This window comes from Salmo salar, chromosome ssa27 (genome assembly GCF_905237065.1).
Source record: "Salmo salar chromosome ssa27, Ssal_v3.1, whole genome shotgun sequence".
Classification (NCBI taxonomy): Eukaryota; Metazoa; Chordata; class Actinopteri; order Salmoniformes; family Salmonidae; genus Salmo; species Salmo salar.
In genome coordinates this window covers 518,433-737,491 of record NC_059468.1, presented here as the reverse complement: position 1 = coordinate 737,491, position 219,059 = coordinate 518,433, and the positions used below count along the sequence as shown (strand labels likewise).

Genomic DNA, 219,059 nt, shown 5'->3' with positions numbered 1-219,059 from the left:
TGGGTTGATAAATTGGATTTCCATTGATTATTTTTGTGTGATTTTGTTGTCAGCACATTCAACTATGTCAAGAAAAAAGTATTTAATAAGATTATTTCATTCATTCAGATCTAGGATGTGTTATTTTGGTGTTCCCTTTATTTTTTTGAGCAGTATATATATATATATATATATATATATATATATATATATATATATATATATATATATATATATATATATATATAGCCAGCTCCTAGCGTTGATACTGATATCTGTTGGTTCGTTGTGATTTGATGCCTGACATACACTAGATAAAACCGATGGTAACAAAGCACTCTGGTTACAGTGACAGTCCCAGTTCCATCATTACTTTATTGCTTGAGGCATAACCGCATTTGAGACTGTTTTATGTGTGCGTTATTGTCTCTCAACTTTTCCCAAGCGGTATCTAGAATTGGGAATTTGGGCAATATATGGTCTGACTTCATATAAGAAGGAGTGAGCTCATTTTCAAGTTGGTGCTCAATTGACGTCTTTTAAAATAGTTGATGGGTGTGTTTTCTAGTTAACCCTAGGGAGAGACAATCAAGACAGAGCAGTTACTCACACACTGGGGGAGTTTTCAGCACCCAGTTCTGTAGCCTATTTAACCAGGATACCTCCACTTCAGGGTCCATAGGTCACATTCCTGTGTTTGCAGTGCACCTTACACACAGGCATGCAGTTGCTTGATAACAATAAGATGTCTCTGATTTCATCTACTTGTTTTTGTCTGAAATTAGATGGAGGTTGGGCCTTGGTGGTATGTTTTTTTTCTTCCCAATTTTGTGATATCCAATTGATAGTTACAGTCTTGTCCCATCGCTGCAACTCCCGTACGGACTCGGGAGAGGCGAAGATCGAGAGACATGCGTCCTCCAAAACACGGCCCTGCCAAGCCGCTCTGCTTCTTGACCCACTGCTTGCTTAACCTGTGAGCCAGCCGCACCAATGTGTCGGAGGAAACACCGTACAACTTGCGACCGAAGTCAGCTTGCATGCGCCCGGTCGCTAGAGCACAATGGGACAAGGCCATCCCGGCTGGCCAAACCCTCCCCTAACCCGGACGACGCTGGGCCGATTGTACGCCGCCTCATGGGTCTCCCGGTCGTGGCTGGCTGCGACACAGCCTGGGATTGAACCCGGGTCTGTAGTGACGCCTCTAGCACTGAATGCAGTGCCTTAGACCGCTGCGTCACTCGGTAGGCCCCCATTGATGGTATAATTTCAAAGGAGGTAGTTTAACGCACTATCATTACACCCTGCATGCATATGACTTCTGATGATTATAGTGTGTCCCCCAAATGGCACCCTATTCCCCCTTTTGGACCCTGGTCAAAAGTAGTGAACTACATAGGGATTATGGTTCCATTTGCGACGTAACCAATGTGTGGTATTTTCCTATACCGTTAGTACCGATTTTGCTGTCTAGTTTAAGAGCTCTTGTTTTGTGAAACAAAATATATTTTTCTGTTACAGTTATGGGCCTTCTTACAAACCAAGCATATTTAATGTGAAAACCGTCCCTCTGTCTATTGTAGATATAAGTTGTCTAGTAGCTTTGTGCATGTAGTCTTTGTACTTTTATCTTTCTTTGTTTGTCAAAATAAAGCTTATTTAAAGTAGTTGAAAAAAAGTTGTTCCCTCCTTTTTCTGTCCCACGTTAGATATCTGAAGAGAAATCAAAAAAAGCATTATTGTAATAAACACTTTATTATGGAGGGCGATAAGTGCCAATTCAAAATTGCAATGCTTAGATTCTCAATTGAAATGCGTTTATTTTCATATCAGTGTTCATGATTCTTGCCACAATGAAATTTCAATGTTAAAGTAAAATGAAAATAGCTGCTTGAAAATTGGAAACGGTAAACAGAAAATGATTAAGGGAAAATTGAAAGTGCAAAGTGAAATGGAAAGTAGCTGTTTTCATTTTCCAACTGCCCAATTTAGCATTTTCGCTTTTTATTTTCAAAGTGCATGCAAATTCCTTCCTGGAGGTGTGAACCAGGAGAGCAACAAGACATCCTAGCCATGTGACACACTCTGTGCATTGACTTTAGACTAGCGTAACTGACAGGGTTCGAACCTGGTGTCCTGTACACCAGAAGAACATCATAGGCTGCTAAGCCAAAGCCTTAGAAATGTAGCTTGGGGAGCCAATGCAATTTTTCTGGTCTCAGGCAAAGTTACTTTTCACATGTGCGAGGTCATTTTGTCATGGCTAATGCTGTTCTTTTCACTAAAACATAAAATCAATACTGCCAAATTAATTGTTTTTAGGAATTTTAAATTCTCCTTGACTGTCTAGCTTTTATTTTGGTGATTGTTAGTTCTCAAAGATTATATTATCACACCTATAATATACACAGTTCCGGCCAATTATGAGCGCACCCTTGCACTTCTCAAATAATCAAACACCTTGGTAGTAGATTTTCAACATTGCAGAACCCATTTTATTTTTTTCAACTTAAGTTTAAAAAAATTTTATAAAGACAAATGACATGGACAAAATTATATGTACCCTGGAGCTAGTACAGCACAGCCTTCGGCCAAGAACACTCCAAACAATAGCTTCTTGTAGGCATCAATGAGCTTGCTGCACCTTTAAATGGCAATTTGGCCCAATCTTCAGCAGCAAACTGTTCTAATTCTTCAATGTTTGAGGCGTGCTGTCCACTATACGGCTATTTGGTCATTGGTAAACATAGGAAGACACCACTGCTGAAGGAGACTAGAAAACCTGAATGAACTTGTCAAAAACCCACCCAAACAACCCTAAATCCCAGGGGAAATGTTGTGGACCAATGTTTGAGCTATTTGGCAGTATAGATCAGCGCTGTGTTTACCGACAACCAAACAAAGCATTCAAGGAAAAGAACACCATCCTAACAATCAAAAATCGGGGAGGTTTAAAAATTCTGTGTGGTTACTTTACTGCCTCTGGTACTGGGGGCCTTGAACGTCTTCAAGGCATCATGAAATCAGCAGATTATCAGGTGTTTGAGTCCAATGTTCAACCCTGGTTCCAAAGAAATGGGTGTCCGTTGAAGGCTATAGGTCTTCCAGCAGTACAACGACCCCAAACACACATCAAAAAGCACCTTGGGATGGTTCAAGAAGAAACACTGGACTGTTCTGGAGTGGCCAGCAAAGAGTCCAGATCTGAATCACATCCATAACCTATGGCGAGAGATGAAGAGCAATTGGTGGAGGGCACCCCTCAAACAATGAGGAAGAGGTCAAAGGATGGTGAATTGTAACTCAGGTGGTTTAGTTACCAGGCATGATGAGTAGGCCTAACCTTGCCTGAGATCTGAAGAGTTGCATTGGCTCCCTGAATCAGTGCCTAGGCTTCAGCTTAGCAGGCCTATGCTTTTCTGGTGCGCAGGAGACCTGGGTTCTCACCCTGTGTGTTGGTTAATCTAGTTTAAAATCAATGTACAGAGAGCCCACATGGGGGTGTGGTGTTGCTCTCCTGGTTCACACCTCCAAGAAGCACTTTGAAAATGAAAATTGAAAAAGAGAAAATTATTAATTGGGTAGTTGTAAAATGAAAACAGACACTTTCAATTTGCCTTTGTTTACCATTTGGCTTTTTCTATTTAGAATTTGTTTACCATTTTCACTTTAGAATTGAGGCATGAATCATATACATTTTATTTTCATATCAGAGTATCTATTTTAACATTTAAGCTCTGCAGTTTCTAACTGGCAATGATCATCCTTTATACTGATCACCATCCATACCTTGTAAGTACTGTTCCTTGAATAAATGCAGTGGACCAAGTTGCTCCCCAACTTGCTAATGGCATCTAGTGGAAAAATCAACACACTGACGGAGAGTTTAATTTGGCTCCATTCCATGTTTTAATCTCAACACACGATCACATAACTACACAGTTCAGATTCTACACGGAGGAAAAATAAAAATAAAAAAAATAAAAAAGCTGTTGAAATGCATATAAATATATTTTCTTCATCTATACAAACAATCAACACATACATGTGAAGTTTACAATTCAAGTGTAGGGGAAATTAACAGTTGTAATGCATAACTGTTGTACAATGGTCTTTGTCCTTAGTGTACGTGTCAGCACCAATACATTGAAGTACCATAGACTCATAGTAGATTCCTGGGATAAAGACCCTGATATGACGATAAGGACTCTATTAAAATGCTTTGTATTATGGGACAATTTCTCCTTATGGCCAATGGAAATAAAAACGTACATGCAATGCGATCTTCTGCAAGCTTTAGTATATACACTACATGCTTGATCTGTTACTATGTTTTTGGTAGTCCATAGCAAAGCTGGGGTCAATTCCATCACAATTCCAATTATTGCTATTGAATAAAATTCCTATGGATTCAACAAGCAGGAATTGCAATCGGACTGACCCAACAGTCACCTCTCACAGGGTGCTCTCCAGTGTGTTGTAGTTGTCCTTGAAGCTCTTGAGCTCCAGGAAGTGCTTTGGCCTCTTGCTGCGCTGGCTGGTGGAGGGCAGGTAGGTAACTTGGATGGTGGAGGGGGTGCTGCGGGCTGGGGAGCCTGTCAGGTCCTTGGCTGCAGACTGGTGATACTGGTCCAGACTGGTGGTGCTGGAGTAGGCTTTCACACTGAGGGGAGAAGAGAGAGGGTAGTGTCAAACTCAAATTAAATGGCATGATAACATGACAGTGAAAATTTCTGTGACATGAGGAGTTGAGGACCAAAGACATCTCTTCCTACTGATATTTATTTGTTGAGCAAACATTACTTTTTGTAATAATACTTACACATCAGCCAGTTCATTCAGAGCATCCTGGTATTTCATATATTCCGCTTCCCCAAATACCTAAAACACAGAAAGTTACTTCCACTGACGAACACTGTCAACACGAAAACAGTCAATTCACAAATCACACACACAAACACTTACCCCTGTGCCATGGCGTGCACTGTCATATCCCTCCAACAGGTTGTCAATGAGGGTGCTACGGCTGCTCTTGATCAGAGAGTGGGAGTTACGCAGATCCAGCAGCCAGTTGCGGAAACGGCGTCCTGTGATGGCGTTCGGATTGCGGCCCATCTCCTGCAGCGGGATCCCTGGGGTTGGAGAGAGGACAGATAATTATAAGAAAGAGGAGAACGTATGCCAATTGGAATGTACAGCCATGCTTTAAACCATTGATTTTAAGATACCTCTACTATCGGCTCTTACCCGAGTCCCGAATGGCATCTAGAGCCTTCATCCTGTACAGGTAGTTATAGCAACCTGAGAATATCATGGAGGTCATTAATGATACTATTACAGTACTATAAAAACACAACATCTTGTCCACTATAGAGAACAAATTTGTTGCATGTATACATTTGAATGGTGACTTACTGAACTGTGTCCCGTGCTTCAGCCTATCATCCTCCTCAGAGAGCAGACGCGGCTCGAAGCGGATTTCCTGAACCTTGGACAGGCGCGCTTCAATCTCTTCCCGCAAACCCTGAGGAAACACCAACTATCAACATACAAAGATAACAAATACTATGGTATTAATCTATTTGATTGATTGCAGCATAGAGTAGGATAATAGTAAATGAGAGAGATGACCGAGAGGCTTGTCTCTATTGACAGCTGAGGGTCTTGCCTTGGGTGCGTTGTGTCCAATAGGGGCATGGGGTCCTCTGCGGGACCTCATAGCGAAACGCATGATCTGCCTCTTGACGAAGATAAATAGCAATACAAACACCTGTGCAAAGAAACTATCCAAGTCAGAATGTAAAGAATATAAGCAATATTAGTATAGGTTACTTTTAAAAGGCACAATCCATACCAGTTTGTGCTAATTATAAGTCATTTTAAGTAGTGAAATATACCTCGATTGTCTAAGGCAGTGCTCTCCAACCTTGTTCCTTGAGAGCTACGTCCTGAAGGTAGCTCTCCATGAACAGGATTGGAGACCCCTGGTCTAAGGCATGTGACATGCAACAATTTATCACAAAGAAGCTGTAACATTAACGTTAGATAGCTAACTGTTGTTAGCCTATTCATCAGGGGCTATTTGTATACATAGCTTAGCTGGCTGGCTAGCGGTACATCTCTCACGGATTGCACCCAATGATGTGTATACATAGCTAAGTCATTAATTGCGCCTAGTAATGCATTTAAAATATCACTTACCAGGCTGCCATATGCCATAACTAGCACTACATTCACACCGGACAAAGGTGACTCGGCCATTCTGAAATGTCCTTCTTCACAGGTTTCTTGGGTTTGCTACATTACCCAGATATACTTTTGAGGAGATGGAAAACTCAAAATAAATCGTGTTAACGCCCAGGCGTCGTCAATGGGCCGCGCAGTACATTCCGGGCGATTCTGGGACAAGGAGAGCTCTCTTGCAAGGCGTGAATGGGAGCGCTAGCTACAACAATTTCGTGAACAAGAAGTACAACTTTACAAATATTTTCAGAAATGTGAGATAATTAACGTTCTCTGTAATATCTTATAGTTTGGAATCATGCCATTACGTACTTTCGAGGAAAATAGCAGGCTTATCGACTCATACCCTGACTTTGAGAAGGGATTGAGCGACGCAGCATGACAACGTGAACACGATTGGTCGACAGTCTGCTGGGTGGGGCGTTATACGTAGGTCCATTTATTGCTGATGGGATTCCTATCTCCTCCTTTATCTAATATTTCTGCGTTAGATACTAGATCTAAAGGTTGGCTGGGTAGATCCCAGGAGATAGTGAATCAAACATTGAGCCAATGTGTGAGTGATATTCCAACGAAACAGTGTATTGATTTTGAGTCAAGCTAGTTACACATTCAATCAAATAACAAATGTGAAGAAGACACATAGCTAGCTAGCATTGTGTACAAATAGATGTTCTTCTTCAATGCGGTTGAAAAAAAAATAGGTTTTAAAATTAACCTTTATTTTAACTAGGCAAGTCAGTTAAGAGCAAATTCTTATTTACAATGACGGCCTACCCCGGCCAAAGTCGGACGACGCTGGGCCAATTGTGCGCCGCCATAATGGACTCCCAATCACAGCCGGATGTGATACGCCTGGATTCAAACCAGGGACTGTAGTGACGCCTCTTGCCTTAGACCACTCCGCCACATGGGAGCCCACTCGGGTTTAATGGCGGTTGGCATCCAATAAATGTTGCATTACCACCACCAACTAGACTGGAGTATAACACCCTTATACTTTGCATGAAAATAATAATCAAAAAATATTTTTTACCAATCATCTAACCCTACACTCATTAAAAACCCACCACCCTGGGCCTCCCAAGAGGCGCAGCGCTCTTAGGCACTGCATTGCAGTGCTTGCGGCGTCACTACAAACCCGGGCTCGATCCCGGGCTGTGACACAGCCGGCTGTGTCAGGTGACCCATGAAGCGCTGCACAATTGGCCAAGTGTCGTCTGTGTTAGGGGAGGTTTTGACACCCAGGATTTCCTTGTCCCATCGCGCTCCAGTGACATCTGTGGCGTGCCGGGTGCCTGCACACTGACTTCGGTCACCAGTTGTACAGTATTTCATCTGACACATTGGTGCGGCTGGCTTCCGGGATAAGCGTGCAGTGTGGCTTGGCAGGGTTGTGTTTCGAAGGACGCATGGCTCTCGACCTTGTTTGGTAAAAGTACCAAACAACAAAACAAAAAAAGCACCACCCTACTCCACTAAATCTATCTAATCGTACCTCAGGCCAACAGCCTGAAAGGACAGGACACTACCACTTAATACACCCTGTAACTCCTCTGACGTCAAATCTCGTACATCCTAATAGTTCTCTGCAGCTGCTACCGCAACCTCAATTTTCTGCGACTAACGTCCCATCCCTGTAGTATAGTTTATAATCATTGCTATAAACTCAAAAGATCCAATCTTACTGAAGCATACAGTATATCACTTGTTGGCCTATCCCTCTGTACTGGTACAGATCTACTATTTACACTACTCCTAACTGATATATCCTAACATCACTTTGTCGGGCAAAGACTCAACATCAAAACTCAAAAGAACAGACAACGACTTCTGTTTCTCCACTCACGCCACCCTGTCTGTTGCACCAAACGATGAGCATCACGAACACTAGGAATCTTCCCCTTCAGTTGGTCCTCTTTCATATTTACCGCTACCCCAGTAATCAGTCCTTTCAATGGCACCCTTTTCTTGAGCACAAAACAATTCACATCTCTTGTCCCCAGTCGTTTGATACGGAGCACCTGCTCCCTCTGACCAACAGAAACACAAACAATTATCACAAGGCCACTTCGGGTCATAGTAATAGGGAAGTAGTTTGGGGGTGAGGTGCTACGTGGGGAGTTTTTGCCTGCGCTGCATTCGGCTATATAGGTCTGCTAATACAGGACTATTGGGGGGCGGCAGGTAGCCTTGTGGGTAGGAGCGTTGGGCCAGTAATCGAAAGGTTGCTGGATTGAATCCCCGAGCTGACAAGGTAAAAATCTGTCGTTCTGCCACTGAGCAAGGCAGTTAACCCACTGTTCCCCGGGCGCCGTGGATGTCGATTAAGGCAGCCCTCCGTACCTCTCTAATTCAGAGGGGTTGGGATAAATGTGGAAGACACATTTCAGTTGAATTTCAGTTTTCACAAGTCCTGACATTTAATCCTAGTAAAAATTCCCTGTCTTAGGTCAGTTAGGATCATCACTTTATTTTAAGAATGCAAAATGTCAGAATAATAGTAGAGAGAATGATTTATTTCAGCTTTTATTTCTTTCATCACATTCCCAGTGGGTCAGAAGTTTGCATACACTCAATTAGTATTTGGTAGCATTGCCTTTAAATTGTTTAACTTGGGTCCCGCTCAGCCCAGTCAAAACTGTTCGCTGCTCTGGCACCCCAATGGTGGAACAAGCTCCCTCACGACGCCAGGACAGCGGAGTCAATCACCACCTTCCGGAGACACCTGAAACCCCACCTCTTTAAGGAATACCTGGGATAGGATAAAGTAATCCTTCTAACCCCCCCTTAAAAGATTTAGATGCACTATTGTAAAGTGGTTGTTCCACTGGATATTATAAGGTGAATGCACCAATTTGTAAGTCGCTCTGGATAAGAGCGTCTGCTAAATGTCTTAAATGGGTCAAACGTTTCAGGTAGCCTTTCCACAAGCTTCCCACAATAAGTCGGGTGAATTTTGGCCCATTCCTCCTGACAGAGCTGGTGTAACTGAGTCAGGTTTGTAGCCCTTCTTGCTCGCACACGCTTTTTCAGTTCTGTACACACATTTTTCAAAAGGATTGAGGTCAGATTGAGGTCAGGGCTTTGTGATGGCCACTCCAATACCTTGACTTTGTTGTCCTTAAGTCTTTTTGCCACAACTTTGGAAGTATGCTTGGGGTCATTGTCCATTTGGAATACCCATTTGTGACCAAGCTTTAACTTCCTGACTGATGTCTTGAGATGTTGCTTCAATATATCCACATAATTTTCCTCCCTCATGATGCCATCTTTTTTGTCAAGTGCACCAGTCCCTCCTGCAGCAAACCACCCCCACAACATGATGCTGCCACCCCCGTGCTTCACGGTTGGGATGGTGTTCTTCGGCTTGCAAGCCTCCCCCTTTTTCCTCCAAACATGACGATGATCATTATGGCCAAACAGTTCCATTTTTGTTTCATCAGACCAGAGGACATTTCTCCAAAAAGTACAATCTTTGTCCCCATGTGCAGTTGCAAACCATAGTCTGGCTTTTTTATGGTGGTTTTGGAGCAGTGGCTTCTTCCTTGCTGAGCGGCCTTTCAGGTTATGTCGATATAGGACTCTTTTTACTGTGGATACAGATACTTTTGTATCTGTTTCCTCCAGCATCTTCACCAGGTCCTTTGCTGTTGTTCTGGGATTGATTTGCACTTTTCGCACCAAAGTACGTTCATCTCTAGGAGACAGAACGCGTCTCCTTTTTCTGAGGTCTTGGCTGATTACTTTTGATTTTCCCAAGATGTCAAGCAAAGAGGCACTGAGTTTGAAGGTAGGCCTTGAAATACATCCACAGGTACACCTCCAATTGACTCAAATGATGTCAATTAGCCAATCAGAAGCTTCTAAAGCCATGACATAATTTTCTGGAATTTTCCAAGCTGTTTAAAAGCGCAGTCAACTTCGTGTATGTAAACTTCTGACCCACTGGAATTGTGATACAGTGAATTTATAAGTGAAATAATCTGTCTGTAAACAATTTTTGGAAAAATGACTTGTGTCATGTAGAACGTAGATATCCTAACCGACTTGCCAAAACTATAGTTTGTTAAGAAGAAATGTGTGGAGTGGTTGAAAAACGAGTTTTAATGACTCCAACCTAAGTGTATGAAAACTTCTGACTTCAACTGTACATATTTTTATTTTTTTCAGATTTACCAGGGGGTGCGGCAGCATCCTCAGCACCCCTACTTTCCACGGCTATGCTTTGGGTTACCTTCACCGATTCCACAGCACTTAACTACGTTTTCACCCACCCTGAAACCAGAAATGAATCAGCCAAAAGGCAAGGGTTTTAGAGGTGGGGTGTCCTCCCCCAGAATTTGTTTGGGTGTCTAAAGCTAATTTTCAGAAATTTTACTGATTCCAATATGGCATCTCTATTTAGAACAAAAAGTAAGCAAAAATGTCCACAGTCATCAAGCTAGGTAAAATATCATTATTAAATATGTTTAAGTGATTCATCAGACTGAACTAGATCAAAGGTAATTCAATAATAAATATTATGTTGCACCTTTATAGAGTAGCCTAACAAATGAACAACTCTTGAAAAAATACAAAGACTTTTGATTGTCTTTTCCAAAACATCCTCTATATCAAATTTCAGCCAGACCGACTAGCCAGCCCGAGCCGCCTGCACGCCCGACCCCACCAGTCTAGTCAATAATTCAACTCTCTCCAAACACAATTTCTTTCCCAGTTCACACCTTAAATGTGTTTCATTCCCAAGGGAAAGATTTTGAAAAAAAACAACAAAAAACTCTACACCTAGAAACAACAAATCCTCCATATAATTAATCTCATAGGACTAATAGTACTGTAGAGCTCTTTTTACTTGTACACAATATAGCTGGGTAGCCCCGTCCTGACCCTAGGGGTCCACCACCCTGCAGTGCTCCAACCCAACACGCCCCACTCAGCTTTAGGATCTTAGTGAAACATTAATTATTGGTTTTGGGTGTGTTAGGCTGTTAAATGCTTGGTTACACAGTTTCTTCAAATAACAGTCTCCAGTATCAACATTTCAAAGCAAACGTTAGCCTTGTGAAGTCTCTCCCACTCTGTCTGCTGGGATTTCCTGTTTGGTCGTCTGCTTGTTGCAGGAGGAGAGTGGACAGAGCTTGGAGGATCGTCAGCTGATGTGGCGCACCTGGGCAGGTTTGGCTTGCAGGCTATAAAGGGTGGCCACATCAGCCAACACTCTCTCTCTTCCCTGACTGGCAGGCTTGCTCCCATCTCTTTTAGTTTTTTTTTGGTCCGTTTCCACCATACAACACCCACACACTGCATACCCTACTGATCATATAGACATCCACAGCTTATGTTACATTTTTGTATTTATTATTTAGTTTAATAAATGCATTCATTTTTACATTGAAGTCGTGTGGTCTCCCTTTGTGAGCCAGGTTGTTGTGAGCCAGGTCGTAACACTGTGGGGGCCAGTCCAATTGGCGACTTTGGTTATATGGTAGGTTGTTACTTGTAAATTTGGCTAATTTAATTGGGTTGGCATTTGGTTTGGACCCTGTTTTGTGTAGGGGTAGTAAATGGGGCCAAATTGGGTTCAGCTGTGTTACTGCAGTTTTTAGAATGCAATGTGGTACTATTTGTTTGGCAGTCTGTTAAACGAAGTTTGGGCGTGTCACTGATTTGTCAGGATTTTTCCTTAATTGTGTAAACTTTAGGGGTTTTGGTGGATGCTGGAAGGGAAGCAGCTCTTATCCCCAGTGTTTGTCTACAAAGCCATTTGTTTTTCTATTTCCATTGGGGTTTTAGGTGCTGGTACATGTGTTACATTGCTTTGGTAAGGATGTCCACTTCAGTTGGTAGGAACCACATATCCCCTTGTAGGTTTCAGGAACTGATCTCCTTTTAAGATCAAGTCATTTTGAAAGACATTATGAAGGCCAGTCTAAAAGTCAATAATTTAGTACCAGTGTGATGCAACTTTTATATTAGTGAGCAAAAGGTGAACTCCTAGTGTGGCTGCAGTTCTCAGATGAGTGTCTTGATCTGTAAAAGCTTTTTTTTATGGATCCTGGTAGTCATACTGAAATTGCTCGTAAAGAGTACGTCTCCCCTCGCCCAAAGTTTAAGGCTGAGAGCAGATCAATGTTCTAACGTTGATTGTGCCGTACGAGAGGGAAATTATCTGTACAGAGTTTAACTACTGTCAAGGTAAGGGACATTAGAAAAAATAAATATCCTGTCCTCAAAGCAAAACATTCTGGTGGCAATGCAAAAGTACAGTTTTCTGGCCTAACTATGTCACTTTATCCAAGTACTATATTTGAGCTTGAGAAGCATGCAGAACCTTCTGGAAAAGCCAGTGCTTCTGACTATGCTGCATACATTTCTGAGGATTCCATCTCCCTGGTAGAATGTGATGAGAAACTGCCTGTCAAAATCTTGAGACGCATGCTCTGAGGAATGATTTGTTTGTGAATCTGTATTGCCGTTCTCTTGAGTCAGATGCAGGTGATTCTATACTAATTCCTGGGATGGGGTTTGTTTTTCCTGTTCCTGTGCATACATTGCAACTTGACTCAGATCCTGTGAAAGGAAAGGTTGGTGTCCCCTCATCTACCAGTTGAGGGTATTGATCTTAGTCTAGGTAACCAGCTAGTTGGTGTACAGGTCTGGGCTGGGGTGCCGCCAGCTTGGGTGGTTATACAGCAAACTCCTGTTATCCCTGCTCCTGAGTTAGAGAACTCTCCAAACAGTCCAGTTATCTATCCAGCTTGTGAGGTGTCAGTAACTGAACAAAATTCTGTCTGTTATAGATCCACTTGACTCGCCTTTGCCTCAGCTTCTCGTGGTGATTTGAAGCAACATCAGGATGACCCCTCTTTGAAGGAGCTATTTAAGTGTTCCCAGCTGATGGGATGGAAAGCTCTGCACAGGGTTATTCGCTTCAGAACAGTATGCTAGCTAGAAGGTGGGTGCTTCATGGGGAAAACTTTGTAGGTGATCCCACCATGCAGTGCCCTCTAAGTTTTGCCAGACAATGCTTCAAATCTCCCATGCTAATGTTGCTGGACATCTGGGATTTAGGAAAATAACTGTATTTTGCGTTACTTTTTCTGTCCAAGGTTTAAATATGACATCTCTGCTTACGTTAAAACATGTCACACATGCGAGTTGACTGGTAAGCCAAATTAGTCAATTAAACCTGCTACTCTGTATCCTATTCCTGCCGTTGGTCAGCCTTTTGAACATTTGGTCATTAACTGTTGGTCCTTTGCCCTGCTCTGTCTGGCAGTAGCTATTTGCTTAGTGATGTGCCTTGCAACCAGGTACCCTGCTGCTTATCTGCTACGCACTTACTACCAAGTCTGTTGTGAAGGTTTTATCTCAGTTCATCTGTATTTGGTATTCATTCAGAGTGACAAAGGCTCTAATTTTACCTCTCACATGTTTGCACAAGTGCTACAGCAGCTTTGTGTCAAGCGTAACAGTTCTCTGCCTATCATGCACAGTCTCAGGGTGCATTAGGTTTTCATCAAACCCTGAAGTCTCTCCTGTGCATACCATACAGAGCTATATTGTGATTGGGAAGGTTTGCCATGGTTACTGTTGGCAGCTAGAGAAGTTGTCCAGGAGAGTATAAGATTTAGTCTGACTGATCTGGTTTTTGGAAATTCAGTGTGTGACCCTCTGGCTGTGTTGCAGGACAGGTGGGGAACAGAGCCACCACTAAATGTACTCTTATGTCAGTGGTTTAGACTGGTAATAGACTGTTCTCTGCTGGTGAAATGGCAAAAGAGAAACTAAAGTGCACAAGTAAAGATGAAGCATATTTGACTGTTGGTCTGAACGTAGACAATTTAGCCCTGGTTTCCAGGTTTTAGCTGTTACCTATTGTAGATTATCCTTTTCAGGTGACGTTTACTGGTCCTTCCATGGTGGTGCGCAAAGTGTCTGAACAGAACTGATTGCAGCTCCTGATGCTGTTTTGCAAGGCTGTTTGAGACATTCAGGTTGGGGAATTTGCATGCTCTGCGGCATTTGGATGATGGTAAACGTGCTGAGTTGGTTGAACTCATTGAAAGTTATTCTGTGCCGTTTTCTGATATGCCCTCTCGTACTCATCTCATTGACCATGATGTTGGAGATGCTCAACCAATAAGGCATCGCTTCTACCATGTTTCTCCTGACAAGCACAAGTACTTGACTTCTGTGTTTAAGTGCATGTTGGGTAACAATATTACTGAACATTCTTCTTGTTCCAGTTGGGCTTCACCTTGTCTGTTAGTCAAGAAGCCTGCATCTTTTAGGCCATGCACAGACTATTGTAAAGTTAACATTCCGAAGCCTGATTCCTTTCCTCTTCCTCGTATTGAGGATTGTGTTGATCAAGTGGGTTCTGCACAATTTGTGAGCAAGTTCGATCTTCTAAAAGGGTACTGGCAGGTCCCCTAGTTTCCGAGAGCAAGCAAGATGTATGCTTTCATCACAACAATCTGTGAAAATATAACCCTAAAATGTTTCAACCAGTCAAATCATGTTTGTATTTATTCCTCAGAGGTCCTAGAATGTAACCAGACTTCACTATATCATTAGGAGTGTAGTATATCCTATAGGACACCAAATTTGGTCAGAGAGGGACGCCTTCATGGCACGCCGATGACGCGGGCGGTCTAAACTTGACTAACTTTGTCAAATAAGCACCAATCGGGGTCAAACAAAGCTAGCTAGATAGCCAATGAGATGGGCTTTACGGGAGTAAAGGAAACCCTGTATCTGTCGCAAAATGTTGCTGCTAACCTTGTGCGACAGCAAGCCTTTTCCTTTTGAACAAAAATGATAAGAATATGGATAGTTATGAAAACTGGGTGTTTTGCAAATGTTGAATTTATAATATGGCTACTAATACTGGAAAAGCTAAATCAAAGTCTAAGTATACAGATTTGACGATATTCTTGCAGAAAAATGTAATGTGAACGTTAATGTCTCTTTCACGATTTGCCTAAATGTACCTGGGTGACGTCACACTAAATGTCATGCAGTTTGCTCATCTTTCAAGTTATCAGCCTGAAACATTGCACATGCACTGATGCCATCTTGTGGACACCATCAGAATTACAACCAGAGTGATGGCTAGATTTGGGACCTTACTATTGCATTTCAAAGATGGTAGAAAAAGAACTTATTTTCTTTCTACCAGATCTATTGTGATATATTCTCCTACATTCAATTTACATTTCCACAAACTTCAATGTCTCCTTTCAAATGGTACCAAGAATATGCATATCATTGCTTCAGGGCCTGAGCTACAGGCAGTTCATTTGGGTATGTCATTTTAGGCAAAAATTTGAAAAAAAGGGGACTATCCCTATTAAGGCTTAGGTGCAGTATATTTGATTGGACAGATGTCAAGTTGCATTCGAGAATGTGAAGACACTTGTGTTCTGCCCCAGTGCTTGTTGCCACTCGTTTGAATGATCCGTTCATACTCTATGTACAGTACAAGTCAAAAGTTTGGACACCTACTCATTCAAGGGTTTTTATTTTTACTATTTTCAACATTGTAGAATTATAGTAAAGACCAGCTATGAAATAACACATATGGAATCATGTAGTAAACAAAAAAGTGTTAAATAAATCAGGTTTGCGCACACTTGCAAAGTGTGCAAAGCTGTCAAGGCAAAGGGTGGCTACTTTGAAGAATGTAAAATATATTTTGCTTTAACACTTTTGGTTACCACATGGTTCCATATCTGTTATTTCATGGTTTTGATGTCTCTGCTGTTATACAATGTAGAAAATAGTAAAAATAAAGAAACCCTTGAATGAGTAGGTGTCAACTCTTTACTGGTACTGTATATTCTTAGCCTTATAGTGATCCTGCTAAACACCCAATCAATAAGACAAATCGGACAATCTAGGATAGGAAATCACTATAAATATTTTAGTTTATCTATTTTATTGCAGTTCTTAGAGGTGGATGACCACGTGTCGAATGTCTAGCTTCCTTGAAGCGCCCAGTCAACCACATGACGGAGCTAAATGTAGCGTCAGAGTGGAAAAGAAACAGGTACATTCCAAGTCCCTCGCTTATTGTCTGCGCGAGTCGGTTCGGCATAATTCCTCACATAGCTACGTGTATTATTGTAGGGGGTTTATATAGTCGAATTCCGACTAGGAGGTCGACAGAGACCGCTTGGTCGGTTGTTGCAGAATATCAGACTTCAACAGGGTTTCTGGTCAGTATATCGTTCAATTTCATTATTTTGGGCCTACCTAGAGCCTCGGTGTCGTGTGTATACAAGACCACATCGGTAGCGTTTCCAAAGGGGTGCCTTGGTTCTGCATAGTGCAATTTGTGCGTTAATTATGACGTTAATGTGCGGCCTATGCGTCTGTGGGCTCAATAGCATGCGGTACGAATGAACATGTTGATAAGTTAGGCTAACGGTGATGATTTGAGTGGTTGAGAACAACAATGTAGTTAGCTGGCTGCAATGCTGACTGTTAGTAAGTCTTATCTTCGCCATCGTCGAGGTTGAGAAGAACGGAATCTCATCGACAACTTCGATAAAGCTAACGTTAGTTGGATGTCCCCTAGAAAATGACATAGCATCTTAGCTAGCTAAATGTTAGGCAATGTTTTCGAAACAATTATATTTTTGAAATACCTGATGTTGACTAGCTAACTAATGGTTTTAGTTAAATAATATTCATGGAGTTTATGTAACGTTAGCTAGCCTAGTTAAGCCAAAGACACTAATAGCGAGTTAGCACGCTGACGTCAGCTAAATAAAAACATGTTGAGAATATCAAATCCATAGTGATGTTGCATCGTTCGCTAGTAGACACCATTAAAATATGCTAAGTTAACTAGCAAACTACCTAGTAGTAATATTTTTTGTTGACGTTAGCAAGCTAACTTCCCAGCAACTGTGGGACAAACGTAATTTGCCTGGTCTCAATTAGTTAACGAACTCCCATTTCATCGGATGGTGTTTGCATATACTAAAGCGAGTTATTATCTAACGTTAGCTAGCTAGGTAGATGCAGTTAATTGTCCAATTAGCTAACTAAGTTACAACCAAATTGTTTAAAATTAGTTAACGTTAGCTAGTTAACCATCTCTTTGGATGGGTCGTTACCACAACCACAAAGTCATAAACCCTGTCTATTTCCACATTTTCACTAATGAAAATTAGGGCTGGGAATTACCAGGGATCTCATGATAGATATCAGATTCTTAAGTGCTACTACGATTTTTAATTTAACCTTTTATTTAACTAGGCAGGTCAGTTAAGAAAACATTCTTATTTACAATGATGGCTTACCAAAAGGCCTCATCCTAGGATGGGGGCTAGGATTAAAAATAAAATAGAAATATAGAACAAAACACACATCACGAGACAATACATAAAGCGAGACCTAAGTCAATAACATAGCAAGGCAGCAACACATGACAACACAGTATGGTAGCAGCACAAAACATGGTACTAACATTATTGGGCACAGACAACAGCACAAAGGGCAAGAAGGTAGAGACAATACATCACGCAAAGCAGCCACGAAACTGTCCAGTAAGTGTCGATGATTGAGTCTTTGAATTAAGAGATTGAGGTAAAACTGTCCAGTTTGAGTGTTTGTTGCAGCTTGTTCTAGTCACTAGCTGCAGCAAACTGAAAAGAGGAGCGACCCAGGGATGTGTGCTTTGGGGACCTTTTAACAGAATGTGACTGGCAGAACGGGTGTTGTATGTAGAGGATGAGGGCTGCAGTAGATATCTCAGATAGGGGTGAGTGAGGCCTAAGAGGGTTTTAGAAATAAGCATCAACCAGTGTGTCTGTCTTGGGATAGGTATACAGAGATGACCAGCTTCCAGAGGAGTATAGAGTGCAGTGATGTGTCCTATAAGGAGCATTGGTGGCAAATCTGATGGCCGAATGGTAAAGAACATCTGTCCGCTCGAGAGCACCCTTACCTGTCGATCTATAAATTGTCTCTGTAATCTAGCATGGGTAGGATGGTCATTTGAATCAGGGTTAGTTTGGCAGCTGGGGTGAAAGAGGCGCAATTATGATAGAGGAAACCAAGTCTAGATTTAACTTTAGCCTGCAGCTTTGATATGTGCTGAGAGAAGGACAGTGTACCATCTAGCCATACTCCCAAGTACTTGTAGGAGGTGACTACCTCAAGCGCTAAACCCTCAGGTGTGAAACCCTCAGGTAGTAATCACACCTGTGGGGAGGGGCATTCTTTATGCCAAACCATATGACCTTTGTTTTGGAGGTGTTCAGAACAAGGTTAAGGGTAGAGAGAGCTTGTTAGACACTAAGAAAGCTTTGTTGTAGAGCATTTAACACAAAATCCGGGGATGGGCCTGCTGAGTATGACTATCATTTGCATATAAATGGATGAGCAAGCCAGGCCAAAGACCCCTCCGAGGCACCAATACTCCTTTGCTGGCCCACAAGAATGGAATGGTCTACCGTATCAAAAGCTTTGGCCAAGTCAATAAAAATATCAGCACATTGCTTAGAATCAAGGGCAATGGTGACATCATTCAGGACCTTTACGGTTGCAGTGACACATCATAACCTGAGCGGAAACCAGATTGCGTACCAGAGAGAATACTATAGACATCAAGATAGCCAGTCAGTTGATTGACAAGTTTTTGCAACACTTAATAAACAGAGCAAAATAGTAATAGGCCTATAACTGTTAGGATCCGCTTGATCTCCCCTTTAAATCAAGGACGAATCGTGCTTTCCAAGCAATGGGAACCTCCCCAGAAAGGCGAGACAGGCTTGGCGACGATAGGGGCAGCAACATTAAAGAAGAAGAGGGTCTAAACCATCTGATCCAGATGTTTTTTGGGGGTCAAGTTTCAGGAGCTCCTTGAGCACCTCGGACTCAGTGACTGCCTGCAGGAAGAAACTTTGTAGGGGGGCAGGGGAAAAAAGAGGGAGCAGCATCGGGGAAAGTCACATTAGAAGGCGTGGAGGATAGCCTTCCCTGTAGCTCAGTTGGTAGAGCATGGTGTTTGCAACGCATGGTGTTCGCAATGCCAGGGTTGTGGGTTCGATTCCCACGGGGGGCCAGCACAGAAAAAATGAAATGTATGCATTCACTACTGTAAGTCGCTCTGGATAAGAGCGTCTGCTAAATGACTTAAATGTAAATGTAAATGTATAAGGAAATGTTGGACGGGGTTGAGGAAATGTTGGATGGGCAAGGAGGCATGGTGGAGTCAAATAGGAATCCTGACTTAATGAAGTGGTGATTAAAGCTCAGCCTTGTGCTTCTTGTCAGTAACAACTAGAGGTCGACCGATTATGATTTTTCAATGCCGATACCGATTATTTGAGGGCCAAAAAAAAGTCGATACCGATTAATCGGCCGACAATAATTTTATTGTATTTCTAATAATGACAATTACAACAATACTGAGTGAACACTTATTTTAACTTAATATAATACATCAATAAAATCAATTTGGCCTCAAATAAATAATGAAACATTGAATTTGGTTTAAATAATGCAAAAACAAAGTGTTGAAGAAAGTAAAAGTGCAATATGTGCCATGTAAAAAAAAAAAGCTAACATTTAAGTTCCTTGCTCAGAACATGAGAACATATGAAAGCTGGTGGTTCCTTTGAACATGAGTCTTCAATATTCCCAGGTAAGAAGTTTTAGGTTGTAGTTATTATAGGACTATTTCTCTCTATATGATTTGTATTTCATATACCTTTGACTATTGGATGTTCTTATAGGCGCTTTAGTATTGCCAGTGTAACAGTATAGCTTCCGTCCCTCTCCTCGCTCCTACCTGGGCTCGAACGAGGAACACATCGACAACAGCCACCCTCGAAGCAGTGTTACCCATGCAGAGCAAGGGGAACAACTACTCCAAGTCTTAGAGCGAGTGACTTTTGAAACGCTATTAGCGCGCACCCCGCTAACTAGCTAGCCATTTCACATCGGTTACACCAGCCTAATCTGGCGGAGTTGATGGGCTTGAAGTCATAAACAGCACAATGCTTGAAGCATTGCGAAGAGCTGCTGACAAACGCACGAAAGTGCTGTTTGAATGAATGCTTACGAGCCTGCTGGTGCCTACCATCGTTCAGACTGCTCTATCAAATCATAGACTTAATTATAACATAACACACAGAAATACGAGCCTTTGGTCATTAAAATGGTCGAATCCGGAAACTATCATTTCGAAAACAAAATGTTTATTCTTTCAGTGAAATACGGAACCGTTCCATATTTTATCTAACGGATGGCATCCCTAAGTCTAAATATTGATGTTACATTGTACAACCTTCAATGTTATGTCATCATTAAGTACGGCCTTTGTTAGGAATAAATGGACTTCACACATGTTGCAATGAGCCAGGCGGCCCAAACGGCTGCATATACCCTGACTGCTTGCACGGAACGCAAGAGAAGTGACACAATTTCCCTAGTTATAAGAAATTCATGTTAGCCGGCAATATTAACTAAATATGCAGGTTTAAAAAATATATACTTGTGTATTGATTTTAAAGAAAGGCATTGATATTTATGGTTAGGTACATTGGTGCAACGACAGTGCTTTTTTCGCAAATGCGCTTGTTAAATCATCACCCGTTTGTCGAAGTAGGCTGTGATTCAATGACAAATTAACAGGCACCGCATCGATTATATGCAACGCAGGACACGCTAGATAAACTAGTTATATCAACCATGTGTACTTCACTAGTGATTATGTTAAGATTGATAGTTTTTTATAAGACAAGTTTAATGGTAGCTAGCAACTTACCTTGGCTTCTTGCTGCCCTCGTGTAACAGGTAGGCAGCCTGCCACGCAAGCTCCTCGTGGAGTGCAATGTAAGGCAGGTGGTTAGAGCATTGGACTAGTAACCAGAAGGTTGCTAAAACGAATCCCCGAGCTGACATGGTAAAACTCTGTCGTTCTGCCCCTGAACAAGGCAGTTAACTCACCGACCCTAGGCCGTCATTGAAAATAATGTGTTCTTAACTGACTTGCCTAATTAAATAAAAGTGTATATTAAAAAAATAATGCAAATCGGTGTCCAAAAATACCGATTGTTATGAAAACTTGAAATCGGCCCTAATTAATTAGCCATTCCGATTAATCGGTCGACCTCTAATAACAACCACATCAACATTAAAGGACATGGACAGCTGTGAGGAGCAGGGTTTATTCTCCATGTCTTTAACCATTTTTCAGAACTTCTTGGTGTTAGACCCACAGAGAGAGAACTGCTCCTTAAAGTAACTAACTTTGGCCTTCCGGATAGGCTGAGTGCGCTTTTTTCCCCCCCTCATTTGCCTGAATGAAATGTATTGCTCTTCTCGCGATTCTATACTGAACAGAAATATAAACGTAAGACTCAACAAGTTCAAAGATTTTACTGAGTTACAGTTCATAGAAGGAAATCAGTCAATTAAATTCATTAGGTTCTAATTTATGGATTTCACATGAATGGGCAGGGGCGCAGCCATGGTGACTTGGGAATGCATAGGCCCACCCACTGGGGAGCTCAGCCCAGCCAATCAGAATGAGTTTTTCCCCAAAAAAGGACTTTATACAGACATAAATACTCCTCAGCACCTCATTCCGACTGTCCCGCAGGTGAAGAAGCCAGATGTGGAGGTCCTGGGTTGGTGTGGTTACATGTGGTAGTGGTTGTGTGTCTGGTTGGACGTGCTGCTAAAGTCTCTAAAATAATATTGAAGGTGGCTTATGGTAGAGAAATTAACATTCAATTCTCTGGCAACAGCTCTGTTGGACATTCCTGCAGTCTCTGCATTCCAATTGCACACCACCTCAACTTAAGACATCTGTGCATTGTATTGTGACAACTGCACATTTTAGTGGCCTTTTATTGTCCCCAGCACAAGGTGCACCTGTGCCATGATCATGCTGTTTAATCAGATTTTTGATATGCCTCACCTGTCAGGTGGATGGATTATTTTGGCAAAGAAGAAATGCTCACTAAAAGGGGTGTAAACAAATTTGTGCACAACATTTGAGAGAAATACACTTGTGCGTAGGAAACATTTCTGGGATATTTTATTTCAGCTCATGAAACATTGTACCAACACTTTACATGTTGCATTTTCATATTTTTGAACAGTATATTTATGGCTATTTGATGTTCCAAACAGATTGCTTACCATATGCAGCAGAGGGTAAAGAGAGCCCTGAGAATGAGTTTTGAACTGTCATGAAAACAAATTGGCTTCCTATTTAAAAGGATGGTGGACAAGCTATGAAGGAAAAATTTAGGTTTTTGGTACAGGAAACTTGTGCAATAAAAAAAAAATGGTGGTATTACAAAAATGATACGATATATCGTCAAATAGTATCCCGATATGTAACTATCAATTTCTCTCCCCATTACTACTTAAAATGTGATTTTAAACCATAATTTAACCCACACTGCTAACCTTAAGCTGAACTGTAAAAAAAACCAAAAAAAACATCACTGCAGACCCGGGTTCGATCCCAGGGTGTATCATAACCGACCGTAAGTCCCATAGGGCAGAGCACAATTGCCCAGCGTCGTCCGGGTTAGGGGAGGGTTTGGCTGGGGGTGATTTTACTTGGTGCATCGTGCTCGAGTGACTCCGACACATAGGGGGCAGTATTTTCACGGCCGGATAAAAAACGTACCCGATTTAAAGCGTGGTTTGGAGGGTCATGTTTCGGACGACGCATGACTTGTCCTTCGCCTTTCCCAAGCCCGTTGGGGAGTTGCAGCGTTGAGACAAGATCGCAATTGGATATCACAAAATTTGGGAGAAAAAGGGGCTTACATTTTTTTTAAAATAAATATATATATATATAGTACCAGTCAAAAGTTTGGACACATCTTCACATTTCTAAATTGTAGAATAATAGAAAAGACATCAAAACTATGAAGTAACACATGGAATCATGTAACCAAAAAAGTGTTAAACAAATCAAAATATATTTTACATTTTAGATTATTCAAAGTTGCCACCTTTGCCTTGATGACAGCTTTGCACACTCTTGGCATTCTCTCATCCAGCTTCAGTCTTGAAGGAGTTCCCACAACAGGTGCTGAGCACTTGTTGGCTGCTTTTCCTTCACTCTGCGGTCCGACTCATCCCAAACCATCTCAATTGGGTTGAGGTCGGGTGATTGTGGTGGCCAGGTCATCTAAAGCAGCACTCCATCACTCTCCTTGGTCAAATAGCCCTTACACAGCCTGAAGGTGTGTTTTGGGTCATTGTCCTGTTGAAAAACAAATGATAGTCCCACTAAGCGCAAATCAAATGGATGGTGTATCGCTGCAGAATGTTGTTAGCCATGCTGGTTAAGTTTGCCTTGAATTCTAAATAAATCAGTGTCACCAGCAAAGCACCTTCACCCCATCTCCTCCGTGCTTTACGGTGGGAACCACACATGTGGAGATCATCCGTTCACCTACTCTGCGCCTCAAAGACATGGCGGTTGGAACCAAAAATCAAATTTGGACTCATCAGACCAAAGGACAGATTTTTACACCGGTCTAATGTCCGTTGCTTGTGTTTCTTTGCCCAAGGAAGTCTCTTATTGGTGTCATTTTCTGTGGTTTTGCAACAATTTGACCATGAAGGCCTGATTCATGCAGTCTCCTCTGAACAGTTGATGTTGAGATGTCTTGTTACTTGAACTCTGTGAAGGATTTATTTGGGCTGCAATCTGAGGTGCAGTTAACTCTAATGAACTTATCCTCTGCACCAGAGGTAACTGGATCTTCCTTTCCGGTGGCAGTCCTCATAAGAGCCAGTTTCATCATAGCATTTGATGGTTTTTGGGACAAAATTCTTGGCACTGCGCCAAAGCAAAATCATTGCTGCCACGCCCAAAAAATATTTTGGTCAAAGCGTACTGAAGATGCTAGAACTGTCCACATTTACATTTTCTCAACAAACAAAAGTTAAGAATAGAAAAATCAGTCAACCCCATAGTATATTGGTTCATCTATTTATCTAATTGGCTTGTGTTCTATGCGAGATAAATATTCCTCTCGAGGGGCATATGAGTGCCAAAGGGAGGGAAACCTGCATTCTGACAAGCAGTCAGTGCACAACAATTCTTGTAATCGTGAGGGAAAACTGCAGTTTTAATGGCCTTTGTTAAAAAGAGGGCGATCCTAGGTTTATTTTCCTACTTCATTTCTCAACTCCTAAAATATACGTAAACTGCACAATTTTAAAACCGGAGTGTTGAGCACCTTACCACTCTGCAAGTAGCTGTGAGTGCATCGGGGAGAGTGGGGCTAAATGCAACACAGGTCAATTGTAGGGTAACTTGGGGTTGACTGATTTCCTACCTCAAGTGACTTAAATTGAGTGGGGATTAGAGATGAAACGGGATAAATTTCATATCACGATTATAGTGACCAAAATGAATACGGTTATCAGTATTATCGCGGTATTGTTAAAATGTGCTGGAAATGTTCAGAAAGTAGTCACACACACACTGAAATCATTTCACCAAGTTTTATATTGAAAACCAACAAATACAATTAGCAGCACTATGCACCTTTTGTGTGCAAACTACATTTAAAATAATTACATTAAAGAAGGCGCCATGAGGTAAAAGTTTCTCTAGTGCAGGTTTAAATGAACACAACCTTTTAAGTAAGCAAATCAAATAAATAAGCAGCACTCACTTTGTAGTGAGGCACGGCAGCCTTCATCAGACTCAAAGCCAGATCTCTCAACAATTTGAAATGGCATCATGTTCTTTGTAATGTGTAATATGAAAGGGCTACTGTGAGGTCTTGAGCAGTTTTTGTGTGGGTGCATAAGGAGCCTGCCTTTTAGATGCTTGCTCGAGTGTCTGTGTCACAGCTGTAGATGAGGGACCAGTAGCATCAATGGGTTTGCCTGCTGCACGCCCTAAGGGAATAGCAAATGTATTATTATTGGTGTTATATTATAATTATTATTCACAGTCTATCTTATGTGTTGCATTTGAGTATATGCAATGACCCCATGCACAATTTACATAAATACAAATGAGTCTTAAGAAGACAGTGATAATAATTGCAATGAGCTCAACAATTTACATAAATACACAAGTCTTGTATAGGAGTCTAGAGTGTTTCTCCTGTTGGAACACTTTTACAACCAAGTCGACGTTTGCCGGATTTTAAATCAACAAAATATGTTGGTTGGGTGATTTAAACTACATAACGTGTTATCGTGTGCTATGGACGAATAGTCTGCAGACACACAACGCATACAACAGCAGCACAACGTGTTGTGTTTTTACAAGAATAGGTCAAACTGAAAGCTTCAGTTTACTTTATTGACAAGCTATTAGCAAGTTAGACAGACCATGACATTTACCCCCATTCCCAAGTCCCCACATGCATTGAGGTAAAAAGTTAACTTACTTTGCATTTGCTATAAAGTAGTGACTCACGAAGATGACTCGAGATTTGAAGTGTTGCCTCCTTTCGCAGTGATTATTATTACATTTATTTGCATGTTCTGTGGAGAAGGTGACCATCTTCGATAAGTCACCCATCAGCTCTCTTGTAAAACCCAAAATACGACCACACTTCAGATTTGGTACTCTTAAAAGGCTGAAAAATCTCCCGAGCGCTGTCACTGCCTTCTGCCATGTTTTCACACAAAACAAACCCCACGTTGCATGCTGCGCCTGCTTCAGACTGTTTCTAACTTAAGTTGATGCTGGGCACTATTTACCGTGAGTTATTCAAACCGTGTGGGATGGGTTTGTGACATGAAGTTGTTTCTGTGATAAGTACAGGCAGGGTGCGCGTTACCCTGTGGCTGATTACCCCAAATTACCTGAGAGTTAGGCCTACATTATATTCCTGTGTTTATGCAAGTTTTTTTGGGACATAAAATTAATCAATAGGATGCTGATTAGTTAAAATATTTACTTTTGGGATCTAGCTAATGATTAGCCCAATAGGGTAAATGCAACCCCATGCTTCAGCCTATTTATTTATAGCCACTATGCTGCATCATTTGGACTACATGTGATAATGTTTATTGCTAATAGCATACCTGATAATATAAGCTATATGCATGATCCTGTATATTAAGAATTTTATTGTAGAAATCATGTTTCATTCATTTAGGTGTGGAATGTCCTTTTTAAAGTCACCAGAACTGAGCTTCTTAGTTTGGGAGGACCCTGGACCCCTTCTATTTGCCACAGAACCTCACTCTCCCACTTTTCTTTCGCAGGTGTTATTCCTTTGTAAATACTGTTATTTGTATATACTGTAAATTATGACATCAGTGGGTGGAAACCGAGCCCGCGGCAGCTGGGAGCAGCAGACGCAGACAGGCCAGACGCAGACAGGCCAGACGCAGACAGGCCAGACACAGAGCCAGACACAGCACAAGCAGAGGCCTCAGGTTGGTACCCGGCCCTCGATCCTGCTGCCCACACAGGATGTCATGCACTTAGTCACCTCACACACTGACCCAACAGCTGATGCATTAGTTTTCATGGTGAAACACATTGGAAGTGGTTCTGGACTATTTTGCATTGGGGTGTGTCCCACATGGCACCCTATTTCCTAAAGTGCACTACTTTTGACCAGAGCCCTATGGTCAAAAGTAGAGCCAAGACAAAACTAGTATCGCGATACGCATTAGTATCATGTCAAGGAAACACAACACAAAGCAGATTGAACTTCCTAAGGAAAACAGTCCTAAAGTTTGAAGCAAACATGTTGTCATCCAAACTATAGCACACAATATTTTACATACAGCAGGTTTTTAAGACCGAAGAGACTGGTCTGCTTTGTGTGTTCATTTTTGCCATGCAAAAACATTGCAATACAGCCCTAGTCAAAATTAGTGCACCATTCTAAGGAATAGGGTGCCATTTCGGGGAGCACGCACTGACCCAACAGCAGATGCTTTAGTTTTCATGGTGCAATGCCTTAGTTGGAAGTAGTTCTCAGTGTTTTCCACAGGTATCTGGAGTAGCCAGCCAAATAGAAAAAGTACCCAGCCAGGCCTCACCTGAGCAAAAACATATTTTGCAGCCCGACCTATATTTTGGTGGCCTCTGGTACATTCTAATGCCTTGGTTCCATCTGAAATACACAGCAAAATGATTGAGTACTTTATCAAATTTACCTCCCAGATTAAGAAATGTGTAGTGATGTTTTATTTAACTAGGCAAGTCAGTTAAGAACAAATTCTTATTTACAATGACGGCCTACCAAAAGGCCTCCTGCGGGGACGGGGGCTGGGAATAAAAATAAATAAATATAGGACTAAACGCACATCACGACAAGGGAGACAAAACACACTACATAAAGAGAGACCTACGACAACATGGTAAGGCAGCAACACGACAACACAGCATGGTAGCAACACAACATGGTGGTAGCAGCACAAAACATGGTACAAACATTATTGGGCTCAGACAACATGCCAAAGAGCAAGAAGGTAGAGACAATACATTACGCAAAGCAGCCACACCTGTCGGTAAGAGTGTCCATGATTGAGTCTTTGAATGAAGAGATTGAGCACTGTCCAGTTTGAGTGTTTGTTGCAGCTTGTTCCAGGCGCTAGCTGCAGTGAACTGAAAAGACGAGCGACCCAGGGATGTGTGCTTTGGGGACCTTTAACAGAATGTGACTGGCAGAACGGGTGAAGGATAAGGGCTGCAGTAGATATCTCAGATGGGGTGAGTGAGGCCTAAGGGTTTTAGAAATTACCATCAACCAGTGGGTCTTGCGACGGGTATATAGAGATGATCAGTTTCCAGAGGAGTGTGGCGTGATGTGGCAAATCTGATGGCCGAATGGTAAAGAACATCTGTCCGCTCGAGAGCACCCTTACCTGTCGATTTATAAATTGTCTCCATAATCTAGCATGGGTAGGATGGTCATTTGAATCAGGGTTAGTTTGGCAGCTGGGGTGAAAGAGGAGCAATTACGATAGAGGAAAGCAAGTCTAGATTTAACTTTAGCCTGCAGCTTTGATATGTACTGAGAGAAGGACAGTGTACCATCTCCATACTCACATACTCCCAAGTACTTGTATGAGGTGACCACCTCAAGCTCTAAACCCTCAGAGGATTTAATCACACCTGTGTGGAGAGGGGCATTCTTCTTACCAAACCACATTGCCTTTTGTAGAAGGACATGACTTTACCATTTTTTTATTACTGAAAGTGTATGAATTCAGTCTTGTTAAGTAGTTTTGGATATCGCCTAGACCTATATGATCAGGACTATTTTATAAGTATACTGAACAAATATAAAAACGGAACATGTAAAGTGTTGTTCCCATGTTTCATGAGCTGAAATAAAAGATCACCGAAATGTTCCATACTCACAAAAGCTTATTTCTCTCATTTGTTTACAGACCTGTTACTGAGTATTTCTCCTTTGCCAAAATAATCCATCTATAAAGAAGCTGATTAAACAGCATGATCATTACATGGGTGCTGGGGACAGTAAAAGCCCAATCAAATGTGCAGTTTTGTCATTCTGGAGAATTTAGTTAATTCTATGTGTGTGTATATGTATGTGTGTATATATATGTATGTGTATGTATATATGTATATATGTATGTATGTATGTGTATATATATGTATGTATATATGTGTGTGTGTGTATGTATGTGTATACACAATATATATATATATATATATGTATATGTATATGTATATGTATATGTGTGTGTGTGCCAGGGCCCTCAACTCCTCCCTGTAGGCTGTCTTGTCATTGTTGGTAAACATTATTAAACTGACCAGTGTTCCATGTATATGTACATAGTGCAGCAGCCTCTATGGTTTAGGAATGAGTAACTGGGTAATAGCCAGCTGGTCACTGACTAAGTTCAGGGCCGGGTACTGGGTGGAGGCCGGCTAGTGATGGATATTTAACAGTCTGATGGCCTTGAGATAAAAGTATTTTATTTAATTTTTTTTTATTTTTTTTGGCTTTGTCCCAGCTTTGATGCACCTGTACTGACCTCGCCTTCTGGATGATAGCGTGGTGAACAGGTCGAGGCTAGGATGGTTGATGTCCTTGATGATCTTTTTGGCCTTCCTGTGATATCGGGTGCTGTAGGTGTCATGGACGGCAGGCAGTGTGCCCTGGTGATGTGTTGGGCGACCGCACCACCCTCTGGAGAGCCCTGTGGTTGTGGGCGGTGCAGTTGCCATACCAGGCAGTGATACAGCCCAACAGGATGCTCTAATTGGTGCATCTCTTAAAGTTTGAGTGTCTTAGTGGCCAAGCCAATTTTCTTCAGCCTCCTGAGGTTGAAGAGGAGCTGTTGCACCTTCTTCGCCACACTGTCTTTGTGGGTGGACCATTTCAGATTCTCAGTGATGTGTACGCTGAGGAACTTGAAGCTTTTCATCTTCTCTAGTGTGGTCCCATCGATGTGGATGGGGGCGTGCTCCCTCTGCTGTCTCCTGATGTCCACAATCAGCTCCTTCGTTTTGTTTAGGAGAGGTTTTCCTGGCACCACTCCGCCAGGGCCCTCACCACCTCCCTGTAGGCTGTCTCGTCATTGTTGGTAGTCAGGCCTACGACTGTTTTCTGAAAACTTGATGATTGAGTTGGTGGCGTGCATGTTCACACAGTCATAGGTTAACCTCTTGGGGCTAGGTGGGACGCTAGCGTGCCACCCGTGGTGCACTCCATCAACAGCAGGTGCATTTCAAGAGCGGCAAATTTGAATCCAAATAAATGTCAAAATTCAAATTTTTCAAAAATACAACTATGTTACACCATTTGAAAGATAAACATCTCCTTAATCTAACCACGTTTTACGATTTCAAAAAGGTTTTACGGCGAAAGCATAAATTTAGAGTATGTTAGGACAGTACATTTACAAGAGTTGTGTGTAATGTTTTGTCAAGTCAAAGACAGGGTCACCAAAACCATAAAACCAGCTAAAATGATGCACTAACCTTTTACAATCTCCATCAGATGACACTCCTAGGACATTATGTTAGACAATGCATGCATTTTTAGTTCTATCAAGTTCATATTTATATACAAAAACAGCGTTTTACTATGGCATTGATGTTGAGGAAATCGTTTCCCTCCAATAACCGGCAGTCAAGTCAGCGTCAGAAATTAAATAATTAAAATTAGAAAACATTGGTAAAATATTATATTGTCATTTAAAGAATTATAGATTTACATCTCTTGAACGCAATCAACTTGCCAGATTTAAAAATAACCTTACTGGGAAATCACACTTTGCAATAATCTGAGCACTGCGCCCAGAAAAATACGCGTTGCGATACAGACTAGACGTCATGTTGGGGAGATCTAAAATCGAAAATACTATGTAAATAATCCATTACCTTTGATTCTCTTCATCAGATGTCACTTCCAGGTATCACAGGTCCATAACGAATGTAGTTTTGTTCAAAAAAGCTCATCATTTATGTCCAAAAATCTCCGTCTCGTTAGCACATGATGTAAGCCAGCCGGACTTCTCGTCATGAACGAGGGGAAAAAATATATTTCCGTTCGTTCAAACATGTCAAACGTTGTATAGCATAAATCATTAGGGCCTTTTTTAACCAGAACATGAATAATATTCAAGGTGGACGAATGCATACTCTTTTATAACGTATTGGAACGAGGGTACCCAACATGAACTAGCGCGCCAGGTGTCTAATGGGACATCACCGTTCCATGGCTCTTGTTCGGTCAGATCTCCCTCCAGAAGACTCAAAACACTTTGTAAAGGCTGGTGACATCTAGTGGAAGCAATAGGAAGTGCCAAAATATTCCTAAACCCCTGTGTTTTTCAATGGGATAGGTTTAAAGTCAATACAACACATCAGGTATCCACTTCCTGTCAGAAAATGTCTCAGGGTTTTGCCTGCCAAATGAGTTCTGTTATACTCACAGACACCATTCAAACAGTTTTGGAAACTTTAGAGTGTTTTCTATCCATATATAATAAGTATATGCATATTCTAGTTACTGGGTAGGATTAGTAACCAGATTAAATCGGGTACATTTTTTTTATCCAGACGTGCAAATGCTGCCCCCTAGACCCAACAGGTTAACAGGGAGTACAGGAGGGGGCTGAGCATGCACCCTTGTGGGGCCCCTGTGTTGAGGATCAGTGTAGTGGTGGTGTTTCCTACCTTCACCACCTGAGGGCGGCCCATCAGGAAGTCCAGGACTCAGTTGCACAGGGCGGGGTTCAGACCCAGGGCCCCGAGCTTAACCTGTTAGGGCTAGGGGGCAGTATTGACACGGCTGGATAAAAAACTTACCCGATTTAATCTGGTTACTACTCCTGCCCAGTAACTAGAATATGCATATAATTATTGGCTTTGGATAGAAAACACCCTAAAGTTTCTAAAACGGTTTGAATGGTGTCTGTGAGTATAACAGAACTCAAATGGCAGGTCAAAACCTGAGAAGATTCTGTACAGGAAGTACCCTGTCTGACCATTTCTTGAACCTCTCTAGGGTCGGCGGGACGAAATCGTCCCACCTACGTAACAGCCAGTGGAATCCTGTGGCGCGTTATTCAAATACCTTAGAAATGCTATTACTTCAATTTCTCAAACATATGACTATTTTACACCATTTTAAAGACAAGACTCTCGTTAGTCTAACCACACTGTCCGATTTCAAAAAGGCTTTACAACGAAAGCAAAACATTAGATTATGTCAGAGTACCCAGCCAGAAATAATCAGACACCCATTTTTCAAGCTAGCATATAATGTCACAAAAACCAGAAGACAGCTAAATGCAGCACTAACCTTTGATCTTCATCAGATGACACACCTAGGACATTATGTTATACAATACATGCATGTTTTGTTCAATCAAGTTCATATTTATATCAAAAACCAGCTTTTTACATTAGCATGTGACGTTCAGAACTAGCATACCCCCCGCAAACTTCCGGTGAATTTACTAAATTACTCACGATAAACGTTCACAAAAAGCATAACAATTATTTTAAGAATTATAGATACAGAACTCCTCTATGCACTCGATATGTCCGATTTTAAAATAGCTTTTCGGTGAAAGCACATTTAGCAATATTCTCAGTAGATAGCCCGGCATCACAGGGCTAGCTATTTAGACACCCAGCAAGTTTAGCACTCACCAAAGTCAGATTTACTATAAGAAAAATGTTATTACCTTTGGTGTTCTTCGTCAGAATGCACTCCCAGGACTTCTACTTCAATAACAAATGTTGGTTTGGTCCCAAATAATCCATTGTTATATCCAAATTGCAACGTTTTGTTCGTGCGTTCAAGACACTATCCGAATGGTAAAGAAGGGTGACGAGCACGGCGCATTTCGTGACAAAAAATTTCTAAATATTCCATTACCGTACTTCGAAGCATGTCAACCGCTGTTTAAAATCAATTTTTATGCCATTTTTCTCGTAAAAAAGCGATAATATTCCGACCGGGAATCTGCATTTAGGTAAAAAGACGAAAGAAAATAAAGCACGGGGTCGACTCGTGCACGCGCCTAAGCCCATTGTCCTCTGATCGGCCACTTGCCAAACGCGCAAATGTGTTTCAGCCTGGGGCTGCCTCGATATCATTCAGCTTTTTCCCGGGCTCTGAGAGCCTATGGGAGCCGTAGGAAGTGTCACGTTACAGCAAAGATCCTCAGTCTTCAATAAACAGAGACAAGAAGAACAAGATCTTGTCAGAGAGGGCACTTCCTGTAAGGAATCTTCTCAGGTTTTTGCCTGCCATATGAGTTCTGTTATACTCACAGACACCATTCAAACAGTTTTAGAAACTTTAGGGTGTTTTCTATCCAAAGCCAATAATTATATGCATATTCTAGTTACTGGGCAGGAGTAGTAACCAGATTAAATCGGGTACGTTTTTTTATCCGGCCGTGTCAATACTGCCCCCTACCCCCAACAGGTTAACACTCCAGCGAGCTGGTCTGCGCATGCTCTGACACGGAACCCAAACTGGCTGCGCTCGTGCGCCATTGTGCAGAAATGTGTTTTGTCCCCCCACACCAAACGCGATCACGACACACCGGTTAAAATATCAAAACAAACTCTGAATCAATTATATTAATTTGGGGACAGGTCGAAAAGCATTAAACATTTATGCCAATTTAGCTAGCTAGCTTGCACTTGCTAGCTAATTTGTCCTATTTAGCTAGCATGCTGTTGCTAGCTAATTTGGCCAGGGATATAAACATTGAGTTGTTATTTTACCAGAAATGCACAAGGTCCTCTACTCCACCAATTAATCCACACATAAAATGGTCAACCGAGTCGTCTCTAGTCATCTCTCATCTTTCCAGGCGTTTTCTTCTCTTGACTTTATATTGCGTTTGGAAACTTTCATAAATTAGGTGCATTACCGCCACTGACCTCGTTCGTCTTCAGTCACCCACGTGGGTATAACCAATGAGGAGATGGCGCGTGTGTACCTGCTTCTATAAACCAACGAGGAGATGGGAGAGGCAGGACTTGCAGCGCGATTTGCGTCAGAAATAGAACTGATTTCTATTTTAGCCCTAGGCAACGCAGATGCTCGTTGGCGCGCACGAGCAGTGTGGCTGCAATATTTGAATAATATAGATTTCTAAATTTATTTTGCAACGCGAAGCGAGCGGTGTGGTCAGCCTGTGAGGACGCGGCTAGGGATACCGTCTGGGCTTGTAGCCTCGCGAGGGTTAACACGCGTAAATATCTTACTCACGTCGGCCACTGAAAACAAGAACCCAAGGTCCTTGGGAGTGGGCTGCGCCGGTGGGACTGTTATCCTCAAAGCTGGCGAAGGTGTTTAGCTTGTCCGGGAGTAAGATGTCCGTGACGTGGCTGGTTTTCCCTTTGTAGACCTTGCCACATGTGTCTCGCGTCTAAGCCGTTGAATTGCGGCTCCACTTTGTCTCTATTGACTTTTTGCCTGTTTGATTGCCTTACGGAGGGAACTATAACTATACTGTTCGTATTGGACCATATTCCCAGTCACCTTGCCATGGTTAAATGTGGTAGATCGCGCTTTCCCAGCATCGTCCTGGTTTGGCCGGGGTAGGCCGTCATTGTAAATAAGAATTTGTTTTTAACTGACTTGCCTAGTTAAGTAAAGGTTACACACACACTACACTGACCCAAAAGTTATTTTGTTGGCATTTACGAATGTCCTCATTACCAGTAAAACATAATCAAAACCTATTTCTTTCACTTACTTGCTGTGCTGTTGTTCAGTCGTTTCATTCTCAACCAGGATTTCTATGGAAGGCTGTTTGGCTCTTTGCGTGTCAAAAAATGTACTATTTAACACTATTTGACGTGTCAAATAAGCTTGTTGACCAATCAGGACCTGAATATGATTGCTCGTCACAATAATTTAACGCGTTCATAAATATTTTACGTAGTTATTACACATTGATTACACTATCACTCGTATTTCAGATGTCATAACGATTCATCGATACGTATGCCATGATGCTGGTAAAGTTGTCTCGCGCACCTAAAGTGCTGGTCATAAAAAAAAGCTAGCTAGCTCATGGATGCAAGCAATGTTCTTCCCCAAAATCATAGCAAAATGACGTCTGTTTCAGTTGCTATAGTTAGCTAGCTAACTATATAGCTAGGTGTCATCTAAAATAACCCTAATTTACAAGACAGTTCTTATTTGATTAATGGTGGTCGGACCTATTTATGTGAAGCTAGCCACAATAAGGATTAGCCACAATGGTGGACTTTGAGGTTAGCCTTCAAAATAAAAGTATGGCATAATTCTCCTATTTGTATTAATTTGCATCACTGTCAATTACATACTTTTAAGTAGCTGACTAGCTATTTATTTTCATGAACTGAAGTTAAATTTCAATAGGTGAACAACAAGTGGCAACCTAGCTAATACTTACAAGGATTCCTAAATCATTGCTAAGCATAATGAAAATGACTGCAGTTTTTACTGTTCACTGTTTTCATGCTGGTTATATTGGTGGTAGCTAGGTACCAAGCTAAAGCTAGCTACCCCAGAAGTTGCGGTCGAACAAATGATGCTGTATTACCAACGCGGTTACTAACGTGGTGTTATCCGGTGCTTGACCAGTCGGCGAAAGCCAACATCACCCACGACAGAGATCGGTTGAATGTCAAGGGCAATGAATTCCATTATCTTGGCTTTAATGGATTTCGCCTTAGAGTTTTCTCGCTGAAATTTTGTTACTCTTTCAAATGACTCCTTGACTTGTTGACTGCTTAATCCACACAGCACACATTGTGGGCTAGTTTAGGAATGCTGTGTTGCACGAATAGCGCAACATTTTATGTGGCGTCATTACGTCATGTACCTTCGTTATATAGGTATGTACGTCAGCTTTGACAACGGGCGTTAAACTAGACATCGGCCGATACCGATGTTGGCATTTTTAGCTAATATCGTCCGATTCCGATAAGTTCACCGATATATTGTGCATCCCTACTTAGCACGGGTACTTTGTGTTTCTGTCTATAGAAAGGGAGGAGCAGAATGGAGTTGTGATCTGATTTGCGTAAGGGAAGATGGGGGAGGGCCTTGTAGCCATGCCAGGAGGGAGAGTAACAATGGTTGAGAGTTTTTGAAGCGTGAGTACTACAGGCAATGTGTTGACAGAACTTAGGTAGAGTTTTACTCAGATTTGATTTGTTAAAGTCCTCAGCTAGGATAAATGCGGCCTCAAGATATGTGGTTTCCAGTTTGCACAAAGTCCAGTGTAGTTCCTTGAGGGCCGTCGTGGTATTGGCTTGAGGGGGAATATACACGGCTGTGACTAACCAAAGATAATTCTCTTGGGAGGTAATACAGTCAGGCATTTGATTGCGAGGTATTCTAAGTCGGGTGAACAAAAGGACTTGATTTTCTGTATGTTATCACATCATGAGTAGTTAATCATGAAACATACTCCTCTGCCTTTCTTCTTCCTGGAGAGTTGTTTATTCCTGTCTGTTCGGTGTACTGAGAACCCAGCTGGCCTTATGGACGGGGACAGTTCATCCGGAGAGAGCCATGATTTTGTGAAACAGTATGTTACAGTCCCTGATGTCTTCCTGGAAGGAGACCCGGGCCCTGAGCGCATCTACTTTATTGACCAGGGGCTGAACATTAGCGAGTAATATACTCGGAATCGGTGGATGGTGTGCACACCTCCTGGATTCGGACTAGAAGTCCACTCCTTAAACCTTTTCTCCACAGGTGGCGTCTTGGAGCAGCCTCTGGGATAAGTTCAATTTCCTTGAGGGGTACGAACAAAGGATCCAATTCATAAAAGTCATGTTTCTGGTCGGAATACTGGTGTGTTAACGCCCCTCTGATATCCAGTAGCTCTTTCAGGCTGTGTGTAATGACACAAATGTTAGTATAAGAAATAACACACCAAAAAAATCAGTTCGCACACATATTAAGGCATATACAGTGCATTCGGAAAGCTTTCAGACCCCTTTAATTTGTCCACATTTTGTTAAGTTACAACCTTATTTTAAAATGGATTAAAAAAAAATATATATATATATTATTAAAAAAAATCTAACACAATATCCCATTATGACAAAAACAGAAATTTTTGCTAATGTATTAGAAATAAAAAACTTAAATCACATTTACATACAGTTGAAGTCAGAAGTTTACATACACCTTAGCCAAATACATTTAAACTCTGTTTTTCACAATTCCTGACATTTAGTCCTAGTATTAATTCCCTGTTTTAGGTCAGTTAGGATCACCGCTTTATTTTAAGAATGTGAAATGTCAGAATAATAGTAGAGAATGATTTTTCAGCATTTATTTCTTTCATCACATTTCCAGTGGGTCAGAAGTTTACATACACTCAATTAGTATTTGGTAGCATTGCCTTTGAAATTGTTTAACTTGGGTCAAATGTTTCATGTAGCCTTTCCACAAACTTCCCACAAGAAGTTGGGTGATTTTTGGCCCATTCCTGACAGAGCTGGTGTAACTGAATCAGGTTTGTAGGCCTCCTTGCTCGCACACGCTTTTTCAGTTCTGCCCACAAATTTTCTATAGGATTGAGGCCAGGGCTTTGTGATGGCCACTCCAATACCTTGACTTTGTTGTCCTTAAGCCATTTTGCCACAACTTTGGAAGTATGCTTGGGGTCATTGTCCATTTGGAAGACCCATTTGCGACCAAGCTTTAACTTCCTGACTCGTGTCTTGAGATGTTGCTTCAATATATCCACATAATTTTCCTGCCTCATGATGCCATCTATTTTGTGAAGTGCACCAGTGAAGTCCCTCCTGCAGCAAAGCACCCCCACAACATGATGCTGCCACCCCCGTGCTTCACGGTTGGGATGGTGTTCTTTGGCTTGCCAGCCTCCCCCCCCCCCCCCCCCACCCTTTCCTCCAAACATAACGATAGTCATTATGGCCAAACAGTTCAATTTTTGTTTCATCAGACCAGAGGACATTTCTCCAAAAAGTACGATCTTTGTCCCCATGTGCAGTTGCAAACCGTAGTCTGGCTTTTTTATGTTTGGTTTTGGAGCAGTGGCTTCTTCCTTGCTGAGCGGCCTTTCAGGTTATGTCGATATAGTATAGTTTTACTGTGGATACAGATTATTTTGTACCTGTTTCCTCCAGCATCTTCACAAGATCCTTTGCTGTTGTTCTGGGATTGATTTCCACTTTTTGCATCAAAGTACGTTCATCTCTAGGAGACAGAACGCGTCTCCTTCCTGAGCGTTATGACGGCTACGTGGTCCAATGGTGTTTATACTTGCGTACTATTGTTTGTACAGATGAACGTGGTACCTTCAGGCATGTGGAACTTGCTCCCAAGGATGAACCAGACTTGTGGAGGTCTAAAAACTTTTTCTTCTGAGGTCTTGGCTGATTTCTTTTGATTTTATTGGACACATACACATGGTTAGCAGATGTTAATGTGAGTGTAGCGAAATGCTTGTGCTTCTAGTTTGACCATGCAGTAATATCTAACAAGTAATGTAACAATTCCACAACTACCTTTTACACACAAGTGTAAAGGAATGAATAAGAATATGTACATATAAATATATGGATAAGCGATGGCCGAACGGCATAGGCAAGATGCAGTAGATGGTATAAAGTACAGTATATACATATGAGATGAGTAATGTAGAGTATGTAAACAATATATAAAGTGGCATTGTTTAAAGTGACTAGTGATACATTTATTACATCCAATTTTTGGGGCGGTAAGCAAATTGGAGTGGGTCTAGGGTGTCAGGTACGGTGAAGATGATATGATCCTTGACTAATCTCTCAAAGCACTTCATGGTGACAGAAGTTTCCCATGATGTCAAGCACAGAGGCACTGAGTTTGAAGGTAGGCTTTGAAATACATCCACAGGTACACCTCCAATTGACTCAAATGATGTCAATGAGCCAGCCTATCAGAAGCTTCTAAAGCCATTACATTTTCTGGAATTGTCCAAGCTTTTTAAAGGCACAGTCAACTTAGTGTATGTAAACTTCTGACCCGCTGGAATTGTGATACAATGAATTATAAGTGAAATAATCTGTCTGTATACAAAATGATTTGTGTCATGCACCAAGTAGATGTCCTAACCAACTTGCCAAAACTATAGTTTGTTAACAAGAAATTTGGGGAGTGGTTGAAAATGTGAGTTTTAATGACTCCAACCTAAATGTATGTAAACTTCTGACTTCAACTGTAAGTATTCAGACCCTTTACTCAGTACTTTGTTGAAGCACCTTTTGCAGCGATTACATTCTCGATTCTTCTTGTGTATGATGCTACAGGAGTGAGTCCTTTTAGGTTCCTTTTGGCATACTCCAAGGGCTATCCTGTGCCTTTTACTGAGTAGTGGCTTCCGTTTGGCCACTCTACCACGAAGGCTTGATTTTGGTGGAGTTCTGCAGAGATGGTTGTACTCCTATATCCACAGAGGAGCTCTAGAGCTCTGTCAGAGTGACCATCGGGATCTTGGTCACCTCCCTGACCTTATATCGACAGGTGTGTGCCTTTCCAAATTATGTCCAGTCAATTGAATTTACCAGAGTTGGACATCAATCAAGTTGTGGAAACATCCCAAGGATGATCAATGGAAACACGATGCACCTGTGCTCAATTTCAAGTCTCATAGCAAAGGGTCTGAGTACTTATGTAAAGATTTTTCTGTTTTTTATTTTGAATAAATTTGCAAAAAGAATTAACCTGTTTTTGCTTTGGCATTAAGGGGGAATTGTGTGTCGATTGAGAAAATATATTTATTTAGAATAAGACTGTTACGTAAGGAAGTGTGTAAAGTCAAGGGGTCTGAATACTTTGCGAATGCACTGTATGTGAGTAAAATGGTAGCACAAAAGAACCCTGAAATTCTCTCACGAACGATGAAGAATTTTGCTCTCACTCCGTGTAATGAAATTGGACTACAACCAACCCAGTGCACAAATAACACTGCCCACAGGTACCATGAGGCGGGGCAGATTGTCAAACCAGCAGTGTTTTCCTGTCATCACTCGCTTGGTGACTGACAGGACGACATCTGTCCTATCAATAGATAGCTAGTAGATGCATATCGTTCCTTCTAGTGGAGAGGGCTTGGACAACTTTTTTTCTGACTAGCGAATTGAAAAATGACCTATACTAATTTAAGTGGAAAACACTGAGTTCTGGATGATTTTATGTTGTCGGGATCACCCACCTGTGCATTTTTTTTTTACTTGGGGCTCTATCCAATCTGTATCACTGAAGCGTTAGATTGCGCAATAGAAATGTAAAGGTAATTTCCGATTGAGCAGTCATGCAGCATTTGCCGGATTGAATAGAACCATTAATTGTTTGATAGTGATGGAAAAGCTACACGTAGTACCGAACCAATTCTTAATGGGTGGATAAATTGTCATTGAGATTACATAAGAGACTCTTTTAAACAACTTTGTGGTGATTTAGAAGTTCATGTTCCACCCTTTCTCCACACAGGCCACTGCTGAGCAGATCCGACTCGCGCAGATGATTTCGGACCACAATGATGCTGACTTTGAAGAGAAAGTCAAGCAGGTGAGAATTTAGCTCACCCTTCATCACATGTAGCATCCCACTGCACTTTTAGACCCTTTTTGCTGGCTGAAGGGAGCTCCGTTACATTGGTGTACATTCAAAGAGATCAAATATTGTTCCAGGGTTTCCCTTTAGGAAAATGTGGTGCCAGCCAACGTGTCCAGGAACATTTTAATTTACTAACCATTTGAGAAATTTACCCCTTCATTACTCATCTCTAATGTATATACTGTATTCTATACCATCTACTGCATCTTGCCTATGCTGCACGGCCATCGCTCATCCATGTATTTATATGTGCATATTCTTATTCATCCCTTTACATTTGTGTGTGTGTATAAGGTAGTCGTGAATTTGTTAGATTACGTGTTAGATATTACTGCACTGTCGGAACTAGAGACACAAGCATTTCTCTACACTCGCATTAACATATGCTAACCATGTGTATGTTACCAATAAGATTTGATTTGGTGCATAACCCATTAATGAGTCCGCCCACTGTGCTTAGAATGACAGAAATCACATTTAGATTATGGTAATGCATCTTAACAGAACATGCAACTCATGTATTGAAGCAGCCAATGAAACGTCACTTTCAAACATTTGCCAAATTCCAATTTGCGGGGGAGAACAGCGCACCTGGGAAAACACCATTCAAAACAGCGCATCTGATAGCGTTCCATATGTGACCGATGAGAATCGCTGTTAGAAACCTAGATAGAGCGGGAATCTAAAGATGCAACAACTAGGATGGGTTGCCAATACGACTAGGCTTGTGTCTTTGGCTTCTAGACAATGAAAAAAAGTTGATAAGAACCAATAGAACAGGAGAGAGTCCAATAGGGAAGTAAATGGAGATACATTTGCCAAAATTATGTAATAACTCCGGTCTATACAGAAATAATCATTAAAAATACTTCACCAGAAAGCATGTCTTAGCCACAGAGGAATTGAGGATCATTAGCTTCTTTTAAAAAAAATAGCTGTGGATTGTTTAAAATCACAAGCGTGTCGGCCTATGCCTGTTTGGCAAGCCCACACTTTAGGCAGCGCACGTGGCAATAGGCCTGGCTGATTGAGTTGCGACTGTCAGTGTACAGTGTCTAAAATATGTGTGAAGGTAATGTCTTGAGTATCATTTAAAATGTTAAGACAAGAAGGGGAGTGGTGTGGCAGAATGGCTCTTCTCCTGCCGATTGGTGCGTTTCATTTTTTATTACATTTTTTATTTAAGCTATATTTAACTAGGAAAGTCATGAACAAGTTCTTATTTACAATGACGGCCTAACCCGGATGACACTGGGCCAATTGTGCGCCACCCTATGGGACTCCCAATCACGGCCAGTTGTGATACAGCCTGGAATTGTTTCATTGTGTGAATTGTTAGCCCTTTGTTTTGTTTTTGTCAATTCTCCATTTACGTATTTCACCAGTAGTAAATATGCCGTTAATCCCCATCGTTTGGTTACATAACATTTGTGTAATGCATGTTAATTAGCCAATTACAGTTATCATTCTGAGTGGAAATGTTGTTTGCAGAGTTCACAACCTGCTGCACTTGTGATGAACCAGTTTTGGTTTATTTCATAACCATAATCTACGAGATTTGTCAATTATTTCATTATTTTGTTTTGAGTGTGCCATGTGAGCGATGTGCAAGTGTCTGTTTTTTCTCTGTCCTGATAATGTTGAGAGAGTGCCTGAACACCTGAACACGCATAGAAGTACCTGGCCTGCTGAGCGGGAATGTGGGAAGGTGTTTTTTTCATCCATTGCGAATGATATATTAAAACTATAGTTCCTCACAGTAAGTTTTTAGAAAAATCTTTACAACAATCTCCCCCTCGATAATCACCAATCCTCGGTGTGAAAGGGCAATGGAAGTTGTAGTCCTATTGCTGCGTTGCCATTCAGTCTTATCTTTAGCCGCCAATGGATCACAATGTGTCTGCAGAGGCTGTTGATCTCGCATTAGTTGACTTTTAGATTTTTATCATTTTGATTCAGATTTTTATGATTAACCACGTGGCAATGATTTTGAGAAAATAAAACATTATTATTGAAATGAAACTGTTCCATGAAAATGCGCATATGAAAATCATAACTGGCACACTGAACTGTAGAAATGGTAGGAAACTCACGCGCACCTATGAAGTCTTTTATAAAAGAATTGCCTCCACATTTCCATGGTTGGATTTTGCCTATTGGCTACTTTGATGCCAGGTAAGACATGCCTCATAATATGAAATAAAAATTCAGATTTCAAACAATTAAGTATGTCTCCAGCTCACATTGTAAAGTGGTGGGTGATGTGCTGATAGCCTGTTGCTTGCACTTGAATTGTGAATGGGAGGCGCTCTTCAATTACCAGTTGAGAAATAAAACTAGTAACGCTTTAATCATGCACAAACTGTTTTTAACACGCAATTGTATTTAGAATTGTTGCGCAATGAATGGGCTTATAAAAGCACACGTTTTACTCTAGCAGCAACCAGCTGAAGAGCTGCAAAAGAAATCCTTCTCAAAATAGGCTCTGTATGCTTTTCGCGTGTGATAGTTGTTGAATAAATAAGATGCTTGATGACTAACGAAAATACACAGGACAATTTTGAATTCCACAAAATTATGCAAATTAGCCTATAGACCTATAAGCATGATGGTCAAATGTATTTCCTTCAACTGGTATTTCTATCAATGAAAAAAGCATTGGGATTTTTTTTCTCGCGGCCAAGCAACTGTTTTATTTATTGACTTTGCATTTATTTTATTGGCCAAAAGCCGCCAATTGCCAACTAACGGAAACTGTAGTGTCCTCACTTGCAGCATCAAACCACCTTTAGCATCTTTTGCTCTGGTCTGCTAACTAGAGCTTAGCTTTACTTCTTGAAGTAAATTAATCAAAGAGGTGTTTCTTAACAGTTGGGGTAATTGGCCTATGTGGATAGGGCTATATTGAAATCTTTCTTACAGAATAAATATGAAAGGCATAAGCATGGTAGCAATTGAAAGGGAACAGTTCTGAGATTATGGGACAATTTATTAGACAAGTTGAGTACACAACAGGTTCACCTACCACAAGACTGAATCCAAACATTATACTGTTTTATGTGGATTTTACATTTACTGTACTTTTTGCTGCATTTGTTGATTACGAAATCTGAAAATACTCCATTTATTCAGTAACATAACAATATTCCTGGAAAATATGGGGTAGGTGTAACATAAGACCAAAAAATGACAAGGGTTTGACAGAGGACTAACTGGTGTCTCCCAAGTGGCAACACACCTCTCCAAAGTGTGCACAGTTCCTAAGTAATTTCAATGTACTTTTATGACTCAAAGAAGAGTGTTCAACTATAAGGTGCTTTTTTTGAGCTGACCTAACTGTGGTTTAGGAACTAGAGCAGGCACACTTGTAGTTTTGTTTGGAATACAACCCTACATCCCCGCCATCACACCTATTACTTTTTACGCAATCCAAAAACGGACCATTTTAAATCACAAACAGGGTCAGGTGGGCGTCATTTCAAAGCTTGTTCTATTGCCAACATGACTAGCTAAGTTATAAAATACAATCTTAGTGTTAGGCTTTCACAAAGCAATTCAGAGATACTTATTTGTAATTTTGGTGTGCATAGGAGTCATGAGTGCATTTCTGTTCAGATCAACCCAGGGTCTGATGCCATGTCATCTTCTAACTACATCAGACATAGTAATGATAAATGTTGACACTGTATATGACATGAGTTTAATGATATGGAAATGTGAAGTGCACATTTGGAAGGGTGTTTGGCTTGTTTGTATGACATCAAAGCGGTATTTGTTAAAATAGTCTCATCTTTCAAAATACACCGAGTCCTCTTAATTTACAGCATTTCCCTCATTCGGACAATTTTTTTTGTTGTTGCAAAAGTTGCCCAATTAGGAGGAGGGATGTGGGCAACTTCTTGTCACGTGTGGTGTTCAAGTTCAGAATGGCTGTCAATCAAAACCCATATAGCACTGTGAAGCACAGAGCCTGAGCTCTGACGTCATTTATAGCATGTTACTGTACAGTCGCTGCGTTCCAATTTTAGGTGCTAATCAGTGCCCAAATATGCCATTTTCAACCCATATATCGGTACGAGTGTATAGGGCTACATGGCAATATACTCACTGAAGATTCTCATCCGTTTCCCCCGTCCAGCTGATTGACATCACAGGCAAGGACCAGGATGAGTCCATGATCGCTCTGCACGACTGCAACGGAGATGTCAACAGAGCCATCAATGTGTTGCTGGAGGGTAGCCCAGATACTGTGAGTTTGGTCTTTGTCAGGGCTTAATAGTTGGACAGAAGGGAGGGAGTTATTCTAGCTCACTACAGGGCGAATCCTTACTTCCACTTAAGTACATTTTCATTTAGTCTTGCATTCATGTCAGTGGGAGACTAAATTTTTTTTACTTATGTCAAAGTTAGGTTTTGCCTAACATAATCAAACTGAACCCTGTCGGTCACCTCACCTGTCTCCTCAGGACTCTTGGGAGATGGTGGGGAAGAAGAAAGGAGTGTCTGGTCAGAAGGAGCCTGGCCACGCCGAGACCGGAGAGGAAGGAAAGGATAACAGGGAGAGGGGAGCAGAGAGGGACGTGGCACGTCGTAGAGGTGGGGCCCCGCGCAGGGGCCGAGGGGCCAGCAGGGGACGAGAGTGTGAGTAGAGATCACATACCTTTGCATTGTCATGGGAAGTGACACTGGCACCCCAGTGTAGACCCTTTGTAGCTCCTGCTGTTGTCATGGAGGGGCAGTGTGTGCCACAAACATTCTCACCTTAGATTTCTAAAGAAGAAAAAATCCCGCATTGTAGCGACTTAACAGACATTCTAACTTTAAACGCATCTGTTTTCCCTCACTACCTCATGCGTGTTCCCTCTCCTCTCAGTCCGTGGGCAGGAGAATGGTCTGGATGGAGGAAAGGCTGCTGGGATAGCAGGCAGGGGCACAGAGCGAGGCCATAGGGGGAGAGGCAGAGGAAGAGGTAAGTTTCTCCACTACATAGTGCATTCGGAAGGTATTCAGACCCCTTGACTTTTTCCACATTTTGTTATGTTACAGCCTTATTCTAAAATTGATTATCGTAATTTCCGGACTATAAGCCGCAACTTTTTTCCCACGCTTTGATCCTCGCGGCTTAAGCAATGACGCGGCTAATATATGGATTTTCCCCTCTTTCAATTCTTTTTTTCCAAAAAAACACATTCTGTGACGTGCTCAGTTTTTTGGCGACATGAAGCTTTCATTAGACTAGGGGTCACCAACCTTTTTGAAACTGAGAGCTACTTCATGGGTACTGAGTCATACGAAGGGCTACCAGTTTGATACGCTCTTCTGAAATAACAAATTTGCTCAGTTTGCCTTTAGTTATACGTTATTAATAATGATTAATGATACTCATCTATGTGAAGAAACTGATCACTTTAATAATTTCTCACAATAATTATCAACAATGACAATAAGGTGGGAAACATATCAATATTCAGCACTCTAATCTCAGTAATTGTTACATTTTCAGATGATCACTTATATCACTACATTTCATAGGAAAAATGTCCCATTTTCACTAGCCACTGACAAACCCTTTTAACAAATCATGAACTATGTTGCACTGTTTCAAAAAGTTATCAATTATGTAATGTTAAGTAGATTTTTCTATTTTTAAATAAATCTTGTCACATTTTGAACTAATGACCAAATCTGCTGCATTTTTTAACACACTTTTAAATTGAACACAATTCTTCAATATTTTAATTCAACTTCGCCATGGCACTGCCATGTTGCCACTGACAACATCTGGTATCTGTTGCTTTGTTAGTGGGAAGACTGGCATTGCATGCTGTTCACCAGTGTATTGTAATCTGGTGTGTAAATTGACACTGCAATTGTGAGTGAGTCTTTCAGATGTGCATCAGTGAGGCGTGTTCTGTGTTTGTTCTTGATGAAGTTCATGTCAGAAAACGCTGATTCACAGAGATAGGTTGAACCAAACAGGCTAGCAACCTTCATAGCTGCTGTGCATACTCCACTGTACTTCTGTGTCAACAAGGCACCAAAAGTTTGGTGCAGCCTGGTAGGCTTTGAGGTGGAGGTCATTTTGCAATGTTATGATTTCAATTTCCACCTGTCCAGCATCCAAGTTGAACGTTGTACTTAGTTGCTCAGCAAAGAATGTTGTGTCCACATTCATGAAAGGATTGGAAACGAACGACACACATGGCTCAAGCTGATGAAGGTCACAAAACCTATTCTCAAACTCTTGCCCAAGTCTGTTTATGACTTCACAGTACTTTTCTGCAACTTTGTCAAATGTCTCAGACGCAGAAGCATTGTCTTTCAGCACCGACAGCACAGAGGGAAAGTGCAGCACCTTTATTTTTCTGTAAATCCACAGAGAACATATTCATCTTGGCTTTAAATGCATCAGATCAGTGTCCACTCTGTGTCCTCTAGCAGTGAGACGTCTTCGCCTTTGGACTGCTTGAACTCTTTGATTTCACCCAAAAGTGACAAAAAACGAAGTAAAACTCGTCCTCTGCTGAGCTATCGGATTTCTGTGTGTAGCAGCAGGTCACCATATTCAGCTGACATCTCCTCCAATAGCACCTTGAAAATCATGTGCTGTTTTGCTTTGGAGCGGATGTTGTTTATGATTTTTACAACGGGAGTCATCACGTGCTCAAAGCCGATCACTTTTGCACATAACGCCTGCTGGTGAATGATGCAGAATTTGGGGACGTCTGGGTCACTTTTACAGTGAGCGATGAAACAGTCGTAAAAAATTATTCCTCCTCCCAATCGTTGTGAAAGTGATACGTTTTCTTCCTTTTTTCTGCCATGTTTTTGGGGCAAGAAACTGATTTCAGCTACCATCTTCGCTGCGCCCGCTAGCTTACTCTCCACGAGCACAGTTTTTTTTCACGCGCACAATACTGACCTTTGAACTAGAGTAGGTCAGAGTTCACCTAAACTTATCTAAACTCATGTATAATGAAATATTTTAAGATATTGTCATTTTTAAATATACACTGCTCCAAAAAATAAAGGGAACACTTAAACAACACAATGTAACTCCAAGTCAATCACACTTCTGTGAAATCAAACTGTCCACTTAGGAAGCAACACTGATTGACAATAAATTTCACACACATGTTGTTGTGCAAATGGAATAGACAACAGGTGGAAATTATAGGCAATTAGCAAGACACCCCCAATAAAGGAGTGGTTCTGCAGGTGGGGACCACAGACCACTTCTCAGTTCCTATGCTTCCTGGCTGATGTTTTGGTCACTTTTGAATGCTGGCGGTGCTTTCACTCTAGTGGTAGCATGAGACGGAGTCTACAACCCACACAAATGGCTCAGATAGTGCAGCTCATCCAGGATGGCACATCAATACGAGCTGTTGCAAAAAGGTTTGCTGTGTCTGTCAGCGTAGTGTCCAGAGCATGGAGGCGCTACCAGGAGACAGGCCAGTACATCAGGAGACGTGGAGGAGGCCGTAGGAGGGCAACAACCCAGCAGCAGGACCGCTACCTCTGCCTTTGTGCAAGGAGGAGCAGAAGAAGCACTGCCAGAGCCCTGCAAAATGACCTCCAGCAGGCCACAAATGTGCATGTGTCTGCTCAAACGGTCAGAAACAAACTCCATGAGGGTGGTATGAGGGCCCGACGTCCACAGGTGGGGGTTGTGCTTACAGCCCAACACCGTGCAGGACGTTTGGCATTTGCCAGAGAACACCAAGATTGGGAAATTCGCCACTGGCGCCCTGTGCTCTTCACAGATGAAAGCAGGTTCACACTGAGCACATAACAGACGTGACAGAGTCTGGAGACGCCGTGGAGAACGTTCTGCTGCCTGCAACATCCTCCAGCATGACCGGTTTGGCAGTGGGTCAGTCATGGTGTGGGGTGGCATTTCTTTGGGGGGCAGCACAGCCCTCCATGTGCTCGCCAGAGGTAGCCTGACTGCCATTAGGTACCGAGATGAGATCCTCAGACCCCTTGTGAGACCATATGCTGGTGCGGTTGGCCCTGGGTTCCTCCTAATGCAAGACAATGCTAGACCTCATGTGGCTGGAGTGTGTCAGCAGTTCCTGCAAGAGGAAGGCATTGATGCTATGGACTGGCCCGCCCATTCCCCAGACCTGAATCCAATTGAGCACATCTGGGACATCATGTCTCGCTCCATCCACCAATGCTACGTTGCACCACAGACTGTCCAGGAGTTGGCGGATGCTTTAGTCCAGGTCTGGGAGGAGATCCCTCAGGAGACCATCCGCCACCTCATCAGGAGCATGCCCAGGCATTGTAGGGAGGTCATACAGGCACGTGGAGGCCACACACACTACTGAGCCTCATTTTGACTTGTTTTAAGGACATTACATCAATGTTGATCAGCCTGTAGTGTGGTTTTCCACTTTAATTTTGAGTGTGACTCCAAATCCAGACCTCCATGGGTTGATAAATTGGATTTCCATTGATTATTTTTGTGTGATTTTGTTGTCAGCACATTCAACTATGTAAAGAAAAAAGTATTTAATAAGATTATTTCTTTCATTCAGATCTAGGATGTTTTGTTTAAGTGTTCCCTTTATTTTTTTGAGCAGTATATATAAATGCAAATGTGATTAAAAAGAATAGCAACAGAATACAATTCAATTTCAGACGCAGCTCACTAGTGAGTTGTGCTTTTTTTAGACCAGGCCTGCTAGTGAGTTGTGCTATTTTTAGACCAGGCCTGCGGGCGACTCACGTGGTCCCTGGGGGCGACCTGGTGCCCGCGGGCACCTGTTGGTGACCCCTGCATTAGACCAATGAAATTGTCGAACGGGTTAAGGTCAAACAACTTTTTTGTTTACTGTTTAGATTAAATCGAGCGCTCTCAAACTTCCCATCATTCTGATTACGGTAGTCATTTTGTCACCCTCATCATGGCACAGACACGGAGAAATGCATATAATGCTGCTTTCAAGTTGAAGGCGATTGATCTGGCTGTTGGAAAAGGAAATAGAGCTGCTGCACGGGAGCTTGGTTTTAATGAGTCGATGATAAGACGTTGGAAACAGCAGCGTGAGGAATTGACTCAGTGCAAAAAGACAACTAAAGCTTACTGCAAATTTTTTGTTACAAGCCGTGTTTCGTTAAAGCCTGTGTAAAGTTAATTTGTTTCAATGTACCGGTAGGCACATGCGGCTTATAGACATGTGCGGCTTATTTATGTTCAAAAAAAAAAAATGTAAAATTCAGTGGGTACGGCTTATATTCAGGTGCGCTCAATAGTCCGGAAATTACGGTAAATTGTTTTTTTCCCTAATCAATCTACACACACTATCCCATAATGACAAAGCAAAAACAGGTTTTTAGAAATGTTTGCAAATAAATGAAATATTACATTTACATAAGTATTCGAACCCTTTACTCAGTACTTTGTTGAAGCACCTTTGTTAGCGATTACAGACTTGAGTATCTCTGCAGATCCTCTCAAGCTCTGTCAGGTTGGCTCGTCTCTGTCCCTGTTGCTGGAAAAACATCCCCACAGCATGATGCTGCCACCACCATGCTTCACCGTAGGGATGGTGACAGGTTTCCTCCAGACGTGACGCTTGGCATTCAGGCCAAAGAGTTTGACCTTGGTTTCATCAGACCAGAGAATCTTGTTTCTCATGGTCTGAGAGTCCTTTAGGTGCCTTTTGGCAAACTCCACGTGGGCTGTTGTGTGCCTTTTACTGTCAAGAGGTTTCCGTCTGGCCACTCTACCATAAAGGCCTGATTGGTGGAATGCTGCAGAGATGATTGTCCTTCTTGAGGGTTCTGGCTCTCCCGTCTCCACAGAAGATCTCTGGAGCTTTGTCAGAGTGACCATTGGGTTCTTGGTCACCTACTTGACCAAGGCCCTTCTCCCCAGATAGCTCAGTTTGGCCAAGCGGCCAGCTCTAGGGAGAGTCTTGGTGGTTTCAAACTTCTTCCATTTAAGAATGATGGAGGCCAATGTGTTCTTGGGGACCTTCAATGCTGCAGACATGTTTTGGTACCCTTCCCCAGATCTGTGCCTCGACACAATCCTGTCTCGGAGCTCTACTGGCAATTGCTTCAACCTCATGGCTTGGTTTTTGCTCTGACATGCACTGTCAACTGTGGGACCTTATATAGACAGGTGTGTGCCTTTGCAAATCATGTCCAATCAATTGAATTAGCCACAGGTGGACTCCAATCAAGTTGTAGAAACATCTCAAGGATGATCAATGGAAACAGGATGTACCTGAGCTCAATTTCGAGTCTCATAGCAAAGGCTCTGAATACTTATGTAAATAAGGTATTTCAGTCTTATTTCTAATACATTTGCAAACATTTGTTAACCTGTTTTTGCTTTGTCATTATGGGATATTGTGTGTAGGTTGCTGAGGATTTTTTAAAATTTTAATCCATTTTAGAATAAGGCTGTAACAAAATGTGAAAAAGGGGAATGGGTCTGAATACTTTCCGAATGCACCATAATATGGCCCATGGGTTTCGGTGTGAAGAGCTTGTTGGTTGGACTCCTGAAACATGAGCTGTGTTCAAATACTCACACTAACTATACTATTTGACTTAAATTGAGTATATAGTATGCTTATTGGCCATAGTATGGATATAGTTAGTATGCCAAAAGTTCTCGGATGTCGTACTAAATTCGCCAAAATAGTGTCCACTGCGTGTATACTTCATATTTCCGTGTTTTTTGGGACCCATAATGTAATTCTTCAGAAAATGGGCATTGCTTCACAACGTTTTCAGATTTGAAGAAATTGTCGGAAAATATACAGCCGACGAGAGCGGATACAAATTCGTTGCTTTAACTAATTATGACAAATGTTAAGAAAATGTTGAGCAATGTAATAAAGTAATGTCTTTTCAAATAAGTTACGTTACGCGTTATGTTGGTTGACAATTTGTTAGCTACGCTATCCTTACGAACCGCACAGCATATCATTACAACAGTATGTACCAGGTATGTTAGTTACCTACTGTAACGTTAGTAGGCTGCTAGTACAACAAACTTGCCAGTATATTTACTTTATGCTATCTAACTAACTACCCAATGTTTATTTACTTGATTATTCACATCATTCATAGCTTAGCTAAGTGCTATAGTCGTACAGGTCAATTCGTAAATTCGCTCTGGCTATCTACCCAGATTTCAGAGCACTCTTGTCTGACTACCAGAGGCAGAGTGCAGAATAACTGATGAATTTACACGCTCAACACCTGTTGAATGTTGCTGGTGTCATTAAACATCGACAAAGAAAACATAATTCAATTGTTGCCAGTAGCACAGTTAGTCACCTACGCTCTGGATAACATGAAAACAGGCTAACCAGCCCTGCTAGGGCGAGTAAAATGGTCAGCTTGAGGTGTTCTCTCATTTGTGTCTGGAAGTAGCTAACAAGTTAGCCAGTTAGCTTGGGTGATTGATTGCCGTTGTGAGTTCAGAACGCTCAGATCAACCCTATTCCACGGCCAGAGTGTCAAGTGTGTGCTCTGAATTTAAGAACGGACAATCTGACAACGCACTGAATTTATGAATGCTCAGAGCGCACTCTGGCATTCCAGATTTGAATTTACGAACACACCCGAAGTCTAGCTAGTAATTTGTTATGCTAACAAGCTAGCAAGAGGTTGCATAGCAACAGCATCAACTTCCGATAGACAGGCAAAGCGCTAGTACTCTCAACTGAAAGGATACCGTTTGTTTAAGGTATACTAAAATGAACTAATAGTATGTAGTGTATACCGTAATTTCCGGACTATAAGCCGCAACTTTTTTCCCAGGCTTTGAACGTCGCGGCTTAAACAATGACGCGGCTAATATATGGATTTTTCCCGCTTTCACATTTTTCAAAAAAAAAACACATTCTGTGACGTGCTCAGTTTTTTGGCGGCATGAAGCTTTCATTAGACCAATGAAATTGACGAACGGGTTAAGGTCAAACAACTATTTTTGTTTACTGTTTCGATTAAATCGAGTGCTCTCAAACTTCCCATCATTCTGATAAAGGTAGTCATTTTGTCACCCTGATTCTTGGGGGTACAACAAAGTATTTGCAGCCACTCGACATCAGTGTAAATCGTGCATTTAAGGTGGCGCTCCGTGTTCAGCGGGAGGCTTGGATGACAAGTGGGGAGAAATCCTTCACTAAAACAGGGCGCATGCGAAGAGCAACTTATGGTCAAGTCTGCCAGTGGGTCCAGACAGCGTGGAGCATTGTCAAAAAATCCACTATCATCAACGGGTTTCGAAAGGCTGGACTGCTGCGTGTTGAAGAGGGCTCAGCGGGGGATTTGCCTCCGGATGAAAGTGACGAGAGTGACAATGAAAACGATCTAATATCGGATGAAGCAATTCTGAGGCTATTCAACTCCGACACCGAAGGAGATGGTTTCAGTGCACAGGAGAAGGAAGATGGTGACCAATGACTTTCTTGGTAGGCTACTGTTTACTGCTAATTTTGTATTTTTTGTTACAAGCCGTGTTTCGTTAAAGCCTGTGTAAAGTTCATTTGTTTCAATGTACCGGTAGGCACCTGCGGCTTATTTATGTTCAAAATAATACTTTTTTTAAAATTCAGTGGGTGCGGCTTATATTCAGGTGCGCTTAATAGTCCGGAAATTACGGTACTCATTATGTTAATATGTATTCGAACACAGCTAAGGTCTCAACATAAACTAAGGTTAATGCCCCCTCTAGAGTGTCAAAACAAAGATATCATAGCATTCCAGGGCTCCAAACTAACCTTTTATCCTGGTGGCACTGGTGCCACTAACTTTTTCATTTGGTGGCACCAGCCCATGATTTTGTAGCACCAAACATTTTTCGTGTTGTCACGCAATATAAATAATTGGTTACTATCTCATAAAGTCTCTCCCAGATCTTTATTATGTGTAAATAGACTACTGAGATGGTATTCAAGAAGTACGTGGTTTTTTTTTCTAACATGTCCAAGCAGGAACGCATGAGTCAAGATATTTTTATCTTCACCAGATTGTCATTACATTTTGGGTTGACAATTAGGTTCTTACATTTTAATGTCAAAATAGGGCTCCAAAATGTTCATTAAAAAAATTAAATATATATATATATATATTCATTAGCATGCATCTTTATGTGCACTAATATGACAGGCTAATTCATTTGGGGCTAATTCACCACCTGAGAAAGTAAACTCAAAACACATTAGCTAGATTGCAAACTCTAAATATAATACCTACTGCTAGTAGCCATGTATTAATCTAACAGTAAATTTGAGGCCTGTTATATTTAGGCAATGAGGCTTATATGCACTCGGGATAGCCTGTGCGCATTTTGCATGCTCCGTAGCTCAATGCCATATCTGATATCTCGATTGTAAAACCGTGTGCTATTAGCTCAATATTGACGAATGACAATAATGCACTTTACTGTTTCACCAAATCATGGTTTTAGCCGCCCAAAAAACAAGACTTTGGAATGCGGTGACTAGGTAGAATGTGCAGCTTGCACCGATTCCACCAAATATAATTTTTTTGTCTTACAGCCAAGTCAAAGGGTCACAAAATGCGACTAAATTGTTGCAGAATGCAGGGCTCCAGACTATCTGTTGTAGGGCGCGCAATAACATTTGAATGTGCATTCAAGCAGGCAAATGTTCCACAAGGGACAATGCATTGTATTTTCTGTAGTGTTATGTTTTTTTCAATAGTGTAACTTGACTGTCCCTCTCTCTAGGGGAAGAGCGTGAGCGAGGCAGGCGAGGGGGCAGGTTTTCAGCACAGGGCATGGGGTAAGTGAACACCTGTGCTTCTCACAGAGAGGGATTTATGTTCCCGCTTACCTGTTGCCATGGTCACCAGAGAGCAGGACCTCAGCCTGTTGTTAAGGCTTAATACATCAGCCAAATCAAGTTGAAATGCTGCTCTTTTGTCTCTGAATAACGGATTTGCATTAAAGTCAAATATAGACCCACACCATATCTGTAACTCAATGGGTGGGCATTGAGATTGTTGCACATAGGGTTCTGCTCTGTGTCTGTGGCATATGGTGTGTTCTAGTTCCTTGTCCTTCCCTTTGGGTTAAATGGGGCACAGGTTTGTATGCGTGAGTTGTGTGTTTTGTCTGTCAGTATGCATCGTCTCACCCAACCCTGGTCATTGAGTGCCCTAGATGTCATCACATAGGAAGTGGTTAGGCCTATATACTTTCAATTGCTTTGAAGATGATCACAGTGATGAGATTTTAAACCAGCTTTGATAATGAGTAGTATTAAATTCACTCAACATAAGACATACAAGATACACTAATATGTCACTTTGTATTGAATTATAATTAACACTTAGTTGGCTATATAATTCGTCCTAGGTGTTAGGACTAGCATTAAGCCCCAGTGAGATGACTGTCTACTATTTCTAGGGTTGTCAAAGACCAGGCTTTGTGGGGTTTAGATGGCTTTGTGGGGTTTAGATGGCTTTGTGGGGTTTAGATGAGTGGGCTCTTTCCCAGGGGGTGCAGCAGGTTTAAACGCTTCCTCAAAGTAGGGCTGGGCGATATGGCCTAAAAATCATATCTACATTTTTTCAAACTTATGGGCGATTTTGTGTGTGTGTGTGTATAGATAGAGTATAGTGTGTGTGTGTGGACACCCCTTCAAATTAGAGGATTCGACCACTTCAGCAACACCTGTTGCTGACAGGTGTGTAAAATCAATCACACAGCCATGCAATCTCCATAGACACACTTTGGCAGTAGAATGGCCTTACTGAAGAGCTCAGGGATTTTTGACGTGGCACCGTCATAGGATGCCACATTTAGAACAGGTCACTTTGCCAAATTTCTGCCCTGCTAGAGCTGCCCCGGTCAACTAAGTGATGTTATTGTGAAGTGGAAACATTAAGGAGCAACAACGGCTCAGCCGCAAAGTGGTAGCTCACGGAACGGGACAACTGAGTGCTGAGTAAAGTTCCAACATCTGGTGGACAGCCTTCCCAGAAGAGTGGAGGCTGTTTATAGGAGCAAAGGGGAGGACCAACTCCTAGACAGCTAGCACATAAGTCTATGGCTAAAATGCTGCTAGCGTACATGGTATTGCAATGCCGCGCTTGACAAACTGAGCATACATTTCATGTTCATTGTTACTCCCATCTAAGTACGGCCTGCTATGTTCTAAAATGTGGGAGTTGAGACCTAAAAAGTGTATTGTTACAAAGGTCAAAGGTCCTCTATTACAGTAAAATGTCTCAATGGGTTTCGGTTTCCATATGACCGATTTTGTTGGACTGAACCTCAAATGCAAATAGCGAGTTGAAACCGCTTGTCAGAGAGGAAGAAGTGATCTTTAGTTTCTTTGTTGTTGTGGGTGGCAGGGGGAGGGACTTGGAGTCTGTGTGCAAGTGAGAAGGTGCACAGTGCACACCGCACAGAAGGAGTGAAGAAGATGAGACCAAAAAGACACGCTCATAAAAACTGTTCGTTTTTTTTTACCTTGATTCTTGCGATACAGGCATTTGAAACATTGCGCTGAAACATGCATTCAAATGAATTATTTATATATATATATATATCGCCCAGCCCTACCTCAGACAAACCTGCATGTCAATTTCATCCCTTTGAAATAATTAACACTGATTTATTTCTGAGGCACCTGGTTTGTGGGACATGAAAGAAAAATTTGCTGATCATTAAATACAAAAAAAAGAATAATTATTTGCTTCAGCTGCGTCAGTCCTTAACTTGTTTCAACGTAAAATAAATGTCTTAATGTTCTACGGTTTAATAGGGAGACGTTAGCGGAGAGGGGGCAATGCCTTTGCTGTGGCAGAACGGCTCCAGTCAGCTGGCTTGTGTATGTGTGCGCAAGTTTGGCTTGGTCCGGATAGCAACTAACCTGGCGCCTGAGTGAGCCAGCGCCATAGGCTTGCATAGATGGAAAGCCAGGCAGTTTGTTGCGTTGTCCCCAACATGTCTCTCTCTCATAGGGTGTGTCGCTTCCGCAGCTGCTCTTGTGTGGCCTTTGGGAGCCTGTGTTTGCAGTTTGCATGAGTGTGTTCTGATGGTTCTAACTGCTTCCTATCCTGATCATAATGCAATTATTGTTACTTATGGAACACAGTTTTCAGTTTGAGTGTTTGTTTGGCAGCCATGTTTCCCCTTTTTTAGTCTACCAGCTACACCTATAGAAAGTGATACTGCCCCAACAATGCAGTGCTCACAGATGATGTGTGTTGCAGAAGTGTGAGTGTAGTGACTTATCCATGCATGTGATTTCCTTACATTCCTCTGTAAAATAATGAATACTCTAAAACCACACACTGCATCCCCCACTGTCCCCGTTGTGCTGCTTGTAATCGTTGCTGTTGTTTTTCCTCTAAAGCCAGATTGATAAGGGGCCCAGATATGATTTTTCAGGAGAAGAGAGGTGAGTGCACCGCCACTGGTGTGTCAATCTTGCTATCTGTTGGGGGGGAACATTCTGCCAAATGCCACGAGAGAGAAGGATGGAGACAGACACACAGGAAACAGGGTATCAGGGCAGACTAAACCAAAATGACATGCACCCTGGTAACACGATATGGAATTAAATGACAGCTGTCTTTTGAACATCGAGGGTAAACCTGTTCACACAAGCCCCATAAGAAATCTAAGTATATTGGTTGTGTACACAGTTTATTAGGTGTTATAGCGCTGTAGTGAAATGCTTATGTTACTAGCTCCTAACAATGCAGTCGAATGTCAAAGAACTAAAATGTAAGGATGTTAAATAAAAAGCAAGAAATGAAGAATGGCAAGACGAATCCAATTAACCCAAATAGCACTGTAGCAGTATCAAAATGCAATCTATACATAAGCACACCGGGGGGACTTTACACAGGCTGAACTAAGAATATGTACAGCAGTAGATGTACTAGTGAGCTTTGTCAAGAATCCAGTATATACAGTGCATTCGTGTATACAGTGCATTCCAGAATTGCAATATAATTGACTTTTTCCACATTTTGTTACATTACAGCATTATTCTAAAATGGATTAAATACATTGTTTTCCTCAATCTACACACAACACCCCATAATGACAGTGAAAACAGGTTTTTAGAAATGTTTGCAAATGTATTAAAAATAAAAACAGATACCTTATTTACTTAAGAATTCAGACCCTTTGCTATGAGACTCGAAATTGAGTTCCGGTTTATCCTGTTTCCATTGATAATCCTTGATGTTTCTACAACTTCATTGGAGTCCACCTGTGGTAAATTCAATTGATTGGACATGATTTGGAAAGGCACACACAGAACAAAAACCAGGCCATGATGTCGAAGGAATTGTCCGTAGATCTCAGAGACACGATTGTGTCGAGGCACAGATCTGGGGAAGGGTACCAAAAAAATGGCTGCAGCATTGAAGGTCCCCAAGAACAGTGGCCTCCATTCCTAAATGGAAGCAGTGTGGAACCATCGACTCTTCCTAGAGCTGGCCGCCCGGCCAAACTGAGCAATCGGGGGAGAAGGGCCTTGGTCAGGGAGGTGACCAAGAACGCGATGGTCACTCTGACAGAGCTCCATAGTTCCTCTGTGGAGACGGGAGAGCCTTCCAGAAGGACAACCATCTCTGCAGCACTCCACCAATCAGGCCTTTATGGTAGAGTGGCCATGACAGCCCGCTTGGAGTTTGCCAAAAGGCACCTAAAGGCTCTGACCATGAGAAACAAAATTCTCTGGTCTGATGAAATCAAGATTGAACCCTTTGGCCTGAATGCCAAGCGTCACATCTGGAGGAAACCTGGCACCATCCCTACGGTGAAGCATGGTGGTGGCAGCATCACGCTATGGGGATGTCTTTCAGCGGCAGGGACTGGGAGACTAGTCAGGATCGAGGGAACGAACCGAGTAAAGTACAGCGAGATTGCTTAATGAAAACTTACTTCAGAGCACACAGGACCTCAGACTGGGGCAAAGCTTCACTTTCCAACAGGACAACGACCCTAAGCACACAGCCAAGATAACACAGGAGTGGCTTCGGGAAAAGTCTCTGAATATCCTTGAGTGGCCCGGACTTGAACCCGATCGAAGATCTCTGGAGAGACCTGACAGTAGCTGTGCAGCGGCGCTCCCCATCCCACCTGACAGAGCTTGTGAGGATCTGCAGAGAAAAATAATTGGAGAAACTCCCCAAATGCAGATGTACCAAGCTTTTAGCGTCATACCCAAGAAGACTCGAGGCTGAAAAGTTCCAACAAAGTACTGAGTAAAGGATCTTTTTTTGCTTTTTCATTATGGGATATTGTGTGTAGATTGAGGGGGGGGAAAAACTATTTCATCCATTTTAGAATAAGGCTGTAATGTAAAAACAAATGTGGAAAAAGTCAAGAGGTCTGAATACTTTCCTATGCGCCGTAAATAAATATGCAGTGTATAAACAGTGTAACTAAAATGCAATGTACAGTAGTGCAAATATTAGAATAAGCCATGTTGGGGATACTGTATTTAAATACACTGTGTGGAACTGGAGTGACCAGTGGTTCACTCAACAGTCCCTCCGTGCCAATATACAGCACCCCTGTTATTGTTCGTTCTCATCGGGAGCTTGTCAAGCATGAGTAGTCTGCATTCCAGTCAGATCCTGGAAAGTTCTGAAGTCGGTCTACTAATTTGCGCTAGGATGTAGTGCACTGTACAACTTGTGGCGCCGTACCATCTGTACCTGAGCCTGAAAGAAGCAAGAGAACAAAGTTAAGGATATGCTTTTTCTTTTGCTCTATAATTGTCTCTGAAGCCATAACGTGATATGATGCGTCGAAAGACTTGTGGAAGATGTTATGTTTTTTTGCCACCGCACACAGTGCCAGAGAAAGAGTTGAGGAAAAACGAAGCACTGACTGGATTATTCTCCTATTCCTTGGTTGTCCTCCAGTCTTTGAATCTGTTCGCCTGACATTTCTCAGATGAACGTATTCTAACTGCGACACATCAGATCTCCTCAAAGACTTCCTCTCCTATCGCGCTGCTTGCTTACTTCCTCCTTTAAAGTATATCTCCCCACAGTCAAATGTTCCTATTGGTAGACCCATAGGAAGTGGTTGTGCTCAAAACCACGGCTTCTTCTCTCTTGCAGAACGTTCAACCCGGCAGACTACGCTGAGCCGACCCAGACAGAGGAGAGCTACGGCAGGGGAATTACCTGGAACAACACGGGCAACCTGGAGCCAGAGGAAGGAGCCAGTAAGAAACCCAGCTCAGCTCCAGTCCAAAACCACCCCAACCTAGGCCTAGACACTTACTGTAGATCTACCAGATGGTGTTTTAGCAAGAGAGTGTTAGCAAAATGGTGGAAAGTCCATCTAGCTTATCTAGAGTCAGAGGAAGGAGCCATTTAAGAAACCAAGCTACTGCTTGATCAAAAACACTCAATAGACACTTCCTGGGGTCTGATGGAGCTTAATCTGCTCGTCTTGGGAATGATCTGAAGTGTACTATGATGCATGCAAGATCTATTCAGTTTTTTCTAAAGCTAGACAGCGTCAGTTAGCTTCACATTCCAGCTCAGGCTTCATCCGTACTACAAAGGTGGATATTGCTTGTCCGCCTGCTTCTAACTCTAGCAGACTTGTAACCCCGTGTGCGTGTTGCACGTGGCTAGTTGAACGCCAAACTCTTCATTGAGTTTGAAACATCAATCCATGGGCGACTCAATGCCACATTTTAATGTGTGCCAAAATCAAAATGAAATAAAAGCTATCTTGCAAATTCATCAAGCTATGGTGTGAAATAAGCTTTTAGAAGTGCCGTCTTTATTGTATTACTTATTGCTTATTAATGCACAAGCACCTTTTTCAGCTACTATCGATTTTAAAGTAATTTCATTAAGTCATAGAAAAGTTTTACTGTGTGCGAAGTTTCAAATGTGTTTTTTCATTACTAAATGTGTAATGTGACAGGTATTTTAATAGGGGTGTAGCGGTTCGGTATGTTTTGGGGTCACGTTTCGATACAGCGGGAGAAGTAAATGCCATTCACAATGTTCCTTGCATTGTCTGTTGTGACTGGATTATTATGTTGGGCTTCAAGTTTCCACTCTGATGCTGCATGTGTAACCATGTGGGAGTAAATTCCAGTTGGATGCATTCATGTGATTTGAACTCGTTGAGAAACCATATGGTGTCAACCATAAACTAAAAGTACAGCAGGGCCTAACATACGTTTTATATATCAACCACTCAGATTTTTACCAGCCAGTTGAAGCAGCAGACTAAAACTAATGTTGAAAACAACTGAGTTTATGAACAAAACAATGTAAATGGCGAAGAAAAACGAGGACAGTCTCACTTTGTAGACTTGAGTAAATTAGACCAACTTGTATACCTGTGCGCAGCTCCCCCAAAAATGTATTAGCACTTCACTCATTGCACACAGCTCTCCTGCCAGGCAGCGTTTCTGCGCGAGGGGCGATATAGGATTCATATTTCTTTGCGCAATTAGCAGCTATGAAACAAAAGCAGAAATACTTCTGCAGCATTTTTCCAGCTTGCGTATATGCTTATACTTGACTTTGGACTTTTTCGCTAATAATTGCTCTCACTGTAGAGCCCTGCAAGTTGACCACCTGCCAACGTGGCTGGTGAAATATGCAGTACATTCTTACCTGCCAATACCTAAATAATTTTGTTCATTTTATGTCCTGCTTGTAAACAAATTCAAAGTTCAAATACCACATTAATAGATTGCTTTTTATAAATGTTTTGTTGCATTTAACTGACAAATGCTGTTATAGAGACCGTTTCCTTAGTAGGTGACGTCAGAGGTCACCATGTGGGAGAAGTGGGTGCTCAGAATGATAGTTTCCCACTAGTAATTAGCAGTTTTAGGGCTGTAAAATGTGTATTTTTCACAGCCAAATGAGGTAAATTCCCAGTTGGTTACGAATGCATCATGACACTGCCTCCTTCAGTGCCAGATGCGCACTTGTGACTCTCATGAAGGGTGTTTGTCTGGAGCACTGTATATCTCCCTCTAATGTGATGGGCTGTCAATGTTAAGTAAGCGCAAAAAGCGCAACACCGGGTGCATTGGCCATTTCATTGAAAGCTTTGGTTTGCTTATATAGCGTGGGTACTACCTGCTTTGCTGAATTGGGTGTAAGAGTGAGGTTCGTAACGTGGCTCGAGCACTTTCACGAGGCAATGAAACCCCTTATTCTCAGTCACCGAGAATGGGCGCATATCTGCGGCTATAAAGAAAATATATATCAAATCAAATTGATTTAAATATCCCTTCTTACATCAGCTGATATGTCAAAGTGCTGTACAGAAACCCAGCCTAAAACCCCAAACAGCAAGCAATGCAGGTGTAGAAGCACGGTGGCTAGGAAAAACTCCCTAGAAAGGCCAAAACCTAGGAAGAAACCTAGAGAGGAACCAGGCTGAGGGGTGGGCCAGTCCTCTTCTGGCTGTGCCGGGTGGAGATTATAACAGCACATGGCCTAGATGTTCAAATGTTCATAAATGACCAGCATTGTCAAATAATAATAATCATAGTAGTTGTCGAGAGTGCAACAAGTCAACAACACAAGAGTAAGTGTCAGTTGGCTTTTTCATAGCATATATATATATATATATATATATATATATATATATATATATATATATATATTAACATGATCTACCTATCGCTATTGTATTTCTTTGGCACGGTCAGAATTGGCTGCTTGAATGCAGAGTGGAGACAATTTTGTGTTTGTCATGCACTGGTATACAGGGGTAACATTGGTGTAAATGTGTCAACATAATTGAGGTTCTGGCAGCAGCATTGGCCATTCTCATTGAGCGTGGCGACATACTGTTAACGTTTTAGCTACAACTTTCTGTCCGTTGCCGTTGTAGTCTACTGGAAAGACAAAATGTTCCCAAACTGGAGATTTAAATGATGATGGAGGATCCTCCAATTCTGTTTTATCAACCCCACCATTCGCCATTGTACAGAACTAAACTCAGCAAGAAAAAGAAACGTCCTCTCACTGTCAACTGTGTTTATTTAAAGCAAACTTAACATGTGTAAATATTTGTATGAACATAACAAGATTCAACAACTGAGACATGAACTGAACAAGTTCCACAGACATGTGACTAACAGAAATGGAATAATGTGTCCCTGAACAAAGGGGGGGGGGGGGGTCAAAATCAAAACAAACAGTCAGTATCTGGTGTGGCCACCAGCTGCATTAAGTACTGCAGTGCATCTCTTCCTCATGGACTGCACCAGATTTGCCAGTTCTTGCTGTGAGATGTTACCCCACTCTTCCACCAAGGCACCTGCAAGTTCCCGGACATTTCTGGGGGGGAATGGCCCTAGCCCTCACCCTCCGATCCAACAGGTCCCAGACGTGCTCAATGGGATTGAGATCCGGGCTCTTTGCTGGCCATGGCAGAACACTGACATTCCAGTCTTGCAGGAAATCACGCACAGAACGAGCAGTATGGCTGGTGGCATTGTCATGCTGGAGGGTCATGTCAGGATGAGCCTGCAGGAAGGGTACCACATGAAGGAGGATGTCTTCCCTGTAACGCACAGCGTTGATTGCCTACAATGACAACAAGCTCAGTCTGATGATGCTGTGACACACCGCCCAAGACCATGACGGACCCTCCACCTCCAAATCCCGCTTGTTGCAATCCTGTACCTGTCCTGCAGGTGTGATGTTCGGATGTACCGATCCTGTGCAGGTGTTGTTACACGTGGTCTGCCACTGCTAGGACGGTCAGCTGTCCGTCCTGTCTCCCTGTAGTGCTGTCTTAGGCGTCTCACAGTACGGACATTGCAATTTATTTCCCTGGCCACATCTGCAGTCCTCATGCCTCCTTGCAGCATGCCTAAGGCACGTTCACGCAGATGAGCAGGGACCCTGGGCATCTTTCCTTTGGTGTTTTTTAGAGTCAGTAGAAAGGCCTCTTTAGTGTCCTAAGTTTTCATAACTCTGACCTTAATTGTCTACCGTCTGTAAGCTGTTAGTGTCTTTACGACCGTTCCACTGGTGCATGTTCATTAATTGTTTATGGTTTATTGAACAAGCATGGAAAACCCTTTACAATGAAGATCTGTGAAGTTATTTGAATTTTTACGAATTATCTTTGAAAGACAGGGTCCTGAAAAAGGGCCATTTCTTTTTTTGCTGAGTTTAGTTCCCTGTTGCTCCTAACTAAAGGACTGTTTGAAATGCACCAATTAAGATTAGAATTTTGATGAAAATGTTTGCATAGGCTCTAGTTTTAACGGAATAGCCTGACATGTTATTTTCAGCTCAGATTTACTCAAGAGGCATAGGCCTACAACGCAGCGTAGGCATAGCCTATAGGTCTAGTGTTTTTATTTAGTAAAAACATTTTTATGTATTAATTTGGGTTCAGTGCGACCCGAGGTCTCAGTTCAACTGGACCAACTGGTATGAACGTGTACAGTTATACCTTTATTTTTTAATTACACAATCAGTCGTTTTCCTCAAATGAAGGGCATGATGAGGCAGTCTTTGCAAGAGGGAGGGAATCTGATTTCATTGCTCCTCAACTCACGGCTCAGACACGTCATTCAGGATAAATGGAGTTAGCCCGGAGTTAGCCTGGTTAGTTCTGAAGGATTTTTTGCTATAGAAATTAAAGGTGAGCTACTTTCGTGTTACCGGTTATCCCTAGTTGAACTGAGAGATGACCAAAGTTCTCGCTAACTCCTCAAACACGGTACGTAGTATACCCCTCTGCAATCTTGCCACAGGTCTCACCTCTCGCTTCTCCTTTCTTGTAGGGATTGAGTACACAGCGGGAGCAGAGGGAACAAATTACCAACCCAAATTTGACTCTGTCCCTAGTAAGATTGAACCACCATCTTCTGAGGCCCTAAACATCGCATCTCCTTTTCTGTTTGATGCCTGGTTGGTTTGAAACCTAATACTCAGTACAGTTTGTTTATTTCTTTACGTTCCTATAGGTGCCTGGAGGAACGCAACAGAAGAGTGGGGTACTGAGGACTGGAATGAGGACGTAAGTACCTTTTTTACTATTTCCTATTCATTGATTTGGTGGTATGCGTATTAGTTGTATGCCTTGATGTACTGTCCATATTTTGGCAGATCCTCTTTTGACCAGTTTTTTTCATATATGACACCAAAATCACATTTTATGGACATTCTGCATATTTACCCAGATGTTCAAATAAGCCTGAACACTGAACTTGGCGTTGCTTATGCCCAAATAGCTACAGATCTAACAGAGGATATCTGGTGTTACATAGGGAACACTCCTATTGAAATACTCCAGCCATCTGCTTTATTCTTCTGTTTGTAGTTTTAGGTTAATGCATTTAGTTATGGCTTGATCCCTTTAATGCTGATACACTCTGTCATTTCTCATTTTAATCATTTCTGTCTTTCTCTCTAGCTGTCAGAGACCAAGATCTTCACAGCCTCCAGTGTAGCCTCCAGTGTGGCCTCCATGCCACTCCCCCGGGAGAATGTCACCATCACTGCAGGACAGCGGTGGGCAGGCCTGATGCGGCATGCAGACACACTAACAGCCAGTCACGCTATCACACATATACAGTTGAAGTCGGAAGTTTACATACATACACTTATGTTGGGGTCATTAAGACTCGTTTTTCAACTACCCCACAAATTTCTTGTTAACAAACTATAGTTTTGGCAAGTCTGTTAAGACATCTACTTTGTGCATGACAAGTCATTTTTCCAACAATTGTTTACAGACAGATTATTTTTCTTATAATTCACTGTATCACAATTCCAGTGGGTCAAAAGTTTACATACACTAAGTTGACTGTGCCTTTAAACAGCTTGGAAAATTCCAGAAAATGATGTCATGGCTTTAGAAGCTTCTGATAGGCTATTTGAGTCAATTGGAGGTGTACCTGTGGATGTATTTCAAAGCCTACCTTCAAACTCAGTGCCTCTTTGCTTGACATCATGGGAAAATCAAAAGAAATCAGCCAAGACCTCAGAATTTTTTTTTTTAGACCTCCACAAGTCTGGTTCATCCTTGGGAGCAATTTCCCAAACGTGTGATGGTACCACGTTCATCTGTACAAACAATAGTTCGCAAGTATAAACAGTATGGGACCACGCAGCCATCATACCGCTCAGTATGGAGACGCGTTCTGTCTCCTAGAGATGGATGTACTTTGGTGCGAAAAGTGCAAATCAATCCCAGAACAACAGCAAAGGACCTTGTGAAGATGCTGGAGGAAACGGGTACAAAGGTGTCTATATCCACAGTAAAACGAGTCCTATATCGACATAAACTGAAAGACCGCTGAGCAAGGAAGAAGCCACTGCTCCAAAACCGCCATAAAAAAGCCAGACTACGGTTTGCAACTGCACATGGGGACAAAGAAAGAGAAATGGAGAAATGTCCTCTGGTCTGATGAAACAAAAATAGAACTGTTTGGCCATAATGACCATCGTTATATTTGGAGGAAAAAGGGGGAGACTTGCAAGCCGAAGAACACCATCCCAACCGTGAAGCACGGGGGTGGCAGCATCATGTTGTGGGGGTGCTTTGCTGCAGGAGGGACTGGTGCACTTCACAAAATAGATGGCATCATGAGGGAGGAAAATTCTGTGGATATATTGAAGTAACATCTCAAGACATCAGTCAGGAAGTTAAAGCCTGGTCGCAAATGGGTCTTCCAAATGGACAATGACCCCAAACATACTTCCAAAGTTGTGGCAAAATGGCTTAAGGACAACAAAGTCAAGGTATTGGAGTGGCCATCACAAAGCCCTGACCTCAATCCTACAGAACATTTGTTGGCAGAACTGAAAAGCGTGTGTGAGCAAGGAGCCTACAAACCTGACTCAGTTACACCAGCTCTGTCAGGAGGAATGGGCCAAAATTCACCCAACTTATTGTGGGAAGCTTGTGGAAGTCTACTTGAAATGTTTGATCCAAGTTAAACAATTTAAAGGCAATGCTACCAAATACTAATTGAGTGTATGTAAACTTCTGACCCACTGGGAATGTGATGAAAGAAATAAAAACTGAAATTATTCTCTACTATTATTCTGATGTTTCACATTCTTAAAATAAAGAGGTGACCCTAACTGACCTGAGACAGAGAATTTTTACTAGGATTAAATGTCAGGAATTGTGAAAAACTGAGTTTAAATGTATTTTGCTAAACTCCTCACCCACTCACTGAAAGCCATGCATTTTTTTATAAGGGTGTGTATCTTGACTCATGTCCATTTAAACCATTCGTTTTCAACACCACCAAACTGCAGTCTAGTCATATGGCCAAAGTTACTGAAAAATTCCAATTTTGTAATTCGTGCACTTCTTGTGTTATGGCTATGATTTTCAGCTCTGTATCAGGTTTCATCAACCCCAAAACGTACTATCATACATACAATTGGTTAGCTAACATGAATCAGAACATCTTTTGTGCAGACCCTGTAATAGGTTAGCATTCTGTCCAGGGGGTGTACTTGTACATCAAGCTGACTCACGCTACAGAAGCAAGAGATGAGCAACTGCCCTATGGGCCGTTCTGGCTTGGACAAGGCTAATTACTTACGATCTCTGACCTCTGTCCCCTGCAGGATTGACCTGGCTGTGCTGCTGGGGAAGACTCCCCCATCTTCCTCAGAGGCAGAGGCCCTGGGCCCCATGAAGGCCAGCCAGCCCCCCTCTCTCCCCCAGTCACTTGTCTTCAGCAACTCCAAGCAGGGTGTGCCGCTGTCACAACCCCCCTCCAGCAGCACCCCTTACAACCAGCACAGCGTGGTGAGATGGACACACACAACTGCTTCCGCTCAATTCTACAGTTTTACTGACTGTACTTAAAGTGGAACTGACCGCGTTTTAACTACTTTGCCCAAAAATATCAAATTCACAGTTTATTCTACAAAACCAAATTGAGGTTTTAAAAATAGGTTCTATTTGACTCAACATTCCACGATGTACAGTAAGGCATTGTTGGCAGAATAGATGGCTGCAGTTCAGTGCATGATTAATATCATTCACCAATACATTTCTTTGTAGTGCAGAGAATATTGCTATCTGGTTTTAAATCACAGCTGGCCTGGTACATTGTTTGCTGCCTACATTCAGGATGCACTGTTTGTTTCAATGACTCAATATTCTGGCCAAAAACCGAGGAATGTAACTAATCCTGGGAATGTCAATTAGGGCTGGGAGGTATACCGTATTGATGCACAAACTAGTTTGTTTACCTTCTGTAATGGTATTTGAATGTTTGGTTTGCTAAATGTGATACGCTGTGTGTGATGTCTATGTTTATAGTTTACTCCACTACTTGAGTCCTCTCTCTTTCTTCATGCCGCTTTCCACAAAGACCTAGCCCCTCACCCTGTCATTCAAGGAGCGCATTTGTTGTTCCACGACCACGAGACACTTGCGTTCAGTGGTCAATGCAGCACATGCAACAATGATGACAACGATGCTGTTTTCACTTTGCTTGTTAATATAAATCCACAAGCGTTCTATAATTACACTATTAGTTTGTGTTTCTTACATCTGCAAATGGCTAGTTTGTCTTAGCAAGATGGGCCTAAATCGTGTTAGCTGCTAATCGCTAGCTAATACATTTAAGTCATTTAGCAGACGCTCTTATCCAGAGCGACTTACAAATTGGTGCATTCACCTTATGATATCCAGTGGAACAACCACTTTACAATAGTGCATCTAAATCTTTTAAGGGGGGGGGTTAGAAGGATTACTTTATCCTATCCTAGGTATTCCTTAAAGAGGTGGGGTTTCAGGTGTCTCCGGAAGGTGGTGATTGACTCCGCTGTCCTGGCGTCGTGAGGGAGCTTGTTCCACCATTGGGGTGCCAAAGCAGCGAACAGTTTTGACTGGGCTGAGCGGGAACTGTGCTTCCTCAGAGGTAGGGGGGCCAGCAGGCCAGAGGTGGATGAACGCAGTGCCCTTGTTTGGGTGTAGGGCCTGATCAGAGCCTGAAGGTATGGAGGTGCCGTTCCCTTCACAGCTCCGTAGGCAATCACCATGGTCTTGTAGCGGATGCGAGCTTCAACTGGAAGCCAGTGGAGAGAGCGGAGGAGCGGGGTGACGTGAGAGAACTTGGGAAGGTTGAACACCAGACGGGCTGCGGCGTTCTGGATGAGTTGTAGGGGTTTAATGGCACAGGCAGGGAGCCCAGCCAACAGCGAGTTGCAGTAATCCAGACGGGAGATGACAAGTGCCTGGATTAGGACCTGCGCCGCTTCCTGTGTGAGGCAGGGTCGTACTCTGCGAATGTTGTAGAGCATGAACCTACAGGATCGGGTCACCGCCTTGATGTTAGTGGAGAACGACAGGGTGTTGTCCAGGATCACGCCAAGGTTCTTAGCACTCTGGGAGGAGGACACAAGGGAGTTGTCAACCGTGATGGCGAGATCATGGAACTATAATATAGTACTATATAATAAATGTAGTACTGAGTCAGAGCAAATGTAGCTAGCTAATACAGTCTGATAATACCAGTGATGGTGTAGACCTAAATCACCATGTTTGTGCAACAATATCTTCTAAATCAAAGAGGAATATGCATTGCATGAATGTTAGCTACATGAATAGCTAAGAGAGAACATTCAATGTAGCCAAATATTACAGGGTCTCCTAGGAAACACTTGTCAACAGTTTGGTTGCTACCCTGTCACAATAACTATACACTGGCATTTTCATTCGTTGTCATGTCAGACTGTATTCAAAGTTCCCACTTTTAAATTCTAACTATAGATTTAGAGTAATTCCATTTCCATGATTTCTACAGTTCACCCAAGTGTTTTGCTCAAATCGCAATTGCAACATTTGGTTAAAAATAAGACCGAGATGTTTGCCCATATCGTGCAGCCCTACGTGACAGTGTGAAAATGATCTCAAATGAGTCCAGGAAATGCAGAGATTGATAATGCTGAAGATAATTGTTGGTTGAATTTAACTGTATAAAACAATCGGAATAGAGAAAGACCCATTGAAATGACTTAATATTAATAAAACATAATATTGTATTTTATTTTTTATACCTGACATGATATTTTGGCCATATCGCCCAGCCTTAATGTCAATACAATCAAACTAGCAAGGGCAATGATCACAAGTCAGTCATAATGTGGCTAATAGGCTAGCGTATCTATTTATGGAGCAAGCTAAAAACACAAAGCCTAACGACAGCTAGCTTCTAGGAGGATGTCATTGGAGCAGTTGGTGAGTGACTGACTGACTTTCTCCCCTCTCAACATTTTTCGCTGGCTACACAGCTAGAGATGCAGGTGTCATTTGGTTAGCTAGGTTAGCTAGCCAGAAATGTGAATCACTATGCTGAACCTGAACGACTGTTATCCAGTTAGCCAGAGTCAATTTGTGAATGTAAGATATGCTATCAACTCCGATTTCAGAGCACTCTCATTTGTGTGCCAGAGTGCAGAATAACTGATGAATTTACGAACGTGCAACACCTGCAGAATATGACTGGTGTCAGTAAACAGGCAAAATAGAAAAGTTATGGTTTGTCACGAACGCTCCAGATAACAACATGTAAACAGCCTAACCAGCTCTGCTATGGGAAGTAAAATGGTCAGAGTGAGGTGTTCTCTCATTTGTGTCTGGAAGTAACAAGCTAGCCAACTTTAGCCAGTTAGCTTGGGTGCTTGGTTGGGATAAGAATGCATTAGCAGGCAAGCTGCAGAAGGAAGAGCAGGCTACTTACTATTTATTCCCCATTGTTTATTAGTGCAGTTGTGACGGCCCACTAGCAGAAAAAGTTTGATGGTTTATCTAATGTTCCTTCGTTAGATTTTAGCTCATCTTCCTCTGGCTAGCATTAGTTGTTGATCTTGTTGGCCTGCCTTTTTATGGCTGTTTGATCAATAGGACTTGTAAAGTTCCCAAATGTAAGAGGACTCCCGTGCTATTTACATACAGTACCAGTCAAATGTTTGGACAACTATTCATTCAAGGGTTTTTCTTTATATTGATTATAGACATCAAATCTATGAATTAACACATATGGAATCACGTAGTAACCAAAAAAGTGTTAAACAAATCCAAATATTTTATATTTTTGACTCTTTGACTTTGCACACTCTTGGCATTCTCTAAACCAGCTTCACCTGGAATGCTTTTCCAACAGTCTTGAAGGAGTTCCCACATATGCAAAGCACTTGTTTGGCTACTTTTCTTTCACTCTGCGGTCCGACTCATCCCAATCATCTCAATTGGGTTGAGGTCGGGTGATTGTGGAGGCCAGGTCATCTGAAGCAGCACTCCTTCTTGGTCAAATTGGCCTTACACAGTCCGGAGGTGTGTTGAGTCATTGTCCTGTTGAAAACTAATTATATTCCCACTAAGCGCAAACCAGATGGGATGGCGTATCGCTGTAGAATGCTGTGTTAGCCATGCTGGTTAAGTGTGCCTTGAATTCTAAATAAATCACTGACAGTGTCACCAGTAAAGCGCCATCACACCTCCTCCATGCTTCACGATGGGAACCACACATGCAGAGATCATCCGTTCACCTACTCTGCGTCTCATAAAGAAACGGCGGTTGGAACCAAAAATCTCAAATTTGGGCTCAGCAGACCAAAGGACAGATTTACACCGGTCTAATGTCCATTGCTCGTGTTTCTTGGCCCAAGCAAGTCACTTCTTATTTGTGTCCTTTAGTGGTTTCTTTGCAGCAAATGCCTGATTCATGCAGTCTCCTCTGAACAGTTGATGTTGCGATGTCTGTTACTTGAATTCTGTGAAGCATTTATTTGGGCTGATTTCTGAGGCTGGTATCTCTAATGAACTTATCCTCTGCAGCAAAGGTAATTCTGGATCTTCCTTTCCTGTGGTGGTCCTCGTGAGAGCCAGTTTCATCATAGCGCTTGATGGTTTTTGCAACTGCACTTGAAGAACGTTCAAAGTTCTTGAAATTTAACTGACCATGTCTTAAAGTAATGATGGAATGTCGTTTCTCTTTGCTTATTTGAGCTGTTCTTGCCATAATATGGACTTGGTCTTTTACCAAATAGGGCTATCTTCTGTATACCACCCGTACCTTGTCACAACACAACTGATTGGCTCAAACGCTTTAAGGATAGAAATTCCACAAATAAAATTAACAAATTCCACCTGTTAATTGAAATGCATTCCAGGTGACTACCTCATGAAGCTGGTTGAGAGAATCCAAGTGTGTGCAAAGCTGTTATCAAGGCAATGGGTGGCTACTTTGAAGAATCTCAAATATTAAATGGATTTTGATTTGTTTAACACTTTTTTATTTACTATATGATTACATATGTGTTATAGTTTCATAGTTTTGATGTCTTCTATAATGAAGAAAATAGTGAAAATAAAGAAAAACCCTTGAATGAATATGTGTCAACTTTTGACTGGTACTATATTTGCAGAAATCCGTTAAGGTGTATTTGGTGGCTTTTGCCGAATGCGTTCTAATCTAAAGTTGTGCTGTTGCAACTGCCTGTAAAGACACAGTCCCGTTCAAAGTGAATGATGGCAGGCCCGTGTGGCAAATGGCGTGTTTTATAAAGGCCTACTGTAGCTCTGATTTGGCTTTGGTGCACCGGTCTGCATAGACTTCGGTCATGGACGAGACAAATGTTTTTATTAGGTTTTATTTACTGCAGTGTCTATTAATTGTCCAATCGCATGGCCGCTTTCCCATTCTATATTAATGTTCACAAATGCCTTACGATATGTAATTCCCAAACATTCTAAGAATTTTTGAAAATGTGAAAATGACCAAGTGCTCGCTTGTCAGAAAATGTAAAACAAAATGTAATTCTTCCTGGGAGTATATACAGTGCATTCGGAAAGTATTCAGACCCCTTTACTGTCCACATTTTGTTATGTTACAGCCTTATTTTAAACTGGATTAAATAAAACATGTTCGTCATCAATCTACACACAATACCCCAAAATGACAAAGCGAAAACAGTTTTTTTATGTTTGCAAATTCATTCCAAATAAAAAAACATACCTTATTTACATAAGTATTCAGACCCTTTGCCATGAGACTCGAAATTGAGGACAGGGGCATCCTGTTTTCATTGATCATCCTTGATGTTTCTACTTGATTGGAGTGCATGTCAGAGAAAACACCAAGCCATGAGGTCGAAGGAGATGTCCGTAGAGATTCGAGACAGAATATGCGTCAAGGCACAGATCTGGGGAAGGGTACCAAAACTGCAGCATTGAAGGTCCCCAATAACACAGTGGCCTCCATTCTTAAATGGAAGAAGTATGGAACCACCAAGACTCTTCCTAGAGCTGGCTGCATGGCCAAACTGAGCATTTGTGGGTGAAGGGCCTTGGTCACGGAGGTGACCGAGAAAGATGATGGGAGTAAAGTACAGAGAGATCCTTAATAAAAACCTGCTTCAGAGCGCTCAGGTAAACATACTGGGGTGAAGCTTCACTTTTCAACAGGACAACAACACTAAGCACACAGCCAAGTCAATGCAGGAGTCTCTGAATGCCGTTGAGTGGCCCAGCCAGAGCCTGGACTTAGCTGTGCAGCGACGCTCCCCATCCAGCCTGACAGAGCTTGAGCGGATCTGCAGAGAAGAATGGGAGAAACTTCACAAATATAGTGTGCAAAGCTTGTAGTGTCCTACCCAAGAAGACTCGAGGCTGTAATCGCTGCTAAAGGTGCTGCAACAATATACTGAGTAAAGGGTCTGAATAATTTAAATGTACTATTTCTGTAGATTGTACATTTGCTATAATTTCTAAACTTTTTTTCTTTGTCATGGGGTATTGTGTGTAGATTGAGGGGGAAAAAACAATTTAAGTGGAAAAAGTCAAGGTGTCTGACTACTTTCCGAATGCACTGTATGAACAGATTTGAATAAGACTTAAAGTTGCTAAAATCCAGTCAGTTCCACTTTAAGTGTTCTAGCAATATACCAGCACAGCTGTTCTATTATGTTTCACACTCATTCCTAAAACTTGCAGAATGTCAGTTCCTCCTCTTTTGTTCCCATTGCAGGTGAGCATGCTAAGCAAGGGCTTCGGTGAAGTAGGGGACCCTAAAGGAGGCAGCACAGGGACGACCAGCGGCTCCCAGTTCTTGGAGCAGTTTAAGACTGCCCAGGCCTTGGCTCAGCTGGCTGCCCAGCACTCCCAAACAGGACAGCCTGCCCCCTCCTCCTGGGACACCAGCCCTGCAGCGCTGGGCCAGTATGGTAAGAGGACACTCAGGGAGATACCGGGACAATAGAGGCAGTTTGGATGGTTGTCAAGTAAAGTAGGGGGTGTACATAGAGGCTAGACTGACTTGGGTTTGCAGAGAGTTAGAAATGCCTACATGACTGGTATTTCTGTTTATGAAGAGGACACATCTTAATTGCCCTATGCAAGGTTCAGAATCAGATATTTGTTTTAAGCTTATAGCTATCAGGTGTATCCCCTACCTTCCTTTCTCTGATCACCCCCCAGACATGAACGCCCAGCCGGAGCCTGCGGCCCATAGCCCCTTCACAAAGCGCCAGCCCTACCAATCCACCTCCGTGTTGGATGCCTTCCTCCCCCCTTCCGTCTCCTCCTCCCTGCCCCCACAGAGCACCCCCTCGTCCCTCATGGCGCCCCCCGTGTCCTCCCTCCCCAAAATGGCAGTGCCCCCCCTTGGGCAGCAGGTGTCCCCTAGCTCGCCGGACGCCCAGGGCTCCAGCCCCCTGCCATTGCAGCAGCACAAGCTCAAGCAGCAGAAGAAGAGGACCTCCATCACCACCAAGGTAACAGCTCAACACTGATACAAAGACATACAAGGACGATGTAAAGAGAGTGAATGGCCGGTCATGCTGCGCCCAGCTTCTAATTATTTTCCTCAGGTAACACTAGCTCACTCGCAGCAAACAGTGAGCACAAATTCACTTTACTTTCAGCACTCTTTGCCTAACCCCTATGTATCCCTACCTCTCCCTACTTTTTCATAACTTAATTTCCTTGCTTTCCCTGACATCAACCATATATGTTTATTATATTTTATTCCAGATCCCAGCGACGCCGGTGGAGATGCCTGGCTCGGCAGACATCTCTGGGCTCAACCTGCAGTTTGGAGCGCTGCAGTTTGGCTCTGAACCCGTGCTCCAGGAGTACGACATCATCCCCGCCACCACCTCACCAGGCTGCCAGGTTCAGAACTGCCTCTACACAAGCCCCAGCAGGTGAGCACTCATCTCAGTCATACCAGACACAGCACAATTTGTGTAAGATGGGGTCTTGTACAACTATAACACCACAAACAGACCCATGTGAAGCATCTCTTATCACTTGGCTCCACTTGTGCTTTGAGACTGGACTCCTTCTCCTTTCTCAAAGTAGCCTTTGGCTTTATATAATCTCCTTGCTTTTCCTCCAGTGAGGCAACTCCCTCCCTGTCCAACCCCAGTCAGATGGACATGTATGACCAGAGGGCTCCTCAGGCCCGGCGCTACCCCACCGTCTCGTCCCCGCAGAAAGACATTGAGGTGAGCCTCCATTCATTGCGCCGTTCATATCGCTATGCCTCCTTGAGATTCATTCCTCCATTCATATTGCATTTATTCCTAGATAAATTCAAAATAAATTGCTCTGTTCACTTTTCTTTGAACAGCTCCCTCTGTTACTGAATGGACTGTTGCTATGGAAATGTCTCCCCTATGTTACTGTACCCTAACAAGCCCACTTGAACTTGTTTTTTCAGAATGGATTCAGTTCAGTACATACGCAATCTGTAGAAGGTGAGTCATTTTGGTAGTTGTGTGGGTTTGCAGTGAAGGAAGTCTGAATATATGGTTATTATGGCCGTCCTGGCAACTGTGTGAAGTGGTACTCCGCTACCATGCATTTCCTGGATGTAGGTTAAGTACTCTGGAACCATGGCCCGTTATTTTGTGGTCCTCTGTTAGTATTTTATGGCTATTCATTCAAAGTAACCCTTAAAGAGGAAACAGCTTGGACTGGCAATCTATGGACAATCTCCCCAATCAGACAGTCTGTGTATTGTAGAGCTGTCGTCCATCTGGGTTGGCACTAATTCCAGAATCCATCTCTCCCTCCATCTTGTCTCTGTTCAGTCTGCCCAGCTACAGCAGGATCTGCAGTGTCTGTGAAGTCAGCCTCTGATTCGGCCGCACCCGCGTCAGTCTCCATGGTTACACTGACGGACAGTGGCTCAGGGCCTGCCTCCTTGTTGACCACATCAAAGCAGTCGTCGCTCAGTGCTCTGGGGCACAATGAAGACCTGCCCCCGAATACCATGCCTCAGCACAGCAAGTAAGAGGGTACCCTGGATGGTTTGAATGAAGGGCTTGAGTGTCATTTTTATATAAATATATACTCCCGTTTTTTCAGCTTTCATATTTCAGAAATATTTCATGGCTTACAATATCAGAACTTCATACAGTCATATCTTTAGATGGGTCATGTACATTTATATATTTTTAGAAGGAAGTGCTTGGTCCCAGGGACCCAAAAGGGTGCACCACCCTCATACACCCAACCCCAATGAGAGATTTGATGAGTCCCGAGGGCCAGCACCAGCTGAGGTATACGGACAGATATGGTAGCAGATTCTCAGCTCTACCAAGCCATCCACACAATGAGTGCAAATGACAACAAAAGCAACGTCAGTCAGTCAATCAATTTACAAGTCGAAAGGAGGGCCTGGCATTTGTAGGTCTATGAAGGACCCCCCAGGTGGAATGAAATACATCATTTCCTTAATATATTATATATTTTTTCTAGTTTTAAAAAGTGAATTAAATGCTGCATGTTTTTCCACTCAAGAATTTGTCTCTTGGCAAGGATAGTAGAGAAAGCAATTGCAGCTTGCACTGGCCTGGACAGCATTAAACCAGTAGGTGGTAGACCCAAAAGGTACCACCAAATCAAATTTTATTTGTCACATGTGCCGAGTACATTTGTAGACCTTACCGTGAAATGCTTACTTACTAGTCCTTAACCAACAATGTGGTTTTAAGAAAATTATTTACTAAATAAACTGAAGTAAAAAAATTCAAGAGCAACAATAAAATAACAACGTGGCTATTAACAGGGGGTACCGGTACCGCGTCAATGTGCAGGAGTACAGGTTTGTCAAGGTAATTGAGGTAATATGTACATGTAGGTGGGGGTAAAGTGACTATGCATAGATAATAAACAGCGGACCTAGACTTGGCGCTCCAGTGCCACTTGCGCCAAGTCTGGTATAGAGGTCCTGGATGGCAGGAAGCTTGGCCCCAGTGATGTATTGGGCCGTATGCACTACCCTCTGTAGCGCCTTGGGGTCGGAGGCCGAGCAGTTGCCATTCCAGGCGGTGATGCAACCAGTCAGGATGCTCTTGACGGTAAAGCTGTAGAACTTTTTGAGGATCTGAGGACCCATGCCAAATCTTTTCAGTCTCCTGAGGGGGAATGGGCGTTGTCGTGCCCTCTTCACGACTGTCTTGGGGTGTTTGGACCATGATAGTTTGTTGGTGATGTGGACACCAAGGAACTTGAAGCTTTCAACCAGCTCTACTACAGCCCTGTCGATGGGAATGGGGGCGTGCTTGGCCCTCCTTAACCTGTAGTCCACAATCTTCTCCTTTGTCTTGATCACGTTGAGGGAGAGGTTGATGTCTTGGCACCAGGTCTCTGACCAGGTCTCTTTAAACCTCCCTATAGGCTGTCTCATCGTTGTCGGTGATCAGGCCTACCACTGTTGTGTTGTCGGCAAATGATGGTGTTGGAGTCGTGCTTGGCCACGCAGCCATGGGTGAACAGGGAGTACAGAAGGGGACTGAGCACGCACCCCTGAGTGTTCCCCATGTTGAGGATCAGCATGGCAGATGTGTTGTTGTCTACTCTTACCACCTGTGGTAGCCCGTCAGGAAATCCATGATCCAGTTGCAGAGGGAGATGTTTAATCCCAGGTTCCTTAGTTTAGTGATGAGCTTTGAGGGCACTATGATGTTGAATGCTGAGCTGTAGCCAATGAACAGCATTCTCACAAGTATTACTTTTTTCCAGGTGGGAAAGGGCAGTGCAATAGAGTGCGTCATCTGTGGATCTTTTGGGGTGGTATGCAAATTGGAGTGGGTCTAGGGATTCTGGGATGATGATGTTGATGTGAGCCATGACCACCCTTTCAAAGCATTTCATGGAAATAAACGTGAGTGCTACGGGTCAGTAGTCATTTAGGCAGGTTACCTTGGTGTTCTTGGGCACAGGGACTATGGTGGTCTGCTTGAAACGTAGGTATTACAGACTCAGTCAGGGACAGGTTGAAAATTAGAGGTCGACCGATTAATCGGGGCCGATTTCAAGTTTTCATAACAATCGGTATTTTTCGCCACCGATTTGCCAAATTATTTATTTATTTATTATTATTATTGTTATTATTCTTTTTTAAACCTTTATTTAACTAGGCAAGTCAGTTAAAGAACACATTCTTATTTTCAATGATGGCCTAGGAACGGTGGGTTAACTGCCTTGTTCAGTGAATGCAACACTCTCCACACCTTAGCACACATCGTTAGACCGCTGTGCCACTTGGAAAGTCAATTAGGCTATTCTAAGAATTGGAAGCAGAGAACAATTGAAAGCGGCAGCTCTAGCCGTTTTATTTTACTACACTTCCATTTTTATAATGTTATTTGAGGATTTATTTTAAAGCTGGCTTTAGGCCTAAAAACAAACTGCTAACTGCTAGCCTCCGGGCCCAAAACCACCTGTCTCTCATGGCTTCGCTCACCCCTGGATGTACCACCTGCCAGTATCTGAGCCAGAGAGTCGCTGAGCTGGAGGGGAGAGTATCTGTCTTGCGCCAGATCAAGGAGGACGAAGAACTCCTGGACTCCATGGTTGCACAAACCACCTCCAAAATCGACGACGACACCTGCCCCTGGCTCGGCACATCAACTTTTGGGGAGCCTGTAAAGGAGAAACTCCATTCGGTTCCCTTAAACGAGCCATGGCCCAGGCTAGGAGCTAAACCGAAGGGCCTGGTCTGTTCCACCCCTTCTGCTCCGCCCCAGGATGCCTGGATTGCTGTCCGGGGAGTAAAGCACTCCAGGAAACGGAATCCATCAAATGTTTCGGAGATGCTACAATTGGGGAGAAGATTCGAGGTCCTGGAAGACCTGGAAGTGCATTCCAATCATACTGTACAGGGTCCCTCCGCTACATCTCTACTGCTGCCGTCTCACTCTCAGGTGGAAGTGCCCAAGCATACTCATCTGCGCTCCTTGCCCGCCGCTAGGTCGTCAGACTCAGCTGCTAGCCCCCCTCAACCTGCTAGGAGGCAGATCACCCGGGAGAGGCCCTGTCATTTACCCAGTAACCCCATCTGTAGTCCTTCCGTTCTCGTGGTGGGTTCATCCATGGTCCGAAACGTTTCCATCCGGAAAGCTGAGACCTTCTGCTACCCTGGCGCTAGGATCCCTGACCTAAATTCCATGCTCCCGCTACTTATTAGCAAGCACTCCGCCGCTTCAACTGTCATTGTCCATGTTGGGTCTAATGACATTAAACTCCAGCAGTCAGAGAAATTGAGAGACGATTTTAAAACATTGATAAATACGCTGCTGGAATCTGGGAAGCAGTGCGTTGTTTCCGGTCCATTTCCATCCCCACGCTACACGGATATGGTTTTTAGTCGTATACGCCAATTACACACCTGGCTTAAGGGATACTGCTGCACGATGGGAATTCCATTTGTGGATAACTTTGCAGCTTTTACAGACCGACCAGGTCTATTTCTTCGGGACAATTTACATCTTAACAGGTATGGCTCCAGCATCCTCTCCACCAACATGTCTCTTACTCTTGCCTCATGTAGAGCCTCTGATACCTGACGTTGTGTATTTTCGGGGGTTGACTTTTGGGATTGTACGCTCCCCTATCAGACTACGTTCAATGCTCCTCTCCCAGTTTCATTAATTAGTCCCTCAATTGCAAATATGGAACAAACTACAGTTAACAACCTTTCTGCAATTCCTAGATTATTGTCCAATCACTGTATTGCGAATACTACTCACATGCAGAGAGGTATTGTTAGTAGTAATCTTGTCCCCATAAAATTGAGCTCTGTCAATAGCTCGAAAATGGTTTATTGCTCATCCAGTGCAGCTTCAGGTGCTACCTTGGATACTCCATCTGATATGAATTCCTGTATCAATGGCATTGGAATAATTCATTTGAATGCTAGAAGCCTGATACAAAAGTTGGACTTTATTGAAATTTTGGTGTCTCAATCAAATGTTTACGTATTGGTTGTATCTGAATCGTGGCTGTGTGATTCTGTGCCTGATTCAGATGTTCAGTTGATTGGGTACAATATTTATAGAGCTGATAGAGTTGATAGAGGTGGTGGTATCACGATTTATGTAAAATGCTGCTTAAATGTTTCTGTGTCCATATCAACCTCTGTCCCAAAGCAATATGAATGTCTAGTTTTAAATTTGGTACTTGGTAATAGTGCTCGTTTAACTCTAGGAGGGGTATATCGCCCCCCCTCAGCTCCTCCTTGTACTCTATGCAAATTATCTGATATACTGTCTAATTATGCAAACTCTGAATTACTGATTTTGGGAGATTTTAACCTGGATTGGCTTTCACCAGTATCCGATAAATTAAAAGACATTTGTACTGAGCTAAATCTAACTCAGCTGATAACTAAACCAACCCGTCCCAACTTTAAGAACCCAGTCAAATCTACTCTACTAGACATTATTCTAACAAACACCCCCCCATAAATACACAGCCAGTGGGGTTTTTGCAAATTATATCAGTGACCACTGCCCTATTGCTTGTATTAGAGATACCAGGCTGAAACACTCTGATCCCTGTATAATCTCTAAGAGAAATTATAAACATTTCTCACAGCAAGCTTTTACCCTTGACTTATATCACTCTGAGTTTTTATCCACTTGCTGCTTTCTGGACCCGGTTTTAGCCCTTGCTTTTTTCTCTTCTATTGTTACCTCTATGTCTGATAAACATGCCCCGCTTAAGAATCACAGAGTAAGAAACCGAACCAGTTCTTGGTTCTCTCCTGAATTGTCAGGTCTTTTCCTGCAAAAGAATCGGGCCTGGCCCTTGGCGAGGAAAACAGGTACTCCAGCTGATTGGCTGTTTTTTAGGCAATTGAGAAATAAATGTACTGCAGCTGTCAAAAAGGCAAAATCAAATTACTTCCTTAATGATATGACAGATTCTGCAGGAGATCCTGCAAAATTCTGGAAAACCGTTAATTCACTGAAACGGGGGAATTCTGCTGTTTCTCTTCCTAAGCAAATTACCTCAGATTCCTGTATCCTAAGTGAAAAAAAAAGATATTTGTGATGCTTTTAATAAGCATTTCATCTCTGCTGGTTTTTTATTTGAAAGGAAAAGTGGCCATTGTGGCACTGGCCAGTTAGTTGATTTTTCGTCTTGCTTTTCAACCGTTACTCTGAAAAATGGTAACCCTGTTTTTAGTTTCCAGAAAATAACCGAAGCAGAGGTTCTAGCTGCCCTGTGTGCCACTGATACTAAGAAATCCTTAGGCGCTGACCTATCATTGCTGGTTCAGTGACACACATTTTTAATCTAACATTAAGCACAGGAATTATCCCTAAGGTGTGGAAAGCAGCTTTTGTTCTGCCATTACATAAGGGAGGTGACGGTAGTGATTTGGATAACTATCGACCCATCTCTAGGCTCCCTTGTCTGGCAAAGATCCTAGAATCTATAGTCAACAAACAGTTAGTCTTTTCTTTCTGCTAACAGTATTCTTAGCACCAATCAATCTGGTTTTAGATCTAAACACAGTACCACATCGGCCACTATGCTTGTTGTAAATGATATTGCAAATGCCTTAGATGATAGAAAGCACTGTGCTGCGTTGTTTGTAGATTTGTCAAAAGCTTTTGACACTGTAGACCATGCTATCCTTTTGAGTAAGCTGTCATCTATAGGAGAGGGCACTGATGCCTGCCGATGGTTTTATGACTATCTTAAAGATAGAACTCAGGCCGTCATGGTCGACGGGGTCAAGTCTGACTCCTTACAGTTACTTAAAGGGGTGCCTCAGGGTTCAATAATTGGCCCACTATTGTTCTCACTTTATATAAACAACATTGGTGATGATGTCAAATATTGTAAATTCCATTTATATGCAGATGACACAGTGATGTACTCTATTGCTCCAACAGCGGACCAAGCTTTAATGCAGTTGGAGTCTGATTTTAGGATACTACAGGGGTCTCTTTTACAGCTTAAACTTGTTTTAAACGCTAAGAAAACAAATGTAATGTTTTTTTCTAGGTCTAAACTCTCGGTTAGAAACACTTTTGTAATCACTAGCTTGGATGGTACTCAAATCAAACAGGTCTCTGCATATAAATATTTAGGGGTATGGTTAGATGATAAGCTTTCTTTTAAAAAACATGTTACTGAATTGGGAAAAAAGCTCAAATTCAAGATAGGGTTCCTTTACAGAAACAGGGCTTGTCTGTCCTTTGTAAATAGAAAACAAATTGTGCAGGCTACTTTTATGTCCGTTTTAGATTATGGTGATATTATCTATATGCATGCATCGGCAAACACATTAAAACCACTGGATGCTATTTACCATTGTGCACTCAGGTTTATCACGGGTGATAGTTACAAAACTCATCACTGTATCCTATATCAACATGTGGGTTGGGCCTCTCTATCTGTGAGGCGAGAGCAACATGCTCTCTTGTTTATTTATAAAGCGCTTCTTTTAAAACTACCTCCATATATATCATCATTAATTTCCACTAGATATACACATTTTAAAACCAGATCACAGATGTGGATTACATTAGAGACTCCTGCGGTCTCCACAGAGTTGGGTAGGACTGCCTTTAGTTCCTTTGCGCCTTAATTATGGAACATACTGCAGATCCAACTTAAGTTAGACACTCTGGTGTCCCTTGCCCATTTAAAAAATGTTATGGAGGATCAATATGATGTTGTCTGTGATTGTTTCTGTTGAAGTGTGTCTTTGTTTTGTATGTTTGAAATGTTCTTGTCTGTATGCCTAAAACTGTACATGTCAACATGTTTACACAGGGCACAGCCGTAAAAGAGATCCAGGTCTCAGTCTGTTTTCCCTGTTAAAATAAAGATTAATAAAAAAAAAGAAAAAAAGAAAAGGGGGCAGAACGACAGATTTTTACCTTGTCAGCTTGGGGATGCAACCGTACGTTAACTAGCCCAACGCTCTAACCACCTGCTAGCTAGCATTAAACTTATCTTATAAAAAAACAATCAATCATTAACACTAGTTAACTACACATGGTTGATGATATTAGTAGTTTATCTAGCCTGTCCTGCTTTGCATATAATCGATGTGGTGCGCATTCGCGAAAAAGGACTGTCTTTGCTCCGATGTGTACCTAACCATAAACATCGATGTGTTTCTTAAAATCAATACACAAGTATATATTTTTAAACCTGCATATTTAGTTAATATTGCCTGCTAACATGAATTTCTTTTAACTAGGGAAAATGTGTCACTTCTCTTGCAAACAGAGTCAGGGTATATGCAGCAGTTTGGGCCGCCTGGCTTGTTGCGAACTGTGAAGACTATTTCTTCCTAACAAAGACAGCAGACTTCGCCAAACGGGGGATGATTTTACAAAAGCGCATTTGCGAAAAAAAGCACAATCGTTGCACGACTGTACCTAACCATAAACATCAATGCCTTTCTTAAAATCAATACACAGAAGTATATATTTTTAAACCTGCATATTTAGCTAAAATAAATCCAGGTTAGCAGGCAATATTAACCAGGTGAAATTGTGTCAGTTCTCTTGCGTTCGTTGCACGCAGAATCAGGGTATACAGAATCTGTCTCGTTGCGAACTAATTTGCCAGAATTTTACGGAACTATGAAATAACATTGTAGGTTGTGCGATGTAACAGGAATATTTAGATTTATGGATGCCACCCGTCAGATAAAATACGGAACGGTTCCGTATGTCACTGAAAGAATAATGTTTTCGAGATGATAGTTTCCGGATTTGACCATATTAATGACCTAAGGTTTATTATATTATACACTGCTCAAAAAAATAAAGGGAACACTTAAACAACACAATGTAACTCCAAGTCAATCACACTTCTGTGAAATCAAACTGTCCACTTAGGAAGCAACACTGATTGACAATACATTTCACATGCTGTTGTGCAAATGGAATAGACAACAGGTGGAAATTTTAGGCAATTAGCAAGACACCCCCAATAAAGGAGTGGTTCTGCAGGTGGGGACCACAGACCACTTCTCAGTTCCTATGCTTCCTGGCTGATGTTTTGGTCACTTTTGAATGCTGGCGGTGCTTTCACTCTAGTGGTAGCATGAGACAGAGTCTACAACCCACACAAGTGGCTCAGGTAGTGCAGATCATCCAGGATGGCACATCAATGCGAGCTGTGGTAAGAAGGTTTGCTGTGTCTGTCAGCGTAGTGTCCAGAGCATGGCGGCGCTACCAGGAGACAGGCCAGTACATCAGGAGACGTGGAGGAGGCCGTAGGAGGGCAACAACCCAGCAGCAGGACCGCTACCTCCGCCTTTGTACAAGGAGGAGCAGGAGGAGCACTGCCAAAGCCCTGCAAAATGACCTCCAGCAGGCCACAAATGTGCATGTGTCTGCTCAAACGGTCAGAAACAGACTCCATGAGGGTGGTATGAGGGCCCGACGTCCACAGGTGGGGGTTGTGCTTACAGCCCAACACCGTGCAGGACGTTTGGCATTTGCCAGAGAACACCAAGATTGGAAAATTCGCCACTGCCGCCCTGTGCTCTTCACAGATGAAAGCAGGTTCACACTGAGCACATGTGACAGACGTGACAGAGTCTGGAGACGCCGTGGAGAACGTTCTGCTGCCTGCAACATCCACCAGCATGACCGGTTTGGCGGTGGGTCAGTCATGGTGTGGGGTGGCATTTCTATGGGGAGCCGCACAGCCCCTCCATGTGCTCGCCAGAGGTAGCCTGACTGCCATTAGGTACCGAGATGAGATCCTCAGACCCCTTGTGAGACCATAGGCTGGTGCGGTTGGCCCTGGGTTCCTCCTAATGCAAGAGAATGCTAGACCTCATGTGGCTGGAGTGTGTCAGCAGTTCCTGCAAGAGGAAGGCATTGATGTTATGGACTGGCCCGCCCGTTCCCCAGACCTGAATCCAATTGAGCACATCTGGGACATCATGTCTCGCTCCATCCACCAACGCCACGTTGCACCACAGACTGTCCAGGAGTTGGCGGATGCTTTAGTCCAGGTCTGGGAGGAGCTCCCTCAGGAGACCATCCGCCACCTCATCAGGAGCATGCCCAGGCATTGTAGGGAGGTCATACAGGCACGTGGAGGCCACACACACTACCGAGCCTCATTTTGACTTGTTTTAAGGACATTACATCAAAGTTGGATCAGCCTGTAGTGTGGTTTTCCACTTTAATTTTGAGTGTGACTCCAAATCCAGACCTCCATGGGTTGATAAATTGGATTTCCATTGATTATTTTTGTGTGATTTTGTTGTCAGCACATTCAACTATGTAAAGAAAAAAGTATTTAATAAGATTATTTATTTCATTCAGATCTAGGATGTGGTGTTTAAGTGTTCCCTTTATTTTTTGGAGCAGTACAGTTAAGTCTATGATTTGATAGAGCAGTCTGACTGAGCGGTGGTAGGCAGCAGCAGGCTCGTAATAGTCAAAGGTATATGGTTTAGAGAGAAATAGTCGACGCGTCATAATTCCTGTAATAACTTGCGGCTGATCTTGAAAGGGGTTCCTTCGTTATTTTACCGTTCATGTCTTCCATAGAGAATGTCTTGATGTACTTCAAATAAGGTCTGTGTTTTGTGCTTAAACCGCCTCGGCGTTTTGATACCCGTGTAAATCTCACTAGGTAACGTTTGTCAACATATTTTCATAAATCCACTCTCCAAAAAAATGTATCTTCGCTTATATTGATCAGAATTATATCCTATGGATATCTACACAGTTATAAAATGGCAAGGTGGTGTAAGCTTAAACCAAACACAGACCTTATTTTAAGTTAATCTAAAAATATCCTATGGAATAAATGAAGGAACTGCTTTTCAGATTTTGCTAGAAGGTGTCATGGGAATTATGACTCGCACTTTGGTAGTCAATTCTTACCATGCCCATTATTAAAATAGGATTTCCTGCATATAGAAATTAGTTTTTGTTTTCAGCATTCATCACAGGTAACTTAAACTCTATTTTTATTATTCAAACAGTTGAGAGTATTTGTCTCCTAAGCAGACTCTTCAGTATCGTTGTCACTTCAGAGCTAAGTGTGTGTGTATGTATGTATGTATGTGTGTGTTTTCTTATAAGCGTCCAGGTTAGAGTCCAACTCCTTGAAAGCGGCAGCTCTATCTCTGTGTGTGGAGTAAAGGTGGTCTCAAGTTTTTTTTTTTTTTTTTATATATATAAATTTTCTCCCTCTCTGGTTGCACATGTGACATGCTGGTAGAAATGAGGTAAAACAGATTTAAGTTTGCCTGCGTTAAAGTCCCCGACTACTGGGGGGAGCGCCGCCTCTGGATGAGTATTTTCTTGTTTGCTTATGGCTTTATACAGCTTGTTGAGTGCTGTTTTAGTGCCAGCATAAATAGGCAGCTACAAAAAATATAGATAAACTCTCTTGGTAAATAGTGTGTTTTCCGGCTTATCATGAGGTACTCTACCTCAGGCGAGCAAAACCTAGAGACTTCCTTAATATTATTTGATTTCGTGCACCAGCTGTTATTGACATACAGACCACCACCCGTTGTCTTACCGGAGGCAGCTGTTCTGCCTTGCCGATGCAAGAAAAATCTGCCTACTGTATATTACCTGTGTCGTCATTCAGCCACGACTCAGTGAAATGTAAGATATTAGTTTTTAATGTCCCGTTGGTAGGATAGTCTTGAACGGAGCTCATCCACTTTATTCTCTAAGGATTGCACGTTGGCCAATAGGCTGGTTACCCACTCGCCGACAAATTCTCACAAGGCACCCGGACCTACGTCCTGTATCGGCGTCATCTCTTCATGCGAATGATGGCGATTTGGGCCTGGTCGGGTATCTGGTGTAAATCCTTTGCGTCCGACTCGTTAAGTAAAAAATCTTTGACCAGTTTGAGGTGAGTAATCGCTCTTCTAAAATCCAGAAGCTCTTTTCGGTCATAAGAGACGGTGGCAGAAACATTATGTACAAAATAAATGACAAACAACGCGAAAGAAAACACAAAATAGCACAATTGGTTAGAAGCCCGTAAAATGGCAGCCATCTTCTCCGGCGCCATTCTTTCAGTACCAGAGGGCACAATTCTGCATTGACTCCAAAGATTAGACGTTGTTGCTAAAACACTTGACCAGAACATAATGATCTTGGGACAGGACCAAAACACTTAAGATCTGCTGGGGCCTCTCACATCGGTCACATGGGTTTGGATACATTTTACTTGGCCTGGACTTAGTCCAATAGATTCGGTGTAGCAGCTTGATACAAGATGGCGCCGATAGACATGGCAGCTCTGTTTCTTACTCCTGAACGACTTTGCAGTATATTTTTTTTGTGTGTCATTTCTTGCATTATTAGCCCAGAACGTTTTTTGTATTATTACATACAGCCGGAAATAACTTTTAGATATCAGCGCGGCGGTAACTCCCCAGCATTCTGATCAGAAATGCGACTTTCCCGAATTGGATCCTTTGTTTGTACCCCCCTCCCGGGGCAGTTGAACTTATCCCAGAGGTGGAGGGTCCGTCATGGTCTGGTGTGGTGTGCCACAGCATCATCGGACTGAGCTTGTTGTCATTGCAGGCAATCTCAACGCTGTGCGTTACAGGGAAGACATCTTCCTCCCTCATGTGGTACCCTTCCTGCATGCTCATCCTGAGATGACCCTCCAGCATGACAATGCCACCATGCACAAATCGAGCAGTATGGCTGATTTCCTGCAAGACAGAAATGTCAGTGTTCTGCCATGGCCAGCGAAAAGCCCGGATCTCAATCCCATTGAGCACGTCTGGGACCTGTTGGATCGGAGGATGAGGGCCAATCCCCCCCCAACAATGTCCGGGAACTTGCAGGTGCTTTGGTGGAAGAGTGAGGTAACATCTCACAGCAAGACCTGGCAAATCTGGTGCAGTCCATGAGGAGATACACTGCAGTTCTTAATGCAGCTGGTGGCCACACCAGATACTGACTGTTACTTTTGATTTTGACCACCCCTTTGTTCAGGGACACATTAATCAATTTCTGTTAGTCACATGTCTGTGGAGCTGTTAAGTTTGCTGAAAATAAACGCAGTTGACAGTGAGAGGACGTTTCTTTTTTTTTGCTGAGTTTATATACACATAAGCAAATCAAAATATATTTCATATTTGAGATTCTTCCAAGTAGCCACCCTTTGCCTTGATGACAGATTTTCACACTCTTGGTATTCTCTCAAACAGCTTCACCTGGAATGCTTTTCCAACAGTCTTGAAGGAGTTCCCATATATGCTGAGCACTTGTTGGCTGCTTTTCCTCCACTCTGCGGTCCGACTCATCCCAAACCATCTCAACTGGTTTGAGGTCGGGTGATTGTGGAGGCCAGGTCATCTGATGCAGCACTCCATCACTCTCCTTCTTGGTCAGATAGCCCTTACACAGCCTGGAGGTGTCGTTGTCCTGTTGAAAAACGAATGATAGTCCCACTAAGCGCAAACCAAATGGGATGGCATATCGCTGCAGAATGCTGTGGTAGCCATGCTGGTTAAGTGTGGTGTGAATTCAAAATAAATCACAGACATTGTCACCAGCAAAGCACCCCCACACCATCACCTCTTTCTCCATGCTTCATGGTGGGAACCACACATGAGATCATCCGTTCACCTACTCTGCATCTCACAAAGACATGGCGGTTGGAACCAGACATTTAGACTCATCAGACAAAAGGACAGATTTCCACCGGTCTAATGTCCATTGCTCGTGTTTCTTGGCCCAAGCAAGTCACTTCTTATTATTGGTGTCCTCTAGTAGTGGTTTCTATGCAGCAATTCGACCATGAATGCCTGATTCATGCAGTCTCCTCTGAACAGTTGATGTGTCTTTTACTTAAACTCTGAAGGATTTATTTGGGCTGCAATCTGAGGTGCAGTTAAATCTAATGAACTTATCCTCTGCAGCAGAGGTAACTCTGGGTCTTCCTTTCCTGTGGCGGTCCTCATGAGAGACAGTTTCATCATAGCGCTTGATGGTTTTTGCGACTGCACTTGAAGAAACTTTCAAAATGCTTGAAATTTTCCGCATTGACTGTCTTAAAGTAATGATGGAATGTCGTTTCTCTTTGCTTATTTGAGCTTTTCTTGCCATAATATAGATTGGTCTTTTACCAAATAGGGCTATCTTCTTTATACCACCCCTACCTTGTCACAACACAACTGATTGGCTCAAACGCATTAAGAAATTACACAAATTAACTTTTAACAAGGCACACTTGTTAATTGAAATTAATTCCAGGTGTGTGTGTGTGTGCGCATACATTGAACCAGTCAAAAGTTTGGACACATCTACTCAAGGGCATTTCTTTATTTTTACTATTTTCTACATTGCAGAATAATAGTGAAGACATCAAAACTATGAAATAACACATGGAATCATGTAGTATCCAAAAAAGTGTTAAGCAAATTAAAATCTATTTGAGATTCTTCAACGTAGCCACCCTTTGCCTTGATGACAGCTTTGGAAGATAATGTACATCTCAGGCCCAGAGCCAATGAGGTGTCCAGGGTGGGCCCTGATCTTATGGTGGGTTTGGGGGGGGGCCGGGGGGGGCGCACACACACCTGTCTATATGAGGTCAAAAGAATTGAGAGCTGAATAATTAAGATATTATGTACTTAAAAACGCCTTCATAATACAATGAAAATAGGTACGTTTTGTGATTCGATCATCGTTTCAATAAATAGGGCATGGCCCGGTAGTATTACCTTGGCCTGGTGTCTTTTCTGGTAAGGTTATTCTCTCCTAGGAAGGCAGCGGCTTCAGCCTTGGAATGCAAAGGACAAGCAGTTCTTTATGCCCATGAAGGCGCTTCTCTTCTGAATCTCCACCGAGTATTCGGATCTGTGCATTTTCAATGCTCCGATGGCCCTTCCCTCGAGTACTATGTGTAATTTGTCTTGGAATCGCAGAAATCTTACGTAGCCATTGCACGGTGGTTGACCTGTGCACAATTTGTAGGTCAATTTGCACGAGGACACTGGAGCTGAACAGGTTGAAGAATGTTTCAAAGAATGCCGTAGGATCATGATTTTGAGTGACATTTGAAGAGTTTGGATTTTATTAGTGCAAGTGGTTAATGGTTATTTATTCAACATAATTGATGGATGATTGTTTGTTCTCTCTCAGTTCCCTTTCTACACAACAGAACAGTCTTGCTCTATCACAAGTCTGCATATCCAACGCCAGTCTAATGGTGAGTGTGTGAGCGAGAAGAGAGAATTTCCTGTGATAGATTAAGTAGTAATTGATGCATCCTTTAACCTAGTGGGGATTTAATCCTGTTTATCATAATAATCTCCTCTTCTCTCCATCTATCCCCACTTCATCCATCCTTACAGCTCCAGAGCGTAGACAACTCCAGCTTGCACTCCTCCTCCTTCCCCTCTGTCTCGGCGGGGTCCTCTTCCTCGGTCCCCTCTTCCTTGTCGGTGACTGCAGCAGCTCAGCAGGTCTCCATGGGGACCCCTCAGCCCTCTTCAGTGAACACAGTTTCTCAGTCGGTCCCCTCGGGCCTGGGCCCTGTCAGCAGCCTAGTAGCTATGGGCCTCCACACAGCAGCCTCCATGGGACCTCCAGCCATAGCCTCTGCAGCCATGTCCACAGCAGCCCAAGCCCAGGCTATCGCTTCCTCCGCCTCCTCACGCAGCTCTGCAGTCTCCTCAGGTTAGACATGGGTTGTTGGTTAAGGGGGTGCGTTCCAAATGGCACCCTATTCCCTATATATATATAGTGCACTACTTTTGACCAGAGCCTAAAGAAAGTATTTACACCCCTTGACTTATTCCTGATTTTGTTGTTACAGCCCAAATTCAAATTGGGTTTAAAAAATAATAATCTCACCCATCAATACACAATACACCATAATGACAGTGAAAACAATACACCATAATGACAGTTTTTAGACATTTTTGCAAGTGTATTGAAAATGAAATACAGGTCACAGCCCTGAGTGAATACTTTGTTGAAAAACCTTTGGCAGTGATTACAGCTGTGAGTCTTTCTGGGTAAGCTTTCCACACATGGATTGTGCAACATTTGGCCATTTATTCTTCTCAAAATTCTTCAAGCTCTGTCAAATTGGTTGTTGATCATTGCTAGACAACCATGTTCAGGTCTTGCCATAGATTTTAGTCTAAACTGTAACTAGGCAACTCAGGAACATTCACTGAGTTCTTGGTAAGCAACTCGTGTAGATTTGGCATTGTGTTTTAGGTCATTGTCCTGCTGAAAGGCGAATTCAGTGGTTGGTGGGAAACAGACTGAACCAGGTTTTCCTCTAGGATTTTGCCTGTGGTTAGGTCCATACCATGTATTTTTTTTAAAAGAAAAACTCACCAGTCCTTAAGATTACAAGCGTACCCATAACATGATGCAGCCACCACCATACTTGGAAATATGGATGGTGGTACTCAGTAATGTGTTGTATTGGATTTGACCCAAACATATCACTTGTATTCAGGACAAAAAGTGAATTGCTTTGCCACATTATTTTGAGTATCACTTTAGTGCATTGTTGCAGACAGGATGCACGTTTTGGAATATTTTTTCATTTTGTACAGGCTTCTGTTTCACTCTGTCAATTAGGTTAGTATTGTGATGTAACTACAGTGTTGGATCAGTTTCTCAGTTTCTGTCACAGCCATTAAAGTCACTATTGGCCTCATGCTGAAGTCCCTGAGCGGTTTAGTTCCTCTCCGGCAACTGAGTTAGGAAGTACGCATGTATCTTTGTAGTGACTGGGTGTATTGATACACCATCCAAAGTGTAATTAATAACTTCACCATGCTCAAAGGGATATTCAATGTCAAATTCCATTCTTTTACTTTTAGATTTGTGTATTGTGATTTTTTTTTAAATACTACTACAATGTCAGTGGCATTGACTAAAATACAGTAGAGTAGAATACAGTATATTTACTCAGCGAGGAAAAAAGAAAGTCCTCTCACTGTCAACTGTGTTTATTTTCAGGAAACTTAACATGTGTAAATATTTGTATGAACATAACACTCAACTGAGACATAAATTTAACAAGTTCCACAGACATGTGACTAACAGAAATGGAATGTGTCCCTGAACAAAGGGAGGGTCAAAATCAACAGTCAGTGTCTGGTGTGGCCACCAGCTGCATTAAGTACTGCAGTGCATCTCCTCCTCATGGACTGCACCAGATTTGCCAGGTCTTGGTGTGAGATGTTACTTCACTATTCCACCAAGGCACCTGTAAGTTCCCGGACATTTCTGGGGGGGAATGGCCCTAGCCCTCACCCTCCGATCCAACAGGTCCCAGACGTGCTCAATGGGATTGAGATCCGGGCTCTTCGCTGGCCATGGCAGAACACTGACATTCCTGTCTTGCAGGAAATCACGCATAGAATGAGCAGTATGGCTGGTGGCATTGTCATGCTGGAGGGTCATCTCAGGATGAGCCTGCAGAAAGGGTACCACGTGAGGAAGGAGGATGTCTTTCCTGTAACGCACAGCGTTGAGATTGCCTGCAATGACAACAAGCTCAGTCCGATGATGCTGTGACACACCGCCACAGACAATGACGGACCCTCCACCTCCAAAATGACCTCGCTCCAGAGTACAGGCCTCGGTGTAACGCTCATTCCTTTGACGATAAACGTGAATCTGACCAACCGCGAATCGTCAGTGAAGAGTCCTTTTTTCAAGTCCTGTCTGGTCCAGCGACGGTGGGTTTGTGCCCATAGGCGACGTTGTTGCCGGTGATGACCTGCCTTACAACAGGCCTACAAGCCCTCAGTCCAGCCTCTCTCAGCCTATTGCGGACAGTTTGAGCACTGATGGAAGGATTGTGCGTTCCTGGTGTTGTTGCAATCCTGTACCTGTCCTGCAGGTGTTGTTACACGTGGTCTGCCACTGCGAGGACGATCAGCTGTCCTTCTTGTCTTAGGCGTCTCACAGTACGGACATTGCAATTTATTACCCTGGCCACATCTGCAGTCCTCATGCCTCCTTGCAGCATGCCTAAGGCACGTTCACGCAGATGAGCAGGGACCCTGGCAGTGATACAGCCCAACAGGATGCTCTCAATTGTGCATCTGTAAAAGTTTGTGAGGGTCTTAAGGCCCAAGCCCTAGGTGCTGTTGCGCCTTCTTCACCACACTGACTGTGTGGCTGGACCATTTCAGATTGTCATGGTGATGTGTATGCCGCGAAACTTGAAGCTTTCCACCTCTTCTACTGCGAGCGTGGCCACACAGTCATGGGTGAACAGGGAGTACAGCAGTGGGCTGAGCATGTGGAGCCACTGTGTTGAGGATCAGTGAAGTGGAGGTGTTGTTTCTGACCTTCACCACCTGGGGGGCTGCCTGTCAGAAAGTCCAGGACCCAGTTGCACAGGGTGGGGTTCTTACCCAGGGCCCTGAGCTTATTGATGAGCTTGTAGGGTACGATGGTGTTGAAAGCTGAGCTATAAGTCAATGAACAGCATTCTTACGTAGATATTCCTCTTGTCCAGATGGGATAGGGCAGTCTGCAGAACACTATTACACACATTAAGTCCATGGAACTTATGTGACTTGTTAGGCACATCTTTACTCCTGAACTTATTTATGCTTGCCAAAACAAAGGGGTTTAATGCTTATTGACTGAAGGCATTTCATTTTTTTGTTTTAAAACATATTGGTATTATGTGTAGGCAAGTGACGACAAATCTCAATTTAATCAATTTTGAATACAGGCTGTAACTCAACAAATTGTGGAAAAAGTCGAGGGGTGTGGGTACTTTCTGAAGGCACTGTAAGGAATAGGATGCCATTTGGGACGTAGACAGGGGTCTCAGGTTTAGATGTGGGATGTAAGCGTGTTGTAAATTTGAAGTGTGTTTTATATGTTTTTCTAATACTATTATTTCATATGTTTTGTCTTTTGTTTCTGTTGGTCTCTTTACAGGGAAAGCACCTCCTAACCTTCCGCCTGGAGTGCCGCCTCTGCTGCCCAACCCATACATCATGGCCCCCGGGCTACTCCATGCTTACCCTGTAAGTAGGTCTTTCTATAAATAATGGGGCCAATGTATAACATTGGGATCAACATAAAAAAAATAAAAGTGTACTAATAGGAACATATTCAAATTGGCCCATAACTCCACCTACGTAGGCCAAGGACTGTACATATTTTAAGCAGAGTACGCAAAGACATTGGCAAGTCAAATTCAAAGACTTTCAGGGACTATTTCAAGCACTTAATTGTAATTTTAAAGAACATCATTGTAATACAATGGTATAATGTGAGTGGCGCAGCGGTTTAAGGCACTGCATCTCAGTGCAAGAGGCGTCACTGCAGTCCCTGGTTCGAATCTAGGCTGCATCACATCCGGCTGTGATTGGGAGTCCCATAGTGCGGCGCACAATTGGCCCAGCGTCGTCTGGGTTAGGCCGTCACTGTAAATAAGAATTTAGTCTTAACTTCTTACGGATACGTGTGACGGTAGCGTTCCACCTGGCCAACATCCGGTGAAATTGCAGAGTGCAAAATACAAAAATACTAAATTCAAATATTTAACATTCTTGAAAATATGTGTTATACATCAAAATAAAGCTTAACTTCTTTGGGCTAGGGGGCAGTATTTTGACATCCGGATGAAAAACGTGCCCAAAGTAAACTGCCTGCTACTCAGGCCCAGAGGCTAGGATATGCATATAATTGGTAGATTTAGATAGTAAACACTCTAAAGTTTCTAAAACTGTTAAAATTATGTCTGTGAGTATAACAGAACTTATTTGGCAGGCGAAACCCCGAGGACAAACCATCCAGGATTTTTTTTTGTTGAGGTGACAGTGATTTCAATGGGTTATCTAGATTTATAAGGCACTTGCAGTTCCTATCGCTTCCACTGGATGTCAACAGTCTGTAGAAATTGGTTGATGTTTTTCTTCAGAGAAATTAAGAAGTACGGCCCAGCCTAGTGCACTCTAATGTTTTGATGTACGCTCCAGGTCACGCGCTTCACGTTGTTTTTATCCGGTATTGAACACCGTTTATCCCGTCTTAAATTTGATCGATTATTTACATAAAAAAATACCTAAAGTTGTATTAAGAAAGTTGTTTGGACAGCGTTTACAGGTAACGTATTTTGTAGTCATGTTGGGCGAGTTGTAACCGGTGTTTTTCTGAATCAAACGCGCCAAATAAATGGACATTTGAGATATAACGACGGAATTAATTGAACTAAAGGACCATTTGTGATGTTTATGGGACATATTGGAGTGCCAACAGAAGAAGTTCTTCAAAGGTAAGGCATGAATTAAATCGTTATTTCTGACTTCTGTGTTACGCCTGGCGGGTTGAAATCTGATTTTCATGTGTTGGTATGCTGGGCGCTGTCCTAAGATAATCGCATGGTTTGCTTTCGCCGTAAAGCCTTTCTGAAATCTGACACAAAAAAAACATGCAAGAAGTGTCAAAAGAATAATGAATTGTAGGCATTGCCAATGATTTCATATTCAAATTATCACATTCTAAAATGTGGGAATAATATGCACTTGCCTAAATTAATTGGATGCATTCATGGTGATTTCTGTAGCCTATGTGGCCGAGGCAGGCACACATAATAAAGTCATGAATAGCTGTTACATTAATCTCACTTTTAATGTCACCATCGCTGTTTTTATGAGAAAGCGACCAATGTGTAATGGAAGGATTTGTATTGAAAACCGCACATGGTTTTACCGCAACAGAGTAAAACACCCTTCAATTGAAGCTGCGGGAAACAAGCAAAAGTGGCCACAACTCTCTCACGGATAATTATGTAGGAGAACTTATAAATTGTCTATAATAATTATAGTTGAATTCAGAAGTTTACATACACCTTAGCCAAATACATTTAAACTAGGTTTTTCACAATTCCTGACATTTAATCCTAGTAAAAATTCCCTGTCTTAGTTCAGTTAGGATCACCACTTTTATTTAAAAAATGTGAAATGTCAGAGTAATAGTAGAGAGAATGATTTATTTCTTTCATCACATTCCCAGTGGGTCAGAAGTTTACATACACTCAATTAGTATTTGGTAGCATTGCCTTTAAATTGTTTAACTTGGGTCAAACGTTTCGGGTAGCCTTTCCACAAGCTTCCCACAATAAGTTGGGTGAATTCTGGCCCATTCCTCCTAACAGAGCTGGTGTAACTGAGTCAGGTTTGTAGGCCTCCTAGCTCGCACATGCTTTTTCAGTTCTGCCCACATATTGTCTATAGAATTGAGGTCAGGGCTTTGTGATGGCCACTCCAATACCTTCACTTTGTTGTCCTTAAGCCTTTTTGCCACAACTTTGGAAGTATGCTTGGGGTCATTGTCCCATTGGAAGACCCATTTGCGACCAAGCTTTAACTTCCTGACTGATGTCTTGAGATGTTGCTTCAATATATCCACATCATTTTCCTGCCTCATGATGCCATCTATTTTGTGAAGTGAACCAGTCCCTCCTGCAGCAAAGCACCCCCACAACATGATGCTGCCACCCCCGTGCTTCACGGTTGGGATGGTGTTCTTCGGCTTGCAAGCATCCCCCTTTTTCCTCCAAACATAACAATGGTCATTATGGCCAAACATTTCTATTTTTGTTTTATCAGACCAGAGGACACTTCTCCAAAAAGTACGATCTTTGTCCCCATGTGCAGTTGCAAACCGTAGTCTGGCTTTTTTATGGCGGTTTTGGAGCAATGGCTTCTTCCTTGCTGAGCGGCCTTTCAGGTTATGTCGATATAGGACTCGTTTTACTGTGGATATAGATACTTTTGTACCTGTTCCCTCCAGCATCTTCACAAGGTCCTTTGCTGTTGTTCTGGGATTGAGTTGCACTTTTCATCTCTAAGAGACGGAACGTGTCTCCTTCCTGAGCGGTATGACGGCTGCGTGGTCCCATGGTGTTTATACTTGCGTACTATTGTTTGTACAGATGAATGTGTTACCTCCAGGCATTTGGAAATTGCTCCCAAGGATGAACCAGACTTGGAGGTCTACAATTTTTTTTCTGAGGTCTTGACTGATTTATTTTGATTTTCCCATGATGTCAAGCAAAGAAGCACTGAGTTTGAAGGTAGGCCTTGAAATACATCCACAGGTACACTTCCAATTGACTCAAATGATGTCAATTAGCCTATCAGAAGCTTCTAAAGCCATGACATAATTTTCTGGAATTTTCCAAGCTGAAAATCGTCTTGTCATGCACCAAGTAGATGTCCTAACCGACTTGCCAAAACTATAGTTTGTTAACAGTGGTTGAAAAACGAGTTTTAATGACTCCAACCTAAGTGTATGTAAACTTCCGACTTCAATTGTACAAGAACTTTTCAAGCACCAAATTGAGGAAATGTCTGCCTATTCTAGTACTTCTGAGCTCCAAATTCAAATATGTGTCTTCGAGCCCTTTGTATTGTTTACAATTGCAGGTGTAACATGGAAAGAAATGAATGTCATGTTATTTTATTACCAGATTATATTGTGAAGAAGCCCACTAGGCTATGTAATTTGTCATTATATCCAGATTAATTCATAAGAATAGCGTCGGGTGTTGCGCAATAGTCTATCCTATACAATTGCTCACAGTAGACTGTGTCCAATCCGAGATACAGAAACAACATGAACTCATTACATTGATGCTTTCTTTCTTTGTTAAATTTCACGAGACCCTGCTGTAAACCAAGCAGACAACAGATGATCAGCATCAATTCGCTAGGGATATTAGATCCAACGTGGATCCAGGCACAACTGTCTTCACCGGTGTAACGAATGAGATTCCAATATTCTGGACATTCCTCACGAACACCTTTTTTTCCAGCACTTGGCACATGCAATGCAACAGCCCATCACAACAGCTGTTCGTCACTTGACTGTCATTAATCTGGTCCAGGAAGACATTTTCTTATGTTTGAAAATTTCACAGCGTAATTAAACAGCTCAACCCCAAATTCGCATCCAACAAGTATTATGCAATATTTTTGAAGAACCACGTTAAGGACAGTATTGATTTAGGTTTTAAGTACCGAGGTTAAATCTATAGAAAAAACTGTCCAACGGCTAGATCCAGGATTCAAGTTCAATGTTTAATTTAACTGATTAATGCTTGTCCAGCATAGGAAATCCTCACTGGAACCCTACTTTATAGGAAAGACATAAGTACTCCTACTGTCCCTGTCAACTAAACCTGCCTTTAAGTCATGGAAATCATGAAGTCTATATAATGTGACTGACTGCCTATATCTGGGCAAATCGTTCAATATTCCGATTTTTACAGTTTATAAAAGTTGCGATTTAGAGCTTCATAATTGTATAGTGGCAAGAAAAAGTATGTGAACCCTTTGGAATTACCTGGATTTCTGCATACATTGGTCATCAAATTTGATCTGATCTTCATCAAGTCACAACAATCGACAGTGTGCTTAAACTAATAACACACAAATTATTATATTTTTCTTGTCTATATTGAATACACCATTTAAACATTCACAGTGTAGATTGGAAACCGTATGTGAACCCCTAGGCTAATGACTTCTCCAAAAGATAATTGGAGTCAGGAGTCAGCTATCCTGGGGTCTGATCAATGAGACGAGATTGGAGATGTTGGTTAGAGCTGCCTTGCCCTATTAAAAAAAAACGCACAAAATTTGAGTTTGCTATTCACAAGAAGCATTGCCTGACGTGAATCATGCCTCGAACAAAAGAGATCTCAGACCACCCAAGATTAATAATTGTTGACTTGCATAAAGCTGGAAAGGGTTACAAAAGTATCTCTAAAAGCCTTGAACAGGTAAGACAAATTGTCTATAAATTGAGAAAGTTCAGCACTGTTGCTACTCTCCCTAGGAGTAGCCAGGATGCTCAATGAGGTTAAGAAGAATCCTAGAGTGTCAGCTAAAGACTTACAGAAATCTCTGGAACATGCTAATATTTCTGTTGACACGTAAAACACTAAAGAATGGTGTTCATGGGAGGACAACTCGAAAGAAGCCACTGCTGTCCAAAAAAAAGTCTGAAGTTTGCAAAAGTGCACCTGGATGTTCCACAGCGCTACTGGCAAAATATTCTGTGGACAGATGAAACTACAGTTGAGTTGTTTGGAAGGAACACATAGCACTATGTGTGGAGAAAAATAGGCACAGCACACCAGCAGCAAAACCTCATCCCAACTATAAATTGTGGTGGAGGGAGCATCATGGTTTGGGGCTGCCTCAGGGCCTGGACAGCTTGCTATCATCGTCGAAAAAATGAATTCCCTAGTCTATCAAAACATTTTGCAGGAGAATGTTAGGCTATCTGTCCGCCAATGGAAGCTCAACAGAAGTCAGGTGATGCAACAGGACAACGACCCAAAACACAGAAGTAAACCAACAACAGAATGGCTTCAACAGAAGAAAATACGCCTTCTGGAGTGGCCCAGTAAGAGTCCTGACCTCAACCCGATTGAGATGCTGTGGCATGACCACAAGAGAGCAGTTCACACCAGACATCCCAAGAATACTGCTGAACTGAAAAGAGGAATGGTCCCAAATTCCTCCTGACGGTTATGCAGGTCTGATCCACAACTACAGAAAACGTTTGGTTGAGGTTATTGCTGCCAAAGGAGGGTCAACCAGTTATTAAATCCAAGGGTTCACATACTTTTCCACCATGCACTGTTAATGTTTACACAGTGTGTTCAATAAAGACATGAAAATGTATAATTGTTTGTGTTATTAGTTTAAGCAGACTGTTTGTCTATTGTTGTGACCTAGATGAAGATACAGATCAAATTCTATGACCAATTTATGCAGAAATCCAGGTATTGCCAAAGGGTTCACACATTTTTTCTTGCCACTGTATATTGCAATTGGAGAAGAATTGCAAACATTTTTTTCCTTCTATTGTCTTGTCTCACCACCTTTTGCCTCTCAGCCTCAGGTGTATGGCTATGATGACCTACAGATGCTCCAGACAAGAATACCACTGGTGAGTCTAAGTTATCTGGATCTAACCCATCCATTTAGTGGGTTGGCCAAATATGACTTCTGGCATTTACTAGTAACTCTAACAACAGCTGCAAACTGATTTTTAAAGAAGGGAAGAACTGGCTGTCTTGCCAAACTGTTCTTGGAACTCATTTCATTCCAGGAACTGGTGCTATGTTGCGAGTTAATGAAATGGGATATAGTCTGATAGTCGTACTAGTAAAAACTGAGCCTCTTCTGTCTTCTCAGGATTACTACAGCATCCCGTTTGCCACCCCCAACACAGCACTGACTGGCAGAGATGGCAGCTTGAGCAACAACCCATACTCTAGTAAGCACCATTCTAACTAACTCTACTTTCCTATTTTATGGACTGTGTACTGAATGCTAACTCAGTGAAGGGAGGGGTTTGGTGTTAGGAATGAACACATCTGTTGATCCTGTCCTGCGTCGCCATGGCAAAACTGGACAGTAAGTAGTGTGCTAGAACAATGTGCAGCCGTCACCAGATAGTCAGACCTTCATCGCCGTGACTGACTGGAACTGATACGCTGCTTCAACGTTACTGTCCATTGTTCTGGTGTAGTAACTGATTTCTGAGAATCACCCGCCTGTTGCTTGAACAAATTATTGTTATTCTGTCACTTTTTCGCTCATCTCTCTCCCACTCATCACCCTTTCACACACTTTTTTCACACTTTCCCTTTTTTTTTGCCTTTAATCTCTCCCCCGTTCCCCTCCGGCAGGTGACTTATCAAAGTTTGGTCGAGGTGACGTGTCTTCCCCGGCTCCGGCCACCACGTTGGCTCAGCAGACGCAGCAGAACCAGAGTCAGACGCACCACGCCACGCAGCAGCCCTTTCTCAACCCCGCACTGCCTCCCGGCTACAGCTACACCAGCCTGCCCTACTACACCGGCGTGCCGGGCCTGCCCAACACCTTCCAGTACGGCCCCGCCATGTTCCCGGTGAGGTTTCTCATGATTTGTCTGGGTATTGTCGTTTTGGATGTTTTTTAAATTATATGAAGTTTTGTGAAGTTAACAAGGGTGTATGTTCTCGTGATGCATGTACACATGCATTTTGCAGTCCCTCGAGGGTTTAGATTTTTTTGTTGTCTATCTATTTTTTTGTTGCAATTTCTGCGGCCAAAAATGCTTGATTTTGCGGCAGCTTTTCTGAAATTCTGATACATTTTGTGATGTTTTTCTTTTCACGTTAATTTCATATAAAGCATTAAAAAGTCATGTGCTCAGATTTTAGGTCGATTTAATCAGAATACATAATACAAAAACAATTAGAAACATCTAAGGTGCTCAATTTTGTTTATTTTCCTGAACACTCACACACACCTCTCCATCAGGCTTGGGGCTTGCTATCAACACAAGATGCACCTCCCATTCCTACTCGCTCTCTCACTCTCAAAAAAAAAAAAATAGATTCAAAGCTGATCAATCACTTTCAATTTGAGGATCGATTTCTTTCTAATAAATTGTCTTCAATTCTTGAGATTGATTTTTTTTTTTCTCCCCTGAAAGGGCCGTAAGTGAGATAAAGAACAGAACGTAAAAATATAGAGTTGTGGTTGAAATGTACTATTCCATTTTTAAAAAATCCAGAAAGATTGTGCTTTCGTGATCCCTATTATGTTTTACATCGTTTAAAGCGGCAAAGCTGACAAATTGCACACAGTGCTTTGAGCAGTGCTCTCCATAGACAGACTGGGGAGAGCAGTGTGCTGACCACCCTACTAAAGCCAAGGTTATCTGAGTAACATTTTGAGTAAAACGCCACTCACCTTGATTCTTTCAGCGCTTGCCACAGTCTTCCTTGCTACCACTTCAGTCATGGTGATCTGCCGCTGCTGTGGGAACTGTTCTGACATTCTCATATGCTTTGCTGATTCGAAGTGACTGTTGATTGTCGGCTTTCTCTAGTTTCCAAAAACATTTGGAAATTGTTTTGCACAGTCGTTAGCTGTTATTTTTGTTTGCAAATGAGATTGATTTCGGTTCATTGTTGATGGCTGACCGGCGTACAATCACCCATCTTCGTTCGTGAATACGCTGACAGGCCGGGGGAATGAACGTTGTTGACGTGTGGTTGGATTGTGCCATTTTCCACGGTAACAGTGCAGTAATTGGTCAAAATTATGAGCTCTCGCATAATATGCGCTGATTGGTTGATTTTGCATTGAATTATGCGATCACGGAATCCTGGAGGGTCTGATTTTGTAGTATGACATGCAAACTGTCCTCATTTATAATTGGGGGACACAAATATATTACGAACTGTTTTTTGGCAAAATGTCCTCTAATGCAGCTTCAATGGAGAGAATCCAGTATGCTGTAAAAGGAATTGAAATTGCATGTGTTAGCAGCTGATATTTTATATACTTTAGACAACTAAGTATATTAGTTTCATCTCTAACCTGTCTGTGTTTCCAGGTTGCTCCTACCTCGTCAAAGCAGCACGGTGTGAACGTTGGAGTCAACGCCTCGGCAACAGCCTTCCAGCAGGCCAGCGGCTACGGTTCCCATGGTTACAACACTGGTAAGACTAAACACACCCTGTGGAACAGCATCTGTTCAGGGGTCATTCAGTTCAACTCTGTACATACTGATAGAATGGCTATCAACAACACTGCATGCAACTGAAAGTCAGTTTAGTCGACACTGCCTGCATTCACTTTTATATTTAATAGGCCTCTCACATTCAAAGGTTTTTTTGGGTTTGAATGCAACTAATTTCAGTTACACCAAGTTGGAGACATTAACATTTGCCTGTGCCTAAGCCTGCTAAGGCTGACATTGCCCACATTACCGGTCTACATCAACTGCTCTTTAACATGGTTAGTAGATGAAATGGCCCTAACTCCAACTTTTCTAATCAGGCATGCGTAGCCACAGCCACTGATGTTGTTGACCAGCTGTTATGGAGCGGTTTCTGTTGCTTGGAGACAAACTGCCTGCTGCCGTTGTTACCAACAAACTATTCTAACCAACCAACCCTGTGCACTGTCTGATATGGGCCAGCTATTCATGGGTTGCATCTCCGTCACTCGGTCGCGTTGTTGGCATTGTTATCAACGTTCTACAGATGCTGCAGCCATATTGATGCTCAAAAGTAGAACTGGGACTAATGACTTGGAACCGGGTCTAATGACTGTCATCTACACTATAGGAGCTTGGGAATACGATGACATTGCTAAAGTAGGCACATATTTAGTAGGAAACAACTTTGCCAGCAATGTTTTCGGTAGCAAAGTTTGTCAGAAATTGCTAGCAATGCTAATGTTAGCTAGCTACAATCTGGAGGTCTCCCCTCAATCTTACATAGCTAGCTAATGTTCTACTGCATCTGGCAACTTAAATGATGACAAGGTTTTTGCACTAATTATTTGCCTTTAGAAATGTCATCGTGTTTTCAAGCCACAGTAATGCACTTTAGACAATCTTCATCAGCGCCCAATGAGGATGCATTGAGTAGAATGCTCAGTGGGGCATCAGTCTTAAAACTTACGTTTAAAACAATATTCTGGCACAATGCGCAATCCATGAATACAGTGATCTGGGCCCAATATAGATTATTAGTTTTGAGGCTCATGATTTTACTTTCTTTTATAAAAATGTTTACAGGGTTTGCGTTTATGTGAAGACTTGTCTAAAATGGGAGTGGAAATTGTAGTTTTATTATTCTGCAACTCTCATTCTTTTGAATGGGGAAGGAGATCTAGTTTACCCTTTATCTTTTTATTAGTACAGTAATTTGTTCTATTTTAGTAGTTTTGGACTGGAAAAGTGGACTGTATCGATATTTCCTTTGCCCTCCTACATGTATTACGGGGCAGTAAGGTGGTGGGTGTTCTGTTGCTATTGCCTATCATTGCTTGCTTCTGCTCATTCAATAAGTGGAGTTGGGTTTCCGGCTACACCCTCCACCCCATCCCATGAGGTCATCTTAAAACCTGTTTCTCTCTCTCCATCTGTCCACCTCTATCCTTTAGTCTTCCTCTATTTCTCTCTCCCTCTATCCACCTGGTCACACAGCATCTATTATCCACACAACCTACTGCTTCCTGCCTCCACCGCCCACCCCTCCCTCCCCCTGCCTGACACTCCAACACCCACATCCTACCCTGCTTGGTGTGTCTAACGCTGTGGGCTGCGGCTATGTGTCTGACTGTTGCAGGCTATGAGGATATGGGCCAGGCTTCGGGGAGTGGGGATTTCTGTAAGGGTGGATATGGCACTGCCGTGGCTGCCGCCGCTTCTGCTCAAAACAAGCAAGCCAGCTCTGTCAGCGGGCCTGGAGTCGGTGAGTGCCGCCACACACCAACCCTCCCTTCCTCGCTCCGTCATCACCTCCATCCTCTCCCTCATTGCTGCTTACCGTCCACACCACAGAGAAGACTCTGACACCTGTTGCAGTCAACCGTCACCCTCTGTCTGCCTCCATTCTTCTGTTACTCTTCTGTTCTGTCCCCCAGGACTACTCATCATTAGGCACCAAGGTGCTGTAGAAAGGGTCAAATGTCCTCAGAATTAACACTGTCAATCGTATACCTTAGCCATAGGACAGCATTGCCCAAAAACTGTCCTGGGGACTCCAAGGGGTGCACGTTTTGGTTTTTGCTCTAGCATTTCAGATTAAAATATTCAAAGCTTGATGATGAGTTGACTATTTCAATCCGCTGTGTAATTCTAGGGCAAAAAACTAAATGTGCTCCTCTTTGGGTCTCCAGGACCAAGTTTGGGAAACGCTACCATAGAGGCTAGCTAATTGTTTATGTTCAATTCTTACATTTCTAAAGCGGTGAGGGGAAGCTAAAGGAGGGCTAACTAGGTAGCTGCTAACCATGTAACAGTTGATGAGTAGCCCTGGTCCATGCTCCCCTCACAAACTGTGCTGCTAGCTTTCCACCCATGGTGTGCTTGCTTAAGTGTGCGCCAGAAGTACCTTGCTGCCCGCTGGCCTGTGCGGTTGACACAGGATGTACACACACCCCAAGGGTGGGGAAGGAGTGACAAAATGGAGGTCGTGCCTGTTGAACTGCCATGCTCTGAAATGGGGATACTAAGACTATGGGGTGTGAAGGTAGCATGTTTCCAAAGTGATACGCTCCCTCAAACTCAATGTATTCTCTCAACTACAGAAGATAAAAAGGAATGGATTTTTGTAGATGAACAGTGAATTTCCTGAGTGCGGTTGACAGGGTTCGTACAAAGTGCTTAAGGTACTTTAATTTGGCACTCTAAAATTCAAGTACTGGAATGCCTTAAATCACATTTTCTGAAGTTGGTACTTGTAAAGTACTTAAATTAAAATGAGAGGAGAACAGAAAATGATCAAATACGTTGATTTGAAAACTATTAGAACAATGTATTGACCTTGGAAATTAATTTCCAGGCAGACTACAGAATTTTACAGCTTGCGCATTCCACCAACACTGCCACTCAGCCAGGCAGGTATAGAACTGACTGCTTAGGCGCCGCCAAACATCACATCGATAGCTAAAATGCCGGGCAAATGTAGATTAAATCCTGCCTGGCAGGATATTGTTTATGAATGGGTTTTGCCAGACCCAACCAGGGATTTAGTGGAGAGTAAACACTGTTTATGCACCTTTTTTGTTTGTGAAAGTGTTTACTCACCTTTTTTTTTGGTTAATTATTGTTTACCCACTTATTATTGCTTTCCCAGCGTTAATCAACGCACAGAAGGCTTCTTGATTGGAGTTCTAATCGTGCCTACCTCTGCGAACGAGTGGAAACATTGAATGAGTCATGCATGTTCGTTATGTTCACCTGCTCCCCCGGATTTGCCTGTTTCCACGACATAGGATGAGAGGTGAAACAAACTACCTTAGCCCAGACCTACAGTGGCAAGTAGCATAGACAGTGCTGGCAGTGGGATTTTTTTTTACATCCCTAGACTACTGCCGTGTCAACAGACATGTCCCAAACAAAGTGAAACTGTCTCTCAGAATGAGTGTTCAACTGGTAAATAGTCGCAGATATTTCAGTCAGATGTCTCGGTAGCTCAAGGGCTCTGGCTATTAGCCAAGTAGCTATCTATAACTAGCTGGCTAGAAAGATGAAGTCAGCTTCTAACGTTGAACGGAGCCTGACCTCAGCAGGAGCATTTGACTGAAATTAGGCTAGCTATAATCAAAAGATGGACTACTATAAGTTGTCATAACAAAATACCTTTTCTTTATAGAGAGTAGTGAGTCAGGCTGCAAAGGAGATACAGAGAGAGGAATCATTGAAGCAAGCAGGGAGAGATGTTAGTAGTACAGTGGTTCCCAAACTTGGGGTCTGGGATCATGTGGTGTTAAATAGGGTCCCCTGAGAGAATCTTTAATCTTATTATGACGATACAGGGGGACTAACCTAATAAAATATCACCTTACTGCACAAAGGGAACTGTGAAGAGACACAGCCATTTTATATATCTTGTATTGTAATTTGCACTGTACTATGTATTAGACCAAGATATTGTGTGTATGTACTGCTATATAGGCTGTGTGACGTTTAAAATGTATTTCATTCCTTGACTAATAATGTTCTGTACTATGTATCTTTTCATGTGGATCCCAGGAAGAGTAGCTGATGCTTTTGCAGTGGCTAATAGGGATCCTAATAAATACCAAACGTAGCAGGCATAAAGGAAATGCCTGAGCAGGGTCGAAAGAAAAATGTAAAGCTTCCGGTTTTCAGACTTTGCCTCCTCTCTCTTTTTCTCCTGAACGAGATGCTTCCGGTTCCTACTGACCCGCTGAGGGTGCACGGGGACAGTCGTGTGCGAGAACAATACGTAGCCGCCACCAGATGCAGTCAGACCTTCTTTGCCGTGGCTGACTGGAACTGATTTATTTTTTATCATTTTTGTTTTTCTCTACCCCATCTCATTTAAAAAAAATTTTTTACATCTTTATTTTAACAGGGAAAACAGACTGAGACCTGGATCTCTTTTACGGCTGTGCCCTGTGTAAACATGTTGACATGTACAGTTTTAGGCATACAGACAAGAACATTTCAAACATACAAAACAAAGACACAATTCAACAGAAACAATCACAGACAACATCATATTGATCCTCCTTAAGTTGGATCTGCAGTTTGTTCCATAAATAAGGTACGAAGGAACTAAAGGCAGTCCTACCCAACTCTGTGGAGACCGCAGGAGTCTCTAATGTAATCCACATCTGTGATCTGGTTTTAAAATTAGTATATCTAGTGGAAATTAATGATGATATATATGGAGGTAGTTTTAAAAGAAGTGCTTTATAAATAAGAGAGCATGTTGCTCTCGCCTCACAGATAGAGGCCCAACCCACCTGTTGATATGGGATACAGTGATGAGTTAAGTAACTATCACCCGTGATAAAGTCTGCTAGCAAAACAGTCCTGTAGCGTAGTATCCGCATCATCTGACCACTTCCGAATTGATTGAGTCACTGGTGCTTCCTGCTTTAGTTTTTGCTTGTAAGCAGGAATCAGGAGGATAGAACTATGGTCAGATTTGCCAAATGGAGGGCGAAGGAGAGCTTTGTATGCGTCTGTGTGTGGAGTAAAGGTGGTCTAGAGGTTTTTTTCCTCTGGTTGCACATTGACATGACATTTGCCTGCATTAAAGTCCCCGGCCACTAGCAGCACCGCTTCTGGATGAGCATTTTCTTGTTTGCTTATGGCCTTACACAGCTCGTTGAGTGCGGTCTTAGTGCCAGCATAGGTTTGTGGTGGTAAATAGACTGCTATGAATAATATAGATGAAAACTAGTCATTACAATGTGATGTACATTTGACTGCATTACTTTACATCTGGAAACTGCTGCCTTACTCTCAGACCGTTCTGTGGATCTGACTCCCAGGGGTTTCCTTACCTCTCCTGCAGGGGTTGAGACCTGTAGACATGGTGAAGTAAATATGTCCGAACCCCTTTGTTTCCTCTGCAGGGGTCTCGGTCACGTCAAGCAACACAGGGGTCCCAGACATTTCAGGGTCTGTTTACACAAAGACACAGCAGGTGAGAATGATGCTACAGTGGTACAAACACTGGAATAAATGTATCTGTTCTGAGACATACGGAAAGTTTATGACAACCAGTGTCTGTATAAAAGGTTGTATGTATGCAAACAAATGTAAAAACCGCACACTAGTAAGGACAGGGCGACCAACGTTGTTGTGTTTATCCCTCCAGCAGCAGTCTTTTGAGAAGCAGCAGGGTTTCCATGCAACCACACCGGCAACTTCCTTCAGCCTGCCCTCGGCCCTGGGCAGTGGTGGTCCCATCAACCCCCCAGCCGCGGCTGGTTACGCTCCGGCCCCCTTCATGCACATCCTGGCACCGCACCAGCAGCCCCACTCTCAGATCCTGCACCACCATCTGCAGCAGGACGGACAGGTACGGTGTGTGTGTCACGGTGCATGTATCACACTGTATCTTGGAGAGAATTAGCTAGCACTGGATACCTTGCCTATGATATTTTCCTATTTTCTCTCCTAACAGAGTGGCACTGGACAGCGCAGCCAGAATGCTTCACTTCAACAGAAAACCCAGATCAACAAGTCTGCATACAACAGCTACAACTGGGGGGCCAACTAACACCTGGCCCCATGTGCCCAAAGTCTTGACAGAAAGGGGGGTATCCTTCCCCACAAACGGTCTCCATGTAACCCCCGCTCTCTTAGAGATTCCCTCCCCACTCTTTCTGTTCAGCACACCGGCAGTACTCACCCCTGTCATGGGTGTCGCTGAGCTGAGAGGCAGTCTTGTAAGAGGGGGATGGAGTTAAATGGTTATAGTAACAGACCATTAAGAGCAGAGTATTGAGTGTCTGGAATTTGTATCATGTCCAACCCCCCTCCCTTTCGCTCTGTTGTATGTAACATAGAGCTGTTTTCTAATATAAATGTTTTTTTTTGTGTTTTTTTACTTATGGGAGGAACAAAGAAAATGTTGAAGGCGGGAGACAGGCTGGTTTTCTATTCTCACCCTCTCCCCCTTATACTTGGGTGAAATGTAACCTTCCCACCATAAACCCAAACAGATTAACTTTTTCCTTTGTTTCCCATTGAGTTTGTACAACATTTTAGTTTTAAGAATGGATTTTCTAAATTACCATTATGTATATGTGTGTATGCACATGTGCGGAGTGTTTTTGTGTGTACACTGGTGGGCCTTGGGTGTGTACCGGTCTTCTTGTTACTCCCAAACGCAGTGAGTTACACACTTATACCATGTAAAATGATTTCCCAAGTTTCCTATGTTGTAAAATAGCTTTACCTCTGATTAAAAATAACATTTGTAGATTGTTGCTTTTTCTGCAAGACATCTGGAGTACAAAATGACGTCGTACTAGAGGCCAGGGCAGTACTAGAGGCCCTTACCTACCTATGTGTTGAAGTTCAGTTCAGTTTCTAATCCCCCCCCCAATATATTAGGAAAGCTGCAGCAATGATTACTGATGGGCAAAATTGTACTATGGTTTTGTCAGATTTTCTTTTTGTACTGTGCGTTAAAAAAAAAAATATTTAAATGGCTTAACTTGTACATATATATAAAAAAAAACAAGTACTGTAGTCCTTGTTTGTTCAATGGCTTCCTTTCTCAGATCCTCACTTGTTAGCTTTTTTGTTTCATGTTTTTTTTTTTTTGTAAAGAATATATAAATATAACAGGAAAAATACATTTTCATCATTTGGATGTGAATGTCTTAAGAAACTTTATTTTTCTATCATGTGGCTTGTAAATACAGAAGTCTTCCTCTTCTTCAATTTAGTCAGCTAAACACAGTGGTGCCCAGTCTTGGTTGGGGCAGTCATTCTGCAAGTTTCCCTATCTCATTTCTATATAAAACAATATTGATATAATTCAAAAGACCTGGATTGAAGGGAACCCTCAAGGACAGTCTTATGTTAACAGGATTGGACATCAGTGCTCTGTAGTCATCCAAGGAAGTTTGGGTGGGCAGGGCTGTGTTCTTACACAGTTGGTTTGGAGGACTAGCAGTATCAAATAAAATTCAACTCAGTGATTGTTTCTCTGTAGAACTCTGCATGGTGCATCCTTGTCTTTTTATTTATTTTTTTTAGAAAAAATAGCATTTTGGTGAGCTAGAAGGTAACATTTCAGGTAATTTCATTGAGTCATTTGTGTATCGATATTTCCTTCACAGACTAGCCTGTTACACTTAAAATTCAAAGCGCATCTAATTTGTTAAATAAATCCATTGTATTGACCTGAAAGAAATTAACTTGCTACACAATTACTTTGAGGGGACTAATAATCACTCACACCAGTGCTGCCGCTGGGCCTCTTGAAGTGGAGATCTAGGTACAACGAAAGATATGCGCTGCATGTCAATGCAGAGCTCGCCAGATTGTAGTCCTAAAACCAGTTATCTTTGGTTCGTTCAGCATCCCTAGGCGAAAAAAATGATGAATGGGGAAAGAATATGGTTTTGGAATAAACGCCGAAAATAAGGTTTGAGATCATGGAAGTCGGTTAACATGACCATTATGATGCCTTTGTGTTTTATTTATTGCATAGCTAAGTGACGTTTGCTAATGGAGATTATCGCAGAACAAAACGTATAAAAAAATCCTAAAGCGAACCATGGCGGAGTTAGTGCCTACAAAAATACGCCATTACTATTGCCCTACGGTCGGTGTGTTCCAAAACCGTCGGTTGCGTCATTCTTCAGGGAAGTCTATGGCTTTACGGCAGTGTTGACATCGTCCTTCGACTGTCGTTAAGCATGAAGTAGCTACGTTTACATCAAACGTTTGATTCAAATGAGCTTATTTGATCTATTTCGTGGATTTTTTTGGGTACCTGGAGGAGGCCATGATCGTGGTGAGGGCCGAAGGTGAGATACCTATAGACAGCTAGCTTCAGGCTAGTTTACTAGCTAACGTTAGCCACTTGACTAGCTAACTAGATAGCATAAATGGCGTTGCATAACCTGCTAAATAATTAGTGTCTTGAAGGTAATTAAACCACCGCTGTAACTAGTATAGCTGACAAGCTATATGTTTGGCTATTGTAAGGTATAATTATCTTTTTACATCAGCATATGTATCAATATGTTTTGTTAAGCTACATGCTTGTGTGATTATTATGTCCTAAGAGACCGTGTATGTGACTAACTGTAGCATATTGCTGGGTAGTAGGGGTGTAGGCTGAGTAGACCCATGACACACACACACAGCCTGGTTGTGGAACCACTCAAGGACATGTGTACGTGAGGGACTGGTAGAATGGAAGATAGCTGTAACACAAAAGCAGAAACTGTCCTAACTGTAGTATAAAAACAGACACTGTCCTTGGGTGTCTGACTCGGATACACACACGAAGATAAACTGGAAGACAACTACGTTTGGCAACAATGATGCGTCTAGAGGCTGGGACCAGCCTGCACGCCAACGATAGGATGAGTAAGTTTAAACCACACTCATCCTCCCTCTGACAGGCCAGCAGTGAGCGGGAACTATCTCTGTCAGAGTATTTAATGAAAAGCAAAGGATGTGTCACTCAGTTCTCTGTCTGCCCTGCGAGGTGTTACAGTGAGCTCGTATATACGAACATTGCATTTATCACTATTTACTTAGCTTAATAAACAGCTGTGAAACAGTACTAGCGACCAGAGTTTCCCTTTGTTCTGACACCAGATTCGAATTGAAGCAACCCGACAATAGGTATTTAGTGTTACGTATTGTATTTGCTTGTCTTCTACCACGAAATAAGTATTGGATTTGACATAACTTGAAACGTGTCATTTGCTCCAGAGACCAGGAGGTGGGGCTAAAGTGTAGGTTAAATGGTACTTTCTTGTACAAGCACTGCTGCTTAGATGCACAGTGACATGTCTTTAAAGTTTGTCTTGGCTCACTTTTCCTAATCTTGCTCAGGGACCCCTTCTTCGATGGCATGACCCATGATGATGATGATGATGATGAAGAGGAGGATGGAATCTACTTTGGTTCCCAGGGTGGTGGTGGCCAGCAGGACCTGTTTGATAATCAGTGGAGGTTTGGGTTCAGCATGGGCCCAAACGGAGTGAGGATCCAGGAGCCTGAGATGTTTGGCCAGTTCTTCAGAGAGATGGAGATCTTCTCACAGCTAGGGCGATACGATGGTTAGTTTGGAATAGGACTGTTTGGTAGGAGCAGTCAGTCATCCTTGGCCTGGTCTCAATATTTTTTTTGTCATGACAAGGAGTTGGTATGACACAAAACCAGGACAACCCTCAGACATACCTCTACCAAGTTGATATTTACAGGGGAATGCTGATTCTGTGTAGTGTGAATGAAATTCCCTGGTTAAAAAATATATGGTTATAGATGAGCCATGTCATTACTACTGGTTTAGTTATTTAACTAAGAAATATGTGTTCACTAATGTTTTCCAGTTGCCATAACCAACTGGGCATCATCTCGTTAATAGACTGGTCTAATAACACTATTACTCTAATTACTGTTTAATATTCTAAACACTATCAATCTCTGTGACCTCTCCCTCATTCCAGGTGTTCCCAGTGTTGAGGTGCCCCTTTCCCAGGACAGGTCAGAGAAAGGTGGGGGAGGATCCAGTGGAAACTCCTTGAGGGACTTCATGTTGAAAGGCCCCAATGACTGCCCATGCGGGCCAACTGGGCTACCCTCAGGACCATCAGGAGGCCCCAGGGTCGATAAGAACCCTCCATCTGGTGACCCATGTTTCCCGAACACACCCTTTGATCGCTGGACCCCCTTTTCTAAGGTATAGGAGAGATCTATCCCAGTCATCATTCTCAAATTACATTATAGTACATTCTGAAGAATCATTTTATGAGCTACACATCCTATGGGTGGTTACTTTTTGTGTACAGTTTATTCTCTTCATTAATCATGTCCTTTGATTATCTTTTATTTTCTCCAGTTCAATGATATTTGGAGAGGAAGGCTACAAAGGGGTCAAAAGCAGGAGCCGAAAGCAGACAGAGGTATGGGTATGTTATTGTCAAACGGCCAAGTTATTTGGATTTAGACGCAAGGTCCTGTAAAATCAAATTTTATTTGTCACGTGCGGCGAATTCCTTCAGGTTGACCTTACCGTGAAATGCTTACTTACAAGCCCTTAACCAACAATGCAGTTTTACGAAAATAGAGTTAAGAAAATAAATAAATAAACTAAAGTAAAAAAAAGATACAAATAAAAGTAACACAGTAAAATAACAATAATGAGTCTATATACAGGGGGTACCGATACCGAGTCAATGTGCGAGGCTAATTTGTACATGTAGGTAGGGGTAAAGTGACTATGCATAGATGATGAACTGCGAGGAGCAGCACTGTAAAAACAAAAGGTGTGGGTGTCAATGCAAATAGTCCGGGTGTCCATTTGATTAATTGTTCAGCAGTCTTACGGCTTGAGGGTAGAAGCTGTTAAGGAGCCTTTTGGACCTAGACTTGGCGCTCTGGTACCGCTTGCTGTGCGGTAGCAGAGAGAACAGTCTATGACTTAGGTGACTGGAGTCTTTGACAATTTTTTGGACCTTCCTCTGACACCACCTAGTATATACATTTGAAGTCAGAAGTTTACATAAACTTAGGTTGGCGTCATTAAAACTCATTTTTCAACCACTCCACAAATTTCTTGTTAACAAACTATAGTTTTGGCAAGTCGGTTAGGACATCTACTTTGTGCATGACACAAGTTATTTTTCCAACAATTGTTGACAGACAGATTATTTCACTTATTCACTGTATCACAATTCCAGTGGGTCAGAAGTTTACATACACTAAGTTGACTGTGCCTTTAAACAGCTTGGAAAATTCCAGAAAATTATGTCATGCTTTAGAAGCTTCTGATAGGCTAATTGACATCATTTGAGTCAATTGGAGGTGTACCTGTGGATGTATTTCAAGGCCTACCTTCAAACTCAGTGCCTGTTTTCTTGACATCATGGGGAAAAAAAATAAAAAATCAGCCAAGACCTAAAAAAAAAATGTAGACCTCCACAAGTCTGTTTCATCCTTGGGAGCAATTTCCAAACGTCTGAAGGTACCACGTTCATCTGTACAAACAATAGTACACAAGTATAAACACCATGGGACCACGCAGCCGTCATACCGCTCAGGAAGGAGACACGTTCTGTCTCATAGAGATGAACATACTTTTGTGCGAAAAGTGCGAATCAATCCCAGAACAACAGCAAAGGACCTTGTGAAGATGCTGGAGGAAACGGGTACAAAAGTATCTATATCCACAGTAAAACGAATCCTATAACGACATAACCTGAAAGGCCGCTCAGCAAGGAAGAAGCCACTGCTCCAAAACCGCCATAAAAAAGCCAGACTACGGTTTGCAACTGCACATGGGGACAAAGATCGTACTTTTTGGAGAAGTGTCCTCTGGTCTGATAAAACAAAAATAGAACTGTTTGGCCATAATGACCATCGTTATGTTTGGAGGAAAAAGGGGGAGGCTGGCAAGCCAAAGAACACCATCCCAACTGTGAAGCACGGGGGTGGCAGCATCATGTTGTGGGGGTGCTTTGCTGCAGGAGGGACTGGTGCACTTCACAAAATAGGTGGCATCATGAGGAGGGAAAATGATGTGGATATATTGAAGCAACATCTCAAGACATCAGTCAGGAGTTAAAGCTTGGTCGCAAATGGACAATGACCCCAAGCATACTTCCAAAGTTGTGGCAAAATGGCCTAAGGACAACAAATTGAATGTATTTGAGATGGCAATTACAAAGCCCTTACCTCAATCCCATAGAAAATTTGTGGGCAGAACTGAAAAAGCGTGTGCGGGCAAGGAGGCCTACATTCTGACTCGGTTACACCAGCTCTGTCGGGTGAATTTTGGCCTATTCCTCCTAACTTATTGTGGGAAGTTTGTGGAAAGGCTACCGGAAACGTTTGACCCAAGTTAAACAATTTAAAGGCAATGCTACCAAATACTAATTGCATGTATGTCATTTTCTGACCCACTGGGAATGTGATGAAAGAAATAAAAGCTGAAATAAATCATTCTCTCTATTATTCTAACATTTCACATTCTTAAAATAAAGTGGTGATCCTAACTGACCTAAGACAGGGAATTTTTACTAGGATTAAATGTCAGGAATTGTGAAAAACTGAGTTTAAATGTACTTGGCCAAGGTGTATGTAAACTTCCGACTTCAACTGTAGGTCCTGGATAGCAGGAAGCTTGACCCCAGTGATGTTACATTTACATTACATTTCAGTCATTTAGCAGACGCTCTTATCCAGAGCGACTTACAGTAGTGAATGCATACATTTCAATTCATACATATTTTTTTTTTTTTCCTGTACTGGCCCCCCGTGGGAATCGAACCCACAACCCTGGCGTTGCAAACACCATTACCAACTGAGCCACAGGGAGGCCTGGGCCGTATGCACTACCCTCTATAGAGCCTTACGGTCGGATGCCGAGCAGTTGCCATACCAGGCGGTGATGCAACCGGTCAGGATGCTCTCGATGGTGCAGCTGTAGAACTTTTTGAGGATCTGAGGACCCATGCCAAATCTTTTCAGTCTCCTGAGGGGGAAAAGGCATTGTCGTGCCCTCTTCACGACTTTCTTGGTTAGTTTGGACCATGATAGTTCGTTGGTGATGTGGACACCACGGAACTTGAAACTCTCGACCCGCTCCACTACAGCCCCATCGATGTGAATGGGGGCGTGCTCAGCCCTCCTTTTCCTGTAGTCCATGATCATCTCCTTTGTCTTGCTCACGTTGAGGGAGAGGTAGTTGCCACCACATTGCCAGGTCTCTGACCTCCTCCCTAAAGGCTGTCTCATTGTTGTCGGTGATCGGGCCTTAACACCGTTGTCGTCAGCAAACTTAATGATGGTGTTGGAGTCATGCTTGATCACGCATACGTTGGTGAACAGGGAGTACAGGAGGGGACTAAGCACGCACCCCTGAGGGGCCCCCATGTTGAGGATCAGCATGGCAGATGTGTTGTTGCCTATCCTTACCACCTGGATGGCGGCCTGTCGAAGTCCAGGATCCAGTTGCAGAGGGAGGTGTTTAGTCCCAGGGTCCTTAGCTAAGTGATGGGCTTTGTGGGCACTATGGTGTTGGAACACTGAGCTGTATTCAATGAACAGCATTCTCACATAGATGTTCCTTTTGTCCAGGTGGGAAAAGGGCAGTGTGGAGTGGGATTGAGATTGCGTCATCTCCGGATCAGCTGGTGCTCTCATGCATGCTTCAGTGTTGCTTTCATCGAAGCGAGCATAAAAGGCGTTTAGCCTGTCTGGTAGGCTCGCGTCACTGGGAAGCTCGCGGCTGGGTTTACCTTTGTAGCCCGTAATAGTTTGCAAGCCCTGCCACATCCGACCAGTGTCAGAGCCTGGTGTGGTGGGATTCAATCTTAGTTCTGTATTGACGCTTTGCCTGTATGATGGTTCGTCTGAGGGCATAGCGGGATTTCTTATAAGCGTCCGGATTAGTGTCCTGCTCCTTGAAAGTGCTTTAGGGTTGGGTTCTGGTATAATACTCATCATATTAGCAAATGGCAAACTTTTTAATACTGTAGTTTGATAAAGACGCTGTAACAAAGGTAGATGATGAAAATATCTGACTTCTGCAGCCTTCTCCACAGTTACCTGTCTTGTTTTTTTTGTTGGATTTCCATAATTTCAATTTCCCAAACACCATCTCCTCAGATCTGGACTCCCAAGTCTCCTTTGGAGGGCTTGATCAGATTCTAGCGCCACCTGCTTGGTCTTCCACTCAGCCAAAGATGCGCTCTTACTTCCAGTCGGTCACTGTCACCAAAGTGGTGAAGCCTGATGGGGTAAGAGATACAGTTCACCTTGCAATGGTAGACAATAGAAATATGCATACTTATTTTTGAATCTTGGTCTACAGTAAAGTGCTCCCTGTTTTTTCTAAGATGGTCAACATGGAGGCACTCCATTTCTGCATCCCTATAGGCCCTGGTCAAAAGTAATGCACTACATAGGGAATAGGGTGCCATTTGGGATGCACACCATGTTCAATCCACTGTTCAGAACCATGCAGAGTTATAGAACCCTTATAGAGTTTCTATGACAGTCTTGGATGTTCTGTTTGTATGTGTTTTGTTTAGAGTGTTGAGGAGAGGCGCACAGTCCAAGATGGCCAGGGGAACGAGGAAACCACAGTGACTTATATAGGGGGGTGCGAGGGGGTACAGGATCAAGCCGGACCGCTCTTACCACCAGGTCAGTGTCCTCCAGTAGGGTTTATGTTTCTAGTCCCCAAACTGATGCCCCGTTTACTGTATCATATCATAATATGTCATTTAGCAGATGCAGAAATGGCAGATCATAGTCAATTACATAGACCTATGATTTGACACAATTGTATGTGAAAATACCTTGACACTGAGAACCGTACATGGTCAAGGTTGGCAGCCATGTATTTATCACTCAATATGGGGGGAAACTGTATCTTGTGATGATACGTAAAATGCCTTATCAACCTCCAACAGAACGTTGTGCAACGGACTTAGCAGTATATTGAAACAGATTTTTTTCCCCCCCCAGGTGGCACACACTCCTTTTCGGAAATGCACGATGATCTTTCCTTGTTTTCCAAATTCTTTGGAGGCAGGAGGTGAACCTATCGATTGGGAGCTCGGAAGAAGAATAAATGTCAAATCATTTCTAGACATTATTTCACTGTATGGTATTGTGGTAAAGTAATATTTAGGGTTGGTTATATTTTCAGTAAGGATTTAATGAAGCCTGTTGTTTATTGTCTCTCTCTTAACTATGGGCAGGCTGGATAAACTAAGCTTGGTCCCAGATCTGTTTGTGCTCTTGCCACTCCATTGCTCATTGTCAAGCCAAAAATTACTTGGCATGACAAGGAGTTGGCATGATGGTACAACAGACTGGCACTCAGGCTAGAATCAACTATGATTGCCAAAAAAACGGAGTATTTCTGTATAGTAAAACGTGTAGCATGGCAGTGTGATTCTTAATTGACCAATACCCACTAAGTGAGCTAGGCAGAAAATATTATGGATGAAATTGAAGAGTCAAATAACCTTTTTGTGAATAGTTTGCAGAAATAGCTCAACCTAAATCAAGCATAAGAAAATTCTGACTTGTCAATATGGATATTTTATTTTTGTTAAGTCCTTTTCAAATTCTGCAATGTGAATTTATGACTGAACAATAGAGGCGTAATATATTTACACAGTTTTTTTAAATAAAATTGCGATGCTTGTTTAAATCTGTTGAAAAACGACCTGTCGAGGGCCCTGGTCAAAAGTAGTGCACTATTTAGGTAATAGGGTGTCATTTGGGACACAGAACACTCACATGAGGACCTCTAACCCTTTTGCCTCAATTTGCGTCACACTACTCAGAAGCATTTGCATTTTTTGTAGATCACACAAATTGTTTTGCCATTTCTATGAAGTAAGATTTAAAAAGAACTAGGCTCTTGCAACAATTAAATGGTATTTCCAGAAAACAAGCGTAACTTGTACCTTTTTGTTGTTGCCTGAGGACAAACTGAAGTAATTTTGAAGGTTGTTGACCTGCCATCAACAAAAGCATTGCTACATGTACTCTGTAATATGGGTTAACATTAATGTGATCTTCATGATGGCATTTGCTACCACATTTTTGCTTTGCAAAAGACACACAATCTGATGTATGGCTGGTGTATGTTTTTGCCAGATACTTCTGTAGGTGTGGTGTTAATGGCCTGTTAAACAACAGTCCAAGGCTTCTGAATTTAAAATGTACTTGATGTCATACACTTATTTCTTGAGAAGCAAGAGAGCTAGTAAAGGTTTAGAAGAGATAGGATGGTCATCTTATTGATGATGGATGATTATCATAATTTAGTTAAATACTCACCTCAACTGGTTTAAGAAATAAAAAATGTAATCTGCAGTTTGTTTTTGACTTCGTGCTTGGCAACAGTAGTGTCAATTGTTTTACTGCAAGTAACTTATCTAGCATAGTTGCAGACTTTATTTGCTAGATTCTCCTACTCCTAGTAACCTACGTATTGTTTTCATAGAGGGGACATATTGAATGGACAAGCTGAGATATCTGGACAGAGCCTCTGCAGACAGTGCAGACAGACGGAGGCTCAAGGGGATGACAACAGGCATACTCAGCCGGTTTAATCACAGATTATCAGTCTAGAGTTAGTTGTAAGTATTTTTGCTTTAACACAGGACCACCAGGACAGGAGACAATCGTAGACCTAAGAGGGTGATATGATAAAGAACAATTGGGGGAATTTATTTAGTTGGGACAGTTTAGGACAGACAGGTACGAAGGATGGAGGTACTGAAGGGAAGGCTGAGGGTGAGGAATATGCTGTTCAGGGAGTTAATGGCTGAGACCTTGGCTATGTTCGTCCTTATGGTGAGTACTTCATCTCAAAATGTATTGTTTGTATTGTTATCAATGACCAAGGGTTGTTACTGTTTTATGCATTCTTAAATCTCATATGAATTTGTTTATTCTATGTGTTTGAAAGTGCTTGGGAGCAAAAACTACCTCACCACAATTGGGGAACATATTCAAAATGCTCTAGAGTAGCTGTTCCGCAAGAATTCATTGACTATTCAAAGATTTGTTTTGACGGTCAAGACTTGAGTTGGAATCAGATCCAGAAACGAGGAACTGAACAGAGCAACCCTGGGTTAAAACGGAATGTTCTAGAACGTACTTCACTCTTCTATCACCTCCTCCATTGCAAGGGACTTGCCTAGTTAAATAAAGGTTAAATTAAAACAAAAACAACAAACTCTACGTGCTGCTTTTAGTTCTCGCCAACCTTGTTGCAATTTCTGTCTTTTTCTCTTCCATCTTCATTCCTTTATCAGTGTCTTTTGAAGACGTTTGGCAAGTATGCATGGTGACTGTACTAAGTTGATCTTGGAACATCTCTCTTCCCCATTTCTCATCCAACCTTCCTCCTCTCTCCCTACTCCGTCTCTCTCTCCTTCCTCAATCTCTCTCTCAGATGTTTGGCTGTGCGTCGATGGCCCAGGTGAAGTTGACTCGAGGGGCCAAGGGCGAGTACCTCTCTGTCAATATGGCCTTCTCACTGGGCGTCATGAGTGCCATGTACATTGCCAGGGGCGTCTCTGGTAAGTGGTAATTCAAGAACTACCGGTAGCCTCATAAATGCATAACCCTTCCAAGTATAAGACAGAGAACCCACATTGTAGTGATAATCAAGTCAAAGAAGTGAGAAAGTTTTCATTTAACTCTTATGGAACCCTACTGTTAGTAACCTGACCCTTATACTGTAGACTCACTACGTATACTGAATGTTATCAATATCGTACCATACATATCAATATGGTAGACAGTGCAAATGGTGCTTTATCAGATTATTTATCATCTTCAAATCGATACAGATTTCTCTTACCTCTTCTTCCCTCCCTCTTTTCTTTCCCCTCTCTCAGGAGCCCACCTGAACCCAGCTGTCTCCCTTAGTTGCTGTGTCCTGGGGAGGCTGCCTTGGTCTAAACTGCTGCCCTACTGCATGTCTCAGGTTCTGGGGGCCTATATAGCTGCTGTTGTGGTCTTCCTTGTGTACTATGGTGGGTCTGATAAAACGTGTGGAAGGAAACACTGCTGAAATAACAGTTGTCTTAGATATTTCTAACTCTCTTTCTTGGTTTTCCTCTCTCTGTCCCTCTATCCAGATGCTATTATGGACTACAGCGGTGGCGGAGAGGGAAAATAATCAGTGCATACAGTAATACGTTCTTGAGGATTGTGGGTATTGTACCTCTGTTTGAGGATATTTTACAGATGAGGATCTTAATTTGACCAGTATTGTACCAAGAAAAATAATCCTGCAGCAACATGATTTGAACGTTTAGTCCATGTTGCTTTATTGGTGGTTAGGTTATTAGTTGACCAAAAGTAGGCTAAATGAAAAGTGCAATACTGTTAATATAACCGTATGTTATTGTGTGTTTTCAGTTAATTTATGTCAATCATGACACTCATCTGCATTTCCTGTGGTTCAGGAAAATTCTCAGCAACAGAAGTGATCAAATTAAGATCCTACATCTGTACGTCTAACTTCATCACTAATCCTTTACACTGTACATGCTTTTAGTTTTCTATATTATGTCTTGTTGTATCTACCATTCCTTCCCCACGCACAGTTATTTCCCTCTCAGGAAATAAAACCTATTTGAAAATGTAATTGTACTTGTAGTTCGCTAATCCATACCTTTCTGTTGTTTCCTTCAGATGGTGGGCACAGGTATGATCATGATGTGCTTCCTGTCCCTGGATGACCGGTGGAACAAGCCTGCCCTCGCTGACCTGGTGCCCCCCCCTCACCGCCGTGGTTCTCATGGGGATCTCCCAGTCCATGTCTTCAAACTGTGGGGGAGGGATCAACCCTGCCCGGGACCTGGGGCCACGCCTACTCACTCTGACCGCAGGATGGGCTAAAGAGGTCTTCATGTGAGTAATCTCGCAACCCAGAACCAAAATCTCATGTCAGCTACTCGATTAAGTATCATGCATGTATGTACGTCTGTCCACAAGAGATTACACATGAGTGTCTTTGGGGAGGGAGATGGAGGAGATGTAGTGAGACATATTTAGATACTGCAACATTAGATCAAGGGACTCGCATGGAGGTTCAGCACCTCTTACGTGCAAATACATTTGACATATAATATACATACTATGTGCACAGTCTAGAGCTCAACATAACAATGAAAAACCTCCCTAATCTGCACTAACTAACCTCACTCTCTCTCACCCTACAGGTGCTATAACTACTGGTTTTGGGTCCCCATCGTGGCCCCAATGGTGGGGGCAGTGCTCGGTTCTGGGCTCTACCTGGTCTTTGTCCAATGGCACTTACCAGACTCTGAGATAAATGAAACCAATGACTTGCAGTTTAAGACAATGGATACCAAGACTGTGGAAAAGCTGGAAATCATCAAAAACTGTAGAGTAGAGCTAGATCCTAACAAAGTAGCTATTGGCTGTCCTAAAAGTCACTAGAAGTCGTTAAATGACGTCATCACCTAATTTGCGTATTTGGCCATGTGCATGTAATTGTGATGGACGCTGTAGGAGAGAGGAATAACGTCGTGGGAGAGACAAAAAGTGAGTAAAAAAACACCCTAAATGTGTTTAGAACTACAAATTAACTTTCTTCTGTCGATTCTTGTTTTTGTAATGTCACAATTCCAACCCTCCTCCTTTATCCGGGCTTGGGACCGGCAAAGTGACCCAAAAGAGACACACTGGCGGAGTTACTTCGTTTTTTAATTTAATTTAATTTTTGGGGTTTTAAGTTTAGTTTTCGTCATTTGGTTTGGTTTTTAACCTTATGGTCCACTTAGGAGCCTACAGTAAAGCATGAAATTTTTTAAACATTTTTTTGTATACAATCTAAATGGACCAAAAAGAGACAATAGAAAAAACTGTCAATGGCAATGTGAGAAAATTATGGTAACTAGTCTGGCCCTAATTCAGGTTAAAAAAAAAAAATATGTAAGCCAGGGCAGGATCAGCCAGCGGCGGCTTCCCACGTGCGCGATTCATTTGCAACCTTGAGTTCGTGACGGATTAATCAATTCTAAACTGGAAATACCTGACTTTAGCTAATGTTCCTCTTCAACAAACTGTAAAATAAAGACTTTTTGACCTGTGGTGCCGACCAATTCTAACTACTATAGACTAGAGCACTATGGGACACAGACTAGGTGCAGGCCAGCTCTGACTGCAGCTGGGAGGGACATCTGCGCGAGGACTGGGCCGCCTGTGAGGCCCACGGCAGCACCGGCTGCTCGATGAGAAGAGTAAGAATGATACGTGTCTCCAATAACAATAGAAAAAGTCGCTAGATTTGTCGATAGTCGCATTTTTGACAATGTGTCGCTAGAGGGGTCTGAATACTCGCTAAATATAGCGACAAAGTCGCTAAATTGGCAACACTGCTCCCAGTTAGAGGGAGTGATGAGCTCTACAGCAGTCTCACATCTCAATTGCTGGTTAAACTGTTTTCTGCCCCTCCCAAAATATAGAATTTGTAGATAATTGGACCTCTTTCTGGGACTCATCCACAAACAGGACCAAGCCTGGCCTGTTGAGGAGTGACGGACTCCATCCTAGCTGGAGGGGTGCTCTCATCTTATCTACGAACATAGACAGGGCTCTAACTCCCCTAGCTCCATAATGAGAGAGGGTGCAGGCCAGTCAGCAGGCTGTTAGCCAGCTTGCCAGCTTAGTGGAGTCAGTGTAGTCAGCTCAGCTATCTCCATTGAGACCGTGTCTGTGCCTCGACCTACCGTAAATTCCGGACTATAAGCCGCAACTTTTTTCCCACGCTTTGAACCTCGCGGCTTAAACAATGACATGGCTAATATATGGATTTTTCCCGCTTTCAATTTTTTTTTCTCATAAGAAAAAGCATTCTGTGACGTGCTCAGTTTTTGGGCGGCATGAAGCTTTCATTAGACCAATGAAATTGCCAACGGGTTAAGGTCAAACAACTTTTTTGTTTACTGTTTAGATTAAATCGAGCGCTCTCAAACTTCCCATCATTCTGATTACGGTAGTCATTTTGTCACCCTCATCATGGCAAAGACACGGAGAAATGCATATGATGCAGCTTTCAAGTTGAAGGCGATTGATCTGGCTGTTGGAAAAGGAAATAGAGCTGCTGCACGGGAGCTTGGTTTTAATGAGTCGATGATAAGACGTTGGAAACAGCTTACTGCTAATTTTTTATTTTTTGTTACAAGCCGTGTTTCGTTAAAGCCTGTGTAAAGTTCATTTGTTTCAATGTACCAGTAGGCACCTGCGGCTTATAGACATGTGCGGCTTATTTATGTTCAAAATAATATTTTTGTTTAAATTCAGTGGGTGCGGCTTATATTCAGGTGCGCTTAATAGTCCGGAAATTACTGTAGGTTGGGCAAAACTAAACATGGCGGTGTTCGCCTTAGCAATCTCAAAGCCATTATTGAAAGAGATCGTGATACCTCACATCTCAAAATCGGGCTACTTAATGTTAGATCTCTCACTTTCAAGGCAGTTATAGTCAATGAACTAATCACTGATCATAATCTTGACGTCATTGGCCTGACTGAAACATGGCTTAAGCCTGATGAATTTACTGTGTTAAACGAGGCCTCACCTCCTGGTTACACTAGTGACCATATCCCCCGCGCATCCCGCGGAGGTGTTGCTAACATTTATGATAGCAAATTGCAATTCACAAAAAAAAACAAGTTTTCGTCTATTGAGCTTCTAGTCATGAAATCTATGCAGCTTACTCAATCACTTTTTATAGCTACTGTTTACAGGCCTCCTGGGCCATATACAGCATTCCTCACCGGGTTCCCTGAATTCCTATCGGACATTGTAGTCATGGCAGATAATATTCACATTTTTGGTGACTTTAATATTCACATGGAAAAGTCCACAGACCCACTCCAAAAGGCTTTTGGAGCCATCATCGACTCCGTCGGTTTTGTCCAACATGTCTCCGGACCTACTCACTGCCACAGTCATACTCTGGACCTAGTTTTGTCCCATGGAATAAATGTTGTGGATCTTAATGTTTTTCCTCATAATCCTGGACTATCGGACCACCATTTTATTACGTTTTCAATCGCAACAAATAATCTGCTCAGACCACAACCAAGGATCATCAAAAGTCGTGCTATAAATTCTCGGACAACCCAAAGATTCCTAGATGCCCTTCCAGACTCCCTCCGCCTACCCAAGGACGTCGGAGTACAAAAATCGGTTAACCACCTAACTGAGGAACTCAATTTAACCTTGCGCAACACCCTAGATGCAGTCGCACCCCTAAAAACAAAAAAACATTTGTCATAAGAAACTAGCTCCCTGGTATACAGAAAATACCCGAGCTCTGAAGCAAGCTTCCAGAAAATTGGAACGGAAATGGCGCTACACCAAACCGGAAGTCTTCCGACTAGCTTGGAAAGACAGCACCATGCAGTATCGAAGAGCCCTCACTGCTGCTCGATCATCCTATTTTTTTCCAACTTAATTGAGGAAAATAAGAACAATCCAACATTTATTTTTGATACTGGCACAAAGCTAACTAAAAAGCAGCATTCCCCAATTCATGAACTTCTTTGAGGAAAAGATCATGATCATTAGAAAGCAAATTACGAACTCCTCCTTAAATCTGCGTATTCCTCCAAAGCTCAGTTGTCCTGAGTCTGTACAACTCAGCCAGGACCTAGGATCAAGGGAGACACTGAAGTGTTTTAGTACTAGATCTCTTGACACATTGATGAAAATAATCATAGCCTCTAAACATTCAAGCTGCATACTGGACCTTATTCCAACTAAACTACTGAAAGAGCCTGCTTCCTGTGCTTGGCTCTCCTATGTTGAACATAATAAACGGCTCTCTATCCACCGGATGTGTACCAAACTCACTAAAAGTGGTAGTAATAAAGCCGAACCTTGACCCAGAAAATATAAAAAACTATCGGCCCATATCGAATCTCCCATTCCTCTCAAAAAAAATTTGAAAAGCTGTTGCGCAGCAACTCACTGACTTCCTGAAGACAAACAATGTATACGAAACGCTTCAGTCTGGTTTTAGACCCCATCATAGCACTGAGACTGCCCTTGTTAAGGGTGGTAAATGACATTTTAATGGCGTCAGACCAAGGCTCTGCATCTGTCCTCGTGCTCCTAGACCTTAGTGCTGCTTTTGATACCATCGATCACCACATTATTTTGGAGAGATTGGAAACCCAAATTGGTCTACACGGACAAGTTCTGGCCTGGTTTAGATCTTATCTGTCGGAAAGATATCAGTTTCTCTGTGGATGGTTTGTCCTCTGACAAATCAACTGTAAATTACGGTGTTCCTCAAGGTTCCGTTTTAGGACCACTATTGTTTTCACCTCTTGGTGATGTCATTCGGAAACATAATGTTAACTTTCACTGCTATGTGGATGACACACAGCTGTACATTTCGATGAAACATGGTGAAGCTCCAAAATTGCCCTCCCCTGGAAGCCTGTGTTTCAGACATAAGGAAGTGGATGGCTGCAAATGTTCTACTTTTAAACTCAGACAAAACAGAGATGCTTGTTCTAGGTCCCAGGAAACAAAGAGATCTTCTGTTGAATCTGACAATTAATCTTGATGGTTGTACAGTCGTCTCAAATAAAACTGAAGGACCTCTGCGTTACTCTGGACCCTGATCTCTCTTTTGACGAACATATCAAGACTGTTTCAAGGACAGCTTTTTTCCATCTACGTAACATTGCAAAAATCTGAAACTTTCTGTGCAAAGATGTAGAAAAATGTATCCATGCTTTTGTCTCTTCTAGGTTAGACTACTGCAATGCTCTACTTTCCGGTTACACGGATAAAGCACTAAATAAACTTCAGTTAGTGCTAAACACGCCTGCTAGAATCTTGACTAGAACCAACACATTTGATCATATTACTCCAGTGCTAGCCTCTCTACACTGACTTCCTGTTAAGGCAAGGGCTGATTTCAAGATTTTACTGCTAACCTACAAAGCATTACATGGGCTTGCTCCTACCTATCTTTCTGATTTGGTCCTGCCGTACATACCTACACGTAAGCTACGATCACAAGACGCAGGCCTCCTTACTGTCCCTAGAATATCTAAGCAAACAGCTGGAGGATTTCTCCTATAGGGCTCCATTTTAATGGAATGCTCTGCCTACCCATGTGAGAGACGCAGACTATGTCTCAACCTTTAAGTCTTTACTGAAGACTCATCTCTTCAGTAGGTCCTATGATTGAGTGTAGTCTGGCCCAGGAGTGTGAAGGTGTGAATGGAAAGACACTGGAGCAACGAACCACCCTTGCTGTCTCTGTCTGGCTGGTTCCCCCCTCTCCACTGGGATTCTCTGCCTCTAACCCTATTACAGGGGCTGAGTCACTGGTTTACTGGTGCTCTTCCATGCCGTCCCTAGGAGGGGTGCGTCACTTGAGTGGGTTGAGTCAATGACGTGATCTTCCTGTCCGGGATCTTCCTGTCTGCCTGCCCTTGGGTGGTGCCGTGGCAGAGATCTTTGTGGGCTATACTTGGCCTTATCTCAGGATGGTAAGTTGGTGGTTGAAGTTATCCCTCTAGTGGTGTGGGGGCTGTGCTTTGGCAAAGTGGGTGGGGTTATATCCTGCCTGGTTGGCCCTGTCCCAGGGTATGGTCGGATGGGGCCACCCGACCCCTCCTGTCTCAGCCTCCAGTATTTATGCTTCAGTAGTTTGTGTCGGGGGGCTAGGGTCAGTCTGTTATCTCTCTCCTGTCTTATCTGGTGTCCTGTGTGAATTTAAGTATGCTCTCTCTAATTCTCTCTCTCTCGGAGGACCTGAGCCCTAGACCATGCCTCAGGACTACCTGGCATGATGACTCCTTGCTGTCCCCAGTCCACCTGGCCGTGCTGCTGCTCCAGTTTCAACTCTTCTGCCTGCGGCTATGGAACCCTGACCTGTCCCAGACCTGCTGTTTTCAACTTTCTAAAGACAGCAGGAGCGGGAGAGATACTCTGAATGAACGGCTATGAAAAGCCAACTGACATTTACTCCTGAGGTGCTGACCTGTTGCACCCTCGACAACCACTGTGATTATTATTATTTGACCCTGCTGGTCATCTATGAACATTTGAACATCTTGGCCATGTTCTGTTATCTCCATCCGGCACAGCCAGAAGAGGACTAACCACCCCTCATAGCCTGCGTCCTCTCTAGGTTTCTTCCTAGGTTCTGCCCTTTCTAGGGAGTTTTTCCTAGCCACCGTGCTTCTACACCTGCATTGCTTGCTGTTTGGGGTTTGTCTGTCAGGAAGTCCAGGATCCAGTTGCAGAGGGAAGTGTTTAGTCCCAGGGTCCTTAGCTTAGTGATGAGCTTTGTGGGCACTATAGTGTTTGAACATCTCAAAATGTTTTGTCTCATAGCAAAGGGTCTGTATAGTTTTTTTGTTTTATAAATGTGCCCAAAAAAATCTAAAAACCTGTTTTCGCTTTGCCATTATAGGGTATAGAATAAGGCTGTCGTGTAGAAAAAGTCAAGGGGTCTGAATACTTTCTGAATGCACTGTAGATGTGGATGACAAAATAATTAATAAATGCTCAAATAGTGGTTGTATTGTTCTCTCAAAAGTGCTCACCTGAACCCTGCAGTGTCTCTCAGCCTCTGCTTTCTGGGCAGGCATCCTTGGACGCCTACCTTTCTATGTCTTCTTCCAGATACTACCTTTATGGCTGCTGCCACCGTCAGCCTGCATTACTATGGTAAGGGAATAAGGACAAAATGCAGAATATCAAAATCTACGATACTAGAATCTAGTAGTGGAAAAAGTACCCAATTGCCATAACTGAGTAAAGATGCCTTAATAGAAAATCTCTCAAAAGTGAAAGTTACCAAGTAAAATAATACTTGAATAAAAGTCTAAATGTATTTGGTTTTAAATATACTTTATGTATCAAAAGTAAATGTAATAGCTGAGTATCAAAAGTATAAATCATTTCACATTCCTTATGTTAAGCAAACCAGACAGAACCATTTTCTTTTTAATTATTTAAGGATAGCCAGCGGTACACTCCAACATCAGACATAATTTACAAATTACGTATATGTTTAGTGAGTCCGTCAGATCAGAGGCAGTAGGGATTACCAGATGTTCTCTTGATAAATGCATGAATTGTCCTATCCTCCTAAGCATTCGAAATGTAACGAGTACTTTTGGGTGTCGGGGAAAATCTGAGTAAAATGTACATGATTTTCTTTAGGAATGTAGTGAAGTAAAAGTTGTCAAATATAAATAGCAAAGATACCCCAAAAAACGAATTAAGTAGTACTATAGTGGAGCTGGAGGGGGTACATCCAGAAAAGAAAATACTTAATGGGACCATCATGTGAAAGGGGAGAATCCAATAGTGGCATTTGGGATTTTGAACAGTTATATCCCAAAAGACTGTAGTATAAGATTAGTGTCTTGCGTCAAGATTATGAACAGAGGAATGATGTATTTCTGTATTAAATTGTTGTACATAATGTAAACTTGACTAAATTAAATATTTCATGCCATACACTAAACAGTTCTATATCGCTTATTCAAAGACTGGACAGAAGTAAAGTTCTCCTTTACACATTTATTTTGAAACGGCACAAAAACTGTATGGGAATTCAGCAAGCAGACTACAGTCATAATGGAAAATAATAAACTGAAGCTTGTGGAATCATTATTTCTCTAATATAAATATCGGGCAAAATAAAAAAAAGGCTTCCTTCACATGACAAGGTTTTTGAAACAGATACATAAGAAAGTGGGGTACAGCAAGCACGGATTCTGCAGTTAGAAAACAATCATACCAAAGAGATAAACATTCGTACACATCAAAACACAATACAGGGCCTCCCGAGTGGCGCAGTGGTCTAAGGCACTGCATCGCTGTGCCACTAGAGATTCTGGGTTCGAGTCCAGGCTCTGTCGCAGCCGGCCGCGACCGGGAGGCCCATGGGGCGGCGCACAATTGGCCCAGCGTCGGCAGGGATATCCTTGTCTCATTGCGCACTAGTGACTCCTGTGTCGGGCCGGGCGCAGTGCACGCTGACACGGTCGCCAGGTGTACGTACGGTGTTTCCTCCGACATATTGGTGCGGCTGGCTTCCGGGTTGGATGGGCATTGTGTCAAGGTTGTGTTTCGGAGGACGCATGGCTCTCGACCTTCGCCTCTCCCGAGTCCGTACGGGAGTTGCAGCGATGAGACAAGACTAACTACTACCAATTGGATACCATGAAATTGGGGAGAAAAATACATTAAAAAAAACACAATACAGCCCCTCACACATTCCCTCTGCTTAATTGTGAGTGACAATATAGCTAGCTACTTTGCATTAAAAAAAAAATACAATTGTTACGAGTACAAATACTATACTTAAATTCACATTTTCATAAGAATTAAAACCCAAAAGCTTTCTTTTAGTGTATATGTATTTACAGTGCAACGTGCACCACAGGTAAAATCTCTCGTCCTAGCTACAATTTTGACGACACAATGTACCACTCAAAATAAAACGGGTTACAATAATCTATGTAACCTCGTCTACTACAGAAATGTGTATGGAACACAGATATAAATCTCACCTTTCACTGTCTGTGGCATCCATTTCAAACTACTTTTACCATTTAATCTTGATATAAGATTGGTGGCAAATGACTCCTACAAACAACAACAATGTGTTTCATATAAATAAATAGAACAATGTTATTACTACTTAAAATCAGTGTTTAAAACTCTCCAAATACTCCCTTTTTGTTTCAGATGCCTCTAAGGTTACTGATTTGAGAACAGTTTTATCCAGCTCTCACTAAAGAGATGGACCCATAGAAACTGATCTAGGACCAACCAAAGGAGTGCTTTCTTTGTACAGTGGCTCTGTGTGGATGTGAGTTTGACAATGCAAGACAGAATACCTTTCAAAACACATGGCACGGATAAGGAAATGAGTAAGAAAGACATGGACAAATGTGAAAAAAATACAAGAATATCAGTACAACTGATAGAAATACAATACAGAAGGAAACACATGTAGAAAATATAGTATGGTTCACATGAAGATACAGAGACACAATAATATTAAAGGCAGAAAAATAAAAAGTATTTGAAAAGTTGATGGACACATATGGCTGATTTAAATGCTATGATCAGGTGGTCTTGACCCTCTGAACTCCCATGCGTGTCCAGTCCACTGCTCAGTATGATGCTCAGCATGCGAGTATAACTGCACAGTTAGTGACAAAGAAACACAGAGCTCAGTTGGCTCAAAACAGCACAGAAGTAGATCTGGGTCTATCCATCCAAATTCAGCTACCCAAAAATGATTCCAAGTCAAAACCCCTCATCTCCCAGGCCTGTCCGTCACTCCGAGGCCTCACCCCTCCTCCCCATACTGGGGCTTGTCCGGCTCTGGGGTGAAGTTTCCCAGAGTTACAGATCTAGGATCAGCTTCCTCTCCCCCAATCCTAACCTTAACAATTAGTGGGGGAAATGCAAAACTGACCCAGGATCAGCATCTAGGGGCAGCTTCAATCTACTGGGGCTTGTCCGTCTTGTGGGCGGTGATGAAGGCCATGCCGTGGGTCCTCAAGTGGGTGTTAAGGTCGGAGGCCCTGTTGAAGCGCCGCCTGCACACCCTGCAGCTCATACTCCCCTTCCCGTCCTCTCCCTCCAGGGGGGAGGAGGGTGAGCTGTCCGGGGAGGAAGGTGTGCGCGGCGGCCTGCGATCGGACTCCCCCTGGTGGTCTCTCACGCGGTGAGTGATGAAACGGTGGCGTCCCAGGGAGCCGGCAGAGGCGAAGCATACGCCACACTGCAGGCACTGGAAGGAGGCGGCATCGGCGCGATGCTGCGGGATGTGGCGCTGGAACTCGGCGGCGTCCTCTGTGGCGAAGCCGCACGGAACGCAGTGGAACACGTTGTCGGCCTCCACGGGCTCGGGAGGCGCTGACGCTCGAGTTCTCTTCACGGGACTGCAGCCCTCCTCGCCCCCCTCCTCGCCCCCCTCCTCTGTGGCGTCTCCGCTGTCCGTGCCACCCCCTTCCTCGTCCCCTGGTGGCCCCCCCTCCCCGTCAGCTTCAGACGAGCTGCCTGGCCCCTTACCCGGTGCTGAACGCTTCCTGGTCTGAGGGCCCTGCAGGGGGACAGAGGGGCGAGAACGTTCAAAAAGCATTATCTTGATTTTTGGTTTAACATATTCAGATCCAAGTCACCACACAATGGGTAACATTACAGACCAAAGTTGCAGAGAGCACACAGGAAACGAGTACAGTTGTCCAATTATGACTGAGACTGAAATGTACCCCCACCAAGTAATGGAAAGAAGAACGGATTCTAACTGACCTGTCCATCAGTGGATCTGACACCGTGATGATGGACCTGGATATGCTTCTCCAGTATGAGCCGACTGCTGAAGCTCCGCTTGTCCTCAGTGCAATATCTGCAAACACACAAGTATACACAGGCTCTGAGGATGCTGTACACTTTACCTAGGTGGGCTGATATTAGCCTGAACATAACATTCTACATGTCCCTGCTAATTGTCTTGTCCCATCCACTCTTACAGACATTTTCAAATATAATACACTGCTCAAAAAAATAAAGGGAACACTTAAACAACACAATGTAACTCCAAGTCAATCACACTTCTGTGAAATCAAACTGTCCACTGAGGAAGCAACACTGATTGACAATACATTTCACATGCTGTTGTGCAAATGGAATAGACAACATGTGGAAATTATAGGCAATTAGCAAGACACCCCCAATAAAGGAGTGGTTCTGCAGGTGGGGACCACAGACCACTTCTCAGTTCCTATGCTTCCTGGCTGACGTTTTGGTCACTTTTGAATGCTGGCGGTGCTTTCACTCTAGTGGTAGCATGAGACGGAGTCTACAACCCACACAAGTGGCTCAGGTAGTGCAGCTCATCCAGGATGGCACATCAATGCGAGCTGTGGCAAGAAGGTTTGCTATGTCTGTCAGCGTAGTGTCCAGAGCATGGAGGCGCTACCAGGAGACAGGCCAGCACATCAGGAGACGTGGAGGAGGCCGTAGGAGGGCAACAACCCAGCAGCAGGACCGCTACCTCCGCCTTTGTGCAAGGTGGAGCAGGAGAAGCACTGCCAGAGCCCTGCAAAATGACCTCCAGCAGGCCACAAATGTGCATGTGTCTGCTCAAACGGTCAGAAACAGACTCCATGAGGGTAGTATGAGGGCCCGATGTCCACAGGTGGGGGTTGTGCTTACAGCCCAACACCGTGCAGGACGTTTGGCATTTGCCAGAGAACACCAAGATCGCCACTGGCGCCCTGTGCTCTTCACAGATGAAAGCAGGTTCACACTGAGCACGTGACAGACGTGACAGAGTCTGGAGACGCCGTGGAGAACGTTCTGCTGCCTGCAACATCCTCCAGCATGACCGGTTTGGCGGTGGGTCAGTCATGGTGTGGGGTGGCATTTCTTTGGGGGGGCCGCACAGCCCTCCATGTGCTCGCCAGAGGTAGCCTGACTGCCATTAGGTACCGAGATGAGATCCTCAGACCCCTTGTGAGACCATATGCTGGTGCGGTTGGCCCTGGGTTCCTCCTAATGCAAGACAATGCTAGACCTCATGTGGCTGGAGTGTGTCAGCAGTTCCTGCAAGAGGAAGGCATTGATGCTATGGACTGGCCCGCCCGTTCCCCAGACCTGAATCCAATTGAGCACATCTGGGACATCATGTCTCGCTCCATCTACCAACGCCACGTTGCACCACAGACTGTCCAGGAGTATGCGGATGCTTTAGTCCAGGTCTGGGAGGAGATCCCTCAAGAGACCATCCGCCACCTCATCAGGAGCATGCCCAGGCATTGTAGAGAGGTCATACAGGCACGTGGACGCCACACACACTACTGAGCCTCATTTTGACTTGTTTTAAGGACATTACATCAAAGTTGGATCAGCCTGTATTGTGGTTTTCCACTTTAATTTTGAGTGTGACTCCAAATCCAGACCTCCATGGGTTGATAAATTGGATTTCCATTGATTATTTTTGTGTGATTTTGTTGTCAGCACATTCAACTATGTAAAGAAAAAAGTATTTAATAAGATTATTTCTTTCATTCAGATCTAGGATGTGTTGTTTAAGTGTTCCCTTTATTTTTTTGAGCAGTATATATGCCATTTAGCAGAATGTATGGGTGGTCCCATGAATTGAACCCACTATCCATGCTTTACCATCTGAGCTACAGGGATCTAAATATGGTGCTTTTGTGGATGTATAGATGAGTATGGGGTTCACTCACTGGCAGTGGAAGACTCTCTTGTTGCCCTCGTGGATTACGCGTACATGGCGCCGCAGGCTGGATGAGGTGCAGAAGGAGCTCTCACACACACGACACAGGAACTTCTTCATAGCCTACAGAGGCAGATACACAAGGAAATAAGAGAGGGTGAGTCCTTTCGTAATCTCCCTGTGTACACAGACACTGACATTACACTTCGGCCATACAAATTTGATTTACTGTATAACAGATTTTTTTTCGCCGGAAAAGTGAGCCAAGCGAGCGAAGAAAATAAAAACAAATCAAGAAGTCGTAAAAATACTTAACAACCTTGGTACAAACACCTAGTGACCTCAGCAAGCGATTTTAGCCTTTAGGTATAATGGTTTTGTAGTGACAGTCACAGGGACCAAGGTTTGAGTCCCAGTCAGGGTACCCTCCTAATTAACTACATTGGTGTCAGGTGTTGGATAGCATCACTGAAAGCCTGTCCCAGCTGAATTAGTCACAGCCATTTTTCATAATTGATAATATACACTCAGTGTACAAAACATTAGGAGCACCTTCCTAATATTGAGTTGCACCCCCTTTTGCCCTCTGAACAGCCTCAATTCATCGGAGCATGGACTCAAGGTGTTGAAAGCGTTCCACAGGGATGCTGGTTCATGTTGACTCCAATGCTTCCCACAGTTGTGTCAAGTTGACTAGATGTCCTTTGGGTGGTGGACCATTCTTGATACACACGGGAAACTGTTGAGCGTGAAATTACCCAGCAGCGTTGCAGTTCTTGACACGCTTAAACGGGTGCGCCTGGCACCTAATACCATACCCCATTCAAAGGCACTTACAACTTTTGTTTTGACCTATTCACCCTCTGAATGGCACGCATACTGTACACAATCCATGTCTCAATTGTCTTAAGGCTTGAAAATTATTATTTAACCTGTCTCCTCCCCTTCATCTACACTCATTTAAGTGTATTTAACAGGTGACATCAATAAGGGATCATAGCTTTCACCTGGATTCACCTGGTCAGTCTATGTCATGGAAAGTGCAAGTGCTCCTAATGTTTTGTACACTCAGTGTATAGCATTCTACTAAAGTAATCAGACTTATTTGTACTATATTGAACTGCTTCAGCTTTTATTTAGCTAGAATTCTACATTTAACACATCTCCCACTATCGTAATCCTACAAATATTTTTAGACAGCTGAAGCAAGCACACCCTGTCTTCAGGAAATGTAGCTATTCTAGGTTAGTCAAATTTATCTTACTTTAGAAGTGTTCACTGCATGCTGACTAGCATCTATTTAGTTGCAATGCCCAAATCAACTTAAAGTATCTACAAAACAAGTTTAACAGCAACATAATCCAAAAGGAGGGCTACTAAAAAAAATCCCTTTTCATTTTTGCGATTCACAAATTGTTATTTTGATTCGCGTGATTCAATTCACTGAGCTCTTACCGAATCCCAACTACTACAATAGCGAAGCGAATCATTAAATTTGTCCAAAATAATAGTTTTATAAAAGAGATTGACATGAATCAAATGAATGATTTTTTTTTCTTCTCTTTTTTACAATTAATTACATTTGTATGGCCTTACCTTTCCATGCTCTGTTTTCATGTGAGAGATGTAGTCGTCGCTCTGTGTGAAGCTCTTCTGACATTGCTGGCAGCTCCATTCTGAGGGGGTCCCACGATGGCTGCCTGCCTCCATAGAACTAGACTGATTCTCAGGTTTCTCATAGTCCTCATCCCCCTCTTCCTCTCCTTCCTCCTCCTCCTCCTCTTCTTCTTGGTCTCGGCCCCAGTCCTCTCCATCTGAGTTGTCTGTTTTTTCAGAGGGCTTAGATTTGGGGGGGGAGGGGGTGGAGGGGTTGGTGGGGGCTGTGGCAGGGGCGGAGGCATCGGATTGTCCCTCCTGTTTGACTGACAGCCCTCTGTGAGCAGTCTGGACAACAGTATTAAAGGAAGTGAGAGGAATGACCAGTCAGACAAGAGAGAAGTGAGAATGGAAGACAACACTGTCAAATGAGCGAATATTAATTACTATTTACCATCAGGGGATTGAACAACTAACATATCACTTTCCTTTACTGCAATCATATGTTTCCCTGTAATCATATGTTTCCCTGTGAGTTAGAATGTAACTAAAGAAACCTTTATGTGTTCCATCATGGAACCTTTCTGCGCGTAGAGTTTGGTGCAGTCAGGACACTTGAACACATGCACTTTCTGCTTGGCCAGGTGGGTGTCGAAATGCATGTACAGTAACGGTTTCTGGGTAAAAACTGTATCGCACATCACACACTTGTAGATCATTCTGCAAATACAGAGAAAGAGGGAAATAGTGCCGTGAATGTAGCGTTTTTATCAGGGCTCAAATTTGGACAAAACTGAGACGAGATGTGCTTTAAAATACAGTGTTTCCCAATCCTGGTCTTGGGGACCCAAAATATGCACATTTATGTTTTAGTACACCTGAACACAGTTGAATTAAGTGTGTTAGTGCTAGAGCACTAGGACAAAAACATGCACCCCTCTGGGTCCTCAGGACCAGGATTAGAAAACACTGCTCTAAACCTAAAGAGACATAACATGGTTCAGTGACTGTGGGGCACTTACTTGGCCTGTCCCCCGGTGAGGGTAGGGTGCTGGGTGCTGATGTGTCCCTGTGCACTAGGGGCAGACTTGAAGGCCATGGGGCAGCTGGGGCACTTGTGGAACACCTCGCAGTGGGCCGTCTGGATGTGGGACTTGATGGAGTTCAGACCCCCGAAGACCACCTGGCAACTGGAGCACCTGGGGGAACGCATATGAACAAAAACAAAATGTTAAACACATAGATTCAGTCGCTGTTGTCAATGATGCTAATATAGTGTCCATTGACAATTGGGTGGCTTGATTGTCATGTAACTACGGCGAGAATCTTCAACCACAAAAGTGTCTTTTCACAAAGAATGTTATCTGTGCGTGAGAGGCACATTTGCATTTGATTATTGTAGTTATCTCTGTCTCATACATCCACCTGACAATGCTGCATCTAAGCAGTAGTTTGTGGAATGTAGACATGCATGTATTTGTAGCACGTTTGCATATCAGTGTAGATTACTTACACACTGAAAAAGGCTGCTAAGCCGAAACGTCCGTATAAGCTAGTGAAAATACTTTTTGCAACATCCTTCGTGTGCAGACCTATTACATTTGTTGCTGACTTATCAGTGCAGACACTATTCCTTCACCTGTATCCGATGCGGCGGGCGAAGTGCAGACAGGCCTCCTCTAGGTGGGTCTGGAAGCTGGCCTGCCGGGCGATGCCCCCACACTCTGGACAGACGTGGGGTGCCCGGTGCTTATGAATCCTCTGGTGAGCCGACACACTGCAACAGTTAGGCAGCATCATGGGAGGGGAACACAGGGTACAGGTCTGGGCAGGAAGATGAGAGGGAACAGGTTTAACAATTGACATTTAGTACACACAGAGGCATTAATCATAATTCATTTTCATAGTAAACATTAGCAGCATCATGGGAGTGGAGCACAGCGTACAGGTTTGGATAGGGAGGATAGAGGGGGAGAAAAGGTATAAAAGTTGACTACGGCATAACACTATGAATACACTACTACTTCTAATACTGCAAAACTTCTACTAAAACTTGTATTGCGTAATAAGTCATCACCCACATGTCTTGGAAGGGTTAATAAAAGCATTTTGAGGCATAACAAATGACTTGTTTTCATAGTAAACTAGTATTATGTAATAGTATTGACTAATACATAAAGTAAAGCAGGCCATTAAACATATTAAAGTGGTTTCCCAAACACAGACTAAGCCTAATCCTGGACTAAAGGGCATGTGAAGTGGAGGTTCTCCATTGAAAGTGTTTCTTAGCCCAGGACAAGGGAAACTGCTTTAATATGTTTAATGGCCTGCTTTACCTTAGTCAATACTCATTCAGTCATTATACATGACTAAGCTTGACACTAGTAGTTCGTTACCAGCCTGTAAGTAATGCACACCCATACTTCAGGCTCTCACCGAGTTGGGGGTAGCTCTGATCTGCTGGAAGTGGGCGACCAGCTCAGCCTTTCCAGAGAACTGGGCCTGGCACTCGGGACACTTGAAGTTGTGGTACTGCAGCACCTCGCCCTTCTTGCAGGGGAGGGGCATCAGTGCCTGGGGGCTCTGGACCGCGCGGCGGACCGGTCTTGGCTGTGCAGAGGAGGGAGACCGTGTGTCCTTCAGTGGGCTGGAGCTGGACGATACGGCGGGGACTCCGGACGTGGGGGAGGAGACTGGGGGAGGAAAGGAGATTGAAGAAGGGGAGAGCATGCCTTGTCAACAAAGCAAAGCAAGAACACAAAGAAGATGGAGGTGAATTGAACTTACTGACCACATCCTGACAGAAATAAAGCATTGTTTGTGAAACCACATTGTATGCGTCCTAAATGGCTTTTACTTTTTTGCACTACTTTTGTCCAGAGCCATACGAGACGTAGCCACTGTCACTAAAAACTATTCTGAAAGACACGCCTTACCAATGGGTGTGGTGTCCTGCTGGCCAATCATCTGCTCCACGTTGACGGGCCTCATGACGAGGTGAGAGCACTGCATGACCAGCCCGCGTTCCTTATGCTCCCTGGCGTGGAGCAGCAGGCTGCATTTGTTAAAGAAGGCCAGCCGTTTGGCACAGTGGTTGCAGGTCACCTCGATGCGCAGCGAGCGCCTGTCGTAGTGACGGGCCAGGCTGCGCTCCAGGGCGAAGGCGTCGCCACATTCCAGACAGCGGTAGCCCGTGGCAGGCAGAGGAAGCCCCCACTCTGGGGGCGGAAGAGCCGAGAGGTCGGGTTTATAACTGGGCAGCAGGTTCTTGCTGTTGAGGATCTTGTTGAAGGCCTCCACCAGGCTAGACTGACTGCGGGAGATGACGGCACCCGTACTGTTCACGATGGAGGCAGGCTTGTTTGGCTGGTGAGTGCTGGCTAGGACGCTGGTGGTGCCTCCGTTAGCTGTTTTAGCACCGACAGGACGTACGCACAGCCCACCAGTGGCTACTGAGAACTTAGGAGAGGAGACAGAGGGAGCGGCAGGCAGGGTGGCAGATTTAGTGAAGCTAACAGCAGTGGCAGATACCATGGCTTTGTCTGAGGAGGCAGCCATCTTGTTCTGAGCCTTGGTTGCAGCAACTAGCATAGCGCTACTGGCTGCTAGTGTAGACACAGGTAGTGTGTTGAGGCTCTTTACTTTCTGCGGCTGGGAGGCTACCATACGACCAGAGGGAGTGTCAGGCTTCCGGGACCTGTTGGCTGGGGCCTTGCGCCCCCCTTGATGAGCTTTGCTGGGGTCCAAACCCTTGACTCCGGCAGCACCTGCTTTGGGTGCGACCCTGGTAACAGTTCTGGTGATTCCACCAGAGGAGGTTTTGATGGTCTTTATCCGCACTTTGAGGGGCCGGGCAGGAGCAGCAGGCCCTCCTGGAATTGAGGTGCCACCTTCGGTGGTTGGAGGTTTAGACTTGCCATCATCCATCTCCATTTTCTCCTCTCCTGTTCTTGCACCCTCTTCCTTTACAAAATCTGCCTTGCCATCCATAGCCTTCTCTATTCCATTCCCCACCTCCATCTCTTCCTCCTCCTCCTTAGGCTCCTGAAGGTCAGAGGGGGGCGGTGTGGAGGCTACTGCAGGGCTGGAGCACCTCTTGGCAGTTACTGGTGCTGCCAATTTGGGTATCTCTGGCTCAGGACTTTCAGGCGAGTCCCGCTCTTCTATAACATGCTCTGGGTGTTTGTCTTCCTGTGGTGGACTCTTGGTGGAGCCTGACTGGGGAGTTGAGGAGGTCACGCTAGTGCCCGAGGGAGTGTCCCCTGGTTTGGGGTGAGCTGCCGATGAGGCCATGGGATGGGTGGAGTCAGAGATGACAGCAGGGGACCTAAAACGACGTGCCAGTTTGGGAGGGGTGCGGGAGGGGGAGTCAGGGGGTTCCTGGATCAGCAGCGGGGGCCCTAGGTCCGGATCGGAATCATCCTCCTCTGAGTCTCGGGGACTAAATAATGCCGGGCCGGCTTTAGGTGCCCCGTTAAACGGCTGAGATGAGTGCAGCGGGTGTGAGGAGAGGGCGGATGACGGAGACAGGAGCAAAGGCTTGGAAGGCGGGAAGAAAGGAGAGGACAATCCAACTGACACTCCTGGGACAAGAGGAGCAGACTCGACTGATGAAGAGGAGGATAACGACGCTTTGCCCTCATCATCTCCTCCTTGGCCCGTCTCTTGCTGTGTGTGCTGCTGCTGCTGGTAGTGCTGCTGCTGTAGAAGCTGCATCTTCCTCGCCTTCCCTACAGGGTCTCCCGACCCCTGCACCATGAGAGGCTTCAGTCTGTTGAATATATTGCCAACCTGCTTGGCAGATTTAGTTGATCCAGCACCGCATCCTCCGCCCTCTGAAGCTGTTTTGGGGGTACACACGGACCACGGCTCCCCATTAGATTGGGCATGAGCCTGGGTTAGGGGCGGGGTCACACCAGAGGGCCCAAACCCATTGTGGTTGAGTGGTTCTGATTCCGCCATGCCTGGGGCACAGGCACCGAGCCGTGGACCCACAGCGACCCCAGCAATGCCGTCCATAGTGTCCTGGTCTGTGTCCCCATCCCCTCCATCGATGGTGTCGGGTCGCACACGGTTCTTTACAATAACGCTGACAATAGGGGTGTCAGCCTGGGGGTCTGGGGGGCTAGGTGGTCTCAGAGACGGCCCTACACCAACCCCACCGTCTGGCTTTCCCAGAGGAGCACCGCCTGGCCCGTGTGGGCCCTCAGCCTCATCAGGAGCAGACTGGATGGCCTCTTTAGCGTCAATGTCGGGAATGTCAAACGCTGCCAACAGGTCATCGAAATCTGGGGTCTTCATGTCCCCCATGCCGGGACCTAATCCTGCAAGACAAGGAACACCAAGCGAACAGAGAATGAGTGACATGATGGCACGATAACATCCTGTGTTTCTCATTGTACCTAAATCATGTATACAAAAGTTTAAATAAAAAGGATATAATCCTTCATGTTCCTGTTCAGTAAATATAACTAGCTACCTAGTTAATACCTAAGCAAGCTAGCTAGTTAGCAGCAGAACCATGTCGATGGACAACAGAGCAGGATTTATTTGACCCGAGCAGTGGTAGCTACGACTGTGCCGACACTAAGATCACTAGCCAGCTTCTCGAAGTATTGCATACAGTAAACATTGCGAGTAGGGGGCTATGTTGCCTAGCTAACATGAACACAATACCGTTTCTGAAACAGACAGATCGTGTTGTCTACGATTATGTCAACAACTAGCTAGGTAAAAGCTACAACATAGCTAGCTTACAATAGCTAGCTAAGAAAGAAATGCAATTCCGTTGATCTGTTTAATAGTTTAATTCACTGAGTGAGGACATTAAATGCAGCTTTTGAGATGCCTTACATATGGAATAACCTGCAATGGTTTCACAATGATGAATAATTTAACACCACAAACGTCTTGCAGCTGTGAGTTTATTTTCGGCTTCCCCTTCATCATATTCAGCCAGGCTAGCTGGCCGATGAGCCCAAGCAGCGCGAGGGTTCCTTTAGCGGAGGCCATTGTATCCATTCATAACGGGTTACTGGGGAATAACCATGCACTATTGTCAATAAAATGATCTTATGGGTTGATCATTGTCACTGTGGACAATTGGTGGGACCGGTATTTTCAATCTCAATTGCACATTTTGATTGTTTACCTGGATCTGTGATTCCCGACTATAGTCTCTCGCTCCAGACGAAGAGCCCTTACTTCCCGTCACATGATGAAAAGAGGTCCTATCAGATCATTGTATCGATGCCATTTATTTTTTTATTGCCGATGCCCCAAAAATAAGTTGTCAAGGGAATGGTGCCACATACGAACAAATGTGATTGTTTTCATTTCTAAATGGGACACTAAACTGGTGTCTACAGTTTGTATATAATAAAACCAGATATGTTAATTGCCACAGATCACACATCTCTCAATTCAATTTCAATGTAAGGGCTTTATTGGCATGGGAAACATGTTCTCTTATAAAACGTTCCTGTTCTAGCTATATGGAGTTGAGAGGGTCATAAAAGAAAACATTCATACCAACAACCTTCATCCATCTTTTTTATTGCAACAGAAAGAAAAAAAAGAAATGAAAAAAGGATACTGTTTAGTTTACAAGCTTGGGGACCTGTCATTAAATGCCACTTAGCGAGTAAGTCAGTTAAGACAGGGTAAATCAGTGAGAAACCAGAAATGATGTCTATTACACTGAGATTATATGCAGATAAGAAGATCATATCCAATTGAATGGCAGTAAAGACTGGTGGCATCCCAGTTTGGTCTTACTGTTGTCTGGTCTATGTGTGTGTGCTTGTGGATATTGTCGACAGTCCGTCATCAGTAAGTCATATCATGCATTAGTGTCCGTCCAACTGTGTTCCTGTATGTAACCCTGCATTAGTCTGTCAGTGTCAACTACCCTGTCTTTGTCTGGTTGTCCATGGTTTCATCTGAAATGGCACCCTATTCCTTATAGTGCACTACTTTAGACCAGTGCGCTGTCAAAAGTAGTGCACTATTTAGGGAAAAGGGTGCCATTTCGTACGCAACCACATGGGTGTCGTCAATCTGTCTGTCCCCATTCCTCATTTCTTCTTCTCCTCGTCCTTTTTGCTGTCAGGCTTGGGTGGGCCTGTCTGAGAGGCCAGGGAGCCCATGGCGTTTCGGATGGCCTCATTGTTAGGGTCGACGCCTGGCAAGTTCTCCAGAACGCTCTGGAGGTACTCTGGGTCCTGCATTACATCATAGTCATCGTCCTCCTGAGGAAGAGCCACAAGGCACATTATTAATGAAGGGCACTGATTGTATATTCTGCTTATTGTTGTCAGAATCATTTCATCAGGTCAAATTCCTGGTACCTGTAAATGTACTTGGCAAATAAAGGTGATTCTGATTGGAAGGGAGATAGAGAACATACACAATCAAGAGAGAGAGCACGTTTCATAAAATGCAGCTGGGAATTTTTTGCAGACCGATACCACACATGAATGTATTGAACAACAAATTGTAAGGTTCCTGATTTCATTGATCATGCGAGTTGCCTACCTTGGCATTCTCAGTGTCCATGGGGGCACCTGTGTCCATAGCCATCACATCTCCATACTCTGATCACAGGGACGGGTTGGTAGGGAATGGAGGGAGAGTCAAAATCAAATAGAATGTATATCATATGGAAAATCGATATGTATCTGGCAATGGTAAGTGGCCGCATCGGTCCCTTTGTTTTGGTTTGCAGTGCGTCAGTGTAACTACGACAGTCTGGGTCATTGGTAGGTCCCAAGCTTTGAATCCAAATGTTGTTGTTTTTTTGTTTGTTTTTTTATAAATACCTACAATCACTTTTTAAAATCACCCACACAGCTAACAAGTGTGTGTGTCAGTGGGTGCTATTCAGAAAGCATGAGTGTGGATGGTGATTATAACCCACCTTCTCCAGCCAGGGAAATCTGCATGGCGTATGCAATCTGCTCCTCCTCGGTCATATTGCTGCAGTCAGGCAGTACTGCAGCTCCACCAGTCTCAGGCTGAGTCACCGACATCTTTAGCAGGGCCTCCTCAGATTCTGAGAGCGAGCGAATTGGTCAATTAAACCATCATACAGTACAAACATCAGTATTCTCTTCTTTTAAACCCTACATACTTTAGAAATGAGAATTGTTAGGCATAAAAAAACATCAGACAAGAGATACAAAACCTACTCATTAGAGAGACATCTATCCCTACCCTCCCTCTCCTTACCGTACACTGTGGTGACATCGGCTGCAGAAGCAACAGCCACCCGGCGAGCCTCCTCCTCCTGCCTCTGTCTCTGCTCCTCCATGGACACACGCAGAGCCTGAGTAGATGGGCACACAGTTAGAGGCCAGGGAAACAATAATACAGCTGATAACTCTGGTTCACTTGACTAAGTCACTCTGGATAAGAACATCTGCTAAATGACCAAAACGTTAAAAAAAATAACTATTGCCTTCTTACCAGAGCAAGCTCGGGGTCAGCGCTGGGGTCCACGCCAAAGTCAAAGTGGCTGGCGCCTAGGCCCATCATGGAGCCTCCCTCTCCAGCCAGGATAGGGGAAGAGAGCAGGGCGTCAGCCAGGCTGGGCCCTGGGGGTACAGTCACCAGGCGGGAGCCCATCCCCTCCTTCCCGTTCAGAGTGTTGATGAAGGCGGTCAGCTTCTCTGTGTTGAACTCCTGGAGGAAGAGAAAGACAACAGAGAATATGGGAGAAGGGGAGGGAGAGAATGAGCCATTCAGGAGTTAATACTTGCCCTCAGATCAGCCTCAGTTCGTTGGGGCATGGACAATACAAGATGTCGAAAGCGTTCCTCAGGGATGCTGACCCACGTTGACGCCAATGAATCCCACAGTTGTGTCAAGTTGGCTGGATGTCCTCTGAGTGGTGGACCATTCTTGAAACACACAGGAAACTGTTGAGCGTGAAAAACCCAGCAGCGTTGCAGTTCTTGGCACAAACCGGTGCACCTGGCACCTACTACCATACCCTGTTCAAAAGGAACATAAATATTTTGTCTTGCCCTTCATCTACACTGATTGAAGTGGATTTAACAAGTGACATCAATAAGAGATCATAGCATTGTCAGTCTGTCATGGAAAGAGCATGTTCTTAATGTTTTGTATACTCCTGTAATAAATACACACACATAACCCAAAGTATGTGGAACCCTGCTCGTCTAACATCTCACTCCAAAATCATGGACATTAATATGGAATTGGTTCCCCATTTGCTGCTATAACATCCTCCACTCTTCTGGAAGGCTTTCCACTAGATGTTGGAACATGCTGCAGTGACTACATTCAGCAACAACACTATAGAAGTGAGGTCGGGCACTGGTGTTGGGCGATTAGGCCTGGCTCACAGTCGGCGTTCCAATTCACCCCAAAGGTGTTTGATGAGGTTGAGGTCAGGGCTCTGTGCTGGCCAGTCAAGTTGTTCCACACAGATCGACAAACCATTTCTGTATGGTCCTCACTTTGTGCACGGGGGAATTGTCATGCTGAAACAGGAAAGGGCCTACCCCAAACTGTTCCCACGAAGTTGGAAGCACAGAATAGTCCAGAACAGGTATTCCCAGGGGTACACGCAATGCCATCGGGGGCACGCCAAATAAGAAGGTGATTTTTTTCTCACATTTTCAAACAGTACATTTAGATTTTCCAACGGGGCTATACACATTTGGGTGAGGTTTCTCTCTCGCCTGAGCAGCCTCGTTTCACTGTCGCCCAAATAAATGAACCATCCAGTGTTCAGCGAAATAACACGATGTCAAATACAGGTAGCCTAGTCACATAATTAACATTCAATCACATTAACCGTTACTCTCTCGTGGGAAACCTTTACTCTTGTGCAGACATTTAGAAACATGACAATTTGAAAAATAAGCCACGGGAGTTTGAGCAAGAATAAAGACGACTTTCAAGTAGTAAGACATGTATAAAAGCAACATATACAATTAATAAGAAGGGGCTAGAAGTGTCTTATACAGTGAGCTACAGAGTGGCTAGGACAGGCAAGCCCCATACTATTGTGGAGGACTTTATTCTTCCTGCTGCCGCAGATATGGCTGGGAAAACTATACAGACAATGCCTTCATCAAACAACACTGTTTCACGACATCAGTGACATGGCTGGAGATGTTTTGAAACAATTACTGCTTCACATACAAGCCAGTGAATTCTATGCGTTACAGCTGGATGAGTCAACAGACGTGGCGGGCCTGGCACAGCTCCTGGTATATGTCCGTTACGTTTATGGGGGTCAATTAAGGAAGACATCCTCTTCTGCAAACCACTGGAAAGCAGTACATGAGGATATTTTTAAATACTGGATACCTTTGTGACATCAAATGGACTTTGGTGGTCAAGATGTGTTGGTATCTGTACTGATGACGCAAAAACCATGACAGGGAGACACACTGGAGTGGTAATACGCGTGCAAGCAGTTGCTCCCGACGCCACTTGGGTACACTGCAGTATCCACCGAGAGGCTCTTGCTGCCAAGCGAATTCCTTTTACAATATACTTTTACAATATACAGAAGTGCGCTGGTTATCAATGGGCAAAGTATTGACACATTTCTTTTAAATTGAGAGATGACAAAATTGAGGCTATGATTAAGAAGTTGGAGCTCTTTTCTGTCTGCATTAACAAGGACAAGACACAGGTCTTTCCATCGTATTATTTGTGTGCAAATGAACTCAAGCTTACTGACAATGTCAAATGTGCTATAGCGAAGCACCCGAGTGAGCTGGAAGCGCAATTACGCAGGTACTTTCCCGAAATGGATGACACAAACAACTGGATTTGATATCCCTTTCATGCCCTGCCTCCAGTCCACTTACCGATATCTGAACAAGACAGCCTCATCGAAATTGCAATAAGCGATTCTGTGAAAATTGAATTTAAATCAGAAGCCACTGCCAGATTTCTGGATTGGGCTGCACTCAGAGTATCCTGCATTGGCAAATTGCGCTGTTAAGACACTGATGCCCTTTGCAACCACGTACCTATGTGAGAGTGGATATCCGGCCCTTACTAGCATGAAACTAAATATAGGCACAGACTGTGAATGGAAAATGATTTAAGACTGAGACTCTCTTCAATACAACCCAACATTGCAAAGGTATGTGCATCCTTTCAAGCACACCCTTCTCATTAACCTGTGGTGAGTTAAGCACATTTTTGATGAACAAATAAGGTTTTATATGTAAGATGGCTAAATAAAGAGCAAAATGATTGATTATTATTATTTGTGCCCTGGCTCTTTGTCACTTCCCACGAGCCGGGTTGTGACAAAAACTCAAACTCATTCTTATGTTTAATAAATGTATCGTATAGTGTGTGGCGCAGGCTTACAATGATGGCAAAAAACAACATTTGAGAGTAAGCTGACCATGGTACTAGAGGGGGTACGCAGCTGGTGGTTGAATGTTTGAAGGGGTACAGGATTATAAAAAGTTTGGAAACCACTGGTCTAGAATATCATTGTATGCTGTAGCGTTAAGATTTCCCTTCACTAGAACTATGGGGACTAGCCCGAACCATGAATAACAACCCCGACCATTATTCGTCCTCCAAACTTTACAGTTGACACTATGCATTGGGGAAGGTAGCGTTCTCCTGGCATCCATCAAACCCAGACTCGTCTGTCGGACTGCCAGATGGAGAAGTGTGATTCATCACTCCAGAGATTGCGTTTCCACTGCTCCGAAGTCCAATGGCAGTGAGCTTTACATCACTCCAGCCAACGCTTGGCATTGCGTATGGCGATCTTAGGCTTGTGTGCGTCTGCTCGGCCATGGAAACCCTGGCGAACAGTTCTTGTGCTGACGTTGCTTCCAGAGGCAGTTTGGAACTCGGTAGTTGCAACCGAGGACATATTATTGTTTGGCCTAGCACTTCACATCTGAGCAGTTGTTACTCCTAGACGTTTCCATTTTACAATAAAAAGGACTTCCAGTTGACTGGGGCAGCTCTAGCAGGGCAGAAATCTGACAAACTGACTTGTTGGAAAGGTGGCATCATATGACGGTGCCACGTGGAAACTCAATGAGCTCATCAGTAAGGCCATTCTAGAACCAATGTTTGTCTATGGCTGTGTGCTCGATTTTATACACCTGTCAGCAATAGGTGTGGCTAAAATAGCTGAATCCACTCATTTGAAGAGGTGTCCACATACATACAAAAGTATTGCAGCACAAATAAATGCTTCACAGAGTTCAAGGTAACAGACATCTCAACGTCAACTGTTCAGAGGAGACTGCGTGAAATTAGGTATTCATGGTCGATTTTGCTGCAAAGAAACCACTACTAGAGGACACCAATAAGAAGAGACTTGCTTGGGCCAAGAAACACAAGCAATGGACATTAAACCGGTGGAAATCTGTCCTTTTGTCTGATGAGTCCAAATTTTCAATTTTTGGTTCCAACCGCCTTTGTGAGAGGCAGAGTAGGTGAACAGATGATCGCTGCATGTGTGGTTCCCACCGTGAATCATGGAGGTGTGATGGTGCTATGTTGGTGACACTGTCAGTGATTTATTTAGAATTCAAGGCACACAGCATTCTGCAGTGATACGCCATCCCATCTAGTTTGCGCTTAGTGGGACTATCATTTGTTTTTCAACAGGATAATGACCCAAAACACACCTCCAGGCTGTGTAAGGGCTATTTGACCAAGAAGGAGAGTGATGGAGTGCTGCATCAGATGACCTGGCCTCCACAATCACCTGACTTCAATCCAATTGAGATGGTTTGGGATGAGTTGGACCGCAGAGTGAAGGAAAAGCAGCAAACAAGTGCTCAGCATATGTGGGAACTCCTTCAAGACTGTTGGCAAAGCATTCCTCATGAAGCTGGTTGAGAGAATGTCAGGAATGTGCAAAGCTGTCATCAAGGCAAAGGGTGGCTACTTTGAAGAATCTAAAATATTTGTTTAACACTTTTTTGGTTACGACATGATTCCATATGTGTTATTTCATTGTTTGTCTTCACTATTATTCTACAATGTAGAAAATAGTAAAAACTAAATAAAAAACCTTGAATGAGTAAGTGTCCAAACTTTTGACTGGTACTGTATATATGCAGTGCATTCAGAAATATTCAAACCCTTTGACTTTTTCCACATTTTGTTACATTAGTCTTATTCTAAAATGTATTAAATAGTTATTTCCCCAACTCAATCTAAACACAATACCCCATAGCGACAAAACAAAAATAGATTTGTAGAATTTATTTGCACTTTTATAAAAAAAATGTTTTTAATGTAATATCACATTTACGTAAGTATTCAGACCCTTTACTCAGTACTTTGTTGAAGCACCTTTGGCAGCGATTACAGCCTCGTGTCGTCTTGGGTATGACGCTACAAGCTTGGCACCCCTGTATTTGGGGAGTTTCTCCCATTCTTCTCTGCAGATCCTCTCAAGCTCTGCCAGGTTGAATGGGGAGCGTCGCTGCAGAGGTCTCTCCATAGATGTTTCGACAGGGTTGAAGTCCGGGCTCTGGCTGGGCCACTCAAGGACATTCAAGAGACTTGTCCTGAAGCCACTCCTGCATTGTTTTGGCTGTGTGCTTAGGGTCGTTGTCCTGTTGGAAGGTGAACCTTCACCCCAGTCTGAGGTCCTGAGCGCTATGGAGCAGATTTTCATCAAGGATCTCTCTGTACTTTCCTCCATTCCTCTTTGCCTCGATTCTGACTAGTCTCCCAGTCCCTGCTGCTGAAAAACATCCCCACTGAATTATGCTGCCACCATGCTTCACCATAGGGATGGTGACAGGTTTGCCTGGTTTCATCCAGACATGATGCTTGGCATTCAGGCCAAAGAGTTAAATCGTGGTTTCATCAGACCAGATCATTTTGTTTCTCATAGTCTTGGCAATAAAGACGGCTGTCATGTGCCATTTACTGAGGAGTGGCTTCCGTCTGGCCACCCTACCATAAAGGGCTGAATGGTGGAGTGCTGCAGAGATGAATGTCCTTCTGGAAGGTTCTCTCATCTCCACAGATGAACTCTGGAGCTCTGTCAGAGTGACCATCGGGTTCCTGGTCACCTCCCTTACCAAGACTCTTCTCCCCCCAATTGCTCAGTTTGGCACGGCGGCCAGCTCTAGGAAGAGTCTTGGTGGTTCCAAACTTCTTCCATTTAAGAATGATGGAGGCCACTGTGTTCTTGGGGACCTTCAATGCTGCAGACATTTTCTGGTACCCTTCCCCAGATCTGTGCCTCGACATAATCCTGTCTCGGAGCTCTACAGACAATTCCTTCGCTCTCACATGCACTGTTAACTGTGGGACCTTTGCTTTTCCAAATCATGTCCAATCAAGTTGTAGAAACATCTCAAGGATGATCAAAGAAAACAGGATGCACCAGACCTCATTTTCAAGTCTCATAGCAAAGGGTCCAAATACTTATTTTTAATACATTTGCAAAAATGTCAAAAGCATGTTTTTGCCTTGTCATTATGGAGTATTGTGTGTAGATTGATGAGAAAAAAAGTGTATTTAATCAATTTTAGAATAAGGCCATAAAGTAACAAAATGTGGAAAAAGTAAAGGGGTCTGAATACACTGTATGTATGTACGTGTAACACACACACACACACACACAAAAGGCTCATTAAAATATTGGCATAAGGAAACCATTCTTACCGCTTCCCCAAAATTTATAATATCCACATTGACCTTCTCTTTCTTCAAGCGCTTGGCCATTTTTACAAGCTGTGGGGGAGATAGATTGACAGGGGGTGAGAGGGTGAGAAAAAGAGAGAGACAAGTAACCATGGTGACAAGCTCCATGTCTATTGTTGAAAACACTCAATACACTACCTTGTGTGGGCCCAGCCATACTGTACATGAATTTCACAAGTAGTTTATACAAATATCATGTGACAGAAAATGGTACCATTGCGAGAAATATATTTTTAGAGAAGATACTGGTAAGTGGCAAACTCACATCCTTGTCATTGTCCTCCACAGGGCTTCCTATAAAGGCAATGATCCTCATCTTGTGGTTCTTCCCTTGTCTGTGCTTTAGGGCCAGCTACATAGAGACATGGGTGGAAACCCATTATGCATGAAACCCATAACACACACCCACAAACATTAGCCTGCTCAATTGCACACTTTGTGTAACTCAGAATATTGAAAATAAAAACATAATTTGGCATATGACATTTTCTAAGAAATGTTCTGCAGGGGCAATGACACTCACATGGGCCACCCGGATGCCAGTGCAGAAGCAGATCTTGCCTTTGGGCTGGATAGCGTGCAGTTTGGACAGGATGCGGCCCGCATCCGGGGTCAGTGTGGTCAAAACCTCACAGTTACTGCAGTCAAGCATAAAAAGTCCAAAACAAAAAGCATTAAAAACAGGGACTTTGTCTGAATGTCAGTCAAGGCATCAGCTTGCCATCTAAACACTACTATTTGATGATAGAGGATTCATTTTACAGACCACACAGTTCAATTTGTCTCAGGCTCAATGTTCATATGAAATAGAATAGTTCCAGAATTGTTATTTTGTTCTCCCAGTTCTGTCAGACAACTCATGTTTTGAACACACAAAAAAACACAAGCTTACTTAGCCATCGAGATGAGGCCGACATTGTTCTCTGGGTTTGCCCGAGTTTTGGAGTGACAGACGATATTGACAGCATCTTGCTGGGCTTGTAGTCTAGTGGGCAGGAAGTCGCCATTGCGCATATACTCACTATTGTCCACACTGGCGATGAGAGAGGGACATAAATGAGTCTGACTGAAGAACATAGGATTATCAGAATGGTTAATGCTGCTATGTAGAGCTGGGAAAATAAACTGAAAATTATCAACACCGACCACTTAACACAGGCATTTTGCTGATAACGGAGCCTGCCTATACTAGAGAAATGTGAAATTAAATAAGTGTGCTAATATGGGTTATTTGTTAAAGGTGCAATATGCAGAAATCGCTTGGCCATTTCCTGGTCGGTAAAATTCAAATAATTTGCCTAATTTCAGTTTATGTGAGAAACCATGAGTAGAGAATAATTCTACCACTGTGAAATATCTTTTCAATAACCAAAAATATTGTATTTTCAACTGTTTGAAGCTGGTGTTCAAAACCAAAAAAAGCTAAACTAAATTTAAGAATGGGAAGAATAGAAATAGCGCACATACAACAGATCTACCACTTCTTAGACTTGCTTTCAATGAGAATGAAAGATCTATAACTCACATTTCTTGAATCTTGGTCAAGGTCGCCCAAAAAGTTACATATTGCAGCTTTAAAAATGGGACAATTGATGATACTACAACCATCAAACTAACCATAGTAGTTTAAAGGATCATTTAAAAAACTGATGCAAATGAATGTTGTAAATGTATCGTTCCATTTACCAATTCAGGCAATATCGCGACATGGATTTTTGTCCATATCGCCCAGCTCTATTGCTAAGCACCTGTTTTCACAATGGCCATTCTTATGCCAATCTGGACTCTAGAGACAAGAATGTAGGACAACTATAAATGGGAGGTCTAGGAGAATGAATCAAATTTAGAGACCGGGGTGATAAATAGTCACAGGGCCAGGAGACTCTAGCCAAGCTACAGCACCCAGAAATATGAAATATGTAACAGGGACCAAGAAATGTACACTCGGAAATATGAAGAACAATAATAAATTGCAATCCAAAACGGAAACTGTTAGCTACAGCTAATATCAGTCTGTCTAGCCAGCAGCTAACGTTAGGCAAACTCTGTTGTGATTAGCATAAAAACCAAGCTAACGTTTAGCTAAATGGCAGGTAAAGCTAGTTAATAACAGGCAAACGGGCACCACTGGTTTGTTATCCATTTGTCAAGTAACGTTATGCGATAATGAAAACTGTTCACGAATTTTGCCCTTGATGTTGCCGGTCACCGATACTAGTGATGACTCAGCCCCGACAGCCAGTCCAGTATAATCCCGCTATTTCAGATTAACTAGTATCAACAATTTTATCCCAAAAGGTATACAACTGCATCGACGTTTCCAGCCATTCTTTTGTATAATGTATTAATTTATGAAATATATAAATCAAACAAGATGTGTGTTGTTCTTACCAGACCATAGTACTTTCGAGACCCATTTCGAAAACTTTCTGGTCTCTGACGAAAATGTAAGAACGTTGCTTGGCTATTGGACAGAAGAGGTTAACAGGAAATGTGATTGGCTGATAGCACCACATTTCAAAGACATAAAATGAAGAGCCCGCACAATCGTAACGCCTTTTTACACCAGATGCGCAATATCGCGAGACTACCGTGCTTGCGAAACAGACCAAACAGAAGTGAAACATTATTCCTTAGTTGTTATTTTTCTGGAAGAGACAACATAGATTCGAGCCAATGTCTTAATTAGTTTAGCATGTTATTACTCCAACCCCATGAAAGTGACACGTTTTAATTATTTATATCGAAGGAGTGCCTTTGATTTGACGGCCTAAACATGCGCAGTTTGACGCGATGACATCGCCTACAAGTGTGTTCGGGGATTTCTATAGACAAAATCATAATCTTTGTAAACAAAGCAGTTCCGGTGTTGTGCAGCCACAAAATGTAAGGAAATTAGGAAAGGGGGGTGTAAAACGCTACACGTTTCTTTAAATTGGTAGTTTGATTGCTTTGTTCAGGAAATGCTAACTATAGCTATAAAGCTAGTGGTTGGAGCTGACCTGTATGCTAGCCAGTCATCTATTGTTTTCTAAAATACATAGGCAGACAGCTCTAATTGTAATATTGGATAGATACCCAATCTGTTCTATTCATGACAATAGCGACAATTCTCACGGTATTTTAATTTATCCAATCTTCACCCACCGGCACTGTGATAGAACTGCCAAAGGGGGAGGAGTTGCAATCTACTCCAGAGATGGCCTGCAAAATTCTGTCATACTTTCCAGGTCTATGCCCAAACAGTTAGAAGCTCTCCAGAAATAAGTCTCACTGTTGCCGCCTGTTATAGACCCCCCTCAGCTGTGCCCTGGACACCATATGTGAATTGATTGCCCCCCATCTAGCTTCAGAGTTCGTTCTGTTGGTGACCTAAACTGGGATATGCTTAACACCCTGGCAGTCCTACATTCTAAGCTAGACGCCCACAATCTCACACAAATTATCAAGGAACCCACCAGGTCCAACACTAAATCCGTAAACATGGGCATCCTCATAGATATTATCCTGACCAACTTGCTCTCCAAATACACCTCTGCTGTTTCAATCAGGATCTCAGCGATCACTGCCTCATTGCCTGCATCCGCTATGGATCCGCGGTCAAACGACCACCCCTCATCACTGTCAAATGCTCCCTAAAAAACTTCTGCGAGCAGGCCTTTCTAATAGACCTGGCCCGGGTATCCTGGAAGGATATTGACTTCATTCTGTCAGTCGAGGATGCCTGGTCGTTCTTTAAAAGTAATTTCCTCACCATCTTAAATAAGCATGCCCCTTTCAAAAAATGTAGAACTAAGAACAGATATAGACCTTGGTTCACTCCAGACGGACTGCCCTCGACCAGCACAAAAACATCCTGTGGCGGACTGCACTAGCATCGAATAGTCCCCGCGATATGCAACTTTTCAGAGAAGTCAGGAACCAATACACGCAGTCAGTCAGGAAAGCAAAGGCTAGCTTTTTCAAACAGAAATTTGCATCCTGTAGCTCTAACTCCAAAAAGTTTTGGGACACTAAAGTCCATGGAGAATAAGAGCACCTCCTCCCAGTTGCCCACTGCACTGAGGCTAGGTAATACTGTCACCACCGATAAATCCACGATAATTGAGCATTTCTCTACGGCTGGCCATGCTTTACTCCTGGCTACCCCAACTCCGGCCAACAGCTCTGCACCCCCCGCAGCTACTTGCCCAAGCCTCCCCAGCTTCTCTTTCACCCAAATCCAGATAGCAGATGTTCTGAAAGAGTTGCAAAACCTGGACAAATCAGCTGGGCTAGACAATCTGGACCCTCTCTTTCTAAAATTATCCGCCGCCATTGTAGCAACCCCTATTACCAGTCTGTTCAACCTCTCTTTCGTATCGTCCGAGATCCCTAAAGATTGGAAAGCTGCCGCGGTCATCCCCCTCTTCAAATGGGATGACACTCTAGACCCAAACTGTTATAGACCTATATCCATCCTGCCGTGCCTTTCTAAAGTCTTCGAAAGCCAAGTTAATAAACAGATCACTGACCATATCGAATCCCACCGTACGTTCTCCGCGGTGCAATCCTGTTTTCGAGCTGGTCACGGCTGTACCTCAGTCACACTCAAGGTACTAAACGATATCATAACCGCCATCAATAAACGACAGTATTGTGCAGCCGTCTTCATCGACCTGGCCAAGGCTTTCGACTGTCAATCACCGTATTCTTATCGGCAGACTCAACAGCCTTGGTTTCTCAAATTACTGCCTCGCCTGGTTCACCAACTACTTCTCAGACAGAGTTCAGTGTGTCAAATCGGAGGGCCTGTTGTCCGGACCTCTGGCAGTCTATGGGGGTGCCACAGGGTTCAATTCTCGGGCCGACTCTTCTCTGTATATATCAACGATGTCGCTCTTGCTGCGGGTGATTCCCTGATCCACCTCTACGCAGACGACACTGTTCTGTATACATCTGGTCCTTCTTTGGACACTGTGTTAACTAACTTCCAAACGAGCTTCAATGCCATACAACACTCCTTCCGTGGCCTCCAACTGCTCTTAAACGCTAGTAAAACCAAATGCATGCTCTTCAACCGATCGCTGCCCGCACCCGCCCGCCCGACTAGCATCACTACTCTGGATGGTTCTGACAGAATGTGTGAACAACTACAAATACCTAGGTGTCTGGCTAGACTGTAAACTCTCCTTCCAGACTCCCATAAACATCTCCAGTCCAAAATTAAATCTAGAATCGGCTTCCTATTTCGCAACAAAGCATCCTTCACTCATGCTGCCAAACATACCCTCGTAAAACTGACCATCCTACCGATCCTCGACTTCGGCGATGTCATTTACAAAATAGCCTCCAATAGCCTCAGTGCAGTGGGCAGCTGGGAGGAGGTGCTCTTATTCTCCATGGACTTTAGTGTCCCAGAACTTTTTGGAATTTGTGCTACAGGATGCAAATTTCTGTTTGAAAAAGCTAGCCTTTGCTTTCCTAACTGCCTGTGTACTGTATATTGGTTCCTAACTTCCCTGAAAAGTTGCATATTCGAAGCTAATGCAGTACGCCACAGGATGTTTTTGTTCTGAACAAGGGCAGTCAGGTCTGGTGTGAACCAGGGGCTATATCTGTTCCTGGTTCAAACAGTTTTTCAATGGGGCATACTTATTTAAGATGGTGAGGAAAGCACTTTTAAAGAATAACCAGGCATCCTCTACTGACGGAATGAGGTCAATGTCCTTCCAGGATACCCGGGCCAGGTCGATTAGAAAGGCCTCCTCGCCGGGGTGTTAAGCATGTCCCAGTTTAGGTCACCTAACAGCACGAGCTCTGAAGAAAGATGGGGGCCAATCAATTCACATATGGTGTCCAGGGCACAGCTGGGGGCAGAAGGTGGTCTATAGCAAGCGGCAACGGTGAGGAATGGGAGTGGAGCTAGGCACTGCAGGGCCTGGATTAACCTCCACATCACCAGAGGAACAGAGGAGGAATAGGATAAGGGTACGGCTAAAGGCTATAAGAACTAATCGTCTAGTACGTTCGGAACAGAGAGTAAAAGGAGCAGGTTTCTGGGCACGGTAGAATAGATTCAAGGCATAATGTACAGAGAAAGGTATGGTGGATGTGAATACAGTGGAGGTTAATCTATGAGAGAGATAATGTCCCTAGAAACATAATTTAAACCAGGTGAGGTCACTGCATGTGTGGGAGGTGGAACTAAAGGGTTAACTAAGGCATATTGAGCAGGGCTAGAGGCTCTACAGTGAAATAAGGCAATAATTACTAACCAAGACAGCAATGGACAAGGCATAATGACATTAGGGAGAGGCATGCGTAGCCGAGTGATCATAGGGGTCCAGTGAGTGGCTCGGGCTGGAGACACGGCGATTCAGGCAGCTAGCGGGCCGGGGCTAGCAAAAAGGCCTTAGAAGGACGTTGCAACGGAAGAAAGTCTGTTGTAGCCCCCTCGTGCTGTTACGTCTGCAGACCAGTCGTCGTGAATCAGCAGGGCTCCAATTGGCAGAATAGGTATAGTGGCCAAAGAATTTGTCTGATGGGCCTCTTAAGCTAACAGTCCGATATGCTCTAGACAGCTAGTGGGCCGCAGCTAGCAGATGGGCATTCAGGGGAAGTCGCGATGGAGGAGCCAGTTGATAAACCCCCTGGGCGAATTACGTCGGTATCCAGTCGTGATGGGTCGGCGGGGGTCCAGACCGATTGGCAAAATAGGAATTGTAGCCCAAGGAGTGGCTGATGGACCTCTTCGGCTAGCCGGGAGATGGGTCTAGCAAGGCTAGCTCCAGGCTAATATCCTTCATCTATGAAGGAGTGCACAGGCTATTACAGCGTTTCCTGAACTCGGGACCACAAGGGGTGCACATTTTGGTTTTTGCACTTACACTATACAGCTGATTCAAATTATTAGTTGAATCATCTGTGTAGTGCTAGGGCAAAAACCGAAACGTGCACCCCTTGGGGTCCCAAGTTTGGGAAACCCGGGGCTATCATATTATTGCTTGTTGCTAACTAACAGTTTATGTCGCTCACTGACCTTGCATAGCGAGGTCATGGATGTAGTGGCTCACTATCGCCATCTACCGGATAATTGAGATTACATCAGAAAAATAGTACTGCGACATTTACTATAGTTAATTATTGAAAAGCAGATTTTTTTGGGTCTCCTTATCGTAATGTCAACTACATTATGCGATTACCGACTTGTAAATACAGAGCACAACTATGCAGATAACCATGCACAGTATGCAATTTTCTCCACCCGGAACTAGGGGTGGGTTCGTAATTCATTAGTTATTCTGCACTCTGGCACACTCAAAAGGGAGTACTCTGAATCGTAGATAGCCAGAGTGAGCTTGAGTATGTGGGCTCCATTTATTTTATACCTACTTTTTTTTCACCCCTACACCCTACTAAAAGATGTACGTTTGATCACAATTTACCTCAAAGACCTTGATTTTTTCTGATACCCAAATGTGTAATATTGCACAAAGCATATTGATCAGACATTTTCAATAATAAACAGCACACAGTAAATCCTGCAAAAGTATTTTCCACTTACAAGGCAATTATTTCATTCTTTATCTTTAATGAATTCAGGTAGGAATACAGTATGAAAATATGCCTGTCCCTGAAGAACATGGAAAGGCAATTGACAACACATGAAAAGGCATTTCAGTGATTTCTACACCCACACATAGTTTATACAAAGAAAAGCAATCATACCAGGTTGTTGAACTCTTGACATTAAGCATTTTAACAGGAATGTTAGTTGTAATAGTCACTACAAAAATACAGCACAGAAAAATAGGAAAAGTTTGACAGTTGAATGTTAGTTTCATTACGAGAAATGCAATCTACCTCTTACTCAATATCGCATACAATCACTGCAGTACATAATACATTTTTGGAGAAGGCATTTTAAGACAGACATAAATAATGAGAAAATACTAATAAATATAACTATTTACAAACATAGGCTGTGTGTGTCATAGTTGCTCTAGAGGTTTCGAATGTAATTCAGCTGTATATTAAAATAGCTTGCTCATTTCTTTAATATCGGGACAATGCATTGTCTGGCAGAATGATAATGAATATAGTAGTTAGCCAATACATTTTTTTTACCCTTTACTAAAACCAGTCAGTATCTGGTGTGACCACCATTTGCCTCATGCAGTGCAACACATCTCCTTCGCATAGAGTTGATCAGGCTGTTGATTGTGGCCTGTGGAATGTTGTTCCACTCTTCAAATGGCTATGCGAAGTTTCAGGATATTGGTGGGAACTGGAACATGCTGTTGTGCACGTCAATCCAGAGCATCTAAAACATGCTCAATGTCATGTCTGGTGAATATGCAGGCCATGGAAGAACTGGGCCATTTTCAGCTTCCAGGAATTGTGTACAGATTGTGACATGGGGCCGTTCATCATCATGCTGAAACATGAGGTTATGGCGGCAGATGAATGGCATGCCAATGGGCCGCAGGATCTCATCATGGTATCTCTGTGCATTCAAATTGCCGTCGATAAAATGCAATTGTTTTCGTTGTCTGTAGCTTATGCCTGCCCATACCATAATCCCACCATGGGGCACTCTGTTCACAACATTGACATCAGCAAACCGCTCACCAACACGGCGCCATACATGTGGTCTGTGGTTGTGACGCCGGTAGGATGTACTGCTAAATTCTCAAAAACGACGTTGAAGGCTGCTTATGGTAGAGAAATAAACATTCAATTCTCTGGCAACAGCACTGGTGGACATTCCTGCAGTCAGCATGCCAATTGCAAGCTCCCTCAACTTGAGACACCTGTGGTATTGTGTTGTGACAAAACTTGACATTTTAGAGTGGTATTTTGTCCCCAACACAAGGTGCACCTGTGTAATGATCGTGCTGTTTAATCATCTTGTTGATATGCAACACCTGTCAGGTGGATGGATTATCTTGGCAAAGGAGAAATGCTGACTAATAGGGTTTGTGCATATGGAACATTTCAGGGATCTTTTATTTCAGCTCATGAAACATGGGACCAACACTTTACATGTCGCATTTATATTAGTGTTCAGTATACCGCTATGGCTGAACCTGTTATATTGTTTAAAATAACACCTTTGTCATTGAGGAAATCAATGGAAACATCAAAAGGGGACAACATTCCACACCTGAACCCTCAAGTATCACCTACAGGAGTGCTGTGGCTGCTTTCTGTTATAGAAAGGTAGAAAGGATTATACATAGGGATTATAATGGTGTAAAATCATTCTATATTGATTTTGGTTGTGGAATGAGTTATAAAAATGTATAGGGGATCATTAGAAGTATTCTTTCATACCCTAAAAATAATCCTGTTGAGAAACTATTTGTTGATCCTTGTATATGTGCTTTTCCATAGTAAATTCTGGTTCTATAAGGGGACACAGTTTCCCGACTAAGTCCCTCTCTGGCCCAACTGTCTAATGCCACAAAGCGCTAGCTAAGACCCATCTTTACACACCAGAAACTACAGGCCCTGCTGGCTACATGCCCTAAAATACTTTCTTAATGGGTTTACCAAACACTGTACATTCTAGCCATTCCAGCATACAGGGTGTGTAACATTCACAGTGTGCTTGTGGCCAAACATCTAAATATGTCACAGGGATTTTTTAAAAACTTTCTTCAAACAGTACTTCTGAACACCAATAGTGGCATTATGTCATAGTGCCACAGTTTGGAATAAAATCATATATACCAATATAACATAATGATAGTATAGTACAGGAAAGCTCACTATGGAAGATCTCCAGAAATCCAATTCACAGGCAGGATGAATGAATCACAAAAGGGAGAAACAGTCTTGACGCCATTTGGTCACTGTTGTGAAGGCTTGTTTAGCCTCTTCTCACATAAGGCAACTTATTAATGTAGCATGTCTACCATTGCCTCGAATATAACAATACTAGGAGTCTTAGTTTCAGAGATGTGCAGGTCCTGACAGATGCACCCGTTCGGAGATGCAATGCACGACAACTACAACTTAGATGTACTTGTCTAATACACCAACTGTGGTCTAATAGAAAAGGCACCCATGCACTCTCAGACACAGTACTACTGAATCCCGTGCAGGGTTTGGAAAGCTCAAACGAGAAGGATCCCATCAATGGAATTTGGATGCATGGTCCCCATAATAGCATCTGGAGTGTGTCGCTTTCCAAATGTACTCCCCTCAGTCTTTCTTTTCTCTGTTTCCCTTCTTTACCTCTGTCGCTTTATCCTTCCATTGTTTCTCTTTCATAAGGCCTTCAAAAAGTTTTCCATCTTACACACATCCCATCTATTGACTTCCTTTGACCTAATTGTCCTCACATTAAAGTCCATTTCAGTCTTTCACAGTAAATTGTTCACTGCAACAAAAAAAAAAATTAAAAAAAAATTAGGTTGATTAGATAAGTTTCAATCCACAAAAAAAAAAGAACAACTCCAGTTTGGCCTTTTCCCAGTCAATCATGAAACTTACCTTCAGAAGACAACACCTGCGTGCCATCTATGATTAGTATTTTCATTGTTTGGTACTGAGAGGTTGAGGTATTTCAGAAGTTGAGGCTAGGAGTGGGCGATATGGCCTAAAAATCCTTTTTGAAACTTAGGGGGATCTTTAAATGTTCTCTAAATTAAGCTTTGTTGTACAATTAAAGGTAAAATTCACTGCATTTCAAACAGTCAGCAATAATGTAATGACTTCAGGGTGCGTGAAATTAGGCTAAATGTAAGTCCCACTAATAATTTGATCAAACTAGTTTAACCTGCTTTTTTGTAATAAAAATCACCCATCTGGCTTTCAAGTCTATGAAAACACAATTTTGTTACAAATTTATCCAGAACAATGCATAATGCACATTCACTAATAATGACTGACTTCTTATAGCAGGTATTGAGGCAGAGGGAGGGGCTTGGTGTTTGAGTGTAAACAGAGGAAGAGGCAAAGCAAGAGGTTTCACCCCGCCAAAATCTGTCCAAAATTAGCACCATGCGTTTTTATGGCCTTATTTTGGACCCAAGCGTGTCACCTGCCTTCCCGACTTTGGGACAACGACTCCCATTGTTAGGGCAGAGACATGAGCATCTTGTCATTAGGAGCGAAAGACAAGACAACATGAGAACAAGCGGACATAAAACACCCATAAAACTAAAATACAGGCATTTGGATTATTATGCAAAAACATACATTTAAATGAATTTGATATAAAATCGCCCAGCCCTATTTGAGGTATTGAGAGTGTTACAGAATATTAAGATATGTCTTAGGAGCATGATTATACACTACCACTTCCAGACTCCATTCCCAGGGGGGCAACAGCAACTGGGTTCAATTTGAACTGTCAAGCCTTGATAAAGCCCACAGGTGCATGAGGATCATGAGGATCACAACTTGAGAGCGAGCACCTCTCGGCTTGACAGTGTTTTGTTTTAGTTCGTTTTGTAAAATATGCATTTTGGTTGCCCTTTTGAACAACAAACAATTATCTGCAGAGCTGGCCCTGGATCCAGGTAAGTTCCTGAGCACATGTACATTAGTGTTGCAAGGTATACCGAAACGTATGTACTTTTTCGACACTAGAATATGAAAAACTGTTCCGTACTAGAATGTTACTTGCGGTACTTCTTTCAAATGGGTCTCACGTCATCTACTGATTGAGGATAAAGTCCATCAGCGCAGCCAATGTCCCCGTACATTGCGAGAGCAATGGATTTTTTTATTTTTATTTTATTTATTTTTTTATTTTTTTATTTAAAAAGGCAAGTCCGTTAAGAACAAATTCTTATTTACAATGACGGCCTACTCCGGCAAAACCCGAACGACGCTGGGCCAATTGTGCTCCACCCTATGGGACTCCCAATCACGGCCGGATGTGATACAGCCTGGATTGTACACTCCCTCAAAACTTGCGACATTTGTGGCACTGTGTTGTGTGACTAAACTGCACATTTTAGTGGCCTTTTATTGTCCCCAGCGCAAGGTGCACCTGTTTAATGATCATGCTGTTTACATCAGTTTTTGTACCCCGTCAGGTGGATGTATTATTATTAATGGATGTATGCTCTCGGAGGATGTGTTGGTACCATTCTTTATTCATGGCTGTGTTCTTAGGCAAAATTGTGAGTGAGCCCACTCCCTTGGCTGAGAAGCAACCCCAGATATGAATTGTCTCAGGATGCTTTACTGTTGGCATGACACAGGACTGATGTTAGCGCTCACCTTGTCTTCTCCGGACAAGCTTTTTTCCGGATGCCCCCCCCCCAAAAAAAATAAAAAATAAATAAATTGGAAAGTGGATTCAGAGAAAAATTACTTTACCCCAGTCCTCAGCAGTCCAATCCCTGTGCCTTTTGCAGAAGTCTGTCCCTAATGTTTTTCCTGGAGAGAAGTGGCTTCTTTGCTGCCCTCCTCGACACCAGGCTATCCTCAAAGTCTTCGCCTCACTGTGCGTGCAGATGCATTCACACCTGCCTGCTGCCATTCCTGAGCAAGCTCTGTACTGGTGGTGCCCCGATCCCGCAGCTGAATCAACTTTAGGTGACGGTCCTGGCCGTTGCTGGACTTTCTTGGGCGCCCTGAAGCCTTCTTCACAACAATTGAACTGCTCTCCTTGAAGTTCTTGATGATCCAATAAATGGTTGATTTAGGTGCAATCTTACTGGCAGCAATATCCTTGCCTGTGAAGCCCTTTTTGTGCAAAGCAATGACGGCACGTGTCTCCTTGCAGGTAACCATGGCTGACAGAGGAAGAACAATGATTCCAAGCACCACCCTCCTTTTGAAGTGTCCAGTCTGTTATTCAAACTCAATCAGCATGACAGAGTGATCTCCACCTGTGTTAACGAGAGAAATCACTGACATGTCAGCTGGTCCTTTTGTGGCAGGGCTGAAATGCAGTGGAAATGTTTTTTGGGGGGGGATTCAGTTAATTTGCATGGCAAAGAGGGACTTTGCAATTAATTGCAATTCATCTGATCACTCTTCATAACATTCTGGAGTATATGCAAATTGGCATCATACAAACTGAGGCAGGAGACAACGTGAAAATTTATATTTGTGTCATAATCAAAACTTTTGGCCACGACTGTGTGTGTATATCTATATATACACACACACACACACAGTGTCGTGGCCAAAAGTTTTGATTATGACAAATATTAATTTTCACGTAGTTTCCTGCCTCAGTTTGGACAAACTCGCGACTCGTCAGTGAAGAGCACTTTTTTCCAGTCCTGTCTGGTCCAGCGACAGTGGGTTTGTGCCCATAGGCGACGTAGTTGCCGGTGAGGATGTCTGGTGAGGACCTGCCTTACAACAGGCCTTCAAGCCCTCAGTCCAGCCTCTCTCAGCCTATTGCGGACAGTCTGAGCACTGATGGATGGATTGTGCATTCCTGGTGTAACTCGGGCAGTTGTTGTTGCCATCCTGTACTTGTCCCGCAGGTGTGACGTTCGGATGTACCAATCCTATGCAGGTGTTGTTACACATGGTCTGCCACTGCGAGGACGATCAGCTGTCCGTCCTGTAGCGCTGTCTTAGGCGTCTCACAGTACAGACATTGCAATTTATTGCCCTGTACACATCTGCAGTCCTCATGCCTCCTTGCAGCATGCTTAAGGCATGTTCACGCAGATAAGCAGAAACCCTGGGCATCTTTCTTTTGGTGTTTGAGTCAGTAGAAAGGCCTCTTTAGTGTCCTAAGTTTTCATAACTGTGACCTTAATTGCCTACCGCGTGTAAGCTGTTAGTGTCTTAACGACCATTCCACAGGTGCATGTTCATTAATTGTTTATCGTTCAATGAACAAGCATGGGAAACTGTGTTTAAACCCTTCACAATGAAGATCTGAAGTTATTTGGATTTTTACAAATTATCTTTGAAAGACAGGGTCCTGAAAAAGGGGATGTTTCTTTTTTGCTGAGTTATATATCACACAGAAAAGCACATTTTTTTTGTCCATTAAAATATCATCAAATTGATCAGAAATACAGTGTAGACATTGTTAATGTTGTAAATGAGTATTGCAGCTGGAAACGGCAGATTTATTTTTAATGCAATATCTACATAGGCATACAGAGGCCTATTATCAGAAACCATCACTTCTGTGTTCCAATGGCACATTGTGTTAGCTAATCCAAGTTTATCATTTAAAAAAAGGCTAATTGATCATTACAAAATCATTTTGCAATTATATTAGCACAGCTAAACTGTTGTTCTGATTAAAGAAGCAATAAAACTGGCTTTCTTTAGACTAGTTGAGTATCTGGATCGTCAGCATTTGTGGGTTCGATTACAGGCTCAAAATGGCTAGAAACAAAGACATTCTGAAACTCTTAACTATTCTTGTTCTGAGAAATGAAAGCTATTCCATGCGAGAAATTGCCAAGAAACTGAAGACCTCGTAAAACACTGTACTTCTCCCTTCACAGAACAGCGCAAACTGGCTCTAACCAGAATACAAAGAGGAGTGGGAGGCCCCGGTACACAACTGAGCAAGAGGACAAGTACAGTTGAAGTCGGAAGTTTACATACACTTAGGTTGGAGTCATTAAAACTCGTTTTTTCAACCACTCCACAAATTTCTTGTTAACAAACTATAGTCTTGGCAAGTCGGTTAGGACATCTACTTTGTGCATGACACAAGTAATATTTCCAACAATTGTTTTTTCACTTACAAATTCCCTATCACAATTCCAGTGGGTCAGAAATGTACATACACTAAATTGACTGTGCCTCTAAACAGCTTGGAAAATTCCAGAAATTAATGTCATGGCTTTAGAAGCTTCTGATAAATGATGTCAATTAGCCTGAGTCAATTGGAGGTGTACCTGTGGATGTATTTCAAGGCCTAACTTCAAACTCAGTGCCTCTTTGCTTGACATCATGGGAAAATAAAAAAATAAAAATCTGCCAGATGAGCTGTTGCCGGTAGGTGCACTTGATTCAAAAGTCCTGTGCACCGGGTAAGCAGGGTGTTCCCATGAGACAAACTCCGCCTACCCGGCAAAGAGTGCACCTACTGCGCTGCCCAATCAGATAGCTCAAATCACCATGGCTACAGAGCTTCCATGACCCTGGCCACAGCCAAGTTTAATAGGCTACTAGCCTACGTTAAATGTAATAACTTTAAAAACCCATTACCACAGAGACTGTCAACAAATACAGCAAAGCGCTGCTGTATTAAGGAATATGTAACTTTCTCTGGTCATAGGAACAACATGAATTTGTGCATGAGTCAGATGCGGTGCGACTCGAGTTTCGCCATCAGGTGGAAGACGGTGTCCTCACTCTGGTCAGTCTCACCAGAGGAAAGGAAAGAGAGCAGTTGGGAAAAATCGTTTTGAACGGTCATCCAACTCGGAATTCCAAGTCAAACTCTGGCATCTTTCTAGAGCTCCGACTTCGACCTTAAGATCCCTGACGTCGTGATTTTACCTTGCTGACCATCAGATGCAGGTACCATCAGTCCAGTCAAATAAAAAAGCTAACTTCAATTCATGCTCCACAGTGCCTCACAAGTGCTAAACCAACTGATCTATTCTCTTATCAAAGCTCCAGTTTTGAAATATGGTCTGATTAACAATATTGGCAGGCCAATCACATAGCTAATATGCTGTGATAATGTATTAGGCCTACTGCCCAAACCTCATTCCTACAAAACTGTTTGTCAGGTGAATGTAAAAAAAAATCTGAGCAGTAGATCTCAGCTTGCTTTTTGACTGCGGAAGTGATCTTGACTCAGAAAAGGTTGGTGACCACTGCACTAGGCCATTCAAGGAATGAGTTTGACACCCCAGGGTTAAGGTATTGAATATTTTCATTGTTAGGTTGAGGTATTGACCGGTTGACGTATCGCATACTTACATAACAGCTGCTTGTCTGAGGAACTATGTCACTGAGTGAGATGACGTCACAGCCACCGATGCACTCGTCAACTGATGACACTGAGGTCACTCCTTCAAAACTGAGGACAAGAGATAATTTGTTTGTGTGTGTAGCGCATATACCTTATAGTGGAAAGGTCTGAGAATGCATTTCCCTTATTTACCTTTTGGGGGTGCTAGCGTCCTGCTCTGTACTGGCTGCCTCATGGACCTCCTCTCCCACAGACCTGTGAGAGGACAGATTAATAAACACATGATTCAATCATATAAACATGACACAGATGTGATGCAGTGATGACGCAGTGATGAGACCATGGGAAATTACTCAATACAACAGCATAACGAGACAGCTTGGAGAAAGACACACAAACCTGACGGAGGGAGCTGTGGTAGCGAGCGTCGAGCTTCCCAACAAGTAATTGAAGAGGGTTGATTCAACAGAGTTCCTGGTGACAACATCGTGTGTGGGGGTATTTGGTGGTATGTCAGGGCGCCCTGACTGCACCACTTGGGGGAGGGACAACACATAAATCATTCGTTTTGTAAAAGGTGTCAACCACTGATACGTGCTCTCAACTGCAACTTCCAATGACAACTATATCCTTAATAATAAAATAATAAAATCACCACATTAAATTTCTTCCAAAACTCCCCTCCCATTGCTCACCGCTGACTCCCTCAGTCTCTGTACTTTGGGAGTGTGGGCCTCCTAGGCTGCTGCTACTGCTGGGCTGGGGGAATGGAAAGGGTCTGGCGCTTGCAGTGTTGGCCCTCCGTAAGCCTCCCTGGGTCCCCACTCGGCTCTTCTTTGATGGGGATGTCTTCACTGGAGGGGAAGAGGAGAGGAAGGGGTGGTGAGAGGACTGCTCCTCTGGCTGAGTTCCGATTCTCTACCCTTCTCAAGATGTGTGCACTCGTTCAGACCCCATTATGCATTTAAAAGCATTGTATTGGTGCAAGCATGACTGGAAGGAGTTTCCTTTTCAATACATGACGGGGAGTGCACACTTCTAGAGAAGGGTAGAGAGTCAGGAAGCAGCCATTGTGTAGAGAGATTTTGTAGAGTAACACTCAAGCACTTACATGGAATCTTCTTGAAGACTGTATTGCACATGAATTTCTGAAAGCGGTCTGCGTAGAAACCTGGTCTGTGCACTGACACTGTATCCTGGAAGAAAGAGGGGTTTAAAATAGCAGATAGCTTATTAAAAAGGTCACCACAGAGGATAGTGTGTCTGAACTCTTACCCCGTCATGGACCAGAGCTTTCCAGGAGTGCTCGATCTTCTTCACAAACCTGACCACAAACACAAGACATGGGTTGCTTACTACAGACCAGGGTTGGAGTCACTTCCATTTTAATTCCAGTCAATTCAGGAAGTAAAACCAAATTCCAATTCTTCCCAATTAAAAAACATTGAAGAGAACTGGAATCAGTATACTTACGGAATTTACTGAAATTGAATTGACCCCAACCATGCTATTGACCTAATCAATTCCTCCAGGACTCTGCAGCGTTTTCTGGTGATAGTTGTGGGCCAAAATTCTTCATTTTGTAGAGGCAATTCAGATATTTAGCTAGGCAATTCGCAATGATTTTGTCCAATTTGTCACAAATGGGCTGATGGGGGAAAACATTTGACGTGTTGTTTGATTGAACCATTTTATGATGTAAAAGTGTGGCTATTGGTTAAACCTGCGAGCCCTCTTTGTAGTGCGGTGATCGGACAGTTATAAAAACTGTCAACTTATATTCGGTAATAGTGCGGTGATTGGTCAAATTTGCAAGTCCTCGCATCAAATGCGGAGAATTGTGGATTTTGCGAATACTCGTGCGATTGCAGAATTGCTAATTCCTGGAGGGACTGCCTAATGTATTCATAGTTTCACACATACTTCAGACAGACACAAATGCCAACAAAACTATTAATATACCACTACGTACAATGAGAGCAGTAGTTAGTTACCTGTAGGACTGCAGAATGTCGATTATGCCAATGTACACCAGCATCCTCTTGCCCTTGGAATTGCGTGCCGGAATACCTCCCATGCTGCAAGGACATAGAGAATACATCATGCACTAACAAACAAGTAATTTCAGTCTAAATTTGAACTTATCAGCCTACAATACATATCCTATTACTTCAGAAATGCAGACGTAACGTGTCTAATGATCAAATCGAGATGTGTAGCGGACATACAAGGTAACCAATCACTGGCCTCGTTTAAGCTCCTGAAACAAAAGAGAATGCATAATACTCACTTGTCCTCAGTGTCCAATGCTCCCTTGCCGTGCGCCTCTCCTTGGATGGCCTCTATGGCAGTGCAGTAGAGGGACTTCTGGCCCTGCGACGGTGGCGGCCTCTGGTCGGCCGCCTCCTCTCCAGCCCGCTCCCGGGCCGCCTGCTCCAGGTTGTGGATCCCCACCAGCATGCTGTAGTCCATGATCTTAAAGCTCTGTAGCAGCTACATGGGATAAAGGAGTCAGGACTAGGGCTGTTGCGGTGACCGTATTACCGCCACACTGGCAGTCATGACCGTAGTCAAATTCCACATCACGGTAATCTCCTCTTATGCATTCTGGACATGAGTTGGTGGTACCCAACTCAACAACTACCAACAGGCCGCTGATGGCCTGGTACTCAGTGCTCGATTGTTCCTCTAACCACTGACATCAATGCAAATGAAATCAAAAATCACATCAAAACAGTATCCTGCTTTTAAAACTCACTGTTAGGCTACATTTCATTACCTCACCATAATGATCAATTTGAAGAAAGAAGTTCAACAACAGGTTGAAACTGAGTGGAAAACATGGTTTTTGTGGATGTTGTTTCAGAACCAAACAACGAAATGGACAGTGCTTTCTAAGGTGCTGATTAATTCAAAGCATTTAACGTTGCATGTAGAACACCCATATTTGAGCTTATACAGTGCATTCGGAAAGTAAATCAGACCCCTTCCCTTTTTCCACATTGTTACGTTACAGCCTTATCCCCCCTCAATCCCCATAATGACAATACAAAAACAAGTTTAGACATTTTTGCTAATTTATTACAAATAAAAAAAAAAGTTATTTACATAAGTATTCAGACCCTTTGCTACGAGACTCGAAATTGAGCTCATGTCCATCCTGTTTCCATTAATCATTCTTGATCTTTCTACAACCTGATTGGAGTCCACCTGTGGTAAATTCAACTGATTGGGCATGATTTGGAAAGGCACACTCATGTCTATATAAGGTCCCACAGTTGACAGTGTATGTCAGAACAAAAACCAAGCCATGAGGTTGAAGGAATTGTCTGTAGATCTCCGAGACAGGATTGTGTCGAGGCACAGATCTGGGGAATGGTACCAAAAAATGTCTGCAGCATTGAAGGTCCCCAAGAACACAGTGGCCTCCATTATTCTTAAGATGGATGAAGTTTGGAACCACCAAGACTCTTCCTAGAGCTGGCCGCCCGGCCAAACTGAGCAATCAGGGAAGAAGGCCTTGGTCAGTGAGGTGATAGAGCTGAAGAGTTCATCTGTGGAGATGTGAGAACATTCCAGAAGGACAACCGTCTCTGCAGCACTCCACCAATCTGGCAGTTATGGTAGCATGGCAGACGGATGGTAGAGTGGCAGACGGAAGCCACTCCTCAGTAAAAAGTACATGACAGCCCGCTTGGAGTTTGCCAAAAGGCACCTAAAGGACTCTCAGAACATGAGAAACAAGATTCTCTGGTCTGATAAAACCAAGATTGAACTATTTGGACTGAATGCCAAGCGTCACGTCTTGATGAAACCAGGCACCATCCCTACTGTGAAGCATGTTGGTGGCAGCATCATGCTGTGGGGATGTGTTTCAGAGACAGGACTGGGAGACTAGTCAGGATAGAGGAAAAGAGATGAAGAGCAATGTATAGAGATCCTTGATGAAAATCTGCTCCATAGCACTCAGGACCTCAGACTGGGGCGAACGTTCACCCTCCAACAGGACAACGACCCTAAGCACACAGCTCAGATAACGCAGGAGCGGCTTTAGGACAAGTCTCTTGAATGTCCTTGAGTGGCCCAGCCAGAGCCCGGACTTCAACCCTATCGAACATCTATGGCTAGACCTGAAAATAGCTGTGCAGCATCGCTCCCCATCCAACCTGACAGAGCTTGAGAGGTTCTGCACAAAATAAAAAAATTAAAATGGGAGAAACTCCCCAAATACAGGTGTGCCAAGCGTGTAGCCAAGGTGTGCCAAGCGTTACAGCCTCAAGAAGACTTGAAGCTGTAGTCGCTGCCAAATATTTATGCATACTGGATGGACTGGTTACCTTATGCTACACTACAAACTTTCTATCCATGAGTCAAAGAGATAGTATAGGAACTATGGCAATGCTGTGCAGGGCGGCTTACATAGTTACCCTACAGTTATAGTGAATTTGAATAATAGGGCTTTTATATTTCATAACTAACAGCCTGACAATTTAATTGTACCTTTATTTAACTAGGCAAGTCAGTTAAGAACAAATTCTTATTTTCAATGACGGCCTAGGAACAGTGGGTTAACTGCCTTGTTCAGGGGCAGAACGACAGATTTGTACCGTGTCAGCTCAGGGATTCGATCTTGCGGTTACTATTCCAACGCGCTAACCACTAGGCTACGCTGCCGCCCCAATACCTTAAGCTACAGAATCTCACCCCCATACGTTTCCATCTCCTTCATTCCTTTCTTGAGCGCGCAGAACAGTTGAAATATGTTTTATTGTGAAAACATGGCACAAATTGATGTTCCCAAACAGATCACCATTAAGCATTGGATAGCTGCAGGAACATGGTTAGAAAGCCCATGGCATACAGAGTTCGGGCGGAATATCACCTGTCGCGCAGCGGAAGGCTGCGTGCTCCTCAAGCACAGTGGTTAACGCGTAAAGTTAAATAAGTGTTCTTATAAGGCCAGACATTTCTACAAGCAATCCCATGTGAAAGCAGAGTTTTGATGGCTGCTACTAAAAAGAGGATCCAAGCTGCTATTATACTTATTTCTCAGCTGCTCTGCTATAAAACCGAGTGGCCTCCACTTGGTATTCGAGTGCATACAGATAACTTGTATTTTTTCCCCTGCACTTGTTCTTACCCATTTCATAAAAGGGACATTCTAAATCAAAACACATTTTTCATATTAGTAAAGACAAGATTAAATTGAGAATAGTCTGATGAGTGAAATATGATCACTTGAGAGAACAGGGTGTGCAGCCTGCAGCAAGGAACAGAGTGCAAGCTTTTGTGACTTTTTCAAATAGTCAATAGCCTATAGTTGCATCATGCAGCCCATATCTGTTTTGATCTGAGACATTCTAAGGTTTGTATCATTCACAACTACATTTGCCAAATAACTAAATCTAGTGTATAGGACCGGTTTCAAAGGATACATTTTACACTCAACTAAGCCACTCACTCTGGAATGGGAAAAATATAATTTTATTCAGCTACGTTCAATTATATTATTCTTACAATAAAATAATGCCACAGGACTTAAGCATATCTTGTCTGCTAAATTAACTAGCCTACAGCATGGCACATAGCCTGATAACATACAGTAGACTGACTGATATTTGGTTCTTCTGAAATACATTTTCTCATGTTTCTTTAGACCTGCCTAAAATAAATAATGTGATGGTTATATATTAAATGGCTTTATTCAACGTTTTAAAATGTAGATATTCCAAAGGCGTGCATCAGCGGCTTGTATACCGGCAGCCCTGGAGATGGTAAACATGTTTATGTTCATTAATGGTCAGTTACCGTGAGACCGGCAGGCATTTGCATGACAGTAACCGTCTGACAAAATGCCATGACCGCCACAGCCCTAGTCAGTACTCAGAAGAACTTTGAGTACCAATTTAGGATCAGGATATCATTTTAGATTACAAGGAATAAGATTACATGGACAAAGGGGACTCGATTCTAGAACTACACTCCTACTCTGAGATGTGCAACAACGTCCTCAGCAAGACCTGAGAACTTAAAAAAAAACATTTTACTCTAGACCACCTTTACACTACACAGATGCTTACAAAGCTCTCACACGCTCTCCATTTGCCAAATCTGACCATAATTATATCCTCCTGATTCCTGCTTACAAGCAAAAACTAAAGCAAGAGGTACCAGTGACTTGTGGTCAGATGACGCAGATGCTATAAAACAGGACTGTTTTGCTAGCACAGACTGGAATATGTTCCGGGATTCATCCGATGACCTAGAGAAGTATACCATTGGGCTCCCGAGTGGCACAGTGGTCTAAGACGCTGCATCTCAGTGCAAGAGGCGTCACTGCAGTACCTGGTTCAAATCCAGGCTGCATCACATCCGACCGTGATTGGGAGTCCCATAGGGCAGCGCACAATTGGCCCAGTGTCGTCCAGGTTTGGCCCGGGTAGGCTGTCATTGTAAGAAAAAAAATCTTATTTAACTGACTTGCCTAGTTAAATAAAAGGTTAAATAATTATATATTCTTTTTTTTTAAATAAATCACCGGCTTCATCAATAAGTGCATCGACGACGTCGTCCCACAGTGACCATATGTACATATCCCAACCAGAAACTGTGGATTACAGGCAACATCCGCACTGAGCTAAAGGCTAGAGCTGCCACTTTCAAGGAGCGGGACACTAATCCAGACGCCTATAAGAAATCCCGACGAACCATCAAACAGGCATAGCGTCAATACAGGACTAAGATTAAATCCTACTACATCGGCTCTGACACTCGTCGGATGCGGCAGGGCTTGCAAACTATTACAGATTACAAAGGGAAACCCAGCCAGGGGCTGCCCAGTGACGCGAGCCTACCAGACGAGCTAAATGCCTTCTATGCTCGCTTCAAGGCAAGCAACACAGAGCACCAGCTGTTCCAGACGACTGTGATCACACTCTCCGTAGCCGATGCGAGTAAGACCTTTAAACAGGTCAACATTCACAAGGCCGCAGGCCCAGACGGATTACCAGGACTTGTACTCAAAACATGTGCTGACCAACAAGCAAATGTCTTCACTGACATTTTCAACCTGTCCCTGACCGAGTCAGTAATACCTACATGTTTCAAGCAGACCAGCATAGTCCCTGTGCCCAAGAATGCCATGGTAACATACCTAAATGACTACCAACCATGAAGTGCTTTGAAAGGCTGGTCATGGCTCACATCAACACCATAATCCCAGAAACCCTAGACCCACTACAATTCGCATACCATCCCAACAGATGATGCAATCTGTATTGCACTCCACACTGCCCTTTCACACCTGGAAAACAGGAACACCTACATAAGAATGCTGTTTGTTGACTTCAGCTTAGTGTTCAACACCATGGTGCCCTCAAAGCTCATCACTAAGCTAAGGACCCTGGGACTAAACACCTCCCTGTGCAACAGGATCCTGGACTTCCTGAGGGCCACACCCAGGTGGTAAGGGTATGCAACATCATCTGTCACGCTGATCCTCAACACAGGGGCCTTTCAGGGGTGCATGCTTAGTCCCCTCCTGTACTCCCTGTTCACCCACGACTGTGTGGCCAAGCATGACTCCAATACCATCATTAAGTTTACTGACGACAATGGTAGTAGGCCTGGTCACCGACAACAATAAGACAGCCTATAGGGAGGAGGTCAGAGACCTGGCAGTGTGGATTCAGGACAACAACTTCACCCTCAATGTGAGCAAGACAAAGGAACTGATTGTGGACTACAGGAAAAGGAGGTCTGAGCACCCCCCTCCCCATTTACATCGACAGGGCTGTAGTGGAGCGGGTCAAGCGATTTCAAGTTCCTTAACTAACAAACTATCATGGTCCAAACACACCAATAAAGTCGTGAAGAGGGCATGACAACACCTATTCCCCCACAGGAGATTGAAAAGATTTGGCATAGGTCTCAGATCCTCAAATGGTTCTACAGCTGCACCATCGAGAGCATCCTGATGGGTGCATCACCGCTTGGTATGGAAACTGCTCGGCATCTGACCGCAAGGCGCTAGAGAGGCTAGTGCGTATGGCGCAGTAAATCACTGGGGTCAAGCTTCCTGCCATCCAGGACCCTAAAAATGGTCAGACTCCAGCCACCCAAGCGATAGACTGTTCTCTCTGCTACCGCACGGCAAGCAGTACCAGAGCTCCAAGTCTCGGTCCAAAAGGCTCCTACCCCCAAGCCATAAGATTGCTAAACAGTTCATCAAATGGTTCCCCGGACTATTTTCATTGACCCCCTTTTTTTACACTGCTGCTACTCGCTGTTTATCATCTATGCATAGTCACTTCACCCCTGCCTACAGCACCAGTCAAAGGTTAGGACAGACTCATTCAAGGGTTTTTCCGCATATGTGGGAACTCCTTCAAGATTGTTGGAAAAGTATTCCAGGTGAAGCTCGTTGAGAGAATACCAAGCAAAGCTGTCATCAAGGCAAAGGGTGGCAACTTTGAAGAATCTCATATTTTGATTTGTTTAACCTCTCTGGGCTAGGGGGCAGTATTTTCACAGCCGGATAAAAAACATATCCGATTTAAACTGGTTACTACTCTTGCCCAGAAACGAGAATATGCATATTATTAGTAGATTTGGATAGAAAACACTGAAGTTTCTAAAACTGTTTGAATGGTGTCTGTGAGTATAACATAACTCATATGGCAGGCAAAAACCTGAGAAAATTCCAAGCAGGACGTGGCCTGTCTGAGAATTTGTAGTTCTTTTGATTCTCTATCGAAACGACAGTATCTCTGGGGTTACGTAGCACTTTCTAAGGCTTCCATTGGCTCTCTAAAGCCTTCAGAAAGCGGATTGAGGCGTCTCCTGTCTCTGGGCAGAGTATAGTGGCTCAGTTTCTCAGTGGTCTGCCTGGTGACAAAGAGATTGGATATGCTCGTTCACGAGACCACTTTTTTCTTTTCCTCTTTGAATGAATACACTATTGTCCGGTTGGAATATTATCGCTATTTTACGAGAAAAATACCATAAATTGATTTAAAACAGCGTTTGACATGCTTCTAAGTACGATAATGGAACATTTTGAATTTTTTTTGTCTCAATGCGCTAGCGCATTACCCTTTGGATAGTGACCTGAATGCACGAACAAAACGGAGGTATTTGGAACAAAAACAACATTTATTGTGGAAGTAGCAGTCCTGGGAGTGCATTCTGACGAAGATCAGCAAAGGTAATACAATTTTTCTAATGCTAATTCTAAGTTTAGTGTGCTCCGAAGTTGGCGGGTGTCAAAATAGCTAGCCGTGATGGCTGAGCTATGTACTCAGAATATTGCAAAATGTGCTTTCGCCGAAAAAGCCATTTTAAAATCTGACATAGCGATTGCATAAAGGAGTTCTGTATCTATAATTCTTAAAATAATTGTTATGCATTTTGTCAACGTTTATGAGTAATTTAGTAAATTCACTGGAAGTTTTCAGTGGGGATACATTTTCTGAACATCACACACCAATGTAAAAAGCTGGGGTTTTTTTATAGATATGAACTTGATTGAACAAAACATGCATGTATTGTATAACATAATGTCCTAGGAGTGTCATCTGATGAAGATCAAAGGTTAGTGCTTCATTTAGCTGTGTTTTGGGTTTCTGTGACATATATGCTTGCTTGGAAAATGGCTGTGTGATTATTTTGGGCTATGTACTCGCCTAACATAATCTAATGTTTTGCTTTCGCTGTAAAGCCTTTTTGAAATCGGACAATGTGGTTAGATTAACGAGAGTCTTATCTTTAAAATGGTGTAAAATAGTCATATGTTTGAAAAATGTAAATGATTGCATTTGAGGTTTTTGTATTTCGCGCCACGCTGTTCCACTGGCTGTTGAATAGAGTGGGACGGTCACGTCCCACTAGCCCAGAGAGGTTAACACTTTTTTTGGTTACTATTTATTTTATTTATTTCACCTTTATTTAACCAGGTAGGCAAGTTGAGAACAAGTTCTCATTTACAATTGCGACCTGGCCAAGATAAAGCAAAGCAGTTCGACAACATACAAAAAACAGAGTTACACATGGAGTAAAACAACATCCAATCAATGATGCAGTAGAAAAAAATAAAAAAATAAAAATAAGATTATATACAATGTGAGCAAATGATGTGAGATAAGGGAGGTAAAGGCAAAAAAATGCCATGGTGGCAAAGTAAATAAAGTATAGCAAGAAAAACACTGGAATGGTAGATTTGTAGTTTGAAGAAAGTTCAGAGATAAAATATTAATATAATAATAATATACTATATGACTCCATTTGTGTCATTTCATAGTTTTGATGTCTTCACTATTATTCTACAATGTAGAAAATAGTAAAAATAAAGAAACCCTTGAATGAGTAGGTGTCCAAACGTTTGACTGGTACTGTACATATTACGTCAATTACCTGACTAACCACACATTGAATCGGTAGCCTCGTATTGATATTTAGTGTAATTATTTGTGTTACTTCAGCTTATTTTATACCAAAAAAATGTTTACTTAAAAAACTGCACTGTTGTATGTGACAAATACAATTGGATTTGTTTTCCTAAAAAAGTGAACCCGTTAAACGCTGAGTGGTTAAACAGTTGTTTAGCCTGTTAATGAAAAGCTACAGTTCTTGTCTTTTTGGAAATTGACTTACATTTTGAAACCAAAATATACTTAGCGTAGTATACAATATTAAACGTTGTTTAGAAAATGCCACGAGAAGGCGTCAGAGTTTGAGGTTAAACCACTTTGTGTTTCATTTCCTTGACACGATACTAACAAGTATCACAATCGATCGGCATGGCTGATTAATTAGGGCCGATTTCAAGTTTTCATAATCGGTAATTGCCATTTTTGGACACCGATTATATTGCATTCCATGAGGAAACTGTGTGGCAGGCTGACCACCTGTTACACGAGTGCAGCAAGTGGCCAAGGTAAGTTGCTAGCTAGCATTAAACGTATCTTATAAAAAAAACAATCTTCACATAATCACTAGTTAACTACACATGGTTGATGATATTACTAGGTTAACTAGCTTGTCCTGCATTGCATATAATCAATGCGGTGCCTATTAATTTATCATCGAATCACAGCCTACCTCGCCAAACGGGGGATGATTTAACGAAAGAGCATTCGAAAAAAGCACAGTCGTTGCACGATTGTAATTAACCATAAACATCAATGCCTTTATTAAAATCAATACATAGAACTATATTTTTTTAAACCTGCATATTTAGTTAAGAAATTCATGTTAGCCGGCAATATTAACTAGGGAAATTGTTTCACTTCTCGTGTTCATTGCACGCAGAGTCAGGGTATATGCAGCAGTTTGGGCCACCTGGCTCATTGCGAGCTAATTTGCCAGAATTGTACATAATTATGACATAACATTGAAGGTTGTGCAATGTAACAAATATTTAGACTTAGGGCTGCCACCCGTTCGATAAAATACAGAACGGTTCCGTATTTCACTGAAAGAATAAACGTTTTGTTTTCGAAATGATAGTTTCCGGATTTGCCCATATTAATGATCTAAGGCTCGTATTTCTGTGTTTATTATAATTAAGTCTATGATTTGGTATTTGATAGAGCAGTCTGACTGAGCGGTGGTAGGCGGCAGCAGGCTCGTAAGCATTCATTCAAACTTTACTGTGTTTTCCAGCAGCTCATAGCAATGCTTGATTCACATGCCATTTATGACTTCAAGCCAATCAACTCCAGAGATTAGGCTGGCAATACTAAAGTACCTATTAGAACATCCAAAAGTCAAATGTATATGAAATACAAATGGTAGAGAGAGAAATAGTCGACGCGTCATAATTCCTACAATAACTACAACCCAAAACTTCTTAACCTGGAATATTGAAGAACTGGGAATATTGAACCACCAGCTTTCATATGTTCTCATGTTCTGAGCAAGGAACTTAAAAGTGAGCTTTTTTACATGGCACATATTGCACTTTTACTTTCTTCTCCAACACTGTGTTTTTGCATTATTTAAACCAAATTGAGCATGTTTCATTATTTATTTGAAACTAAATAGATTTTATTTATGTATTATATTTAGTTAAAATAAGTGTTCATTGTTCATTCAGTATTGTTGTAATTGTCATTATTACAATATATATAAAAAGCCGATATATATATCTCTCAAATCAGCCGATTAATCGGTATCGGCTTTTTCTGGGGTCTTCCAATAATCGGTACTGAGGAAAAAATCATAATCGGTCGACCTCTAATCACAATACTGGTATTATCCCGGCCCTAAAATATACACCGCCACCCACAAACACCTCTACAGACCCATTCTCCCTCCCTCTCACCAGGCAGTCTCTCTGGATGGTCTTGCTGAGGGCGTTGTAGTTGTCTGGTTCCAGCAGAAGACCGTCGGGAAGGTCCTGGATAAAGTCCAGATCCTTGAACGTGGGCACAGCCCTTTCTCGCTCCTTGGCCGAGGCTCGTCTTTTATAGGTGGAGCCCTTCATGTCGTACTTGAGGTGCATGCGCACGGCGCGCGGGAGCAAGTTGTTCATGACAGCAATGCGGATGTTCTTTCCCCCCGCCTGGATGCAGTAGAGACCGTAGAACTTTGGCAGCAAGGTTCGCTTGTTCTGGTTCAGGTTCTAGAGAGCGAGTGGAGGGGAAAGGATTGTGGTCCAACTATGTCAATCAAATCCACTTTTAGCATAGAATACAACACACGCAATAAATCAGGAAACATTCAGGACAAAGATTGAAGTGTAGCAACTACTAGGTCAACTTGGTAACTCAAAGGACAAAACATAAGGTACACAATGGATCATCACACAGACACACACACTATTGCATGCACAGGTGTACCCACACTCACTCTCTTACCATGAAGTAGCCAGGCAATAGTTTCTGTAAGAACTCAGCCTCTTTGTGCTGCACAGTCTTAATGATGAACTCGTCATCACTGGAGACGTAGAACAAAGATCCACTGGCTCCAGAGTTGGACAGCTCAATCAGTTCCTCGTTACACAGCGAGCACTGCAACAAAAACAGTATTCATTATTTGTTACCACCAAACTTAAATTAATAGCCCAGGCGTTTATTTAATTAAATCACTGGACACAACAGGAACTTAGAGACAGGCTTCTATTTGAGCCAGTTATCTATTTCCTTAATGCACACAGCTGATGTGCATAATTCATTGTTAAATCCTGCATTTTAATACATTTCCTGCACTAATGTGTTATCATTTACACACAGTGTCCCATTCTTTTGTCTTTAGTATTGCCTCTAGTTTGAGAAAAAAATAAAAATGATTATCCTCTGACTGTGCATTTTCTGCAGTTCTTACTTTTGCCACTAGAGAGCAATCAGACAATTTCTGGGGGTCTGTGCTCCCAAGTTGTTGACTGCTTTTGTGCTTGCCAGTTAGCTAGCAGCTGTTAGCAGCCAATGGCTAGCAGTTTTTCACTGGCAATAAAAACAGATGATTGCCATCATTTTTTTGAGTCACTAGTGAATTATGTAATGTAACAAATCAACCATTAAACCTTGTAAAAATATTTGCTATCCTCTTAAATTCATTTACCAGGCTTTTATTTGAAATATCTGCCGTTGCCCGGCTATTAAAAAAGGGACAGGCAGCTATCTGAAACTGGGCTTTCAATTGACGTTTTTACAGTAGGTAAATAGACCATTCCACTTCCAGTACTGCCTTTCGAGGTGGATTGAGAGAGTGTAGTACCAGGTAATCGTCTGGTCGGATACCAAACATCTCCCTGAAGTAGCGGAAGGCGATGGGAGCGTAGGTCTTGAACCTGAAGTCACTGTAGTGGTGGGCTGGGGTCAGGTTACTGCCCTCACTAAAGACGAATAGAGGAGTGTGATTAATACGTCAAGAGAGAACATGAACTTACGTAAACACAATTCTACACTTGTTAAGAACGCAATATTGAAGCAGAGGAGAACATTAAGGGATAATCAACGAGAGGCTATGCATTCTTTGGAAAATAATGTACGAAGTGGAAGGTATGCTCCACGACCCGCTAGCAGAGTGGAACTAACCTTCCACGGAGTTGCATTATTTTCTAGAAAACGCATTGGGCCACGAGTTGAATACCCCTTTGATATCATGGCTATAATTTAACACATTTGCCGCTAAAAATGTGTTCATTTGACTCTAGAAATGTGTTCAACATCCACTGAAGTAGCTAGCAAGTTTACTAGATAGCTATAGTATTTGCCTTGGTAAACAAACAGAATTGCTAGTTTAGCTAACCAAACCATGAGCCCTAGCTTGCTATTACGAAAATAAAATTCAACAATGCCCATGTTTTCAATTTGACTTTTGCTTTCAAAAGTATCTCAAACAGAGCATATAAGAATGAACTATAGCCATTGAATTCTACCGTGCAAATATACCATGCGTTATAGGGAAATAATGCAAGCTATAGAATGCCCTTCAAGGCAATCAGAAACGAGTATTTAACAATGCCATGGTAAAATTGGGAAGAACATTATTTAACCTACTTCTTTGTCACAATTCCAAACTTGAAATATTGACATAAAAACATAACAGAAACACATACTCCCTCTATACTTTCCTGTCTATAAACCACACACACCTGGGGAAAAAGATGCTTTCCACCACTTCAAAGTCCTGCATGAGTACATCTCTCTCAGGTTTCTGGCTCAGGCTGCCCACTGTGTGTGTGATGCCCAACTGGATGGCACCTTTCAGGGCAGACGAGGTAGTCTGGAGGAGGACAGAGCAGAGATCGAGATTGAATAGAAAGGAAGAGAACGTATTTCCCAGGTTGAACATATGCACATGTTAAAGTCAGCAGAAGAGTGCTCTGAGTTTGAAGTGCATGCCTGGGGTGCACACCGTAGCAAATACATAGACATATATATAATGAAAACTAGTGTTCCTATTAGACAAATTCAGATAAGTTCCTCCCCATTTTGTCCCATTTAGTTCCTAGTAAATACACTGCTATGACCTCTTCAAATGGGGAAACATAAATAGATGAGACATTTCAAAACCAGCAGATTTATCTTCACAAGACTAAACATGTGATTGGCGGTTATGTAATTAACTGACAGGGACTGAATATGTTAATTCATAAGAAAAACATTTAAGTAGGAAAGATGGTCTGTTACAATGTGTGAATGGGAGTTGACCAAGAACTCTGACCTTCTTGTAGGTGGTCTCCCCAGTGGGGTCAAGCCCCCGGTGGCCAATAGTCTTCTTTATAGTTTGAGATGAGCTTGAGGACCCTAGACCCTGTGAGTGGAAGAGAGAAGAGGTGAGTCACAGGAAGAGACAAAGGACATAACACAACCTTTCGGTGAGCCTACTTTATATACATGAGTGGGATTACTGAAGGCATAAATTATTGGCATGAAAACCACAATGTACATCATCTTCTCACCTCTAAAGAAGCCATCTTCCAAGTCCCAGTTGAGCCTCCTGAGAGAGAAAAAAAAAGTGAGGGAGAGAAAGAACAAGAAAAAAGATTTGAGAGCCGTTGTTTACTGCGCACACAGCACTATGCAATAGATCGTAGAGCTGCTGTTGTGAATTGTTGCCGTTGGTCATGCCAATCCCAACCAGTATAAAAACACAAAAACCTCCTTAGACCCAATTTATACAAAAGGTGATTTGGCCATGAATACATTCAAAGGTGTCAAAAGATACCACATTCTGTAGCCTAAGACTGAATACAAAATATAAATAATAGCTAGGCTACTAATGATGTATTGCTTGTTTGTTGCTTGCTTTTGAAGTGCTTTGATGCTATGAAAAGCGCTATAGAAATGTGATACATTATTATTATTAAAATGACATTGCCCAAAGAGTAAGATGCATACATGGGATGTCATCAGTTACCAATTGTTACAGCTATTGGCAGCTGAATCAGTTTCCAAGACAACAAGGCATGCAAACATTCACAGGCCTAAATTGACAGAACCTGAATAGTTAATGTCAACCAGTTTTCACACAGATGCACTGGTACCTCTGAGGATAGTCTCCTCCAGAACTGAGTGTGCACATCTGTGGGGTGGGATGGCATGGGGGGGGGGGGTAAATGGTTATGGTCCTGTTAGTAGCTAATATGTTGTGCCCTACTGAACAGTGCCAACCCTAGGACAATGAGTTGTGTACTTGGCAAAGGTGGGTTTCTTTCACACAGCTGTATTTAAAGAGCAATCCACATACTACAGGATTGAGTCTCAAAGACATGATCTCCAAAACGAGTAACTTTAGCTATTAGGTGTATAGATATCAGAGCGAATGTGCACTTACCAGTGGAACTCGCTGGACCTGAATGAACTGTTCCAGCTGTGGCCATTTCTGAAACGTTGAAGTTTAGCAAGAACAGTGCACAAGCTAGCTGCCTAGACCGCAAGGTATAACGTTATTTTCGTCGAAGCGATTATTCTGGTGCGTTTCAACACAGCTCTGAATCAGGGTCGTCAAGCCAAATAAGCTGGACCGAGTGACTGGGCAAAATTCTGCATACCCCGCACTGTCATTACCCTGCTTGTTTTACTGGGGTGAGCTGAGGGGTTGGGTCCTTCTTACTCAGCTGAAAAGAAAACATAGTTAGTTAACAAGCAAGATAGCGCCCCTGACATTGACAAACTGACGTGTTGTTAGATTCGCCGGTCATGGCTGGTCATTGCTAGCCAACATCAGGTATCTAACGTTTACATTACATTTTAGTAATTAGCTGACGCGCTTATCCAGAGACACGTAGCTAGCTACAAGCTAACTTTAGTTGGTTCAAACTGAAAGCCACGTTGGCTTCCTGAATCCTAGCAATGAAAATGTATTTCTGTCATTTCACATGGCTAACTAGCTAACGATGGGACATGGTGTCGGTAAGAGCAACTACTAGCTAATAATTATTTAAACATATAACATGTTGACTAAGTAACACGTTACTTTTTAATATAATTACTAGCTAGTTGCTCTTACCGACACCATCTCACCTTTGTTGGTATCATTTTCAAATAGTTACGCTAACCTAGCTTAGTTTTCCAGCTAATGTCAGCCGAGATTCACCGCAGTAGCTTTGTTTCCAGTTTGGATATTCGGAGTTTGCTCGTCAATACATCTTCCACTGAAGGTCCTAGAGATATCTTAAATCCGATGGTAGAAGCGCAAGATATAACCTTTATTTCTCCGTTTTCAAAAAGTGACCTTACGTTGGCTTTCAATTGGGGAATATTATGCACTCGCGGCTATGGAACGGTCTTAAAAGTGCAATCAGCAGAACCAGGGGTAGGCTGGACAATAGAACAAGTCAAAATTCACCCAAGGCTGAAAATGGCAAAGGAACGTTGGCTAAACTGGAACACTAGCGCAGGCCCATCGCAGAGCCCGTTTTGACTGGAGTGACGTTTAGAATTCAATTTAGCCTAAATGGCAGCAAAAAAAATGTATCCCTTTTTATTTTACCACTACAATATGTTCTTAGGACGAAACTGAAATAACAACAAAAATAACCGCACCTCGATGGCGCCAAGTGTGCTTAAAGAGGAGGTAGGAAAGCAGTGCAACTTCTGACTATTTCTGGTCAAGCGATCGATGACAATGGAATACACTGTCCAGCCTTACATAATTAGAAAATGATTAAAATGGTGTCCGACTTTAAAAAAAAATATATACACATTGTGAGATATTTGGCTAAATATACCAGCATGACTCTCCATAGGCAAAAGGTATTTCGAGTCTAGCGTTTGATGACAACTGAATACACTGCCCAGCCTTACATGCTGACCAGACCGCAAAATAAATTTAGAAATCTATGTTATTCAATTATTGCGTGCGTCTGCGATGCCACGGGCTAAACTAGAACTCCTTTCTATTTCTGAAGCAGATCGCGCTGAAAGTCCTGCCTCTCCCCCGTCTTGCCCTCATTGGTTTATAGAAGCAGGTACCCACGTGTCATCTCCTCATTGGTTATACCCAAGTGGGTGATTGAAAGACGAACCGTTTTGCCCGTAGTCCTGGTAACACTATGAAAGTTTAGATGCCAATCACCATATAAATTCAAAGATGAAAAAGCCTGGAAGGAGGAGAGATGACTAGAAACATCCATTTGGCCGTTTTATGTGTGGATTAATTGGCGGAGTAGAGGAGCTTGTGCATTTCAGGTAAAATAAGAACTCAATGTTTATATCCCAGGACAAATTAGCTAGCAACAGCAAGCTAGCTAAATAGGACAAATTAGCTAGCTAGCTACATTACACAAACAAAACACCAAATGAATCCAATTCTTGATGTAATCATTGTGTGCTAAGAATATGGGACCAAATAAACTTTTGATAACTTTGATACACACAAGTGAACTTGTCACAATACGTTTGGGCCCCTAAAATGGGGGGGGGGGAAAGAGTCCATGTACAAAAAGTGCTGTCATTTCTAAACGGCTCATATGGATGAAAATACCTTCAAATTAAAGCTGACCGTCTGCATCGAAGGGCTGGAGTACATAGCCAAAACAAAACACACTGTCCCAATACTTTGAGCTCACTGTATCTCTGCTAGAGCTGACCTTATCTGCTATTGTCCCTTCTCAGTGTACAGGGCTTGAGAGGGATGCCTAAGGTAAAGCCAAACATGTTTAATGTTAAAATCTGCTACTCTTTTGGAACGCAGTATTGTCAAGATAACTACTTTTTACCGTGTGTAAAATTGCTTGTTTCATTTGAAAGCTTTTTATAAAAATACAAAAAATGCATGAAATGAAATGTATGCATTCACTACTGTAAGTCGCTCTGGATAAGAGCGTCTGCTAAATGACAAATGTAAATGTAAATTGCCATACATGTTTAATGCTTTTCGACCTGTCCCCAAATTAATGTCATTGGTTCAGAGTTTGTTTTGATATTTTAACCTGCGTGTCGTGTGATCGCGTTTGGTGTAGGGGGACAAAATAAATGTATGCACGTTAGCGCACGCGCGCAGCCGGTTTGGGTTCCGTGTTATGTAATTAGAAAGAGGATATTCTCATGATTAAAATGGTATCCAATGTAAAATAATCTAAATATACACGTTGCGAAATAGACAGACCTATATTTCCCTATAGTAAACAATGGGACGACCTCAGAGTTCCATGAGTAATTTTTTGTTTACATTTTAACTACAAACAACGTGGACAGGTCTCCATTGGCAACAATAGCAAAGCAGGCATTGTGACGTAGAACAATAAACTGGGAATAGAGCGTTCGTTCGGTGCCACGGTGCTCAATAGAACTATTAGGAGCTGGCAGGGTGAAAATGCCCTAAAATAAGGCTTATTTTTTCGTGGTTACTTAAACTACGGCAGGCAGCTGGGACATATGGTAATATTATGAAACTGGGCTCCACGGTGGATGCAACTAGTTTTATCTGAAAAAAGCATTGTTAAAAATGGTTTTCAAATGATCAATTAGCCTTTTAAAATGATAAACTTGGATTAGCTAACATAATGTGCCATTGGAACAGAGGAGTGATGGTTGCTGATAATGGGCCTCTGTACACCTATGTAGAAATACCATTTTAAAAAATCAGCTGTTTCCAGCTACAATAGTCATTTACAACATTAACAATGTCTACACTTTTTTTTATGATCAATTTGATGTTATTTTAATGGACAAAAAATGTGCTTTTCTTTCAACAACAAGGACATTTCTAAGTGATCCCAAACTTTTGCACATACCCACATGTATGAACATATATACATATAAATACACATACATATATTTTAAAAATATATTTTACTTTATTATTCCACACAAACCCTACCACCCCTCCCCTAATTGGAGTAAATTAATAAACAATAACACTTAAGCTTCTACTTCCAGCTTATACATACTATATACATTTTACAGACAATTTTACAATAGTTATATTTTGTTGGTTTTAGTCCTGGCCTTCCTCTATTTCTATTTGCAACTGTGCTATTTCACAAAAGTTCTGAACCTATATACAGTTTACAGACCCAGTGTGTTTTACATTTATCTTATTGTTATTAGTCCCACCTTCAGCTCCATTCAATCGATTTCTATTTGCCATATATTTTTCAACTGTGCTGCTTCACAAAAGTTCAGAATCTTTCTATTATCATAAGTTAATTTTTTTTTTTTTCTGAAATAATTATGTTATTGCTCGATTGGCTATGACTTTTCAAATCACCCCAGTAGTGCTATCTGCAGCGTTAGCTCCAGGTAAATGTTGCAATTCTTCAGCCTTTCCTGGACCTGTGACCAAAAACGAGCTACATATGGACAGTAACAAAATAAATTATCCAATGACTCATTCTCCTCGCAGCAAAATCTGCAGAGCTGGGAAGGTTGTATCCCCCATATATAACTTTCTATTGGTTGCAAGAATTTTGTATAATAATTTAAATTCAAAAGGTCTAAGTTTTGAATCCGGCATTGTTTTGCGTGTCAATTCATAAACCATGTGCCACGGAATCGGGACATCGCAAATCTCTTCCTAACTATTTTGCAATCTATATGGCACAGCTGTCAATTTTTTGGTCCTTAAATGAAACTGGTATACAGTTGAAGTCGGAAGTTTACATACACTTAGGTTGGAGGCATTAAAACTAGTTTTTCAACCACTCCACAAACTTCTTGTTTACAAACTATAGTTTTGGCAAGTAATTTTTCCAACAATTGTTTACAGACAGATTATTTCACTGTATCACAATTCCAGTGGGTTAGAAGTTTACATACACTAAGTTGACTGTGCCTTTAAACAGCTTGGAAAATTCCAGAAAATGATGTCAAAGCTTTAGAAGCTTCTGATAGGCTAATTGACATAATTTGAGTCAATTGGAGGCGTACCTGTGGATGTATTTCAAGGCCTACCTTCAAACTCGGTGCCTCTTTGCTTGACATCATGGGAAAATCACAAGAAATCAGCCAAGACCTCCGAGAAAATATTTGTAGACCTCTGCACGTCTGGTTCATCCTTCGGTGCAATTTCCAAATGCCTGAAGGTACCATGTTCATCTGTACAAACAATAGTACGCAAGTATAAACACCATGGGACCACGTAGCCGTCATACCGCTCTTGAAGGAGACGTGTTCTGTCTCATAGAGATGAACATACTTTTGTGCGAAAAGTGCAAATCAATCCCAGAACAACAGCAAAGGACCTTGTGAAGATGCTGGAGGAAACGGGTACAAAAGTATCTATATCCCCAGTAAAACAAGTCCTATATCGACATAACCTGAAAGGCCGCTGAGCAAGGAAGAAGCCACTGCTCCAAAACCACCATAAAAAAGCCAGACTACGGTTTGCAACGGCACATGGCGACAAAGATCGTACTTTTTGGAGCAATGTCCTCTGGTTTGATGAAACAAAAATAGAACTGTTTGGAGGAAAAAGGGGGATGTTTGTAAGCCGAAGAACATCATCCCAACCGTGAAGCACGGGGGTGGCAGCAACGTGTTGTGGGGGTGCTTTGCTGCAGGAGGGACTGGTGCACTTCACAAAATAGATGGCATCACGAGGAAGGAAAATTATGTGGATCTATTGAAGCAACGTCTCAAGACATCAGTCAGGAAGTTAAAGCATGGTCGCAAATGGGTCTTCCAAATAGACAATGACCCCAAGCATACTTCCAAAGTTGTGGCAAACTGGCATAAGGACAACAAAGTCAAGGTGTTGGCGTGGCCATCACAAAGCCCTGACCTCAATCCTATAGAACATTTGTGGGCAGAACTGAAAAAGTGTGTGCGAGCAAGGAGGCCTACAGCCCTGACTCAGTTACACCAGCTCTGTCAGGAGGAATGGGCCAAAATTCACCCAACTTATTGTGGGAAGCTTGTGGAAGGCTACCCAAAACATTTGACCCAAGTTAAACAATTTAAAGGCAATGCTACCAAATATTAATTGAGTGTATGTAAACTTCTGACCCACTGGGAATGTGATGAAAGAAATAAAAGCTGAAATAAATCATTCTCTATTATTCTGACGCTTCACATTCTTAAAATAAAGTGGTGATCCTAACTGACCAGAGACAGGGAATTATTACTAGGATTAAATTCCAGGAATTATGAAACTGAGTTTTAATGTATTTGGCTAAGGTGTATGTAAACTTCCGACTTCAACTGTAGCTATACCATGATATTTACATTGCTACTAAGTAAACCTCCAATTGGTCCCCACTATTTCACCCGCTAAAAGCCCTCATCTTGAGTTGAGTGACCGGCAGACCACCCCTGACCCCCGAGACACCGGGACACATTCTTCGAAAAGAGCACACAGTGTCACCCACAGGACAGACGTAAATCAGCTGCCTTTCCATCGCTCTCACCTTGATTTGTATTGTATATACTTATTAAAAATATATAAAAATCCTGCTTGTCTTAATTTCCATAATTAACAATTGTGAAATGTAGGTAGTTTAAGCAAAGGATTGTTGCCTCTTACCAGTATTGCCATTACAAAAATTACATTTTGGCAAGCAATTATTATTTTATCAAACAATTGTTATTCATCCTGTATATTGTCCTTAACATGTTTACTCCCTAGCAACACTCACACACTCAACCCCTTTGCCCACAAACAACCATACACTCAGATGCTCAACAGTTGTTCCATCCCAGAGCCCAATTTAATTAAGAAAGGCCTTGATTTATGAACGCATATACAGTTGCAGCTGTATGAGAAGGCATGTAAAATTGAGCAAAAATGGGGAGATTTGATTATCCATTGAGATCAGATATATCCACTTCCCCTAAAACACAGACACGCGTTTCCCCATTGTGACCATATTCTCAAACATCTCTGTGCAGTCAGAACTTTGATGATTTTGTGCCACCTGGGCCACAATAATATACCCCCTCTCTGAATGTCTGTGTGTGACCGGAATCCCTACCGACTAGATACAAGGTCGTCAAGGTTCTCATTAGCAGCTTTGAGAATATCCTTGTATATTATGCTCTCCCATCAGGGGGCTTTGGCTTTGTAGGACCAACCCTGCCAGGCAGGCTCAGAATCTTGAGAGGGTTACTTTAGTAGGTCTCTGACCACATTCATCTTTCTGATTTGGCTGTGTATAGGCTACTTACAGTAGGCCCATAAAACAGATAAGGACTTCTCCTTAGCGTATGGGTAGCTCAGGTGGGTGACTAGGGTTGGGAACAGTTCCATCATGATAGGACAGTAAATAAATCATTTATTTTAAAATGTATATCCCATATCTGCACAAAATTGAAAGCTTGTTCTTATAACCCCTGCCCACAAACACACAATGGCTCTGCAACCCGTATCCTTTTTCACTCACTTAACTCCACACTTTCCAAACAAAAACACACACCCCACCTTCCATCACAATACATGTGTACATACCCACATACTGTGCCTTCCATGTCCTCTGTGTTATCTCTACCATGTTGATTGAGTACTTTTGTGTTCCAGTTCCTTATATTTGAAGATGTATTATTTAGCTAATTTTCCTTTCTTCTATAATGCTGTCTTATCAATTTCTGAAATACTATAAATGGAAAGTCTAAAACTAAGGATTTTCTAACATTCCCTATCTAGAATGGTATAGTGTTTATTTCTTTAACAATTGTTGTATTTTATTTTATATATATATAAATGTTTTATTTATTACAATCCCTACCATGTCTAGTATTGCGTGTTCCATTATTTAGAATAGCCATGGAGTAGTTTTTGTGTCTGAACATTTGGTTATCAATATACCGTTTATCGACTACGAGAGCTACACGTTTCCCTTTCAATCTATTTCTCTTGAAGATTGGATACAGCACTTTGCGCCGTTCTGCAATTTCTTTCGGGAACTGATCATTCATGCTAGCAAGTCTTTTACCCAGGCTTTTAACCATTATTTTCTCTTTAAAGAAAGCAACTTTGGAAACGATTGGGCGTTCATATCTCTGCCCAAAACGGTGTACACGTTCGAGTTGGATTTTGTCGACAGCTTCCCATGGGATCTGAATCGCTGTAAAGAGGAACTCCCTCAGGAACTTCTCCTTCTTTCTATTGGATACCCGTAAGTACCATATTTTCTCTCATGGATCTAGTCTGTACAGTATTTCAAGTAAGGCTTCTCTCAGAAAGAAGTTCTCCATTTTTAAGTTCATTAACATCGGTTTCAATCTTATTGACTGTCCCTTTTAGCTTGTTTGTATCTTTCTCCAATGTCGCAGATTTCTTGTCACTAATCTCGAGGTTTGCCTTCATCTCCTTTATATCCTTACTGACTAATTAAAGTAATCCCAGTTTGTCATTTATTGATTTTAACAGATCGGTTTCCACCCTTACCGTTCCCGGTGGTGAAAATATTAAATTGTCTGTCTGTCGAAGAGTCGCGTTTTCTTTTCGGGATTGGTTCCCCAGTTTACTCTCCGTCATGTTTGGGTGTTGCTTATTTTCGTAATATTTGTTGATACATTTCTCTAGCCTCATGTTTTGTTATCTAGATTGAAGGTTATAACCCACCCGTTTGTGAAATGCTAATATTTAGTCTAACTTACCAATATTGAATATTACGTTTCTATCTTGAGGCGATCTACACTGCTGTGTTCAGTCCGCTAACTTTTTCATCCTCGGGTTTTTGGCAACAGGCACTTTACAGCGGGAGCTTTCCGATCGGCATCTCACTTCCCTCGACGAGCCAATGTTTTGGAATCAATTATCAGCAAAACCTACTGTAACATACAATTTGCATACACCATCGCACAACAGGTTGAAATCAAGAGGTGTTTCTTTGCCATCAATGGGTTCCCAAATACGAATGGAGCAATAGACAGCACCCACATAACCATAAAAGCACCATCCTAAAAATAGTTGAAATACTTTTGTACTTTTGTACATAGTGTATGTGGACACCCCTTTAAATTAGTGGATTTGGCTAATTCAGCCACACCCATTGGTGACAGGTGTATAAAATAGAGCACACAGCCATGCACTTTCCATAGACAAATGTTGGCAGTAGGATGGCCTTACTGAAGAGCTCAGTGACTTTCAACTTGGAACCGTCATAGGATGCCACCTTTCCAACAAATCAGTTCATCAAATTTCTGCCCTGCTGGAGCTGCCCCAGTCAACTGCAAGTGCTGTTATTGTGACATGGAAACTACTAGGAGCAACAACGGCTCAGCCGCAAAGTGGTAGGCCACACAAGCTCACAGAATGGGACCGGTGAGTGCTGACGTGCGTAGTGTGTAAAAATCATCTGTCCTTGGTTGCAACACTCACTACCACGTTCCAAACTGCTTCCAGAAGCAACGTCAGCACAATAACTGTTTGTCGGGAGCTTAATGAAATGGGTTTCCATGGCCGAGCAGCTGCAAACAAGCCTAAGGTCACCATGTGTAATGCCAAGCGTCGGCTGGAGTGGTGTAAAGCTTGCTGCCATTGGACTATGAAGCAGAGGAAATGCGTTCTCTGGGGTGATGAATCACGCTTCACCATCTAGCTGTCTGAAGGACACATCTGGGTTTGGCGGATGCCAGGAGAACGCTACCTGCCCAACTGCATAGTGCCAACTGTAAAGTCTGGAAGAGGAATAATGGTCTGGGGCTGTTTTTCATGGTTCGGGCTAGGTCCCTTAGTTCTAGTAAAGGGAAATCTTAACGCTACATCATACAATTACATTCTAGACGATTCTGTGCTTCCAACTTTGGCAACAGTTTGGGGAAGGCCCTTTCCAATTTCAGCATGACAGTGTGAACAAAGAGGTCCATACAGAAATGGTTTATCGAGATGGGTGTAGAAGAATTTGACTGGCTTACATAGAGCCCTGACCTCAACCCTATCGAACACTTTTGGGGTGAATTGGAACGCCAACTGCGAGCCAGGCCTAATCACCCAACATCAGTGCTCGACCTCACTAATGCTCGTGGCTGAATGGGAGCAAGTCCCCACAGCAATGTTCCAACATCTAGTGGGAAGCCTTCTCAGAAGAGTGGAGGATGTTATAGCGGGACCATCTCCATATTAATGCCCTTGATTTTGGAACGAGATGTTCGACAAGCAGATGTCCACATACTTTTGGTCAATTTGTGTATGTGTACCAAAAAGGCTTCCACTCTTAATGTGCAGGTGATAGATTGGCAATATGTAACATTTAACATTTAACATTTAAGTCATTTAGCAGACGCTCTTATCCAGAGCGACTTACAAATTGGTGCATTCACCTTATAATATCCAGTGGAACAACCACTTTACAATAGTGCATCTAAATCTTTTACGGGGGGGTTAGAAGGATTACTTTATCCTATCCCAGGTATTCCTTAAAGAGGTGGGGTTTCAGGTGTCTCCGGAAGGTGGTGATTGACTCCGCTGTCCTGGCGTCGTGAGGGAGCTTGTTCCACCATTGGGGTGCCAGAGCAGCGAACAGTTTTGACTGGGCTGAGCGGGAACTGTGCTTCCTCAGAGGTAGGGGGCCAGCAGGCCAGTGGTGGATGAACGCAGTGCCCTTGTTTGGGTGTAGGGCCTGATCAGAGCCTGAAGGTATGGAGGTGCCGTTCCCTTCACAGCTCCGTAGGCAATCACCATGGTCTTGTAGCGGATGCGAGCTTCAACTGGAAGCCAGTGGAGAGAGCGGAGGAGCGGGGTGACGTGAGAGAACTTGGGAAGGTTGAACACCAGACGGGCTGCGGCGTTCTGGATGAGTTGTAGGGGTTTAATGGCACAGGCAGGGAGCCCAGCAAACAGCGAGTTGCAGTAATCCAGACGGGAGATGACAAGTGCCTGGATTAGGACCTGCGCCGCTTCCTGTGTGAGGCAGGGTCGTACTCTGCGAATGTTGTAGAGCATGAACCTACAGGATCGGGTCACCGCCTTGATGTTAGTGGAGAACGACAGGGTGTTGTCCAGGATCACGCCAAGGTTCTTAGCACTCTGGGAGTTGTCAACCGTGATGGCGAGATCATGGAACGGGCAGTCCTTCCCCGGGAGGAAGAGCAGCTCCGTCTTGCCGAGGTTCAGCTTGAGCTGGTGATCCGTCATCCACACTGATATGTCTGACAGACATGCAGAGATGCGATTCGCCGCCTGGTTATCAGAAGGGGGAAAGGAGAAGATTAATTGTGTGTCGTCTGCATAGCAATGATAGGAGAGACCATGTGAGGATATGACAGAGCCAAGTGACTTGGTGTATAGCGAGAATAGGAGAGGGCCTAGAACAGAGCCCTGGGGGACACCAGTGGTGAGAGCGCATGGTGCGGAGACAGATTCTCGCCACGCCACCTGGTAGGAGCGACCTGTCAGGTAGGACGCAATCCAAGCGTGGGCCGCGCCGGGAGATGCCCAACTCGGAGAGGGTGGAGAGGAGGATCTGATGGTTCACAGTATCAAAGGCAGCAGATAGGTCTAGAAGTATGAGAGCAGAGGAGAGAGAGTTAGCTTTAGCAGTGCGGAGAGCCTCCGTGACACAGAGAAGAGCAGTCTCAGTTGAATGCCCAGTCTTGAAACCTGACTGATTAGGATCAAGAAGGTCATTCTGAGAGAGATAGCAGGAGAGCTGGCCAAGGACGGCACGTTCAAGAGTTTTGGAGAGAAAAGAAAGAAGGGATACTGGTCTGTAGTTGTTGACATCGGAGGGATCGAGTGTAGGTTTTTTTCAGAAGGGGTGCAACTCTCGCTCTCTTGAAGACGGAAGGGACGTAGCCAGCGGTCAAGGATGAGTTGATGAGCGAGGTGAGGAAGGGGAGAAGGTCTCCGGAAATGGTCTGGAGAAGAGAGGAGGGGATAGCGTCAAGTGGGCAGGTTGTTGGGCGGCCGGCCGTCACAAGACGCGAGATTTCATCTGGAGAGAGAGGGGAGAAAGAGGTCAAAGCACAGGGTAGGGCAGTGTGAGCAGGACCAGCGGTGTCGTTTGACTTAGCAAACGAGGATCGGATATCGTCAACCTTCTTTTCAAAATGGTTGACGAAGTCATCCGCAGAGAGGGAGGAGGGGGGGAGGGGGAGGAGGATTCAGGAGGGAGGAGAAGGTAGCAAAGAGCTTCCTAGGGTTAGAGGCAGATGCTTGGAATTTAGAGTGGTAGAAAGTGGCTTTAGCAGCAGAGACAGAAGAGGAGAATGTAGAGAGGAGTGAGTGAAAGGATGCCAGGTCCGCAGGGGAGGCGAGTTTTCCTCCATTTCCGCTCGGCTGCCCGGAGCCCTGTTCTGTGAGCTCGTAGTGAGTCGTCGAGCCACGGAGCAGGAGGGGAGGACCGAGCCGGCCTGGAGGATAGGGGACAGAGAAAATCAAAGGATGCAGAAAGGGAGGAGAGGAGGGTTGAGGAGGCAGAATCAGGAGATAGGTTGGAGAAGGTTTGAGCAGAGGGAAGAGATGATAGGATGGAAGAGGAGAGAGTAGCGGGAGAGAGAGAGCGAAGGTTGGGACGGCGCAATACCATCCGAGTAGGGGCAGAGTGAGAAGTGTTGGATGAGAGCAAGAGGTTAAAGGATACAAGGTAGTGGTCGGAGATTTGGAGGGGAGTTGCAATGAGATTAGTGGAAGAACAGCATCTAGTAAAGATGAGGTCAAGCGTATTGCCTGCCTTGTGAGTAGGGGGGGAAGGTGAGAGGGTGAGGTCAAAAGAGGAGAGGAGTGGAAAGAAGGAGGCAGAGAGGAATGAGTCAAAGGTAGACGTGGGGAGGTTAAAGTCACCCAGAACTGTGAGAGGTGAGCCATCCTCAGGAAAGGAACTTATCAAGGCGTCAAGCTCATTGATGAACTCTCCAAGGGAACCTGGAGGGCGATAAATGATAAGGATGTTAAGCTTGAAAGGGCTGGTAACTGTGACAGCATGGAATTCAAATGAGGAGATAGACAGATGGGTCAGGGGAGAAAGAGAGAATGTCCACTTGGGAGAGATGAGGATTCCAGTGCCACCACCCCGCTGGCTCGATGCTCTAGGGGTATGCGAGAACACGTGGGCAGACGAAGAGAGAGCAGTAGGAGTAGCAGTGTTATCTGTGGTAATCCATGTTTCCGTCAGCGCCAGGAAGTCTAGGGACTGGAGGGTAGCATAGGCTGAGATGAACTCAGCCTTGTTGGCTGCAGACCGGCAGTTCCAGAGGCTGCCGGAGACCTGGAACTCCACGTGGGTCGTGCGCACTGGGACCACCAGGTTAGAGTGGCAGCGGCCACGTGGTGTGAAGCGTTTGTATGGCCTGTGCAGAGAGGAGAGAACAGGGATAGACAGACACATAGTTGACAAGCTACAGAAGTGTTGTTTCTTGTATTATTGTCTCCTGTGTCTTTAGAGAACTGTTTCACTTTGATATCCTTTTTCTTCTGTCCTGATTTTCTCTTTCTTTTCTTCTGTTAACTAGATATTCTTTGTTGTTCTTCGTTAGCTAGCTAGCTTCTTCCAAAAGAGTCCCTAGCAACTGCTTAGCAACTGGTAAACAATTCAGCTAGCTAAGATAACTACAATTTTATGAAAAATAGTTATTTTTCAAAAGCCTATCTTCTTTGTTTGTTGCTTGTTTTTTCTCCTATTCAGTCTTGCAGTTTTCTTTAGCTTTTTTCCGATGTACTTCACTCTAAAAACCATGTAAATTTCAATATTTGTAGGAGCTCATTTTTCAGCTGCTGCTGCTCAAATTGGAGTTCCGGAACACAGATATATACACTATAGTGTTTATAAAATCCCCTATAGGAAAAATGTATGGTGGAAAAACGATTGGAACCATTTCCTTGTTTGAATGCTAGGTTTTATGGATATTATGACTCATACTGTGGTACTCTATTTGTACCTGAACTAGGTTTTCCTCTAGGATTTTGCCTGTGCTTAGCTCCATTCAGTTAATTATTTTAATCTGAAAAACTCCCCAGTCCTTAACGATTACAAGCATACCCATAACATTATGCAGCCACCACTATGCTTGAAAATATGGAGAGTGGTACTAATAATGTAATGTGTTGTATTGGATTTGCCCCAAACTTAACACTTTGTAAAAGTTAATTGCTTTGCCCCATTTTTTGCGGTATTACTTTAGTGCCTTGTTGCAAACAGGATGCATGTTTTGGAATATTTTTTTTAATTCTGTACAGGCTTCCTTCTTTTCAATCTGTCATTTAGGTTAGTATTGTGGAGTAAATACAATGTTGATCCATCCTCAGGTTCTCCTATCACAGCCATTAAACTCTGTAACAGTTTTAAAGTCACCATTGGCCTCATGGTGAAATCCCTAAGCGGTTTCCTTTCTCTCCGGCAACTGAGATAGGAAGGACGTCTGTATCTTTTTAGTGACTGGGTATACACGATCTGAAGTGTAATTAATAATTTCACCATGCTCAAAGGGATATTCAATGTCTGCTTTTAAATTTTACCCATCTACCAATAGGTGGCCTTTTTTTGAGAGGGATTGGGAAATCTCCCTGGTCTTTGTGGTTGCATCTGTGTTTGAAATTCACTGCTCGACTGAGGGACCCTACAGATTTTTGTATGTGTGGGGTACAGAGATGAGGAAGTCATTGCAAAATCATGTTAAACACTATTATTGCACACAGAGTATACATAACTTGAGACTTGTTAAAAAGCACATTTTTACTCCTGAACTTATTTAGTCTTGCCATAACAAAAGGGTTGAATACTTATTGACTCAAGACATTTCAGCTTTTCATTTTTAATTACATTTGTAAAAATTGACTAGGCCAGTGACACAATCAATTTTAAATTCAGGCTGTAACACAACAAAATGTGGAAAAAGTCAAGGAGTGTGAATACTTTCGGAAGGCACTGTATGTCATTGGGATAACACACTATTGAAAATTAGATAAGTACGTGGAAAAAAAGGGGGAAGAATTGGAAAAAATAAACGCCGTACCTTTCACGAGAGGTAAAGGGAGATGTCAATATGCACGCCCCCCATTCTATAATGTTGTAGTCAGAAATCTTGCGCTCACCAATGTGCGGTGTCAAAGGAAACTTTGATAATGAATAAAGTTGACTTCATAGCTTTTATTGGTAAGGTTATCAATAGGGCTCAAGTTGTGGAAAGCAAAAATGCCAGGTTGATGGTTATTGTGGAGACGGCAAAAGAGATATTGGGGCTAACAGATGTTTTTGACATGCTGAACAATCCTAAGTGTGGAGTGTTTCAGCATTATATAGACAACGTTTTATGGCGGGGGGAAGGTGTGGTAGAAGTTAGTAGGGATTTATTTTTTATTTTCATGGTGGTACAGAATTGAGCAGATCATGATTGATCGTACATTCCAGCACAGTAGGTGGCAGCATGCACTTAAACGATTGTTTGCGGACCGCCATGATATAGAAGAGAAAGTAAACCTGTAGCTCATATTGATAGAAAGGTATTGAAATTTAGATCAATCACAAGAAATATGCCTGCAGAATCAGGAAAGTGGTGAACTAGAAATATAATTAATATAGCATGAAGGGGGTTCAGTGACTTCACATTGTGGTTTAATATCTTGGTAGCTAGATTTAACTAATAAAAATGCTTGGCCCTTCAGCGACTGGAGGCCCTATACTGTGTGTGTGTGTGTGTGTGTGTGTGTGTGTGTGTGTGTGTGTGTGTGTGTGTGTGTGTGTGTGTGTGTGTGTGTGTGTGTGTGTGTGTGTGTGTGTGTGTGTGTGTGTGTGTGTGTAATAGTAATTTAGGTCTAACCCTCCTGAATGGGAATGCTTACACGCAATCACTGGTATTGCACTTTTTAAGATTGTCCCTAAACCACCGGAGCACAAGAAAACAGCATATTACCTCCTTTTTGGCAATAAGGTAAGAGTTCGACTATCAATAAAAACCTTGCTCTCTAGCATCATCTGATTCTAGATACAGTATATCACTCATCGACCTAGGGCCCTTCCTTCGTCCGAAAGCTTATTGACAAGCAAACTGAGAAGATCGAAAGTAAAAACGGATTTACTGTGGGAGTGACGTTAGTCTGATAGTGCTAGCAACGAATCTTGATAACAATGGATTTCTCTGCTTACCAAGTTAACACTGCGGTCAATTGAAGTACGTAGTAATTAGTGGATGCTTATTTTGGCATCTCAGATTTGATTTGGTGGTGTCCTCTTGTTTCTGTTCGTTTCCCGGAGATTGGTGCGAGCCTCGGGCACTGGTGCAAGCCTCGGGCACCGAGAACTTCACCACACCTACCACCTCTGTCGCGGCGTATGTAGAAAAATGCATCAAATTCAGTCAGTTTGTTGGAACAATAGCGACACTTGGCGGTGGTAGTAGAGATGTGTAAGTATCATGACAAGAATAAAGAGGGTTGCGAAGGGTTTTGCATAATATTTTTTTAAATTTCAGTGGCAAGAAACTAAGCAGTGCAAACATTAATAAAAATACACAAAGAAGGTAACATTGAATTTGAACTGACCAACTAATTATTCAACTACACTTACTATCCCTAACCCCAATCCTTTAATTTACCATCCAAAGAAAGTCGGTAAAGAAAGGATAATCATCATCATCATCAGTTGCAAATAGAACATGTTCTCAACTAGCCTACCTGGTTAAATAAAGGTGAAATAAAATGATCAATCATCGGATCAGGGGTTGTAACGGAAAATAAAAAGTTTTGTTCTGAACAGAACCATTCTTTTTTTCATTCCGTTCCACTGTTCCGACCAGCAAAATAAAGTTCTGAACCATTTTGAACCAAAGAAAACTAACGGTTTGTATTGTTCCTTTTTAAGCCTCAAATTGACATTAAATTATTTCACTAGTGGCTAAAGCAGCCTGTTATGTACATGCATTGGACAGACAAATGTAGTGTAGGTTGCGACATGCAACTGAAATTTTGCGCTGGCATGAAGACTTACAAAAAAAGATTGCAGTTTTGAAATTGCAGGAAAGGTGCAGTAACTGCAGTCAACTGTGGTATTTCGGACACAGTAATTGCAGAATAACTGCAGTTATACTGCACTCTACCTGCAGTTACAATGCAAAATTACTGCAGTGAATTGTAGATTTATTTTGGATGCGGTTTTTGCAGCATACTGCAGTTATACTGCACTCTAAGTTCAGAAAGGGTCAATCTAGAGAGTCCGGTTGCTATTTAACTAACTACACTGAACAGAAATATAAACACAACATGTAAAGTGTTGGTCCCATGTTTCATGAGCTGAAATAAAAGATCCAAGAAATGTTCCATATGCACAAAAGGCTTATTTCTCTCAAATTTGGCAGTACGTCCAACCGGCCTCACAACTGCAGACCACCTGCATGGTGTCATGTGGGTGAGTGGTTTGCTGATGTCAATGTTGTGAACAGAGTGCCCCATGGTGGCGGTGGGGTTATGGTATGGGCAGGCATAAGCTATGGACAACAAACACAATTCCATTTTATCGATGGCAATTTGAACGCACAGAGATGCCGTGATGAGATCCTGTGGCCCATTTCTCTTAAAGTATCTGTGACCAGTCATGTGAAATCCATAGATTAGGGCCTAATGAATTTATTTAAACTGACTGATTTCCTTATATAAACTGTAACTGTGTAAAACCTTTTGAAATTGTTGCATTTATATTTTTGCTGCCTCCACCCATTCAAGATGCACTGTTTCAGTTTCAATGGCTCAATATTCTAAACAAAAACCAATGACTCTAACGGCAATAAAATCCATGTAGCAAGGGCAACGATCACAAGTCAGCCATAATCACCCCATATCAGTCGATATAATCGAGAACTATCATCAGAAATCACCCGATAAGAATCTGACGGTGGTTCTTCGCCTGACCCTCTAGACTAGTTGGTCAAAAGGTTCAAATCAATATTTCATGTTGTAATTTCCGAGTAGGCAAAAAGTATCAACCACGGCTGTTATTGCACCCTGTATACGGTGGTGGCTGTAATGCCCATTTCTACTGTGCTGTAATTAGAACAAGATCTTTCCCTTCATCAACCGTACGTAATCGCATTATTTTTTTTAAAGTGTTTTAACACTGGGATCGCCTGCTAAAATTCGATCTGAATTTATAATACATTTTAAAGGATTTGCAATTTTGCATTAGCAATCTTTTCAGCTTAAATCAAATGTATTTGTCATATACACATGGTTAGCAGGTGTTAATGCAAGTGTAGCGAAATGCTTGTGCTTCTAGTTCCGACCATGCAGTAATATCTAACAAGTAATATAACCTAACAATTTCACAACAACTACCTTATATACACACAAGTGTAAAGGAATGAATACGAATATGTACATAAAAATATATCAATGAGTGATGGCCGAACGGCATAGGCAAGATGCAGTAGATGGTATAGAGTACAGTATATACATATGAGATGAGTAATGCAGGGTATGAAAACATTATATGAAGTGACATTGTTTAAAGTGGCTAGTGATACATTACTCATCTCTTATGTATATACTGTACGCTATACCATCTACTGCATCTTGCCATCTTGATGTAATGTATCACTAGCCACTTTAAACAATGTCACTTCATATAATGTTTTCATACCCTGCATTACTCATCTCATATGTATATACTGTACTCTATACCAAGCCTCTAGTCAGCCACATCTATACCAAGAGATGAGTAATGCAGTAGATGGTATAGCGTTCAGTATATACATAAGAGATGAGTCATGTAGGGTAAGTAAACATATAATATAAAGTGGCTAGTGATAAATTGATTGCAAACATTTTTCCATTATTAAAGTGGGTGGAGTTGAGTCAGTGTGTTGGCAGCAGCCACTCAATGTAAGTGATGGCTATTTAACAGTCTGATGGCCTTGAGATGGAAGCTGTTTTTCAGTCTTTTGGTCCCCGCTTTGATGCACCTGTACTGACCTCGTCTTCTGGATGATAGCGGGGTGAACAGGCAGTGGCTCGGGTGGTTGTAGTCTGCACCCGGTGATGCGTTGTGCAGACCTCACTACCCTCTGGAGAGCTTTCCGGTTATGGGCGGAGCAGCTGCCATACCAGGCGGTGATACAGCCCGACAGGATGCTCTCGATTGTGCATAGTGTCATTTCCTGTTTTTGGGGCTGCGTCTCCTGCTTGTGTCTTAAATTTCCATACTTCCCGAAGTGTGCACTAGTACACTATCTTGCATGGATTTAAACTCTCTCTAGCCAATGCTTACACCATTCATATAACCAGAAACCAATATCCAATGTGGGTACTTAGAAAGACTAATTTCATATATGCCTACATTTAAAATGCATATGAAGGGGTACTTTGGGGGCTCTATGGGCATAGCAAGATGTGATTGGGCCTACAATGACCAAAAAAAGGTTGAGAACCACTGGACTAGGCAAGTATTCGATGGTACATGATAACAATATATTCCTGTCCCATGCTTGTTGAAGCCCAAAGATATCAACTGTCTCTGGAGCCAATTAATACTACTTAATCTCCATCATAAGCACAACTTCCTACCCATAACTGTCTTTAGATTCCCTATAAGGAAATATGAGTGTAAGCAAAGTAACTAGTCATGCCCTAGTCATGCATTATGATAGATCATTATGTGTCCTATGTATCAGATCATTTAAATGTAATTAATATTGTATCCTCATTTAGAATACATCAAACTTACTCATTGTCTTGTTTTTCTCTACAGATGCCATCTTTTAGAAGAAAAAGAGCCACGCTGGTTTACAGAGACCTGACTAGAGGCTTGATAGTGCGTGCACCCCTGCCATCAACTTAAATCGGTGAGAAAGTTTCTCTGTTCTGTTTTACTTAATTTAACTGGGATATTATACTCAGTAACAATTGTCACTACTCTCTAGGGAGTCCTGGGAGGACAGAGCTGGTTCCCTTTGCAGCAGAACTTGTGCCCAGCTACAGTGATGCACCTCCTCCACCAGCATAAAAAAAAGGAAGGCAGCAGGTGTTGTGGCCTGGAAGGGGTTGAGGGAGCTACTCCACATGCCTTCAGTGGAGCTGGAATGTCCTCCACCCAATGCCATCTGCAGTTTGTGTAGAGTTTTGGAGGAGGCTGATCTATGGTGCTGTAAGGATTGTGGCGCAGATAAATATTTCTGTTCCACCTGTGCTGTGAGAACGCACAGCACTCCCAACAATGTCCACCAGTTGGAGTTATGGAAGGACATTTATTTTATGTTATATCAACAAACCTGTCAACTTCTGGCTTAAAACAATTGCTTCCCAGTCAAAAATGTTGATCATGTATAGTACATACAGTTCAGTTTCTATAAAAGTTACAGTTCCCTGCAGCGGTAAGGTAAATGTGACAAAATCTGGATTTGATTTGGAGTTTTCTGACAACGTGTGCAAGGAAATATCCCCTTGCTAGTGTAGTTTCAAATCTGCAGCTACTGTAGTCTGTCTGTCTTAGTCAGGGCAGTTCATCCCATGTGTCCCGTTGGGCCTACGATGGGAGTGGCCGAGATGACCATGACTGTCACATCCTGTACAACCGTCTTCTGACTGTTGTTGACGTTAGAGGTAGGTCTAGGTATATATTAGGTATATAAAAATTGGAAACTAAGACTTCTGGCTCCTTTACCGTCTTGCAAACTGTATCAGAGCATTAAGTGTAGCAGCACCATGCTTAGAGACAAAGCCATAAGACTGTTAATGAAAACTGACTCTCTGCTGCTATGGCACCGACTGTACTGTACTTAATATACTGTAGTAATCGACTTATTTCATTGTATTGTACACAATGCGCTGTATTCCTGTGCAAATGACAACTTTGATTTTATTTGATTTAGTTTACCATAACCCTGTTCACTCTTCACTCTGTTATGATGAACATATGTTGATGAAACTACATTCTTAAGAGACATGCATCTCACCAACATCAGATGTAATGTTTAGCAATACAATCTAAGAAACGGACTGTCCTCATGTCAGCAAGAGCGCATAATGTCTGGCTGCAGTTTTGCAGCTGTCACCCTGAATTGCCACAGACTCTGGCATGTGGCACTTGACCACACGACTGAACAGTAGTCCAGGTGTGACAAAACTAGGGCCTGTAGGACCTGCCTAGTTGATAGTTCTGTTAAGAAGGTAGAGCCACCTCCCAAGTGGCACGGTGGTCTAAGGCACTGCATCGCAGTGCTAGCTGTGCAACTAGATTCGATTCAAGTCCAGGCTCTGTCGCAGCCGGCCGCGACTGGGAGAACCATGGGGCGGCGCACAATTGGCCCAGCGTTGTCCGGGTTAGGGGAGGGTTTGGCCGGCAGGGATGTTCTTGTCCCATCACGCTCTAACGACTCCTGTGGTGGGCCGGGCGCAATGCACGCTGACACGGTCGCCTGAGCTTGTTGGCAATCTCAACGCTGTGCTTTACAGGGAAGACATCCTCCTCCCACATGTAGTACCCTTCCTGCAGGCTCATCCTGACATGACCCTCCAGCATGACAATGCCACTAGCCATACTGCTCGTTCTGTGCGTGATTTCCTGCAAGACTGGAATGTAAGTGTTCTGCCATGGCCAGCGAAAAGCCCAGATCTCGATCCCATTGAGCACGTCTGGGATCTGTTGGATCGGAGGGTGAGGGCTAGGGCCACTCCCCTCAGAAATGTCCGGGAACTTGCAGGTGCCTTTGTGGAAGAGTGGGGTAACATCTCACAGCAAGAACTGGCAAATCTGGTGCAGTCCATGAGGAGATGCATTGCGGTATGTAATGCAGCTGGTGGCCACACCAGATACTGACTGTTACTTTTGATTTTGACCCTCCCCCCCCATTTGTTCAGAGACACATTATTCAATTTCTGTTAGTCACATGTCTGTGGAACTTGTTCAGTTTATGTCTCAGTTATTGAATCTTATGTTCATACAGATATTTACACATGTTAAGTTTGCTGAAAATAAACACAGTTGACAGTGAGAGGACATATCTTTTTTTGCTGAGTTTATTGTTTAACAGAAAATGGTAAAAATAAATAAAAACCGTTGAATGAGTAGGTGTGTCCAAACTTTTGACTGGATATATATATATATATATATCTATATATATATAGATATATATATATATATATATATATACATACATACATACATACATACATATACACACACACACACACACACACACACACAGTTGAAGTCGGAAGTTTACATACACTTAGGTTGGAGTCATTAAAACTCGTTTTTCAACCACTCCACAAATTTCTTGTTAAACTATAGTTTTGGCAAGTCGGTTAGGACATCTACTTGGTGCATGACAAGTCATTTTTCCAACAATTGTTTACAGACAGAGTGAATTATAAGTGAAATAATCTATCACAATTCCAGCGGGTCAGAAGTTTACATACACTAAGTTGACTGTGCCTTTAAACAGCTTGGAAAATTCCAGAAAATGTCATGGCTTTAGAAGCTTCTGATAGGCTAATTGACATCATTTGAGTCAATTGGAGGTGTACCTGTGGCTGTATTTCAAGGCCTACCTTCAAACTCTGTGCCTCTTTGCTTGACATCATAATGGGAAAATCAAAAGAAATCAGCCAAGACCTCAGAAAAAAAAGTTGTAGACCTCCACAAGTTTGATTCATTCTTGGGAGAAATTTCCAAAAGCCCGAATGTACCACGTTCATCTGTACAAACAATAGTGCGCAAGTATAAACACCATGGGACCACGCAGCCGTCATACCGCTCAGGAAGGAGACGCGTTCTGTCTCCTAGAGATGAACATACTTTTGTGCAAAAAGTGCAAATCAATCCCAGAACAACACCAAAGAATCTTGTGTAGATGCTGGAGGAAACGGGTACAAAAGTATCTATATCCACAGTCAAATGAGTCCTATATCGACATAACCTGAAAGGACGCTCAGCAAGGAAGAAGCCACTGCTCAAAAACCGCCATAAAAAAGCTAGACTATGGTTTGCAACTGCACATGGGGACAAAGATCATACTTTTTGGAGAAATGTCCTCTGGTCTGATGAACTAAAAATAGAACTGTTTGGCCATAATGACCATGTTTATGTTTGGAGGAAAAAGGGGGAGGCTTGCAAGCCGAAGACCACCAGTTCCTCCTGCAGCAAACCACCCACACAACTTGATGCTGCCAAGTGCTTCACGGTTGGGATGGTGGTCTTCGGCTTGCAAGCCTCCCCCTTTTTCCTCCAAACATAAAGATGGTCATTATGGCAAACAGTTCTATTTTTGTTTATACTTTGTTTTTAAGCCCTGGATTTCTAACCTGTTGATATTAATGTTGGATCTGATTTTCACAGCTAACATTTCGATGGCAATAATAAATAGATACTGTATGCCGATAGTAGACAACCCTGTTTTACTCCTCTTGCCAGTTTAAAACCTTCTGAGAAGTAGGCATTATTGACTATTTTACAGCTATGGTTAATATACATAACTTTTACCCATTCCAAAATTGAAATATTCCAGTCCAGTCGTACTTTATAAAATGTCTTTTCAAAGTCAGCTATGTTCAATTGTTTCCAGTGCTTGTCTTATATTATCTCCAATGTATCATCCATTAGGATTAGGATTAACAATATCCGACAATACCTTTTTAATTCTGAGCTATGCATTTTGAAGTGTAAGAGGGCTCCAATTTTATTATGGACTGGATCTTTATATTTACCACTTGGATCTTGTTTCAGTAATAATGAAATCAGACCTTATTGTTGAATGTCTGATAATCTTCCCTTTTCATAAGAGTGGTTAAAACATGCTAATAACGGTCCTCTGAGTATATCAAAAAAGGTTTGGTATACCTCCACCGTTCTACAGAGTGGGCTTTTGAGCCTTCGACCTGACAGCAGCAGTTGCTATTGGTCCTATAGTGGGTGTGTCTTAGTACAATTGTCTGGATTCATGGATGGTTCTTGATTTGTAGAGTGATGGGATGCTTTGAGACTTCACTCTGCCGAACCATACCACCCAAGGAAGCAGAAGGTTAGGATGTTTTCAATTCATGTCTTAAATAAAACGTGAATCATCAGTAAGGCCCTAGGAAGTTTTCTAAGTAGTCCTAAGCCAAATGTTTTTCCCAGAACCCAGGGAGATATTACAAAAAGACAAAACACTTTCTTCTGTTCATAGAATGCAAAACAGAACATGAATGACCCTCACCTCCACCACACTCTCCGACAGTCCAGTTCTGGTGGCTGCCTCAGCCAGCAGATGTGACCCTCTCCTGATCATTCCCCGTTCAAATTAGGCTTTCAAACGTCTTTGATCAGGAAAAATGTACGATCTTCTTTGTTCTAAGAACAGAATGACACTTCTTAAGACATACCTTAATCTAGTGTTATATATGGATCAGTATACATATCACAGACTTCATATGAGAAGTGGGCCATAATCAGCTAAGAAATCCCAAAGGCATAATACAAGATAACACATAAGGCAAACCCCATGGCAGATGATACTGACTTCACATTATTTACATCCAGTATGATGCAATAAGCCATGTTTCAGTATAATCTTTGTGCCCTTAGCCATTAACACACTAAAAACCTACTCCACTGATTATTGCTCGGACTTACTAGTGGGGTTGATTCCATTATATGTTGGCTGATGCGGTGCAGCACTATTGTTACGTTACTGTGTTGTGTTGCTATTGACATGGTGATTTTGCTTGAGCAGTGGCAGTTCAACACTAGCCTCGCATGGCCATCCTTCCAAATCTTGTCTCGTTGAATAGTGTTGGCGGTCTGGAGAAATCCAGTAAAGGATTCTGGGTTTGAATGGAAGTGTATGTTTTTGTTCAAACCCTTATCTAGCGCACCTAACTATTTGGTTGATAAGCTGATTCACATTAATTACTACTGGGTTTGGAGCGAAAACCTACAGGATGGTAGCTCTCCAGGAACAGAATTCGTCAGCCCTGCAATAGTGATTTGGGATTTGTAATAAGTAAATACAAGTAGAGGCCAATAATTCATCCAATAATCTAAACCAAATTATGCTAATCTGTTATGTTAAATATCCAAGCGTTGTAATACACCCATAAATTAAGAAGCAATGAAGTCAACTTGCAACGTGCCAGCGGAATAGCAACGCAACCACAGCCTAGCAATGAATGCACCCGTGTTGACCTGCAACACGCCCACAGGCTACCAATGTTCAGAGGTGATGTCTTAAATGTTTTTATTGATTTAGGAGCTGCAAATTCAATGTTTACTTATTATTTATTAATTACCATTTTGCTTCATATTGCGGACAAGAGAGGTCTGGTTGTTGGCTATGCTTGAAAAGTGACCTTGCGCTATTGTATCATTGTCAATGCAGTATATCTACACCACCATATGAAACACTGACTTGAACCTTCTGACCAACTAGTGGGGCAGGCGGTGCCCCACTGTCTGATTCATTTCGTGTGATTTCTGATGATAGTTCTCGATTATATCGACTGATTGCTGTTGTATTAGGGTGTCATAACGAGGCTAATAGGCTAGCGTCTGTGTCAAATAGGACACACAAGCAAGTTAACAGTTGAGTCATCTTGTCATGACTTCCACCGAAGGTGGTTCCTGTTCGGGCGGCACTAGGTGGTCGGCGTCGCCGGCCTACTGGCCATCACCAATCCTTTTTTCCTTTTCCGTTTGTTTTGTCTGTGGTTCTTTCACACCTGGTTTCATTTGCCTTCATTTCTGTGTGTATAATTACCCCTGTTGCCTGCCTAGGTTTGTGCGGGATTATTCATGTGATGTTGCTCATTAAGGTTGTGCCTTATTTGTTTTCACGTATTATACCAAGTGTGTATAAGTTTAGGAGCGTTGTTAGTACTGGTTTCTCTGTTGAGTACTGGTTTCTCTGTTGTCAAGGGCGTTTATTTTGGTATTGTACCTGACCTGTATGTTTGTGGACTTGCCTATTAAATAACGCATCTCGGACATCTCTGCTCTCCTGCACTTGACTCCTTCACCTACCTCTACACACAAGCTTGTCACAGAATCCCGCACCCGTCTTGATGGAGTCAGCAGGAGCTGACGTGCTCCCGACATCTATGGAGAAGCGCGTTCAACACCACATGGCAGTATTACACCGTCTGGGGACCGCGATGGATCAGGTGATGGCGACGATGGAAAGATCGGAGAGAGGTGGCCTTCCTCCACCAGCCACACTCCAACCAGTCCCACAACCCTCTCCTTCGTCGCCTGGTCCCAGTGGAATTCGGCTTGCGCTCCCGAGGGAGTACGATGGGACGGAGGCTGGGTGCCAGGGGTTTTTACTCCAGATGGAGCTATACCTGTCAACCGTTCACCCGGCTCCTTCGGGAGGTGAGAGCGTGAACGCCCTCGTCTCCTGCCTCTCAGGCAAAGCCCTGGAGTGGGCCAACGCAGTGTGGAACGATCCAGACTCGGCAAGGGAGCACTACCCAGAGTTCATCCGCCGCTTTCGGGCAGTGTTCGACCACCCACCTGAGGACCGAGTGGTGGGTGAATGTGTGTTCCATCTAAAGCAGGAGACGAGGAGCGCACAGGACTTCGCCCTAGAGTTCCGGACCTTGGCCGCCGGCGCGGGATGGAACGACAGGACCTTGATCGATCATTATAGGTGCAGTTTGCGGGAGGACGTCCGTAGGGAGCTAGCCTGTCGAGACACCACACTCACCTTGGACCAGCTGGTAGACATGTCCATTCGGCTGGACAACTTGCTGGCGACCCTTGGACGTCCGTATCGGGCCCTGTCAGTTTTATCCCCCAGCCCCTCCACTCCAACGCCCATGGAGCTAGGAGGTGCTGCAGCGAGGGCGAGCTCAGCGAGGAGGAGCTCTTTCCTGTACCAGCTGTGGTCGTAGAGGGCAAACTGCTGACCGATGCTGGAGGGGCTCTTCTGGGAGTCGAGACGCCAGGCCGAGCACTGCTCAGACACCCCAGGTGAGTCGGCACCAGGCTCACCCAGAGTCCCCTGTTGGTCACATGTATGTGTTGATTTATTTTCCTGAGTTTTCTCCTCATTCCCGGCATAAGGCACTAGTAGATTCAGGCGCAGCAGGGAATTTTATTGACTGCAGTTTTGCGCATAGTTTAGGGATCCCCCTTGTTCAGGTTGATAAACCCTTCCCAGTGCACGCCTTAGATAGCCGACCATTAGGGTCAGGGCTAGTCAGGGAGGCCACGGCTCCACTGGGCATGGTTACGCAGGAGGGTCATAAGGAGAGAATTAGTCTCCTCCTCATTGATTCTCCTGCGTTTCCGGTGGTGCTGGGGATCCCCTGGTTGGCCTGTCACAACCCTAAGATTTCGTGGCAACAGAGGGCTCTAAAGGGGTGGTCAGAGGAGTGCTCAGGCAGGTGTGTAGGGGTTTCCATCGGTTTCCATCGGCTCTGGAACGGGAAGGCGCACTGGAGGCCTAGTGCGTGGAGCCGGGACAGGTGGCACCAGACTGGTGACACGCACTTCAGGGCAAGTGGGAGGAGCAGGAACAGGACGTACTGGACTGAGGACACGCACTTCAGGGAGAGTGCGAGGAGGAGGCACAGGATGTACTGGGCTGTGGAGGCGCACTGGGTGCGTAGAACCGGTGCAGGATATACTGGACCGTGGAGGTGCACTGGAGGTCTGGAGTGTAGAGTTGGCATAACCCGTCCTGGCTGAACGCTCACTTTAGCCCGGCAAATGCGGGGAGCTGGCACAGGACGAACTGGGCTGTGAATGCGCACTGGCGACACAGTGCGTAGAGCTGGCGCAGGATATCCTGGCCCGGGGAGGCGTACTGGAGACCAGGAGCGCTGAGCCGGCACAATCCGTCCTGGCTGAATGCTCACTTTAGCCCGGCAAATGTGGGGTGCAGGCACAGTGCGCACTGGGGTATGAATGCGCACTGGAGATACAGTGCGCATCATCGCATAACACGGTGCCTGACTGGTCACACGCTCCCCACAGTAAGAAAAAAACATTGGTTCAAACACGCACACACACACACACACACACACACACACACACACACACACACACACACACACACACACACGGTGGGTTGAGACAGAGGTCATGACATCCTTGGGAAAAAACTGCTGTTGTTGTGTTTTCTTATATACATATAGCCCCCCTACTGCTGAATTGATTAGAAAAAAACATTGGTTCAAACACATGCAGAGAGACACACACACACACGCCCATCTTTCCCAGAATCCTTTCTCTTGTGTTGAGAAACCGAGACAGACAGATTCATTTATTAAAGGTAAGATACAATTTTAAAACCCTTTATTTAATTATAAATCTTTAGTACGGACCTTTTAAACATGTTGTAATTATTTAAACAATTTTACTATGCAATATTTAACCATGCCAGAATGTTTGTATACACCAAAAAAAAAAATATATACTACATATATATTATTACCACACAGTACTACACTTTAATACCCATTAAATGTTTAGATTTATAATTGTCTGTTGTAAGAAAGACTGTATTCATAAAAAATAAGGCATTTTGATTATTTTCAAGATTCTCTGTGTGTGTAAATCCAGCTTCTAACCTGACACCAGGACACCCAGAGCCATAGAGAGTCTGATATTTCAGCCCCTTGAAGGTAAATGAGATGCTCTGGAAAAAACAACTGTTGTTTGGGTTTCCTTATGTATATATGCCCCTCTACTGCTGAATTGATTAGAAAAAAAACATTGGTTCAAACAGACATGCAGAGACACACACACACACACACAACCCAACCTTTTCAGTTACATAGACAGAGAGAAACAGCCGGATATTTCTTTCAAAATCTTTAGTACCGAAATGCATACCTGTTACACGTTGTTATTGAACTATTCCTTTCTTAGAGAAAAAGGCCGGGGGGGGGGGGGGGGATCCATGGTCAACCAACACTTCCATCGGTCTCTAAACCACCATCTTCAAGATGTGACCGGTTCAGACATTGTCTCTTCCCCGCACGATATCCCGCTCCATCCAGGTTCCGTATGTTTTCCTTTCCTGGATAGATCAACCGCCTTGCCATTAGGCCCAGGTTCTGTCTTAAGGATAGAAGTGCCCATCAGCGTAAATGTTCACGATGTTGGAAAAGATTTCCCACTTGTTTCATCATGTCAAGGACTTTATTATAATCTCCCCACCTGAAGCTAAAGACAGGCACAAAATAGTTGACCTCCGTGCAGGCTTTTGAAAATACATACAAACTAACTGATTTGGTTGCATTTGAACTACTGAATTCGGCACAACCTAAAATTGTCACTTTGGGGTCTGGACTATATGCCACTGAAGAGATTCTTATGGCTTTCAAATCATCTCGCCCGCAGACTTCCTCTTCCAATACATACCCCAGGAGGGTTGTCCCACTCAGGGCCTGTTCGATCTGACATAGAGAAAGGCGTATCTTAAGCCATTCTCTCATCCGCAACGCAAGAGGAAAAACTCCCTGCTTTTGGATGAAAAAGGATGCTGAGGCAGCTGTTTGTGAAAATCTTCACAGTTGAATCGCCCGGTTGGAAAATGTAACCCATATGGCCGTCACTCATATCCAGCACTCCATTAAAACAATCAGGGGCATCGCAAAGAATGGCTTCGATGGTTTTGTCATTGTGTTCTTGACACGAAGGACACAATACACCAACAATTGGTCTAAGAGCCATGTTAATTTCTTTCTTCTTTAGTGTTCTGGGGTTTCTCTCTCGAAGTCGCTCGTAGTGTTCACAGCTCTTACTTATACTCCGGCTGACCAACCCCGGACATTAATGTTTCATATACAACAGCCAGGCCATAAGTTCACTACAACAGTGGCCATACTCTTTGAAATGTTGAAACCCATTCCACAGTTCAACGAGGTCACTACACATCAATCATCATGACAGCTTTAATGTAAACACATGCTTTACCCTAAACAGATGCATCAAATGTTCAAACACATTCCACAGTTCAACATGGGTAGCATCAATCACCTTGACAGCTTTAATGTAAACACAGGCTTTAACATAACCAGATGCACTATCAGGTTACATAAACACTCACTCGATACCGAGAGAACTTCCGGACAGGATGTACATATTGTCACGCAGAATGACGCTGTTGAGACGAAGCAGGTACGGGTAGTAAAACATTTAATAAACAACTGACATAGACGAGACAGGAACAGCATCAGAAACAAAGACAAAAGACAATCAGTGAAGCGGCAGGGAACAGAGCTAGGGAACTGACAATTATAGGGGAGGAAATAAACAGGATATAAGTGAGTCCAGGTGAGTCCAATAACGCTGATGCGAGTGACGAGGGAAGGTAGGTGTGAGTGATGGATGGCAGGAACGTGTGATGCAGGGTAATCTGGCGCCCTCAAGCGCCAGAGGAAGGGAAGAGCGGGAGCAGACGTGACACATATATGGGCATTACCACGTGACCCATAAAATACCTCATCAATCACTTTTTGACCTGTGCCGAATACTGTATTCTCTCTTATGGATTTCACATGACCGGTAATACAGATACACATCTCTTGGTCGCAGATACCTTAAAAAAAAGTTAGGGGCGTGGATGAGAACCAGTCTGTGACCACCATTGGCTTCATGCAGCGCGACACATCTCCATCGCATAGAGTTGATCAGGTTATTGATTGTGGCCTGTGGAATGTTGTCCCACTCCTCTTCAATGGCTGTGCGAAGTTGCTGGCAATCGAGAGTACACGTCAATCCAGAACATCCCAAACATGCTCAATGGGTGAAATGTATGGTGAGTATGCAGGCCATGGAAGAACTGGGTCATTCATCCACCTCTGGCCTGCTCGCCTCCCTACCTCTGCGGAAGCACAGTTCCCGCTCAGCCCAGTCAAAACTGTTCGCTGCTCTGGCACCCCAATGATGGAACAAGCTCCCTCACGACGCCAGGACAGCGGAGTGACATCTAGTACACAGAAAAGTGACATCTAGTACACAGATTCCCCTAAGTTGTCTGGCTTGACAAAGTAACTTCACACCAACTAAATATTCATGCTCGGGTAATAAAAATAATAATAATAATAATAATCACCACCTTCCGGAGACACCTGAAACCCCACCTCTTTAAGGAATACCTGGGATAGGATTAAGTAATCCTTCTAACCCCCCCCCCCCCCAAAAAAAAGATATAGATGTACTATTGTAAAGTGGTTGTTCCACTGGATATCATAAGGTGAATGCACCAATTTGTAAGTCGCTCTGGATAAGAGCGTCTGCTAAATGACGTAAATGTAAATGTAATAAGCTTTTTGCGCGTATGGAACATTTCTGAGATCTTTTATTTCAGCGCATGAAACATGGGACCAACACTTCAAATCAAATTGTATTGGTCAGATATTTAGCAGATGTTATTGCGGGTGTAGCAAAATGCTTGTGTTGCATTTACATGTTGCGTTTATATTTTTGTTCAATGGACATATTGAATGCTTCATCAGTAGTTCCATCGTTTCAGTTAATTAACAGAAGGAAAAAACGTATCTTATTTCCAGACCATTTACGCATGTTCGGGGCCACCAATAATATTAAAATGGTTATGGTGTGTCACTCAGGGCTACAATAATGAGGTGAAGTAGCAAGAATAAAGTCTGCCAATAACTCCATGAATGAAGTGCAAAGTTAGCTGTGGGTGAATAATAGCCTGTTATGCTGACAAGGAAAAATACCTGGGGGAGGTTGCTGTGCACAGCACAGAATTACACGCTCTATGGCCCACCTATAGCGTTAGTCAGTCGAGCATTCCTTGACTTCATTCCAAGAATATTCAGTCATTATACGCCTAAAACAAAACAAAATGTGCACTTTGTGCCAAAATGCCCAGTTTTCTATTGTACCATGACAACTTTGGTAAGCACACAGGCTTTAGCTTAAACTAGTACACTCACTAACTAGCACACTCACATGGTCTCCATGCAGGCAGTATCCAACAGGCCTCATCCAGAAACTGACATCCTGGCAAGGACACATAATGGCATCAGTAAATGTTTCATTTCAAAAAACGTTATTGCAAACCCAAATATTAATGTTGAACTGTATTATGAAAGCACATTGTGATTTAGCCTACTTGTTAGAACTTTGTATCAAAATACAAATAAATAAATAAATCATATATGTTTTATTGTCATATACACCGGATAGGTGTAGTGAAATGTGTTGTTTTAAATGTTTTACCTGTCCATGTTGAACTTGCAACCTGAGAAAGTGGATCTTGATTGTAGTAACTTTCTCTGTTATCAACCTAATATCTGTGAAACAATGAAATGTGTGTTCTGCACAATGTTAATCTTTCCTTTTAACAATGTCAAACAATCTCCATCCATCATTTGATAATTTGTGTGTGTTGGGTTTAAAGTTCCTGTAGGGTGTGTCTAAAACAATGTTTTCATTCACCACCCTGAATATAAATACTGTAACTGTTATTCAATAGCATCACATACAATTTCCTCAGCAGCTAATGAGCTAAAAACCATGAGTCACATCTGTCCATGAAGACCAGCTCAGAAAACCAATAGGTTAAAGGTGAAAATAGTCGGGAAACATTGCAGAAAAATAGAGCCAAACATTGGTTCCACATCCTTTGAAATGAATGCATATTACATATTATTATATAATTAGAGATTATGTAACCAATTACATTATTATGTTTAACAACACATTTGTGAGGAGATGCATTAGCCAAGCGGGCTCGAACCTAAGTGGTAGGAGACAGTGGGGTAAAGGGTTAGTTGAGCCATTCCTTGTTTCTAGGAAACCCATACACAAAAGTTTGTGAAGGCAGAAACCATATGGAAATTGTGGTAAGCAAGTTAGGTCCAAAATATTTTGTATACAAGCTTCAAATGAGTGGATTCGGCTACTTCAGCCACACCTGTTGTGTATAAAATCGAGCACACAGCCATGCAATCTCCATAGACAAACATTGGCAGTAGAATGACCCGTTCTGAAGAGCTAGGATGCCACCTTTCCAATAAGTCAGTTTGTCAGATTTCTGCCCTGCTAGAGCTGCCCCGGTCTACTGTAAGTGCTGTTATTGTGAAGTGGAAAAGTCTAGGAGCAACAACGGCTCAGCCACTAAGTGGTAGGCCATACAAGCTCACAGAACGTGACCGCCGAGTGCTGAAGTGCGTAGTGGTTGCAACACTCACTACCGAGTTCCAAACTCCCTCCGGAAGCAACGTCAGCACAATAACTATTAGTCAGGAACTTCATGAAATAAGTTTTCATGGCTGAGCAGCCGCACGCAAGCCTCAGATCACCATGCGCATTGCCAAGCGTTGGCTGGAGTCGTGTTAAGCACACCTTCATTGGACTTTGTAGCAATCCAAATGCGTTCTCTGCAGTGATGAATCCCACTTCACCATCTGGCAGTCCGACGGATGAATACAGGTTTGGCGGATGCCAGAAGAACGCTACCTGTCCGAATGCATAGTGCCAATTGTAAAGTTTGATGGAGGAGGAATAATGGTCTGTGGCTGTTTGTCATGTTTTGTGGTAGGCCCCTTTGTTCCAGTGAAGGGAAATCTTAATGCTACAGCATATAATGACATTCAGGACGATTCTGTGCTTCCAACTTTGGGAAGGTCCTTTCCTGTTTCAGTATGACGATGTCGCCATGCACAAAGCGAGGTCCATACAGAAATGGTTTGTTGAGATCGGTGTGGAAGAACTTGACTGGCCTGCACAGAGCCCTGACCTCAACCCCATCAAACACCTTTGGGATGATTTGGAACGCCGACTGCGAGCCAGGCCTAATCACCCATCATCAGTGCCCAACCTCACTAATGATTTTGTGGCTGAATGGAAGAAAGTCCCCGCAGCAATGTTTCAACATCTAGTGGAAAGCCTTCCCAGAAGAGTGGAGGCTGTTATAACAGCAAAGAGGGGCCAACTCCATTTTAATGCCCATGATTTTGGAATGAGGTGTGCAACGAGCAGGTGTTCACATACTTTTGGTCTAGTAGTGTATCTCAACCAAACTAGATAGTTTTAAGCTGCAATATAAGGTCCGGAACCTAGCATGAAAGTGAATCCTTGTAGCTGTGTGGGCTAATATAGTCAAAAAGGTTGCTTTGGGGTAAATTGTGTCATTTGGCTAGGGGCAAGTTGAGCCAATGGCTAATCATGTCCCTATGCTCAATTTACCCCATGCCCAAGGTAAGTTGCACCAATTGACCACTTTTTTTGGACAAGCTATATTTTTAAACTGTCATATTAGCTGCTGGACATCTTGCATGTCCAAAAATCTTTGCGGGAAATAGTCATTTCTAAGCAATGCGGCCACATGTAGAAGAAGATGACAGCATGTCAGTCACACAGCGCGACCTTATTAAGAAAGATATACACACATACGAGAGGCATTTCTCACTCGGTACAAAAAGTGGATTTAATGTCTTTCTGATTATTTCCTAGTTACCGTCGTTCCACCTGCAACTGGAAACAGGCATTTATTTATAAGATGCCGGTGCCTTCCAAATCTAGAATGAAGGAAGTATCTCCAAGTAAAGGTAGGTTGAAAGTGTTCCCAAATCCTACGCTAGAACCCTTTACAGAGTAGGCCTACAGGGATCTAACTAGAGCTAGAGGTTCATTTGGTGGGTGCTATATTTGTTTTCTTCTATTTCACATGTACAAGTGTGTAATTTATACGCATGTGTGAATTGTATGTGTTTTTTGCATTTCCCACTCCCTGAGACACCCTCAGAGAGTGGGGTCACAGCCAGGGTCTGCCATTGTGGACAGCGAAATTAGGGTTACGGTTAAGTGTCTTGCTGAAGGGCACATAGACAGATTTTTCACCTTGTCACTCTAACCACTAGGCTAACCCATTTAATTTGTGAAGACAGGCCACTTTCAGCAGTTTGATGATAGTAATACATAGGTCTACACTTTACAATAATCAATTTCACCTAATGTCATAAGGATGCTGGATGACCAACTCAACTGCAATCTATTTGTTGGGGATGGTATGCCATTAGATATAACATCTACTGAATATTACAATAACATTTCACTGAAGCTAGCAAATGTCATCAATTTATCTATTTTTCATATTTATCAGTATGTTTTACTTAAACGCCCAATGCAGTCAAAAACGTGATTTTCCTGTCTTATATAATGGCCAGTTTATTAGGTACACCACCCAATTCACGAAAATGGTTTGCTCATGTGGCCGTGGCTTGCTATATAAAGCAGTCAGAAAGGCATCAAGGCATTCAGTTACTGTTCGATTGAACGTTAGAATGTGCAAAAGGAGTGACCTAAGCCATTTTGAGAGTAGTGTGATCGTCGGTGCCAGGCCTGCTGGTATCTCAGAAACAGCCGGCCTCCTGGGCTTTTCACAAACTAAGGTGCCTAGAGTTTACCGAGAATGATGCGACAACCAAAAAACATCCAGCCAGGGACAGTCCTGTGGGCGAAAACAGATTGTTGATGAGATGGCAAAAATCGTGCAAGCTAACAAGCGGGCCACAAACAGGCAAATAACGGCACAGCACAACAGTGGTGTGCAGAACGGCATCTCGGAAAGCACAACTCATCGGTCCTTTTCACGGATGGGCTATTGCAGCAGACGACCACACCAGGTTCCACTCCAATTAGCTAAAAACAAGAAGCATTAGCTTCAGTGGGCAAGCCATCACCAACACTGGACAATTTGAGGAATGGAAAAACATTGCCCTGTCCGACGAATCCCGGTTCCTGTTGCATCATGCTGATGGCAGAGCCAGAATTTGGTGTAAACAGCAAGAGTCCATGGACCCATTCTGCCTGGTGTCAACAGTACAGGCTGCTGGCGGTGTTGTAATGGTGTGGGGAATGTTTTCCTGACACATGTTAGGTCCCTTGATACCAATTGAGTAATGTTTCCATGCCCTGAAGAATTCAGGCTGTTCCGGGGGCAAAGGTACTAGATGGGTGTACCTAATAAACTGAGGGTATACTTCCACACTTTGAGGTTGGAATAAAATCGTGAAAATGTTGATCATTCCTTTTTAGTGTAAGAGCTGCTTGAAAAGACCGCCTGAAACTTCAGCCTGTGGCAGTTTTTGCCAGCCTGGTGACATCACCAGGCAATAAATTAGTTTATAGTCCAATAAGAAATTGTATTTCTGACCAATTTCATTAAAAACAATGACAGTAAGGTACTTAATTGGTACTCAGAAATGATTTGATATTGAGATAAAAACGGCTTGATTGGACCGTTAAACTCTGCATTGTTGTGGATACAGGAAATGGTTTTGAGTTGCTAATAGAATACACATTAACAGCAACCAAGCCTCCGGATTGTATGGGTGTATGCCTATATAAGATTTGATAAGTGATAACATCTGGACAGAAGGGTTGGCCATGTACAGAGGTGACACCTGTCCTGGCAGGTGGCACCTGATAAAGGTGCCAGCTCTGTACTGATTGGCTGTTATCTGGAAGACCAACCAAATATAAGGCATGCACCCAGGAGCCCATCAAGCCAGTCATCCAGGTAAGAGATTTCAGATTTTTTTTAAAAGTTTGTTGAATAGTAGGTCAAGTCATGTAGGTCTACAAAAAATCATATTATTACTCATTTCCCTTGACAATACTATGTTTGGGATGTTTCTGAAGTTATGTATTCTACCATATGTAGAATCCATTTGGAATGCCCTTTAGATGTCTGTTATGTGGTGTCAGGGGATAACCATTTGTATTTGTTTTTTGGCCGTAAGGATGAAGGGGTCACTGCAATGCTTCGTGGTTCTGCTGCTTGGTGGTAAGTACGAGATAGTAAGCAAGCTATTTTTTGTGGACATGACTGTAGGATACTGTATTATAAAATGGGTGGTTCGAGCCCTGAATGCTGATTAGCTGAAAGCCGTGGTATAGCAGACCGTATACACAAATGACAAAATATACTATTTACTGTTCTAATTATGTTGGCAACCAGTTTATAATAGCAATAAGCCACCTTGGGGTGTGTGGTATTTGGCCAATATACCATGGCTAATGGCTTTATCCAGGCACTCCTTGTTGCGTTGTGCATAACAACAGCCCTTAGCCGTGGTATATGTAAGTGTCGTGTCTTTGGCATCATTAAACTGAAGACATGTTTATCAAATAACTCTATGTAATTATTATTACGCGATTAAACTGATTAATCGTGTAACTGTAATTAACTAGGAGGTCGGGGGACCAAGGAAAATATTCAGATTACAAAGTTATAATTTTCCTAATATAACTTTCAGATATTATAATTTCTGATCCATGAGTCCTCTGATCAATGATGTGTTAGTTTACCTCACGCCAGTCTCATTCCATAAATTGTTGGTTATCTACACGAACCCAGTCTTCACTATGAGTCATCCACACATCAATTGTCTTAAAATCATTTCTTTACTAAACTAAATAATTCACAGAAATGCATAAACAGATATGGTTACAAGGAAATGATAGGAGAATGTGCCCTAGTGGGCTAAACCGGCATGGCGGCTTGTTACACAAAGAAAGGGGGTTGGGCTTGAATGAAAGAGCGGGAAGACTGAGGAACACAGAAAGCAGCTATGCCCTCGTAAATACAGTATCGTATGCATTCTAAATTACCGCCCATTTGGAAAAGGAAAATGCAATAAATATTTACTCTGAGCTGCGCTTCGGTAGGTTGGTCGTAGATGCTGGCCGTGTTGACCAACATAGATCTTCCTGTCCTCGGAAGAATGTCACTGGTGGTAAAATGGATACGTTGTAGTATCTTCGTTGTGTGTTAGACTGGGTACGTCGTCCGTCCTTTCCTAGCCCATGTTTACAGTGGCCGCTGCTAACTCAACGGCT

General features: G+C 42.8%; 8 protein-coding genes and 2 long non-coding RNA genes across 33 annotated transcripts in view; 5 read left to right on the top strand and 5 right to left on the bottom strand.

Moving 5' to 3' along the window:
- Positions 1–3,864: 3,864 nt before the first annotated feature.
- Positions 3,865–6,595, bottom strand: cssa27h1orf43 (chromosome ssa27 C1orf43 homolog). Of its 3 annotated transcripts, none has more exons than XR_006762453.1 (8): positions 6,181–6,595; positions 5,648–5,749; positions 5,395–5,503; positions 5,227–5,280; positions 4,945–5,111; positions 4,802–4,860; positions 4,301–4,642; positions 3,865–4,263 (listed from the first exon to the last, which is right to left on the bottom strand). XR_006762453.1 is itself a non-coding variant. In XM_014176875.2 (8 exons), the coding sequence occupies exons 2-8, from the start codon at positions 6,238–6,240 to the stop codon at positions 4,435–4,437; spliced, it is 759 nt and encodes a 252-aa protein (XP_014032350.1). In that variant the 5' UTR covers positions 6,241–6,424; positions 6,535–6,549; the 3' UTR covers positions 3,865–4,434. The 3 variants fall into 3 exon arrangements, 2 of the variants coding, with proteins under 2 accessions (XP_014032350.1, XP_045565691.1); XM_014176875.2 differs by having other exon boundaries at positions 3,865–4,642; positions 6,181–6,424; positions 6,535–6,549; XM_045709735.1 differs by having other exon boundaries at positions 3,865–4,642.
- A 9,593-nt stretch (positions 6,596–16,188) lies between these two features.
- Positions 16,189–109,088, top strand: LOC106588163 (ubiquitin-associated protein 2-like). Of its 13 annotated transcripts, none has more exons than XM_014176868.2 (30): positions 16,195–16,279; positions 26,461–26,634; positions 40,164–40,241; positions 44,428–44,538; positions 44,756–44,930; positions 45,163–45,258; positions 54,016–54,070; positions 56,654–56,698; positions 59,388–59,494; positions 64,064–64,126; positions 64,247–64,299; positions 64,696–64,793; positions 66,870–67,053; positions 73,286–73,481; positions 73,735–74,030; positions 74,290–74,462; positions 74,657–74,765; positions 74,981–75,017; positions 75,354–75,552; positions 89,682–89,748; positions 89,894–90,218; positions 93,459–93,559; positions 99,450–99,503; positions 99,752–99,833; positions 100,249–100,469; positions 101,949–102,054; positions 103,693–103,818; positions 107,462–107,532; positions 107,707–107,910; positions 108,016–109,088. In XM_014176868.2, exons 2-30 carry the CDS (start codon positions 26,506–26,508, stop codon positions 108,109–108,111), a joined length of 3,657 nt encoding a protein of 1,218 aa, XP_014032343.1. In that variant the 5' UTR covers positions 16,195–16,279; positions 26,461–26,505; the 3' UTR covers positions 108,112–109,088. The 13 variants fall into 13 exon arrangements, with proteins under 13 accessions (XP_014032347.2, XP_014032343.1, XP_014032342.1 ...); XM_014176867.2 differs by having other exon boundaries at positions 16,228–16,448; XM_014176872.2 differs by lacking the exon at positions 26,461–26,634 and having other exon boundaries at positions 16,189–16,279.
- Positions 101,932–107,885, bottom strand: LOC123730912 (uncharacterized). The gene is made up of 3 exons (XR_006762360.1): positions 107,390–107,885; positions 103,894–104,017; positions 101,932–102,071 (listed from the first exon to the last, which is right to left on the bottom strand). It is a non-coding gene; the product is annotated as an uncharacterized lncRNA (long non-coding RNA).
- A 1,166-nt stretch (positions 109,089–110,254) lies between the features above and the next one.
- hax1 (HCLS1 associated protein X-1) lies at positions 110,255–118,427 on the top strand. The gene is given in 7 exon segments (NM_001139906.1): positions 110,255–110,377; positions 111,420–111,646; positions 112,037–112,269; positions 112,429–112,492; positions 116,199–116,329; positions 116,624–116,738; positions 117,063–118,427. Coding segments are annotated over 7 exon segments (918 nt in total). The 5' UTR covers positions 110,255–110,303; the 3' UTR covers positions 117,137–118,427.
- A 300-nt stretch (positions 118,428–118,727) lies between these two features.
- Positions 118,728–121,634, top strand: LOC106588140 (aquaporin-3). Its single transcript, XM_045709870.1, is given in 7 exon segments — positions 118,728–119,641; positions 119,963–120,100; positions 120,206–120,226; positions 120,570–120,580; positions 120,765–120,845; positions 120,847–120,983; positions 121,295–121,634. Coding segments are annotated over 7 exon segments (756 nt in total). The 5' UTR covers positions 118,728–119,514; the 3' UTR covers positions 121,536–121,634.
- Positions 121,635–128,648: 7,014 nt separating this feature from the next.
- znf687b (zinc finger protein 687b) lies at positions 128,649–141,184 on the bottom strand. Of its 4 annotated transcripts, none has more exons than XM_014176857.2 (11): positions 141,095–141,184; positions 140,797–140,977; positions 137,880–140,267; positions 137,380–137,675; positions 136,583–136,767; positions 135,966–136,142; positions 135,501–135,663; positions 134,944–135,291; positions 133,358–133,470; positions 131,415–131,511; positions 128,649–131,205 (listed from the first exon to the last, which is right to left on the bottom strand). In XM_014176857.2, the coding sequence occupies exons 3-11, from the start codon at positions 140,251–140,253 to the stop codon at positions 130,606–130,608; spliced, it is 4,353 nt and encodes a 1,450-aa protein (XP_014032332.2). In that variant the 5' UTR covers positions 140,254–140,267; positions 140,797–140,977; positions 141,095–141,184; the 3' UTR covers positions 128,649–130,605. The 4 variants fall into 4 exon arrangements, with proteins under 4 accessions (XP_014032332.2, XP_014032333.2, XP_014032331.2 ...); XM_014176858.2 differs by having other exon boundaries at positions 140,851–140,977; XM_014176856.2 differs by lacking the exon at positions 140,797–140,977 and having other exon boundaries at positions 141,095–141,176.
- Positions 141,185–141,365: 181 nt separating this feature from the next.
- LOC106588160 (26S proteasome non-ATPase regulatory subunit 4) lies at positions 141,366–152,200 on the bottom strand. Of its 4 annotated transcripts, none has more exons than XM_045709498.1 (11): positions 152,032–152,200; positions 150,533–150,673; positions 150,164–150,278; positions 149,906–149,992; positions 149,602–149,670; positions 143,775–143,936; positions 143,410–143,625; positions 143,173–143,269; positions 142,862–142,996; positions 142,480–142,538; positions 141,366–142,193 (listed from the first exon to the last, which is right to left on the bottom strand). In XM_045709498.1, exons 1-11 carry the CDS (start codon positions 152,154–152,156, stop codon positions 142,020–142,022), a joined length of 1,380 nt encoding a protein of 459 aa, XP_045565454.1. In that variant the 5' UTR covers positions 152,157–152,200; the 3' UTR covers positions 141,366–142,019. The 4 variants fall into 4 exon arrangements, with proteins under 4 accessions (XP_045565454.1, XP_045565453.1, XP_014032329.2 ...); XM_045709497.1 differs by having other exon boundaries at positions 150,164–150,290; positions 152,032–152,199; XM_014176854.2 differs by lacking the exon at positions 143,775–143,936 and having other exon boundaries at positions 152,032–152,195.
- Positions 152,201–159,274: 7,074 nt separating this feature from the next.
- On the bottom strand, positions 159,275–182,061 carry LOC106588159 (phosphatidylinositol 4-phosphate 5-kinase type-1 alpha). Of its 4 annotated transcripts, none has more exons than XR_006762357.1 (16): positions 181,781–182,061; positions 180,906–180,943; positions 180,668–180,757; positions 180,096–180,226; positions 179,216–179,333; positions 178,357–178,509; positions 177,822–178,121; positions 167,790–167,992; positions 167,494–167,577; positions 166,775–166,823; positions 166,611–166,695; positions 166,195–166,353; positions 165,899–165,973; positions 165,692–165,754; positions 165,508–165,607; positions 159,275–160,009 (listed from the first exon to the last, which is right to left on the bottom strand). XR_006762357.1 is itself a non-coding variant. In XM_014176852.2 (16 exons), exons 1-16 carry the CDS (start codon positions 181,824–181,826, stop codon positions 160,007–160,009), a joined length of 1,758 nt encoding a protein of 585 aa, XP_014032327.1. In that variant the 5' UTR covers positions 181,827–182,061; the 3' UTR covers positions 159,275–160,006. The 4 variants fall into 4 exon arrangements, 3 of the variants coding, with proteins under 3 accessions (XP_014032327.1, XP_045565452.1, XP_045565451.1); XM_014176852.2 differs by having other exon boundaries at positions 165,899–166,034; XM_045709496.1 differs by lacking the exon at positions 159,275–160,009 and adding an exon at positions 181,491–181,528 and having other exon boundaries at positions 164,390–165,607; positions 165,899–166,034; positions 181,781–181,964.
- Positions 182,062–182,069: 8 nt separating this feature from the next.
- LOC106588161 (uncharacterized) lies at positions 182,070–202,495 on the top strand. The gene is made up of 4 exons (XR_001324595.2): positions 182,070–182,173; positions 189,350–189,500; positions 201,000–201,093; positions 201,172–202,495. It is a non-coding gene; the product is annotated as an uncharacterized lncRNA (long non-coding RNA).
- Positions 202,496–217,626: 15,131 nt separating this feature from the next.
- Positions 217,627–219,059, top strand: part of LOC106588158 (IgGFc-binding protein) — a 16,003-nt gene continuing 14,570 nt past the window's right edge. The window contains exons 1-2 of the mRNA XM_014176851.2: positions 217,627–217,737; positions 217,961–218,004. Of these exons, the coding sequence (XP_014032326.1) occupies positions 217,962–218,004 (43 nt within the window). The 5' untranslated portion in view covers positions 217,627–217,737; position 217,961. The remainder of the gene's footprint in view (positions 217,738–217,960; positions 218,005–219,059) is intronic.

Excerpts from the sequence above, each read along its gene's own strand:
- cssa27h1orf43 (XM_045709735.1), bottom strand. The coding sequence starts at position 6,240 with ATGGCCGAGTCACCTTTGTCCGGTGTGAATGTAGTGCTAGTTATGGCA. Across the intron at positions 5,750-6,180 it reads TTATGGCATATGGCAGCCTG|GTGTTTGTATTGCTATTTAT; the intron begins GTAAGTGATATT and ends TTCTTTGCACAG. Across the intron at positions 4,861-4,944 it reads GTGCACGCCATGGCACAGGG|GTATTTGGGGAAGCGGAATA; the intron begins GTAAGTGTTTGT and ends TCTGTGTTTTAG.
- LOC106588163 (XM_014176868.2), top strand. The coding sequence starts at position 26,506 with ATGACATCAGTGGGTGGAAACCGAGCCCGCGGCAGCTGGGAGCAGCAG. Across the intron at positions 40,242-44,427 it reads TTGAAGAGAAAGTCAAGCAG|CTGATTGACATCACAGGCAA; the intron begins GTGAGAATTTAG and ends TCCCCCGTCCAG. Across the intron at positions 100,470-101,948 it reads ACGGCCCCGCCATGTTCCCG|GTTGCTCCTACCTCGTCAAA; the intron begins GTGAGGTTTCTC and ends CTGTGTTTCCAG.
- znf687b (XM_014176857.2), bottom strand. The coding sequence starts at position 140,253 with ATGGGGGACATGAAGACCCCAGATTTCGATGACCTGTTGGCAGCGTTT. Across the intron at positions 136,768-137,379 it reads TCAGAGCTACCCCCAACTCG|ACCTGTACCCTGTGTTCCCC; the intron begins GTGAGAGCCTGA and ends CTTCCTGCCCAG. Across the intron at positions 131,206-131,414 it reads TCAGATCCACTGATGGACAG|GGCCCTCAGACCAGGAAGCG; the intron begins GTCAGTTAGAAT and ends GTCCCCCTGCAG.
- LOC106588160 (XM_045709497.1), bottom strand. The coding sequence starts at position 152,156 with ATGTGGTGCTATCAGCCAATCACATTTCCTGTTAACCTCTTCTGTCCA. Across the intron at positions 143,626-143,774 it reads ATTCATTGGCGTCAACGTGG|GAGTTCAACACAGAGAAGCT; the intron begins GTCAGCATCCCT and ends CTCTTCCTCCAG. Across the intron at positions 143,270-143,409 it reads CTGACCCCGAGCTTGCTCTG|GCTCTGCGTGTGTCCATGGA; the intron begins GTAAGAAGGCAA and ends CCATCTACTCAG.
- LOC106588159 (XM_045709495.1), bottom strand. The coding sequence starts at position 181,826 with ATGGCCACAGCTGGAACAGTTCATTCAGGTCCAGCGAGTTCCACTG. Across the intron at positions 180,758-180,905 it reads GGAAGATGGCTTCTTTAGAG|GGTCTAGGGTCCTCAAGCTC; the intron begins GTGAGAAGATGA and ends TTCCACTCACAG. Across the intron at positions 165,755-165,898 it reads ACCACAGCTCCCTCCGTCAG|GTCTGTGGGAGAGGAGGTCC; the intron begins GTTTGTGTGTCT and ends GTCCTCTCACAG.